Source organism: Dysidea avara, chromosome 1 (assembly GCF_963678975.1).
Source record: "Dysidea avara chromosome 1, odDysAvar1.4, whole genome shotgun sequence".
Taxonomy (NCBI): domain Eukaryota; kingdom Metazoa; phylum Porifera; class Demospongiae; order Dictyoceratida; family Dysideidae; genus Dysidea; species Dysidea avara.
The window spans coordinates 4,248,886-4,537,243 of NC_089272.1; the positions used below are offsets into that span (position 1 = coordinate 4,248,886).

The 288,358-nt window shown below is 37.4% G+C and overlaps 11 protein-coding genes and 2 long non-coding RNA genes across 23 annotated transcripts; 6 read left to right on the forward strand and 7 right to left on the reverse strand.

The window, feature by feature from the left end:
* Nucleotides 1-7,690: 7,690 nt before the first annotated feature.
* Nucleotides 7,691-14,949, reverse strand: LOC136253825 (A disintegrin and metalloproteinase with thrombospondin motifs 7-like). 4 transcript variants are annotated; one of them, XM_066046486.1, is made up of 14 exons: nt 12,973-14,940; nt 12,823-12,899; nt 12,447-12,498; nt 11,243-11,440; nt 11,078-11,189; nt 10,953-11,027; nt 10,721-10,854; nt 10,529-10,661; nt 10,341-10,473; nt 9,267-9,474; nt 9,044-9,214; nt 8,446-8,625; nt 8,211-8,396; nt 7,691-8,164 (listed from the first exon to the last, which is right to left on the reverse strand). In XM_066046486.1, the coding sequence occupies exons 1-14, from the start codon at nt 13,027-13,029 to the stop codon at nt 7,841-7,843; spliced, it is 2,040 nt and encodes a 679-aa protein (XP_065902558.1). In that variant the 5' UTR covers nt 13,030-14,940; the 3' UTR covers nt 7,691-7,840. The 4 variants fall into 4 exon arrangements, with proteins under 4 accessions (XP_065902558.1, XP_065902581.1, XP_065902572.1 ...); XM_066046509.1 differs by lacking the exon at nt 7,691-8,164 and having other exon boundaries at nt 8,256-8,396; nt 8,446-8,510; nt 12,973-14,949; XM_066046500.1 differs by lacking the exons at nt 7,691-8,164; nt 8,211-8,396 and having other exon boundaries at nt 8,490-8,625; nt 8,928-9,214; nt 12,973-14,949.
* Nucleotides 14,950-21,421: 6,472 nt separating this feature from the next.
* LOC136253939 (uncharacterized) lies at nt 21,422-42,942 on the reverse strand. 6 transcript variants are annotated; one of them, XR_010700186.1, is made up of 11 exons: nt 42,828-42,942; nt 34,501-34,641; nt 33,515-33,579; nt 32,610-32,840; nt 32,494-32,558; nt 24,765-24,914; nt 22,589-23,875; nt 22,325-22,410; nt 21,812-21,930; nt 21,649-21,749; nt 21,422-21,596 (listed from the first exon to the last, which is right to left on the reverse strand). It is a non-coding gene; the product is annotated as an uncharacterized lncRNA (long non-coding RNA). The 6 variants fall into 6 exon arrangements; XR_010700185.1 differs by adding an exon at nt 35,166-35,305 and having other exon boundaries at nt 22,325-23,875; nt 42,828-42,930; XR_010700184.1 differs by having other exon boundaries at nt 22,325-22,728.
* On the forward strand, nt 42,909-59,874 carry LOC136253929 (transmembrane protein 192-like). Its single transcript, XM_066046589.1, has 6 exons — nt 42,909-43,006; nt 45,852-45,998; nt 47,606-47,864; nt 48,908-49,063; nt 51,605-51,710; nt 59,674-59,874. Exons 1-6 carry the CDS (start codon nt 42,974-42,976, stop codon nt 59,795-59,797), a joined length of 825 nt encoding a protein of 274 aa, XP_065902661.1. The 5' UTR covers nt 42,909-42,973; the 3' UTR covers nt 59,798-59,874.
* Nucleotides 59,875-60,230: 356 nt separating this feature from the next.
* On the reverse strand, nt 60,231-77,561 carry LOC136253883 (histone-lysine N-methyltransferase PRDM9-like). The gene is made up of 8 exons (XM_066046546.1): nt 77,482-77,561; nt 67,782-67,994; nt 64,152-64,370; nt 62,981-63,141; nt 62,313-62,347; nt 60,988-61,277; nt 60,702-60,936; nt 60,231-60,651 (listed from the first exon to the last, which is right to left on the reverse strand). The coding sequence occupies exons 1-8, from the start codon at nt 77,500-77,502 to the stop codon at nt 60,341-60,343; spliced, it is 1,485 nt and encodes a 494-aa protein (XP_065902618.1). The 5' UTR covers nt 77,503-77,561; the 3' UTR covers nt 60,231-60,340.
* A 1,551-nt stretch (nt 77,562-79,112) lies between these two features.
* Nucleotides 79,113-79,813, forward strand: LOC136260429 (tigger transposable element-derived protein 2-like). Its single transcript, XM_066054515.1, has 2 exons — nt 79,113-79,708; nt 79,774-79,813. The coding sequence occupies exons 1-2, from the start codon at nt 79,113-79,115 to the stop codon at nt 79,811-79,813; spliced, it is 636 nt and encodes a 211-aa protein (XP_065910587.1).
* Nucleotides 79,814-79,872: 59 nt separating this feature from the next.
* Nucleotides 79,873-231,470, forward strand: LOC136253921 (jerky protein homolog-like). Its single transcript, XM_066046582.1, has 2 exons — nt 79,873-80,746; nt 231,460-231,470. Exon 1 carries the CDS (start codon nt 79,887-79,889, stop codon nt 80,742-80,744), a length of 858 nt encoding a protein of 285 aa, XP_065902654.1. The 5' UTR covers nt 79,873-79,886; the 3' UTR covers nt 80,745-80,746; nt 231,460-231,470.
* LOC136253970 (uncharacterized) lies at nt 86,967-111,346 on the reverse strand. The gene is made up of 3 exons (XR_010700224.1): nt 111,291-111,346; nt 99,919-99,971; nt 86,967-87,089 (listed from the first exon to the last, which is right to left on the reverse strand). It is a non-coding gene; the product is annotated as an uncharacterized lncRNA (long non-coding RNA).
* On the reverse strand, nt 117,732-122,739 carry LOC136253912 (uncharacterized). The gene is made up of 3 exons (XM_066046574.1): nt 122,616-122,739; nt 121,059-121,146; nt 117,732-120,827 (listed from the first exon to the last, which is right to left on the reverse strand). The coding sequence occupies exons 2-3, from the start codon at nt 121,119-121,121 to the stop codon at nt 119,787-119,789; spliced, it is 1,104 nt and encodes a 367-aa protein (XP_065902646.1). The 5' UTR covers nt 121,122-121,146; nt 122,616-122,739; the 3' UTR covers nt 117,732-119,786.
* Nucleotides 134,758-166,409, reverse strand: LOC136253815 (histone-lysine N-methyltransferase PRDM9-like). Its single transcript, XM_066046476.1, has 8 exons — nt 166,278-166,409; nt 165,873-165,992; nt 154,902-154,987; nt 154,500-154,744; nt 146,480-146,577; nt 136,729-137,009; nt 135,864-136,107; nt 134,758-135,817 (listed from the first exon to the last, which is right to left on the reverse strand). The coding sequence occupies exons 1-8, from the start codon at nt 166,369-166,371 to the stop codon at nt 134,895-134,897; spliced, it is 2,091 nt and encodes a 696-aa protein (XP_065902548.1). The 5' UTR covers nt 166,372-166,409; the 3' UTR covers nt 134,758-134,894.
* Nucleotides 171,372-225,262, reverse strand: LOC136253893 (zinc finger protein 846-like). 3 transcript variants are annotated; one of them, XR_010700181.1, is made up of 6 exons: nt 225,104-225,262; nt 210,264-210,319; nt 208,887-208,978; nt 208,757-208,833; nt 172,569-172,682; nt 171,372-171,549 (listed from the first exon to the last, which is right to left on the reverse strand). XR_010700181.1 is itself a non-coding variant. In XM_066046554.1 (5 exons), the coding sequence occupies exons 1-5, from the start codon at nt 225,120-225,122 to the stop codon at nt 199,253-199,255; spliced, it is 1,284 nt and encodes a 427-aa protein (XP_065902626.1). In that variant the 5' UTR covers nt 225,123-225,262; the 3' UTR covers nt 199,065-199,252. The 3 variants fall into 3 exon arrangements, 2 of the variants coding, with proteins under 2 accessions (XP_065902626.1, XP_065902633.1); XM_066046554.1 differs by lacking the exons at nt 171,372-171,549; nt 172,569-172,682 and adding an exon at nt 199,065-200,292; XM_066046561.1 differs by lacking the exons at nt 171,372-171,549; nt 172,569-172,682; nt 210,264-210,319; nt 225,104-225,262 and adding exons at nt 199,065-200,292; nt 210,039-210,115.
* On the forward strand, nt 180,373-185,773 carry LOC136253862 (NACHT, LRR and PYD domains-containing protein 12-like). The gene is made up of 3 exons (XM_066046525.1): nt 180,373-180,501; nt 183,118-183,375; nt 183,440-185,773. Exons 1-3 carry the CDS (start codon nt 180,453-180,455, stop codon nt 185,011-185,013), a joined length of 1,881 nt encoding a protein of 626 aa, XP_065902597.1. The 5' UTR covers nt 180,373-180,452; the 3' UTR covers nt 185,014-185,773.
* A 20,054-nt stretch (nt 231,471-251,524) lies between the features above and the next one.
* LOC136253754 (uncharacterized) lies at nt 251,525-263,089 on the forward strand. The gene is made up of 2 exons (XM_066046417.1): nt 251,525-251,666; nt 261,662-263,089. The coding sequence occupies exon 2, from the start codon at nt 261,692-261,694 to the stop codon at nt 262,898-262,900; it is 1,209 nt and encodes a 402-aa protein (XP_065902489.1). The 5' UTR covers nt 251,525-251,666; nt 261,662-261,691; the 3' UTR covers nt 262,901-263,089.
* Nucleotides 263,090-275,011: 11,922 nt separating this feature from the next.
* LOC136261211 (uncharacterized) lies at nt 275,012-278,657 on the forward strand. The gene is made up of 4 exons (XM_066055506.1): nt 275,012-275,187; nt 277,261-277,455; nt 277,509-277,844; nt 278,438-278,657. The coding sequence occupies exons 1-4, from the start codon at nt 275,012-275,014 to the stop codon at nt 278,607-278,609; spliced, it is 879 nt and encodes a 292-aa protein (XP_065911578.1). The 3' UTR covers nt 278,610-278,657.
* Nucleotides 278,658-288,358: the final 9,701 nt, after the last annotated feature.

Below are 288,358 nucleotides of genomic sequence, written 5' to 3' on the forward strand. Positions count from 1 at the left end.
GACTGCTTGCCACGCCTACCAGGTAAACTGCTTGGGGTAATGCTTTGAAAACCGCTGTACAGATGGAGTTATCATCTTAGAAAGGCTCTTCAATGGTGTAGAAGAATCAGACTTAAAACCACGGAGTTATAACACGAAATCCAACTTAGTGTAGCAACTGCGAGATCGAGATACTCTAATAGAGCAGTCATCCTAATAGAGCAGTCATCCTAATAGAGCAGTCATCCTAATAGAGCAGTCATCCTAATAGAGCAGTCACCCGAAGAGAATTCAAGAGATCAGCTAGAAACAAGTAACCTGTATAGAGATCAGCTACAAACAAATCACCTGTACAGAATTCAGCTACAAACAAATCACCCTGTGGAGAGATCAGCTAGAAGAAGTTACCTTGTTGATAGTTCAGCTACAAAGAAACCATCATGTAGAGAGTTCAGCTACAAACAAATCTCCCTGTAGAGAGATCAGCTAGAAGAAGTTACTTTGTAGAGAGTTCAGCTTCAAACAAATCACCCTGTAGAAAGATCAGCTACAAACAAATCTCCCTGTAGAGAGATTAGCTAGAAGAAGTTACCTTGTAGAGAGTTCAGCTACAAAGAAACCATCATGTAGAGAGTTCAGCTACAAACAAATCTCCCTGTAGAGAGATCAGCTAGAAGAAGTTACCTTGTAGAGAGTTCAGCTTCAAACAAATCACCCTGTAGAAAGATCAGCTAGAAGAGGTCACCTTGTAGAGAGTTCAGTTACAAAAAAAACCAACATGTACAGAGCTCAGCTACAAACTAGTGACCTTGTAGAGACATCAGCTAGAAGAAGTTACCTTGTAGATAGTTCAGCTACAAAGAAACCATTCTTTTAAGAGCTCAGCTGCAATCAAATCACCTGTAAAGAATTCAGCTACAAATAAATCACCCTGTAGAAAGATGAGCTAGAAAAAGTTACCTTGTAGAGAGTTCAGTTACAAAGAAACCACCATGTAGAGAATTCAGCTACAAACTAGTGACCCTGTAAAGACATCAGCTAGAAGAAGTTACCTTGAGAGAGTTCAGCTACAAAAAGAAACCATTATTTAAAGAGCTCAGCTGCAAACAAATCACCTATATAGAATTCAGCTACAAACAAATCACCATGTAGAGAGATCAGCTAGAAGAAGTTAACTTATAGAGAGTTCAGCTACAAACAAATCACCCTGTAGAGAGATCAGCTAGAAGAAGTTACCTTGTAGAGAGTTCAGCTACAAAGAAACCACCATGTAGAGAGTTCAGCTGCAAAGAAATCACCCTGTATAAAATTCTGCCATGAACAAATTGCCCTGTAGAAAGATAAGAAGTTACCTTTTAGAGAGTTCAGCTACAAAGAAACCATTCTGTAAAGAGCTCAGCTGCAAACAAATCACCTGTACAGAATTCAGCTACAAACAAATCACGCTGTAGAGAGATCAGCTAGAAAAAATTACCTTGTAGAAAGTGAAGCTACAAACAAATCACCCTATTGAAAAATCAGCTAAAAGAAGTCACCTTGTAGAGAGTTCAGCTACAAAGAAACCATCATTTAGAAAGTTCAGCTTCAAACAAATCACCTGTAGAGAGTTCAGCTACAAACAAATCTCCCTGTAGAGAGATCAGCTAGAAGAAGTTACCTTGTAGAGAGTGAAGCTACAAACAAATCACCTGAAAAATCAGCTAGAAGAAGTCACCTTGTAGAAAGTTCAGTTACAAAGAAACCACCATGTAGAGAGTTCAGCTACAAACTAGCCACCTTGTAGAGACATCAGCTTGTAAAGTTACCTTGTAGAGAGTTCAGCTACAAAGAAACCATTCTGTAAAGAGCTCAGCTGCAAACAAATCACCTGTACAGAATTCAGCTACAAACAAATCACCCTGTAGAGAGATCAGCTAGAAGAAGTTAACTTGTAGAGAGTTCAGCTACAAAGAAACCATTTAGAAAGTTCAGCTTCAAACAAATCACCTGTAGAGAGTTCAGCTACAAACAAATCTCCCTGTAGAGAGATCAGCTAGAAGAAGTTACCTTGTAGAGAGTGAAGCTACAAACAAATCACCCTATTGAAAAATCAGCTAGAAGAAGTCACCTTGTAGAAAGTTCAGTTACAAAGAAACCACCATGTAGAGAGTTCAGCTACAAACTAGCCACCTTGTAGAGACATCAGCTTGTAAAGTTACCTTGTAGAGAGTTCAGCTACAAAGAAACCATTCTGTAAAGAGCTCAGCTGCAAACAAATCACCTGTACAGAATTCAGCTACAAACAAATCACCCTGTAGAGAGATCAGCTAGAAGAAGTTAACTTGTAGAGAGTTCAGCTACAAAGAAACCATCATTTAGAAAGTTCAGCTTCAAACAAATCACCTGTAGAGAGTTCAGCTACAAACAAATCTCCCTGTAGAGAGATCAGCTAGAAGAAGTTACCTTGTAGAGAGTGAAGCTACAAACAAATCACCCTATTGAAAAATCAGCTAGAAGAAGTCACCTTGTAGAAAGTTCAGTTACAAAGAAACCACCATGTAGAGAGTTCAGCTACAAACTAGCCACCTTGTAGAGACATCAGCTAGAAAAGTTACCTTGTAGAGAGTTCAGCTACAAAGAAACTATTCTGTAAAGAGCTCAGCTGCAAACAAATCACCTGTACAGAATTCAGCTACAAACAAATCACCCTGTAGAGAGATCAGCTAGAAAAAATTACTTTGTAGAGAGTTCAGCTACAAAGAAACCACCATGTAGAGAGTTCAGCTGTAAAGAAATCACCCTGTATAAAATTCTGCCACAAACAAATTGCCCTGTGGAAAGATCAGTTAGAAGAAGTTACCTTTTAGAGAGTTCAGCTACAAAGAAACCATTCTGTAAAGAACTCTGCTGCAAACAAATCACCTGTACAAAATTCAGCTACAAACAAATCACCCTGTAGAGAGATCAGCTAGAAGAAATTACCTTGTAGATAGTTCAGCTACAAACAAATCACCCTGTAGAAAGATCAGTTAGAAGAAGTTACTTTGTAGAGAGTTCAGCTACAAAGAAACCATTTTGTAAAGAGCTCAGCTGCAAACAAATCACCTGTACAGAATTCAGCTACGAACAAATCACCCTGTAGAGAGATCAGCTAGAAGAAGTTACCTTGTAGATAGTTCAGCTACAAACAAATCTCCCTGTAGAGAGATCAGCTAGAAGAAATTACCTTGTAGAGAGTTCAGCTACAAAGAAATCATCATGTGGAGAGTTCAGCTGCAAAGAAATCACCACTGCCCAAATTTCAAGGCAATAGCTCTTTCCAATCTGAAGTTATCAATTGTCAAAGTTGGCAAATTGGATGTGTGTGGAAGGCCCCTTTTCGCAAATCCGGTCCCATATGTATTATAATTATATATAATTTGTACATTTACTGATAAAATATTTAAAGTACATCTACTTCATCTTATCTTTTCTTTTCTTCTTCCTGTAGTAAAGAAAAAAAACATAGGCTAAAAAAGTCCCAAAGCTGGCCATAGGCCGGCTTTGGGGTATACAAATACAAAAAGAAATGAAATCTAATCCAAAACAGCCAAGCTGTAAAAAAAGTGTGCGGCCCTCAGAAAGGCTATGGTGAAAAAAGATGTGAAATCCAAGGTGGCGGCCAAGAAATGGCTGTGATGGTAGGTTAATGGTAAAAATTTTAATAACGACAATTCAGGTGAATTTTTGTGCCGCTTCACAAAATTTACCTGAATTGTCATTATTAAAATTTTTACCATTAACCTACCATCACAGCCATTTCTTGGCCGCCACCTTGGATTTCACATCTATTTTCACCATAGCCTTTCTGAGGGCCGCACACTTTTTTTACAGCTTGGCTGTTTTGGATTAGATAATATTATACTGATGTTATGTGTAAGAGCATAACTCATATTGTAGCATTGTATTCTATCATAAATTGTTCTTACAGTTCTTCCCTATCTGTTGTACTGGTATTGTAATAATATTTTATATTACATTTCTATTATCAATTATAAGTGGCATTAATGCAAATCATAGCACACCATGTATCGCTAAATATTATTCTTAATTGGTCTAATGGGAGTAACTGAATATCTGAAGCACCTTATAATGATCATGTTTAACTTGGAGGTGGATGTGAATGAATACGAGCTGGTTTCAAATTCTAAAATGTTTACATAATCATCAACTTTTGCACAAGTGGCAATGTAGACTAATAGTGTACATATTTAATATGTGATATTTGCTGTATAGGTGAGAGTAACTCTGATCTGCTGAAGGTCGTTCCTACAATATTTATTTATATTTATTTGGTATGGCTATATGTAGTTCTTTAATTAACCACCAATTAATTAGTTCATATTCAATAGTTTCTGGAACATTAGCTTTTGATTATCACTCGTGATCACTGTTCACAACTGGAAGATAAGTTGGTGTTGAGTGCAGTAAATGTACTAGAAGCACATCATTCTTTATCAAATTAAAACTTGGAAGATCAGGATAGCATAATTATTCACATTTCAAGGGCTCCACTGACCGGTGGCATAAACCTTACCAAGTAAGCAATGGGATATCCTTAGTTAGGCTTTATTATAATGTCTTATGGTTGAACTACTGCACAATGTGTTGTACTGTAGTATGCCCAGAACAATATTAACTAAATGCTCTTACCACAACAGCATAATGATGTCTTTCATCCATTTGTTTATTGCTTTGATCACCCTCGCAACCCTTAATATTATTGTAATGAGATTTCATGAAATGATAAAATTTATATCCACTAGCCATAGCTATGTATGTGTAGTCAAGATAAGCAGGTGTAACTAACTATTAATTTTGCTGTGAATGCACGTTTCAGTTTGTCTGTTATCATTATTATGTATTTTTGTCCTTGTCTTTCATTTTGTATCTGTGTGTTTAGTTATGTACTTGTTAGCTAGCTATAGTGTATTTGTTTATTTTGTACTGCTCTGGCAAGGAAGAACGGCAGTTGCCGATTACCAGAGAGTAAATCATAAAATCATAAATCAATCAATTATTATTATTATTAGAGGAGCTGGCGGCGTCAACCTCATTGGCAAATCTCAACCTTCTCAACATCTCCTGAAGGTATTTGGGGTCTCTGTTGTGTTGGACATTGTTGTCTGGTCATCAACTGTGGCTTCATCAGTTTCCATATCTAGAGCTGACATTTGCATAAAAGGCATAAAATTTTGTGATGCAATCATATTTATTTATTTTATTTATGTGTATACAGAACCCACGATAATATTTGAATGCTGAAAATGTTGAATAATTCTGTATTAGTGACAGAGAAACATTTTTTTTACAAATAGTTTAGTTTTTGTTATGTACTGGTCGTTCTGATTTGGGAGGTGTGATGTGTGTGTGTGTGTGTGTGTGTGTGTGTGTGTGTGTGTGTGTGTGTGTGTGTGTGTGTGTGTGTGTGTGTGTGTGTGTGTGTGTGTGTGTGTGTGTGTGTGTGTGTGTGTGTGTGTGTGTGTGTGTGTGTGTGTGTGTGTGTGTGTGTGTGTGTGTGTGTGTGTGTGTGTGAAAGAAAAGATGTCGTACTCTGCTAAAAACTATTCTTTATGACTGTTACATTTGTAATGAGCCTAGTCACATAGAACAGTTTTAATCAGCCACAATACGTATTTCTGATTCATCATCTTTCATTAGGTGACGACATTTTCTTATTTTCAGATTTGGAGACGAAGGACAATACGACAGAGAGAGAGAGAGAGAGAAAAACACGTGTGCTGAAATGGGTGTATGTGTTGATGCTGAAAGTGTTTAAGGTATGAACTAATGTACAAGTAAAATATACAGTACTTACATGGTGTGTTATTCTTAGGACAGATGGGAACTGGTTATTATTTTGAAAAATAGACTATAGCTAGCAGAATGCATGGACAGGACTAAAATTATTTATGGAAATAACATTTTTCAGCATTCAAATATTATTGTGGGTTCTGTATACACATAAATAGAATAAATAGGTATGATTGCATCACAAAGTTTTGTGCCTATTATGCAAATGTCAGCTCTAGATAAGGAAACTGAAGAAGCCACAGTTGATGACCAGACAACAATTCCCAACAAAACAGAGACCCCAAATACCTTCGGGAGAGGTCTATTGAGAAGGTTGAGATGTGCTATTGAGGCTGAGGCCGCCATCTCCTCTAAAATATAATAATAGTCTAGATCTATGAATGTTAAGAATATAAATCACAAATTTGAAGTATTAATACTTTAAATAATTTGTGTTGTGGATCTGTACCATTATAGCATGGTCAACCAACCCTAAACTAGAATTTTAATTTGTTTTATTTTTATGGCACCTTTATAGTGCTATACCTATGGTTTTAATACTGGTAATTGTGTTTGTCGATAGTGTATAATTATATATTGTATATTCACTACAGTAATTATATGCATATTATTGGTATTAGTGTGTTTGTTTTCCTTGCCATGCCCACAGCTGACCCAAGTTGATCAGATAAGTGATCACATGTTGACCGAGGATCCATATAGATACATGTACTTAATTTCATTTTGTTCATCATAATCATGATGGTGTTTAATATAATACAGTGATACTATTACTCTATAGTAATACAATGCTCTGTACTAGTTTTCAATCATTAAGTGAGTAAAACTGATTGATGTTTTCACTTGTATTATGCAAATCATCCCTGATAACATTACAATGAAACTTTTGCCATGTGTTTGGGGCCCCTGAAAGTGTGAATTATATATAGGTGCAGGTAGAGGGCTGAAACCCATAGTAATTTATTATCCAGATATCTGACATCCACATTGAATTGTATAGATCGACTGCTGTATTAGAATATTCTCAATCATTTGACAATTATGAATAATCAGTTTAATCCATTTTTTTGTTATCGAAATGCATCATTACCATTATTTTTGGCATGTACATAAATTTCCTATTATTATGGTGTACTATTCAATGCTTTTGATAACCTGTTGTGCTTGAAGCCATGCCGTTATACGTAAATGGCACAACAATAGTTATGTTATTTGTTATTGTTATTAGCACTTTACAGTGACCAGCACTGAAGGTCTGACAGCAACATGTGCTGCAGCCTTAGGATTACCTAACCTAATTTCAGGGACTTAGACCTAATGACTTCACTTACTGACTGACTGATAAGGTGTAACAGAAAAGGGGCTAAAGTAAGGAAAAAAATCCCTCCAGCTCCAGGATTCGAACTGCAGGTCACCCAATGTCTAGTCGGGGCCACACTCAGTCTTCCTCCAGGAGGGATGGATTTTCTTCCATTTTCTTCCTTAAACCTAAAGTATTTGTTATTAGCACTTTACAGTGACCAGCACTGAAGGTCTGACAGTAACATGTGCTGCAGTCTTAGGATTACCTAACCTAATTTCAGGGACTTAGACCTAATGACTTCACTTACTGACTGACTGATAAGGTGTAACAGAAAAGGGGCTAAAGTAAGGAAAAAAATCCCTCCAACCCCAGGATTCGAACTGCAGGTCACCCAATGTCTAGTCGGGGCCACACTCAGTCTTCCTCCAGGAGGGATGGAGTTTCTTCCTTAAACCTAAAGTATTTGTTATTAATACATATCTAAACAAATTAATGTTGGTCAAAAGAACAGTTGATAGCAAAGCATCAGCAGAGGTGTGCTTTTTTCAGAGAACAGTTCAAATTAAAGTTGTCAATTCACAATTCTGTATGATAAACTTTCACAATTCTGTATGATAAACTATCATTGCGTATATGAACAATATAAAATACAGCTATAGAAAATGTAATACAAAAACATTGCTTCATATGGGGTTGAGAAAACAGCAGTTTCACACAATATACTAATTATGTAAAGTCTGTACAGGCACCTTTTCCCTTCCAGGATAGGGTACCTGTACAGCAGGGTCTGTCACAAAGTACGTGTCGAGCCAGTGGTGACAATGATGGTATCATTTGTTCACAGTGATTGCAGCATTCCTTTTGGCATGGTGATATATTATGTTTGTGACAAAATTCCATCAAGCATTTTGCAGTAAATGGACACTTTGGACTACATGCTTGTGCCACACTGGGTTTAGTATTGTGTGGGCATCTTTCATCGGAAACTGTTGTATTTCCCACCTTGCAGTGTAATGTTCTTGTCTGTATACCATCACAAGTTTTGCTACACTATAAGAATAATACTTCATTATTATTCCATTGTGTCCATACTTACTGAGCTCCAGTGTGATGTGTACCATTCTGGATGGCATCCTTCAGTCTTGTAGCATGTTTGTGTATGTGATGGTTCTTTTGTCGGATTACACTTTATGTAGCCATGTTCTTTAGCAGTCTTTCCATTATAAATACAATGGACATTTCTGTACCTCACACCTGCTTCCCCACATCTTGGAGTTACACACTGTATTTTAACAAAATTACATGTACTGCAGCTAAGGAACAGCACTTACTTCTTTTGGCCAGTTTTCAACAACCCACATTCCATTGCAAAAGGGTCCCTGGCAAGTTCTTTCTTCTATTGATTTAGAATCTGGAATATTCTCAAGGCAAACAATGTCATCTACAATTGTTCCATTTTCAGTACAATTTACATGCCTGGTCTGAATACCTTCACCACAACTCACAGAACACTATGGAAAATTAGTTTATTGTTCATCATTAATTGGCAAGCACATGTCATCATGTTGAACAATCAGCTATATCATGGGCAGCTCCAGGGGGCTATGGGGTTTTCAAAAAAACAGGTCGCCCAAAATCGAGATATTTTGATAGACCAGTTACTACCATAGAGCAATCACACCCTAATACAACAATCAAGAATTTGTTTGTATAAAAGTATTTGACAAACTGCTGAAATTACTTTTAAATTCAACTTCAGAAGGCCTAACTTTATTGAATGCTTCTACTATGGTATGCCTTCTTTTCAACTTACTTTAACTACAATGTGCAGCTATGGTGCTAATCTTTATAAGTTTAAAATTGATACCCAGCCATCAAAATTTCTGGAGCCATGGTAATACATGATACTCGTGGTGCCCAGTAACATACATTGGTCCAATTAGATTTGATCCACTTATGAATACACATGTTTCCAGCACATGATCTCTCTGTATGAGGTTTTGCCAGCAAACTACAATTGTCTTTGTGTATCGTATTTCCATTAGCATCCCTGCATGTGACATTTCTTCTTTGAATTCCTTCCCCACAATCAACAGAACACTAAATGCAATTGAAATGAGCAACATGAAGTAGTATTTGTTGTGTTACATACTCTGTTCCAGTCTCCTGTGTTCCAGTAGTTGTGACAAGGGTGATTATTGCATTCATCTTGTGATTCCGGCTTTGTTTCATTGTCACACTTTCCTGGAGTCTGGATTGGTTCTACTTCATCTTGGTACACTTGTGCACATGAAACATTCCTTGTCATGTTCCCTCCTCCACAACTCTTTGAACATTGTGTCCAATCGGAGTGCATCCATCTACAGTGGATATTACAATTTCAGGGGGGTAGTACAAGACAGGCTGGCGTAGGCTGTAGGACCAGGTGTCCTACAGACCTTCAGCACTTGTGCTGTAAAGCATTAATAAATAAATAAATAAAAGACCATGTGCACTACAAAGCACTAACAAAAAATACTTTTATTAAACATAGTCATACTACCTGTTGAAAGTAATAAATCGTACAACAGCAATAGTGTATTGTAATCATTGTTGACTACTGTTACTGTTGACATGTAAGTTGTGACTGGCCACACATCATCATCATTGTAAGTCTAATTACTCTATAATGGCAGCATTTTCCAATCGTGAAATCACACCATTGCAAACAACAAACTAAATAGAACTAACTTCCTGTACAGGGTCTATTCAGCTCACGTGAGTATAGCTATACTTGCACAACATTATTATGCATTCACATGAATTTAATAATGTGCATTCTACAAAAAATGTCCTTATCCTATTCAGCTTAAAATAAAAACCACAAGTGCTTATTATAATTAAAGTGAATATAACACACACTGGAACAATGAATTATTTGACCATACCAGAGAAGAAAATTGAGGGCTCAAGGCTAAAAACATGCTGTTATAATGCTTCAGTGGCTACATACCCTCACCCCCCAGAGGTTTGAACCACCCAATCCCTCAAGATTTGTTTCCAAAGATCAAGACTGAGAGTCATTTATTCTACTAAAGCGGTGCTATTTTAAGCTTAAAAATTAGGTTTCAAAGGCACAAAAGTTTCATGGGGATATGAGCTCCCCAGCTTCCACTCATCTCTATTAACTGCTAAGACTTTATTTGTGATAGTACATTAATCATCATTCAATGTTGATTACACTCACTCAGAAGGACATGCTGGCTGATCGCAAAATCGAGTTGTAGGAAAAGGTCTTTTACTATTCATCAAACATTCTAAATCTGGAACCCTTACATGGGTAGCATATTTATGACAGTAGATCTCTTGTATTTGAACCCCTGGAAGAATTGAATATAGAGTCAGTGAATAAAATCATACAACTATTTTGTATACCTCTTCCACAAGTCTGTGAACAAGGGGTGAATTCTCCTCGTACCCATTCATAGAGGATTGGAATTCTGAGCTCATATGGATCATGGACAGACATATGATAATTGCAGTGTATTTTCTGGCTGGGACAATGAATCTAAAGAACGTTCACCAATGTTTTATTTGAATATGGTATAATCAATCATATATAGCTACCTCAATGGTGACTGGTGATTGAAGTGGACCTTCTGCAGCTAATTCATTGTTAATAATTGTAAACAATGTCCCAGATACAGAAATGTCTGAGTGGCTACTGCTCAACTGGTGAGACACTGTAAAACTGTTGATAGCTACAGAGAATGGTATATCAGTGTTCAATTGACTACTCACTAACATTATGTATAAACTAAAGCAAAAAGTTGATACTTTAAGTACAATAATATGTCACCTTTAAAGTCACAAGATGATGTACTCAAAGCAATGCTTATATTTCTAGATTCAGATGGTAGTACAGTGCGATAACCTGTGTAGAATTAATAACTACAATTCATCCAAATATAAAACATCTCATACCATTTGCATCAAAACTCTCTAATTTACACGGCAGCTGTAAACACAAATCACAGCATGTTCCACACTTGTTAGTTGTTTTCTTTGATCCAAGAACACCATCACAGCTAATGGGCTATGAACATAGTAGACAAGAGCTAAACTAGATGTCATTTCCACGTAACTTACCACACATTCTCCATCAACACATATACTATTGGAGAGGCAAGATGTTCCATCCACAACTAAGCCATTCTCTACAAGTTTCTGATCTGGTGAGTTGCACAGCAGTTTGCAGGGATCAGTTTTATTAATGAATGGTATTAACTGCTCTCCAAATGTCTTGCATTGCTTGCTCCTGAAGTCAGCATTGCCACCTGGGCAACTCTATAAAAGATTAATGGAAGACCAACCAACCTATCAACACTACTTAATACTCAGATGTGTGTGGTATGGTGTGTGTGTGTGTGTGTGTGTGTGTGTGTGTGTGTGTGTGTGTGTGTGTGTGTGTGTGTGTGTGTGTGTGTGTGTGTGTGTGTGTGTGTGTGTGTGTGTGTGTGTGTGTGTGTGTGTGTGTGTGTGTGTGTGTGTGTGTGTGTGTGTGTGTGTGTGTGTGTGTGTGTGTGTGTGTGTGTGTGTGTGTGTGTGTGTGTGTGTGTGTGTGTGTGTGTGTGTGTGTGTGTGTGTGTGTGTGTGTGTGTGTGTGTGTGTGTGTGTGTGTGTGTGTGTGTGAAGAAGGTGCAGAACACTGCTCTTTTGTTTGTGAAATTTGCCACCAAGAGTTTTGAAGGAGACAGGACATCACCAGACATAAGTGTCAAATGACATGTCCACGAGGGAGAAAAAGGTATAGCCATGGTTTGGTCCACTACCAACCATGGGAAGAAACATCCAGTGGATGGCTTCATTTCAATGGTCTACAATGGTGTGCATGCATGTGTGCAACCATGTGTGTGTGTGTGTGTGTGCGTGGTGTTTATTAAAGGAGCTGACGTGTAGCACAGTGTATAACTATATTATAGAGTCCTATGAGTTTTGTACAAAAATATAGTTACATAATTACAAAGTACACCATAATAGGTGGTCTTTGCAAAGAGGTGAGTTCTGGCAGTGACCAATTTTAGCCTTTCATGGTTTCCCATTTTTCAATTTCAGTTTCAATACCACTACCTCCAACTAGTCTATGTAGTGCATGGAAGTCACGTTTGTCTGCAACATGTCTGCTAAAAAGAAACCCACAACATGTGTACAAGTCAAACTACTTTCAATTCACACAATTTCTTCAAGAATTTGTGTGTAAGGAATCTCAAACATGTTGCCACAATCATATAAATGCTAATTCAGTTACTATTGAAATGCAGGCCTTAACAATACACAACTTATAAATTCTTACCTTCACATTACAAGCCCGGAACTCTTTCCTTGTTCCATTGCATCCATCATTTCTAAGAGTACAAGTGTGGCATTAATACTTTCAACACACCCATGTAAGTCTGTTGCTGATATGTAAACATGACTACTGAGGACCTGGTTTATAAATCAGATGGCAAATTCATTTAACTTTTGTGTTGTGACTGCTGTGGTGGATCAGTGTTGTTGAATGGTTTACTTTAACACCACGAAACTAATTAGCAGTCAAACTGTGGAATTTTAAGTTAGAGTCAATTACACACATTTGTAAACAATAACACTAACAAGAGCAACAGCTGGCTGCACACAGGTAACATCACTAAAACACTTCTAATTGGTAACATTGCTATTAAGCTTACTGGCAAGGGATGGTCCTTTGCATGATTCCTATACCACAAGTTCTAGAACAGGGACTCCATGATTCATCACCAAATACCTAATAACACAATAGCTAATTAAAATTCAATAACCGAAGTATCAATGGCTCCCACAGCTGGAAACATCCTTACCATATCAGCAACGGAAACCAGAATACTGAAGATTAGCAGCTGTTTGAAACAATCCATCTTATCACTGATTGATATGAACACAATGAAGATGGCATAACATATGGTGGATTGGCTGAGCGTTCATCAATTTATACCGTTGACTATATAGATAGAAAGTCTTATAAGTGCTGGTTCATGCACACATCAAAACAATTTTCTCCAAAAAAGCACTTTATATGATTAATATGTCAAATTGTATGAACATTTTATGAATACATTTAATGTTTGTAAAGCATGCCTTTGTGTGTACCCACACACAAAGGTACTGTATGTGGCCAACACTATTTCATTAGAATGGAATATGATTTGGTTACTATTCCTAATGATTTAAATATCAAGAGTAGCTACTGACATTGTAGTCATTTAGCAAGTTAGCGTATCTGGCAAACACAGAGCAATATGTGCCAGCCATGTTGAGATGGACAACACCGTAACATCATCAATACATTCTATGTCTAGTCAAATCTTTTTATAAATAGTTCATGAAAACTTAATACATGATTGAAGCAATGATACCACAGCAATTATTTTATCATTCCCAGTAGCTGGAATGTTACATGCAAACGTACATTTTGTCTCTTGACCAGTAGACAAGAAAATAACATATCTAATAACAGAACCAACTGATGTAACACTGTGAATAACTATGAGATGGACAGTAAAAGTTAACATGCTCATTAAGCAGGGACTTCCCTAAAGAGCGGAAGAGCAGTGCAGCACTGTTTTACTTACTCAAAATCCTTTTGATGTGGTAAAAAGAAGGTATATAATTAATGAACTGATCATGACTTTGATGTTGGTAGCAAATTGACATTATTGCCTCTCTACTTATTTCGCTGGGGAAGCTTAGTGTTCTGTGGTGCATGAAGAAGCCACTGCAGGATGAAACGTAACTAAATTTTACTTGGATCCTTTCAGAGTTCAATTAAATTATTAGTGTTTAATTTGCAGCTGCTTGTAACAAACAAAGTTGCGTATAACAAACTTGCCTGCCTCACCCGAGATCAATTCACATGGCACACCTTGCTAATGTTACAATGTTTAGTGTTGTCTAAGGGAGTGTTGTTTCTATATAGACATGTGTAGGACTATGGGATGTAGAGATCTTGTTTTTTTAGCCAATTAAATTTGAATATACCATATACTGAAAACCAACAAACCTCAATATAGTGTAATCGTATTATAGAAATTGTATTTAACACATACGTTTGGCCATGGACACATCAGCCAGTTATCAAATTCAAATACCACATTGAGCATTTGAGATGGCTACAATGTGGACTATCCAACTATTGCAAAGAGAAGGGTGTTTGTATGACATAAAATCAAACACTGTTTCTGTACAGGTCAGTTAAATCACAAGTGTCCAGAATAGTATACGTAATTCAGTCAAACAAATAATATATGATGACCATTCACTTGTTCCAATAGTACACAACATTGTAGTGTTCTAATTGAACAGACACTGCTGACATTTTGGTAGTTGATGTTTGAGTAATTGACTCTCCTCTGTAATTCCCTTGTAGAACAGCTATTCAAACAGGGAATCTTTGTTTACAATTAACTCTAGTGGTTACATAATTTTACACCTATATGTATCAGTTAGGTCACAGACCATAATTTGGTGTTGTAGTGCATCTGTGTGTATTGGCCTTGATCTCTATTCTTGTCCATTATCATCATCACCACAACCCATCACAATGACCATCCAGTCCAATTCAGTTCATTTAGTTGACCACTATCATTGTTACTGTTGCTATACATAAGTGCTGACAAACAACTCTATGTGTATCTAGGTACCCACATAGATACAATGACATAGATATTTTCAACTGTACAAAATTTCCACTGGAGGGAAATTTTGTTTTTCAATGGTTAAATGGATTTGGTTGAGCAGCAAATTTCAAGGGGAAACTTTCATGGTCCGCAAAAATTGCAAAAAAAATTCCACTTGGAAAAAATGCAATACGGTATCAAAAGTACTCACTAATAATATTATGAATTCTTGACAGTATATTTTACATGATTATGTAGAATGAAAAATTTGGAATTTTAAGTAGGATTAGGGGTTAATAGAAAAAGTGGTGAAACAAGAGATGTTGTCTATACCTACAGATATGCTAGTTAATTCCCATACTTCAGTCATGGTTATAGACTGAAGCATAGGGATTAAATGTCCATTAGTATATCTGCAGGTATAGACAACCCCTTTTGTTTCACTTTATGTGACTGAATTTTGGAAAATCACCTATATGGGCGTGCATGAAATAATTACAATTTTCGTGTTTAGTGGGTTGCTAATAAGAGTAGGGCACAGTTTTGAAAATATTTCAAAAACTTTCTTGTAATTTAAGGTATTGAGAATGGCCTAAAACCATTAACAAGTAGATATGCACTATAAGTTTGTGATTTGATCATTAAATATTTTAGTTGTCAAATGCGCCCATATGGGTGATTTTCCAAAATTCAGTCACATATATATAATTCTCGTTTCAGTGCTTTTTATTGATCCTTAATCCAAATTGTTTTTCCTTCTACTTGTTTGTTTATTTTTTTATTATAACATATGACTGAACCTGCACATACCACATCGAAATAAAGAATGACGTCACACATGCCATAAAATTAATTTCACGTCTGAACGTGTGCCCCAACAATCAATTGCTGAAGAAAAGTGCAGTGGCCATTACGCTTCATTTTCAGCTACATATGTTCCGCCTGTTACACAGTGTTACAAACACAGAACAGTATGAGAAGTGTCTCTGCAATCAATCCACTTACTACAGAAAATACGGGTGTTTAGCGTGACAGCTAGTCAACACAGCCACAAGGAAGCCATATCGCACTATTGCAAATTAACACCTTGCATTGTCAGCAGGATACTAAGGAAGACAAAGGTAAGTCCACTGTAGCTGGTATGGTTGGTGAAAAGGCGCACCTTGGGATGAAGCAACATCAAACAGTGAAGAAATCAAGCCTGTACCCTTATCCATTGTGGAGTTATGCTTGGCTGAAGGCATTACGCAGAAAAACTTTAGAACTGATTTCACAAAAACTTTTTGAAAGTATTTAGAGTTGATCTGAAGACATGTTTAGCATCGAGTACACCTGCAAAGCTGCTGTGAAAGAAAAATGAAGCTAGTTTTAGGGAGATATTTAAGAAGCCCTACACTGCTGTATTGTATGATACCTGTATTACTTTAATAATTTAGTTGTTACTCCAAATGAAAATTAACTTAATATAATATTACAACAAGTTACTTTATGTTATAGCCAACTAGCCTGCCAAAAGTCCCCCTCATACTGCCAACTTGGCTGTATTCTGAATCTTTAGCTCAGCTCTGTATACCTATAAATGTAGGGATGTGCCCACAGTGATTGGTACTGACCACCACTCAAATAAAATAGCCACCACTATCAATCAACAACTACTACAAATTCACCTCTGACATACAAAGTTAAGGCCCCATACTACATTTCTGGACCCAACCCTGTCTCTTGTAGCCACCACTCTTCTAAACCTGGGCACATCACTGTAAAAGGTTAAACTTCACTCACACCCAGCTGTAGTCATTAGCTGTAATGTGTTAATAATTTATGGATAGTGGTGTAATAATGTGGGTGTGGGTTAGGTTATTTCATTACATAATAATATTTCTCATTACTAGTACTAAATTCATTACTTACATTATGGCTTCTTAAATAGCAACTGAACCTCTAGTCGTACATACAAATGTCTGCATCTCAGACATGTTGAAACCATGCTAATATGGTAGAACAAATACAACTAATGTTGTTAATACTATCAGTTAGTGCTATGCAGTTTAATGAGCAGAGGAGGAAGTCACTACAGAGCATTCATGGTCACTCCCCTGGACTGTAAAAAATTATTATCACTTAGCAACCAAGTGATAGTTATTATTAGTAGAATAAACAAGCCACCTAACAGCAACCATTCCTAGCACTTTCATGATATCTGGAGAATGCTATCCATGGGTATGAAGGATATAATATCTATATGTTTCATTTAATCCAAACTTCCTTATTGTCAATAGACTACAAGCCACGTGACTAATTTTGGCTATCCTCACAATGGAGGTGTACAGATACCTTGTAGCAGGTTTTTTTTCTTCAGATATTTCGAAGGCTTTTCTCTCAAAAATAAATCCCCAATACCTCCAGTTCTTTGAAAGTAAATTCCTACAATTCAAACTTTCATGTGACAAAACATTTTGGCATGAACGAACACATAACTGCTTGTATTGTAGCCAAGTATTACTAACTGAAATAGTTAATCACTATCATTAATCCCAAAACTGCCACTGTTGGGAAATAAAGCCGTCTACTGTAGGCATAATTAAACATATACAGAAAGCCAATTATAATTAGCTTCACTCAAAATTCCACCAGTCTTCTCACTAGGGAGTTACTTCATCAGTATCAGTCCTTGGCAAGCAATCACGTGTATTTTAATTTTTCTGTTTATTTGAAATCCACCCGCTGACTTTGAAATAATTATGCACTCTACAAAATTAGCTAAAACCTTCGAAATTCAGATTTTGCATGTTCTGCAGAATTTTCTGCTTCACAAATAACCCTCCATATGGTAACAGAAGTCCAGAGGTTCCACACTATGAATAGAAACGTGTTATCAGAAACCTAAAAACTATTACATACATAACATATTACTAACACTGTATACCGTATAGCAAAATTTTTGAGGGGGTAATTTTTCATAGATTGCTACCATCCAAAATTTCGAGGAGAGAAATTTTGCTTCTTTGTGTTACTACAGTCAGACTTCTTTAATTCGACGCTCAATGGGAGCCATAAATTTTGCTGTGGTTGTTGGATTATCAAGTCACCTCTGTATATCCGTCATTGTACAATATGTAGAATTATGTCAGATTATGCAGGTAAAACGTATCACACAATTTTTTTTTACATGAATTAATTTAGAATTTGCACTGAAGCCGAGTATTACAGCCTTTTCTATTATTGTCAACCAATTAAATGCTTTGGTTGCTTAAAAATTATGTTCTGCAACTGTTAAACCAGACACGCCCACAGCCGGCCATAAGCAAAACTTTGTTCACTAAAAAAAACAGCCTTTATGTGATAAATAAAGGCCTCAATAGAGCCTGTATTAACCTTCTGGGCAGGTAAGCTTTGGTTTAAGATGGTTAATGCGTTCCGGTTTGAAATACGGGTAAAACAAGTTTACCCAAAGGGCTCTACGAACATCAAACAGCCGAAAAACAACACAGCTGGCCTCCTAGGCTACCAGGTATAATGAATTCCTTTGAGTTGAAAGGGGGAGTGCCTGTACATACGTGAACGAAAATGAAGAGCAACTTAGAAATCTAAATTGCCTAGAGAATTTGCATAAGAAATGTTATAGACGAACTACAACGAAATACAAATTAAAGCACTTAGCAACGTAATTACAGAATTACAAAATATTTCATCAATTACAAATTACTATGATTCAATTGTGCATGTAGCAACAAAGCAAAACCCAATATAAATATTAGTTTAGTACACTGTTAATTAATTGCAGTTAGGTTTATTTGCTGCATGGTGCCTGGTTTTAAGAAGTAACACAACATCAACTTGTTAATGCTGCTATTATTCTCTGTCAGATTACAAAGGTTGAAAACAATGTACTTCCAAGAGGGAATCAAATTGAGTCAGATTACAGAGTACAGAGGTGTCAGATTACAGAAGTTGTTTTCTATACAAAAGTGTTGGTAAATGACGTTTTGGTCAGATTAGAGAGGATCCTGGATTACGCAGGTGTCAGATTAGAGAGGTTCAACTGTAATACTCAAACAAATGATAGAACTACAGTACAATCTACATAGGGGGAAAATTTTTGTGGATAGCTGCCAATTCACAAAAGTCACGAAACATTTCCTCTGCTATGTGGTACAGGTGTATGTAGATGTGTACACACATCTCTTCCTACTGTAGTGATAGTGTTGGGGCAATTACTTTTTAAAAGTAACTCATTACATATTACATGCAACTGAACTATAGTATGTTCACGTTGAGCTGAATCCTGAAAAACAGCTAAAAATTAAAAGTGTATTTTTTCTCAACAGAGTTAACATTTCAGCCAACCAGATGATTATTGGTAACAGCAAAGGTGTCAACAACAGACACGTACGGTTTGGCTCCATTACAAGTTCAGGAAAGGGCTGTAATGGACACTGTACTTATATGGCTTCTCCATAGGAAATGTATTGTGAAAATTTTGATTGGCCGTAGATATTATGTCAAACATTTGAACAAAAAGATTTTGAAATGTTTTTAGCGGGTCAAGCAGTACTACAAATGAGCCAAATTTCAAGATGATGTGTAATTGCATCCATGAGTTATTAAATGTTTTTGAGGGTTCAGCTCAACGTGAACATACTATATTTAGTTACAGTTACATATTACCCATAAAATAAAGTAACTATAATAATATTACTAATATATTACTTTGTGTCCACAGCCTTAAGCTGTCACGTGTGAAACTACCACCTTATCACATGACGTGGTTGCGTTGTTTGACAATGTGCAAATCTTGGTTATAAGTAAGAAGCTGGTGAATAAGCTTCATTCAGTAGGCTTCATTACTTCATTGTGGCTAGACGTTACTCAGTGGATTACTAACGAGATTAGTAACTTCTAGTAATAATAATATGTAATATTAGACTCACTACAGTAACAGTATATTACTTAGGTAATGCGTTATATTTGTAAGTAAAGTAACTTGAGTTATATTACCTGGCTTTATAGCGTATTTCATTATATTACTTAATTACCACAAAAGTACATAACGCGTTACCCCCAACACTGCCTATTGAGCTATAACAGAGATCGTCATCGTTCAAATAACAGAACAGAATATGTTCAGCTTTCTATAAATTCTCAAGTGTTTACTGTGAGACAATACTTAGCAAGCAACTACATGTATGCTAGCTATAAAGTAAGTGTAGTTTTCCACACATTGTTAAATGTATATAGATATACTGAAGTCATGGGTCTAAACCACAAAAGTTAAACACCAATTAACAGAAAAATCTAAGCTTGAAATTTTTCACTCTACAACATATATTATATCAACAAGAGTTAACTTTAGTTTAACTGTTGTCATCACTCTTGATCATGAATTGTCATTCAATGTTTTACACTTGTATGGAAAACACTGACAAAAATTGTGAATAAGATCACATTTGGATATTAAAGTGTGGGATCATGCAAGTGGTATGACTGCATTCTTTTATACTAACGGTTGTCACTATTGATTGTGGGCTTTAGTTTATATCTAATACAACAATAAGATTGCCTTCAATCATAACCACAGATTCTTCACAGAATCTTGGAGATGTTTCATGGAACAACCAGCCAGTGATTTTCACTTAACAGTCATCTCATTAATAAGACCACCTCGCCATGTGGTACATACACATCAAGAAAATGCTAATAGGGTGATGTACATCATGTACAGCTGAGTCACTGTAAACGGGGAAAGTTTCACTGGGCGAAAGTTTTGCATTTTCATCGTTTCAAAGCAAACCGTAAAAGTTTCCCCACTAAGTCAATAATTTACAGTGCAAAATATAGCTATGTTTAAGCTTAACTGCAAAACTTTCCCCATTTATGGTATTTTGTTTTATTCATTGCTATGGGAACAACATAAATGAAGATATAGTTTTTTATATTTTCAGGGTACAGCATCAAGTTCTGGGCTCATCAAACGCAGCGAAGGATGGGACCATTTAAAAATAATTACGGCAAATAAAACCAGCGTATGTGATTATTATAAACAACTTTAATCGTACTTTGCACTATGGGAGTTTAAGAGACATGCACACAATCCAGTTTACTGGATAATGTGCGTTCAGTGTTTGCATTAGCTGTAGGCTGAAGGGTTAATTCCTACATTAGCCACTAATGGGTACAAATGAATTATTCATGAAGAAGGAAACACTGATGAGGGTGGGGATGAGAAACTAAGTGTTAAGTGTACGTGATTTAATCATTGATAGTAATAGTCTTGCTCTGACTGGCAGAGGCCACAAACTACGTTTAGCATGCTTCAACTTGTAAATGTCCTATGTACATTTTAAATTATCTGTAAGGTTAAACCTTTACTTCAGCAATCACAGTGTTATGAAATCATTTACATGATGGGACAATAGTTAAAAATCCCACCTCAAAGAATTCGCAAGCAAAAAAATTCATAGAAAGTAATTGCTAAATACTTGATCTTTATACAGTATTCCATTGGTAGAAATACTATCCACACATGTACACCAGTATGTTATTGTAAATAGATGACCCTATTACTTTAGTACGACTAATCCTGACCCTGCTATAGTGAATTACATAACTTGTGAACACTATGTACCACTCAGTATAATAGTATTACATTCTTATATTAGACACTGTAACACACATACACTGTAACACACATACACTCTTACACACAAAGGTACACAGTTTAGTGAGTACTACTAGCATTTTCTTGATATGAATTATTCAAGGAATCTTTGAATGTGCTTCCAGTATACCTCCACCAGTCGTCCTTTTGTCTGTTTCATAATCATAAATATGTAATCACGGTCTAAGGCATAAATCACTTACTCTTAATGATGTCTTTATGGTCTTTCTAAATCTCCTAGCTGGTGGATTCTGTGTTCTCAGGAGGAGTCCCATCATAGCGGCATCGTTGTTCTTTTCAATAGCTGTAGTTGATTCTTATATAAGTATAAATTGTCTATTAAATTTAAATTCAGTATGAACTCACATTGGCAACTGAGTGGCATTACGCGTTTATCACAAGTGTCCTCCATTACATCCATATATGGGGTGACACAGTTGGGCTGATATCAACCAACAAAGGATCTATTGCTGATAGTTTTATCCCTGTGGGAATATCATATCACTTTAGTATGACTAAACACTCAGCAAGTCTTAGAGTGTTTAGTGTATGACTAAACACTAAACACTCAGCAACACTATCGTTATGTGTAGGCTTGAGACAATGATCAATGTGGATTTCAAAAACTAAAGCAAAACAAGATTTTTTTTAAAACATGAAGATCAAAGGGCATGGTTTCTAACTGACTTAAATGATGGGAGCATTTTGTTACATTAGTGAGATTGATTATCAAAAATAAAAATTGGAAATGTACAACCAATTTAGATATGTGGGCATACCTCATGAAGCGTTCATCCGATCTCTTAGTAAAACAGACTTTATTAATTGGAAAAGAGTAAGCTATGTACCTAACCGTGTATAAACTTTCAAGGAACTCACCTGCTATGATGTGCTGAATCATCTTGTGTTCCTTCACCTTCGTATCGTCATTACGTTCGTCTGACATTTAATCAATCATGTGATATCTATATATCAATGGGTTGGATGGACACAACAAAGTATGGGACCAGTGAGTAAGATGGTGTTTGTTGTTTTTAGATATTGCTGAAATTTGGACGATAAACCAATTTCCGATTATTTTTCTACCAATTAATCGGTGCATCACTATACGACACATGTACTTCCCAGAAATTTCTCACATACCAAATCATCTCACTGGACTGAAATTTTGCAAATTTTAATGATCGCTAATTTTACACAATTGCTTCTTTTTGCAGGTTGCATCATCAATGGCTTTTCCTCTTTTTTAAAAAGCCCAGATGTACGTAAAATGTACAGATCACCTACAGGAGCATTAGCATTAACAGCAAATGTGTATACTGCTATAAATTTATACGTACTTACTGCAATTCTAAATCCAGACACTTATCGGTAAAGTCCCAAAGTACATGAGCTGGACTTAATATTCAGGGCACTATTGGAGCCACTGCACTATTCAGTGGACTGGACTACTTACTTCAGGGACTGGACTACTGGACTGACATATTTTATACATTCCATGACTGGGTTCATTGAGTATCGCTGTTAAGGACCCTTAGGGAACCTACAGCCTGCTACTAAGTGCTGAATACAAGCAGTGAATAAGTGAAAAACCCAACCTTTAATAATCTCACTGCTGTTTGTTATGCCGCTATACAGCATACATTTACTCCTTACCCTGGTGTATAGTAATGCTGCAGGGAATGTGACAGCAACAGTTAACCAGCAATCAACTAGCCAGCTATGTAGGATGATATCCTCCGTACAAGATTGAGTCTATTGCTGTCACATTCTCTGCAGCATTACTACACACTAGGTAAGGAGAAAGTGCTGTATTGTAGCATAACAAACAGTAGCAAAACTGTTGAAAGATGGTTTTCGCATATTCCATTGGCGGGCTGCAAGTTCCCTAAGAGCCCTTAACTAGAGAGACTGAGTAAAATAAGGCACGACAACTAAAAATATGTCAGTCCAGTGTTCCAGTTCACTGAATAGTGACGGATAGCCCCAAGGTGTCGACATTACACAGATTTTGCATAAATTAGCTTTGTTAAGAGTGTATAATGGGGAGGGAGAGTGTTGAACTACACTATAGGCTGTGAAAAATGAGCCCATAAAGTAACCCACATACATTTGTTTGCCTGACTGTTGTTGATTGCCCTGAATTTAATTATTTCTTACAACATAATGGATTAATGGTAAACCATACCCACTGGCCATTCTGCTTCTCTTTCAGTTATGATCCAGTCATTATGGAGTATGAAAAAGAACAGCACGAGGAGTCACAGGAGTGTCTTTGTAATTAATCCAGAAAAATATCAAGTGAAAGTGTCCTGGCTATCCATTACTAAAGCAAGAAGTTGTCATTCTGCTTTACAGCTACGTTCCACCCGTACAGTGATACAAACAAAGGATGGTGGGGAGATGCACCTCTGTAATCATTCAGTCACACTATGAAAAATAAATCACTGAAGCCATACCACCAATCAACCTGCACCTATGTACATGGTAGTGGAAAAAGAAACGGAACACAAAGGAGGACAAAAATAGGTCCATGGTCCATGCATTGTAACTGTCGGTGAAAAGCAGAGACAAATATAACAGTCAGTCACCAGACAGCCTCTGTGTCTGACCATAACTCAGCTTGCACAGACATAATGTCCTAGCTATCAAAAGAAAAGGGATGGAGCCTAAGGAATACAGTTTGTCAGTTTGGTTTATGGCTTGTACTGCTAATCATAACCACTACTTGGTTGCTAGGAAACACTACATTCTTACAACCCAAGGGAGGTGGCCTAGGCCTGCTCCCATTCAATTAGCAATGTTACAGTAGCTCACAACAAGAGCAATGAATGATGTGATACCAGAATTAAAAACCATGTACAATCTAACTCTTACTTGAAATGTCCTACCATGACTGGTCAAGCCTGCACATGACAGGACATTATGACCAGTCTACTGCAAAACATAATATTTTGTCTCTGCTCAGGCTTAAGTAACGTCAAGCCCATAATGTTAACTATAGTTACAGTCTATGCTGGGCTGGAGGCATCAGTCAGGCATTCAGTTATCTAGGAGAAAACTCAGCTAAATGACTTTCTTTTAATTTCATAGAAACTTGTTGGAGGGTTTGGGTTGCTCTGAAGACATTTTTGGGCTTGGTTATGCCTAACCGATACTGCCAAGCTGTTACGTATGAAGGAAAAGTGCGACTGGCTTTTGGGTGATTTTTTTTGTTTAGGCAAGAAAGCCCAAACCTCCATGATCCCTACCATACAACACAGTCTTAAAATTTTTAATTTCTCATCAGTAGGTACAGACGAATAGCATAGCAACTGACCATAAATAATTGTGTATCTTCTGCGAAGCAGGTGATACTTTGATCCATCCGGTTTACTACTGACAGTTGTTAGTTGTACTAGTAGTACATCATCCAACATCTAGGTTGTGTCCAGCTTCTACTAGTTGGTAGCATGTCACACTAAATCAACTGCAAGACAAGTACACAATGTATGTAGCAGCCTATATAAGTTGAAGCAAAAAATAATTCATGCAGTTTGCAAGGTTAATCAAACCCTTATAGGAACATACACAAGCGTAATTCAAACACATGTATAAAATTAAATTGTGAACGACCAATGCAATGTTGGGATCACTTCTTTAAGCAATATACTTTTTCTTGTTACTATCAGCCAAAGTAATGTGTTACAGTTACTAGTAATATCATACTGTACTACTAGTACTGTATAGTAGGGATCATGGAGGTTTCACTCAAGAGTATCACCTCAAAAACAGCCTCACTTTTCCTTCGTTACAGCTTGGCAGTATTGGTCAAGCCCAAAAAATGCCTTCAGAGTGACCCCAAAATCTCAACAAGTTCCTACTGAATTTTCTACTAACTGACTAACTGATGCATTCAGCCAAGCATAACTCAACTATATTTAATACTACAGGCTTGATTTCTTTACTGCTCGATGCTCGAGATGTACTTTTTCGCCAACCGCAACAGCAACAGTGTATGCGTCATGGTTCTACATACCTTTGTCCACCTCCCATCTCTTTCTCCCCTACCTCAAAGGTGTTGACTTGTAGTAACACTCTGCTGAATTGTTTATAATTTTTGGTAACACGCCTGAAAATGAAGCAAAGTAGCATTTGCTTATCAGTAATTAATTGTCAGAGTAAGTGTTTAATCGCAATTTCTGTAGTGAATGGATTGATTTCTTGTACTGTTCTTCATTTGTAATGTGGAACAAATGAAACAACAGTATGTCTGACTGGCATCATTCTTTACTTTGATGCAGTATGTGTGGTTCACCAGTGATTGTTACAAAAAACTTTAAGCAAACACATAGTAGAAATTTATACTAGAGAAAGGATCATAAAAATATAAGCAAGGAAACAAAGGAGGTCGTTTATACCTCCAGCTATATTAGTGGACATTTAATCATGTCAAATAAAATTGTCAGACTCAGAAACCCAAGTATAGTGTGTACTATGTCAGAAGGCTATTTCTTGTTAGTCAGAAGACAAGCTATTACTTCATTACTATGCAAAAGTAATATCATCACATTAAGTTAACGCATTACTTTTTCAGTAATAACCTATTACATATTACTGATGTAAATGCTCTACAATAAAGATGCAGGATAAACAAGTAGCTACGTATCATCACAATTTCTCACTTGTACGATTCAATTTTCCAGCTGATTTGTGGTGGCCCATGAAAAGTAATGCATTGTATTTTTGCTGCAAAAAGTAATACCGTTATGTAATGCCCCAACACTGACGAGCATTTTAAAGGTTGAAGAACTAGCACAATTTATAACTACATTTTGATTATCGTATAACAGGTTTCTACATGCTACCTAATTCTATTACTACTCTTCACTTTATCCCCATAGTCTTTCCTTATTAGTACTTTCATTAGCATCTTCTTCAGCTTTGTTAATTACTGGCAGCTAATCACGTGTCACCATATAAATGATCACGTGCGAATAATCGTTTGTTAGTTTTATTATTCGGCTACAAAGCAAACAAATATTAATCCGAATATTCAGTTAATCGTTTGAGCCTTAATGAGAACACATTTTAGGCACTTCACAATATTAAAATCCATGACATATTTCATCAGTGAAGTGGAGTGTTGTTCATCGTGAGGTTTATAGCCCCTGTATAACTATTATGTTGGGAACATTTGACACAAATCAGATCCTTGTCTATGTACATACACACACAACAGCTTGTTGATTATCTGTAATGCCTTGATCAGTTGCTAGTTCCCTTACAAGGAATTCATTTTTACAAGTAAATTTGTCTACGAGAAAAACCCACCGTGTGGTATTCTTTGATGTCACCCAACACTAGTGTGCTAGTGAATGCTATCACTATTTCCACATTCTTATCATTTAGAAAGAAACCATAGGCACATCAAAAGAAAGAATAGTGCCAGGCATGCCATAAAATTAATTTTGCATCTGAACACATGCCCCAAAAATCAATATTACTGAAAAGTGCAGTAGCAATTACGCTTCAATAGTAAGAGAAGTGTCTGCAATCAATCCACTTACTAAAAAAGTATGGGAGTTTAACATGATAGCTAGTCAACACAGCCACAAGGAAGCCATATTACACTATTACAAATTGACACATTGCATTGTCAGCAGGATACAAAAGAGGACAAAGGCAAGTCCATGATGCATGCGTGCACTGTAGCTGCTATGGTTGGCAAAAAGTCACATCCCGGGACAAAGTGACATCAAACAATAAAGAAATCAAGTCCGTAGCCTTGGCTGGAGGCATCAGGCAGCCAGTTAGAAGAAAATTCAGCTGAATAGAGACATTAAAATTTCATAAAACGTTTTGTAAGGATTTATGGTCACTCTGAAGACATTTTGGCATTGAGTACACCTGCCAAACTGTTGTGAAAGAAAAATGAGACTGGTTTTAGGGTGATACTGGTGTACTGTATGATACATATTATTATTATTATTATTATTATTAAGTCACTAGGTCTAAGTCCTTGTAGGTTAGGTAATCCTAAGGCTGCAGCACATGTTGCTGTTAGACCTTCAGTGCTGGTCACTGTAAAGTGTTAATAATTATAATATAGTACTTTAATAATTTAGTTGCTACTCCAAATGAAAATTAACTTAATTTAATATTACATCAAGTTATAGCCAACTAGACAACTATAAGTCCCCGTCATACTACCAACTTAGTTGTTTTCTGTACCTTTAGCTCAGCTCGTATACCTATAAATGGTTAAACTTCACTCATACCTAGCTGTAGTATTACTCACTAGCTTACTAACTAACTTATAGACAGTTATGTAATAATGTGGGTTAGTTAATATTATTATTTCATTACATAATATTTCTTATTACTAGTATTAAATTACATTATATGGCTTCCTAAAAAGTAACTCAATAGTGGAACCTCTCTTATCTGAGCAGTCTGGTACGTACAAATTTCCATATCTCAGAAATTTCCTTATCTAAGAAACTATGCTAATATATAATATTATGGTAAAGTTATCCATCAATCTACTGATTGCAAGTCCACAAATAACAGTCGATTGAAAGAATTACAAAGTGAAGACTACAAGGTGTGCATATAGGCCTGTAATAAAATGTGGTCATTCCCCTGGGTTGTAAAAATGTATTATCACCTAGCAACCAAGAGGTAGTTATTATTAGTAGAATAAACCTAACAGCAACCATTCCTAGCACTTTCGTACTGTATTCTCTAGAGTATAATATCTGGAGAATAATACATCCATGGGTATATATGTTTCATCTAATCCAAACTTCATTATTGTCAACAAACAGACTACAAGCCACATGACTACTTTTGGCTATCCTCACAATGGAGGTGTAGATACCTTGTAGCAAGATACTTTTAAAGGGTATATTCTCAGATATTTCGAAGAGGCTCAAAAATAAACTCCCAATACCTGTTGCCCTTTTAAAATAAAAGTTAAAACCTTCACGTAACAAAACATTTTGGCATGAACATGTAATCACTTGTATATTAGTAACTGTAATAGTTAATCACTATCATTAATCCAAGAACTGCCGTTGTTGGAAATTAAGCAGTCTACTGTAATTCTAGCATAGGCATGATTAAACAGATGGCCAGTTACAATTTGTTTCACTCAAGACTCCACCAGTCTTCTCACCAGGAGGTTACTCCATCGGAAAGTCAGTTAGCAATTATGCGTATTCCATTTATTTGAAATCCACCTGCTGACTTCGAAATATGAACTCCTCGAAATTAACATTTTGCAAAATTTTCTGCTTCGCAAAGAACCCACTATATAGTAATAAAAGTCCAGAGGTTCCAGTGCATCTAAAATTCCACCAGTGTTGGGAATAGTAATGTGTTATGTATGTAATAGTTACTAGTTTTTAGGTTTCTAATAACATGTTTCTATTGGAAGGGAAATTTTTCATGGATTGCCACAATCCAAAATTTTGAGATGGGAAATTTTTGCTTCTTAAAATTTTGAGGTGGAAAACTTTTGCTTCTTGTGTTACTAATAGTCAAACAATTGATAGAACTGCAAACTACGTAGGGGAAACTTTTCGTGGATAGTGGCCAATCCACAAAAATCATGAAAATTTTCCTCCACTATATGATATGTAGATGTGTAGCTACACACATTTCTTCCTATTGAGCTACAACAGATATTGTCATTGCTCAAACAACAGTAATGTCAAGGCTTTCTATAAATTCTCAAGTGTTTTACTGTGTGACGATGCTTAACAAGCAACTAAACGTATGCAAGTTGGCTAGCTATAAAATGAAGTGTAGCTTTACACACACATTGTTAAATGTACTTAATGTAGATATATTGCAGTCATGGGTCTAAACTACAGAAGCCAAATATCACAACAGGAGAGTCTAAGCTCGAAAAGTTTTCCACTCTACAACATATATTATATCAACAAGAGTTAACATTAGTTTACCATTCAGTGTTTTACACTTGTGTGGAAAACACTGCCAAAAATCATGAATAAGATTTTACAAGTGTTGAATCATGCCAATCAAGTGGCTGCATACTTTTATAAAAACAGTTCTCACTATTGATTGTGGGTTTAGTTAATACAACAATAAGATTACCTTCAATTGTAACCAAAGAATCTTGGAGATGTATCATGGAACAACCAGCCAGTGATTTTCACTTACCATAGTTACCTCAATAATAAGACCACATCGCCGTGTCACAAAGATGTACTTCATGACCTCATTAATAAGACCATCTCATTGTAGTGACCAGTCAAGTAGGTCCCAAACGTAGCTAAGGTGTACTTCAAGACTTCTATAAGACCACCTCATTATAGCAAGTAGGGATGCAACAATATGGGTAAATACCATATTGCATATTGCCTTTAAAATATTGCAATATATTGCTGTATTGCAATATTTGGAATAGGGCCTTTGGTGATGTTGAAATGCTATACTTGTGTAAATATATCATGGATTAAGCTTCATAAGATACAGCAGATAGCAATAGTGTCATGTGGTGTACACCCACCAGTCAAAAGCTGCTTATAATGGACAACAGTTATTACAGTACAAGTAGGCAGTACTACTGTTTGTTTACGATATGTGGCTTCTAAAACATCAACAATTACATTCTGGTGGCTTTGATGCCCGCCCTCCAGGAGGGTGGCAGCTGAATAGGCTAATCAAGCCACAGCCCATTACAACCCTGCTGCAATATTACACAATACATCAATGTGTTTCATCACACATATTGTATTGTATTGTGATAGAAAATATTGGGTAAGTAGAATTCTAGGAAAACGGGAACAGAACGGAAACGGAAAGTGGGAACGGAAACGACCAATGGAAAATGCCTGATGAAGGTTATCATGTCAATATACGGGTTAGATTTTACAGCATGATGCTTCTTTGTAACATTGTTGGATCCTTTCGCACTGTTCCGCTAAAGCGATCGAAACTCTCTAATAGAGCAGTCACTGTGCATTAAAATACTCTACTAGAACAGTCAAGAATGTTTCGTAAACTATGCGGACCTTTAAACCTGTGAATGATGGAGCAACTTTAACTGGCAAAGATTAGGTATGTAGACTAGCTAAGTCATCAACACTGACTGTTAACTGTTCCTTTAAAACTATAAACATTTTAAAAGATTCAACACTGAAACATGCTTAAAGAAGTTTGTGAAGTATTCTAATTATATAGACTGAAGACAGTGTCTATATAGGCTATGCACTTACATGCAGCTTCCCGATAAGAGTTATGTATGATAAGGTGTGCTGTTAGCTTGCTTGTCAGCTCCAAGATGTGCATTGCTGGTCTCATATGACACACACTAGCTATATCATCAACACTATTTAAAAAACTGAAAAAACTATACTTGAAACCATTCAACAATTAAGAATGAAGAGATTTACAAAGTATTCTAATTAATTGACAGTGTTTACATAAAGATGTGAGAAGGTGTATGGCTGCAACCTTGTCAAGATAAAAGTTAGGTATGTGGTAGATACAGTATGTGTCAGGCTGAGGTGACTCCAATGAAGAGGCTGAGGGTTGCCAGCTATAGTACAATGATTCACAAGCTTTCAATACTGGTGAGATACATGGTTTGCAAAACATTCTGTGACTGCTCTATTGGAGTATTTTGATGGATGGTGACTGCTCTATTAGAGAGTTGTGATTGTTTTAGTGGAACAGTACGGAGGGTCCAACAATGTTACAAAGAAGCATCATGCTGTAAAATCTAACCCGTATATTGGCATGATAACCTTCATCAGGCATTTTCCGTTGGTCGTATCCGTTCCCGCTTTCCGTTTTCCTAGAATTCTACTTACCCGAAAATATTGCAGTATATCAATATATTGTTGCACCCCTAATAGCAAGTAGGTCCCAAACATAGCTAAAGTATACTTCATGACCTCGATAATAAGACCACTTTTTATAGCGACCATGTCAAGTAGGTCCTTAGGTGTACTTCATGACCTTATTAATAAAACCATCTCATAAATGTGACCTAATCCTAATACGTTTTTAATATACCTGTCTTTAAACCTGTCTATTCAGGTCATCATAGGGACAAAATTTTCTGAGGCAACAGCTGCACTCTTTGTACACATGTGGGGATTTTTTTATGATGGCCAGTTTAGACAGATAACCTCTGAAAAAACCTATCCACTCTTTTTGTTTCTTTTCACGCTAAAACTATTTCTCTACAGGTCAGCCATTTAATAATCATGTGATACACAGACATCAGTCAAATCACCAGCTTATGACAAACAAAATAACATCAAGAAAATGCTAATAGGATGACAGCTGAGTTATGCATCGTTATGGGAACAAGAAAAGCGAATTTTATAATTTTAGTGAAGTTCTGGGCTCATCAAACACAGCGAAGGATGGGATCATTCAAACACAATAACAGCAAATAAACAGTGCACATACGTTTTTAGATAACTTTAATTGTACTTTGCACTATGGGAACAAGTTTACTGGACAATGCACGTTCAGTTACTGCTTGAATTGGCTGTAGGTTTAAGGGTTAATGCTACATCTAGCACCACTAATGGTACAAAAGAATCATTCATGGAGGGAGGAAAACAGTGAGGAAGGTGTGGATGAGAAACGAAGTGCATGGGACCTAGTGATCCGATCGGCAGAAGCCACAAACTACAGCTGTTTAACATGCTTGTTTTTGTTACGGCTTGTCATACATACCTACATTTTAACTTGTTTTGTAAAATTATTACAGGCCAAATCTTTACTTCAGCAATCACATGGTTATGGAATCATTTATGAGATGGAACAAAAGTTAAAATTCCACCTCAAAGAAATTAATATATTTCAAAGAAAAATACTTGATCTTCATACAGTAGAAATATTATCCACACATGTACGTATGTTATTGTAAAGAGATGATCCTATTACTGTATTTTAGTACAACTAACCCAGACCCTTCTGTTGTGTACTACTCAGAATAACATTATTACATTCTTATAGTAGACACCAACACACATACACTCTTACACACAAAGGTACACAGTTCAGTGAGTACGACTTGCATTTTCTTGATATGAACTAATTCAAGGTCTTTGAATGTGCTTCCAGTATACCTCCACCAGTCATCCTGTTTCATTACATAAATATGTTAGTATGGTCTAAGGCATAAGTAGCTTACTCTTAATGATCTTTCTACATGTAAATCCTTTAGTTGGTGGATTCTGTGTTCATTAAGCAGGAAAAAGGTGGAGGGGTCCCATCATTGTTCTTTTCCACAGCTGTAGTTGGTTCTCACATTGACAGATGAATGGCTTTACGATAACCACATGTTGTGTGATCCTCCACATATGGAGTGACACTGTTCGACCAGCAAAGGATCTATTGCCGATAGTTCTGTCTATTTTTCACCCTGTGGGAATATCACATTACTTTAGTAAGACTAAACGTTCACCAAGAGTTCGTATCTATTATGTGTAGGCTAGAGACAATGATCAGTGTAGATTTCAAAAACCAAAGTTTTTTTTAAACACGAAGATGGTTTCTAAGGGCATGGTTTCTAACCAACTTAAATGATGAAGGCATTTTATTACATTTGTGGGATTGGATTGCATCATTTTAAAATTGTCACACAATGTTTAATCCTTAAACCTGCATAATCCAGAAAACTGGATTTGATTTAAAAAAATTAAAAAAACAAATTGGAACTGTACAACTTCTACCTGATTGCTCTATTAGAGTTATTGACTGTTCTATTAGAGTATATCGATCTTTTTCTCAGTAAAGCGTTTTAACACGTAGGTGTCAGCATAGATCAGTAATTTTGCTGGTAGTTAGCTATTAATGTTATACTTGATGCTTTTAGGCGTCCACTGTGCTAGCAAAATAAGCAAGTACAAACGAACGTTATTTTATTCTTGCACGTGATAAGAATCGGTATCTACAACAATATAATGGCCGATTCCGATACTTCATGAAAACAGCAGTATCAGCCCAATACCAATACCGATACTAGAATCGGTGCAGCCCTAATTAACTGGAAAAGAGTAAGCTACCTAAGTGTGTGTAAACTTTCAAGGAACTCACCTGCTATGATGTGCTGAATCATTTCGTGTCCTTTCGCCTTGGTATCATCATTATGCTCGTCTGACCTTTAATCAATCATGATACATACATAAATTGCCATCACGTGAGAAGCAACATGACATTGAGAGAAAGTTGATAATATGATGAAATACGGCCTACTTATGGCCATATGTACATCGATATGAGAAGAAGGAAGATGGAGGGATATTTCTTTCAGAAAGCTTTGGGTTGGATGGATGTAACAAAGTATGGGACCAGTGAGTAAGATGGTGTTTGTCGTTTTTTAGATATTGCTGAAATTTGGTCAATAAACCAATTTCCAATTACAAATTACACCTGCAAGCTACAGGGCATGAATGGCACTGACATTTAACGCTTGATGGTTACTATAACGTGGTCCCTGCATGTAGGGCAGGTACTGTACCAATGCTAGTCCATTACTAAAGCAAGAAGTTACTATTCTGCTTTACAGCTATGTTCCACCCGTACAGTGATACAAACAAAGGATGGTGGAGAAGCACCTCTGTAATCATTCAGCCACACTATGAAAAATAAATCACTGAAGCCATATCACCAATCAACCTGCACCTATGTACATGGTAGTGGAAAAAGAAATGGAACACGAAGGAGGGCAAAAACAGGTCCACAATCGATGCATTGTAGCTGTTGGTGAAAAGTAGATCTCAGGCTTAAGCAACGACAAGCCCAACAATCAAGATACACTGTATGCTTGGCTGGAAGCACCAGTCAGGAATTCAGTTATCTAGCAGAAAACTGACTTTCTTTTGATTTCACTGGAGGGATTGAAGACATTTATGGGCTTGGTTGTGTCTAACCAATACTGCCAAGCTGGAAAAGTGTGGCTGGTTTTTGGGTGATTTTTTTCTTTTGTTGTTGCCAAGAAAGCCCAAAACCTCCATGATCCCTACCATATAGTACGGTCTTAAAATTTTAAGTAGCTATAGACGAATAACATAGTAACTGACCGTACATAATTACATATCTTCTGCGAAGCAGATGACACTTTGATCCATCCAGTTTAGTCATTAGTTGTACTAGTAGTACATCATCCAACATCTAGGTTGTGTCCAGCTTCTACTGGTTGGTAGCATGCCACGCTAGATCAACTGCAAGACAAGTATACAATGTACGTAGCAGCCTATATAAGTTGAAGCAAAAAAATAATTCATGCAGTTTGCAAGGAAACCTTATAGGAGAACATGCACTTTAAACACATGCATACAATTAAGTTGTGCACAACCAATACAATGTTGGGATCACTTCTTTAAGCAATATTTCTTGTTGCTGTCAGCCAAAGAAAAGTGTTACAGTTATATATTGACTAGCAATGTTATACCATATTACTAGTACAGGTTTGGGTTTCTTTACTCAAAAGTATCACCTCAAAAACAGCCTCACTTATCCTTCGTTACAGCTTGGCAGTATTGGTTAAGCATAACCAAGCCCAAAAAATGCCTTCAGAGTGACCCTAAATTCTTTCCTACTGACTTTTCTACTACCTGACCAACTAATGAATTCAGCCAAGCATAACTCTAACACTACAGGCTTGATTTCTTCACTGTTCGGTGCTCGAGTTGTGCCTATTCGCCAACCGCAACAGCAACAGTGTATGCGTCATGGTTCTACATACCTTTGTCCACCTCCCATCTCTTTCTCCTCTACTTGGCTTGTAGTAATGCTCTGCTGAATCGTTTATAATTTCTGTAATGAGTGGATTGATTGGAGAGGCCCTTCTTGTGCTGTTCTTTGCTTGTAACAGGTAGAACATGCCTGAAAATGAAGCAAAATAGCATTTGCTTATCAGTAATTAATTGTCAGAGTGAGTGTTTAATCACAATTTCTGTAGTGAATGGATTGATTTCTTGTACTGTTCTTCATTTGTAATGTGGAACAAATGAAACAACATTATGTCTGACTGGCATCATTCTTTACTTTGATGCAGTATGTGTGATTCACCAGTGATTGTTACAAAAACTTTAAGCAAACACACAGTAGAAATTTATACTAGAGAAAGGATCATAAAAATAAAAGTAAGGAAACAAGGGAGGTCGTTTACACCTGTAGCTATATTAGTGGACATTTAATCTTAGTTAAAAAAAAAATTGTCAGACTCAGAAACCCAAATACAGTATACTATGTCAGAAGGCGATTTCTTGGTAGTCAGAAGACAAGCTATTACTTCATTACTAAGCAAAAGTAATATCATCACATTAAGTTAACGCATAACTTTTTCAGTAATAACCTATTACATATTACTAATGTAATTGCTCTACAATAAAGATGCAGGATAAACAAGTTGATGTTGTGCTACTTCTAAAAACCAGGCGCCATGCAGCTAGCTAACTCATCTGGAATTAACTATAGACAGTATATGCTACTATGAATTAACCAACTATATATTACTATTAATATTTTTACAATAGGGTTAGTTTTGGGTTGAGCAATAATAGCTAATTCTCGTATTTTGTAATTATGAAATATTCGTAATTCGTTCAATTACGTTGCTATGCACTGCTAAGGAAGCGTTTGGTAAACAAACCGCTTTTACCAGCATATTACGCACAGAAGTATCTTTTAAACTGTTTTATAGTGTGACTAACGTGTTTTTTCCCACAAATCCTCTCGACAAAGCCTCAAAGTTGCTCTTAATTTTCGTTCGCATACGTAAGGGATATGCACCCTTTCAACTCAAAGAGATAGGCTATTCCTGGTAGTGTACGAGGCCTGCACCGTTGTTTTTCAGTTGCTAAACGCCTGAAAATCTCAAGGGGAAGGTAGTCTGAGGAAAGTCGCCACACCCGTATTTCAGTCCGCCGAAAAGAAACCACCTCAGAGCAAAGTTCACCTGTGCAGAAGTTTAATATAGACTTCATTTCACTTTTACTTCTTAGGTAAAAGCTGCTTTTACCATTATTTAATGATTTTGCTCACGTGGGTGCGTACGGACAAACATAGGTAGATAGGTAGATAGATAGGTACACACACACACTTTTACGGAAACAATTTCAGTAAACCAGGCGCGCGCCTGGTTTATAAAGTAGTTACGTATCATCATAATTTCTCACTTGTACAATTCAACTCTCCAGCTGATTTGTGGTGGCCCATGAAAAGTAATATATTATATTTTTGCTGCAAAAAGTTATACTGTTATGTAATGTCCTAACACTGACGAGCATTTTAAAGGTTGAAGAATTAGCACAATTTATAACTACATTTTGATTATCGTATAACAGTTTTGTACATGAGGACACATTTTAGGCACTTCACAATATTAAAATCCACGACATATTTCATCAGTGACTATTCCAGTATTCTAGTCCAGTAGTGATTATCAGTAATGCCTTGATCAGTTGCTTGTTCCCTTACAAGGAATTCATTGTCGTGCGTTTGTCACCTCGTGGTGTATGTATGTACATAAACAAGGACCTGATTTGTTTCAAATGTTCCCAACATAATTATAGTTTTACAGGGGCTATACACCTCACGATGAACAAAACTCCACTCTGACATTTTTTGGTTTTACACATTTTTAAGGGTGGGGTTACTGTACATTTGGGTAACTTGCGACAACATTTCTGCACTAAGTGGTGAATATGATACTTTAATCCTAAAAGGTAGCTGTGATAGCCAAATGGGTTTGATTAAATGTATTCTATTCACTGCTTGACAGTACCGTATAGTGTAAATATTTTGAGCGGCAATTTTTTTGAGGTTGAGCAATGTTGCTAAAATTTGTTACAGGTTTTTGCAATTGAATTCGGCGACTTTGCAATTGAATTCGTCCCGTTTGCAATTGATTTCGTCGCTTTTGCAATTGAATTCGTCCCGTTTGCAATTGAATTCGTCAGTTTCATTCGTCGCTTTTGCAGTTAAATTCATCCGTAACAAGAATGGCAGCTGCAACAAACACGAAAACATGATGTAGCAGCTGCTACAAGAATTTGTTCAAGTACAACAGTAGTAAACAACTCTTTATAAGGCAATAATTCTTCCTCTACAGCCTCTCCAGCAACATTCCAAACTCTACTAAGCCATTCGCGATGGGTGTGGTCACTCGCGAGCAAGCTAATTAACTTGTCAGACAGCCATCAGCTTCGCGTACTACCAGCTCCAATTACCTTCTAGTGTCTCAAGTGTAACTCTCCAAGGCATAAATAGTTCATCTCTTCATGAACGGGTTGGTTTCTTGGAGCCGTTTTGTTTATGACGAATTGTAATGCAAACGCAACGAATTCTATTGCAAAACCGACTAATTCAACTGCAAAACCGACGAATTCAATTGCAAAACCGACGAATTCAATTGCAAACGGGACGAATTCAATTGCAATACCGACGAATTCAATTGCAAACGGGACGAATTCAATTGCAAACGGGACGAATTCAATTGCAAAGGCGACAAATTCAACTGCAAAAACCTGTAACACTTCCAAAATGTATTAGAGTTCTAAAATATTTCAAGGATAAAATTTTCACTGGTAACTCCCAAAACCGTGAAATCGGCAAATTTTCCCTTATAAATATTTATATGGTATACTGTATAGCAGGTATACTGTGTAGCAGATACACTGATGTGTGTATACGCAAAAAAGTTACTCTCACGGTTAGGCATACATGATTATTCTGATACAACTTTCTATAACATATATGGTGTGTGTGAACACACAAACTAGATGCCATCACATAATTGGTTATATTTTATTACTGTAATGAAATGTCTGCATTCTGTTAATTGTATTACAGTGCCATTTAGCTGTTAGTGGGAGTAGAAAATTGTTTGGTCATAGCACAACGGCATACAGGGCGTACAAGTTTAAAAGTAGGTTAATTTAATGTGCCTCCAGTACACACAGTTACATATCATGGACTCCAGTGACCAGTCACCAGTTTGTATATTATAAAAAGTTGTATCACAATAATCATGTGTGTGTAAGAGTAAGAGAAACATTTTTGGGTATACCTACATGTTAGTATCTGCTATACAGTAGAGTAGATACTGTCAAGCAGTGAATAGAATACATTTAATCAAACCCATTTGGCTTATCATAGCTACCTTTTAGGATTAAAGTATCATATTCACCACTTAGTGCAGAAATGTTGTAGCAAGTCACCCAAATTTACAGTAACCCCACCCATAAAACCAAAAAAAATGTCAGTCCAGTAGTCCATTCCAGTATTCCAGTCCAGTGATTAGACACTACCTTTAGACATATTTCTTTACAGAAATGGAGTACATTCTCTATTAAACAAAATAATAAACCAAATACCACAATCAGAATCATCAATGACCACTATATAAACAATGCAGTGTGACAGTATACATCACAAAGACAGTGTGTATTATGAAAATAACCTGTCCAGCAAAATCCCATAACTGAATTTTTGGATGTGTCCTCACAGATTGTGTGCAGACACTGTAGCAACAGAACGTAAGTGTGGTTTAAATGTGTCTGTGTGGTACTGTGTATGCTATGATGGTGTCTATGAGCATACTGAGTATAGGATGCCTTGTATGGTGCACATTAAATAATTACAGACACTTAACCCTTAAATTCAATAGGCCACACCAGAAAACTGGCCCAAATATACATGCTTTGCACAAAGTTCAAAGTGTCCATCCTATGGCTATGCAATTTATGTCATTCTACTCATGGTGTAACAGGGATTAAAATGATACATAGGGTTTTACCATACCGCTAAATGGTGAGGCCAAAACTAGCCATGAAATTAACTTTTCAGTAAGGAAACACGCAAACCCTTTACATACCTTTATAAAATGGTCAATAACTCAATGGTGGCTGTTCCTATCACCTTGCACTAACTTCCATTCGATTCACCATTAAATTTTCTTTCAGGCCATATATGACTTGCGTGAGTAAACCCACAATCGAAATTAAACACGTGGCAAGAATTTTGAAACATGGAGAGGCTACTTGTCGCTGTTCACCGCTTTGTAAACAACTGTAGTTACAGAGTCTATTTAAGCTTCTCCAAGTAGCCCAGTGAGTATACTTTAACTGATGTATATTTGTAGGCTATAAGAATTAAGTGCCAATATCGTGTAAACACGCATTTCCCAAAAGTTTCCTGCAGGTTTAAAGGTTAATTATCTACAGGATTTCACGGTATGACAATAGAATTTGTTGCTCAACCTGTTTCACATGAAGATATAGTGCTTCCCTATAATCCTCTGCATGCACAAACAAGAAGTAAAAAGAAACAAAATCTTTTTTCTCATTGCCATCGAATACAAGTTCCCATGTAACACTTTGGCATGGACGTTCAAAGGCACTACTTAGGGTTTAACTGGCATACTTACCGGGCAATATCTAGCCAGTTTGATGGCTTTGATGCCCAACCAGTTCAAAGATACAATACGCTTTGACTTTATATGTGACTGGATTTTGGAAAATCACCCTTATGGGTGCATTGTTCATTCAGAGAAATATGCATTTTAACAATTTAAAGCTTTGTTACTCACCAGTCTTGGCAGATACACGTATGGATTTTGCAGCAAAGACGGAACAATTCACAACCTTTAAGAGCAGCTAGTGGCCAAGGTAATCCCTGTAGAGTATGCTGCCATTTTAATAGGTTTTTTCACCAGTGTTGCTGTATCACTAGTCCTCAAAAAGGGGTGGAGGGGTGGGCAAGAGATAGACTACAAAATGGACAAGAATGGTATTTGAAGGCACCAGACCACAAAACAGCCCGTCACAGACTAGAAATAGACTGAAATCTCACAAAACAGACATACATCACAAATTCAGCTCTCTGCGTGTCTGTCCAGAGTGTATGAACCCCCCAAAGCACTTCCCAGTTGCAGACATGGGGCCAAGTACATTTAAAAGTACTTAAGTAAAGTACAAGTACTTTTGAATTTTCCAAGTACAAGTACAAGTACTCCAGCAGCAATCAAGAGAGTACTTAAGTAATTAAAGTACAAGTACATGCTGGAAGTACTTAAGTAAAGTACAAGTACATTTTGCTGTAGTAAAATATATGCTGTATTCAGTGTATTATAGTATGTAAGTGCGCCTAGGGGGGTTGGTTTTTGTCAACCATTCTCTCTCTTAAACTCTTAAAATTCACTGACTTGAATAGCAGCATTGTTTTTGTTTGCCAGAATGCTATGACATCATTAATCATGGCAACATGGTACATAGTAAGGTTGGGGAAGGCAGTAGAAGAATCACAAAAAGTTGTAAACTGCACCTTCACCCACTGTGTACAAACTATGTACAATGTTTGCAGTACTTACAAGTACTTAAAAGTACTTTAAGTACTCAAGTACATACAAGTACTTAGCAAAGTACTTGAGTATAAGTACAAGTACATTGGGGAAATTAAGAATGTATTTAAGTAAAGTACAAGTACTTTCAAATCTGTACTTAAGTGTACTTAAGTATAAGTACTCATGTACTTGGCCCCATGTCTGCCCAGTTGTTCACAGACCTGTACAGACCTCTGGTGTGGTTATACAGGTCGCCAGAGAACAGTCCACCAAAAGCAGACCTGACAAGTTGACGAGTTTGATACAGAAATTGTTAGCCTGACAGTGCAGCAACTTCATGCTGGTGTAATCTCACTTTTGGCTTTTGCGCCCATATGGTTGATTTTGCTAAATCAGTCACATATATTGAGCAACACGAAAAGTTTAATTATGGGTTTGGGTTTACAAGTTAGGCTAGGCTCAGTGTAGTTGCTAAGTTTAGATTATTTGACAGTAATTCTAAGATGAATGGTCTGTAAAACGATTACTTGGGCGATGCATATGTCTACCCACTGCACAGGGGGCATGTCAGCCATTGAACAGGCCAACAAAAAAAATGAGAATATGACAACTAGGTGAACAGCTTATAGTCCTAAGTATTTACTTAATGTAATAACTTACTGCCACAATAGCGAAGGCTTAGTGTAGTATTAAAAAACTTTAAATCCAAAAATCAATTCCACAATTGAAAGTTCCTTAGCATATGTTGAAACATAATGATGTAGGAATGAGCCTTATCCACAATGACGTTTTATGACATCATGAGAATAAAAATGGCCACGATAGTTGGGGGATTGTTATATAAGCGACTATGGAGAAAAATTTTTAATTGCTCATATTTCAGCCAGGAAAGAAGACATTGAGTTCTAAACAACAGGTACAGCCAAATTTTATATAAGACATTACGATAAACGAGTTTAGTCGCGTTTCAATTTTTTTCTAAATAGCATACATTTACAATAGCTTTTGTTACTTTATAACCATACCTGTCGGTTAATGGTCGATATCTCCATGCTAGCTGAAATATGAGTGACCAAAGTTATCTCCATAGGCACCTGTATAACAGTCACCCAACTATCACAGCCATTATATTCTTGTGATGTCATAAAACATCATTGTGGATAAGGCTCATAACATTCTAAGAGCTATTTGCCCACACTATTAAAACCACAATTGATCATCACATGCTAGTATATAAAATAAATGGGGTGAGTGATCTTCAGTTCTTTCACCAATCAGGTGAGTGTGCCCTGAGTGATATACATCACTTATAACCATGGCTACTTGGGATTTTGTATATATCAGCAAAATCCCTCACAGCCATGGTATAACTATAAAATACATGTATTTTTTTATTGATGTGAGCCTTGCCTCACTGTGTACTGGTTAAAATGTACTATAATATATTATGCACTTTTCGTTTTGGGAACATGGTAGGTTTTTGGTCTACTGGTCACAATGCATATGGTTAGTATTTCAATTTGACAAGTTACAAGAACTAGTTGTGAAACTGTCGTCAATGAATGCCACATCCTACCAGTACCATATCTTACACACAAGGGCACTGGTACACTTATCAAAGTATCATATATCAAGAGGAAAGTGAAACTGAAGATCAACACTTACTTCAGGAATTTTTATCATTACTTTGTGCTAAAAATTCTTCTTGACTCTTGACCCACTGAGCAATAGTTATGGCTGGTTATTAACTGCTGACACTTGTTAAACATAATCAGGCAAAACCCAGGTATTACTACGTGACATTTCACATTAATGGTTAAAGTACATCTTGAGTGCTACATTCTGTTGCACGTTGCAACACTTATGAGCTCATGATAGTACAGACTCAACTCCGGCAATGTGACTATACTGGTACACGTATAACACCATGTCAATGAAAACATCAAGGCTTTCACCAGTACCATACATCGTATGTTCTTCTATGAAGAATATACGATCTATGCCAGCACTGAATGTACCACGAATATTATTACAATACGCACACAAGCTTAACCATCTCACCATTCTTTAACGGTGACACTAGGGCGCGGTCTCTCTCTAGGGATGTATACCATGCGAATCCGCGGTTCTTCTCGCTTCATTGTACCACGTGACTCCTCAAGAAGGTGCGCGTTAGTTAAAAACGCAGATTCTGTCGGGCTAGCAATATGGTCAGCTTGGAACGAGGGGACAAGCATTCGGTATGGTAGTGTAGTGGATGTACTGTCGGTATAACACATGCTGCATTCACTACCCGTAACTGTATTTGTGCAGAATCAGGCCCCTCCTCTTAGTGCGTTACCGCACTTGAAAGTGTACAGGTGTGTCTTTATATGTTTATTATGATGAGAGGTGTGCGTTGAAAATAGAGGTTTCAGAAATAGCCTTTGTAGCACTCAAGTGTTTTCGTGTTAACTACTGGAACTCAGAACATGTTGAAACTGCACACAAGTGGACCATATCTTTGTGATATGTGACTGTGTACTTATTGCTTTAGAGAATGTTTTATGGCCACCAAATTCTAGCTGTCTGCTTACTTTGGCAACTACAGGGAATTTGATGCTTGTTGTTACTGTATGGTGACCACACGTTTTTGGTTTGAATGGTACTCATATACCAGAGGGATGTTCATCTTTTTTCCAAAATTGCTGTACCAATTAAATGGGACATTAACCATACCTAGTGTGTTAGTGCCTTGTGATAAATGATTGTGTCATCATAAAGATACGATAGAGTACAAGCCTCAATATTCCCTGACGACGATGAGGCAGTATTGGTTAGGTAAAACTAAGCCCAAACAAGCTTTCAGATCAACCCAAAACATTGCTATGGAATTTAAATATATATATATGTATATTAAATTTTTCTACTGCTTGACTGACTGATGCCTTCAGACAAATTAACTCGATAACGGCTAAGGCTGTGGACTTAAAATTTTCACTGTTCAACGTCGCTTTGGCCCGAGAGGTGCCCTTTTGGCATACCGCAGTACATACAATGCACTCTTCATGGACTTACCAGTGTCCTCCTTTGTGTCCCATTCATCTTGGCTGACAGCGAAAGGTGTCGATTTGGCTGTACCACGTGATGGTTTCCCTTCATAACGGAAATTGTCTGTATTTTCATAGATAACGCTTCTTATTGTTTCCAAAGCATGTGGTACAGTACTTTGAAATTCTGGAAGTTCTGATGTGTGTGTGTTAGTAGTAGAAAACTGGAGAGAAATACGTAATTCAACTTTTTGAAATATAGTAATTATGTTGTTTGACCATTGATTACCAATAGAAATATAATATACTATGGCATTCCTGTGTATGGTATGTATGTGTGCATGTGCGTGTGTGTACGTGTGTGCAGAAATTTACTAATTCTTCAGGAACATTTAAAGTAAGTTTGATACAAGCAAGTACTGTATGTCAATTCATCTATAGATTTCTCATACTGAGATAAGAAAGTAACCCCTCCTAGACATTATCTACACACACCTTAGGAATGTGACAAAAGGGTGTTCTCAATATCCAGTACCTAATCCAGGTGTCATGTTGGAATTTGCATATACATGCATGCACACACATGGACGACATGCACGCATGCTCGTGCACACACACACACCACACACACACACACACACCACACACACACACACACACACACACACACACACACACACACACACACACACACACACACACACACACACACACACACACACACACACACTCACTCACCAGACGTGGGGCCAAGTACTTGAGTACTTATACTTAAGTACACTTAAGTACAAGTTTGAAAGTACTTGTACTTTACTTAAATACTTTCTTAATTACTGTAATGTACTTGTACTTATACTCAAGTATTTTGCCAAGTAATTGAGTGCTTAAATTACTGCAAACGTTGTAATTTGTACACAGTGAGCGACAATGAAAATAAATTTGATGAGGTTGTAGTTTTCAACTTCATTAGTACTTTTAACAACCTTACTATGTATCATGTAGCCACAAGCAGCTGTTATTCTGGTTGGAATTTTGGTATAATAAAAAAAAAACAATGCTGTTGTTTAAATTGAGAGTTGAAGAGAATGGTTGACAAAAACCTGAAAGTACCTGCTGAGACTGCAAGGCTAAATACAACTACAGGGTTTTGTTGAATTGGTGGTATGGAAATATTATTTATAGTGCATGCATCCTTCTATGTCAGACACCACAACTTGTGAAGAAGACAACTCAACTATGGTAACTGATCGAAATTACTTTAATCACTTCACATACTGAACTTGATGACTACTTGGAAACCACACGTGTACCGAAAAAAAACCAACCCTGTAAACTTTTTGGAAGGATAATCGCAAAGCATATCCTTACCTTTCCATTGTGGCAAAAGATGTTCTTTCAGTACCTGTATCATTTACCCCAATTAAGTGGTTATTTAGCATCGCAGGAAAAGAATTTAAACCTGAGCATAGTAGCCTGAGACATATTGATTTAAAAATTAAATGGTTATTTGTGCCATGTAATAGTTCTGTGAATATAAATACTGTACCTTGCATGTTTGTACCTCTAGCTTAAGTTATTATGCATGGCTGCATAAATTTTGCTATAGAAAAATGTACTGTACTTGTACTTTACTTAAGTACTTTTAAATGTACTTGGCCCCATGTCTGGCACACACACACACACACACACACACACACACACACACACACACACACACACACACACACACACACACACACACACACACACACACACACACACACACACACACACATACATACACTAAGTTTAAGGTTATGTATGAAATGTAGCCAATTCAAGTAGATCAAATCAAAAAAGTATTTTGACTATCCTGGATGATGTGTGCCTTATGAGAGAGGCTCTTGGTGAATTTCTACACAAATCCGTGAATTTAAAGTGCACAACAATTATCTCCAAATACACAGACACATAAATACAATTTAAATTTTCTCTAGTACACAGAATTGCATCAATACACGAAAATTAAAGGTTTGAGTTTTTTTCCAAATCCAAATACGCAGAATTACTTCCTTAGAATAATGCTGATGATGATGAGGACTCTGATGATGGAATGGTCAGCAGCAGGGAATCCTTACTAGTTCGACCACTGCCACCCACACATTTACGACGGTTCCGACCCATATTCAGTGGATACCTGTCCATAGCAGAGTTAGTCATATGGGTATGTTGTATGAATGTTTGTACACTGCACATGCACCTATACTGACCTTGGAACCTACGTATAACTCTTTTAATGAAACTCTGAATTTTCACCTATTTTTGATGCAGAGTTTATTTGTATATATGAACTCTCTTCGTAGAAGTTTTACCCTCTGTAAAACATGTTAAGCCATTCTTATTATGAAAGGTCTGTGTACTTAAGTTAGAGTGTCCTTTGAGAGAGGTGTCAGTGTTTTAATGAAATCTTGATCCAAAATATTTGCGACCTGGTAATTGAAGTGCTGCCACAGTTTTTTGAAAACATATTAAATAATAGTTTACGAACAATTATCTGTAGAACTGTGTATTAGTAATACCTACCATGAGGATCTTTGTGAATTCAAAAACCCAAGGCGAAGCCAAGGTTTTTTTAAAGCCTGAGTGGGAGATCTCTAACTGACTTAGATAATGGTGTTGGTATACTAGCAGATAAATAAATTGATTGTGGGTTTAGTGAAACATCTTACACCATCTTATTTGCCTGTTCATGGAGAGGTCAAACATGTTTGTTTTGTTTTATGTAGCCCTAACTGTATGCGTACTGGTGTGTTTGTTTGCGATGTAGTAAGCGCAAACAAGATCATTGTCATTTCTTAACTGCCTTCAAATCCATATGTGCAAGTGACTACAGGACTCGGTTCCATGGTAAACATTTCAAGTCAAATTCTAATGATGTAGACTAATAAAAACGGAAGTTATGGCTGCAAATGTATGCGCCTGTAGTTTATTTTAGTATAGTCGCTGTACAAATTGATTCCTTACTCTTCCTACGCTATAATTCAACCACAATATGCTGAAACTGTGAACCATTCCTTGGACACTGTAGATAATGGTGAGGTAATAAATAAAAAAATTTAGAAGTTGTGCAAACAAGGTAAAGATGGTCACATACAGAACAGTCACAAGTGGTTATCATAGCTTCACAAAAACTGAACGAATTGGTTAGTGAAAGAAGAGTTATGATTATGATTATATTACAACATAGGCACAGAACAGACTGTAAACACAAGCCAAAGTAGGGATTTTCCCACTTAGTTGTGTTATAGAACAACGATTACCACCTATGGGTAGAGGACTGTTCAATTAGAGTATTTCATTACCAGTGCATACGTTAGGGCAGATGTATGTTGTATTAGAGCGTTAAAATCATTGGACATATTTGTGACCAGATTTGTGAAAAGGGGTCTTCCACACACATCCAACTCTATGAACTTGGGAGACCATAACTTAGTGTTGAAATTTTCTCCATCCATTCACCTATGTTGTTGATCACTACTGACCAATTTTTTTTCAAGTAAATAACATTTTCCAATCTCAAGTTATGAATTGTCAAAGTTCGTGAATTGGGTGTGTGTGGAAGACCCCTTTTCACAAATCTGGTCACATTTACTGATTTGAACTCTACTAGTAAAAAAGGTACTTAGATAACTGAATATCCTCTGTACACTATCCTCTCTATATTTCTGCTTCTAAAACAATACACCAGTAACTGTAAACCAAGTAGTTTTACAATGGGCTAGGACCTGTCCATATATGGTTTAATACACACGCCTATTATATTTTCTACAGGTTACATATACAATTTTACTGATTGTATTCAGCCAGTGGCTTGATGGGAAACCGTGTGATAGTAGTCATTATAACAGTTATAAACCAGATGACTTAGTAGCCTATTTCTGTATTGGACACACAGTACTATGGGTGGTAATCAGTGTGATGGACCGGGTTATACAATGGAGACATCGTATCATCAGGAAGAGAGGGTATCTCATGTTCTATAGGAAGATGAGGAATATCAGACGAGTGCCATTTGTGGTTGTATCAACAGGTGTGTGTTTATCCTCTATAACGTTATGTGTAGTAATATGATAATACTATGTGTTCTATGATTACATGCTAATCTACATGCAGTACCTTTCTATGTATTCTAGAGGAGGTGCTATGTATAGGCTATATGTATGACTAAAACTGTTACCAATGTCAATAATCTGGTTTTACATAGCTGTAACCTTGGAATCTGTGTATATACCAATAACCATGGTAATGTGTGATCTTGGAAGATTTTGAGACTCTTTGTACATTTTTAGATTCTATTGTTAGTTGTCTTCAATAATATCTGCTTCTTAAGTTCTTGATCACATGACAAAATCTTGTGCGTGTGTGCGCACTTGCATGCGTGTATGCGTGTGTGTACAGAGCACTGACCTGGTAATTGAAAGATTCCCGGTTTGATGCTTGATTACGTCAAATTGGTGTTGTTGTTTCCTTGAGCAGAAACTTTACTCGCATTGCTTCAGTCTACCCAGCTGTTTAAATGAGGATCTGGTGACCTGGTGTCAACTGGGGAAGTAGCCCACCCAGCTGTAACATTGATGAATACCTGGGGAAGCAAATGCCAACCGTCCCAGCAGATGAAGGTCAAGGTGGGACTCCAGGCGCCCACCTGTGGGACATGGCACAACTTCCTGCAGGTTACTAGTCCTGCCCCAGTAGGGTTTTCCTATGCTGACTACTAGCACCAGAGTAGCACACAGGTGTCCCAGAGCTGATTCACTGGGTAGGCATGGCCATGCTAACACGGCTGCTGAAATTTTGCTTTTGCCTTTTTGCTTGTGTTGTGTGTGCGTGCATGCGTGCGTGTGTAGTGGTTGGGTAGTGATTGGTGATCAATGCAGACTACAAACACTAGTCTTTATTCTGGAAAGATTGTCATTGGAGCAATAACAATTTAAAAGACCATTTTTACTTATAAAATGTGTGTGTAAGCTTTTCTCTTGTAAGTGGGGTCCATGACCCTACCTTTGGTACATTATTATGCTGTATGTATAAAGATAAGTTGTATATACGTAACACTTCTCTCTCTCCTCATAGTTACTGCAGTGTTGCTAGTCTACATGTCATTATTGTACCAGTTCAAAGTGGGCTCACACCATTGTATCATTGACCATATTAAAGCTGTTCACATCCTGGAGGTCATTATCGGTGTAGAGCTATTGATATCATCATCTTGTCTTGTTTACTATATTGGTGAGTGAGACAGTCTAACGTACATTCATTGAAATAATATTAAAACATCTGAGTTACGTACCTTCAAGGTTTTGAAATCAAAGCTGAGACAGATATTGACTTTTGATAACGGCAACATTTTGACTCTAAATGAATAGAATTTTGAACATTGTTTGCCATTAGACGTTTTGTTAAAAAACATAACAAATCAAATGACTTACATAGTAATTTCTCAATTGGTATTCTGGTCACAGAAAATCAGGAAATAACGCACCAATGTATGAGTGGGGATTAATGTCAAGAATAATTGGTTAAGTTCACCAGTTGTGCACACTCAAACAGGCTTACCACAAGACTTCACAGAATGGTTTAGGCATACAAACAGTGAGGAATCAAATGAACATTCACATTTGTCCCAGCCCTAAATCAAAAATGACTCACATGAAATAGTTACAATGATGTTAGTGCCAGTCAATGTGATGACAACATCGATATCTCATTGTTGAAATTTATTCAACCATTTGTTGGACGCCATCTCACAGCTTTCATTAATAAAGGTCACACCCTTTCATCAAATCTAATCTACATACCACTCTACTCTGCAAACCATGGAGCTTGAGACTTCCTTTTAACATACCAAGAATAAAGAAATTAATTGTGTTTCTTTGTATGCTGTTCAGTTGTTGTTTGTAAGCTGGATGCTCTATAAGGGTGATTACACTATTAGAGTATCTTATTTATTACACGCTTGATTTTTGCATTTATAACTCAATAAATTATTACACAGTGGCTACTGACATCGATCGTTGATGTCAATAAGTGCCACCAAAAGCTATTGACAGTGTCAGTAGAACTGAAAAAGCTATTGACGCTGACCAAGCAACTCAAGTGTCAAATAGACTGTTTTTGGTGACTTTGAGTCAAGCTAGGGTTAGAGGGGGCAAAGCAACCGTCCCAGCAAAGCCGGGCCACCCTAGTTCACCTTGAACTCTCCAAAACTTACCTTCATACAGGCAGTGAGAGACTTAACAGGCAAACTTCAGCTTTAGGGTTGGGTTCAAGTCTTAGTAAATATAGCTAGCATCCTGGCTCATGTTTATAAGGTTGAATGGTTAGCATGGTGGACTAGAGCATAGGTAGTAGTAGTAGTCAAGGGTCGGAATCTGCTTTAGTGCAATTTTTGTTCTTTTTGTTTAAAAGTTTTTGCTGGTCAGTGTCGATAGCTGTAGACAGCGCTTAATGACACCGACAATCAGTGTCAGTAGCCTCGGCCAAATTTTAATTATTAGTTTTAAAAAGGACTATCTTGTGTTGATTAGTTTGTCTGAATACTGATTTTCAACTTAAGTGTTTTACTAGTCTGGTGACTGCCGCATTACACACCTGTGCCAGTCTTATGGAAAACCGATGCGTCCAATCAAATCACTGGTAGATTAATTAATTCTATGACATGATCTCTGATACAACCAGTTTATCTGTCAGTATTGCACTGCAATTGTTATTGTGTTGATGCATGCTTTGAAATTACATGATTACATTCTATTTTTTATTTTTAATATGGCTGTTCCCGGACTATAGCAAACCTTGATCTACACTCATGTACACGACTACTAGTGTTGTGAAACTGGTATTGTCTAGGTCAAGCCAATTATTGGCTAAGAAGCCTTTTAACCGGTTTTGCCCACCCACTTGGTAAACCATAAATTACCCCTGCTGACAAGTGTTAACATCACAACATAACCTCAAAGCATGTGTAAATATGTGCTTGTAATAGCTGTTATGAGCCTTATCCGCAATTACGTCACAACGCAAAAATGGCGAAAAGTATGGGGGCCTTTTGTACAGAGAGCCATTGGGAAGAAACCAAAAGCAGACTGTAGGACTACTCGAGAAGTACGAAAATGCGTGCCCCTACATAGTAAGATAGTTAATAAGCCTCACCAGAGTTTTCTCATGCTTTCTTCACGTGGAACATCTCGAAACGTTATCCCTTCCATACAAAGTATCCCACTTGGCCCCCACACTTTTCGCCATTTTTGCATTATTTTCGCATTGTGACGTAATTGCGGATAAGGCTCATTGTAAGGCAGGATGTTGATGGTCACTTTGGTACCACCCTAATGCTTCCAAAAGGCATGTTTAGTGCCATAATGTCTGCTAATTTACAATCAGACAATAACCGGTCAATATCCAATTATTCACCTTCCAATAACCGGTTTTTGTAAACTCTGCAGGTTCACAGCACTAATGACTACATGTTTGACTTTTGTGTTGTTACTCCATCATTATTACCCTCAACTACAAAACTTCCAATAGGTACTGTATTTCTGTACTAGCTATACAAACAGCTTAAACATGTGCCATGGTGCAGGTGCAGTAAGATCGGATATCGTAATGCTATAAAAAGTTTCAAAGCAAGTCATACGTAGCTCTGTTTTTAAAACAATTGACAGCCTTAACCTATGTAGTGATCTGTCTAGATATATATGGTGCCTCATATTTTCTATAGTAACATAATGTAGATTCAGTTACTTTGTACTGTACTTGTGTCTCATTTTACAGTTAGAACTGTCCAGTTCAATATGGCAAAGATGTTACCTGATGTTGTATTGGAGACTAATGTTGGACCTAGTTCAATGACAGTGTTGCCACCTGGTATAGGATTTAGGTGAGTAGTGTGTATGATTGTGTGTAGTGTGTATACAAACAGTGGTAAATGTGGTTAAAAAACAACATATGACATTATTATCAAACAGTACGTTTAAGTAGGGATTTCCCCAAAAATTTTGCATGCTGCCTAACATTCCGCCTTTGAAAATCATCCTAGAGACATCTTATGTGAAGAAAATCACCTTTACAGAATAGTACTAGTCCATATAATGTATGATGCAACAATAACAAACTCACCAGTGGGATGTGCCTTTTGGGGTTCCGACAAGTGTGGGCCCTCTTCGCCTTGTCTTTTATTTAGGCTGCTTGTCTTCTTCATCCAACGAAACCATATCAAGGCATTAATTTTCCATATCCTTTCTTTCAGCAGCATATTTAGATGCCACAGAATTACATGTATTACAAGTTACAGGGAGGTGTATTGGGCTTGTTAACGCTACATTTCTCATGTCACAAGCAGCTGTGGAGCTAGACATTGAAACACAGGGTTCTACAGAATTTAGAAACCCTCAGGCCCTGTTGCTCGTGCACCACAACACAGGGTTCCATTTCGATGTCTAACTATTATGTAAACAAAATTACCTCACTCCTTATTTGTATAGCTACCCTAATGCAACAGTCAAGAGTGAAATTCTAATAGAACAGTGACAAGTTACACTGTAGCTGAAAATACTAAAACTATTAAAAATGAAGTAGGGATCTATGCAATAAAAAGTACTGAAACAAGAGATGAATGATGGTATTACAGCATAGCTCGGTTACTTTGGCATTGAACAAAATAATTGTTATAGCTAACGGCCAAAGTAACGACTTTCCCACCGAGCTATGCTGTAATACCATCATTCATCTCTTGTTTCACTACTTTTTATTGCATACAGTAGATCCCTACGTCATTTTTTAAATTAACAATTTTTAAAAATATGCTATGCATGTACAGTATGTGAAGTTAATTAATTAATTATTAATTAATTAACCCATTGCCAGCTGATTTCCTGGCGACTACTAGCCGAATTGCATCATATTACCCTTACCATACACAGAACTACTTAGTAACCATACATCTAAATACTCACTATGAAATAAGGAACTCAATTGTGTTATTTTTGTTTACGTAATGCTAACCACAACGAAGTTATTACCCGGCAAAGTCTAAACATTGGTAAAAACCAGCCCAAACAAACAACGGAATCTTAACTATCTACAAATATGCCTTACACTCCAAAGAACTATTCCATACAGTTTACTTACAGTGCAATCCATTCCACAGCTAGTTTCTTCGTGATTTGTCCCATTTTTGTTGTCGTGCATGTGTATCTGCACTCGTGACCACCATGCCATGTCTGAGATAAAGCAGCCAACCGTTGACTTTACCTGTCTCCATCAATGTATAAAACTTTCTTTGTTACAGGTTTTTGCAATTGAATTTGTCCCGTTTGCAATTGAGTTCATCGGCTTTTGCAATTGAATTAGTCCCATTTGAAACTAAATTCGTTGCTTTTGCAACTGAATTCGTCCCGTTTTTGCAATAGAATTCGTCACTTTTGCAGCTCATAACAAGAATGGCAACTTGAAAACATGGTGTAGCAAGCAGCTGCTACAAGGACTTGTTCAAGTACAACAATGGTAAACAACTCTTTATAAGGCAATGATTCTTCCTCTACAGTCTATCCAGCAACATTCCAAACTCTACTATGCCATTCGTGATGGGTGTGGTCACTCATGAGCAAGCTAATTAATTTGTCAGACAGCTATCACTTTTGCGTACTACCAGCTTCTAGTGTCTCAACTCTCAAGTGTAACTCTCCATGGCATAAATAATTCATCCCTTAATCAATGGTTGGTTTCTTGGAGCCTTTTTTTTACGACAAATTGTAATGCAAACGTGACAAATTCTATTGCAAAACCGATGAATTCAACTGCAAAACCAATGAATTCAATTGCAAAACCGACGAATTCAATTGCAAAACCGATGAATTCAATTGCAAAACTGATGAATTCAATTGCAAAACCAACGAATTCAATCGCAAACGTGATGAATTCAATTGCAAAAACCTGTATTAACAACTTGTTTTCAATTCAAAGAATGGTTTAATTCGCTAATTATGAAAGATTACATTTTTACGCTATTACATAACAAACGCACACTAGTCCAGGAAGGATCCAGTTATCCCAGTAACGGAGCCCCTATGGGAGTGTCCACTTTAGCACTAGCGCATCTCACTATTACACGCACTAAACAGTTTATAGTGAAGCTAGATTTTATTTCCTGCGTGATTTATAATGCCATTCTGCCATATGGGGGCTACCGCCGTTAATGGGTCAAGGGAGTTCCTTTTAACTGATCTTTGTGGACAGACTCAACCTGATATGGACATTTCTATCTAATTAGACGTATGGAGAGAATTACATACAGGGCCTTATCCATAGTGGAGTTATGCTTGCTGGAAACACCAGTTAGTCAGTCAATTAGCAGAAGATTCAAAAAATTATAAATTACTTAGAGACTTGTTGGAAGGGTGTGTGTGAGACATCTATGGACTTCATTATACCTAACCAATGCTGCCAAGCTGTTGTGACAGAAAAGTGCATACTTTTCTTTATGATACACAGAGCCGCTGAGAACATGCAAAGCATGCCAACCTGGGGGGGGGTTGTGGGAGCATGTTCCCCCTAGGAATAAATGCTAGAGTGATTTTTAAATAGTTTATTAGAGTAGCTACTCTTTGTCTGACTGCTGTATTAGGGTAACTGTACTATTAAAGTATCTCAATCTTGATGTAAAAGTCACACTCTATACAAGCGCCCTATAAAATACATGTATTATAATAGCTTGCTGCACCTGGAAATATATAAGTTTGCTGGCTAACAGATGCTATCTCTTGATGAAGCTTCTTGTGTCTTTGAGTCTACAGGAAAGATTAACACTGTTGTACATTTGTTGTGTATGTGTGAATAATGTAGCTATGGGGCAGTTATGGGGCACTCATGGGACTCCTTACAAAGTAAAGCCTTGTAATCTTGCTGTTAATACACATGTGTGCTTTTAATCTGCCATGAATATGGTTCTCCCTTGATTATTCGATCCCTTGGTACCAAGACATGTTCAGATAATCAAAAAGATAAGCCCATTCATATATGATGGTATATTTAAAGATTATTGCCAATGTAGGAATTTTCCCACTGAGCTATGCCAGTGTTTAATTTGGGGGGGGGGGGGGTGCTCACCCTCCCTTGACAAATTCTCTCCCTCCTCCTCTCTTAAACAATGGTTTAAATGAAAGTGTCTCAGGATGCATTAAGGCATGTCCACACGAATTCATATTAGGAGCCGGATGTAAAACGAATTCAGGCAATGCGTATTGAATCCAAATGTGAACGTGTCTACATGCATTATCGCGTAATTCGCACTATTGAATTTACTATTGTGGTAAACGGATAATTAAACGGTTGAGAAAACACTCATTTGCGCCAACCAAGAGAAAAGTGAGTTTAACGATAGACTGAAAGGAATAGCTCGTAGTAATGCTTATACTTTTGTTTATAACGTACCGGAACTACGAGTAGAGTATGAAAGACTGCTGATGGTGCGTGATAGGTATGGGTCCGTTGTTCTTTCAAACTCTAAGGGCTAGCTACGATGTTGAAACACTGCTTCGACACGTCCCTGTGCTTTTATCACACTGAGCGCTTCTGTATTTCTACCCTGTGTCATTTACAAAAGTCACGCGCATACGTATCAAACCCTCAGGTGCTAACTAGCATTGCATTATTATGACATAGCAAATCCCGATTCGCAACCAATTCGTATTCAAACCACCTGTAGAGGTGGATTCGTGTAATCCACTTTCAATTCAAATCGCCTTAATGCGCATTCCGTGTGGATGCGAATAATTCGAATCAATGCACATTCAATCATTATTTTTGTCATATGGACATGCCTTTAGAAGCAATCTAAAATGTAAAATTTCCTGGAGCCATAATGCACCACAAGCAATCTAAGCATTAAAAATGCAAAAAATTGGAGCGGCATATTATACATTCATACCTGAGAACACGCCAAACACAAGTATAAAAGGCAAAATTTTTCTGGAGCGATTATTCTCAAGTACCTCAAAATGCACCAGAAGCAATTTAAGAGAGTCTAAAATACAAGGTTTTTTACTATTCTCAGGTACTGTATCTCAGAAGTAATCTGACAGTCTAGTGGGCATGGCCCCTAAATGCTGTGCACATAAAGTAAGCCCAGAGATGATTACACTACCACCCCATTTACTGTGTAGTTTGCCCCCCTCCTCCTCCCCCCTTTAGTTATTTCCTAGAGGAAGGCCTGTATGCTTTTGTTTCACTACATTTTATTGCTTGGATCCCTAAATTAATATTTTTTTATAGACTACAAGTTTGAAGCTGAAATTTGATTGGCTGAGTATGTGATTTGTAAATCCTGTAGTGTCACACTCGTGTCCAATAAAGACCACGTTCTGAGGTGATATGAAACACAGCAATTACGTGGCTGTAACATTGGCAACACATGGACATTTAAATGAATAGTAACAGTACTGAATTAGAGGGAGGTGTAATGGGCTTGTTTGTACTAATCAACACTACATTTCTTGTTTACAAGCAGCTTTCAAGGCACAACAATGAGTTGTAGTCCAATTAGTTATACTTCACAACATCACACTACAAGCAGGCACCTGTAACATTGGCACTGCATGGGCTTTTAAATGGACCACTGCACTCAAGTGCTAGTCCAGGGCCTTCGAGTTTTCTAAATCCCATGGAACCCTGGTTCTTGATGTCTAACTATCTAATACTACTTTACTTGGTGTTTTGTTATAACATACAGCTGTACAGGTGCGACTGTTCTATTAGGGTGACTGCTGTATTAGAGTAGCTTTACTTACCTGGGAGCATGTCCGTATTTTCACAGTGCCATTATACAGTAGGGTTGAGGCTTAAAGCTTCGTTCGGTTTCGTAACATTCAGATGCTGCTTTATCCCATCAAAGCTTTGTTACCATGGATACTAACAATTTAAACCAGTTGCACAAGTAATGTCACTCCTTGTGGAAGCTGTCATTTACATATTTTTTGGTGTAGTTATAGTTTACAAATGGTTTTACTAGAGCTACAGTGTATAACAAAGTGTAGGAGTTTGTACTACAGCGTACACCATAATGATCATCAATTGTGTTCATTAATTGCAGACATGATATTTGTAACAAAGCTTCAGAAACATTTTCTATAAAAGCTTCAGAGGATGTATTTGTATATTTGTTCCAACCCTATTATACAACTAGACCAATAATGCGGGGGTGTAGTCATTGTGATCAGGTAAATAGATTATTAAGAGATGTAGTCCCCGTGCTCAATTGCTATTATCAACCAAAATCATTTTCATCTTAATAAGCAGGAGTTTTGGTATGTGCTCCACTGGCGGTTTGGATGGACATTACTGGCCACTGTTTGTATGGCACAACATACACCGCTGACTATGCAATGATATGTCAACATGGTGGTTTGACTTTTGTTTGTCACAATGACCTGTATGGCATATTACAGCTGAGTTGCTTTCAAATGTTTGTAATAGTGTTGCTATTGAGCCACCTCTCAGTGGAGAAGTACTTATTATTGGATCCAGCTAGCCGACAAGATGACACCAGAGTTGACATCCATGCTCATGGTTTTTGTGCCTTTTTGATCTAAGGGTTTTTCACCCAAATGCACAGAGCTACCGCAATATATCGATACCATCTGTGTATTGACATTACAAGATGCAGAAGAATAGGGATTATGGCGACCGAGTTCGTGAGATGGAGCTTTTTTTACTTCATTGATTTTTACAACAACTGGGGGCATGTAATCATTTTTTATTGCCAGCTTGCTGAGCTACTCTCAAAACCAATGTCTTATCCTACAGTATCACTTTGGAGTGGCTTCACTGCACCCTATATTTTCCTCATTTGTTGAGGTCAGTGACAATGTGTATTCCAAGGAAGTCACTTCATATCTTATAGGTCATCACATAGTCTGGCAGCACCTGCCCCTTCAATTATAGAGTAATAGTCTAGTCTAGTATATGGTACTTGTGCTACTATCACTATAGTGATAGAGCCAATCAAATTGCAGTATCCAGTTTAAATAAGTATTTGTGATGTAAAACATGTAGTTTGCGCCATGAATAACACAATAACTATGGCAACCGAATTCGGAATAGTTAGAAACAGCTGATACTCTCCGAGCGAGACTCCGAGATACACATGCCATAAAGACTTACATTGAGAAGTATGAAGTTTTGTGCTTTCTTCACCGAGTTGCAACAGCCTGAACAGGTAATTTATTACATCATGCACAATGTGAAACCACATTTGAATTCCGGTAGTACAAGTACTGTATTCTACGGTCACCAGATCCTTACTCTAAATGTGAAGGGGCGGGCGCTGCCAGACTAGTCATCACATGCATCCTCAGGTCCAGAGATAGGCCTCGTAAGTGGCCCTAGGGACATTTAGAAACCTGAAAGGCCCTGTGTTGTGGCACACGAGCGAAGCGAGGGTGCTACCGAGCCTGAGGGTTTTTAAATTCCATAAAACCCTGTGTTTCGATGTCTACAGGATTTAGATACCTGTAAGTAGCCAATGAAATTCGAGTATTTCAACTTGCTGTGGTATAAATAATTTTGAGGCATCTAAATAAGTGTTGATACAGAAAATTAATGCCTGGTTTCATTGCATCAAGAAGAAGACACAACTAGCCTGATTGAAGATAAAAAGGAAAGACAAGGCACAGAGGGCACACACTCATTGAAACCCCAAAAGAAACATGCCACTAGTGAGTTTATTATTGTGGTGTGAAATGGTACCTGTGTGCTGTTTCATTTGGTTTTTAGCCTCATGACTGTGGTCAGGCAGGCAGACAGACAAAAATTTGAGCTTTGGTGATAAAAATTTCTACCTGTGTGTTGTTATAACGCTATATTTGATGTAAATGTTTTTCCGTAAAGGTGATTTTTGTCGTGTAAGATGTATCTAGGATGGTTTTTAAAAGTGACATTTTAGGCAGTGCCCTAAAACAGATCTAAGATACTTAAACAGAAGTAGAAATCAGATCCCTGTTTAAACATAACAACATTAACAAATGTATTTGCACATTGTGTAAATTGTATCAGAATGTTGCCACCCTTCTTGACCTTCCCACACATTTAATACAAGTGTTTCCTAATACCAAATATCTAAATAGTGCCAGGATGGAAAATGGTGTGTAGCAATTTACTTTTAAGTGTGACAACTGTAATGAACTCTTACTATCTCTACTTTAATACAATTCCATTAGATTCCACTGTATACCTTCAGACTTGGCAAAGCGTACACAATATAGTTTTGTGGTGTTGCCCTATTTACATTATGCTACAATACAATTTGAAATAAATTGCATATAAATACTCTCCATATATCATCCTATTCACTTACATTGGTTCTTCACTATCCTTAGCGAAGTTGGTATCTAAATAATTAGACTCTTGTTGCCCTTCACCAACTGAAAGGCAAGTCTGCAGAACTACAAGGAGTGTTTACTTGGAATGTACACATTATATTGGGTTCGTGAACAGTCCTGTGTTATTACTAGTATATTGTATGTTCTAATAGAGCAGTCGTGTATAATATTTATACATTCGAGTAGTTTGCCTAAAAAGTGTGAGGCAAAGTTAATATCCGATATAGTTAATCAGACAAGTGGGATAGGTTCCAACCACCAGTCCATCACTGTTTATGCATCATCCTTTTTAGCCCCCCCCCACAATTTGATTGCTATATGCACCCATTATCCACAGTAGTCCTTGATACAGCCACTACTAATGCATTGACTGCAGTGCATATCAGTGTACATAAAGTAACAGTGTAAACACCACAAACAATGCTAGCATTTCATTTATATTGTGGGTCCATTAATTTTAATATTTAGGGAAGGTGAAGACATGGATGAATTATTAGAGAAACAAGCAGATATGATTCGTTACCTACAACAGCACAATGCTAATCTTGAGAGACGATTACTATACTTACAACAAACGCAACATCACTCTTGATCATGTGACATGTGTATAATGTACCCAGTGTGTAATTTGATGTATTGTACTACAGATAATAAGATGACTGACAAGAATATAGTAATATAAGCACATAATATAATATGTACATGACGGTAAATATACAACTGATGAGTAACAACAAATAATTATAAGATATTGACTTACTACAATTCTGTATGTAGTTGACTGGTTAATTGTGTGTTCTTAAATGTTTTTTTAGGCAACGATTGTCTGTAAATGCTTTATCACAATATTGACATTGGTAAGGCTTCTCTCCTGTATGAGTTTTTAAATGTGTTTGTAGATTACTATAGTCCATAAATGCTTTATTACAATTCTGGCATTGGTAAGGCTTCTCTCCTGTATGAGTTCTTATATGTCTTTGTAGACTACTAGATTGTGTAAATGCTTTACTGCAATACTGGCATTGGTAAGGCTTCTCTCCTGTATGAGTTTTTAAATGTGTTTGTAGATTACTATAGTCCATAAATGCTTTATTACAATTCTGGCATTGGTAAGGCTTCTCTCCTGTATGAGTTCTTAAATGTTTTGTAGATGATCAAATTGTGTAAATGCTTTACTACAATATTGACATTGGTGGGATTTCTCTTTGTTACACTTCTTAACTGGCTTCACCTTGGTTGCTTCTTTCAAAGTCGGGGAATCATTTTGTTCATGTCTCCTGATATGTTGCTGAAGGTTGATCAGTGTAGTGAACACTTCTCCACATTTTCCACACTTGATTACTTGTGGATTAGCATCATGACATGATGGACTATGCTTCAAGTGAATATCAAAATTTTTCTTATCCACAAACTCTACTTGACACTGAGCACAAGTGTAGAAAGGAGCTGAGTGGAATAATTTTATTCCAAATTACAGTACATTATAAATAACTTACCATCATCAAGTGAGTAATCCACAGATAATCCCATTTCCTTAGTATCATACCACACTAATAATTCACTGTTGGGTGTGATGTGTTTAATGGTACGATAGTAGATTTCACCATGGTATTGGAATGATAACAAGTTTTGTTCAGTCTCATTTCTAGCACAATTGACAAATCTCAACCAATTAGAATGTTCCTCATTCTTGCTGTTAATAAAGTATGACCCACAACTATCCTTTTTGATCTGAAAATATTAGAATACATATTTCATCCTTCACTATTGTAACACACTTACCTCCCAGAAGTAACTTGTATCAGTGTCACAAGTGACGTCTTCTTTCTTCACCACTTCTCCTTTATAGGGACCAATCCTAGTTCCTTTGGGTATAACCTCTTTGGCAAACACTCCCTTGCCAGCATTCTTAATGGAGGACATTTTCACTGTAACTTGTAGTGGTACTGGTAGACTGGTAAAGGATTTTGAGTCTTGGTCCCACCCTCGGGATTCATCCATTGGAAATAATGGTAACAGAGGACCATGTACCGGACACTCATCATGATACAAAGTATCACAATCATTACAAACTGTAACGAGTGATGAAAAATGTTTGTAGTTAACATCAGTATGTAATGTAATAAGTCAAGTACAAGTTTATATTTCATTACAGTTATATGTGACCACCTCATCTAGTTAGTTTTTGAGAAAAACAAAAATTGGTGAAATTGTACAAATACTAGCCTCACGTGGCCAGACTCAACTCTCCACGCAGCACTTATCACACAGCAAAAATAGTGTTCCAATACTACCTATTCTAACCCCGTCTTTATTCAGTATTGGAACAACTATTTTTAAAAACTCCCTATATTGAGACAAAACGAACCTCAAATCTATAAATGACTCTAATGTTATTCACTATTAGGGGCTATGGTCTGTTTTTGTCTGAGCCAAGGTAGAATTTTTGGACTATTAGTTCCAACACCTAAACATAGACGGAATAAATACAGTCAGTATTTGTGTATGAATTATGCTGTGTCAATTGAAGATTATTATTATTATTATTAGTGCTTTACAGTGACAGCACTGAAGGTCTAACAGCAACATGTGCTGCAGCCTTAGGATTACCTAACCTACAAGGACTTAGACCTAGTGACTTGACTTACTGACTGAATAAGGTGTAACAGAAAAGGGGCCAAAGTAAGGAAAAAAAATCCCTCCAACCCCAGGATTCGAACTGCAGGTCACTCAATATCTAGTCGGGGCCACACTCAGTCTTCCTCCAGGAGGGATGGATCGATTATAAGTGCCTAGTTGTGAGAGGGTCCGGTATAGTTTGAATAGCAAAGTTGTTCTGACATCCTGAGCATTTTCAGGATGGTAATGAAACACCTGGTTGACTTTCATCACAGCACATCATGTTGTAGGCTGTTAGTGAATTACCTTCTCTGAGTAATGGCTTGATTAAAACATGTGAATGTTTTCTTTCTAGCATGCGTTTATGCACAGATATCAACAACAAAAAATGTTTTCATAAAACGCATGCTTGTGTGAACTAGGCGGATTTTTGCTGAGACAATCACATATAACAATGATAAATACATCACTACGAATACTCTACTCACACATGTCATCATCATCATCAATTATCTCACGTACCCTACACCATACATGTATGATAATAAGTGACAAGTATCTATACACCACACGTAAACTAAAGAATGTTGTATTCAACTAGTGTTGTAAAACAGGTATAATCTAATATGGTTCAACAACCAGGCCAGGTAGGGTATGTACATAGTAAAGTGGTGTTGTAACCACAGACCACCAAGTATTGAAAAAAAAAACCATGGGTACAACACCATGCATGGAGCCAACTTTGCAATCATCTATCATTAGCTTATAACACACTAGTAGCATTATAGCATTGTGCGCTTACTATCATCACAATCAGAACACCATAAAACCTATTGAGAACTTTTATTACATAACGTAAGCAACCAAATATTGGCCGGTATGTATATTCCCCAAAGCATTACAATTGTGATGAAACCTGAAAGATGTCTAAAGGACAAACTGGACTCATTTGTACACGATGCTACCAAATAGTCCACTTGCATAGGTAAAGCAGCCAAGTTGTTAATTACTCTAATAGAGCATACGCCTGAAATACTCCAATTAAACAGTTGACTGCTATTAACTTTCAGATAATCAATTCTCCACTGTATACACACAGGTCTTCCTACCATACCTAACATTCATGAACACACAATGTATCATTGCTTACACAGACCTTTTAACACGGAGATGTTTGCCACTATCCTTCTTCTTTACTTCTTCATCAGTGCTTGGCTCTTCATCAGTGCTTGGCTCTTCATCAGTGCTTGGCTCTTCATCAGTGCTTGGCTCTTCATCAGTGCTTGGCTCTTCATCAGTGCTTGGCTCAATCACGTGCTGGATACAATGCGCATTAAAAAGTAACACGTCACAATTTCCAGATGTAATATCCATTATATATTATTCGTTACTTTGTCATGTAATGTTTTATATTACTTCCTTCATTACAACAGTAATATTATTATGTAACGTATTACAAATATAACTCGTTACCCCCAACTCTGCATTTAAATCATGCTCTTTTGCTCAACCCCAGCATTTATTGCATTACACCTCAAAAATAATTGTCCAACAATACAATATAAAGATACACATCTCACTCTAGTATTGTTACAAGTAAAGGAAAAATTAAGAAATTTAAGTTTGATTAGGGATCATGGAAATAAAAAGTAGAGAAACAAGGGAGGTCACCTACACCTGCAGATATTGTTGTAAAAGTACGTCTGATTTGTATATAAAGAGTGTTTTACTGTGGTACTTTTCTTTTGTGGTAATACACCTGACTCCACCTTTGGTCAATATGGGCACGTGATATCACTCGGCTGTTCTTGAAACCTCATCCAGAATGCCGGTCCTCACACTCGACAGTATGAATTACAAAGTGACACAGGAGTTAGCTACTTCAGTAGTTCTTCAACTTGGTCAGAAGACCAATTTCACTCGCACTTGCACAAGGTTCACTTTTGGTGCCATGGTGACAGCAAGCAAGAAGTGTGATCGAAAATCTATGAAGAACATGTGCTCCATCATTCGTCATGACTACTGTGTGCCAGGAAGCTGTGTATGTAGTAAGCTATAAGTCTACAATAGCATAGTAATAAGTTGCACAAACAGCAATGTAGGTTTCCAGCTAGTTTTAGCTAGATACACACATTGTGCTTGTTTAAGGGCACATTTTATGTATGAATGCTACATACAGCCGTAGGCTGGATGTGCTGAGTTGAATAATTATGTGAACTTTAGGGGGGTTACCCTCCACCCAGCTCAGAGGCCCCCCTCCTGGATCCGTCCCTACACACACGCACGCACGCACACACACACACACACCACAGAGTATACATGCAAACCTCTTCTTCTGATTGCTGTAGTTCCTCTCTCATTTTACAACACTGGCTCTTTCTTTCCTGTAGTCGATGTTCTAGGGAGGATACCTGCTCTGATAACTGCTTCAATTGTGAAAAAAATGTCTCTTCTAGTGACATCCTGTCGGCGATTGACTCCTTTAACTTCAACTCTAAATCCTTGATTTGACAAAGGTAAGTATTTGACACTGCATCATTCTCTAACTGCGGAGTAAAATACAATCCCATAAGCTATCTCTGTAATAGACGTATACTTTACTAAGAACACAGGATTGGATTTATAGATTTTGTTTACACATTCATAGTTTTGTGGATTTGTCTTTCAGTTGGTGAAAGAAACATTTTAAAGTCTGTCTATTGGTGCTGCAGAAACATTAATATTATATAATATGTGACTGAATTTGCAAAAATGTACCTTTATCGCACACAAAAATTGACCTATTTTTTTTACTTTGAGACTTCATAAATCTTGCATCATTGCATATAACTGCCTGAAATTTTCCGTAAGTAATACTACTGTATCTCAGTACAATAAGTAGCTTAATAAGTCATACGTTATTACATTTTGTTTGTTCACATGTAAAATGTGTGAAAAGGGTACCTTTTCACAAATCCAGTCACATATTATGTATGTAATTCATATTTCATTACAAACAATTGTGGTATATTGTAATACTGTAACCATTAAGGAACCGTCTAGATTGGTTATTAGTTTTGCAATATAGAAAGGCTCTTTGGTGGCCAAAATGTTCTCTCTCTAGTTCTGTATCACTGCTGTAATCTACTCGGTATCACTTAGTATGATTTGAGTGCTTAAGTGCCCCATATGGTCTGTCCTCTACTACCTAACACTTATATACTGTAAGAAGAATAACAACACTTAGGGACAGTGGATATGTGTAAGAGTACAACTGATTTCCTGGAAGACTATCATGGTTGACTTGACTTTAAACAAAACCACACAATGTGCTTTGTGTAAAATCTCAGTAAGCTGGTATAAATGGGTGTAACTAATCACTGGACTGGACTACTGGACTGGACTACTGGACTGGACTACTGGACTGGACTACTGGACTGACATATTTTTTGGTTTTCACACATTCTGAGGTTGGTTTTAGTGAGTCTTGCTATCTAAGGACCTTCAGAAAACTTGCAGTCTGCTACTAAAATGATGAGTGTGAGGAGTGCAGTAAGCGAAAACTGACTTCTCACTACTTGTTATGCTCTACAGCATTTATACACTTCTTAGTATTGTGTTTTGGAGATTGTAATATCTAGCAATAGCTAACCAAAAATCAGTTTACTATATTTGTACTACCTATGATATACTGTATCCTTGAACTAAATAGCTCAGACCTCTGGGACACAACCTATCCTTCCTAAGACTACTGTAGTTAAGCTCGTTCATACATGCAATGTACAAACTCATTGTACAACTGTAGGTATTTTCTGCTATCATGATTAGTTCTTACATGTGCTGGTTGGTGACCTACTACAATATGTGACCAAATTTACAAGCTTGCTACTACCTCCAAGACGTTATCATTGGTTAACCACAACTAACACATTCCCTGCAGCATACTGATAAGGAGTATAGGTATATGTACTGTAGAAGAACATAATTAATAGAGGAGAAATCACTAGAAGTCAGTTTTTGCTTACTCTACTCCTCACGCTCATCATTTTAGTAGCAGACTGCGCAAGTTTTCTGAAGGCCCTTGGCTAGCAAAACTCAATCAATAAAACCAACCTCAGAATGTTTAAAAACCAAAAATATGTCAGTCCAGTAGTCCAGTTCAGTGATTAGTTACACCCAGTATGGAATGGTGGAATGGAATTTTTTTGAAGTTCAATATCATTTTTTACATCCAAATAAATACAACTCCTCCCCTTATGTAAGCAAATAAATAGGATTCCCCTTGAAGTCAGCTCTTTTATCATACATTTCCTCACCACAACACTTGTTTGACTTATAACTCAATACATGACAGTTGTTTTATTTGAATGCAGGTGGTTGTTGGTATGCAGTCTATGTACATGGGCAATCTGTATTATGAACCCACTATCACTGTTCATGATTTTTATGGCCTCATTTGTTGACAAGACCACAACGTTATCAATTTAAATTCAGAAGCCTGTTAAAACCATATTGCAAGAAATGGTCCTTTTTATTAGAGGTGTACCGATATACCCGTATCGGTAGACATTTCTGCTATATTGGTGGGAGCCAATATTGCTGCTAAAAACCGATACAATACACCGATATACAGCTGAACTATCTTGAGGACACTGTCCAATGATCAAGCCACATTGTAAACCCTGTTATTTAGCTAACAAGGGTGAGAAACAGTAGTTAACTTCCTTTTCTAAAAGCAGTATGCTACACAAAGCCATCTAAGTGCATGGATAATTACTGTTTTGTTGTCACAAAGCTTACCAATCATACAACAAACACTCATAGTGGTGGGTCTGGGGAAACAGCAAAAAGATGAACCAAGAGCACAGCATAAAACAACCAGCCATCTCTACAAGTCATTAAAATGCAGAGTAATCCAGACTAATCTTGGCAGGGGCATGTATCAAACTATTTGTGGGTGCCTTATAGTCTGAGCTGTCAACAGAGGCCACACCACCATGGGTAACCAAGCATAGCCAATAATCTTAAGACTGTCTTCAGTAGTTAAAATAAGTTGAACATGGCATATGTGGTTCCTCAAATATAAATAGCTACACTTAGTTATGTCGGAATATCAGATCAGTATCGTATCAGTTTAGTTTTCTTATACCGGTACACCTCTACTTTTTATTGCAAGAATGAGAATCCTGCAGGATTTAAAATTTTGCAAGACTTTTGTAAGAATCTTGCAAGATTACATGACAGATCCTGCAGGATCTTGCAAGATGGTTTCTACTGGGTGGTCCTAATATAGAGGGTTTACTGTTCACAGCATACAAGGATTACTACTTGTTTTATTTTAAGGCTGTTCTTTTAGGTCAGCAATTTCTTGAGCATACAGTTGTAGCTCCAACTAGAGAAGAAACACAGAGAGAGCATCACTTAAAAATCCTCCATTGTCATTTGAATATAAAGTGACTTAAAATGACATTACATAAGCATCTAGACCAGGGGAATAGAGTAAGCTTTACAATACCATTGTTCGATACTAACCTTTTCTTTTCACCCTTGAAGTGTTCCTGCAATTTTTGCAGTTCATTCTGGTGACATTCTAATTTTTGTGGTAATGTGCATGACACAATCAGGGCTCAACCCAGAATATTAAGCTGGGGGTTGGGAGGGGAAAGAAAAGTAAGCCACTTTGGATTCTAGGGGGGTCTGGGGGCAGCTACCCCAGGAATATTTTTGAAAATTTAGATGTAAATATACTCAATTTTGGTGAAATTTTATTGTGATGTCATTGAATATTGACCATTAGATTATATAACTTTGGGATCAATTAAACTTTTCCATTTCTAAAGTCTTTAGGTATAAACCTAGGGGGGGGGGGCTACCTCCCTCCCAGATTATCCCCTGATAATGACATATGATAATGACTCATGTCACACCCACACATGCACGCATACACCCACACACACAGAAACGGTATACATGCAAACCTCTTCTTGTGATTGCTGTAGATCCTCTCTCAGTTTATCACACTGACTCTCTTGTTCCTGTAGTTGACGTTGTAGGGAGGAGATCTGCTCTGATAACTGCTTCACTTGTGTAGCCATTGTCTCTTCTAGTGACATCCTGTCGGCGATTGACTCCTTTAACTCTAAATCCTTGACTTGACAAAGGCAAGTAGTTGACGCTGCATCATTCTCTAACTGTGGAGTAAAATACAATCCCATAAGCCATCTCTGTAGTAGAAGTATGGCAGAGGAGGTTGGACACGCACACATGAAAGCATAAATTTTGTATTGAAAGTTTAACCAAGCGTTCACGAAAGTTTTCACAAATACCATTTGAGAGTGCAATTCATGTTTAGTCTATTCAGCCGATCAACCCCATTCAACCCCACTACTCCAGGCATGTAAATCGTTCTTGAAATCTACAGGGATCACATGTGTAAGCATTTGCTGGGTGGAATCCATGTGTAATATTATAGGGACGCCTTATGTATGTGTATTTAAGCACAATAATTGTCGAAGAAAGCAATGTGCATGCTAACAAAGCCTCTCAGCGTATTGAAAAAGAAGAGTGGACACCGCTAGTTTGGCCTCACAGAGAATCGAAAAGAGAATTAGAAACTCACACACCCCCTTGCAATAAGAATTTGCTGTTCATCTTAAGAGCACAAGGTAACGTGGTGTGGATATTGCTAAACATTTCTTCTATCACTTACTCCTTGTCACATATTAGAAATATGCAATTAACAGTAATAAAGCTTTTGTATCGTGTCCAACCTACGATACTGCTCAAATGTAACGTTGCACTGCTCGATTGCAAGTGATTAAAAAACTCGCTAATTGAAGAGTGTGGCACGCATTTCCTTCACGAGTACTCATCCCGTTTTATATGGGATGAATACTCGCAAAGGAAACGAGTACCGTGCCCTTTAATTAGTGAGTTTTTTTAATCACTCGCCATGAGCGAGTGCAACGTTATGTTCGAGCGGTACCGTATACTTTACTAGCAACACAGGATTCAATTTGTAGATTTTGTTTACACATTCATAGTTTTGTGGATTTGCCTTTCAGTTGGTGAAAGGAAAGAAACATTTTAAAGTCTGTCTATTGGTGCTGCAGAAACATTAATCTAAACAAAACAGCAAAGCTGTAAAAAAGAGTGCGGCCCCCCAAAAAAACCTGGATGAAAAAAGATGAGAAATCTAAGGTGGCAGCCAAGAAATGGCTGTGATGGTAGGTTAATGGCAAAAATTTTAATTATGACAATTCAGGTGAATTTGCGTTGCCTCCTCCACTAAGATTCAGCACAAAATTCACCTGAATTGTTGTAATTAAAATTTTTGCCATTAACCTACCATCACAGCCATTTCTTGGCCACCACCCATCCTTCCTAGGATAATCTATTGTAGTTAAATTCATTCCTACATGCAATATACAAACTCATTGCATGACTGTAGGGCTTTTCTGCTATCATGATTAGTTCTTACATGTGCTGGTTGGTGTACTATAATATGTGACCAAAGTTATTAGCATTGTACAAGCTTGCTACTATCTCTAAGACTTTATCATTGGTTAACCATAACTAACACATTCCCTGCAGTATACTGATAAGGAGTATAGGTATATGTACTGTAGAAGAACATAATAGAAGCAGAAGTAAGTTTTTGCTTACTCCACTCCTCACACTCATCATTTCAGTAGCAGACTGCAAGTATTCTGAAGGCCCTTAGCTAGCAAGACTCAATAAAACCAACCTCAGAGTGTGTAAAAACCAAAAATATGAAAACTTGAAAATATAAAAAAATATGAAAACCAAAACTTTCTACATGATGGTTTCTTTGTAGCTGAACTCTCTACATTGTAACTTTTTCTAGCTGATCTTTCTACAGGGAGGTTTGTTTGCAGCTGAAGTCTCTACATGGTGGTTTCTTTGTAGCTGAACTCTCTACAAGGTGACTTCTTCTAGCTGAATTCTCTACATGGTGCTTTTTTCGTAGCTGAACTCTCTTCAGGGTGATTTGCTTGTAGCTGAACTCTCTACATGATGGTTTCTTTGTAGCTGAACTCTCTACAAGGTAACTTCTTCTAGCTGATCTCTCTACAGGGTGACTTGCAGTGCTCAAAATAATGAAAAGGTTATGCACTGCAGTGACTGCAGATCAAAACAGCATCTGCCTTGCAGTTGCTGACTATTGATGTGCAGTGCTCATTTTACTCTGTGTTGAAGCCAGGATAGCATACACCAGTGTGTGCAGATGCCAAACTAGGGGGTCTGGAGGTATGCCGTCATGGAAATTAGACTCAATGAAATTGAATCTGAGAGTGATTTTAGCAGAATACTGTTAATGTTTGCTTGACACCTTTATGACACATGAACACTCAGTTGAGTCATTATTTCACATGATAGGCAGTAAATGCCAACCATAGCAAATATTGGTTGGTTGTAGGAGGAATTTGAACAGAAAACTGCAGACTGCTGACTGTTATTTTGAGCTCTGTACTTGTTTGTAGCTGAACTATCTGCAGGGTCGTTTTTAGTAGCTGAACTCTCTACATACAAAGTGACTTCTTCTAGCTGGTCTCTCTACAGAATGACTTGTTTGTAGCTGAACTGTCTAAATTCTGGATTCTTTGTAGCTAAACTCTCTACAAGGAAACTTCTTCTAGCTGATCTTTCTACAGTGTGATTTGTTTGCAGCTGAACTCTCTACATGATGGTTTCTTTGTAACTCTCCTACCACTTCGGAACAGTGTTAAAATTAACCTTTTTCACTTTTATACAGTTTTCAAAATGCAATTTGTTCACTTTACCGGTTACAATATTGGCAGTTTACTATAATAAATAATTGTTTCAGTGATCGAGATATGTTAGATAATCAAGATAAGTTCAAAGGAAATATCAAGATTTGTATAAATTAGTCGTCGCACACCTCTATCTACAGGGTGGTCTGTTTGTAGCTGAACTCTCTACATGATGGTTTCTTCGTAGTTGAACTCTCTACAAGGTAACTTCTTCTAGCTGATCTCTCTACAGGGTGACTTGTTTCTTCTAGCTAAACTCTACACGGTAATCTGTTCATGGCTAAACTCTCTACAGGGTGATTTGTTTGCAGCTGAACTCTCTACATGTTGGTTTCTTTGTAGCTGAGCTCTCTACAAGGTAACTTCTTCTCTCTACATGGTGAAGCTGAATTCTCTACATGATGGATTCTTTGTAGCTGAACTCTCTGTAGGTAACTTCTTCTAGCTGATCTTTCTACAGGGTGACTTGTTTGTAGCTGAACTCTCTACATGATGATTTCTTTGTAGCTGAACTCTCTACAAGGTAACTTCTTCTATCTGATCTCTCACAGGGTGACTTGTGTGTAGCTGAACTATCCGCAAGGTGATTTGTTTGTAGTTAAACTCTCTACAAGGTGGTCCTTCTAGCTGATCTCTCTACAGGATAACTTCATTCTAACTGAACTCTCTACAGGGTGAACTATTCATAGCTGAACTTTCTATAGGGTGATTTGTATGCAGCTGAACTCTCTACATGATAGTTTCGTTGTAGCTGAACTCTCTACAAGGTAACTTCTTCTAGCTGATCTTTCTACAGGGTGAACTATTCGTAGCTGAACTTTCTATAGGGTGATTTGTATGCAGCTGAACTCTCTACATGATAGTTTCTTTGTAGCTGAACTCTCTACAAGGCAACTTCTTCTAGCTAATCTCTCTATAGGGCAATTTGTTTTTAGCTGAATTCTCTGCAGGTTGATTTGTTTGCAGCTGAACTCTCTTACATGATGGTCTCTTTGTAGCTGAACTCTCTACAAGGTAACTTCTACTAGCTGATCTCTCTACAGGGTGACTTGTTTCCAGCTGATCTCTGGATGACTTGTTTCTAGCTGATTTCTCTACAGGGTGACTTATTTCTAGCTGAACTCTCTATAGGGTTATCTGTTTGTAATTGAATACTCTACAGGGTGATTTGTTTCTAGCTGAATTCTCTTCAAGATGATGTGTTTCTAGCTGATCTCTCTACAGGGTGACTTGTTTGCAGCTGTACTCTCGACGTGGTGGTTTCTTTCTAGCCAAACTCTCTACAAGGTGACTTCTTCTAGCTGATCTCTCTACACGGTGATTTGTTTGTAGCTGAACTATCCACAGGGTGATTTGTTTGTACCTGAACTCTCTACAAGGTGATGTCTTCTAGCTGATCTTTCTACAGGGTGACTTCTTTCTAGCTGAAATCTCTAGAGTGTTATCTGTTAAGTTTGTAGTTGAGCTCTCTATAGAGTTATAACTTGTTTGTATAGCTGAACAGATAGGAATCTAGATAAAGGCCATCAAGATATGACACAAAACCCAACCCGTGTCACAATTACGCGATCGATTTTTAAGAATAAAATACTATTAGGGTGGTTTTTTGATTGGTTGCTGAACTCTCTATGCAGTGACTTGTTTGTACCACAGAGTGACTTGTTTGTAGCTGAACTCTTTCCAGACTGACTTGCTTGTATGTAGCTGAACATTGTAGCTGATCTCTATAGGGTAGCTAACTTGTTTGTGTAGATGAACTCTCTACTGGGTAGTTTCTTTTTAACTGAACTCTCTACAGGGTGACTTGTTTATAGCTGAACTCTCTTCAGTGTGACTTGTAATGTTCTGAATCTCTACAGCGATATATTTGTAGCTGAATTGTGCATAAAATTAACTGTTTGTAGCTGAACTCCCTACAATGTAATACAATTCTATAATGGAGTAAGTTATAAACATAGCTGAACGCTCTATTAAGGTGACTGTACTATTAGAGTATCTTGATCTCGCATTTGCTACACGTAGTTGGCTTTGGAATCTAATTCAGTGGTTTGCAATCCAATTCTTCTGTACTACTGCAAGGACTTTCTATAATGATTATTTTAGTTACACACCAATTTTCAGCTCATTGCTCTAAGCGGTTTGCCTTGTAGGCGTGAAAACTAATAGTATTTTATTCATAAAAATTGATCGCGTAATTGTGACACGGGTTGGGTTTTGTGTCATATCTTGATGGCCTTTATCTAGATTCCTTTCAAACCACAAAAAGGCACTCCTACAATAGTCACGCCATCTACATAGCAATTTTCAGCTCATTCCTCCAAGGGGTTTACCCTTTTGGCGTGACAGACCTTCGACCTTTTTTACACAAATAATCGATCATAACTCTGTGAATGTTCTTCGGATTCCTACCAAAGGTGGTGCTGAGATCCGCCGTAACGAGCCCTTCAAGTGTGCCAAATTTCAGCTTGATCGGAGTACGCATTCGCATTTTATGGCAGATTTTGTAAAGTGTGCGAAAAGAAGAAAAAAACCCAAACTTTAGCCGCTTGTATCTCGGAAATGGCTGAAGCAATTTTCTTCACATTTGGAATGTGAACTCCCCTACCTAGCAGGCACTTCTGTAGCAAATTTGGTTTCAATCGGATAAAGGATCATGGAGCTACAAAGGTGCGAAAATTGCATTTTCTTTCTTCTTGTTAATATACTCACGGTGTTACGCGCCGGCTTCTTGGGCCGCACGACACACTACCGTGTGTCTTGATGTATGACTGAATTATGTAACCTGTATTTTATTAGATACAATAGTGGTGAATTATAATGATATAATCATTAAGGAACATTCTAGATTGGCTATGATGTAATAATATAAAAAGGCTCCTTAGTGGCCAAAATGCACTCTCTCTAGTTCTGTATCACTGCTGTAATCTATTTGCTATCATTTAAGTACTTAAGTGTCCCATACGGTCTGTCCTCTACTAGTGATGTGCGATATGTGATATATATCGATATATCGTGATCAAATTTTCTATATCGTGATATGATGTAGAATCTTTATATCATGATGTAAGCCTATGTATAGATTTTACTATTAGAGAAAAATATACCCAAGATGCCATCGGCCCATCGTACACTACACTTTATTTGATAAAAGAGCTTGCAATGTTGTATGCTAGTCATATGTACCATGTTATATTATATTTCTAGCACATCACTGCTACAAGTATCATCAGTGTAAATACACTAGCTGAGTGATATATATCGTATCGTGATACATTGTGTGCAATAATCGTGATAGGAAAATATCCTATATCACACACCACTATCCTCTACTGCCTAACTATTATATACTGTAAGAAGAATAACAACACTAGTTAGGGACAGTGGATACGTGTAAAGTAGAACTGATTTCCTGGTAGACTTAACAATTTTGTATAACATTCGTGTCTTCATTGATTTGATATGGCACTTGCAACATCTTGCCAGAATCAGAGTCGCCAGAGAGAAGCTTGTGGAAGCAGTGTTGTATTCACAAATGCAACCATACTTAGAGAAAATTTTACAAACAAAGCATCCTTTACTGTTTAGCTCACTTTCTGGACAAGACAAACATCATTCGTGTTTAGATACAGACAGGGCCGCCAAGAGGATTTAGGGAGCCCAGGGCAAATTTAGAGTGTGGGGTCCCTATAACCCATAATTTTCAATAAAGAAAAATAGACAAAAGGACATTACAAGAACAAGCTTAGCTAAGTAGCTACCAGACTACAACTAAAGGCAAACTAGCTACTAGCTAATAAGCTTATTAATTAATTAATTAACCCTTTGAGCCTGAAGGGGGTCGATTCGACCCTTGAATATTTTGAAAACTTCATGGCACAGTAGCTTCCACATGCTTTAGGCTACAACGATGGGGTCATGTTTAACAGACTGCTTGATGAATGGGGATTCCAGTGATGTATAATTTTAAGCCAGACACAAGGAAGTTGTAAAAACATCATGTTGAACAAGATGTCGTTTTATAAACACGTGTTATTTCTTCTTTGAAATAAACGCGACCATAACTCCCACATACTTCAGTATACAGATTTGGAATAAATGTCATTGGATTCGCCACGTGATTCTGCATAAAATGGTTCTTAGTTTCGATTATGGGAATTACCATCACCGAGATATAGGCACTTACAAATCAGTGTCGAAAATTGTGATGCACAGCATCTGGGAGAAAAGCTAAGGATTTTATGGTGTGTTCTACTTCTATGATTCGCCTGATAATTGCTGTAGAGGTCAGCCATTGTGTATAGATTAGGGCTGAAACGGATAGTAGTTTTTACTACCCGGATATCCTGAACAAAATCTTTCCGGATATTCTACAGATAGTGACATCATCACTTGCTATAAAAGCATTGTATATTTTGCTGTGAACACGTTTGTTTTACTAGTACTTTACAATAAATAGAAATAAACATAACACTTAAAATGAAGATTAAATAAGTTTGCAATAATATTTAACTGGATCACGGAAACATTAACGTAGAAACTATCCTGATGGCATCAAAATTAATTACTATCCGGATAGTAAATTATTATCCGGATATCCGGATAATACGGATATCTGTTTCAGCCCTAGTATAGATCAAATTCATAAAGTTTCCTTGTGTCTGGGGAGAAGAGTTTAGACAATACAGCAAATAATCTAACAATGCCACAAAACCGCAAACTATTTTAAACACACTTTTCAGGTATCATTAATAGTTTTTCAGCATGCAAACCAAGCATGCCCCCCAGGATATTTTTGAAAATTAGCTGGACTGAGATTGAATGTGAGAGCAATTTTACTAGAACAAGCTTAGCTAACTAGCTACTAGACTACTTGAGTCAGCTTGCAAAGATGCACACTTGCCCAAAAAGGGCATCGTTTTGATCGATTACTGATTAGAGTATCTCAATTCAGCCTTCCAACTTGAAGGTGTGTGGTAGGACAAAATGCCCAGGTTGTCCCCCCCCCCCCCTCCCCCCACCCGTTGGCGGCCATGGATGCAGATCTACCATGTGTGTTCAATACACCAATGTCACATTGTGATGACACATCAAAGGATAAATCTTGATGTTGGCACTACTGTCACGTAATGTTATGAATGCAACACCGGTGCAGTGGCATTGACATGCGCAACTCAATTTAAGGATACAACTGTAAAATCCCATTGCTAGCAAAGTTTGTGGGTAGCTAGTATAGAAACTTTTCGGCCCATTCTCACTAATACATAATTGTCTTGTAGTGCACATTGATATCCTATAGAGTAGCTTGGTAACATGACAATATGGCACCCAAAATTAATTAATTTTAGACAAAAAGACACAAAGTGCTGGGGGTTATGTAAACCCGGACCGGACCGGACCAGAACGGACCAAAAGTCAATTCTCCAAGTAAGCAAGATTAGCCATGTTATAAATATTTACTGCTATTTACATCCTCTATAGCGCTTATACACCACTCACCTTGCAGCAACTCTGCCAAGCATGCGGTCGCGATGGTTGAGCAACACAAAGTATCCACTGTAGAACAACTAATTAAACTAAAACACTTTCTAATGCGCTTTACTACATGATCGCTACAAAGCTACGTGTTCTCCTGCTGTACTTGCATAGAACTGACACACACGAGTGGCTGCACGAATTTGTTAGAGTCATACGTTTCACTCTAAAAATCTATCCTGAAATAATTTAAGTACTGCCTACCTTGTTTAACTCCATGTGTTATCTATCACCAAATGGATTTCGAGACAAGTTTGACATTTTAACTGCTAATTTAGTTTCAATCATTTTGCACAGCACAACTCTAATAAATTCAGGCAGTGATTCGTGTGTGCCAGTTCTATGCAAGTACAGCAGGAGAACACGTAGCTTTGTAGCGATCATGTAGTAAAGCACATTAGAAAGTGCTTTAGTTTAGTTAGTTGTTCTACAGTGGATACTTCGTGTTGCTCAACCATCGCGATAGCATGCTTGGCAGAGTTGCTGCAAGGTGAGTGGTGTATAAGCGCTATAGAGAATGTAAATAGCAGTAAATATTTATATATAACATGGCTAATCTTGCTTACCTGGAGAATTGACTTTTGGTCCGTTCCGGTCCGGTCCAGGTTTTCATAACCCCCCAAAGTGCTTTATGTAAAGTCTCAATAAGCTGGTATCAATGTTATCATTTATCTAAAGCCTGTGGACTGGATGTCTAAGTGTGATTGGTATGGTTGCACATAGCAAATCACTAGAACTCCACCTGACAGTTGCTTTACTTTGAACGGAGGTTGTTGTTTGGTATGCATTCTATTACAAAAAAAACATGGGCAATCTGTAGTATGAACCCATTATCACGGTGCATGATATTTTATGGCCTCATTTGTTAACAAGACCACCACATTATCAAGTTAAACTCAGAGGTGGTCCTGTTTAAGACCGTTTACTGTACACAGCACACAAAGATAACTACTTGTTTTGTTATAAGTTATTCTTTTAGGCCAGCAATTTCTTGAGCATACTTTCAGTGGCACTGTTCAAATCATTTTCCACCTATGACAACCCGCAAAACGGTTTAACATGTATCAGAGTTCTGTTCCAAAGCACTGGCCTTATAATTGTAATTATAAAAGTGATGAATGTGTGGCTGATTGTTCTGACATGCAGCTGGCTGTGCATGGAGTTAAGCAACTACTCTACTTAACCTTTGAATCCCATCTAAATTAATATTATCAAACTTAAGCTTATTGTAACAAAGCAGCTGAATTGATGGGCTATTAAATTAAACAATGTCAGTTTTCTGATAATGTTCAACTTGAGCAAATGACTGTTCTATTAGCGTAATGTTACAAGCACAACACATCATACCCACCATGACTAGCTTGTCTTCCATACTATCCCGTAACTGATTGAGTTCTTCAGTACTGGTTCTTTGTGTCTCTGCCAGTTGTAGCTCCAACTAGAGAAGAAAGAGAGCACATCAACTTGAAAATCCTCAACAAAAATGTTGTATGTATATAAAGTGACTTGCCTAATGTAAAATGGCATTACATAAGTGTGTAGAAGAGAAGAACAGAGCAACTTAAACAGTACTATTGCTTGATACCAACCTTTTCTTTTTCACCCTTGAAGTGTTCATGCAACTTTTGCAGTTCATCCTGGTGACCTTCTATCAACAACTCCCTACAAACACAATAAAATTGATACCAATCAATGCAGTGATGTTAAATATTTTGCTAACCGTTCCTTTACAAGCCGCTCCTTTTCAGTTCTCTCCACTTCAAGACATGCCTAACAAAAAATGGGTTATCAACATAAGCAGGCAGTTAAAAATTGTATGGGTGGCTCCAGGAATTTGTGACTGGTAGCCAATCCAGACTTTTCATGATGCCAGGGCCTATATAGTTACATAGCATTATATTAAAACAAGTGCAAAAATTTTTTTGGAATTTTTAACTATTTAAAAAATAATTTATTATGATTGGTGAAACCACGCATACCGCAGCTATATCAATTATCGTTTGAAAAGTGAGGTATCCATGATGTTTCGTTGTCAGCTATGTTCAACCCATTACAGAGCAGTACAAGAACTGCTCGAAAAGCACCTCTGCAATCAGAGTAGACACTATGAAAAATACGGACGATTTCTGTTTTGAAGGGAAGCTGTCACGTACTACTGCCTAATCAACATTTTTTTGCTGTCACAACTCAGCAAAGATGTCACGATACAAAGGAGGACACTGGTAAGTCCATGAAGAATGCATTGTAAGTACAGTGGTATGCCAAAAGGCACCTCTCGGGCCGAAGCGACATCGATCAGTGAAAAAATAAAGCCTGTAGCCTTGGACGTTATTGAGTTACACTTGTCTGAAGGCATCAGTCAGTCAGTTACTTACTAAACCATGCTGAACTATCTACATGGTAGTTTCTTTGTAGCTGAACTCTCTACAAGGTAACTTCTTCTAGCTGATCTCTCTACAGGGTGATTTGTTTCATGTGGTTGGCAGATATGTACTCCCATTGCTTAGGTGGAAAAGGAACAACTATCTTGACTATTGGATAACTAAGTAAGTGGTATAATGATGAGTGTTTTCACTGATCAGCAACTTCAGTGTGGATGTTAGGGAATGGTGCCTCCCACTGTGTCACTCTTTCATTTATGGTATAGAAAACAATATTCAAAATGATGGGAAAATCCCATATTAGGACATTCTCTAAATCAATATTCTAGACTTCTCAGGTTTGATCTTTGGTGCTGTTAGCATCTGACAAGTTGGTGATCAATGTAATCATACAGAACAGTTCAAAGATCATTGTGACTAAAGTAGGACTTAAAGGACTTTTAGTATAGTTTCAGATATACTGTCGGTATGCATTCACCTGAGCCCTTGACAAATATAGTACAGTAGACCCTCTCTTATCTGGCCCTTGATTATCCGTAACCTCGATTATCCGAAATCGGTTTTGCAAAAAAAAAAAATCACGTGCGATTGTTTTCAAAACATGGCGACGGTAAAACGCAAACGGAAGGTGCTAACTGTTGATGAAAAACTGAAGATTTTAGAGTTGCTCGACAATAATTATTCCTTAGCAGCAATTGCAACAAAATATGACATTGGTAAGAGTACCGTGAGCGATATTAAAAGGGATCGCCAGAAACTTCTAGACTTCAAGAAGGAAACGCTAGATATGGGAATGCATCACCAACCCAAGATGATGAAACTAGGAACTAGTGCGATACTGGACAAGGCTGTGTACTTGTGGTTTAAACAAAAACGGATGGACGGGATACCAGTGACGGGGCCCATATTGTGTGAGAAAGCCGTTCAATTAAGTAAGAAGCTGTTTGGAGACAACTACAAATTCGTTGCTAGTGAAGGGTGGAAATGGAGATTTTGTAATAGACATGGAATACGAAATATATCAAGCCAAGGTGAAAAGTTGTCTGCTAATTATGATGCAGCTGTGGACTTTGTGCCGTCGTTCCGTGAATTTGTCAGAGCGAGGAACTTTCCTTTAGATAACATCTTTAACTGTGATGAAACGGGACTTTATTTTCGTTTGTTGCCTGAGAAAGCACTAGCTGCTTCGTTTGAAAAGTCAGTTGATGGGCAGAAGAAGGCCAAAGATCGAATAACCCTGAATATTTGCTCTAATGCTTCAGGCACTGTCAAACTGCCCATTCATTTTATTGGAAAAGCTAAAAAGCCCAGGTGCTTTAAAGGCATTAACATGGATCTTTTACCTGTTGTCTACTCAGCACAAAAGAACGCATGGATGGAGTCTAGTTTGTTCCACGAATGGTTTCATAATAATTTCATTCCGTACGTCCAAGAGAAACTAGGTAAAGACTGTGAAGCTGTGCTGCTTCTAGATAATTGTTCTGCCCATCCTGATGCAGATGAGTTGGTTAGTGAAAATGGAAAAATCATGGCTAAATTTCTGCCACCCAATGTTACGTCACTTATTCAACCTATGGATCAGGGTGTTTTGATTGGTTTGAAACGTATTTACAAGAAGAAGCTGCTGAGTAGAATGCTATTAGCAGATGAAGATGGTAGGTCTATCATAGACTTTTTAAAGTCTGTCAACATGAAGGTGGTGGTAGATCTCATTAAGGAGGCATGGGATGAGGTTAAGGCTGAAATACTGAGGAAATCATGGGAGAAAATCATACCAATAGACAACGAAGATGAAGTCATCCAAATGATAGAATTTGATGAACCTGCTGCTGATGTATTGATGATGGTGAGAATGTTAAATGAAGTCCAGAATGAAGAAAACCAACTTGAAGAAGAGGATGTGCTTGACTGGTTAGAGCAAGATAGAAATGATCAGGGTTACAGGGTCTACACTGATGATGAAATCTGTGAAGTCGTTCAGCTAGAAAATTCAGAAACTGGTGAAGATGATGTTGACCAAAGTGATGATGATGTTGATAGCAGTGAAGGGTGCACTATTTCTCATGGAGCTGCTGCAGATATGTTTGAAAAGTGTTTAAAATGGCTGGAATTTCAACCAGAGGCAAACATGTATAATTTGACGACAATACGTGAGCTAAGATCCCTTGCTATTAAAAAACGGTTTGCTTCAATGAAACAATGTACACTATCAAATTTTTTCCATGCGAAGTAACAGTGTACATGTACAACGTAATATTTCATTTCAATACAAGTACTGTAATTAAAATAAAGTGTACATGTGCATGTAAATATGTCATCCTAATGTCTCTTCAGTTATCCGAACACTTTATCAAATGGAAATATACACAGGGGGCCGGATAAGAGAGGGTCTACTGTAATATCAAAGAAGTAAACACATGCTAACTCCCAATGGTTTTGTACTGGAACAAGCATGTTTTCATGTTGTAAACATGTTTGTATGCCTGAATAATGTATGGGATAATTTTAAAGCCTCACCACTCGCTTGTTCTTGCTGGCATCAATAGCGCTTTTTAAATTAACACTTCTGGTATTTAAAGGGATTCACAGCACTACCACATATTTGGGCAGCTGGCCCTTGTAACAAGAGTTATTAACAAGAAACAAGGGCTCAGGTGAATGCAAACTGACTATAGATGATCTCCCTTATTTAGCTACCTTTTTATTTATATGATATATAATATCAAGACACACGGTAGTGTGTCGTGCGGCCCAAGAAGCCGGCGCACAACCCCGTGAGTATATTGACAGGAAGAAAGAAAACGCGATTTTCGCACCTCCGTAGCTCTGTGCTGCCTTGATGAAACAAGACAAATTTTGCTGTGTACATTCCCTCTAACTTCAGCACTCCACATTCCAAATTTGAGCGAAATCGCTTCAGGCATTCCTGAGATATGCGACTTCAAAAATTGGCTTAGTTTCTTCGTTTTTTTCTTCTTATTTTTCTTCCTCTTTTCGCACACTTACAAAAACTGCTATAAAACGCGAACGCGTTATCCGATTGCCTTGAAATTTGGCACACAGAAGGGGGGTATAAAGGCGCATCTCTGTACCAACTTTGGCTGGAATACCATAAACAGGCAAAGAGTTATGAGCGATTATGCACGAAAAATAACACCAATATGTTGTCACGCCTACAGGGTAAACCGCGTATGGGAAGAAGCTGAAAATCGGTGGGTGAATAGGTTAACTATTGAACCTCAAACCTTTTGTGGTTTGAAAGAAATCGAGCTAAAAACCAGGAAGATACAGCGAAAAAATCAACAGTGTGTAACAATTACGCAATCGAGATTAGCTAATTTTTATTATTATTATTATTATGCTTGCCACGCCTACCAGATAAACCACTTGGGATAATACTTTGAAAATCGCTGTACAGATGGAGTTATCATCTTAGAAAGGCTCTTCAATGGTGTAGAAAAATCAGACTTAAAGCCACGGAGTTATAACACGAAATCCAACTTGGTGTAGCAAGTGCGAGATCGAGATACTCTAATAAAGCAGTCATCCTAATAGAGCAGTCACCCTGAACAGAATTCAAGAGATCAGTTAGAAATAAGTAACCTGTATAGAGATCAGCTACAAACAAATCACCCTGTTCAGACATCAGTTAGAAGAAGTTTTCTTGTAGAGAGTTCAGTTACAAACAAATCACCCTGTTGAAAGATCAGCTAGAAGATGTCACCTTATAGATAGTTCAGTTACAAAGAAACCATCATGTAGAGAATTCAGCTACAAACTAGTGACCCTGTAGATACATCAGCTAGAAGAAGTTACCTTGTAGAGAGTTCAGCTACAAAGAAACCATTCTGTAAAGAGCTCAGCTGCAAACAAATCACCTATACAGAATTCAGCTACAAACAAATCACCCTGTAGAGAGATCAGCTAGAAGAAGTTACCTTGTAGATAGTTCAGTTACAAACAAATCATCCTGTAGAGAGATCAGCTAGAAGAAGTTACCTTGTAGATAGTTCAGCTACAAACAATTCACCCTGTACAGAGCTCAGTTAAAAGAGATTTCCTTGTAGAAAGTTAAGCTACAGACAAATCACCCTGTAGAGAGATCAGTTAGAAGAAGTTACCTTGTAGATCGTTCAGCTAAAAAACAATTCACCCTGTAAAGAGATCAGCTAGAAGAAGTTACCTTGTAGAGAGTTCAGCTACAAAGAAACCATCATGTAGAGAATTCAGCCGCAAACAAATCATGTATAGAGAGTTCAGCTACAAACAAATCTCCCTGTAGAGAGATCAGCTAGAAGAAGTTTCCTTGTAGAGAGTTCTGCTACAAACAAATCACCCTGTAGAAAGATCAGCTAGAAGAAATCACCTTATAGAGAGTTCAGCTTCAAAGAAGCAATCATGTGAGAGTTCAGGTACAAACAAATTGTCCTGTAGAGAGATCAGCTAGAAGAAGTTACCTTGTAGAGAGTTCAGCTACAAAGAAACCATCATGTAGATAGTTCAGGTACAAACAAATCACCCTGTAGAAAGATCAGCTATAGAAGAAATCACCTTGTAGAGAGTTCAGCTACAAAGAAATTATCATGTAGAGAGTTCAACTGCAAACAAATCACCCTGTAGAAAGATCAGCTATAGAAGAAATCACCTTGTAGAGAGTTCAGCTACAAAGAAACCATCATGTAGAGAGTTCAGCTACAAACAAATCGGCCTGTAGAGAGATCAGCTAGAAGAAATTACCTTGTAGGGAGTTCAGTTACAAAGAAATAAACCATGTAGAGAGTTCAGCTGCAAACAAATCACCTGTAGAGAGTTCAGCTAGAAACAAGTCACCCTGTAGAGATATCAGCTAGAAACAAGTCACCTTGTAGAGAGTTCAGCTAGAAGAAGTCACATTGTAGAGCTACAAAGAAACTACCATGTAGAGTTCAGCTGCAAACAAATCACCCTGTAGAGAACTCAGCTACAAACAAATCGCCCTGTAGAAAGATTAGCTAGAAGAAGTTACCTTATAGGGAGTTCAGCTATGAACAGATCACCCTGTAGAGAGTTCAGCTACAAACAAATCACCCTGTAGAGAGTTCAGCTACAAACAAATCACCCTGTAGAGAGTTCAGTTACAAAGAAACCACCATGTAGAGAGTTCAGCTGCAAAAAAAATCAATCACTCTGTTGAGAGTTCAGCTAGAAGAAGTCACCTTGTAGAGAGTTCAGCTGCAAACAAATCACCTGTAGAGAGTTCAGCTAGAAACAAGTCACCCTATAGAGAGATCAGCTAGAAACAAGTCACCTTGTAGAGAGTTCAGCTAGAAGAAGTCACATTGTAGAGCTACAAAGAAACTACCATGTAGAGTTCAGCTGCAAACAAATAACCCTGTAGAGAACTCAGCTACAAACAAATCGCCCTGTAGAAAGATTAGCTAGAAGAAGTTACCTTATAGGGAGTTCAGCTATGAACAGATCACCCTGTAGAGAGTTCAGCTATAAACAAATCACCCTGTAGAGAGTTCAGCTACAAACAAATCACCCTGTAGAGAGTTCAGTTACAAAGAAACCACCATGTAGAGAGTTCAGCTGCAAAAAAGATCAATCACTCTGTTGAGAGTTCAGCTAGAAGAAGTCACCTTGTAGAGAGTTAAGCTGCAAATAAATCACCCTGTAGAGAATTCAGCCACAAACAAATCACCCTGTAGAAAGATCAGCTAGAAGAAGGTACCTTGTAGAGAGTTCAGCTACAAAGAAACCACCATGTAGAGAGTTCAGCTGCAAACAAATCACCTGTAGAGAGTTCAGCTAGAAACAAGTCACCCTGTAGAGAGATCAGCTAAAAACAAGTCACCCTGTAGAGAGTTCAGCTAGAAGAAGTCACATTGTAGAGAGTTCAGCTACAAAGAAACTACCACGTAGAGAGTTCAGCTGCAAACAAATCATCCTGTAGAGAGTTCAGCTAGAAGAAGTCACCTTTTAGAGAGTTCAGCTACAAAGCAACCACCATGTAAAGAGTTCAGCTGCAAAAAACTCAATCACCTTGTAGAAAGATCGGCTAGAAGAAGTTACCTTGTAGAGAGTTCAGCTACAAAGAAACCACCATGTAGAGAGTTCAGCTGCAAACAAATCACCTATAGAGAGTTCAGCTAGAAACAAGTCACCCTGTAGAGAGTTCAGCTAGAAGAAGTCACATTGTAGAGAGTTCAGCTACAATGAAACTTCCATGTAGAGAGTTCAGCTGCAAACAAATCACCCTGTAGAGAACTCAGCTACAAACAAATATGCAGTGTAAAAAGATCAGCTAGAAGAAGTTACCTTGTAGAGAGTTCAGCTACAACGAAACCACCATGTAGAGAGTTCAGCTACAAACAAATCACCTGTAGAGAGTTCAGCTAGAAACAAGTCACCCTGTAGAGAGATCAGCTAGAAACAAGTCACCTTGTAGAGAGTTCAGCTAGAAGAAGTCACGTTGTAGAGAGTTCAGCTACAAAGAAACCACCATTTAGAGAGTTCAGCTGCAAACAAATCACCCAGTAGAAAGTTCAGCTATGAACAGATCACCCTGTTGAGAGTTCAGTTAGAAACAAGGAATCCTGTAGAGAGATCATCTAGAAGTATCGCCTTGTAGAGAGTTCAGCTACAAACAAATCACCTGTAGAGAGTTCAGCTACAAACAAATCACCCTGTAGAGAGATCAGCTAGAAGAAGTCACCTTGTAGAGAGTTCAGCTATAAAGAAACCATCATGTAGAGAATTCAGCTGCAAACAAACACCCTGTAGAGAACTCAGCTACAAACAAATCGCCCTGTAGAAAGATCAGCTAGAAGAAGTTACCTTGTAGGGATTTCAGCTACAAACAAATCACCCTGTAGAGAGTTCAGCTACAAAGAAACCATTCTGTAAAGAGCTCAGCTGCAAACAAATCACTTGTATAGAATTCATCTACAAACAAATCACCCTGTAGAGAGATCTGCTAGAAGAAATTACCTTGTAGATAGTTCAGCTACAAACAAATCACCCTGTAGAAAGATCAGTTAGAAGAAGTTACCTTGGAGAAAGTTCAGCTACAAAGAAACCATTTTGTAAAGGGCTCAGCTGCAAACAAATCACCTGTACAGAATTCAACTATGAACAAATCACCCTGTAGAGAGATCAGCTATAAGAAGTTACCTTGTAGATAGTTCAGCTACAAACAAATCTCCCTGTAGAGAGATCAGCTAGAAGAAATTACCTTGTAGAGAGTTCAGCTACAAAGAAACCACCATGTAGAGAGTTCAGCTGCAAAGAAATCACCCTGTAGAAAATTCTGCCAGAAACAAATTGCCCTGTAGAAAGATCAGTTAGAAGAAGTTACCTTTTAGAGGGTTCAGCTACAAAGAAACCATTCTGTAAAGAGCTCAGCTGCAAACAAATCACCTATACAGAATTCAGCTACAAACACATCACCCTGTAGAGAGATTAGTTAGAAGAAGTTACCTTGTAGATCGTTCAGCTACAAACAATTCACCCTGTAGAGAGAGCAATTAGAAGAAGTCACCTTGTAGAGTGTTCAGTTACAAAGAAACCACCATGGAGATTTCTGTAATCAATATAATATTATGTGACCGGATTTGCGAAAGGGGGTCTTCCACACACATCCAATTCCGTAACCGTTGGAGACCATAACTCAGTGTTCAAGTAACATATTAACCTGAAAATTTCACCACGTATTCAGCTATAGTGGTGCTCACCACTGTCCAAAATTCAAGGTAATAGCTCTTTCCAATCTGAAGTTATTAATTGTTACAGTATATATAATTTGTACATTTACTGATAAAATATTTAAAGTACATCTACTTCATCTTTTCTTCTTCCTGTAGTAAAGAAAAAAACATAGGTTAAAAAGTCCCAAAGCTGGCCATAGGCCGGCTTTGGGGTATACAAATACAAAAAGAAATGAAATCTAATCCAAAACAGCCAAGCTGTAAAAAAAGTGTGCGGCCCTCAGAAAGGCTATGGTGAAAAAAGATGTGAAATCCAAGGTGGCGGCCAAGAAATGGCTGTGATGGTAGGTTAATGGTAAAAATTTTAATAATGACAATTTAGGTAAATTTTGTTGATCTTGGCTTCCAGACTCCTCCCCAGTAATATGTTATTAGGAGTGAGGTCGCGATGTACAATCGGAGGATCCCTACCATGAAGGTACCTTAGGCCGAGGCACACTTCATGCAATATCGAAAGCTTGACATTCAATGGTATGTTGTTGTAGTTCTCCAAAAGACCCCTGAGGCTGTGTTGCATCTTTTCCATCACAATCACAGGTAAACTGTGATGTGATGGATAGTATACTCCTAAAGTGATCATGTGATTGAGTGATTTGCAAACAATTAACAAACGTACCTAAAAATTGAACAATTCTAGGATGGTGAAGGGTACTCCAAACTTGACATTCGTTAAGAAAATCAGTTCTTATTTTTTGAATGGCATCACATGGTGAATATTGTAATAATAATGAGTGTATTTCTTTGGCGGCACACAGTGTTCCTTGGTAGTCTACTTCAAAAACTCGTCCATAAGCACCACGACCAATCACCTTCCCTGTGGGATCCAGATCCTAAAGAATAAGGTCAGTATACATTGCAGTATCTCTAGCAGACCTACTAGCATACATATATACTTGTAGTGAAACTTAAATAATTTTTGTAGTAATGTAGGATTATGTAATAGATCACATGTACATTATGTAATGCATTGTAACTGTATTGTGTAATGCATCACGTGTGTATTGTTGTGACAATTATTAATATCGTTTTTGAGCTTGTAAAAGGTGCTAGCTACCGTCCGTGGTGAGCCAACCCTCCAAATATCGAACAAGTGGCGCCCAACGTGGGGCCTGAACTCTGATCTCGTCGTCTAAATCTAGAATCCTTGGTGCCAGGCAATAAACGGCATCCGTAAAGGTGAAGTTCAACCGTATTTGATCGTCTGTGCTCCTTCGTATATTCTTAGCAACCTTCGAGAGTTATTCGTCTGTGCCAGGAATGGCAGAAGAACTGGAGAAGCAGAGAGCTGTCAGGAGGGCAAACCGTGGCGTGGTTACGAAGCTGACTAAAGAAGTGGACACCCTGCTGGCAGAAGAACCCGTAACAAGTGAGAAAATTGCTCGTTTGAATGTTATTTTTGATTTGCTGGAAAATAAGTTAAAACTATTAAACGAAATCGATCGTCAAATATTATCACTCTGTAAAGTTGATGACGTGCCAGGGGAAGTAGATGAGTCAGAAGCCATTCTTGATAAGGTGATGGACTACAAGCGCCGTATTTCTGCAGCTGTAAGGGATCCGTCTGCAACCTCCTTAACCCACACGCCAGCTGTTAGAACCACAAGTGTTTTGCCACCGGTCACTCCCCCTGCTGCACTTGCAAGGACTCGTCTTCCGAAATTAACGATCGCCAAGTTCCGGGGAGAAATAACGAATTGGGCTTCATTTTGGGATGCTTTTAAATCAGCTATTCACGAGAAAGCCGATATGTCAAAGGTAGATAAATTCAATTACCTGAACTCGTTGCTAGAGGGCATGGCTTTACGAACGATCAAGGGCCTTAGTTTAACTGAAGATAATTACGACTCGGCAGTTGAACTTCTACGGAGACAGTTCGGTAATCCACAACATGTTGTTGCTGCTCACTACGGGAGATTTTTAAACTACCCAACTGCAGCAATGATCGTGCTTCTTCTCTTCGTTACCTCTACGACAAAGTTATGGTGCACACAAGAGGTTTAAGCTCGTCAGGTATAGAAGCTCAACAATATGGTAGCATTTTGATTCCGGTGTTGATGTCAAAATTACCTGCAGATGTTCGAATACGTGTAGCTAGAGAGCAGGACAGGGAATTGTGGGACATTAAAGAATTATTAAAGATCATACAACTAGAGGTTGAGGCTAGGGAATCAAGTGAAGGAGCTCGTTTTAATCTATCCTCAAAGCCACATAATATCCCTGCAAGGAATCCACATCATGATTCATCAGCCAGTTCCCTTGTAGCACAGCATCAAGCAGTCAAGTGTGTGTACTGCACTGGAAATCATTTTTCTGCATCCTGTTCTACAGTCAAAGATATCAAAGAACGAAAGGCCATATTGATGCGCTCAGGACGGTGCTTTAACTGCCTTAATCCAAACCACCGAGCCCAGAATTGTGATAGAATGAAGAAATGCCGTTTCTGCCAACGTCGCCATCACCAATCTATTTGTGAGAATCAGTCCTTTGGAAGCCAAGAACTGCCAACTGATGTGCCAACCACTCAGGCTGAAGCCATCAACACTTGCACCAATGTAAAGAATAAACAGTTAATTCTTTTACAGACTGCTAGAGCAACAGCTGTAAATCGAGACGAAAGGTGCTCACTAGAAGTTCGAATTTTGTTTGACAGTGGCAGCCAAAGGTCATATGTCACCAATGCTTTGAAAACCAGGCTCAAACTAAATCCAATCAAGGTAGAACGGTTAAATCTTAACACCTTTGGGGAAGGTCGATTTAAGAAACAGAACTGTGATGTAGTTAGGTTGTGTTTGTGTAAATCGGGGAGCAATGAAGCAATTCCAATCGAAGCTTTGAGTTTTCCTATGATATGTTCTCCCCCACCTAGCCATGTAGATTTGACAAAACTTCCAAAATTACAAGACCTGAATTTGGTTGACTATTCAAGCTCCACGTCCCATGACGTCATTGATATACTTGTGGGCAGTGACTACTATTGGTCTATAGTCACAGGCGAAGTCATGAAAACGGAAACGGGACTGGTAGCAGTAAACAGCAAACTGGGTTGGCTATTGTCTGGACCAACAGATTCATGTACAACTGAGATTGTTACCCATTCAAACCTTGTTATCAGTTCAGTCCATCCAGAAGTATTAACTGGACCTGAAGATGATAAACTGCATTCAATGCTGAATTGCTTCTGGGAGACAGATTTGTATGGAACACACCCTGAATCTACTGTGGATTGCTCACATGAAGATTTCTTGCCAGGGTTGCAGTTTGTGGACAGCCATTACCAAGTGAATTTGCCCTGGAACCATGATAAATCAGACTTGCCCACCCATTATCAGCTGTGCTACAATCGTTTAAGAACATTGCAAAATAAATTACTCCATAAGCCCGCACTAATGTCAGAATACCAACGTGTCATTCAAGATCAACTTGATAGGGGAATTATTGAACCAGTTGATGTAACAGCTCAAGGGGTACAGGCTGGTCATTATATGCCACACCACCCAGTCATTCGTGAGGACAAGAAAACCACCAAGGTAAGAGTGGTGTACAATGGGTCGGCAAAAATGGTTAATTCCCTGTCTCTTAACGATTGTCTTCAAAAGGGTCCCAATCTTATTCCAAAACTTTTTAATATCTTGATCAAGTTTAGAAGCCATGCCATCACCTTGACAGCTGACATTGAAAAGGCATTTCTGATGATTGGAATCAATGAAAGTGACCGAGATTATCTGCGTTTTCTGTGGCTCAAACACCCAAAAGATAGAGAGAGTGAGGTGATGCATCTAAGGTTTACACGTTTGGTTTTTGGGCTAAAACCGTCTCCTGCTGTGTTGGGGGCAGTGATTGCACATCATGTTGAGAAGTATCGTGAAATGTATCCTAAAGCAGCAGGCCTCCTTGAAGAATCCTTATATGTGGATGATCTTGTAGCTGGTGCAGGTTCAGTTGATGAGGCGTTCAATCTTTATTTAAACTGTAAGACGCTGATGAAAGAGGGAGGATTTAAACTGAGAAAATGGAACAGCAATTCCACTGCATTGAAAGGCAAAATTGAAGATCATGAGGGTGCTGCTGTTGATTGTGTGCCTAAACCCAGTGAGACTTTCACATCTGAGGTGGTTGATGATGAAGCCAAACTACTTGGAGTGCAGTGGGATAGTGAGACAGATATCTTTCGATTTGACTTCAATGAATTGCAGAACTTTGCCCTGAACTTACCATTGTGTAAACGATCTATATTACGTGTTTCAGCTGGAGTGTTCGACCCTTTGGGTTTCCTGAATCCCTTTACAGTGAGGCTTAAAATGATTTTTCAGTTGCTTTGTACCAGCAAACAGAGTTGGGATGAACCGTTAGAAGGAGAGCTACTAGAAAAATGGAAGGCTATCATTGAAGAATTTGTTCTCCTTAATTGCATCACTATACAAAGGTACTATTTCAAACTACAGGACCCAGTCCAGATACAAGTACATGGGTTTTGTGATGCTTCCCAGGATGCTTATGCTGCTGTTATTTATGTTCGCTCTCTGTATGCTGATGGAACTGTTGAAATGAGATTGGTTGCTTCCAAGACCAAGATAGCACCCGTCAAACGTCAATCTATACCACGTTTGGAATTATTAGGAGCCTTAATTTTAGCCAGGCTGACCAGTGTTGTTAAGCCTTGTATCCAGTCTGTAGCAGAATGTTTTCTCTGGACTGATTCTATGACTGCTCTCTATTGGATCAAAAACAGCAAAGTTTGGAAGCAGTATGTTCACCATCGTGTGGAAGAGATCAGAAGGCTGACAATAAGATCTGATTGGAAGCATTGCCCAGGTAGTATAAACCCTGCTGATTTGCCATCGCGCGGGATCACTGCTCGTCAATTAGTCAACAGTACATTGTGGTGGACGGGTCCTCCGTTTTTGCAGCAAGAGGAGCAATTGTGGCCCCATCAAGAAGTGTGTGAGAGTACTGATGAAGTTTACATTGAGATGTTGAAGAATTCTCCCCCGATCACATTGTCAATGGTAACAAATACTTATTGTATCACACAATCATCAATTGACGAAATTATTGATTGCACAGAATATAGTAACTTCCATCATTTGCTCCGTGTTACAGCTAATGTTGTCCGTTTTGTGAAAATTTTGAAGGCACGAATCAAGAGAGATGATAATTTTGAACCTGGTCCTATAAGAGCAGCTGAGATGAATGAAGCAGAGTTGATATGGATTCGAATCATTCAATCAAAGACATTTGCTTTAGAAATCCAATTTATTTGTAACAACCATGTCGATGAACAACGAAAACCTTTGCTTGTCAGTCAATTTGGTCTATTGTACGATGAAACAGATCATGTTATTAGGTGTCGAGGAAGAATCAACAACTCCTCCTTACCAACAAATGTTAAGAATCCAATTTTGTTGCCTCATCACCACCACCTTGTTAAACTTCTTATTCAATGTGCACACATCAAATTGATGCATAGTGGTGTAAGGGATACTCTGGTACAACTTCGTGAGAGATATTGGATATTGAAGGGTCGTCAAGCTGTCCGTTCTGTTATTCGATCTTGTGTAATATGCCGAAGGTATGAAGGGGCCTTCTACCCAGCCATTCCTTCACCAGATCTGCCTGAAATACGTGTGTCAGATGATCCACCCTTTACACACACAGGTCTTGATTTTGCTGGACCCTTATTTTTCCAGTCTACCTCCAGTACCCATGACAGTGTAAAGGAGAAGGCATACATCTGTTTATTTACATGTGCGTCCACTAGAGGTATACACTTAGAACTAACCCAGGGATTAGATGTGGAGGCATTTCTGATGGCATTTCGAAAGTTCACTAGCCGACGAGGTGTTCCTGCAACACTAATATCAGATAATGCTAAAACATTTAAAGCGTCTTCCACACAGATTGCCAAGATTCAACGTTCAACTGAAGTTTCACGATACCTGATTGACAACCAGATCACCTGGACTTTTATAGTTGAAAGGGCTCCTTGGTGGGATGGGTTCTGGGAGAGATTGATTCAAAGTGTGAAGAGGTGTTTACGCAAAGTTATTGGCCGTAATATCATGAAGTTTGAACAATTGAGAACACTACTTGTAGAAGTAGAAGGTATAGTTAATGCTCGTCCATTGACGTACGTTCATGATGACACTGAAGGCATCAGTTACACCCTTTGCCCTGCCAACCTCCTCTATGGAAGAAGGATATGCCATACTCCCAACAGCCAACACTTTGAGATTGTCAGTACTTTTCAGACCCTAACAAAGAAGTGGAAGAGCCATAAACAGCTGCTGAACCAATTTACAACTCAGTGGAGGAAGGACTATCTCCTTAACTTGAGGGAATGTCATGCAGTGAGTAGCAAGAAAGAGTCACGTCCCATGATTGAAGTAGGCCAGTTGGTAATTTTGAAAGATGATCTGACCAAACGCGTTTTCTGGAAGCTTGCTATAGTAGATGAGCTACTTCCTGGAAGAGATGGAAAGATTCAAGCTGCCAAAGTAAAGGTACCCAATGAGAAAGGTTCAACTTCTACTTTGCGACGTAGCATTCAGCATTTGATTCCACTGGAAATCAAGACATCCATTGAATGATTTGTGAACTGTAACATTTTTCTTGAACACTTTTCTGAGTAGTTTTTTTTTTGCTAAGTAACTAATAGTTTAGTTTCTTTTTTTGTCTGTTCACAATAGGTGAACATACACGGGGAGTGTAGTGAAACTTTAATAATTTTTGTAGTAATGTAGGATTATGTAATAGATCACATGTACATTATGTAATGCATTGTAACTGTATTGTGTAATGCATCACGTGTGTATTGTTGTGACCATAGGCGGCGGAAAGGGGGGGGGGGGGGCTAGGGGGCTAAAGCCCCCCCTAGGTCTGCTGAGGGGGGGCTTAGCCCCCCCTCAGAATGATATCACACCGAAATTATCTTTCTTGGAATGGGGCTGAAAACCGTGATAAAGATCGAGATACTCTAATAGAGCAGTCACTCTAATAAAGTAGTCAGTGTGTAGCGAGCTATGTAAGGATTTTTATGTAGTTTATCAGCTAGAAATGGTAGCTGGTGAGGTGGAAAGCTCTTGTGAGTTGGTTGTGACCTTTTTTTTTTTTTTTTGGTCTCACCTTACCAAACTATAGAAATAAGTCTGGGTCAGCTCAGCGGAGCCCCCCCTCATATCAACTACTTCCTCCGCCGCTGGTTGTGACAATTATTAATATCGTTTTTGAGCTTGTAAAAAGTGCTAGCTACCGTCCGTGGTGAGCCATCCCTCCAAATATCGAACAATACTAAAATCAGTTATAACATGCCAATGTAGGCACAGAGCTACATATGTATGCTTTAATACCATCATTCATTTCTTGTTCACCTACTTTTTATCACTTGAATTCTTACTTCATTAATAAATTCTAATATGAAGTAAGAATTCAAGCGATGAAAAGTAGTGAATGAGAGATGAACGATGGTAATACAGCATACATATGCAGCTCAGTGCCTACATTGGCATGTTAACACTATGATTTTGTTCAATGCCAAAAGCAGAAATTTTCCCACTGAATATATAGGCCTGAGCTCATTATGGTTTTGAAAATGCCTGTTACAGTGGAACCCCTCTTAACAGACACCCCTGAATGGCAGACATTCTCTTTATAATGGACAATTTATAAATAAAGTCCCAAATACATCTTCCAATACCTGTGTGACTGTATTAATGTCCCCTCAATAGCGGACACCTCTCTATTCCATAAACTGGACACTGCACTATTCCCAGACGTGGCAAGCACTACAAGTACAACACCTCGCTAATCGCGGATACAAGTAACAAAGGTTCATTGCCAGTTACAACAATCAATCGAACTACATTATTTAGCTAATGCAGAAAGTGCAAGACAAAGCACTAAAGTCACAAGAAGCCATATGAATGCATATACAAGTACTGCTGTTAATTTTCTTACCAGGTCTTCTGAAAATAGTAGTTGGTGCACTTTAAGAATAAACTTCACTACAGGATAAACTACATAATCTGTATAGCCAACCACCTTGATAACTAATCAAATACGGAGTAATCCAGACATGTACCGTCACCATCGTCCATTTTTGAACATCACGTGCAATTCTATGTTACGCTGCACGTCTTACTTAAGCGCAGTATCCAGTATAATATGGTGGTACGTAAGGATTCCCCACTCCATCAACGCCAATCAACAATGTGTCTGATTTGGTAAAAGGTATTAAATATTTTCGGAAATATACAGAGAAACACGGGATACTTGACGCGGTGATTTTATACGGGTCATATTGAGAGTTGGACACTCTCTCCTCTTTCTATATGATGAACTCTTGGTTTTACCTAACCAATACTGCCTCATTGTCATCAGGGAAAGTGAAGCTGGTTTTTTGGTGATGTTTTTAATGGGCTATGCCCAAACCTTTGTGGTCCCTACTATACACTACTATCGTACTGTATGATATGATTTGTCACTGACATTCACATCAAACTGTGCACAGTAGCATTACACATGCAAGCATAGCTTAAAGCATTGGTAAGTTTAGGATCAATTGTGTAGTAGTGAAGTGTATTAGAAGACATTCAGCTTAGTTTGATTGCTTATCTAATTGGACAGTTCAGTGTATTCTATTTAATGCTCACTGCCTTAGTAAATCAACTATTGTGATTGCATCCTCAATGGAGTTGCTACAAGGTGAGTGCTGTATAAACCAGTATTATTTAATAACCCTTTAAGGACTACAGTAATTTACACATGCAGTGCCTACCCTGAAAACCCGCAAGTTTTATGAAATTTGCGTATTCTATAACTTAGCAAGTTTGTAGCATCACCAAAACCGCAGGAAGTAGTAAGGGCTAATACAAACTATAGTACAGATTCGCCTATTAATAATAAGCAGAAATATCTAAGTTATTAGTGTGTAGAACTTACCATTTTCAACTAGCAAAGCGATTTGTTAACATTGGTGACGATCTGTCTTCTTCATGATGCGATCTGTTACAAGCCATTGCTTTACTGCTTTTAAAGAGCGCCATCACGTGATCTTGTATATCATTAGATGCATCTCTAAATGAAGAGCACCGTGAAGTTCATTGTGAGCTACAAGGTGAAAGTTATAGACGGATTTGTACAAGGTTAGTTTTGTTGCTGTGTAAATATAATATACTTAAAATTAGAAGGCTAGTTCTTTCTAGTGTAGTTTCACGTAATATATTGGCATTGTATATCAAAAGAATTGCCTACTAATGGCGAACAAAATCGTCTTTGTTTAAAGCCCATAGCTCTTTGTTTACTGCTTAATATCTTGAACGTACATGTACGACGCTGGGCTTTTGGGTGAGGCTATATTTGAACGTACATGTACAACGCTGGTCCTTAAAGGGTTAAATGTTTTGCTTATTCTGCTGTTCTATTGTTCCATTCTGCTGTTTATATCCACTTCAATACATGCCAGAGCCTTGAGTAGTTGTAGTCTAATAATTAATTTGCCACCCACAGCCCAGTTTTCTTATTATGGTAAAACCAGCTACTGTGATTGTAGGTTATCGCATAAATCAGAGTGCAGTAGTCCTTCTACTGTCTGGCCATTGATTATCCGAACATTCTGTTATTTGAACTGTGGAAACGACTGTTTAGTTAGAGTATTTAGAAGAAGGTGTACATTCTATTAGAGTATTTGAACAGAGTTCTGTATATAAATGAATGGGCTTCTATTATCTGAACTTCTCAATTATTTGAGCTCACCCAGGTCCCAATGAGGAGGGAGCACTGTACATATCTGCTTTATTTTAAGGACTATTCTGAAGATCTCTAAATATCCATTTCAGCGAAAACCCGTCTAGTTCTCACAACTTCCAAATTTCTTTTTAATTTCTCAACATTATCTGCATTGTCCAAAGAATATATAATGGTTTGCCAAAGTTTCAGTCAATTATGGTGAGTTCTGGAATTACAGTAAGAAGAGCAAGGAAATTGATTTGTACAGTGACTATTCTAAACATAAACTACAGATGCTCACATTTGCAGCCATAACTTCCATTTAGGTTAGTCTACAGAGTTGGGATTTGGTTTACAATGTTCACCATGGATTGGTAGATCCACCAAGGTATAGGTTTTGCCAAGCAGTTACTTGCACATAGGCATATGAAGGCAGTTTTATTAAAGAAACTGCAACGATTTTGTTTATGTCTACTGCATCATAAACAAACACATGTGACACGCAAATCATTGAAGTACAGAAATTAAACAAAGATTTGTGAACTTCCCATGAATAGGTGAATAAGCTGTGTATAGGTTTAATTGATTTGAGTCTTCCTTCTCTGAGTAACGGCTCGATTAAAACTTGTGTAAACCTTTCTTTGTAACACATGCGTAATTTCACCATTTTTTTTAAATTTTGTTTTTCTCAAAACGCATGCTTGTGCAAACTAGACAAGTTTTGCTGAGATGGTCACAAATAGAACTGGCATCTACAGCAGTACTTTCATTATCTGGGCATCAATTAACCAACTATTCTGTAACATTAGAAATGACTGGTTGTTTTAGAGTACTTTGTCTAAGGTGTACAGTCTATTAAAGCAATTAAGTGGGCATAATTTATCTGATTATCTGAACACGCTCCACGCTGTATAGCTCACCACTAGTGTACATCATGCACTCAACCATAACACCTACTGATAATGGTCATTTTTCCACACACTCCTACAGACAATCTCTGTTAAGTGGACATAGCTCAGGAAAATCCAGAACTTGACAAAGCACATCACAAACCAGCTAATCCATTTTACACATGATCCAATCCGAGATGTCGTGCTTTTTGTTGTTGCAAAAATCCTAATAGAACGCACAAATAAAATCACCTTGAAAAGCATCCTCCACCTCAAAACAACCCTCTAGTGGTTATTTGCAATGAGTATGGGTACACTATAGTATGTACGCGTTGAGCTGAATCCTCAAAAACATTTAAAAACTCATGAATGCAATTACACACGATCTTGAAATTTGGCTCATTTGTAGTACTGTTTGACCCACTAAAAGTATTTCAAAATCTTTTCGTTGAAATGTCGGACATAATATTTAGTCAATCAAAATTTTCACAAAACATTTCCTATGGGGAAACCATAAAAGTACAGTGTTCATTACAGCCCTTGTCCAAACTTGTAATGGAGCCAAATTGTACGTGTCTGTTGTTGACACTTTTGTTATCACCATTAATCATCTGGTAGGCTGAAATGTTTACTCTCTTGAGAAAGAATCCGCTTTTAATTTTTAGCTATTTTTCTGGATCCAGCTCAACTTGTACATACTACAGTAGTACTAAGTATCAAGTGAAAAGGAAACAGTACGTGTATTTCAGACAAAACTAAAATTTGCCTGTTTGTACTACTATTCATAATATTATTATTCTTCTTTCACAGACATAGCAAAGTTTACAAGGAAAATCCTGGGATAAAAAGTAGCAAGGCTTGATGAATGGATCATTGTGCATGTCTGTGACCTATTTTTAATTTCTTTTTCTGATGGAAACAGCTCACAATGGGCTATTTCTTATTTCTCCCCTACGTACAGGATCATCTCAACATTAAATATGTTAATGCCAGGAACAGGGACCAAGTATTAAACATGCTGTGTAGTGTGCATGATGTCACTTTTTAAGCTGAAAGTAATAATGCAAATCACCAAAAGTTTTTTTTGCTTGTGGTTCTGACAGGAATGTAGTTCAATTACTCAGTGAGTCATATAGTACACATGGTACAGTTATGTTTACCTTACTGTCAATAAGAGAAATTTAATTACCTTATGCATAATTTAAAACCAACACAATTTTGCAGCAATCATAGTTACTGCAAGGCAAGCAAAGGCTTGGAACTTGTCCTATGCTATTTATGCACTTTCAGTTTTAATGCTGTAGTGAGACATACCTCTTGCCATACCAATTAACCGGTTCAATATAGTGAAACAGCTGTGCCAGGTCACACAATTCCTCAGTGTAAAACTACAGTATCTACATAGTTCCAGTAATATCATTTACCATTTTCAGATGTACAGCAGTATTTGTCCAATCATGCAAGTTGCTAGTAATATGTACTACAGCAGCAACGAGCAATGAAGTAAATTTGAACAAAGCCTCATCCAGTTTTGCATGTCAGTGCATACTGAAAACATAGATTTAGACATTCTGTTAGTGTGGAAGAAACTTGTATGTACTGTACTACAACATACTGCACAAACACACAGATTCATGGACAAATATATTGGCAATTCACCTACCCTCCAGGCTACCACAAATTGCATGCTCAATACAAAAGTCCCTACAATATAAGGCAGTTATAGTTATGTTCCACAACTGAAAAACTGAGTTTGTGGTTGAAGACTCGCAGGCAGAACAAAAAGGTGTATCAAAAAAGGTCCCAAAAGCAAAAAAAAAAAGGTTATGACCTAGGTGGGGATTCAACCCAGGTTGGTCATAACAACTAGGGGTGAAAGGAGGTGCACAAATCGCCACAGTTGTTTATCTGTGGTTTAGACAGGAATGTAGCTCAACTTTTCAGCGATCCTTCCCTACACCAGTGCCTTCATCGCCCTATAAAGGACAAACAAAAGCACGTATTGATTGCTACAACATTCGCGCTGCCAGATGATGGACATTAAATTTTGCTTATATTTTGCATTGATATACATGCTTTGCATGCCAAAATATGACGAGCTAAAAGTCGAGTATTGAAAAGGTGTGTATATAAAGGTACCAAGTAGAAAGAAAAAACCTACCAATATGTGGATTCAAACCCACAACCTCATACGCGTTAGTCAACCGTTCTACCACTTGAACATTATGTGCTGTGGTCAAGTTTTTTTCTACACCCTAGCCTTCTATGTGCTGTAGAGAGCAAAAGAAAGTACGCATGAACTCGTGATAATAATCTTGAAGTAGCCAGATGATGAGTATTTCGTTTTGGGAATGATGCATGTCAATACTTACAGGAATTGGCGAGAAAGTGCTGTGACAGACATACAGATGGCTTTTCGGCTTCATATATATAGATTGGCAGGTTATCCAAGATTTAATAGAGCAGTCATGTAAAACATCTAATAATAATAATGCAGCCACATGCATATCTGACAACAATCCATGCACTAAATTTGACAAGCACTAGTAATTCTAGCTCATATTGGGAGATGCTGTATGCACATGTAGTTTACTAAAACATTGACGGCATTGCTAAGCAGAATGCAAAAGTACACTATTCATAACAGTCTTCATTATCAATAAAATAAGTCCATAATCCATTACCAGATTAATAAAAGTACATAAACTAGATGAATAAGAAATCAATTTTAAGATGGAGAATAGGGATCACTGGAAAAAGCCATAATACAAGAAGGGGTCACTGGGATGGCAATGTAAACTACACATCCCTATTTTGACTTGTTTCAAAACAATGGAGTATGTAACTAAAATATTGACGGAGTCAAAATAGGAATTTGTTGTTTACATTACCACTTCAGTGACCTATTCTTGTTTCATGGCAATTTTCAGCAATCCCTATCTCCCTCTTAAAATTTTCAATTTTTTTATTCATCTATTCTATCAAACAGGGAATAGCTGTTTAAGATTAATTTTATCAATACACTGGTCATACAACTACCACTTACCGCGGCATTGAGTAGCGGCACATCAAGGTTATCTCTCAGTCTGACACGATGACCTATAATACATAATATATAGTGACCTTCCCAACAAAATCCATCACAGCTAGTTGTATAAGGGACACATATTCATACAACAACTGAATATCGGAAGAGCATAACAGAGGAGCAGTTTATTCAGACATACATATACAAGCACAAAAAATAAGTTCAGCATGTACACTGTGCAAATGTATTGTTTTTCGGTCTGTGAGGCCTGTGTAAAGTGGTTTTTCTAAGATGGCTTTAGGCTCTACGGTAAACATGCCACAAAAACTGTTATGAATTATATAAAATAGGTTACAACTTACAAGCCTGCGAATATCCATTGCAACAAAGGAGTGGACGGCCAAACTTGTTGTGTTTTTTCTATTATCACCCTAACCCCAACTACTGAAAAAGGGCAATTACACTTTTATTTTCAGCTGTATTTAGCCTACTAAACAATGTTACAAAGAACAGTGTCTGCAATCAATCCAGTTACCAAATAAACATGGATGACTACTGTTATAAACATGATAGTCAGCACGGGGAAGCCATTATGCACTGCAGTGAATTAAGACTTTGTGCTGCTGGTGAAACTGGGGCACAAAGGTGTTGATTTGTGCTTTACTGTAAATCAACACTTTCGAGGCAGTGGAGAAAGCATGTGTATACACCGTATCTACTGCGATAAGTGAAAAAGCATATCTTGGGAAGAAGCAGCATTGAACAATGACAGAATCAGACACATAACATTAATCAAACTCAAGTTATGGGGCATCGGTTAGTTAGCCAGTTGGTAGAAAATTTTAAAATTCCATAGATATATACATAGCACCATAGTTTTTCACTGAGCAATTCCTTGTACACAATTATCACATATATACAGCCGCTTCTTTGCTGGATATGCGTAACAGAAACATTGCATATGAGTCCCATAATTGACAAGTACACAAAAAAATTTGGTTTTTCAACTGGAGTAGGGACCATAGCACATCAATAAAAAGTACTGAAACAAGCTGGAGTAGTGCACGATATTAAATCACTGTAAAACAATAAGAAGTGTTATATCCCTACTGTGCTCAAGATACCATAATGGAAATGCACAGTAGGGATATAACACTTCTTATTGTTTTACTGTGATTTAATATCGTGCACTACTCCAGCTTGTTTCAGTACTTTTTATCGATGTGCTATGGTCCCTACTCTAGTTGAAAATTCCAAATTTTTCTGTGTACTTGTTTGTTAACTTTCTTTGCAAATAATTATTATGACTGGTGAACCCACGCATACTGCATCTAAAATGGCGCCACACGTCCCAATTATAATCTGAAAAGTGAAGTATCCATTATGCTTCATTGTCAGCTTTATGCAACCTGTTACACAGCATTTCGAATCAAGAACTGTTCGAACAGCACCTCTGCAATCCACGCATACCAAAAGAAATGGTGTTGTGCGCCCTGGTTATATCAATTATCATCTGAAAAGTGAAGTATCCATTACGCTTCGGTGTTGGCTATGTCAACCCATTACACAACAGTATGAATCAATAACTGTTTGAAAAGAACCTATGCTATCAAAATAGCCACTATGACAAATACGGATGATTTCCGTGACGCGGAAGGGAAGCCATCACGTGCTATTGCCAAATCGACACTTTTTGCTGTCAGCAAAGATGAATGGGACACAAAGCAGGGCACTGGTAAGTCCATCAAGAATGCATTGTACATACTGCGGTATGCCAAAAGGCACCTGTCGGGCCGAAGCAAATGTCAACAGTGAAAAAATCAAGCCCGTAGTCTTAGCCATTATCGAGTTACGCTTGTCTGAAGGCGTCAGTCACTAGAAAATACTGTTAAGTACATTATTTTTAAAATTCTGTAGCAACTTATTTCGGTTCAATCTGAAAACTTGTTTGGGCTTAGTTTTACCTAACCAATGCTGCCTCATCATTGTCAGGGAAACTTGAGGCTGTTTTTTGGGTGACAATAGTTTATGGGCCACGCCTACTCTTTTGTGGTAATTACTATACAGTTACTATCGTACTGTATGATTCTTGTGGTGCCTTGGCAGTATTGGTGAGGCTATTAGCAAGCCCAAAAGTGTCTATAGAGTGGACAAAGCACTTCCAATATAAGTTGCTACGGAATTTATTTAGCAAAGTTTTCTGACTGACTGATCTGATGCCTTCAGGCATAACTTAACAACTGCTTTTTAAGGCTATAGGCCTGATTTTTTTTCACCATTGGATGTTGCTTCAGCTCAACTGATGCCTTCTGGCATACCACATTACATACAATGCATTCTTCATAAGCTTACCTGTGTGCCGTTCATCTTTGCTGGCAGTTAAGGTGCCAATTTGTGGTAGCACGGTACAAAGGCTTCCCTACATAATGAGAATCATCCAAGTTCTCTGTTGTAATGGATTAATTGCAGAGGTCCTTCACTTAACAATGTTCATCATTTGTAACGGGCTGAATATAGCTGAAAATGATCAAAGGGTTCTGCTTATGTAACAGGATACAAATTGTTTCACACTCGTACAATGAACCACTAGATTTTATAATCTGTTTGGAATTAAATTAGTGCCCAGCACAATACAGTTCCACTAAGTAAGATTTACTTAGCTTTTGGCACTAAATTTCCATATAATATTGTAGGAACCACTGCCCTTTTAGAATGGAACCAAAGGAGATTGACATAATAATTATGTGACTCAGCAAAAACTCTAATTGTTTGCACAAGCACACATATTGAGAGAAAATTGAAATTTTAAAAACATTGTAAATTTATGTATGCTGCTAAGAAAAACACGCTAATTTTTATCAGGCCAGTACTCAGAAAAGGAGCTACCATGCATGCTCATTAAGAGTTTGAAAATCTTCTTTTGGCCCCAACAGTATACATGTCACATGTGTTTGTTTACAATGCAGTAAACATAAGTGAGATTGTCATCATTTCTTCAAATAAACTGTCTTCATACTAGTATGTGTGACTACAGGGCTAACACTCTACCTTGGCTGATTTGCTAATCCATGGTGAAGATTTTAAGCCAAATCGCAATGTTATGGACTAAAATGAGAGTTATGGCTGCATATGTAATCGCCTGTAATTATTTTTCGGTATAGTTGCTGTACAAATTGATTGTCTTGCTCTTCCTACTATCTAACGCTGTAATTTCAAAACTACTCACCACAATAAGCTGAAACTTTGGTGTTCCATTCTTTGGACACTGCAGATACATGAAATGTTGATAAAATAAACAAAAATCTGAAACAAGTTGGGTTTTTGCTCAGATAATTACATACCGTTCTGTGCAGGAGACAATCAAAGTGCCACCTCAAACTCTATTTCCCATACTGCACCAATATTAACTACGTAACTGTACTGTAGTTGAGTAAGCAGCCATGCAGTTGTGTAGAAAAGTTATGTACGGAATGTTACAAAAACACTCAGACAGCACGTCTGATGTGTGTAAAATCTAATGCTTCTAGTTGGTTCTATTGCTAGAAATAGATTGCATGGACACTTACTGATGGTCTAATCACCAAAAATTGAAGTGGTTTGGGTACTCAAAATGAACACTAGTACTCCCGAGGAAGAAGACAAGGTGGTACAATATAACACTTAAAGCACTGCCTATGCTTGTATACAGTGGAACCTTTCTTAACAAACTCCTCGAATTAAAGACACAACAGATAAAACCTCCATAACAAGGTCAAACAATTTTGATCTCAACAAGTCTGGTTAATATTTTTTTACCTGTGAAAGAAGAAAACCTCTATATTACAGTATAATGTAGCCTAAAGTGCTGGGTCCCAAAATGTCCATAATAGAGAGGTTCCAATATATACAAAATTTATAGCACTTGAGAGGAGGGTCTTGAAGCAAATAGAACACTCACAGCTTCACCTCATGCTGTTGTGGCTATATGCTTTAATAAACTATCACATAAAGGTAAGCACACTAAGATGATGAAACAGCTGGTTAGTGAAAAAAACCAGTCCTAGACTAATTGTATAACACAGAAGAGGTGTTAACCCACTAGAACATGTGTGCATGTGATATGTCACATGGTGTGCATGTGATGAAACAAGGAAGGTTTCCTGAATACAAATAGAAGGAATTTTAAGTTGGATAAGGGATCAAGTATTGAAACATGCAAATACATACGTAGCAAAGAAGTGGTGAAACAAGGAAGGTTGCCTATACCTGCAGATATGCAATTTAGTATACCGCATAGTGGGTTTTTCTTGCAGACAAATTTACTTACAAAATTAAAATCATGCGACACTTAATCTCACGAAATAACTAATTCACAACAATAACTTGCTCGCACGAATTTATTATTCATTGTAATAAGTGCTCACGTACGAGATGGAAAGCAGTGAAATTTGTTATGTTTTCCATGTTTCTTTGTATCTATGCTTGTATCCACAATGAATTGATGTAGACTCCTGAAGTTTGCCAGGAAACGGGTAGGGAATCAGCGTTCAGCGATTTTTGGTGAAAAAACACGGGGAAAGAGCAACTGATTAAGCCGTTACAATTTACAAGCTGTTATGTACAAATAGGCACCTGGTCTGTTGGTGAACGTTCCAACACAGCAGTTTTACAGGCGCTAAAAACCTTGCGATAAATAAAACTCCACGTGATAAAGTATGTCACAAATTTTAATTTGTGAAGTGCTCAAAACGCAAGATTAAAGTCTTCGCGATAAACCCGCTATAGGTATCTGCAGGTATAGGAAAATTTTCAATTTTTCTTTATTCCTAATCCAAATTATAATTCCTACGTCTTCTACTTGTTTCTTTTTGTAACATAATTATGACACATGAACCAGCACACACCGCATTCAAAGAAGGAAGGGATGCCATAAAAATAATTTTGCATCAGAACGCATACCCCAAAAATTACGTAGTATAAAGAGAGACTAGGTGGCCATTATGTTTTGTTTACACAACATTACAAATGAAGAACAGTATGAGAAGTACAATCAAACTAGTTTCTATGGAAAATACAGGTGATAAGCATATAGTCAACACAGCCCCAGAGAAGCCACATTGCGCTATCGCAAATTGACACCTTGCATTGTCAGCAAAGGACAGAGGAGGACAAAGGCAAGTCCACGATACATGTATTGTATTGTATGTACTGTGGTTGGTGAAGACATATCTCAGGATGAACTGACATCAAACAGAGAAGAAATCAAGTCCAAAGCCTTATGTCTATTGTTGAGTCATGTTTAGTTGGTCAGCAGTAAAATAGAAAATTTTTAAAATTCCATGTAACTATTTTGGGGGGCGTCTGGATTCAGTGGAATGGAACAGTGGAATGGAATGGAATGGTACTTAGGTAATTTCAATTAGTGGTCACCTCTTTTAAAAGACCACCTTCTAACAAAGACCACCTCGATCTTTACAAAGACCACTTTACTTTAATATCTGAATTGCTGTTTTAGAGCCCTATAAGATAGTCTTATTGATGAATTGACATGTTATGTCCCCTAGAAAAGCCAGTGATATCTGATTTGTGATACAATACAGTAATAGCTATAAACCCCATACAAAAAACAGCTTGGCTATACAAAAAAATATGTGTCCACGAAACTAAAAGCAACTGGAAACTAAAGGAGCTAATATCTGGTGAGGCCAAGAAATGAATGTCAATATATACTGGCAACTAAGTATAATTTACAATAATCTTGGTCCTTTATCATTGACTTGTGCAGTCTGACTGTATTAAAGGGACAATGCACTGTTTACATGCTGTATTATGTTTTGATGTATGGAAGCCACTCAATGCTTGTCCAAGACCAGTTGATTGCATTGTGTATCTTGTCAAGTTCAAGTTGCAGGTGGTAAAGTACAAGCATCACATGATTTTGTTGGGCCCAAAATAGTCAGATGCTGTAAACAGCGCGTTGTCCCTTTAATTCCTAATTGGCTAGTAAATTGGTACCTTTCTCAATAGTCCGGTGTTGTAGAGGAGAAAAAAGGCAGCTAGGTCTAAGTCCCTGAAATTAGGTTAGGCAATCCTAAGGCTGCAGCACATGTTGCTGTCAGACCTTTAGTGCTGGTCACTGTAAAGTGCTGATAATAATAAATTACTAGCCAATTAGAGTTACAGGGAATTACTTAGGAATGCAGCAAGACTGTATGAATGATGATGGACCAAATTTTTATAAATTATAGCAAGTTATTTGTCAGTATTTCTTGGCTTCACCCAAATAATAGCTCCTTTGGTTGAATGTCAGTTACTTTTAGTTTGATGGGGACGTCGCTTCATACAGCCAAACTGTTTTTGCATGGGGTATACCGTGTTTTTCAGGTTTCTGGCTAAAATCAAAGCATTAACGTGATCAAACACGTGATCCGTGCTTCGAACTAGCAAGGCTTACATAACTTGCAGCATACTAGCAATACTTGAACATATACAATGATCGGCAAAAGGTGCGAATATTCACTTTAAATGCCTTGCAAGTTTGAGATATTTGAATTACAGATCACGTGTTTGATCACGTTTATGCTTTGATTTTCGCAAGAACCCTGAAAAACACAGTATTGCTATATTACAAATCAGATATCACTCTAGGCATGTGGTGCACAACTGATCAATAAGACGATTCTATGGGGATACACTCTAAAACAACAAGATAGCAGCACTTTAAATTTTAAAGTAAAACGGTCTTTATAAAGAGGTGGTCTTTATAAAGAGGTGACCACCAATTGAAATTACCAAAGTACCGTTCCATTCCACCATTCCAGTCCACCATACCATTCCATTGAATCCAGACGCCCCATTTTGGGTGGGTTTGAGGTTGGTTTGAAGACATTTTTAGGCTAACCACTGCTGCCATGATCCCTACTACTGTATGACACTGATAACTGATATATTAGCTTCAAAATTACCTATTCCAAAATCAATTTTCTTTAGTGTAGGGATAAAAATGTTCAAGCAAAGAAAATAAAATCAGCATAATTTGGGAATCGATCTCTTGGCCACTGTAACATTTTACCTTTATGCTTTACCCACAGAGCTACAAGATCAACTATGTACAAAGCTCAACAATTGTAGTGCTTTAGTCTAAAGGTCAACTTTTTACCAATACCAATACTTATATCAATGCACTTCTACTAGTCTAGCTCACCCTACCATCATGATGATCATGAAAGGCGTTCACTACTTGCTTATTTAAAGTACATTAAACAAGTGGCTATATCTCTAACAAACAATTAGAAAGCAGCATGAATAATTCCCTTTGATGTTGACACAGTTAATGAGGTTATTCATACACTTAGAGACCTGAGGTGAGGGCTCTAAGTTTCAGTTAGAGACCTGTTGTCACACAACATGAGACTGTTATGGTATGTAAATTCAGCAACACTTCAAAGAGTTTTTCTATGTCAATGATTTAATTAGTGGTTGTATGGTAGGGATTTTACCTTCATCAGCCATACCAGCACTTGAGCAAGCTAGCTATAAGTTGTTAAACCGAACGAACCAGCTGCTCGATGCACATTACAGCTACCCCAACAATTCACAACGAGCTAGCCATCAGTTAAACTATTGGTGTTGCTGAGTTTACAGCAAGCATTTTTGCATTTGTCTGCTTGTCAGCACTGTATCACTATTAGACCATATATCAGCTATGCTATTGCACCTGGTTGTAACATTTGTCACTTCATGGCCAGTTTTAATACAGCTTGTTGCTTCATGGCCAGTTTTAATACAGCTTGTTGCTTCATGGCCAGTTTTAATACAGCTTGTTGCTTCATGGCCAGTTGTTATAAAGTTTCTCGCTTTGTGGCCAGCTTGTCGCTTTGTAGTATTAACTGTAAACAAGCCTTGGGATTAAATAATAGCTGCTAAAACAACACTAAACTGGCCACTGAGCAAACACACTGAAAAGGACTTTACCTAGCATGACTCTCTGCTTCTTTTGTCAGTGCTGGTAACAAGCTGCTTTCTAAATAGGTTAGATACCCTGTCATTTTTTAGTAGGTTGAAATCTTCATGCTTGATTTGGCACCTCGGCGGGCATTAATCAGTGACCTTGGTTGCACCTCCGTCACTAATTAATACCACGCCTCAGTGACCAAACCACACCCTCAGGTTGTCAACCTACTAAAAAACCTTCAGTGGGTATCTAACATACGCAAAGATTAAAAGTTAGCAACTTATAAAGCAACCATGTAACAATACCTAAGGTGGAGTAGTGGTTCAATTATGGCATAAGTTATTGTTATACTGTCTCTGAAGTGGTTTATACTACAGTGAGTTGGTGATGCAACTATCAGAATATTGTGGGAAGTTATAATAACCGGAACTGGAACTGGAATCAGGAATCGACGTAACGGTCACTCTGATAACTCATAACTCCACTATCAAGCATACTAGTTATATGAAGGTAAGTTATTGGTGAGTTCGAAGCGAGCTAGGGTTGGAGCGAGCAAAACGAGCGTCCCAGCAAAGCGCCTTGAACTCACCAAAAAATTACCTTCATATAGACAGTGAAAGATATCATTATGCTTAACAGGCAAACCTCAGGTTAGCGTTAGGGTCGGGCTCAGCTTTGGTTTCTTCTTCACCTGGTTTAGTCATTCCGTTCCATTCCTGATTCTAGTTATACTTGCCCAATATCTTTGTGTAGTTTAACATCACTAATTAAAACCTTTTCTTTTGTGTGGGGGCAGGAAAAGTCCTGTGTATGTTGATTGTTGCTGATTGGCGAAGCCATAAACTTCTTAGACCTGTTAACTGATCATCAGAGGAGGGCAGGAGTGTTTTAGGGACTACTTAAAATATTACATTAATTGCATAGTGTTGTTTGGAATATCATTGAACACAATAGTGATAATACACAACCAGCAAATGGTGGGGAGCACTGGGGATCATTAGCTCTTTTGATTGCACTTTGCGTGAGGAATTAAATGATGTGTCACAAAAGCACTTGGTTTTCTATATAGGCAAAAACTGATGAAACACTTTCACACCTATAGTAGCAATTCTATCACTAGACAACTATGCATATTAACATAACAATGATGCCAAACTTTGTTACATAATTCACACATTTTAGTTCATCCCAAACTGGGGTTTTTGCAAATAATTCATTTTATTGGTGCTTAAATCGTTTCCACCCTCCTCTGACTGACAATTCAAGTCTAGCTGGTATGATGCAGGTCTAATAAGTTTAAGGTTTTGTCAATTAATAACATTCACCTTGACTGCAGTGGAATAATTCTTAACATATAGGTGTACCAGCCCCCCCCCCAAAAAAAGAAAAAGCAGACTGGCTACGTGAGACTGCACTTGCTTCTAGCTGAAAGCTTGTACATGTAATGAGAGTGACTTCAGGGTTTACTGGATCTGAGCGATCATTGTATGTTTTGTGGTGAACAAAGGTTTCAACTACTGCACACTAACTTGCAGAGGAGGTTGGACACGTTCACATGAGCTGTACCTTAATTACATTCTTTGATTTGGTATTTCACGTGATCCTCAATAGTTGTAATACAAAACAAAAAAAATGGTGGAGATTGCTGGGGATCCTTAGATATTCAGATCCTCCTTCAAGTAAGCTTCAAGACGGTATACTTTATTTTTTTAATCAGTGCTTGAATTCCAGGTGAAATTAATAAGTTGCAGTTTGGTGTACACTACTTCACCAGCCTTCACGTAGGAATTTTATAACGAACACGAGATCATTTACTGAGATCATGATGCATTAACCTCCTCAACAAAAGGAATTTTGTTTAGTGGTGCTTAAAGCTTAAAACTTGTCCAACCTCCTCTGACTACCTTGGTTGTATACCTACCTAAGATGGGTTTCTAATTCAATTGTGCCATTCTTGTAGTTGTTTATCAAGAATGAGCTAGAATAACATACCAGCCCTCTTGTAGGTAGAGTGCCACTAAAATTATTGGAATGCAACAGGGAGGTTGGGCTTGGGTGTTTGCCTGTCTGACAAGGCATAAACATGACAGCACACTAACTTCTTCTACTGAACAAGTTAAACTTGTATTACCAGTTGAAAAATGCATACAACACTAGCTATACTGACATAGAAATAATACTCAATATCGGATGTGGCCAGTCACAAAGAATTTCAGTGACTGCGCGCAGCAAACGAAATGCTAGTTAGCAATGAAATAATAGCCTGCTACTAGTTTGAACTTATCGTCCCGGCGTGACATATCATATCGATGCATGGCCCGGTCAAACAGGCCAGATTTAAACTTACTCGCAGTCGGCCGGCCAACTAAAGACTAAAGTTCTTCGTGGCTTTGCACTGCATAAGTCCGCGTTTCATGATGCCGTGGCACTACGTTATGGGTGGTCTCCTCAGCGGACTCCTGCTCACTGTGCATGTGGGACTTCCTTTTCAGTGGAGCATGCTTTATCCTGTCCCAAGGGTGGCTTACCTTCTATCCGACACAATGAGATCAGAGATCTAACTGCTACCCTGTTGACTGAAGTATGCTCTCAGGTAGCTGTTGAACCAGAGCTCCAGCCGGTTTCACAGCAGGACTACCCTGCTTCTGCCAATATCCAAGATGGTGCCCGTCTTGACATCGCCATGAATGGTTTTTGGGGTGGAAGAAGTGAAAGATGTTTTGTGGATGTGCGGGTGTTCAACCCTCTGGCTGCTTCTAATGCGTCCTCATCACTGGCCTCCTGTTATCGGAGGCACGAGAACATTAAGAAACGTGCGTATGCTCAGAGAATTCGTGAGGAGGAGCATGCCTCTTTTACCCCCCTGGTAATGTCTGCCTCTGGTGGTCTGGCTCATGAGGCTTCTGTTTTTTATCAACGCTTGGCTCATCAACTTTCAAACAAGTGGGGCGATGATTACTCTGTTGTCATGGGGTGGTTAAGGTGCTGTCTATCTTTTTCTCTCTTGCGGTCCTCCATACAATGCATCCGCGGAGCCCGCTCATCCATCGGTCACTATGTTAAGACTCCCCCAATTGTGGAGCTGATTCGGGCAGAGTCTCAGTTTGCCGTGGACTAAGAAAGTCCCGGTTTGTCCAGCACAGGCCATTTATGTGCTGGGGGTGGTAGGCAAGGGCAGTCCATCAAGCCCGGGTAAAAAAAAAAAAAAAAAAAAAAAAAAAAAAAAGTTCTCCGTACTGGAGTGGCTACGCTTATAACATTACAAACACGGAGCTACACAGCATCACTACGTACATATACAAAGCTACTCACAACACATAAATGTATTATTTACGTATTAAGCTCCCGCCGACTCGTCTACCAGGCTAGGAAGAAACGAAACGAAACATGGCAGCACGAAACGTAGTCCCATGACATGATTGTACGATCGTACGGACAAGTATACACAGACACTCACTTCTAAGACTGCGATCCATTCTTGCAAAAGACTTGACACCAGCTGGCCACTTTCACTTCTACAGCACACGTGGCATGTGCGTGCGCATGTTAGTCATAATGAGGTGACGGCGTGCGCTTCATAGAAACCTGGATTCCACATGCATCCAGATATGTGACTTTAAAGGACCGTAACTCAATGTAGGAATAAGCTATCACTTTCAACTTTTGACCTGCCATTGCATAATGCTATGGAATAATTGTGTGAAAATTGTAGGCCAATAGCTTACTGAGTGGTTAAGTTGCAAGTATAATTAAAGTCAGATAATTGGATTTTTGTGGAAGTTTGGTTTTGTCAAATCCGGTCACATTTAAACTCACAATAATCAGCTAAAGCCGTTCCTCCTTGTTGAAGTAGAATAAAAGCACCAGTAGCTACATGTGTAGTAACAAAAGTAGCACAACACTACACAGGGCCGCCCACAGGGGGGGGGGGGGGGGGGGCAACTGGGGCATTTTGTCCCGGGCCCCAGCCTGAAAGGGGCCCCAGCCTGAAAGGGGCCCCAGGAGGCCCCATGAAGGGCCCCCTGAATACCTGTTTAAAAGATCTATATACTCTAATAGAGCAGTCAGATCTAAATACTCTAATAGAGCAGTCACAGTATTCTTCAGAGGAGCAGTGTAGCAAGCTTATAGATAAGGAGATATGGTTGGTGATGGGTAGTTATTGTCATTGCCAGCAGGTTGTGACCTTTTTTTTTTTTTTTTTTTGGTCTTCACCTTATAACTTGGGTGAAGGGCCCCACTTTAACTCTTTGCCCTGGGCCCCTTAATTTCTCTGGGCGGCCCTGTCTACAACAAAAACAGCAACAAACACAGTATAGCTAAATAGCTGTAGCTACACATCAAATATTAGCTGATTCTTTTGACAAGTTTTTATACATTGAATGCCAAATATAATTCAATTAAAATAGGAAAACTAAGTGTATTTCACTCCATATTCCCAAGCCGTATAAGAACTATACCAGGGCTAGCTATATATTTGATGGCCATTTTGTTATCACCCCACACATAGTTAGGTTGTATACATTTTTCCCAGCACCTTTTAAAGTCTCCACCAATGTGAAAAATTTAGTACTATCTTATGACAAGCTAGTTTAAAGATGTAGCTAAGGGTAGGTTGTTCACCTAATGCAGTTTATTTGCTTAACAGCCTACCCTAGCTTGCATCTTTAAATGAAAGGCAATTCTAAACCTTTCACAATGTCTAGAATCTATATAGACAGCTTTCTTGGATGGCTACTATAACTACACTTGCCACCAAACACACACTCCTGCATTTTATCTTGAAAGCAAAAGTTAGGTTGTAGCTAATATTGTAATTATCAAAATTGCCTCAATATTTCAGAAAAATGCGTTTAGCACCAGCACTTAAGCAAACTAAGGAGCCACAACAATAAGATGACTATGGTGGTATTTCAAGCATTTGCTTTGTACGGTCTGCAAACCTTTCCTGGGTATATGCATATCTGCATGCTGTATTATCACTATGTGGCATATTAAGCCACAGAGCCACCACAACTTTACAATATATCCACTTCATAATGATTTCTTCAAAATTTGATGCTAAACTACCCTACTAATTGTTGTTCAAACTTAGTAATTGATTGTAGTAAGTGATAATGTGGTCATATTTGTTGATGTGATATGATTAAGAGATGGACCGTATTATCCTAATTATTTTGTTGTGTTAGATATGTACCCCATACTGGCAGAGCATAATTCAAGTGAGACATGACCAGTGACACTAGCAATTAAAAGCATTATCAGGGAGAGCAAACTTGTTGTATGATATGAGATATAGACAGTTTGACATCTTCATTCACAGGGGCGGATATGGGGGTGGGGGGGGAGCAAAGAGGGATCTTGACCCCCTCTCCAAAAAATTTTAGTATACCAAGATCGAGATACTCTAATAGAGCAGTCACTCTAATAAAGCAGTCACAGTATTAGAGCAAGGTATGTAAGGATTTTTATGTACTATAAATAAGTAGTTGGTGAGGTGGGCAGCTATTGTCAGCTGGTGTGAATTTTTTCTTTTGGTCTCACATTACCAAACCAGACAATGTGTAGTGCCTCAGTTCATTTTGACCCCCCTTTCCATAAGTCTGGATACGCCCCTGATTCATGCAATGGGTACTTGATCATTTCAAGTCAGCTGACCATCAAACACTAATCTGAGATACTTATGTTTGTTAGCTTGCTGTAAAGTAGTGTGAATAATCCCAATGTCAGGTAGAAAAGGTTGTTGAGTAGTGTTAAACCAGATAACACAAGATTTGTCAAGCTAGCAATTCACTAATGACAATTGATAGTTTAGAGTAGCAGCAACTTCTGAAGGAGAAGGCTCGGAACAAAGTAAAGTAGTATCATCTGCATACTGTAATAGGCTTTGTGAATATGATGGCAGATGGAAGCATGTTCATATAGCCAGTGTTGAGTAAATACACTTCTAAGTTTAATGATGTCTTTGTACACTATGTGGCGTATACCGTATAATTATTTATTTCGGGCACATGCACCTTTAGTAATGGTACAATTTGGTTATTGTAACTAGCTATAGCACACCTTGGTCGTGTAAGTTTTTATATTTCGTGTACAGTTTCAGATATGAAGTGTTAATATTGTAACTGTTACTTTCTATATTGTTCTACTGTGCTTTGTACATAGTTGTTTGCTCTTGGCTAAAAGTATTTAGTTGCTTTATTTTGAGCTGGTATTAAATTCCAACAGAATATGAGTTGTCTCTGCAATTAGCATTTGAAGCATCATGGCTAAAACAGTTGTCTCATTAACTACCCTACTTTGAAAATATAATGTCAAATGGCGCACCCTATGGGGTATTGTGAAACAGCTCATGCACTGGAAGATGATGAAAGGTTTGCAAAGTTTATGGAAAGAAGAGATCATGTTGTACTATATATAGCAGTGATTGTGTTAACCTTCATTGCTTTAGTTGCAGAATAAAAAGATTCAATTGTTGTTTGGAAGAAATTGTCAGACCAGTTTCAGAAAAAGGCTTGTAACTTGAACTGTGGCATAGCTCTACTCTCTTTATGTAAGGGAAGGAGGATCTGTACAATTATTAAGGCATTAAAGGATTTACTGAAATATTTGATGCCCTAGTATGAGATCCTGTTTCTAAAGAAGATTATGTAGTACTAATCTTCCGGATTCATTTGATGTGTTGGTTGTTGCCCTAGAAGCAAATCAACTAGTGCCAAAGATGGAAAGTGTTACAGAGCGCCTGTTTGCATGAAGAACACAAACTGAAGGATAAAAAGGGAGATCACTAGCATCATGTACACTCAAAATATAATTTATTCACAAGACTTTGGACTCAGCATCATTAAATTTTAATGTGGAAAGCCAGGAAATCATTGAAGACTTTGTTGCCAAAATATTAAAAACCTGATTATGGCGATAAGTGTAACACTGCTGAGTCAGTGCAACAGGGTAGCCAATTAAGACTTGTAGGTACATAATGAACATTTCACATCATACTGAATGGGCCACCTCCACAAATTGACAGCAGATCAGAAGCACAGCTTAAAACAGGAAAGATATGACCAGGAAAAAAACCTGCCAGAAGCCTATTCCAAGCCCTACAAGAGCTTTTCGGTTTAGCAGAGCCACTGAACTTGGATTGGACACAGAGTATAGGTGGTCTTCACATTGAGACTTAGTGTAACATGTCAGCTAACGTTTATGATACATACAGGGAACGAGCAGATGGTAAGCTGCTTCTGAGTATTAGCTGGTATGGAGTATTCATTATAATAGTCATGCCCAACTATCACAAATGGGCTGACTACATCCCAGGGGCTAATAAAAAGAGGCTAGCTGCAACCAAAAAGCTAGTCGTAAATGACTTAGACTACTTGTAAATGATGATTGGGCTATTGCTAGTTGTACCACAGAAAAGTATTAACTCAAATAGCTATACCTTCACTTTGTGTTGTACATCATAACTCACTACAGGGACTTGACTAAAAGTACCAATCTTGAGATAGCCATGCATTTTCAAAAATTTTCCGTTTTGTGATGGATCAAATTGCATTAAATTCCAACTAGCTGTAGCTATAGCTAGTTTATAATTTTCTTTCTTACAGTCCACTATAAATAAAGTTGCTGAGGTTTGCATGTACTCTATTAATGTGTAGTTCTGACTTTTTAAGTTTTGCCCCTTCAGCTTGCTATATGTTTTCTTAAAATTACTTCCAGGCAAAGCTTTCAGATTCAATCTTGACATTTCAAAAATTTCCCTGCCACAGATCCCACTAGTAAAACAGAATTCCCTATCAGTTTTCCTCTTTACTGGCACACAAGCTCTTTCTCTTTACTTTAGGCCGTGCAAAGTTAATGCTATGTTTCTGGTCCTACCAATTCCCCAAAATTGACCAGGTGACCAGGCTTGTTTTTTTTTTGCAATTTTTTGGTGTGGTATACTTCATTTGACATAACAGTACATGGAATTATAGGGGAAAACAAGGTTGACATGTAAAGTTAGTGTATCTTTATAAGAAAAAAGCTAGTGTTTACAAGACATGAACCTTTCAACAGATATAAAATATTATAAATTATTGTATGGTGATTGTGCAATTCATTCTGCAAAAAAATGACCAGGAAGGAAACCAGAAACATGTAATTAACTTTTCATGGCCTTAACTGTTTGAAACAATCTCGACAATATACAGTTCAAAAAGTACTTTTACCCTTCTCCCCATCCCAGTCTCAGGTAAGGGCTAGTTGTAAATAAAAGGAAGAAAATCCATCCCTCCTGGAGGAAGACTGAGTGTGGCCCCAACTAGACATTGGGTGACCTGCAGTTCGATTCCTGGGGTTGGAGGGATTTTTTTCCTTACTTTGGCCCCTTTTCTGTTACACCTTTCCAGCTACTGTATAAGTCATTAAGTCTAAGTCCTTGAAACTAGGTTAGGTAATCCTAAGGCTGCAGCACATGTTGTTGTAGACCTTCAGTGCTGGTCACTGTAAAGTGTTAATAATAATAAAAATAGCTACTGCTACACCTCTGGCCTAAAATTCATCCAGAAACAAGACAATAAACAATAGCAAATATATTTTAAGGAAGCCACACCTGATCAAAGATATCAACTTAATTGAAGTAATCCATGCAGTGATGTGCAACTTACAATGATTACTTTAATGACTTATTATAACACCTGTGAAGATCTTAACTATAATTTATATGTACATCCTTGAGTCTCAACATTAGCTACGTAAGTAACTATCAGTATAATATTATGTGTGTGTGTGTGTGTGTGTTTGTGTGTGTGTGTGTGCGTGCATGCATGCATGTGTGCGTGTATGTGTGTGTGTGTGTACAGTCGAGTCTATTTGTTTTTAAAAATATGCGTGTGTGTGTATACGGTCAAGTCTATTTGTTTTTGTTTGTTTTAATATGCATGCCAATACATATATGGGGGCATGGCCCCAGGAAATATTGTAAAATAGGCCCTCTGTGATTGAATCTGAGAGTGATTTTAGCAGCTTATTAGCTAGAATACTGTTAAATATTACGTAGCTTGACTTTTGTATAGGATGACTGCTCTATTAGAGTATCTCGATCTAGAGTCATTTATTAGTATCCAGAGGATCTATCAAGAGGTTGAGGGAATTCCACCCTTCCCCCAGGAAATTAATAAGAGTTTAGACTTTCAAAATTAAATCTGAGAATGATTTCAGCAGTCATAATTATTAAATTTGGTGACTACTCTATATATATTTTTTTTATGATATGATGTGATGTGTATATACAGAATTCACTGGAAATTCAGCTAGATAATTATAGTTATGTAGCTATACAATTAGTTCAATGACAGGATTATTTTAGATGGATTAAGCCCTACCATAATCTCTTTGACAGGAGCTAGCTACATAATTATACAGTGCCCCTTCTCCTCTGCATGTTGTAGTTTGTGAGTCTATTTATTATCCTACTAAGGACTCGCAAGAAGGTTTCTACAAGTCTATGTGTAGCAGGGAGTCAGAAACATGTTACTTAATTGAACTCTGAAGAGCACAGAAAAAAATCCTATATAGACCAGGTGGTGACTTGATCCACATACAACTTGCAGTCTATAATGTAAGCAAGTACCAGAGGAGTCACACATACTTCATTGTCTTGTAAACTAATTTAAGACCATAATAATTATATTAATTGATTTCATAAGTGCTTCTACACAACCAAACTTATTTTGAGGTTAAAAATAAGAACTGATTATTGAGGCTTAGTCCTAAAGCTATTTTTGCACTTATTTCAAGGGTCCACTGTAATGAAGTGGTCTTATTACAGAGATGATTTTATAGTCAGATGGAAATTTTACTGATTTTATAAAGAACATAATGTCAGCTAAATCGTGAACATACATAAGTGGAAGAAGTTTCAGTCTCAAAAGCCTTTCTTTGTAGTTACTGGTGTAGTCATTAAGAATATATCTGGTTTCCCTCCTTTGCACTCTTTCTAATAGCTCTACATCAGATAGTAAATAGGACTTCTAAGCAAGAACAATTAATTGCCACAATCTGTGCTCTGTATCAGCTTTATCCATCAGACAATGTAATACATCATTAAAATACTGTACCACATACTGTACTGTGACCATCACAGTGGATAGTGGCACTACTCGGTGTGTTGAATGTTATCATACATTGAAGGTAAAATAATTTTATCATATTGTATGGTAGTCATGGCGATACCTGCAAGAACTGGGACCACCATTACTGTATGCTATCGAGCTGTGGTGTTCCACTAGTTACTGAATGAATGGGGATGGCTGCCCAGGTTCCTGGCATACCATATGTTAGGCCAATTCGAATCCAGCAACCAGAAGGAAGATACATCATTTTATAAAGACATGATACAATTTGACAAGATGCAAAAAGAAAGTGTCAAGACTATACTTTTTACCATTAAATTTTCTGTTTGGATCATAAACAGTAAAAATGCAGTAACATACATACAAAGAAATGACATACTCATCATGAAATATGTGTCCATCTTGTTTTGTGACGTCATTTCAGATAAGGTCCAACAATGCAATTATGGGTATAGTTAGAGAAAAGGTTTGATTAGTCAATGCTGCTGCTGTATGTAACAAATTGTAGTGTTTCCAAGTACAGTATTAGGAAGACAGGCATAGCTAGAATAGTAACCCTAGCAAAAATATGGTATATAGTAACCATAGCAACACACCTTGTATTGTGTTGCCATCAACACCATTGTTCACTATAATTATGAATAATAGTATCAAGAGTCCATAATAAGTCTCTTATTATGGACTCTTGATAGATTGTACCAGCAAATATTGTCTTAAAACCTATAGATTAATACTACTGAGTTTGTATTCACACCCCTTACTCATATTTTGTTAATATAATAATCATGCCAATCTACTGACCCTGGGATTTTCATTTGAGCTAATCACAGTTTTAACTATAGACCTAGACACTGTGGTTGTGCAGTAATCACTACTTGACCATGACTAGATTTTGTGTTGCCATGTTCAAGCGTCAATCGGATGGCTGCAGGTTCAAGCCTGCCCAAGGTCCAGTCTTGGAAATTTTTTCTTCTTACTCCTACTTTTCAAACATACTTTATTAAGTTGATTTAGACATCTTAGGCAAGGCCTTCTGGTATACAGGCTCTGCCTTTACCAGTTACCATCAATCATAATCATAATGTTCTGCTCTACCGGACCACAACTCGGTAGGAGGATGGATCATGTGCTGTACAAATCCAAACTTGTAAGTTGGTATAATTCAATAATAATTTTAATAATCTCAATAAAGCAAGAATCATAATCACACAAAAATGATTCTACAAGCAATCACACTGTTCAAACAATAAGGTTAAAAACACGTACACGTCGCATTTAAATTTTAAGTAGTACAGTTAGTGGTTTGTGGTCCAAACAGACACTCTGTTTCTTTCAACCTAATGCATAATAACATCACTACTGAATAACAGGCCACAATTTGTGTTTTTAACTGTATGGCAGCATTGTTTCATTAATGTTTAAACATGGTTAAAAGCTTGGGTAATAACTTGTGGTGTGCATACCTGTAAGCTGTCAGATAAATAATTATGCTGATTAAGTTTTCACTAGAGAGACTGGATTTTAAAAGATTTTAACTTACAACTTTGGATTTGCAGTTCATTTGCACCCACGTGATCCATTCTCCTACCGAGTTGTGGTAGAGCAGTAGGAGGTTAACATGGCAACGCAAAAATCTATACTTGTAGGTATGTACTATTATTCACAGTGAACAACGATGTTGCTAATGGCAACATAATACAAGGTGTGTTGCTATGGGTACTACCATTTTGTTGCTGGGGTTATTGCCCTATGCCTGTCCTGCATGGAAACACAATTATTAGTATATCACAAAAGAACAAAGTACAAAGAACAACAAAAACGCAATACGTGTGACAAGTTTAAAGCTTCTGATGACTGCAATAGTACTCCATAATTGAACACATGGTCCTTTCATTTAACAAACCACTTGTTAATAAAGTAATCTTAACAAGGAATGCTGATTTACTGAGTATGACACGTACATGAAACACCCTGTGTGATCTGTGCACATGAAGGCCCTGAGCTGTAAGGGATTCTACACTTTTACCATTTAAATACTTTGTAATGGCTTGACAAGCTAACGACGTGTGTAGAGCCCCAACCAATTCACCAATTTTTTCATATAATAAAGATCCATGAATCTTAGGTTTCAAGCACACCATTTGGTGGGCAACCTGGACCCTTCCACTGTGTTGGCTGGTTTTGTCATCATCGTCAGATGTTTCTTCATCTTGGTGGTCTGATTCCTTGTGGGCTGAAAGGATGCCTACTTTATGTATTATTACGTCAGGAGCCCCTTGGAACACTAAAAAGTCACTGTTGATTTCAGGAGGAAGAATATGGAACCAACTGTTACATACAGATCTGTTTCTCAAATCCACTGTATATCTACACTCTATGCCATTTCTATTCAGCCCAAACACTAATCTCCTAGTCCATTCGTCCTCTGTTAGAGGATCCAAGCTCTCAATATCTGGAATACTTTGCTGTAATTGGTACAAAAGATCTGAGTTATTTGTAAGTGGTATCTTGTGTTGCAGCATCATATAATCATAAACATAGGGCAGGTATGCCTCATGTTTATACTCGTGCCCACCTTTGTAGCAGGGTCCTAAAAGTTCCTTCATCTGCTCTATCTTGCTGAAGGTTCCAACATACTTCATTGTCATGCTCGAATACGTACGATGTCCATTATGTACATAATAATAGAGATTTGAGTTAGTTTTGTAGAAACTACCATCTGGCACATCTTCCTCCCAAATCTTATTAAGGTCGTTTTGAATATCCACACATTTCTTCTGGTTCTTTAAGGCTTTATTCTTCCATTTTATTATGGAAACGGCTTCATTATCACTTATCTGCACATTAAATTCAATGATGATGGTCCCAACATACACGAACTAAAACAATAAACACACACATTTATGTTGCAATATTTATTTTAAATGGCAAGTTGAAGGGACAAGGACTCCAACACAAGTCGAAGGTCTAAAGTACGAATTATGGAATGGGACAAGAATTCTGACATCACCAGGAAATCATAAGCATCTAGTGTCACGATATGCCAATTACGAACTCCTGATATTACCATAGAACTACTTTAATACACCTATCTTTACGTGCGTGCTTACTTTATACGAGGGCTCAATCCGTGCTCTTTTTTCTGGTTGGCTAGAATACTCATCTCCAGACATTCCTCTCACTTAATGGTGATCAACGCTAAAGCGGGTATAACAGTACAACAACAAAACGTAAAGGCGGTTATAGTCTCGCGTGGCCAGACCACTTTAATTAGTGCAGGGGCGGTTGAAGATATTAAACACACAAGTTACCAGAACATAGGCAGGTTGCTAGGTTCTTTTCCCTACCCAATACACGGAAAAAAGCGGTCTAGCCACGCGAGACTAAGGCCACACCAAGTCAAACCTTAGTTTCTGGTCACCCGCCCGCATGGTAAACCTGGAACCCTAGTTTATGAGGACTATTATTAATACTACAGGTGCTTAAGTGCATGTGACCCAGCAAGACACTTATTTTTTACTGCAAAAGATTGAGATACTCTAATAGAGCAGTCAGGGATTCCAATAGAGCAGTCACACTACCCTTAACTCTAATATTAGGTATATATGCCACACTAATAAAATGTTTCTAACTATAGCTAGTTTTGCCCTTGATTATATAGCTGTTCAGATTATAACTGTTACTAATGCTTCTGTAACCAAAGTAATTTCAGTAGCATTAACTACTAGTCCATGCAGATGGGCCATAGCTTTAACTTTATAATTCAAATGTAGTCCTCTAATGATTAGTCTAGTAACTTCAAATTCTTTATCACTGAACACTGCAGGGGTATGGAAAGCCGGCAACATTCGGTGAGCTTAAACTTAAACTTTTCCATAACTAAAATTAGATTGGCAAGTAGAAACCCTTATAGTTTAAACATTCCCAGATGATCACTAAAAAACACTAGTCTGGAGCACTCAATGACTCAAAACTTTGACAGTTACTTTTCTCAAGGTTTGCTGAATAGAAGGCTGGAAACACATAGCTAGTGGGCTAAGACTTCACATTTGAATGAAGAATTTCTGATGTGAAAATAGAAGTTAAATTTCATTTTGGATCATGATCATTTGAACAACTTAGCTATAAGTCATAGTAATACTTTCCTGACATAGCTAATGAGACATTTATTTCACTTGGAAAGCATAAGTAGCTACATGAGCAAAACATTTCCTATAGTATATTCTATAAATAAATAAATAAATATACTTAAATGCTATACATCAGTGTATAGCTAGCCATGATCCATCAACAACTTTCCTAGTGCATTGTTTGCCGAAGCACAACTACTTATGTTGTTGGTTAAGTTTGACTAACAACAAAATCAACATGAATTTGCTAAATTGAGCAAATAATAATACCATACAGTATATTGTCACAGTAGAGTCTACATAGTCCTGAAGTCCTGATCATCCGCCCGCCCGCATCCATTTGTAGGCTTGGGAGTGACCAGAAACTAAGGTATGACTTGGAGTGGCCTAACCGAGTAGTCACAGAATAGGGTTCGCGCCCTTTATTTACACAATATACGCGCCATTATCTATGAGAACAACACACAGTACCATATACACACTCAACACATACAATACCACATCGCTCAACAACACACAGAGGTATAAACTGCTTACTTGCTGTTTGATGATGCAATTCTACTTCCTATTAGCGCACATAAAGTAGATAATAACAATAACAACAACATCATATATGCGCGTTAGATATGACGACAGCATGACTGATTTAAGTGCCACTAGTGGCACTAGTTCGAATTAAAGATTTATTATCCCTGAAATTGATGCGCTTAAGCTTGTTAAGAGAGGACAATCTTTCGTAACGAGACTGGTAAGCTGTTTGTACTTTCCCAATAAACTTTTTCAGTTAACAAGTAAGCCTGTATACGTAGTTTCTTGTGTGATTCTGGCACTTGCTTGTGACACACTCACACACAAAATGTTGTAACTGGTGTACTGCACTGCTTTAGGTGTGCAATTGAAACTATATTTCATGGGAATTGACGGGTAAGGATGTGATTGAATGTTGACCGTGTTTTGACCGACCTACCTTTAGGTGTGGTCAAATGGGACCAGACACCTTATGGACTGGGTTGATTATATTTTACTGGTGTGTCCAATGGGAAACCCAGCTCAGTATAGCCAGCTGTTGGGACCTGGTCACCTAGTCAACTGGGAAAGTAATCCACCCAGCTGTAACATCTGGGGAAGCAAATGCCCAACTGTCCTTCAGTGGTATTGAAGCTGTTGTGGAACTTAGGATTCCGTGGCTGATTTACTAGTCTAATCCCAGGAGGATTTACCCGTACAAGATTCAAGTGCATGATTTTTTTTGTTTAAACTTACGATGTTTGGAATAGCCGTTCTTCCTTGCCATACAGCGCATACAGTACACGACATGTATGCAAGTGTGTACAGATATATGCACATGCATACATGTGTGCGTGCTTGGGCATGCGTACATGTGTGTATGTGGGTGTGTGGTGTGTGAGAGAGAGAGTGTGTGTGTGTGTGTGTGTGTGTGTGTGTGTGTGTGTGTGTGTGTGTGTGTGTGTGTGTGTGTGTGTGTGTGTGTGTACGTGTGTCGTGGAGCTTAGTACCAACTTGAAAAATTTTATTATGTGTTAGTGTAAGTGTGATGTGCATGGCAGTAAAGGGTCGTATAATGGTTCACCTATGGGCTAGAGCCCCTCCACCTTAAAGTTGGGATATTCTAATAGAGTAGTCATATTAAAATTGAGAAATACATTATTGTTATTATATCATCTCTACAAGTACAGAACAGCTATGCTATGGTGATGTGGCATCGCAAGAAGGCCAAACTTGATGGACAATATTACACTTCACCTCGAGTATCACTGAACAGGTACAGCATGTGTCATAATCATGGTGGAACAATGTAATAATAGTGTCCTTGGTAATGGGTAATCCCTGGGGTTTAGTGACATGCTTGTTCAGACTGTCCATCTTATAGGCGGTGGAGCTGACTAATGAGTGAGGGGGCCAACTTGGGTGCTGAAAGTTTTTGAAAGTACAGAAAACAGTCATGCATGTTATTTTAGGGGTCTGGGGGCCATGATAATTTTGAATTTTAGAAGCTCTGGGATTGTATTTTAGGTTATTTCACTATGTTGTTACTGAAAAAATTGAGTAACTACTTACAGTGTCAAAGAGACATAAAAATTGACTGTTCTATTATTAGAGTAAGAGACTGTTCTATTAGAGTATCTCGATCTTGTGCTACAAACATTGGGCCCCCCTGGCCTCCCTGTCTCCACCGCCTTACTGATTACCGATTATATTTACTGATTATATATATGTATATATATATATATATATTTAAAATAAAACTAGGTACATTCTGTTAAATCTCAAGGGCAGGGGGAATACAATAGTCCACTCAGAGATGTGTCAAGGTTTAGGTTTAGAATAGTACATTGTGGAACCTTAGTAAATCTGTAGCAGCTGGTGAGTGGTAATGGTAGCTATTTTAGTGCTACTGCCAACCACTGTGGGGAAATTCCTGTCTTACTTTAAGTCTTACCCTTTCTCCTGTGTGTGGAACATTCTAACAAAACATCTATGCTGTAAGAAGTTTGATTTTAATAGGGTAATATCACTCGCTTCCTGCGTAGTGAAGTGATAATGGGGGAGTATGTAATGACCGGTGTTCTCAGAATGTGTTTGTACGTATGTGTGTATAGTGTGTTAATGCATGTATGAGGATTTACACTTGTTCGTTTTCTGGTTGTATGTGTAATAAGTGTGCGTGTGTATGTGCGTGCGTGAGTGTGAGTGAGTGAATGAGTGAGTGCGTATAGCTAAGCTAAATGTGTAAATTTATGATACTTTCAGTGTTAGTTTTTTTGTCTAGGCTTTAATGATTAGTATCAACATCGGCAGATGATCTTAGTAGAAGCACTGTATTGGAAATATTGGTAAAGAGTGGTATCGGTACACCTCTAGAATTGGTAAGGATGTAATCCAATGTTGTTTAAATTTAACTGCATGGTCTATTTTTAGGTATGGAATGTGAGAAACACAAGTGCCACTAATACTGTATTTAACGGGACCACAAAGTGCACTATATGAATGCATGGGTAAGAATGTGATTATCGAAATATAGTATAACTATATATTGTTACTGGTATATCTTTAGAGTGATGTATGAGATACAAGAAGCACATAGGAATGAGAAACTCATTGAGATCCTATAAACATTTTAATTAATGCTTACAGTATATTCATTTTGTTTTGATTGAACGAAAGGGCTAATGTGGGCTCTTGGGTTGTATACCCAATTGATTACTTGCTTCTTATGCAAGTCAGGACAAAGCAGAGAAAAGCAATTAGGCTGTTATCGAATGATGCTTATCAATTGTAAGTGGAACATTATATTTTAAAACTTAGGTACTGATTAGAATGCATTTAAGGCAATAAAATGGACTTGATCCTGCCCAATAAACCTTCATAAAGGCTAACTAGTTTCTTTAGCTGATATATTGCAGTATAAACCCTTATATAGAGTAATACTGTAGAGCACTATGTGAACAGGAACCCACATTACCTAAAGAAAACTGCAGATTGATACTCTCTAATAGAACAGTCACTATATGTAAATACTCTAACAGAACATTCATTGATTTATTATATTACATACAAGAGCATGGATATATTATGGCTGCTGTATTACAGGATATAATGTCTATTTCACATCTTGACTTGTTATTTTTTAAATAATTTCAAAATCACTACAGTGTTGTATAAATGCTACAAACAACTATTAATGTCTACATGCATTGGAATGATAATTTAATCTCACAATTAATACCTGCATGCTTGTATTATAGAATGACACAACTAATTTTTTTATATTATATCACTGCAGTAAATATTCTAATAGAACAATCACCATGTGCTCTAATAGAGCAGTCATTACTAAATTACTCTAATAGAACAATCAATACCTTGATATCCATGAATGGCAATGCAAAGCAAACTTTGACCAATGCCAATGTACTTGCCATTATAATACTAAGCTTGTGTGACATTTATGAGCTCATGTTCAAGACAATCCCATGCATGTGTGAGTGACTATATAGTTATATAATATGAGCCCAGCTGCAGTATACGCATCACTTGAGATAATGTATATTAAAAATAATAAAGTTCATGTCATGTATCCTCAATTATAAATATCCACACATGCATGCATATGGTATGGTATGTATATCATATCATGTATGCTAGGTATGTAACTCTTGCATGCATGCATGTGCAAGCAATTATAAACATGCATACATGCTTGTGCTATCTGTTATATATGCATGCATGGGTATATAGCCTCAGTATATGCATGGAAAAGTATATACTCTATTAAAGCAATCAGCTATTAAGGGTATGTATTACATACCACTCATGCCAAAGATATACCACTCATCAATATTCATGTGCAAACTATTAGATATTAGACATGCATTCATGCATGCTTGTGGTATCATGCTATGCATGGGTGTGTTGTTTAAGTTCGGAAAAGTACAACTATATATATGCTGAAATATTTCATACCCTCGTAAAGTGTGTTATACACTCCAACTGTGATATGTCAGCGTGACATACCATTGGTATGACCCACTAAAGGTGTGAAATGCATACTTTCACGCGTGTAATGCATACTTCGTTTTTAACAGTGAATACATTTAAGTAGATTTAATCATTGCGACATACAGATTCTTTCTAGTCTCCAAATAATAACTGTCTTTAGATATGCAGCAAAGTAATTTAAAAGATTTATAATTATAAGCTTTAGAAGACAGTAATGTTTTGAACATACAATCACCATGATAAACTATCGGAAAATAGATACCAAGATCTTTACAGTTATCAGAGCAAGGAATGACATTTCTGCTGATAGTGTACAGTACATTAAATCTAATCAAAAACAGCCAAGCTGTAAAAAAAGGTGCGGCCCCCAGAAAGGCCATCGTGAAAAAAGATGTGAAATCCAAGGTGGCGGCCAAGAAATGGCTGTGATGGTAGGTTAATGGTTAAATTTTAATAACAACAATTCAGGTGAATTTTGTGCTGCTTGGTCTTGGCACCAAATTCACCTGAAATGTCGTTATTAAAATTTAACCATTAACCTACCATTTCTTGGCCGCCACCTTGGATTTCACATCTTTTTTCACCATGGCCTTTCTGGGGGCCAAACCTTTTTTTACAGCTTGGCTGTTTTTGATTAGATATCACTTCTTTTTGTATTTGTATACTGCAAAGCCAGCCTATGCCTGGCTTTGGGGCTTTTTTAACCCATGTGTTTTTTTTCTTTACCACAGGAAGAAGAAAAGAACTTAAAGAAGATTATTAATACTTCAATTATTTTTGATTTTATTAGTAATTATACAAATTATATACATATATTGATTACATGCCCATTATTCCCCACAGGATATTTTTTTGCAGCTGATCACTCTACTGGGTGACTTGAAATGTAGCTGAACTATATACAGGATGGTTTCTTTTTGTAGCTGAACTCTCTACAAGGTTACCTCTTCTAGTTGGTCTTTCTACAGGGTGATTTGTTTCTACCTGAACTCTCTACAGGTGATTTGTTTGCAGCTAAACTCTCTACATGGTGGTTTCTTTGTACCTGAACTCTCTACATGATGGTTTCTTTGTAGCTGAACTCTCTATAAGGTGACTTTGTCTAGCTGAACTCTCTACAGGGTGATTTATTTGTAGCTGAACTCTCTACAGGGTGATTTGTTTGCAGTTGAACTCTCTACATGATGGTTTCTTTGTAGCTGAACTCTCTACAAGATAACTTCTTCTCTACAGGGTGGTTTGTTTGAGGCTGAACTCTCTACATGGCAGTTTCTTTGTAGCTGAACTCTCTACAGAGTGGTTTGTTTGCAGCTGAACTCTCTACATGATGGTTTCTTTGTAACTGATCATGAACACTCTACAAGGTGACTTCTTCTAGCTGATCTTTCTACAGGGTGAATTGTTTGCAGCTGAACTATCTACAAGGTAACTTCTTCTAGCTGATCTCTCTACAGGGTGATTTGTTTGTAGCTGAACTCTCTACAGGTGATTTATTTGCAGCTGAACTCTTTATGTGGTGGTTTCTTTGTAGCTGAACTCTCTACAAGGTGACCTCTTCTAGCTGATCTTTCTACTGGGTGATTTGTTTGTAACTGAATTTTCTACAGGGTGATTTGTTTGCAGCTGAACTCTCTACATGGTGGTTTCTTTGTTGCTGAACTCTCTACAAGGTGAATTCTTCTACCTGATCTCTCTACAGGGTAATTTGTTTGTAACTGAACTCTGTACAAGGTGCGTTTTTGTAGGTGATCTCTCTGCAGGTTGATTTGTTTGTAGCTGAACTCAATAAAGGGTGATTTGCTTGTAGCTGAACTCCTTACATTGTGTCTAGTTTCTAGCTGATCTCTCTACAAGGTGATTTGTTTGTAGCTGATCTCTCTACAAGTTGATTTGTGTGTAGCTGATCTTTCTGCAGGTTGATTTTTTAGCCGATCTCACTACAGGGTAATTTGTTTGTAGCTGAACTCTCTACAGGGCGATTTGCTTGTAGCTGAACTCCTTACTTTGTGTCTAGTTTCTAGCTGATGTCTTTACAGGGTGGTTTTTTTTAGCTGAACTCTCTAAGGTTGATTTGTTTGTAGCTGATGTCTCTTCAGGGTGATTTGTTTGTAGCTGATCTTTCTATACACGGTACTTTGTTTATAGCTGACCTCTCTTCAGGGTGATTTGTTTCTAGCTGATCGCTCTACAGGGTGATTTGCTTGTAGTTGAACTTCTAAGAGATGATGATTTCAAATAAGTTGGGTGTGAAAACTTTGTGCAGCAAAAATTAAATTTTGGTAAACTTATATCATACATATTCTTCCATTGTTTCAGCCTGCTACAATCTTATACTGATGAACACTTTTACTCCGACTTTACTTTACCAAAGTATCAATGATTAAGCTTGTTTGCTAGTTTTATCTTCCTGATCTGGCTTGTGCTTGGTTGCAAGTTGCCCTTAAAATGCCCTCAACTTGAGCTAGCTGTTCCACCTGTATAGAGTTTGTTGTTTCTCGGGTGGGAATTCCAGTGTTTTGTGATACAGATTAATCACTTTTGTGCATGTGTGGTCATTTCATTGAACTTTTTAAGGATTACCTGTTTGAATGGGGCCATGGTTCACTGCATATACATAAGCATAACATGCTTTGTGACCTTATCTATTATACACTATTAGAGGACAATTCAGATGTGCTAGGGAAAATATATATATATATATTTGTTAATGTACAAACTCAATCATGAGTATATTCGTACATATGTAGTTAGCTACTTATTTACAAATTTATATAATTATTAAATAAATCAAGAGATGGAGCTTGGATAATATGATCATCTAGTTGGTTCCATAATTTTATTGTAAAAGGAAAGAAGGAGTTCTTATAAGCATCTACCCTTGTTGGCAACTGCAGAAATCTTTGATGGTGACCTCTAGTTGTGGTGTTGCTTGGTCTAAACTGTTGGTGCACATTAATATCTACCATGTCATTAATTATTTTATACATTAGTGAGGCTCTCAAATAATATTATTTCTTCGCTTCTCCAATGTGTGCCATTGTAAACTGTTCAACATTTCTGTCACACTAGCTGTTCTATTATAGTTATTCATCACAAACCTTGCTGCTCTTCTCTGTACCATTTCTAATTTATAGATGTTATGTTCATGGTATGGGGACCACACTGTACTGGCATATTCTAGAATGGGGCGAACAAATGTATTATAGCAGTAGCATTTAACTGTTGCAGGACACTTTGCTAGATTCCGTTGTAAAAGACTTCTTACTGAGTTTACTTTTGCAGTGATCATGTTAACATGTTGTGTCCATTTAAGATTTTTGTCGATAATGACACCCAGATACTTTGTATGACTTACTGATGGTATTAAGGTATTAGATAGGTAATAGGATGATTGAACATAATTCATTTAATTGGTAATTCTCAAAAATTCAATCTTTGAAGGATTAAATGACATCTGCCAAACATCAGCCCATTGTGATAAAGTATCCAAATCATTCTGAAGGGCTACCACATCTTGTTCAGAATGAATACTTCTGTAGAGTAAAGTATCATCTGCATACAACCGAATTTTTGATGAAATATTGTGTGCAATATCGTTAATGTAACATAGAAACAAGAGTGGTCCCAACACTGACCCCTGTGGCACTCCTGAAGTTACTTTACACAGTTGGCTATATTCACCATTCACAACAACTTGTTGGGATCTGTTCGTCAGAAAGCTTTTAATCCGTCTTAATATATTTCCACAAATACTATAGTGACTAAGTTTGCTGCAGAGTCTGTTTATAGGTACGGTATCAAAGGCTTTGGACATATCTAAGAAAATTGCATCAATTTGTCCTGATATAGGTTGAGAGTAGTGGTAAAGTCATCAATTATTTCAATTAACTGGGTTTCACAAGATCTTCTGGATCTAAAGCCATGTTGTTGGTCAGCAAGAACATTGTGTTTATTTAAATGAGAGTAGATATTTGAAGATATTATATGTTCTAGGGTTTTGCACACAACACTGGTAAGAGAAATTGTGTCTATAATTTGCTGGTAAACAGCGATCCCCTCTCTTAAAAAACAGGTACCACAAAAGCTTTCCTCCAATCATCAGGGATAATTCCTTGTTCTAAGGATCCTTGGAATAATATTGTAAGACAAGGTGCTAGTTCTGAAGAGAATTCTTTCAAAAATCTGGTTGGAATATTGTTAGGGCCACCAGCCTTTTGAGCATCCAAGTTAGACAGTAATTGTGTCATGCCTTCAACATTAACTTCAATACAGTCCATATCTGGAAAAGGTGGGCCTGGTACTTCTGGTGTTACTGAAGTATCTTCTATTGTAAACACAGACTTGAATTGATCATTAAGAGCATTAGCCTTATCTGTATCATCTGTAATTGTGTTCCCTTCAACTGTCAGGGTTGTGATTCCAGTAGTATCTTTACGACAATTTTTAATGAAAGACCAAAACTTTTTGTTGTTCACTCTAGGGTCAGATATTCTTGACACATAATTGTAGTATGCTCTGCGGCATTCATGCTGAGATAACTTTTTTATGTTTTTGTAGTTGGGTAGAACGGGCTTTATTATATAACCTTTTCTTTTGCCTACAGATACGTTTGGTTCTGGTGGTGACCCATGGTTGATTGAATCTAGAACTAGGATAATTATGTGTAAGGCACAAGCTCCATACAATCCATACACATTGCTTTGAAGTCATTCCATTTATTTATGAGATTTGGCCTGTTTGTAGCAAGAGTGTTATTTCCCCTAGTGGGAAAGGATACCATTTGTGAGATACCTGAATCACAGAACAGTTCCAGTACTAAGTTACAAAAAGACACAGGGTAATTATTTCCATTATGTGAATTTGTAAGCCAGTCAATGTTAGGGAGATTTATGTCTCCTCCAATCCAAATAATTGCCCCAGGGAAGTCAGTTATTATATCCTGTATAAGATTACACAATGACTGAAGATATGCAGCATCACTATTTGGTGGTCTATACACAGCCAGTACTATAAGTAGGTGATGATTTAGCTGGAGTTTGCAAGCAATTGCTTCAACATTGGTTGTAAGAGTTAAGCTTTCCCAATTGTACATCTTACTACATGCCAGAAAGACACCACCATAACCATCATTTCTGTCTCGTCGGAATGCTTCGAAGTGTTGTGGTGCAAATATCTCAGATGATGAATTGGTAGGATTTAGCCATGATTCTGTGCCAACTATTATATTCATGAATAAGATTATCTAGAACAGCCTTCTTTCTGGAGATGCTTTGACAGTTTGTGATTACTATACTTTAAGTGGGGAATTATTAATTTCGGGGGGTTGATTATTATTATTGTACAAGTTACAATGATTTACTGGATTAGAGTTTAATGAAGTTAGTCAATTGTCTGAGTTATTTTGTGTCCATAGTAGAGGAGCTATTTGCCTGGGTGTTAGCTGCCTGTGGTTGTGTTGCTCCTGAGAGCTAGGGATAAACTCTGAGTTTACTACATTTCCATGCAACTTTCCTTTGAGAAGCAATTTGTTGCTAACAATTTTGATGTCTTTTCTATTTTGCCCAGCTTGTATCAATCTCCATCTCTCTTTCATCAATATCGTATCCGCAACTCTCTCTTCTGGTGAAGGATCTGGTTTTATGGTTAGGCCTTTAGGAAGATTCTTTTTGGCACTCAGAAGGTTAGAAACATCATAAGATCTGTTCAGCTTAACCAAGATAGGACAAGGACGATTGGCTGATTCATTATACTTTCCAAGTCTGAAACTGTAGAATCTGCTGCTTAAACATGCAGGTGATGCGTTTCATCCAGACTTTTGCAATGGTCAACCAACATAATTATTGTTTCAGACGTTTCAGGATGAGTACTCCGATCCATTCTGGAACCCTGACACATTCATCCACCACTTCTGGTTTTGTAGCTCAAGAGGGAGAATTAGAAAAAATACTTGACACACAAAAATCTTGTGAAGTGGTAGGTTAGTTTTACCTTTAGTGGCAGACAGTTTTGGTGTTTGGACACCTTCTAGCATAGAGATCCTTTATTCCAATTCTCAGACATCCATTGTTCAAAATAGTGATTCTACAGGCTATCCTTTTTTTTTCTACAGTGCCAAAATTATATTACATTTATTAGGCTCTTTACCTCATCACGGGGCTATATACATGCTAGGTTTGAGAGGATGATGATATTGTCAAATAGATTTGCCCTCATGTTACTGGTGATCGATTTGACTGTCCAGTTTTTGTTGGTGCTCATGAACAGGATTTGCATGAGGCTTGAAGGCAACAAGAAACTACACATTTCAATACTTATGACTTCACAATGAGGTCTACTATTTGTGTCTAACATACAGGTGATGTTTCTAGTACTGATGTAGTGATCACTTTTTTACCCAATAGGTTTTCCTCACTTGTTTTATATAGAGGATGGAATTCTGAAGTTAAGATCATCTCCCAAACTCAGCTGAATTGACCTTAGATGGTTCTTACACACAGTTGATTTCAAAGTCCAAAAGGAGAGCAGCGAAGGAGAAAGGAAGACCAGAGTTAAGGCTATTATTCAGACAACCAGTATAAGAACTGTCTTTTACTACTATGATTTACCGTTGGCAAATATTTTTTCGTAAAGCTTTAATCACAAAGTTGCATACATCTTAAGATCTTAAAATTAGCATAACCATTTAATTACTTTTATCAACTCTATATATAATTATGAACCACTTCTATGATGGCTACTCTCCCAATTTATAGTTTGAACAAAGCTGCTGAAAGCACCACCTTCGGCAGATGGCAGCTCATAAGTTCTTGGTTTTGAGTGGTTCGCAGAGGCATTACAAGATATTAGCTATAACTTCTAACTGATACACATGAAAGTTAACCTTTGGACCCCCTTAATGTTCACAGTACATATAAGATATATGGTTAAACTATGTGGTTCTGTGTATGAGCTTCCTTGCCTCTGTTGTTGTTAGGAAACAAAGGTCATGCACCATTTGCTGTATTGTTTTTTCCTGTAGATAACAGTAATTTGTCAACTTGTATGGCTGTGTGTCAGTCTTGATTCTGTGGAGTATGAACTGAAGTGCTAAAACTTTATAGCTCCTTTAAAAAAAAAAACAACTGTCAACCCAGTCCTTAATTCCTTGCATTGCATTGATATAGATGAGCCAACCACCTATTTTTCTTTCTAGTGATTTTTTCCTTACCTATTTTGCTCAATATTTCGCTTGAAATTTCTGAGCATCATCATAACAATTAATTGCAATGCCTCAGCTTACAAGCATGTGTGACTGCTTTTTCAAAGTATTTCATACATAGTGACTGCTCTATTAGAGTATCTCGATGACTGCTCTATTAGAGTATCTCGATCTCTAGTCACATGATTGTAATACAATGTGTGACTGTTCTATTAGAGTATTTCGATGATTGCTCTATTAGAGTATCTCGATCTCCAGTCATCATTCTCATGATTGTAATACAATGTGTGACTGTTCTATTAGAGTATCTTGATCTTTTTCATACAAAACATGCAAAGTTTCCAGGCTTTGGTGCCCCATTTTTCCAGAATTTTGCTTTAACCAAAATTTTGCTGGCAAACTCGGCACATCCCTACACATCAATCTGTCTAGATATGCAATATGGACTCGGTTGTTTTATACCGTATGTGTTTATCATTATTATTATTATAGACATAGTTAGAACTGTCCAGTTCAATATGGCTAAGGTGGCTAATGTTGGACTTAGCTCAATGACAATGTTACCACCTGGTATAGGGTAGGATGTGATTATATGGTGTGTTCACTATGTTGTATATAATGGCAGATGTGGTATTAAGGTTACGGGATACTGTAAACCCACATGTACACTATAAATCATTTTTCATGATTTAGGGTTTTGTTAATCCAATGCTACCAAATATTTATGCCACCACTACTAGGTTAACTACAGTGAAATGACGGTTTAAACACTACAAACAGTGCTTGCATTTTATAATATCAATAGTGTACTTATCATTTAGGGAAGGTGAAGACATAAGTGAATTATTAGACACTACCCATTACAACACAATGAGATTACTATACTTACAACAAACACAACATCACTCTTGATCATGTGACATGTGTATAATGTACCCAGTGTGTAATTTGATGCATTGTACTATAATATAATAAGATGTTTAATGATATTACATAACAAGGAATATACATATATGTACATACATGAAGGATACACAACTGAAATGCAAGCTATTATGTAACAATAACTTACTACAATAATTTATGTGGTTGATTGGTTAATTGCCTTTATGCTGAGATCTTAAATGTGTTTGTAGAATACCAAATCGTGTAAATGCTTTATTACAATATTGACATTGGTAAGGCTTCTCTCCTGTATGAGTTCTTAAATGTCTTTGTAGACTACCAGATGTTGTAAATGCTTTACTACAATATTGACATTGGTAAGGCTTCTCTCCTGTATGAGTTCTTAAATGTGTTTGTAGATTACCAGATGTTGTAAATGCTTTATTACAATATTGACATTGGTAAGGCTTCTCTCCTGTATGAGTTCTTAAATGTTTTTGTAGATGATGAAATTGTGTAAATGCTTTACTACAATATTGACATTGGTAAGGCTTCTCTCTTGTATGAGTTCTTAAATGTGTTTGTAGATTACCAGATGTTGTAAATGCTTTACTACAATATTGACATTGGTAAGGCTTCTCTCCTGTATGAGTTCTTAAATGTTTTTGTAGATCACCAGATTGTGTAAATGCTTTATTACAATATTGACATTGGTAAGGCTTCTCTCTTGTATGAGTTCTTAAATGTGTTTGTAGATCACCAGATTGTGTAAATGTTTTATTACAATATTGACATTGGTAAGGCTTCTCTCCTGTATGAGTTCTTAAATGTATTTGTAGATTATGATGTAGTGTAAATGCTTTACTGCAATAATGACATCGGTAGGAGTTCTCTTTATCAAACCTTCCCATCTTGGTTATCACTTTCACTTTACTTGAAGTTGAGGCATCATTTTGTTCATGTGTCCTGATATGATGCTGAAGGTTGATCAGTGTAATGAACACTTCTCCACATTTTCCACATTTGAACACTTGTGGATTAGCATCACAACATGATGGACTATGCTTCAAGTGAATATCAAAGTTTCTCTTATCCAAAAACTCTACTTGACACTGAGCACAAATGTAGCAAGGAGCTAAGTAAAATAATTTAATTCCAAGTTACAGTACACTGTAACTTACCATCATCAAGTGAGTAATCCACCGATAATCCCATTTCCTTAGCATACTCCTCACCATACCACACTAATAATTCACTGTTGGGTGTGATGTGTTTAATGGTACGATAGTAGATGTCACCGTGGTATTGGAATGATAACAGGTTTTGTTCACCCTCATTTCTAGCACAATTGACAAATCTCAACCAATTAGAATGTTCCTCATTCTTGCCGTCAATGAAGTATGGATCACAACTATTCTTTTTGATCTGAAAAACAGAACATATGTGACCTGATTTGGGAAACTTTTGATCTACACACATCAATAAGATTGTGAGATATACATTTTCATCCAGCATAACTTGGGAAGGTCACGGCTACAAGTTCGATAATTTCACTATGAATATAGCCAACCATAGTGTTTATTCCACTTAAATCCACAGCAAGCTAGCTACTGATACAACCATGATGTTTCACAATGGTATCTAACACAAGCAGGTCACCATGGGTGGTGGTGGGTGGGCGCCGAGTGCCACTGAAAATTAAGAGAATTGTATGTAAAAATATCTGGACAACTGTCCAAGGCTGTTCATGTTTCTAGGCTCGTGTTTCAGCTGGCCATTACCATAGGAGGTATATATTATCTATGCCACCAGGAAATTCCCAATGGCTGGTCTCTAAAAATCCACTCGCCTGAGCAAACCAGAGGCATGGCTGTGGTGCAAATGTGTAGAGTATTGGTGCGCTATACATTCATGGTGAAAAGTAATTTCACTTTGTGTGTGTGTGTGTGTGTGTGTGTGTGTGTGTGTGTGTGTGTGTGAAGATCAATGATTATTAAAATTTTGGTCACATATATACATAATTTTAATCTTATGCTATTTACATACCTCCCAAAAGTAACTTGTATCACTGTCACAAGTGACATCTTCTTTCTTCACCACTTCTCCTTTATAGGGACCAATCCTAGTTCCTTTGGGTATAAACTCTTTGGCAAACACTCCCTTGCCAGCATTCTTAATAGAGGACATCCTCACTGTAACTTGTAGTGGTACTGGTAAACAAGTAAAGGATTTTGAGTCTTGGTCCCACCCCTGAGATTCATCCAATGCTAACAGAGGACCATGTACTGGACACTCATCACGATATAAAGTGTCACAATCATCACAAACTGTAACAAGTGATGAGATCAAACATCAGTAATGTACTTTACAAAATACAGTACAACTTGATCATACTACACATAACTACTGTGTACTGTACAAAATTTGCTGACTAAATACACTGTCAACAATTGTACAGCATGAAAAATGTAATCTATTTATTGGACAACTATCCCTCTAGGGACCTGCAAGGAGGCTAACAGTAAGCAATGATTTTTTATGTTATAGTTAAAGCACCGCTGTGAAAGTGTACGGAAAATGCAGCACAAGGAGGTGTGTCAAGAGACTGTGTTTGCCTCAAAGCATTATTCTGAGTTCTCCCAAATGGCCTCAATTATTGGTGATCACTGATCAGAATATATATATATTACTAAGTGTTCATATTATCTACTTCTAGTCGTAGAACAAACTAGTAGGATCAGTTTAACTACTTTTAGTGATTTAAGGACATGATTATTCATGCTGTTGAAAAAGGGGTTGTTTTCATGACATTCCTAACTGTGCTGTATTTTCCCAATTATTTGCATAACGATATGACTCATACAGTACAGTTTTGTAACTAATTGGTACGTAAATACTGTATGGAAAACACAGTATTCGTTGGCACTTTGATCCTCCCACACAAAGTACTGCAATTAGGGCTGGGACGAATATTGAAATTTACAGTAGCTTCGAACATTCACTAATAAAATGTTCAAACATTCGAAACTTCGGTGTTAGCTTTCAAGGTACAGGTTTTCGCACATCCTTCTTAAGTTTTATGCTTCTAATTAGAGCTCGGCGGTATTGAAATTTGAATACACGGTATTAGTAACAGGAAAATATCGCGGTATATCGGTATATAGTTAGCTTGTTATTGTAACTATTGCGTCATTTCTTGGGCCTAGTATGAAGCGGTATCATCCCAAAAACCAAAAACTATATAGTTCAGTACAAGTAAGCATGTGTTGTAATGTGACAACCTCAAGTTTTGTTTAGGGCGTGTCTACTAAACCATCAACAAATTGGATAATTAAACACCAAAGGCTGGGTTAAAAGCAATCCTATACCAGTATTCATCGATATACCGGTATTTCGATATATCGGTTATCAAATACTGTCATGGTATGATAATTGGTTGCAATAATTTATCACGATAAACGGTATTACCGATATATTGCAGAGCACTACTTCTAATCCTTTAAGGTTACGGGTTACCCAGTAAATAATTTTGTAGGCGCTTTGCTTATAGTTCTGTTTTAACCGTTTTGTACAGAAGAACACACTAAAATAACATAGTATATTAACGTACAAGAAATACCAAAAGCGGTGATACACTCAACAAGGGATGCGCTTGTACAGAAATACAGGCACTAAACAGCGAAACCGTTGAGTTGCTATTCATCAAAAACCAAGTTTCATGGGAAGACACACCATGATATTTAGCATTAATAAGCTATTACTTAGTGATTTCTAGGTCCTCACGAACGGATTGAGTTGTTATCCGATTGTAACAGCACTGTAGTGCACTCGCGGTATTTCCGTAGCAGAACTAATCGCCATTATCCTTGAAAGATACGATAACTAATCAGTTTTCCCACAAAGTCTCCACGACAGGACCTAGATAATATAACCACCCATTGACACTGCCATAAAAAATCAGTATTAATTGGCTGACAGTTGCTATTTTTGATGAATAATAACCACATTAAGCAGTAGCGCTAAATTCTGGTTCAACCATATTGCGGGACTTAACTTTATGCTTGACTACCTTCTGCAGTAAATTATTAACACTCACTTTGTATGATTCCTCTGCTATTATCACGTGGCTATACAACGCTTTGAAGTTAACAACCTTCTCACTAACACCTGCTCGAGTTTCGTGCCAATATTGCACCATCCATTATTGCGCATCGAAAAATAATAACCTATTATTAAGCGCCTAACCCGTAACCTTAATAAACATTTGGAAAATGCATACCATAATTTGCTTATTTTTCATTGTAAAATAATTTAGGTATACAAAAAATTCTACATAAGATCAAACTACTCTAATACAGCAGTCATTCATGTAAATCATACAAAAATATTTTTTTACACAAAAATTTATCACACATTTTTTTGCATGAAAATAAAGCGAATTACGGTAGCAGTAGTACTGAATGATGTGATTGATTGATTGCAAATGGGCGTGTCTACTATACTGCAATCATGCATACGAACCAAGAACTGATTGAAAAGCACCTCTGCAATCAAAATAGCCACTGTGAAAAATATAGATGATTTTCATTACGAAGGGAAGCCATGTCTGCAAAGATGAATGGGACACAAAGGAGGACACAGGTAAGTCAATGAAGAATGTATTGTATGTACTGCGGTATGCCAAGACACGTGTCTGGCTGAAGAGACATCTTACTGTGAAAAAATCAAGCCGTTATCGAGAACAGAGGGTGGTATAGCCGTTATTGAGTGCCAATTGCCTTTCCCAAAAACATATTTTAACAAGTTATAATCCTCTCCTAGAATCTCCTTAGAGTATATACAAGTTCATTATCTGTGGAGGTAGCACCTCGATCACCATAGGTGAGTTTCAGAGGTGACATTATGGTAGTCTACAAAACCCAAAGGACCTCATAGGAGCCAGCCAAGCTTACTATTGATGGCAATGGGGCCACAGCCAGCCTGTCTACATCAACTGAATCTTGTGCAGACCTGGAATTGTCTGCCAGTTTTAGACCCATTAAGTGAGTGATTTGTTGAAGATTTGAAATGGGGGTAAAGTGGAGCAGAGGACAGGAAAACTGAGGGAAAGAATTATCAGAACAACCTGGTTTGTATAAACACATCTTGAATAATTTACAAATCCTGGCCCTGCATTGTGCATCCCCAAATGGAGTCTCTCTGACCGAACAGATGATATTCCAAAGGTGCTCTGTCACATAGAACCTTTCACTGCCACACCCAAACAAAACATGGACTAGTGCTTGTTGTGTACCACTCTCATCATAGGCAATGGCTTGAGTCCCTTGCAACAAAATACCACCCATAAACACTAGTTTTTAGTAGTATTACTTTTAAAGTTTCAGTGTCATTAGCACCAGTTGGTACTGTTTCACTTGGCTGTGGTACAAACAGCTCAGCCTCAGTTGACAGACTGCTACAGATGGACTGGTGGCATTGCTGATGACAGTTGCGACAAGGTTTTGGACAACCTTTCTTTTTTTACTACTTTTTTCTATGATCCCTAATTGAACTTAAAATTCCTATACTTATTTTTAAGTAGCAAAACATGGCTGAATCATTCCAGCATTGCAGTGTAATTTACTTCTATGTCAGTCACAAACAGCATTGCTTATATGAAAGGCACTTGTCACAATCATCAATCGGGAGTGTTGCTAAGGAGTCATTGAGCAAGTTGATAGCTTCATAAAGTCTTTCTTTATGTATTGCTGATTGAATAGAAGGTGAATTATGGATGATATGTTAGTGGTAAGTAAACAGTTGAGTACTTAAGAGATGACTTGAAATAGCTAGCCAAATTGTTGGGGGGCATGCTCCCCCAGCCCCCTGCTTCCTACGTCTATGTAACCAATAACAAACCAATTGTCTTTATACACACCCTCACCACAAAACTTATGCAATTCATAAAATTATAGTACTTGCTGTATATCATGTACTGTATGGAATCCGTACATTGTTACTCTGTACCACTGACTACTCAACTGGAGGGGATAAGAATAAACAATGTGGAGCAAAAGGGAGAGAATGACATTTTCAGAACTAAAGATCATCTGAGGAAGACTGATCATGAGTTATGTAGATTATCTTTATTTGGGGAATGATGTCTAACTAATTACTACTGTTTACTAAATGGCATGCATTATTGATAAGTGAATTATAATAACAACAAGCTGGTTGTATAACAATACAACAGTATTTTTATATAGTATCATTGGGCAGATCTTTGATTTTCGTATGCAAAACTTTTATGAAAATTTCTTACATGAAATTTTTTACATATAGTCTGGTCTACTTCAGCTTTATAATGTTTTTCCTGATTGCAATCAATGGGTGGCATTTGGAACTGGTAATCATTTTAGATATTATGACATTAACTCTGTCGGTCGATGTGTTGGTGAACAAGCAAGCCAGGCCCTACCTTTCTTTCATGCTTTTACGGGATGTGATACCACTACACAATTCCTTCATAAAGGAGCTTGGGAATCCTGAAGAGCTTATCCAGAAGGTACTACAGCCTCTGTAGAACATCCATTCCAGGTATTAAAATTTTGCTTCAACTACTAAGGAACACTATGTGCTGCCAAAGAAATATACTTAACGTTAATACAATATTCACAACATGATGCACTTTGCAAAATAAGAATCAACTTTTTTAATGAATGTTTGGAGTACCCTTCACCATCCAAGAATTGTGTAATGTTTAGGTACGTTTGTTAATTGTTTCCAAGTCACTTAATCACATGATCAGTTTAGGGGTGTACTGTCCATCACAGTTAAGGTTACGGAATAGTTTAAAATGCGTGGGCGGAACAAATTACAAAACCTGCTTTAAACCAAGCAGGGATAAATAATTTCAACAACTCTGTTGTGTTAGCAATACAACTAATTGTGCTTGTTTGTTTTTACTACAGAACAACGACTGTTCTTGGGTGTGTGGTCTACAATAGAGCGATGTTTTATAAAAACGAGCCACCAAAAACCAGACTAACAGATTACTGAATTCTTATAATTTCAACACAAGTGGCTAAACAACTAAAATATCTAGGTCCTGTGGAAGCGATTTTTTAAGTTACTGGTTGTATAGACGTTTTATTGAACTTTTAGTAGTTTTTTTGAGTGAAACAATCTCTTTGAAGGCTTGTATCTGAGTCACTGGGAAGAAACATGCCAAAAACGCTTCCACAGGACCTAATAAATTTAATATACAGTATCATTATGCCCCAGAAAAGCCAATAGAGCCGAAAAACATGGTAGTGACAGCTGGAGCTAAGTACGGGCTGGCTTACTTGTGTTACTACAACAAATTGTAGTGTTCCACCTGCCTCAAACTATACTGTAGCTACATAAAAACGTTAAATATGAAGGGCTTCACCTTCATTTAAAACTTTTCACGCTGCTAGACTGGTTTTATGGGCTTCTCAAAAAGTATCGATAGGCATTCAAAATTTTGAATGATTGCCTGTGACTATACCGTAACCTTAAGCATTATGGAAAAGAGAACACAGCCTCAGGAGTCATTTAGAAAGCTACCAGAATATTCCATTGAGTGTTGAGCTATGTATATTACATGAAGAGTGCCTTGGCCTAAGGTACCTACCTTCACGGTAGAGATCCACCAATTGTACACTGTGACCTCACCCCTAATAACATATTATTATTAGCACTTTACAGTGACCATCACTGAAGGTCTGACAGCAACATGTGCTGCAGCCTTAGGATTACCTAACCTAATTTCAGGGACTTAGAGCTAATGACTTGACTTACTGACTGATAAAGGTGTAACAGAAAAGGGGCCAAAGTAAGGAAAAAAAATCCCTCCAACCCCAGGATTCGAACTTATTACTGGGGAGGAGTCTTGAAGCTAAGATCACTGATCTGGGTGATGCAGACTGACAGTAAAAGACGACAAATATCCCTGGAACACCAGATTTTATGCCTCTGCAATGGAAATGCTGGAACGATACGTATGTGTGCTACATAATAAAACTACACCGTTAAGCTCTGTGAATGAACTAAGAAAAGAGCTGTTTTGCAAAAGAGCCAAGACAAAGGAGATGAGTCCTCCAACACAAGTAAAACTAATGTTTACTTATCTTTATTTTGTATCTTTCAAATTGCTCTTCTACAACACACACAAACAGAGCATATTTATACCAGGCAAGCATATGGACCACGTGCCATATGAACCACATGCTTGCAATCCAGTAGAACAGTACAATCTCCAGAAGGATTTGGGTGAAAAAGAGATTACACTTCCTGAGTACCAAAATGGATCCTACTTCCAGAAGTGGCAAAAGCAAGCCAAGATTTGATTGAGTGTTGAACCTTTGTGCTCTAGGAAGTACAAATGCCATGAAGCAGGTAATTTGTGCTAGAAAAATGAAGTAACTAGCAAGCTATCATTATTGAAATATGATGTATTATTGTTTTTAATTTAATGGTTTTAATTTTCACTAAAACTTGCTCTTTTGTGTTCCTGCTCACGTTTTTCAGGGAGAATTACAACTATGTTACTGAACTATTTAAATGCTCACTAATAGCACAACAACATCTGTATCCACTGTGCTAACTAAGATGTTATGAGCCCCCTTTACAAGAGCATCATGGATATGCAAACATATTTTTATATCAGCTTCTTCTTACTGACAGCACTGCATAGGCTGGTGACAACACTGCATGGGCCGATCACTTCCTTTGCTAATAACAGATTCACCAGTTGGAAAAAGACGACATTTATTACAAACTATATGTATATATGAACTGACCTGATGTGATGTAAACCTGCTTTCCACTAGGATAGTTATATATAGACACCTTCTGCATAAAAAATTCAAATAGTTCAGTTTTGCTGGTAGTAGCAGTAAGTGGCCAATTATCAACCGGCACCTATTATCAACTTGCGTGTTACCATTTATCAACCATACATTTATGAAATCATTATGAAAATTACCATAATCCGTCATAGTGAGATGAACGGCTCTGTGTGTTGCCACATTCTAAAGCAGTCTTTTTGTGTGTATAGGCTCTCTTTTATACATGCCTGAGTGAAACCTGATGCTAGAACTTCGTTTTTCACAGGGTGAAGACACGGTGTGGACGGGACCCTCGACAACCGACCAGAACGGATGACAACTTGTCACACTCGACACTGATAATTGATACTCACTTGAAAACAAAAAAGGAGACCCTATTTGCTATATTTGTGATCAGAAAGACCAACAATAAGTCCAACTACAACCAATTTTCATAAGAAGATAACATAATCATGTGCATTGTTATTAAAAGCATATGGAAGCAAGTATATACCTGTCACAAAGCCGGCACAGCTATGACTAAGTAGTAGTTGTTGTTGTAGACAAGTGTAGTGAAAACCACTTCTCATCGTTCTTGGTTTGATACAGCTGGTTTTAGATTCTTATTTAATAATTTTGTAATAACTCGTCTACAACATACAGAAAGGACGTGAAACTTGGCAAGTCAGTACACTAGTAGATATTGAATAACATTATAATTAGTAGAATAGGACAGAGTTTTGGCATTGCCGGCAGTAGCTGGGTGGTCGATAATTGTGCAAATGTATGGCTGGTTGATAATAGGTGCCAGCGGTCATTAAATGGCAATTTACACAGTCTTGGTGTAGCATGCAGAGCTTGTAAGTGGAATGACCCATGTGACTTTACGAGATTGCTCAAGGAGAGACAAAGAGAATGGCAAAAACTGGAAGTTGATAGTAGGTACCAACAACTTGGCCACTTATGCTATCTCTCAGAAAGTCTGAAAAATTAGCTGGAAGCTTTGCCTAGGCTTGTACTTTTCATCTAAAACCTTTGCCTCTTTTCTCTCTAGTAGCATCTTTAAGACTGCCATTTATGTATCGTTCCCATACAAAACCAATTCTTTCAGAATGGGAAAGCTGTTGGCTTATCCAAGGTAGTAATACTTCATTACCATACTGATCAAATGTACCAGCATGTTTTTGGCCGAAAGGGAGTGTACAACAGCTGGCCAATCAAATATCTTTGCATGAAAAGTTACACAGGAGCATCCATGGTAGCGGTAGATCCACCCAAACAAATTGGTAAGTCTGACATTTTGTTTGGTAAGCAAGCTTTCCATGCTCTGAAATAGAAGGAGACACTCATGTGAAAAGAAGTCATCTAGATCATCATCATGAAACTTGTTTGAAATGTAGAAGTGACTAAATAGATTACAGTGGCTCTTTAAACTAGCCAACTTTGTGAGGTTCTAGCAGTAACTATAGACAACTGCATCTTCCATAGCTGCAGGGAGTTTTTTTTGATAGGTTAATGGATTGATACAGATCTGATTTTAATGACGTCACCAACATATTTTTGATATTGGGCAATTCCAGTGCTCTTAATATTAATAGTCTTCACTGTTTCAATCACACTCTCATTAGCACAATTGTGGGAATCTAAAGCCAATAACTCTATGCGATCATCCTTAAAAGGATTGCCAGTGCTCATCATGGTCTCGTACGTTCTTCAGTCTTAAATGGTTCTTGGGCGGACAGGCCTTGTTTCTCCCTTATGTGTTCTGTGAATTGATTTTCAAACTCTATTAAGATTCTAGCTTGTTCTGGTCCTTCTACCAACCACCTCCTAAAGGCAGTGGGATTTTCTGTAAGCCCACCTTCAAAAATTAATCCGCTACTCCAACTGTTGCCATACCAGCTTCACACAAGGCAGTTGTCTAACCACATTGATTAAGAAAATCAACTATGGTACTCCACAGAGCCATTTCTATGTGAAGTCCTGTAAGTGTAACTACAAAGTACTGTTCTCCAAGACACTGTGGCCAAGACCACTGTACATACTTTGCTATATTTTAGTACTGTTATTTAAATGGCTATCAACAAGGCACTTAAATTCACCATCATGCTTATCGCATATAATGCATGAATTCCAATAGTGGTTTCCGTACTTTCTAATCAGTGTAAAGGTAAAGTCTATATAAATAGCTAGTCCTACAGGCTATAATGTAAGATGGTCATTAATTGGAGCAATGATATACCATAACACTTTATCCTATTTCAAAAAACAAGTCAGTTCATTGTACTTTCTGTTCCCTTCAACTCACAAGTATTGCTTTTATTATAACAGAATACCAATTAAACTGTGAGACCACTGCCAGATTTGTGAAAAGGGGTCTTCCATACATATCAAATTCTATGAACGTGAAAAATCATAACTGAATTTTTTTCCTATCCATTAAGCTATGTTGGTGCTTACCACTAACCAAAATTTCAACTCAATAGCCATTTTCCAATCTGAAGTTATGAGTCATCAAAATTGGTAAATTGGATGTGTGTGGAAGACCCCTTAAAATCCAGTAACATATTTTGACTTAATCCATAGAAGATGGTATACAATAACTACAGTATGAATTAGAAATTCCCAACATAAATAACTACCCTTCCCAGATGAAATAATACCGAAAACTCTTTGAGCAGTATTGCTGTTTATCTTTTTTAGTATTATTATTTATTAACATCATAATTAATATCTTATAGCTTCTGGAGGTCGTACTCCTAGACCTATGCTTAAAATTGGTCACCAATCAACACAAATTACTGAGCCATTTGAACAATGCCGTAGGACTTGATGGGCTCATTTTTTGCAGCATGCAGTGCAGTTCGACACTCTCCCTCCCAATTATATACTCTTGGTCATACCACAGGTACTCGTGCTATGCACACTGTATAACTATTACAAATTCATCGCAAGTGAACACTCACATATGTAGTCATCATCATCTGATATAACTGGTTCCTCATAATGAGTAGTTTCCTTCTTAGCTAATCTCTTTGATTTCCTCTGTTTCATCTTGGGTAATCTACACCATATGTGTTATAAGTAGATAATTAATACTAACACATTTTTGTTTAATTGAATTAGCTATTATATTTCGTACATATACAGTAGGATCTCGATTATCCAAACCCTTGATTATCCAAATATAAGTGACTGCTCTATTAGAGTATTTTGCCATTACGTGAACGTTCTATTAGAGTAAGTGTATGTTCTATTAGAGTATTTGAACAGAGTTCTGTATATAAATTAATTATAAATGGGCTTCATTTATCGGTACAAATTCACTTATCTGAACACTTTTATGATTGAACTGGCATACAGATGTTCGGATAATGGAGGTCCTACTGTACAACATAATGAAATAAGGGTTAAATTTCACTAGTTTTAAAGGATTCCCTGAAGTTCTTACATACACCTGCAACAGAATTTGTTGCTGGGATTTTCCCATTAGGATCACACTGTAGAATAAATAATGAAGCCAGTAAAGCCACTGACAACACATTGTAACGTATTTGTTTAAGAAAATGAATAACTACCTATTGCATGGTTGACAACATGATTTTTTTATTAGTTGTTGTATGAGCTCTTTATTGGGGCAAGCCTGAGTTAGTCCCACACTAGTGAGAGTTGATATGGTTGTCCATGTATGAGAAAAATGAATAATTTTTATATTTGATTGTAGGGATGGGTGATAGTTAGTGCTGGGCAATATTTCAATATATTGTCAATATTGTGATATTAATATACATGTATATTATAGAACTTTGCGTGGGTGAGATAAAAGGAAAAGGTGTATTTTAAATTTCATAAGGTACACTCTCAGCCGGCCAACAGTGCTTCATGACCACAAAGAGTGCTTTATTGAACGAATAAAGCACTCTTTGTGGGCAATAAAGCACAATTGCCTACGTGCCTTAGTGCAGGCTAATAGCTTGCGGGGCTCACGCCAGTATGACTAATCACCCAAGCTAGTAAAGGCTGATAGCCTTGCTGCACTGAGTGATCAATCACCCCAGCCAATACGAGTTTTACCATTGGATTACTTTTATAGACATACCTAAATGCTTCAATGATGGGTGGGAAAAGGTAACGTTGCTGTTACATTTGTTAATGTACACGGAAAAGTCCTGGAGATATTATGGAAATATTTTGCCATGTGACTCACAATAGAATCGATTGTGGGTTGTGAGCAGAACCTGCCAAGTATGCGATGAACGTCTTCCATGCCAAACTATGGTGAACTATGCATGAGTTACTTTGTTAAACTAGTTTGTGTGCATTCAAGCTGCTAATACTTCGTGCAATGCATGCTAATTATGAGTCCTAGTGTATGGTAAAGCTACACGACTAGAAAGTTCCATAAATCATTTAAAGGATAGCCTTGCTCGTGCTATATGAAAAATAAAGCACTTGGTGCTTTGCCTTGATGCTAATAAAGCACTCAGCTTCGCCTCGTGCTTTATTAGCATCTCGGCCGCACACCTTGTACTTTATTTTTCATATAGCACTCACAGCTATGCTTTAACATATACATAATATATCACAATAGACCCATAATAATATCATCTAGATAATACATACAATAGCCAAAATCGCCTATATTGTCTAATCACATCTGGCTAGTGGTTGTATTTCCTGCACTTGTTATATACGTACCTACACAAGGAAGGGCAATTCGATTATGGGAAAATTCCAGCTGTTGTCTGGTACCATTTCACATTCTATGATATAATATGATGCAGTAATGTGTTATGTAATGTTATACTAGTCTCACTACTTGAAAAAATTCAATAATTAATCATCTCCATAACCAGTGTTGGGCAAGTTACTTTGTAAAAGTAACTAGTTACATATTACATATTACTTGCAACTGAACTATTTAGTTACCCACAAAATAAAGTAACTATAATAATATTAGATATTATATTACTTTGTGTCCACAGTTTTAAGCTGTCACGTGTGAAACTACCACTTTATCACGTGACATGATTGCGTTGTTGGACAATGTGCAAATCTTGGTTAGAAGTAAGAAGCTGGTGAATAAGCTTCATTCAGTAGGCTTCATTACTTCGTTGTGGCTGGCGTTACTCAAAGAATTACTAACGAGATTAGTAACTTCGTTACTTGTAGTAATAATATTACGTAATATTAGACTCGTTACAGTAACTATATTACTTAGGTAATGCGTTACATTTGTAAGCAAAGTTGCTTGAGTTATATTACCTGTTTTTATAGCGTATTTCGTTATATTACTTAGTTACCACAAAAGTAATAATATTACGTAACGCGTTACTTATGTAACGCGTTACTCCCAACACTGTCCATAACCTATGGTGTGGTCTTTCAAGCTGTGACCACCTATAAACAGCGTGTCATGGAAAATAAAGAATTGGATTTACTAATGCTCCATATTTGGTTGCTGTGGTGGTTCAAGTCACAGAGAGTAATGAATAATGCTACATATTTGTTTGGTATGGTGATTGATGGCTCAGAGTGATGGTCTGGGATAGATTACATCATAACCACAATAAATATCAGAATAAGTGTTTCTCAAGCTGAAGGAAAATTAGGGATCAAAGAAGAAGGACAAAGGCAAGTCCATGATGCCTGTTTCAGCAGACATTCTTGCAATTGTCCGTACAGCAACGTGTCTCTTATTTCAATAGTTTCTCGTGCCCAAATGCTGCCTAAAATAATCTTCCTAGATGTCTTATGAAATCAGATACAGTCTCAGTTGCCTTCTGACTAGTGTGACGAAAGTATAAAGTTGCTAACATCTGATCACTTGGGTCTAGTCGTTCCCTCAAAGTTCTTATAGCTGACTGGTAAGTAGCTGTCACTAGCATCTAGCAATTTCTATTCTTGCAAGGCTCAGCCTCTCACATGTCCAGCATGCTGCATTAATGACTCCTCTTTAGACCACCCATTCTAAGTAGCAGTACATTCTATATAACTAGTATATTAAAAATTATGAATTTAAAATGAAGTAGGGTTTCAAGCTATAAAAAGTAGTGAAACAAGAGATGAACAATGGTAGCTATTACAGCATAGCTCAGTGTCAAATCCCTACTTTTTGGCATGGTATAACAATTATTTTGTGTTCAATGCCAAAGTAGGGATTTCCCACTGAGCTATGCTGTAATACCTACCATTGTTCATCTCTTGTTTCACTACTTTTTATAGCTTGAAACCCTACTTCATTTTTAAATTCATAATTTTTAATATACTAGTTTGTTTAGTTTTTTTGTTAAAGCATACAGCTAGCTATAAACATGTTACTGTTTTATTAGGGTGACTGCTGTATTAGAGTATCTCTAGTCAGCTTGCGAAGTTGTGCTTGCCCAAAAAAGGGTGTGGTCATCGTGGTTTCGATCGATTATTAGACTAGAGTATCTCAAATCAGCCAACTTGAGGGTGTGTGGTCACAAATACAGCTAGCGTAAAAGGGGCGTGGTCATTGTGGTCTCGAACGATAGATCGATAATACGTAGAATAAAGAATGGGCGTGACCTTGTTACCTATTGTGGAGTACTGGTACCTCCGTACAGTCGGAGGCCATACAGTAGCGTAGTCTAAGCGCCTTAAATAATTTCGTGGCGTCTATTATGCTGCTTAAAGAAAGTGTTGATATGGAAAATTAACGCCTCGGTATGGTTTCGTTGGATGAAGAAGAAGACAAGCAGCCTGATTGAAGATAAAAGAAAAGACAAGGTGCACAGGGCGCACACTTGTCGGAACCCCAAAAGGCACATCCCACTAGTGAGTTTGTTGTTGTGGCGTAAAATGGTGACCGTGCGCTGCTTCGTTTGGGCTCTAGGCTTGCGACTGTGGTCAGTGAGTGAGTGAGACGAAATTTCGAGTTTTGACGGCTTTTTAAAAATTCTATATCCGGCCGCCAGTAAGTGTTTTCTTGTTTTTAACGCTACATTTGATGTTAGATGGACTAATATTATTCCGTAAAGGTGATTTTCGTCATGTAAGAAGTTTCTAAGCTGGTTTTTAAGGGCGGTATTTTTGGCGGCGCGCGTCAGATTTGATGCAAACCCTACTTAAACAGTACTACCATACTGTTTGATATCAGCAACCAATCATCAAGTGTGACACACCTATCTTCTGCAGTGAATTCATCAATAGGTGGTTCCTTTCTATTACGTATCAAAGGATTTTTATCCAATTGTAGGTTAAGAAGCCATCGGTAAACATGTGGATGTCACATGACATGAAACACCTGTACAGGTGATTGACCTATATGGGATCAAGGAGTCTACAAGTGTCGTACAAGAATCAGTTATTCATGTTACTTCTGTGTCCCTAGCATGTCTAGGCTGACTTACTCCATAAAGCTGTCCTGCGGTTGACTGTTGTGATGATAACCATTCCAGTATTGGAGTTAAATAATATAGCAGCACCTCCATGTGACTGCAGTCCAATATTATCCACCACTTCACTTTTAGGTGCCCCTGTACTTAACGGTACTAACACAGTGTCAGCAATTCCACTTGTACCAGTTAAGCCTGGTAGATTTCCACTGAGTCTCTCCACTTTCAATCTAGTCAGCTCCATTTCTGCTCCATGTAGCTTCTCACTTAAAGAGTTCTATCTCCTTCTCCTTTTCAAATATATCATTGTCATAAGATAGTAGCTGTTGACAGTTAGTCTGCCACAATTCTCTCATTCACTCATTCCCCTGTTTAACCTCCTCTCTTAGAGCTTCCATCTGAGAGGTCATTCTCCTTAGCCAATTCTAATACTTTGGCTCTCTATAGTTCAACAAGCTTCTGAGCTCTGTCGCTGTTGCACTATTTCAACTTGTAAACTTAATGCCTGCTGCATAAGCCTGACAACCTTCTTCAAGTTCTCTTGCTCTGTGTTGAATTCTTCTTTCCCCTGAAAAACTAAAGAGTCAGGTACAACACTACTAGTCTCACCATCACTAGGTGCCGGTGATGTATGTGATGATCCTGTCAGCAAAGATGGAACAGATGCCTCATGATCGCTTAACATAGTCGTTGCCTTCAGCATTTTACTTGAGGTTGAAACATGAAGGAATACTCCGTCAACACTCTGTAAACTCAACAGCTTTCTTTCTTCAGAGTTAATGGCCACAACTTAAGACACTTGCAGGATCATGACCGTAACTTTCCAGTTATCATGACTGTTAAGTCATTCTGAAGTTGCTGAAGTTAGGAGTTCCAATGCTGCAGCAATTGCTTTCTTTTACTGCAACTTAATTCTCTTAGACAATAGGGGAGGTAGTTGTAGTATTAGTAATACTGGTAGAGCAGGAAGCACTGGTAACAGTTTTCCACTCCATCCTTCTTGAAGCTCTTTCCTTGTTCTCTACCTCTTCAAAGCCAGGTAAGCTTTAACTCTAGTCTCTAGTTTGCTTTAGTCTCTACAAGCTAAAAGTACAGTCTGACCTTTCTTTCAGGTTGGTGTCTTCTTGCTGTTAGATGCTGATCTATCTCGCCACTGTAGCTTAATAAAAGACCCCTTCCTTGTAGTCAAACTTAGATAAGGAATAGTTCATAGTCTGAATCAACATATCTATATGACTTAGTACTACAACTTAAACAGAGTACAGCATTATATACCAAAGTTCAGTTGACCTATGACCTTAGTACTACCATAGATAATGTATGTTACATGGATTGGAAACGCCCGTATTATTTACATAGTGACGTCATGGGCTATCCTTGTTTCGCTGGGCGTAAACTTTATGGCCTCGACAGGAGGAAGATTTCGCTGTACCTGTAACCAGCAAATTAGTGTTTGTTGTTTACAGCTGGGTTAGTTACCACCTACACTAATTGGAGGCTGGACTGGGTAGGGACGCTGGAGAGCAGTAAACAATAGCATAAGAAAATTCAGGTTCAAAGGTGAAATATGGGGTTTCAAAACGGTTGTGCAAATTTCCTGAAGAAACAGAAAGTGTAGCATCGTTTCTTTGCTGCTGTTTACACCACTTGTAGCAGGCAGAGTGTAATAGGCTAGCTAGATATTCACTGCTTCGCTGTATATTTCCACTACTTCGATAAAACTTCAGAAAACAGGCACTACTTTGTGCTATTGTTTAGCTCAAGCTGAGCAGTACTGTAGCTTAAAATTTATTTCAATGTATCACACATTTCTTTGGTTGTGTAAATGCGGTGACGAGAAGTTGGCTAATAGTACTGCTGTTGAATTATTAGCTAGTGCGTACCTGCCATTGTCACCTGTCGCAAACAATATTTCTCCCAGTACCCACAGACATGCTGTGTTCTTGTTCAGTACACAACGCAACACAATAAACAATGTAAAAGGAATGTCCACGCCTACGAACCAGCCTTCAAACAAACCAGAGAAAGCCAAACAGCCACTCAACAAGTTTCCCAATGTATTGGCGCACCGTAACTAGGATAGGAAAATAATTTAACTGGCGTTTCCAATCCAGTAGGAACGCATACATTATCTATGGTACTACACTGTTTATTATTTCTAACTCAGGCCACTTCAACTAAATCTTTTGTTTCTCGGGCAAAATTCAGCCAAATAAAAGTCAGTAGGTCGGTAAAATAAAAATAAAAATAGGCTATTTTGCTAGCTGAAGAGTGATATTGCGAGTCAAACGGTGGCTAAGCTACATTATGGTTGCTGTATCACTTGTGAGTAGGCAGCTATATGTTGAGATTTTTACTTTTTGAGAGCTTAAAGATAAATTTGCAACTCCTTCGTGGCGTTATCACTCTTTGCAAGGTGATCACGTGATTAACATAATTATTTTATGCTGAAAAATACAGGGTCGGTCGGGCCCGAGAAACAAAAGATTTAGTTGAAGTGGCCTCATTGTAAACTGTTAGTCTCATGATCAGTAGAAACCAGGTAACAGTTAGGTCTCTACATTATTATCATAGGAAATGTAGTGAAACTATGAATGGTCAAGTGGCTACATATAATAGTGTGTAGAGTAAGAGTCAGCCATCAGCCAATTTCCACGTGATGCTGTTGACGCTCATTGGTGTGTGAAACACCAGGATGGTACACCTCTATCTTATGGCCATGCAATTTCAGAAATGGCCAATCAAATTTATGTTTGATTTGCTTTTCTGTCCGAGCAATTATTTTCCCTTACGTTGTACACTGGTGTTGTTGAATGAAGGCAACTTGAGGGGTGCTATAGTACGTTAGCATTGAGCTGAATCCTCAAAAACATTTAATAACTCATGGATGCAATTACACACGATCTTGAAATTTGGCTCATTTGTAGTGCTGCTTGACCCGCTAAAAATATTTCCAAATCTTGTTGTTCAAATGTTTGACATAATATTTACGGCCAATCAAATTTTTAACAATACATTTCCTATGGAGAAGCCATATAAGTACAGTGTCCATTAGAGCCCTTTCCTGAACTTTTAATGGAGCCAAACCGTACGTGTCTGTTGTTGACACCTTTGCTGTTACCAATAATCATCTGGTTGGCAGAAATGTTAACTCTGTTGAGAAAAAAAACCCACTTTTAATTTTTAGCTGTTTTTCAGGGTTCAGCTCAACGTGAACATACTATACACCTTTGCAAATTTAAATCTGTATGTGATGTGAAACTTGATTTGTGATTTGAAACTTGATTTTAAATGTCATGCGTGATTGCCATAGTGTGATTTCTAAGGTTACTACTGGGTTCTGAAGGACATTAGTTCTTGATTAAGAACTAGTATTGTATCACTGTGAGCTTGTATCGTTTATAAATATGTTTTCAAGACTAGTTTTCAAGCAGTTTTAATTACTTGTGTGGGCGAATCGCTGGAGATTTGTGATTTGGAACTGAAGGGCATACGTGATTTGTAGAGGGGTCATACCCCCCGAGACAACTACAGTACTACAATTAGCCAAATTACTTGTGTAAATTCCACTCTTGAGTTAACATGTACGCTCTATAATACACAACACATTATTGTATTCACAGACCTTTTAACAGGAAGATGTTTGGTAGCACTAGCATTATTCTTCTTCTTCTTCACTTCACTTGGTGATGTATCCTCCTTGTTTGTGAAGCCACTAAACACCTTTACCTCCGGCACATCATGAAATACTTGAGGAAGATCCTTCACATCAACTGGTGTGGTAGTCTTGTCATTATTGGATGATAGTTTACGTCTTTTAGCTGAACGTTGCTTCTCAACTGTTTCCATTGCACACTGAAATCTCTTGTCCTGTATGATAAAGTTACTGATACATTATGATATATAGATGTACTTTACAAGGCCACAAGAGAATCCAAAGGTAAATACCACAGAGAAAAAATAATAAATATTTAATAGACAACTTATACAGTTTACACTTCACACAATACAGGTATCATGTACTCACCAGTCGTTCGTTTATTTCTTCCATTGACACCCTCTCATTTGGACCAATCAAATCAGGAACATTATCAGCACTGTTAACACTGCGACCTACAATTAGTATATGTGGTATGTTGTAGTATAGATTATACAGAACAGCAGACCCTCAGTTATCCGATCCTCGTTTATCTGAAATTGGAAATGGCTGTTCTATTTGAATATTTTGAGTACAAGTATACAGTATGTTCTATTACAACAAAACTCTGTATACAAATGAATAAAATTGGAAATTTAAAAATGGGAATAGGGATCGTTGAAAAAAGCCACAAAACAAGAAGGGATCGCTGGGGTGGTAATGTAAACCACAAATCCCTATTTTGACTCTGTCATAAATCTTTACTCACATGCTCTGTCATTTTGAGGTGAGTCAAAATAGGGATTTGTGGTTTACATTACCACCCCAGCAATCCCTTCTTGTTTTGTGGCTTTTTTCAGCGATCCCTATTCCTATTTTAAAATTTCCAATTTTTTATTAATTCAGTAATAGATTATGAAGAAGACTGTTGTGAAGTGTGTAATTTTGCATTCTGCATAGTAACACTGTCAACATTTCAGTACACACATGAAACTGATCAAATTGCAATGTGCATACAGACTGAGAGTCTCCTAATATGAGCTACAATTTACATTACTGGTACCTTTAATAGTTGTCAAATTCAGTGCAAGGATTGTCTGCATTATACATTAGGGCGAACTCCCTTCAGACTGGAAGAGGGAATATGTAACACCAGTATACAAGAAAAGCCCCTGTACTAATCCATCGAACTGATAGACCCATATCATTGACTAGTATTTGCTGCAAGTTGTTGGAACATATCTTCTCCTCAGCAATATCTTCTCACACTATTGACTATAATATCATGTGTACAAATTAACATGGATTTTTTTGATTGATAAAGAAGACTGTGGTGAATAGTGTAATTTTGCATTCTGCATAGTAACGCTGTTAATGTTTCAGTACAAACATGAAACTAATCAAATTGCAATATGCATGTAGACTGAGAGTCTCCTAATATGAGCTACAATTTACATTACTGGTGCCTTTAATAGCTGTTGAATTCAGTGCAAGGATTGTTGTTATACACTTGACTGCATTATTAGAATATTTACACGACTGCTCTATTAGAGTATTTAATCTGGATAACCCGCCCACGTACAATAATCATGGAGCGAAAAAAACCACCTTGCAACAAAGTCATCAGCCCAGATTAAACTTCCTGGCCTATACTGAGTTTAATAAAGACAGATTCTATTAGCCACAAGTAGCGCACACCAAAAAACTTAACTATGAGTGTGATCTTGTATGGCTTCTCAAGCATAATGGAGTTTTGGAAGAAGAAATGGCCTGGTTTGGGCTGTTTCCATCCGAAAACGAAATCAAAAATAGGTCATGGACACGCACAATGATCCATTCAGCAAGCCTTGCTACTTTTTATCCCAGGATACTCCTTGTAAACTTTGCTACGCCTGTGAAAGAATAATAATATTATGAATAATAATAATATGGTGGAAACTTGGATCATTACCTTCCTGATTCAGTCAATGCACTTAAAGATGTAGTTTTTTTCATGGATCAAGACTTATTGGTTTCAAAAGCCAGTGTTAGAGCTGTTTTGAATGATATGGCTGGGACATTAATTTCTGCATCTCAGAGGATCTTTTTTGGGAGGAACTGTAAAGAATGGACTATCGACCCAGACTGATTGAACTAGATTTTGTAGTTACTTTATAGGGCTTTTTCTTATTGTATGTATGTATGTATGTATGCATGTAGTTACACTTTTTCTTTCCTTGCCATGCCCACAACTGACTACTGTGTAGATCAGGTCTGTGGTTGCATGTTAGTCCTAGGATTCACATACTTGTCTATTTTTTTTTTTGTTAACGTTGTACACATTCACCATATCATGATGGTCTTCTCTCTGAACAAACTGGCAAATTTCAGTGTTGTCTGAAATACACATACTGTTTCCTTTTCACTTGATACTTACTAGTGGACCTATACTCATCGCAAAGAACCACCAGAGGGTTGTTTTGAGTTGAAGGATGCTTTTCAAGGTGGTTTTTAGGTGTGCGTTCTATTAGGATTTTTGCAAAAAACATGGGCGATCCCTATTATGAACCCACTATCGTGGTTCATGATGAATGGGCTTCAGTTATCCAAACAATTCACTTGTCTGAATACTTTTACCATTGCTTGAGATACGTTGGAGTTCAGATAACCGAGGGCCTATTGTAGTTGCATGGTGATTTCTACCTCTAGGGTGTCACTACAGAATAAAACTCTTGTGACATTTCTGACACATGCCACTAATGCTGTCATGATATATCAATACATTGATAGTATCAGTACATTGATAGTATCAATACAATGAGGTAGTGATATGATATAGTCAGTCAGCTATATCGATGGTTGCGTGATAGTAGTGCCACTTAGTGTAATAATGTGGGGGTGGCATGTAGTATTGTTATGTCATAGAAATTAGATCGCCAAGGTTTATGTCATGATATGAGCAATATAGAACTAACTGTAACATTTGCAAGAACAAACATATACATACACCTCATTGTAAGTTAGAAATTAAAGTTGGATGTATGTATACCACAAGTGTTTACTTTTGTTTACCAAATTGTTACCAGATTGTTTACCACAAGCGTTTACTCTTGCTACAAGTTCAATATCATTCTTTACATCCAAATAAACACAACTCCTTCCCTTAGGTAAGTAAAGAAGTTGGATTTCCCTTGAAATCAGCACTTTTAGCACACTTCTCCTCATGACTAATGACTCAATACTTTATCACTTGCCTGAAACTTAAAATTTATGAGTGTCTTCAGTTGTGACACTGCCACATGATTACATGACATCACGTTGCTATGCCAATAGTAATGATGTCAGATGTGAGTTACGTAAGTGTTGAACTATTGTAAACAATGCAAAATGAAAGAAAGTGACATTCCGTGCATCTAGAAAGGAAAAGTTGTGGATTTGCAATTTTAATAGCACCTACATAGCAGAATCACAGATACTAACAAAACACATGTATGGATAAACAAGAGGCATAATATTATATCAGTCACTTAGTTCAACCATAGATAATAGAGTATAAGGGATAGGAAACGCAATAACGTGACGTCACAAAATACGTACATTTCTATTGGAATTCCGTGTATTACGTCACGAACATACTCGTTACGTTTGGTGCGCTTGTATCAAAGAAACAAATTGTTGTAACGACAGAATTTTGCAACCAACAACTGTGAAACTTCGCTACAATGAACTCAAGTAAATAATCGAGGGAACTAGGATGGTACCAACCCTCAAGGAAGTTATGCGCAAAATTAAAGGAGCTTGAAAGTGAAAAAAACGGCCCAAAAATTACTTTAAACCACTTTACTTTCTTCGTAAATATATTCTATCCTTTTAACTGTGATAAACCTATTTCTTACCATTTAACAAAGAGAACCATAGGAAATATCAGAGCAAAACAGGAACTGTTGCTTGAAGAAAGGACTAAGTATCTTCCATTTTTACCAAAAGTTTAAACCACCTTGCAGTACAACGCAGCGGTAAAAGACTGTGTTGGTGACACGCCTAGCTTACCACAAGATTCGAAAGTGGAACTGGCTATAAAAGAAGCGGTATGGACGAGGAATGAAGATACTATGAGCGAAAGTATGACAGCGTGTAACAATTATGGTTAACGCGATCCGCTTTGTTACAAAATCTACGGTCTGAATTCTCTCGCCAAAATCTCTCACAAAGGCCTAAATACTTGCCGTAGTCTGTTGGATTACTATTTACGCTGCTTAGAACACTAATTCCCATGCTTGAGCACATAACTGTCTTGTCCTTTCAAGTCACGCGTAACGGAAATCAAACCGGAAATCGTTTGCTTTTCCTATCCCTTTTACTCTATTATCTATGGTTCAACCTGTATGAAGGGCAGATACCACTGCTATAATATGTATAAGTTGAGCTGAATCCTGAAAAACAGCTAAAAATTAAAAGTGGATTTTTTCTCAACAGAGTTAACATTTCAATCAACCAGATCATTAGTTGTAACAGCTAAGGTGTCAACAACAGACAAGTATGGTTTGGCTCCATTACAAGTCCGGAAAGAGCTGTAATGGACACTGTACTTTGTATGGCTTCCCCATAGGAAATGTATGGTGAAAATGTTGATTGGCCATAAATATTATGTCAGACATTTGAACAAAAAGATTTTGAAATACTTTTAGCGGGTCAAGCAGTACTACAAGCAGTACTACAAATGAGCCAAATTTCAAGATTGTGTGTAATTGTATCCATGAGTTATTAAATTTTTTGAGGATTCAGCTCAACATGTACATACTATCTCAACATAAATACCATAAATCCTGAAACACTTATTAGGTGAGTGAATAGTGATATTTGAAGCTTCGCATGGACTAAACCTTCAGTTGTCATTGTGATCAGATGTCTTCAGACATATCCAATTATATTAACTTCATAGACCATAGTAACATACTAACATTTTCACTATGCATTAAGCTATGTTGTCATTGATCACTGTTGACCAAATTTCAAGTTAACAGTTTCAATGAATGAATCATCAAAGTTGATAAATTTGATGTCTGTAAGATCTCTATTTGCAAATCCAGTCACAATTTACCCATCACAAAATGATGAACTAATTCACTGATCTGAACACTTTAGTAATTATACTGGCACACAGGTATTCACATAATGGAGGTACCAACTGAGCATTAAAACTACCCCAATAGAGCAATTGTTTTGCAAAACGAAATAACTATGCCAGAAGCTCCACTCATAGACATTAAGCAACCAATGTAAAGAACTATGTTTGCCTGTGAATGCAAGGTTTTGTGAACTATTACAACTTTCTAAGCATAGGCATAGCAACCCAGGAGCCCCCCTTGCAATTTTCTGATTGTAAATTCAAAAATACCGAGATACTCTAATAGAGCAGTCAGTTACTCTAATAAAGCAGCCACAGTATTCAGAGAAGCAGTGTAGCAACCTATGAAGTTGTGAAAAAGCATTTTATGTACTTTATCAGTAATACAATTTTTAGTGTAGGGCAACCATTCTTAGCAAGTGTTGACCTTTTTTTTTGGTCTCCAACACCAAAGTAGAGTCCCCTATCTAAAAATATCTTGCTATGCCTATACTAACTGTAACATTTGTCAAGTCTACATTATGTAAAAGAATTTACGTGAACTTTTTTATAAAAGTCAGGTAAATTCTTGCTCATTTTACCACTTATACACATACGTAGCTTGCAGTTCATGTAGTACTGGCAAACATACATTTATCTTAAAAGCTTTCAGATAACTTCTCCTGCTTAAGCATTCACTGTAGCTACCTAGCTGAAATACATCTCCATCTTCACTACACTATAGCTAGTGAACTAAAATATGTGACCATCTCAACAAAAACCCGCACAGCTTCCGAATATTGCATTTTCTCCACAATATCTCTACTGTCCAAGAAATGGATCAACAAAATTTCAGCTTATTGTGGTGAGTAGTTTTGATCCCATCCAAAAACAGCTTATAGCTGTAAAAAAAGTGCGCGTCCAAGTAAAGCAGAGTTAACTGCAACAAAAAAATAATGATATCATAATGTGGCCATGTGCGAGGTGTGCAAGTTGTAAAATTAATATTAGCTAATCAGATAATACAATGTTATTGTTAAAGTGTTAATGAGAACTATGTGATGCTGCTAGTTTTTAAGTGTGTGAGCATCTTCATAAATGCCACACAAATTTAATTCTCAATAAAGCAATGTGTATAGATTATCTGATAGCAATAAATAGTTTGAGTTTGGCCGCCTTTCCTTTGTTGTAGCATTGCCGTATACAGGAAAGGCGGCCAAACTCAAACTATTTATTGCTATCAGAGAATCTATACACATAGCTTTATTGAGAATTAAATTTGTGTGGCATTTATGAAGACGCTCACACACTTATAAACTAGCAGCATCACATAGTTCTCATTAACACTTTAACAATAACATTGTATTATCTGATTAGCTAATATTAATTTTACAACTTGCACACCTCGCACATGGCCGCATTATGATATCATTACTTTTTGTCGCAGTTAACTCTGCTTTACTTAGATGCGCACTTTTTTTTACAGCTATAAGCTGTTTTTGGATGGGATTTCAATACTTTTTGTTAGAATAAGCAATGCACTGTTGATAATAGTAAGTGAGTTTCCATGGTTTTGACAGAAACCCCAGATTACAGTGACAGAATATTAATTAATATAACTAATTTTAGTGGCCAGGGCGCCCACATGGGGGGCAACTGGGGTATTTTTCCCCCTGCCCAAGCCCGAAAGGGGCCCCTTGAATACCTGTTTAAAGAAAGATCGATATACTCTAATAGAGCAGTCAGGATCTAGACCCTTCCTTGCCCCTGGGCCCCTCTTTAACTCTTTTCCCTGGGCCCCCTAATCTCTCTGGGCAGCCCTGTTAGTGGCATGCAACTGCAGTCAACTAACACCCATTTTAACTAGTAACCCTTAATAACACTTTGCCTTTCATCTTGTACTGCATTAAAACGATCAAGATACTCTATTAGAGCAGTCACAAAACAGCTGTAACACAGCAAACAATATTTAGTATAGTTACAACTTCTGCTTAGCACCGGATTGTATAGTTTAAATTACTAGCTACTTACAGACTTTACAATATAAAAATATGGCACTTGTAAAAATGTGACTGTTCTATTAGAGTATCTCGATCTACTTCAAGCATTGACTAATTCAAGTGAAGAAGCTACACCCCTGCCAATAGATCTCGTGAAATGAAATGAGAATAGTAAAGAAAAGGCAAGTATGTACAGAGACAATAGAGGGGCACGTAATTATGTCCTGCTGTAAATAAACGCCTTTAAAATTTATATTACTACTAAATAAGCGCACCAGAATAGGCTTGTGAGGTTGTTGTCTCCAAGGTTGTCTCATTACTTGTCTTTCCGTGTTGAAGGGATTTAGTCACAATTGGTGAGTTTAACTATACATGTATTTGTGTTGTAAAATTTAATTGTAAAAAGGCAATTAGCACATATCATGATAAACATGTATTTGTCACAGTAGAGTCTCTCACGATTATTAGACATTGGACCAGGGTAAAAAATTTACCGCTACATGTAGAGGTTGTAGCGTTTGTATATCTTAGTATCTTAATAAATAATCCTCCATGATCACTAATCACTAATAGTACAGTGAAAACTGGTCATTATTCAGGCCGTAGGGACAAAATTTTCTGACCTAGCTTTTTAAAAAGGTGGCTGCATTTTGTGGCCTTAAAAAAGGTAAGAAGCATGCTGTTCTAACTGGCTATAGAGATGGATTTAGTGTGTGACAGTGTATGAGACAGTGAGTGCTGGCAGCAAGGGGGCAGCCAATCTGTTAGAGCACCAAATGCACTGCTTCAGACTTAGGCAGTTGGCTGTCAGCCCAAAGTGTAAAAGGTTTCACTATTGGTCCTTATAAGCTCCTGATGAAGAAAGTGATGAAGTCATTATCCATAGGATATATTTTTCAGAGTATCCATTTCAGTTCTACAATATAGTAGCCAAGCGTAAGATGAACATAACACAGCATTCCAGTGGTTTAGTGGTGACCAATACACTGCCTGAGTTAAACTGTGGTGAGATTTGAGACTACTGGAAGCCCTGGAATGCCTTCAACACATGAAATACCAAATATCTAAAGCCTGGCTTTCATCCACAGTGGACCTGTCTTGGTGGCCACTTGTACAGAAGGGAAACAGCTGCCACACAGTCTTTCGAGCGAACAGCTAGTTTCCACACCCCTTCACTATCAATTTGTAAAATCTTGAGCAAAATTGTGTGTGCGAGCAAGTGTGATGTTGTGCATTGGCAGTGCCGTGTATATGGTTGCTGCCTAGCAATGACACATCATGAGTATTGAAGTCACAATGCGTTACTGTATCATCCATCTAAATACAATCCCTGAATGTGTCATTTTGTGTAGAGAGCAATCTTCCACAAGAAGTGACCTGCAGGTTTCAGTGTATATTGTTAACCATTAATATTGTTAAACATTGTGAACTGTATGTACAGTGAAACCTCACATAGCGGCCACCTCTTTAATAAGACCACCTCATTATATTGTCCACCTCTAGTAGATCCCAAATATAGCTAAGCAGTACTTTATGACCTCATTAATAAGGCCACCTTGTTATTCAGGCCAAATTTTTTGGTTCCACAGCTGGCCATATTAATGAGGTTTCATTGTACTTATGTGAATTTTTATTTTTTGTAACTTTTCTTCAGGTTTACTGATGGGCACTATGAAGCACTGTTGACTAGTCCGTACATAATGTGGTGACTTGAAACGCTAAAACAGTACGTAGCATGTCTTGTATGTACATGTAATGTGTTGTAATGTGTTCACACATCCACACATCTTAGAAATAAATATAATTGTATTCTCTATACTCAGTTCCATTGTGCCACTGGGTCACAAGTGGGTTGAGTATGGATCATCCAGGACATTTGGGTCACATTTTGTCCTGGCCAAGTGGATCTCATTCACTGACAGAATGTACAGATCAGATCACATGTATAAATTACGGTGGAACTTGTTTATTGCCACCTTCACTCAATAAGCAGTTAACAGTGTATGAATTCTCAATTGGAATTGACTTTTCAAGAGAGGTTGTCTTTCTATACTGGTGGCCATTAAGACAGGTTGTACTGATAGAGTGTACATACTAGAGATGCAACAATATCCTCCACTTAGTGTCGTTTGATAGTGATGCAATGGAGACCATGTATTGTTACATTTAAATACTATACTATTTTATTACAACTCTAGCACGTATTTATAACAGGAATGTTTGTTAACTGTTTAGACACACTGGAGCCACACCCACTCATCTGGATCCTACAAATGGAGTCATACCAACTTGTCATCGTACTTACTTGTTACTCCCATTGTGTTTGGATGAATATACATGCCGTCATGTGAGACTTGCTACCATGGCGGGCCATGCACTGGAAAACATTTTCATAGCAGTTATATTACAGTCATTATTGTACAATTCTTACATTATTGTTGTGGAAAGTGTTTGGTATTCATGTGTCCTCTGTATGTAATTACATGTGTAATTTTTATGTGGGGGTGCTATAAAATGCAATAATGCATGGTGACAATTGGCTAGCTACATGTGCTAATTACTCGCAGCTCGTGTCAACAACTGGTAACCTCAGTTGTATTCTGTGTCATTCTTTAAGCCGCGCCCTTAGAGGACAAATTACGTCACTGTGGGGGCAACTAAATTCAAATTTAAAAACGAACGATGGTATGCAGCACCATAGATTATATCTGTGGACTATAATCTATGGCAGCACACTTCTTTGTGGCTATATGCACTGATTAACTACATACAGCGCCAGTTCATCAATACCCAGTGACCGCAGTTGTGCACTGCGTCATTCTTTAAATTCCGAGTTAAATTCTTAGAGAGAGCAAATTACGTGGGGGCGACTAAATTCAAATTTCAAACTAGCCATTCTCGAAAACGTATGTTTCAATCTGAACAAAACTTTTAGAACAGTCATTGCCCTACATGCCAAGCGAGTATTGTGGAAAACAACAATCTGGGTTTTGTATTAGGCCTCTAGGTCAACTGAGGACGACTGAAACTTCGTTTGGTGCTGAAATTACGACTGTAGGGTAATCATGTATGGTCAAATCGATGATGTGAATCTTGAGGTGATTGAGTGAATACTGAAGTGATAGCAGGGTAATCAATGTTTGGAATGCACAAAGGAATGCAAGGCATACACCTGCGGTTGCGTCTAACCGCATGCAATAAAAAAATAAATAAAAAATGAAACTTCCCCTTTGATGTCGGCAATCTCGATCACGAAATAATCGGCATGGATTTGCTTCACTACATGTGTGGTAGTTACTAGTGACACGATGAGTTCAACTCTAGAGTTTCAGAAGGATAGCGTAAGTGGCGGGTGAGTTACAGGAAAGCCGAATTTGACAGCGTCCGTTCCTGTAAAATCCTCACGTAGTGGTCGCGTCATTTATTGTCTGTGGCACGCGTTTCTGCTTTACTGGCCGCGCGACTCACTACCGTGAGTCTTGATAGTATACGATAGACAGTAGGAAGAGCAAGAAGATCAATTTGTACAGCAACTATGATGAAAATAAACTACAGGTACTTAATATATTCCCAGCCATAACTTCATTTGGATTTGGCTCATTGGATTGGTATAGTTTTAGCCCTGTAGATACTTACACATGGCGGTTTTATTGAAGAAATGATTTTATTTACATCTACCGCATCGTAAATAGTGCTTTGTGACATTAATATTGTTTATCGTTTTAAATTAACATAACCAGTTATCATACCATGACAGTCGTATATCAAAATACTGTTATTGCCAGACTTTGGTGTTTACTCAATTTGTTGATGGTTTAGCAAGCCACAAGCACAGTACAAGCACCTGCCTAATTGTACTGAACTACATTCTTTGGTTATTGGAATGCGTACAACTTCATAGTAGGCCAAAGAAAATGATTCAATAGTAATGAGCTATACTGATATACAGTACTAATTTCCTGTTACTAATACTGTGTATTCAAATTTCAATACAGCCAGGCACTAATCGTAAATAAACGCATGCAACACACACACATTGCTGGGGCTACAAAAAGATTTTCAGACAATTTCACAGCAATAAGCGATCTCACAGTAATAAGCGATCTCACAGTAATAAAGATTTTTGTTACGTAACCATGTGACGTATGAAGATGATTGTGGGATTCAAACCAGACCAAACCCTTTTTTCTCCCTACCCAATGACAAAGAGAAAAACCACGTCAGACTAATTAACTACAAAACATAAAACTGTTGTATATTTATTAACATTCTTACTTCTATTCTTCCTAGTATCTTCACAACCTGGTGTCCATTCCTTATCATCATCACTATCTTCTCTGGTGACCTTCTGTCTCTTTGGCTTCTTATTCTTCTTTTTACTCTTCACAGTAAAGCCTGTAACAAGTTAATGATACCAATAAGTGTTGGGAATGATAACATTCACAGAATAGAATAAACTGCCAGCAACTAACACAACAAAATTTCTCATGGTAAAAATAACACACTCCGACGTAATAATAATTAATTATAAGTAGCAAGCCTTACGAATACTTTATTAGTCCAAACACACTAACGATAAAATGTAATTGCTTAAATTAAACCTCTGCTAAAAACTCAAAATCTTGTGAGGCATAAATTTCGCCTTTCAGCTCGTTTACCTACTAGCTACTTTACACTCACCAAGACTACGCAAAAACTCGTTGTTCCGTTTAATGTTTTGCAATCTCTTTCGCTCATATTCACACAATTCTTCGTCGTCTTCGTCACTGTCCATTTCAGAAAAATTGGTTGCTAAGCGGCCGCAAGGCAATTGGCGCTTGCGCAAATTAATAGTGGCGCCCATATAAGCGTCACGTGATTGACTAGGCTGTCAAGTAACCAAGGAAACTGTAGTGGTAATTTCCCACAAAAATGTGCGGTAAGCGTGTAAAAATAATAGTACCCATGTGCCAAAATGTATGGTGCCGTTATAAAAGAAGCCTTACAGTAGGTTGCAAGGTGAGCAATTACATCAGTATCAACCATTTGTTATACTTGCCATATTCAGCACACTCGGTGTCCGAGAATGGGAGGTGATCAATCGCCTAAGATCATCAATTTTTGTTCGGCTCGAGGAAAAGTTGTACAACAGGTCTGTCTAGTAAAGTAAGTTTGTACGTTTCTGTAACATTAGTAATACATTATGTACCTATCAATGTAAAGCCCCACTACCACAGGTACAAGCTGAGGTGGGGGAAGGTGGGGATTTGCAACCCTGAAAATTACAATTCTCCACCTACGTATACTGGGGAAGTACTGGTGACACAAACCCCCGTATACCCTGACAAATCTCCTAGTAGAGAAACCCAGGGTTAGTCAGGCTTTGCACAATTGCCCATCGCGTATCGTGATCTGTCACAGTGTAGCTATTCCAGTTGCAAGTTACTTCAAGCTGGTTTTAGTGATGACAGATAGCAAGTCGAAATGCTGCATTGGTGTTCTTGGTCAATGGCAAATCCCCACCACCTTGGTCCATTCCCCCACCAACCCTGACCTTTCCTCCACCTTCAGTCCATACCTGTAGTAGTCAAGCATTAAATCACAATGGTAGGCACACTACCATTGAAAATGCCACACACCCATAATCACGTAAAATGCATAAATGGTTTGTTTGTAATGGCTGAGCCCAAATTGTGTTTCCCAGTTCTCAGTTTAGTGGGTTTTGAGCTTACTGCTGTGTCACTGATTTAAATGCAGAATTCATTAATATCAGTAATTATATATACTAGATTCACTATCCAATGTTTTCTTTAAATATGCCTGTAGCCCCTGCACGCACTTCCTGGTATCAATGATACATGGCTTTTAGATTCCCATTGGTCATTAGAATTGAACAGAACAGTTTATAAGTCACACTCCAGGTTCTACATATTTTTAGTGACAACTTTGCTCAGTACTGTAATACCCTCGTTCTTGTAACTCTGGACAGTTGTTGTCTAGCGAAACTATTTATCTTTAGGCACGGGGCTATTATGGTCCAATAATTGAGCATTATGCTTTTGAGCAGTGCTCAAAAATTCACCTATTATGCTTTTTAGAAATGCCCATTATTCCTAAAATTATGCCATCATAGTTGACAAATAATGCCAGTTTATTACTGTATCAGGCCATTTACATCGATGTTAAAGCTTTAAATAGTCTTGAATTTTTTAGCCGGTTGCTGTATTAGAGTATTTTATCTAAATACTGAGTGACTGTTCTATTAAAGTATCTCTATCTTTTTTAACGGAATTGTGCAATCTGCTGATTTTCCTACTGTTAAAACTTTATAATCACCTCAAAATGCTAGTGATTCCCACACATACCTATTATGGCCGAAATTATTCCAGCATATTTGCCGCATCCCTATTTATCTTTCAAGCTTTAATTTAATTCCCAAGCAATTGAACAAAGCTGGTAGTATATGTACTTTAGCCTACACACCAAATAAAAACAGGTTTAAAAAGCACACAATAAGCTTTCATTTTAGGCATTTAATAAGAAGGTATATATTAGTTTCACCAGGCATATCATGTTGCCAGTAGTGTTCCACTGATTATCAGATCGGTATCAAATCGGAGCTGATATTGACATTTTAGTATTAATCCATATCGGTATTCCGATACTGAGTAATAGTCACTCGCACCAATTTTCATCATCATACAGAGCTCAAAATAATAGCCTGCCAAAGCCACAATGATCGACCAAAATTAAAAATGGTCTGACATTATGACCTATCAAAATAAGCAAATAAAAGATGTGAATGTAAAATACATACTATTAAGTACCAATGACCAACCATGTTACATGTGGTCTGTCATTTTGACAGATCATGTAAGAAACCTTATATTGAGCACTGATCATAATTATCGTCATAAATGCTATGCTAGTAAAACTTGGGGTATAACAGGCTGGAAATGGTGTTGAACATTATTCAGCATAAAAGTGCAGGAATTGCTTTGTTACACATTCATCAATTGCTACTTACTATGTTTGCATGAGAAAGATTGAAATACTCTAATAGAACAGTCACTGCACAGTAAAAGTAAAATATTCTAATAGAGCAGTCACACACAGCTAACTTGAGTGGTGTGTAAATTGTATGACAATTATCAGTATCTGTATTGGTGAAAATTTACTGCTAGGCATCAGTTTTGGATTGGTAAGTGTTTTTCTGTATCAGTGGAATCCTAGTTCCCAGAACACAACTTCACAGATTTTACCAGAAGAATAGTATGCTGTGTATGCATATAGAAAATCCTGAGATCCAACAAAAACAATTATTGTTGTTAGTCAGAGTTGAATATCACAAAATACATTTACATTATATCCCAACCCATGCCAGCCCACCTTGCAATGACACAATTCACACTGCAATTTATTTCAAACCATGTCATGATATATTGAGTTAGAGGACAGTGTGAATGGACTGTCTGTTATTGATAGATGGACCCATGCTAACATGGTGTGGAGCTTAGTTGCCATGCAGGATGTAGAATGTACGGTGGTTAGATGGCTACATTATACCGTATATCAATTAAATTTGGCGGTGAACTAAATTTGGCGAATTGGCGATTCGTCACTAAACCGCCAAATTTAAATTTCGTCAATATTATTTTCAAACCTTGGGTCAAGCAGTTGTTGAAGTATAATAGGTTTTCAACAAACCTTCATTGATACTGCTGAAACTGGTAAATTAGTGTGGTTCCACGCATGCAAATGGTGTGGCTTGCCATAGATAATATATAATCTATGGGCTTACTGACTAGACTAGAACTCGTACTTGATTAGTGGGCGTGGCTACACATAAGCTTTCAGACGGCAGCAGACATGAATTCATGCGCAGCCATTGATAAATGGGCGAGTATATCTACAGACAGCAAATAATCCTGAAAGTGGGTGTGGCCACAATATTCGAGTACAATAGCGTCTGTGGAAGCAGGACCCAAATATTATTCAAAGCGAGTCAGTACAGCGTCGTACTTACGCTATTCGGCAATTTTTCAGTGAGAGCATTTCACCAAATTAAAATTTTGCCAACTGCAATTTTATAGCAAATCGCCAAATATTCGTTTCGCCAATATTTGTTGTTATACGGTACTTAGACATGTGCAGTGAAGTGAGTCTGTGAAGGATGCATTTGATGTGAGTTTGTGTGTTTGTTTTTTTATTGAAGTTACAAACACTGGTGATAGCCAATTACTGTAGTCACATTTGGTGTTGTGTGGAATTGTGTTCCAGATATTATTTGCTACCTTCCTTGGACTTGCAATTCAAAAGAAGTCCACATTCTGCACGAGAGAGTGATAAGTTTTGCTAGCACTTATTAGCTATGATGCGGAAACACTTTAGAAATGATTGTAACTTAGTGTTCCTGAAACATTCGATCGTTCTTGTGATCGATGTTTCAGGAGAAAGAAATCACAACTCTATGAACTTGTTGCTGGTTCAGGAGGACTCCTAGAAATCTGCCATCACAGTTCACTGTACTGTGGGCAACTACCAAATGTACTCAAATAGCAATTTACATATATTTACTTTATTGTGCATTAGGGCTGGAACGAAGGTCAAATTTGAACCTCTGAAGCTTCTTGTAAGAAATTCACCGAAGCTTTGATAATAATTTTGTCATGTTAGTAATAATTGTGACCGGATTTGCAAAAAGGAGTCTTCCACACACATCCAATTTACGAACTTTGACAATTCATAACTTGAGATTGGAAAAAGTTATTGACTTGAAATTTGGTCATAGGTGAGCACCAACATAGGTTAATGGATGGAGAAAATTTCAGATTGCATCTTTCTTGGACACTAAGTTATGGTCTTCTAAGTTCGTAGAATTGGATGTGTGTGGAAGACCCCTTTTCGCAAATCCGGTCACAATTGATGGTGTACACCCCTTTTGGTCTCACACTTTGTTTCAGTCAGCTATATACCATGATTTTGTCAATGATATTTGGAGTGCTTCCAAGAAACACATGGCTTTTGACTGATTACACATGGCAGTATTCTTGGTTACAAAGCTTTGGATGGGTAAAAGGCTTTGAAGTACTGAGCCTTTGTTCCAGCCTTATTATATATACATTTATATGGTACGATTACATTGTGTGTGTTTGTGTACTGAGCATCCATTTTTAACAGTATCCTTATTGTTTTTGATAAATAATAATAATACTACACAGAATATTAATTTACTTTGCTTCTTCCATAAGGCGAGATACAATGGCACAGTGTATCATGATGCATGGCCTCCTTATAAGGCAAGAACTCTAATCTTGGTGTTCCAGATGCCAAGAAATAAGACCACTACAGTACTCACAAGCAATCTCGTACCCTGACAGCTCAATAGTTAGTTGTCTTGATTCAAATTTAGCTGGAAGCAAGCAACAAAGAAACTCTGTAGACACCAGGAAGTAAAGGTATGCATGTAAAGATACTGTAAGTAGCAAATAGATATACTTTTTATGAGTTGCTTGCTATATATGTGTGTTATTTGTTTATCATTTTTGCGTGTTGTAAACAAAGTAATTTATATACCAGAGCACAAGATTTACATGTGCTGTGCATCTGTCTGTGTGTAAATTAATTATGTATACATAGATGTCTGATATTACGTATTTGTAGACTACACATAATACAGCTGTGATAATTTAATTTTCTGAAATGCTACATTTGTGCATTATACAAAAAAAAACTATAAGAGCAGGTTTCTAATAGTTTTTGTACAACAACAAAAATAAGTGGAGTCATGTACAGTAGATTTTGATCAATGAAAATCCTTCATTTTAAACTTCAAACTAAACTCGCCACACTTGACTGCTGCTTTAAATTCATTGTCGCAGAGAAACTCTGTATTGTATACTAAGTCCTGAGTCCTGATTGAGGACATGTGAATCATTCCATTCTGGATGTGAATCTTGAAGTTTCTGTACAGCTGCAATAACAAGTACAAAATATTAATGTGAATATTTGCAAAACATGTGTAATGTGCATGGCTGGGGACCAAACAATAGTGTCCTGGTTATTAAGGTTTGGTCATATTGTGTGGCTTTTCAAATGGGACCATGGACAAAGTGTCTTGAATATTACAGCCTGTAGGATTCTGATTTACTGTACGCACATTTAGACCCCTGAAATCAGGACACCTCACTAATAATAACACAAATCGTCAGTCACCAATCAACTTGCCAGGTATTCTATATCTATTATTTCATGTAATTATACTTTACCGTATTCCTTTCATAAAATTTCTTCAAGAGTCAGCCTATCACTGTTCCCAGTGGTGTAGCTGTATACACGGGGGCCAGCTGGCTACACTGACTAGGTATGACAAGTTACACTTATTGTAACAATCTTACTTAACTCAAGGAAGTCCCTCATCCCCTTTTCTTACAAACACACACACAAACTAATAAAAACAAATTTAAGCACACCAAATATTTAATATTTGTCCATACTCACTTTTTTTAAATAGCAATTTTCAATACAATACAAAATTTGTCCAGAGAAAATTTTGGCGATTTAACTCTTTAGAATTTGGCAAATAATAGTTTGGCGAATGCTTGTGTCATACTGCATTCTCTCTTGTTTAGTGGACAAGAAAAATTTCTTCCATCAAAATCCATGTTAGGGTATGCAGTTGATATTACATAACCATGTATCCCCTGTTCACGTTTATACACCTTTAGGTCTTGAACCTCAAACTGCATCCTTTTCTTCTCCCGCTTCCTCCTTAACCTTTAGAAGTTATGCATTTCTGTTTGTGCATGAGTGGCGTATGTGTGAAGTCACCAATTCCTATTTAAACAGCTGGGTAGACTGGAGCAATGTGAGTAAAGCTTCTCACTCAAGTAAACAACAATAACAACTGGGCAGACACACTCTAGTGTCTTAGGATATGGGGGGGGGGGGGGGCATGGAAGATGGCAACATGGGTATGTAACATGTACTTACATGTAAAGCATCACTTGCAATTTAGTTATTACATGGACTCCAGAGGTGACGATCCTGTTAACGTCCTTCCCACTGTAGTCAAGCAGTCACTTCATCAAATATTCCCTTAGGTGCCTACATCAAAGATCAAATGGCATTAAATAAATTTTGTAAAATACACTCAGTACACACATGTACATGCACACAACTGCATCACATTCCTGGCTATCATTAAATAATATATAATATCATCAGTTGATGAAAAAATTGTAGTTTTGCCCTGGTGATGAATTTTGGCAGTGTTTTGGTGAGGTTGTAGGATTTTACCAGGTTTTGGTATCTATGATTTACACTCTTCCAACCTTTATTTAAAATGTTGTGTTGTTATAGAGAAAATGTGGCATAGTCAAGCAATGACATGGTGGTGTAGACTACGTTTATCTGACGAACATTTGGAGAATGGAGCAGACTCGACTTTACCATCTCAAGATTTTGCAGTGTGAAGGTATAATTTGTTATAAACCAATTCTGTTTCTTTATAATGTTGTTAACTGTAGGTTTGCTATCTGAAAGACAGTGATGTTGACTTCTTTGTTGTGGATACAGTGGCAGGTAAAATCAATATTATTAATGTAACAATGATAATTCAGTGTTGTGTCGAAATGCCTGGCTGAGACAATAGCATGGTGGTGTAGACTTGAACATCAGGAGAATGGAGCAAACTGGCTTCTTACAGATTTGTTGCTTGTATGTATGTATACAATGAAATAACTGATTATGGTAACTAAACACGTAAAATTACATAAAACCAACGAGAAAAGGTGTGTTGGGTTTACAAAACTTTTTGTGTGTCACACACAAAAAAAATGTGTAAATACTATAGCTACATGTATCAGTGTGGTAATTGTGGCAACAATTTCACACAAAATTTTGTGTGATATACACATCTGTTTTTACATTGTGAAAACTTACCAAACTGTTATTGATGACTTAGAATAGGCTTTGATTATAATCTCATATCTGGAGAACTTAGTAAAAGGTGTTCTGTATAATTAATTTTATCACTTTAGCAGTTTTGCAGCAGTATAGTATAATTTGTGTATAAACTTGTAATTGCACACTCAGCCTCATAAAGGTGCATGTTGTGTATAATTATTTTTATCACTTTATCAGTTTCGTAAAAGCAGTATAATTCTTGTACAAACTTGTAATTGCACACTCAGCATCATGGGTAGGTATAAATAGGCTATGCATGCAGTAAGTACACTGTAAAAATTTAGTAGTGAATTGCTCTGCCACAATACTCACTAATTTTAAGTAGTGACGTTCACTACTTTTTGCAGTGAACGTCACTACTTGGTGGTCAATGTAGTGACGTTCACTACAAAATTAGTAGTGAACGTCACTACACAAAAATAGTGAGTATTGTGGCAGACATTAGTAGTGATGTTCACTAGTTTGTTTTTACTGTGTATGTATCATTTAGTTGACCTGACATTGTGAAGAGCTATCTAGCTATCTCATAAAAACTGGAATAATTGATGGATCAAGATATATAATTCTCAGGAGTCTCTTGTTGACCTGCTAACACTTCCAACAGAGTTGTTAGTCTATATCATCACATTTTTGTCTTCACAACGTGACAGGATAAAACTGAGACATGTTTCAAGGTGGTTGAGGTGTGTGACTGAAGAAACACCATCACTGTGGAAGGAGTTTGTGTGGCCTTACTATGACAGTTATGATGAGTGTAGTGTGAAAGAGGTGCTGAAGGTGTATGGACAACAACACATCAAACTATTATCTTTTCCTAGCTGTAGAGTACCATCAACAAGACTGGTAAAGATGCTACAGTATTGTAGTAATGTACAACATCTTAGTCTACCATCAACCGGGTTACATCCTGAACAACTAAGAAAGACAATATATCATATGAGATTTCTGCAAAACCTAGATGTTAAGGTGGATGGTGACATAAAGCATTTACTTCCTAGCATTCGTAAATTGAAAGTAATATACTTTGAAACCCTTTTGGGTGTACTCTCAAAAAGGTGTTCAAGTACTGGATAGAATTGAAATTAAAGCCATCAAATTTTAATGTTTTTATTATTTGCTCTGATAAAAGTATAGCTGAATTTCTTGACTATGTTACTCAATTTACTGCAATTCCTACTGGTACTACTGCTAACTTTAGATTGCACAGCAAGGAGTACAGTGAACCCTTAAAGCCTTCTCCTACATTTCCATCACTTCAACTACGGTTAAAAACATCTGGTCAATTGACCACTCCATGCATTAAATTCAGTATCAATAATGTAGCAGTGATGACTGATTGTCAGTATGGTGGAACCACATGAATATGGTCAGGTATCTAAAAGATAATGATATATCGTTAATAAGCTGAACTACTTACCTCTTACCAGATGCGACAACCTTAGTTGTGCTACCTATTTTGACCTTACTGACTGTTACTCACTTTGTTCTTGTCACTTGGAACAGCTAGCTATTGTTTGTCCTGAATCCTGATATTCAAGGTCTCTACTTATGTCATTGTCATTCATGTTTGACAAGCCTACAGGGTCTGCAAGATGTTGCCAGTTGCTGTCCCAACTTACAAGTACTAAGTTTACTCGGCATACTTAATTCATGTGTGGAGAACGATGTCCTATTATGGGAAATATGAAGTTGACGTGGTTGGCATTGGAGTTCTCTGTTTTGAGATCAAAAGGTGCAAGCAAGTGTATAAAAAGTGTTGGACCTTAAGAGAAATACAATGTGGTGATGTTAATTGTAAGGATTCTTCTGATGAATATACATTAGCATTATCCTATTTTCCATCACTGAATTATTACTATTCAACAGTGGAAAATTTATCATCTCAGGCTACCCACTATTGTACAAGATATGATTACTAACTGTATACTAAACTAAGATATGTGTATTTCAGTTATTGGCATACACTGTCACTCGATATAGCTCACAATCACAATTTACAACAGTTATACATTTTTCACCAGACACTGATGTTCCTGATCACTGTACGTCCTCAGTTTCAGCTCATGGTGGACTGGTACATGTAGTTATGAAGGTGAGATCTTTGACAGTTGTAGGTGTAACAACATCTCTTGTGAGGAATTCTCCCAAACTGGTAACATTACATTTGTTTGCTTCAATTATAGATACGAATACAAAGTGTTTTAATGCCACACTAAGAAAAATGGTTTGGAATGGAAGATTGTTCACTTCTACTCGCGACGTGTTACACACATTTAGTTTTTGGGATTATGTTTCTCAAATTGTGTTATTGAAACGAGGCATAGATTTTCGATCACTTTGGTATTGTAGCTAAACACACTAACACATTGTAACTAGTAATATTTTGTAACTTGTACCTATTTTCAATGCTTTGTAAATTTATGACCATTAATTTTAGCTAACTATAATGACACTTTTATTATTTTGTTTCACAGATCAATTAAAACAGTTACAGACACATTAGACAATATTAATAAGAGACATAATATAAAGGTCAGTATTGCAGCAATATTTCTATAATTATATCATAGTGATACATATTATAACTGTGAACCACTGTACACTGCCTAGCTACTGTCAAAAGTTTTTTTTCTACAAGGCTAACAGCATCAGCCAAGTACACACCATAGGCTGCTCTTCAGCTGATATGATGGACAACATTGTGGCCATCAGTGGACTGAACTGACATACTATTTGGTTTTTTGCACATTCTATGGTTGAATTTACTAAGTATTGCCAGTTAAGGACCCTATAATGGAACCTGTATCCCACTACTAAAATATACTTGATAATTGCACTGAACTAAGATACATCAAAATAAGAAAGGATTCCATGTATGTCAATAACAAGCTTTATATACTGCAAAGGTAAATTACAGTAGAACATACATGTGTAACAGGAAAGCACTCAATAATGTTTCTGCTGTAAGCATGGAGTCATTGCTCCCTCTGACTTAAACTCAGGAGTATGCTAAAACAGTTTTGCTACTGTTTGTTACACCACTATATAAGTATATTATATTACTTACTTACTTGAGTTACTTCCTACCCTGGTGTATAATAATGGTTTAGCGAATAGTGTTAACTAGATCAACTTACCAAGTGACAATACCTTTTGAGGTACCCTTAGAGAAAGCTCAAAAAGTGAGTAGCGCAAGAGCAAGCTCAAATAGTTAGCAAGTCTCAGGCTTTATTTCAACACATTAGCTTATCAATTAGAGATTATAAACATCCCCACTGAAAAATCGCTAATTGATAAGTTCCTGTGCTGAAATAAAGCCTGGCCATGCGAGACTTGCTCACTTTGTCACTTTTAAAGCTTGAACTCTAAAGATATCGTCAACTGGCAGGTTGATTTGCTGATTTATTGACTGTCTCAGCCACGTTCCCTGTAGTGTGGATAACAGAAGCAAACATTATGGTGTTTACAGTAGACCATGAACAACAAAGATGGTAACTGTAATACATAACTTTTATAAATGGCCAGAAAAACAGATGTGATGTGTAATTTATTTTTATTTATTTTTTTATGTGAGGTTGCATGTCTGATAAGTACGAGTAATATTGTGATACTGTTGCTATCATGAAAGTTACTATCAATTGTGAATAGTGATAGTTGCACTACCATTCCATTCTGTTTACAGATACAGTTCTTGATCATGCTTTATACTGTAAATTGTTGACTTTATATAAGCACCGTCAACTTATATACTATATGTGCTACCGGTCTTTATTCGCATCTAGTTTTGAGGATAAGATGATTTATTATGATACTGAATTAATAACAGAAAGTGTATTAGTAAATCAACTGTGTTTTGATTGCTATCCCACTTACTATAATTACCTGTATGTTATTCACTTCAAAAAAATGCATATGCAATTTTTTTGCAATTTTTAACAATTTTTTTGCACTTCTATACAGTACATGTATGTAGCTATACATACTGTACTAATATGCTTTCCTTGAACTACGTATTAACTGGTAAATACATGAGTTCATAACAATGATAAATACATTAATATTATACTTAGTCTAACATATTATGTAGTCATCATCATCTGATATAACTGGTTCCTCATAATGAGTAGTTTCCTTCTTCAGTCAAGAAATGCTTATTTCAATCATGATGGTAAAACGCTTATTTTATCTCTATTTACTACAAAATCACATGAAACTGCTTGCCTGTCATACATCTTCATACAAAATAGATACCTGTAAAATTATTCAGCCCCATCAATGGAAATTATCTTTCTTAGAGTGGGGCTGAAAATTGGATATACACTGATAGAATGCTCAAATACCCTAACAGAGCAGTCATAAAAACATGTTCCTAAAAACAGAATAAGATTGCCTACAGCAGATATCAAATCACTGACCCACGTATTATTTGACAGCTAAATTGGGGTCTTAATTACCACTGTGTCAAGTGATTCCAAGTGCCTAAAAGCTGCTATCAAAACTCTGGATATTAGTTAGTAAACTACATAACACAAGGTGTTTCATGATTAATTGACTGTGCTACGATGACTTGAGTGAAAGAAGGTCTTGGGTACAGTACAGAACAAGTAGGTAGCAATGTGTTGTGATTATATAATGTTATAGAATAGCTACAGCATGGTATCAGGCAGGTATATGATCAAAATAATAATGCTGCAGTGTGACAATATTCTTATTTTGAGCAAAAATGACAGGATCCCTAAATTTTGGATAGAAGCATAGCCTGTACATCTAAATTAATCATACACACAATTAAGTAGCATGCAGACTCTCATGCTCCTCATGCTGATTGTGCTTCTCACACTGCACTAGCTACTAGCTAGTTGTATCAAACATTACTAAAATGGTGAGTTGCCTCCACATATCAACCAAAGGTAGTTAGCATATAGTTAAGTTAGCATATAGCTAGTTAGCTATTGAAATACATAAAATCCGTTAGTCACACGCACTCATTGCAGGGGTGATGTAGGATTTCAGAAGGGGGGGGGGGGGGGGGGGATGCTCAAAAAAGCAGTGTGGGAGGGTGGATTTTTATTTTATTTTTAACTGACTAGATAGCTGAATTAGTCAGCTAAAATGACTCAGAATGCAGTTTTCTTAGACTGCTCTAGTAAGGTACCAACTTTAGAAGGTGCTGGATAACTGCACTCAGCCACCAGTGGTGTAAAACATTTTTTTGGTGCATTGTAATTTAATTTAACACTGTGAAAAAAGAGGGATATAAGATGGTATTTCCAGTGGCTTATTGAATACAAAAAAGCTTGGTATAACCTGTATTATACTAACAATCTCATGTAAGACTTCAGTTAATGTGTTAAATATACTGAAACCATATAAGCAATGGTATAGTGTGGGCATTATATTAGATATAAGCTATTTGAGGTAATGTGGTAAATAAACTGAAACCATATATGCAATAATATAGTATGGATTATGCTAAAGTATAAAATGAGTATAATACAGGATTTATATTAAGGCTTATTTGTATTCAACAAGCCACTGGAAATACCATATTATATCTCACTTTTTGCACAGTGTAATTTTAGTTAATGTAAGTCTTGCCAGGGCTCCTGTACTGATCCATCAGAACATGGTACCCCTGTGTCTAGGCCCCTGTATGCTTGTAATGTAATTTTTGTCCTAATCATTAAGACGTTTATTCTCTCCTTGATGAGATAAGAAAACCGGCCATGCGGGCGGGGATGAGAAACTAATAATTAAGTTAATGTAGACTAAAGATCATGCAGGAAGGGGAAGAATATGAATATCTGCTGTTGCTATTTCAATCTGACCTTTTATAACTATTATGGCTCCATCACCATATTGTTATTTTACAAACAGAGCCCATAGTCACTTACATACATATACAACTAGTTTATGGTCACAAATAATCCCCTTATAACATGACAGCGTAAATGCTGTGGTATCATTTGAGCTTATAAAGTTGAGCTGCAAGGGGTTTGAGTGTGCAAACCTGTATTATATTAAATTTTATTAGCTTTAATTGATGCTAGATTCAGATAAATGCAGCAAGGAACTTTGGCACTGATAAAGCAAAAACAAACAGTTCTCAGATACTACAGCCTTGTTAACTGTATACATGCTAAGAAATTAACTGTTTTACTTAAGCATGTCAATCCAAGCATCAAGTTTGTAGCAACAATTGAAATATCTACTATAATATTAAACCATTTGGCAAAAGTAGTCCTCAGAAAGCGATTAGTATAGATAGCAGCTAGTGCACAGTTCAAGAAACACACTGGCAACTTCTTGAAAAAAAGCATTTGATGGATGTTCTATTAGAGTAGTTGACTATTCTAGTATTTCGATTTTTAGCAGCTTTAGGTTAAGCCTCACACCAAAAGTATATAATTTGAACCCCTAGCTCTTAGTAAGTCTAAGTACAGATTAACCATTCTTCCTTCTCTTCCATGCATCTTTTCATTGCCCATGCATGCAATATGCATACGTATAAGATGTAATTGCATCTTCTAGAAGCTTCCTAGCTTGCACATGGTAAAATTTTGGAGGGGGGGGTGCTTCAGCACCTGAAGCACCCCCACTAAATCCGTCCTTGTATTGTACAGCCAGCTTGAATATCACTGTGAAGAGGCACCGCCGCACTGTGATTTGGCGGATTGACACGGTCTAGCAACTTACTTCACATCCTTGTCGCATTTCGGGTACATAGCGTATCGAAAACAGAGATAGCTAAATAGATCTAAACACTAGCTGGAATACAAAACAGGTGCACGTGTGCTCTATAATTTACTGTTTGCTAATTATTTCGGCCACGCCCTCCACATGGGCGGGATTGAAGTGTGTCAGGATATTTTTCCCGCACTACTAGTTGTATAACACGTATTTGAGGATATGGACCCTAGCCAAAAGGGAATAGAACAATTCAGAACAGCTGAATATGGTAAGTACCAGTCAGCGCCAAATTCCATTTTACTAATTAAAATTTGCGTAGGCGTTATCATTAGTTTGTGCGTGCATGCGTGTTGTGTGTTTGTGTGTGCGTGCGTGCGTGTTTGTGTGTGTGCGTGCGTGCGTTGTGTTTGTGTGTGTGCGTGCGTGCGTGTGTCAGCGTTGAAACCGGGTCGGGTCAACCGGGTCACATTTTCTCTGGGTCATCCGGGTCCGACCCGGTTTACTAATTATCCGGGTCTGACCCGGATTGGATCACGTGAGAAACGAAATTGTTCGTTTGATGACGTGGAACTTACAAACGCTATCGCGTAGTTCTTTCGTGAGCCACGCCCACTTATCGCGTTACCAACATACGCTCAGGCACGCCCATTATTAGTAAGTGCAGTATGTAGCACGAAACTGAGGGTATTTATGTGAGGGGTAGCTATTGTCAGTAGGTGACGACCTTTTTTTTTATTATTATTTTCTTTTTTGGTCTTCAACCTACAGCTAGGCTGAAGTTGCAAAATTTACTCAACACGAATCGAACGCTCAACACGTAGTCTCGTTCGCTCGAGACTAACCGAAACATAGCTCTTATCACACGCCTCGGCTTTAATTAATCCGGGTCAGTGGGTCATCAGTAGTGACCCGGTTTCAACGTGTGTGTGTGTGTGTGTGTGTGTGTGTGTGTGTGTGTGTGTGTGTGTGTGTGTGTGTGTGTGTGTGTGTGTGTGTGTGTGTGTGTGTGTGTGTGTGTGTGTGTGTGTGTGTGTGTGTGTGTGTGTGTGTGTGTAGCTATGTACGTATGAGGCAGACTAAGTCTCTGACTCAAGCCCCCTGTGGATCCTCTCACCTGACTTAAATTTCAATAGCTTGTAAAATCCAAAACAGCCAAGCTGTAAAAAAAGTGTGCGGCCCTCAGAAAGGCTATGGTGAAAAAAGATGTGAAATCCAAGGTGGCGGCCAAGAAATGGCTGTGATGGTAGGTTAATGGTAAAAATTATAATAATGATAATTCAGGTAAATTTTGTGAAGCGGCACAAAAATTCACCTGAATTGTCGTTATTAAAATTTTTACCAAGTGGAGCAACTTCTATAATACATTGAAGACAAAGGTGAAGAAGAAACCAAAGCTGAACCCGACCCTAACCCTAATGCTAATACTACTTGTTGCATTCCCTAAAGTTGAATGCTCGGGGTCACTACTAGATACGTACCATAAAGTCGAATGCTCAGGGAAACCACTAGATGTGTGCCCTAAGGTTGAGAATAGCATGCAACTAGTGTGCTTGATAGTGAGAGAAATCTAGTGGACTGCCAGAAAAATAGACTATTTCCAACTGCTGGAACAAAAATAATGAAAAATATAAACCCATACCGGCCCACCTTTCAGTGCATGTGTACAGACTTGCTCAGTGCTTGTCCCTCACTATATTCACCAAATAAACTTGAAAACCAAAATAGGGTAGAGTGTTATGCCACCACTGCTACTCCCTTATAGAGCAGTCAATGAGCTGTAATAGAGCACTGAAATTAGATCAATACTCTCTAATAGAACGATCACTTTTTAAGCGAAATATTCTAATAGAGCATTCTCTGTCCAAACTCATTTTGATCCAGCATATTTGACTCAGGCCTACCAATTGTTCAATATAAATGCTATGTAGTTGTACCATTTAGCTACACGTATAGGTGTATAATGGGGTCGGACATGGTTTGAGTCTTTGAGTTCAAGGATTTCAAATCTTTAGTCTTAAAACTATTTGAAAAATAAGAAATAATGTTAAAATATGAAATTTTACTTTTACAGCAATAGATTTCAAATCAATCCTGCTAGGAACTTTAAATCTTTGTTTAAACTAAATCCACGTTTGATGACTCTTGAGTCTACATATCTACACATTGCCTGTCAGATGGTAGTGTTACACACTATACATAGTAAGGACAGTGAAAGTATACAAAATAGGGCAAGTGGAAACAAACTAAAACCCCATCTCATATTAGATTATATCTCAGCATTGGGATAGAATATCCAACTTGTATTATAGCCAATTATTAAATATTTAATAATTGCATGACCATAGTGTAGTGAATTGAAAAGTTATGAGTCATGAAAGTTTATGCAATTTAATTGTTATATGACCACATGCCTTATTCTGTAGGCCCGGTTATGTAATGAGGTTGGGATGGAGAAAGTAGACAATAATATTAACTGATTCAATATTTGGCTCATTCAGGAGGGTTAGGTTAATGTAGACTATAGGCCTTCAAAGCCTGTGGTATGAGTTCAAGTTCCATTAGAAAAATTAATCTGCTAAAGTAAATTTTGTAAATCAATAAAAAATTAATTTATACTATAGAATCGACTAATGGTAGTGTTTTTTATGAAATTAGTTGGTATGGCAACACTTTGGAAGGTCCAGTGAACACCCTCTCCCAGGTTTTCTTGGTGCAATATTAAGTTTTGTGTGCTATGGAGGCTCAATACATACATAATACTGTGTGCATACATACACACAAACTAAAACCAAGAGTTAATAACTCTTGCTAAAAATTACAATTGTTTTGGTTGTGTACAGTAGTTTCCTGTCACATGGCTATGCACACTTGATATTTTCTACAGCCACAAGTACTCCACTACTGAAGGATCTATATGAGTACATCACCCCACAGTATGCTACAGACTGGAAAGTGATAGGAACACTGTTAGGTCTACCTATGGAAGAGCAAAAGATCACGGAGCGTGACTATAACAAAGTTGTTTCTTGTTGTAATGCCATGTTGGAGAAATGGCTTGAAGTGGACCCCTCTGCTAGTTGGAATAAGCTGTTAAATGTCATTCAATCACCTGCTGTGTCCAATAACCAAGTTGTTGAAAAAGGTAATCCCTGTAACTACATTAATATACTCCAGGTTGTAACTTCATCTTTCTGTTTATCTTGTAGAAGCTGAGGCAATAAACCTATTATCTAGTAGGGTAGCCATGATTAATGAACGTGCACAATACAGTGTTGATGAAGGCACATGGCCACCAGATCAACCAAAGGAATATACACCGCTAGTTCTCATCCAGCATCAAGAATGGCGTACTAAAGAACAAGATATTGAAATGGCCCAATTGGTCCAAACAGGCGACATTGACTCAGTAGCTTGTGGTCAATTGGCTCCTATACACCGTCGTAGGCTACAGATTTTACAACATATCCTCAATACTAGCACTGTAACTAAGAAAGTTGCAGAAATTTTATCCCCACTTGAAGAAAGTAATGGTCAAAAATTTGTACTAATTGAAGGTGCACCTGGCATAGGCAAATCAAGTTTACTAAAGCATATTGCATTCCAATGGGGACAGAAATTATTATTGGGAATGTTCAAATTAGTGTTGCTTGTTTGTCTTCGAGATCCAAACATTTGGCAGGTTAAATCAATCCATGATCTTCTCTACCTTTTCTGTGAAGGGGATACTAAAGCTACAGAAATTGCAACAGCTTGTAGTGATTACCTTCTTGCAAATGGTGGCAAAGATATAACTTTCCTCTTTGATGGTTATGATGAATTTCCAGAAGACCTACAAATAGAAAGTTTAATTGCCAAGATTCTAAATCGTAAACTGCTTCCTTATTGTGGTTTAGTGGTATCGTCTCGTCCACATGCCTCAGTGAATCTTCATGGACGAACATCTCTGAAAGTAGACATCTTGGGTTTTACAGAGACAGAAAGAGAGCAATACATCCAGCAAACACTTAAGAAAGAGCCATACAAAATCAAAGAAATTACACAATACCTTCAGCATCACGTGACCATTAATGGCTTGTGTTATGTTCCATTCAACATGTCTGTCCTTTTGTTCTTGCACAAAAATGGATTTTCATTGCCAAAGAATTCAACAGAATTGTGTAGTTATTTTATCTGTCTTACCATTTGTCGGCATCTTGCAAAATCTGGTTATCCACTCAAAGACACAATCACCAACCTCAGCACCCTACCAGAACCCTACAACAAGGTGGTTAAACAACTCGCTAAGCTCTCACTTGAGGCCCTTAACCATAATAAACTGGTGTTTACATTTGAAGACATTGAAGCAGCATGTCCTAGCATTGTAACTACCCCTGGGGGGATCAATGGCTTTGGGCTTTTACAAGCTGTGGAACATTTTGGTCTCACAGGGAAAACAATAACATTTAATTTCCTCCATCTAACTATTCAGGAATACCTCGCAGCTCACTACATTATAACTGATCTTCAGCAAGATGAGGAGTTGTCTCTGCTTTGCAAGCAATTTTGGAGCAATCTTCATGCAAACATGTTCTTTATATATGTCACAATTACAAAAGGACAACGGCCTTCTTTTAGGAAGTTCCTGTCTGATGGAGACAATAATATCACCATTTCCAAAAAATTCCTTCGTGACCAGTTAAAATGTCTTCGCCTTTATCGCTGTTTCAAAGAAGCAGGCAAGATGAAATGTGCAAATCTATTGAAAATGCAGAAATATTTAATAAAAAAGAGATTAGGTTAAGTGATACTAACCTATTAACTACTGATCTTGAATGCGTGTCACTTTTTCTCACTTCCTCTTCACGAAAGCAGTGGACGTGGCTCTATTTGCACCATTGTTATATCCAAGATCGTGGCGTCCACATTATTCATAAATACATTAATCTTAGAGACATCTCTATTACCAGGTTGTGGTTGACCAATAGTGGCCTCACCAGTTCATCCTCCAAAATCATCAGTGACATTGTCCTCAGCTGCAAAGTAGAGTGGTTGGACATTTCTGGTAATCACACAATTGGTGAAAATGCAGAGCTATACACCATGTTGACCGTTGCATCCTCTTTACTAACAAAACTATGTATGATCGATATCTCACTTTCCTCCTTTGCAGCAAGAACCCTATTCACTGTAGTAAAGGATACTAATAAGTTAAAATGGCTCAACATTAGCAGCAACACTTACATTACTGCTGAAGTGGTCGACGAATTAATCACTGCTCTAACTACTAACAGGTCACTGGTTACATTAATAATGACTAACACCTACACTAGTGGAGAAGCAATATTAACTATACTAGAAGGTCTGAAGAGTAACAGCACATTACAAGTGCTATGGTTGCCTGCTTATAATCCAGCAGTTACGAGCAGGATTGGAACAATAAAGCAAGAAATTAACATAATACGAAAAAGCCAAGGCATACCAAATAAACTAAGAATTTACTATTTGTAGCACTTTTAGTAGCTTATGCTTCACACTATATTATTAACATGTGAAATTATTTAGCAAATCTGTTATGTTAGAATAAACTGGCTGACACAACGTGGGGGGGCATAGGGAGGGGATTTCAACATGCATAGAGGTAATGGAGGGAGTTCCAGAAACAATGGCCATCTAAAATTTGAACCAATACGTAAAAGTTTGGCAGCACAAAGCAGTGTTTATTCTGGGATTTCTACTTTGGAGGGTGACCACTGAGATGAAAGTCTATCCAAGTTCACAGCAATGTATAACACAGTTGAAATACCTGTAGTTGTAAAACTGGTTAGTTATTTAAAGCTGTGTCATGAGTGTTGATTTTAGTTTTTGTGATTATAGTAGCTAGGTGAAGCCAGATTCTATGGTTCACTTTATAGTAGTGATCTAGGACAACCATGTGCACCTCATGTACACAATTATTCTATTATAGTATAGTGCACTGCCTATAGCTATGTTGATTCTGTTGCTGGAGTAAATTGTGCGAGATCACTGAGATATTGCATTGACCATCACTGTATGATACCATGAAGCACTAGCAAATTAAAAGATCTTCACGGATGGATGTCTTCTATGAAACTTAGGCTATTTGAAATTGAATAATACTAGGGTATTTTCACGGCTATGAAAATTTTGCAGGTTGTGCATGCCATTTTGAAAGTAAACTGGCTTAGAAATTCTTTTCCTTTTCTTAATTTGGCTTATCTTTTTATTAGCTGTGTTAAATAATGTCACAGTCTTTAATTCAGTTATTTACTAGGTTATTTATTAAGTTAGGTAACTCACATAAATGCTACAGCACAAGATGCTGTCAGAACTTCACTGGTGGACACCGCAAAGCAGCAATAATAATTATTATGCACACAGTACATACTGGTATAGCTATGTGTGCTTTCTAGAGATACAGTAGTTGTGTGTCCTCTTTTCTCTCAATCATGCAGTTCTCTGGATAACACTATACTGCAGTACATCACTCATGATCAATCTGGAAACTTTGCACTTGCAAAGATAATTCAAATCAGATAAAACAGTAATTAATACTAAAAAAATAATACGATAACTAGAAACTCCTATACTAATGAGAACTCCTATCATCACATATGTAAATAAACATGTACAACTAAGAGTATATATCTACACACATTTCAAGGCATATTTCACAGTGATTAAAAGCTATTTTTTCAGCTAGCCCTTAGAGAAGATTGGGAGGCTAGTTGCTGAGTTGGTAGCTAACTTAGCTACCCCAACTATGCTAATTGGCTGCCCAAAGTCACTTACATCTATAGCAACAGGCCACAACTGTAGTCCCCTTTTAGCCCCGATATTTCATTTACACCAGTTTACACTGCAAGGGTGACTCAAGGAATATTGGTGACAAGTTTCCAATTTTTCTGTACTTAAATCTAGGGGTCTAGGAACATGCTCCCCCAGAAAAAGATTTGAAAATTATGCGTTCTGAGATTGAGTCTGGTAACACATAACTACAGTAGGAATTGATTGATATAGGCTGCTTATGCTGGCAGCTATGTGAAGGCATATAAGTAACAGACATGGATGCCATTTGGAAATCTTATTATTATTATTATTAATTAGCAAAGCCCACCAGGGGCAACACGCTAATGTGCATTACAAATCACAAATTGTTTAGCTTATCTATAATGTTCTTAAAAGTGTCAAGGTTAATTGTGTCAATGTTGTCAATTTTCAAGTTATTCCAATCAATAATTGTTCTTGGCAGAAAAGAATACTTGTATAAATCAATTCTGGATTGCAGCTGTGCAAATATGAGGGGATTATTGGTACGAGTATATGATACAGGGGTTGGCTGGGGTAAACAATGATTTGGTAGCACCAGTAAGTTTCTTACAATCTTGAATAATAATATAAGTCTAGCATTCCTTCTCCTACTTTTTAAACTTGGCCATTGAAGGTAATTAAGCATATCTGTAATACTGTGTTGTTGACTGGATCTGTGCCATGGTTTATTAAGAACAAATCTTGCAGCTCGGTGTTGGATCATTTCTAATTTGCTAACTGTCTAGAGACATGCCCCAGAAAATGAGGTCTTAAACACTCTGAGATATGATTTAGACTATTTCACTGTGTTGGTACATGTAAACTATGTAACTTTTAAATTTGACTGTTCTATTAAATAGTTGACTGCTCTGTTAGAGTAATTTGACCTGAACCTTGCAAATCAATGTAAACTTGGCTTAATATACTTGACAAGCTCCTGGAAACCTTGGAAACCTCGGCTCCTTGGATCCATCCCTGAGTGCCATGCAGCCATAGCTTTACAATGCCAGGTATTCGGGGGCGTACACAGGGATATTGAAAAGGGGTTTCCACTACAGCTAAGTGACTGTTATATTACAGTAGTTTACATCACCTGACTGTTCTATTAGAGTATCTCGATCTTTTCACCAAAATCATAATTCAGAGCTATAAGTATTGATGTCAGGTGAGAAACTTAAGATAAAAGTTTTCCCCGTGACATTCAGTCAAGGAGAAGATCGAAACACTCTAATAGAACAGTCACCCTAATAGAGCATGCAGGTATTTAGCCTACTGATTCATTTGTCGAAAGCTTTATGCAGCTAGCAAGTACGAAGTATAGCTAAATGTTCGTATGGAAGCGTATACACTAATATTGGATGAATATTTGAGCACTGCAGCATAACATGATAGGGTAAGATTAAGCATATAGCTTAGTACCTAACTAGCTATTGTGACTTCATTACATTAGATAAGTTATGATAGTATCACTTTCAAATGCTAGCTATAACTCATACTGCATGCATATCAGCGACTCGGATATTATATTTTTTTAAATTAATGCTGAAAAAGTGGTTCGGCTATGGCCCGACTGGCCGGACCGCTTCCTCCGGCCCTGAAATTTAACCCAGAGAAAAATGCATAGCTAATGAGAATTATTAACCCAATCATTTACAATTATACTTTAAATACCATAGTATATTATATCTCCATCAAAGAAGTACCATCAACAAAGTATCTTGGAGGTAACAATTACAAGTGACTTATCATGGGATACCTACAGTGTATCAGTGTATCAATAACATCTCCTCTAAGGCTGAAAGCATTCTTACAAAGAAACCTGAAATCGATATGCTGACGATGTCACTTTGATCTCCTGTGATATCGATGTTCATAAATCAGTTTTACAAACAATTGACCTGAAGACAGCAGATTTGGACTTGACTTTTAAACCATCTAAATGTATTTCCTTTCTATTTGATGGCTCCAAAGTTGTACCAATGGGCTTGCCATTATCCAAAGGTACAACTAGATCCATCACAGAAGGCCAAACCAAATTTTTAGGAAAGTTAATTGATGTCTCTTTGAGTGCTACCAAGAAAGCTGCAGGCAAGCGTATGATAAGCCATCTTACTGACCTACTTTCTGCATCTGACTCACTCCCCATCCGTGGTGAGTACAAACTGTGGATATACCGGAACTATATTCTCTCACTGACACGGTTTCATTTGTGTGTTGATGCTGTCTCCAGGGGGACCATCTCCAAGTTAGAATCTATTGCCACACGGTTTCGGAAGAAATGGCTGAATTTGCCCCGGAGTGCTACACGAGTTATTCTGTACTACCCAGGTGTTTGTTGTCCTAGTATTTCTCATGTCTCCAGGGAGGCAAAACTAAGTTTGCTAGCCTGTGTCAGTGCCTCCTCTGACTTGCGGCTCCAGGAACTTAACCTCCATTTGCGTCTTGGGAATGTTGCTCTACAAATCCAAGACAATGACTATTCCATCCTGTCGATTGCTCAAAAACAATTATCTGCCTTCCCATCAGCTCGGTCGTTATATATTAAGGCTAAGCACCAGTTGTCAGATTCCATCAAAGCTCAATGCAAAGATCATTTACAGTCACTAACTGTTCAGTCAAAGTTTGAGAGTTCCGCTGAACTAGAGAGCTCCTGTAAAACTTGGAACAGGCTACTGAAGGGATTCCACCCCGGTCAATTGTCATTCCTCCTTCGTGCAGCATCTGACACTCTACCCACCGCTGTGAATTTACAGAGATGGTCCATCCTATGTGAAGCGAAGTGTTTGCTTTGCGATTCACGGCGCCCAACAACTGCTCATGTTTTAAGTAGCTGCCCTGCAGCATTAAATCAACAGCGGTATACCTACCGTCATGATCAGGTTCTTCGTGTTTTGGCCACTAAACTTTCTGAAGCATTTGCTGACATCCCATTTGTTAAAGTGTTTGCTGATATACCTAATTTCCATGCTGATAATTCTCCACAGTCTACAATTCCGATGAGTCTCCTTATTACATCCTACCGTCCAGACATTGTAATATATAATTCCCAGAGTTCTTCCATCACTCTGTTGGAACTAACATGCCCTCTGGACTCCATCCATCACATCCATCACATCCAGTCTGCTCGCAATAGGAAGCAGAGCAAAACTGAGTATCTGCAGCTGTTAGCTGAATTTGATCGCCTAAATATTGCTAACTATTATGACACCATTGAAATCACAGTACTTGGTCATTTTCAAGTGTCTTCCATCAAGAATTTATCTAGTTTGTTAAACTTTGTTCAAGCTGATATAAGGATTTCGAAGCACATTATTAAGGAATGGTTAGATGCTGCTGCCTCTGCCAGTATCTCTGCCTCTCAGAGAATTTTTCTAGCATGAAACTGTACAGAGTGGTGCACAAATTAGACAGTTTTATTTTTGTAACTACAGTAATTAGTCTTTTTTGTTGTTGTTGTTTTTGCCTTGCCATGCCCACAGTGTAGTCCTCTACTTTTTGTGTTCGCATGCTGTCCGAGGTTTCACATGCCTATTTGTTTTGTTGTACATCTTTTCATCACAATTGTTAATGATGGTTATCTCTCTCACCTCATCTCAAGCTAAAATGTTATAACACGATGGTACAACCCAGTCTGGTCATCTCACACCTGTAAAGATATTGACAACTTGAACGAATGGATTGACACTCAGCAGGGGCGGATTCAGGAGGGGGGGCAATATGCTGAGTATTATAATGAAATATGATCACTAATAATACAAATATTCCTAAATCCACCTTACGTATAAACATTTTTCCAAGGTATTATCAGTGAATTTATGTTAAGGTTATTATTCTTTTGCAATTGTAAGAGGGTCAGATGCATCATGTGCTTGGTTGTCTGAACCTAGCTATACAAACCTTTCCATTAACAAAGGCTGCAGAGAGCCATATCTATAATCTAGTATATAAATATCTACAGGCAGAAATATGCATTTTATGTGGAAATGTCTCCAAGTTGCAGTATTTTAGCATCTATTTTTCAAAAATTTCCTGAGGGGGGCCATCTAGTCTTAAAAAAGGAAGAGAAGTTTCTTTTATCATCCATTTTACTTGATTGAAATTCCTGTTAGCTCATTCACCAGTAGCCACAATCAAATATTCCGTCACATCTATGCTTGAACAACCCAACACAGCAATTCCTTTTTCCAAGATCAATCAGGCTATCAACTTGCTACCTCAAGAACTTATCCAAAAACCATCCAGGCACTATTCATCTTTAAACAGCAGTTGAAATAGAGTCATCAATTTTCTCAGCAAATAACATCATAGTAGCAACATCAACTCTTTTATCATGTAATATATCTTAGATACTGTACATATTGTAACATATGTACACTTATCCTCAATTTATCCTCATTTATCCTCTCTGTTGCACTCTGCAACAGTGTGCATCCGTGGTGGCAGGTCCATCTTGCTTCGATCAGCCAACATCTCTCCAGATGGCGACTAGGACACAGGGACTACTGAGCCCAACCATTTTGTCTCATGCAGTCTTAGTTTTCCAGCAAATGCATGCCAACTGGTGCTGTGGGTAGTGGTGGCAAAGGCAGTTGGGAAAAATAAGCTATACCATAAAAAATATATATATATATAGTAAAAATCAGCGGTATGGCCACACACAACACTAAGTCTTCAGACAGATTGTTATAAGATGCATGCAACATTGCCAGTCTCAGTTAAGAGTCCCTTTAAATGGCCTTTACTAAAACTTAAAGTCAAAATACTAACTGAGTGGTTAACTGCTCTATTAGAATGCCCAATAACCACACCGGCGATCCTAGTGACAATCAGTTTGGATGGCATTGTACAAAACTGATGGTGTACTGTATCATCACAGTCCAAGTCACACAGAGCAAAAACTGGTACTCTTGAAATAAGACTATCGTACTCTTGAAACTAGATGATTTTATGTTTCTCTGGGGCAAGCACACTTTTCTTGATTTAAGGATTGGCATGCTAATTATTAGAAGATACAATACTAATAATAAGAGTAGTACTCTGAAATTAGAGTATCTGGCATAATAAATATAATTCTAATATGTGACCAGATTTACAAAAAGGTACCATTTTCACAAATAAAATTGACCCATTTTTTCAACTTCAGATTTTGTAACTTTTGTATCATTGCAAGCATGTGTCTGTAATTTTCCATGAGTATGCCTACATTATGTGGCTACATTGTGATACAAAAAGAAAGCCAATCAGTGCAAGGAGTCAACAGTATGACATTTTATAGCTGGTATGTCAAATGTGTGAAAAGGGTACCTTTTTGCAAATCCGGTCACATATTTAGTAGCAGTATACTTATTTCTAGTAGGGTGCTCTTGGATTTGGCCTCTTGTTGTGTGTCCCCATTATGCCCCTGGGTGTCCATCTGATCACACTTTGGAATGAGTGTAACTACAGGAATGTTAAGACGTGTAAAGTATTTTGGTATGAGATAATAACTTACAGCTTGCAGTCCTTGCATCCAGAGGGGGTTGGACACGCTTTAAGCACCACATTAATATTTGCCCTTAATTGCTTTGTTTTATTTGGTATTTCACATGACCCTCAATAGTCACAATACAAATTTGAAAAACGATGGGGTTGGCTTGGGTTGATTAGATATTTGGATGGTGATTCACGTTAGCTTCAAGGTGACATACTTTGTTTTGTAAAAGTGCTCGGTGATTGGGGTGAAATTAATAAGTTGCGGTCGGGTGTGTACTTCTCCAGAATTGTTATGTCCTATAATCAGAACAATGATACTTTACCAAATTAAACTGAGATCGATGTATAAACCTCTTCAATAAAACGAGTTTCGCATAATTTGTGCTTAAATCATGTCCAACCTCCTCTGCCTTACATCTGTTCTCACTAAACTCTGTTATCAAAATGTATAACAAGTCTATATCAAGCAGCATTAGGTTTCATTGTGGGTTTAAGTTTATATTAAAGTTTTGCAGTAATGATTCAGGGGCATTCGCATTGCATTAAAGTTTACTGAGCATGTCACAAACTTAATCATTGGCATACTTAAAACTTGGCAACCTGTGTGGGTGGTTTGTATCCCATAGGTGGACCCATAGGTGGACCCATTGCTGTGCGGGCTGTGCCATCCAAAAAATTGACAAACTGGCCATGTACATTTTTGTCCAAATGCATCTCACAGTAGATATTAAAGCTTGTTTGGAGAGATTCCTAAGATAATATACTCTGTGCTACACAGCTAGCAAGGTCTCTTTCAAAGAGTGGAGGACGGGGGTGCATATGGGATTGTCTCACAGACGTTTGTGGTATAAGTCATTCTATGTTAATATTTAGATGAATTGTTTTAGTTTTTAGAATGTATGCTGACATGAGATAACTAGCTAGTAGCTTTTCCACAAACAAGTCTAACTTCTAACACTAAGGTTATGAAAACTTATTTTTATACTTATCATCTTATGTTAATCATATTTCAAAAGCTGTTAATCATATTTCAAAGCTGTTAATCATATTTCAAAGCTGTTAATCATATTTCAAAGCTGTTAATCATATTTCAAAGCTGTTAATCATATTTCAAAGCTGAAATTAAGTGCTTAAACTTATATGTTAAACATAACATACTAAATTTTAGAAAGTCCATAATCTTGTTTAAACCTCATAGTGGTATACCACTTAAAATAAGAAGTTATGTTTGAACTCAAGAACATATTCTCTGTTAATAAGCATGCTATCTCTCATTATGAGAAAGCATAGTTTGCTGTGCAGTCCCACCGGCAAGGTCATCAAGGCAAGAGATTGGGAGATATCAGTAGCTAGTTAGTTAGTCACAGCATTTACTGCTACGTAAGTCTGTGCAACCACAATAATTAGCCACAGAGTATAATGATTGTTTTGATAATGCCATAAAACATGTGAAAACACACACCACACCTCACTAACTTGACCAAGGTTTGCAGTTCGGATATTTGATCGTGAGGATTAGCTACATTGTGCTGTCACGATAGTTAGCTGCATTGAAGTGAGTCCTTTTGTCCGTGGAATAAACTGTGCTATAATTTTTGCATTGAAAAACGAGTTTTATTTAGCTATTTCATGCTTTCAAATTAGCTTAGGACGGTTTCTCTCTTGTATGAGTCCGTACATAGTTTTGTAGATAACAAAGCTGTGTAAAAGCTTTACTACAGTATTGACATTGATGTGGCTTCTCTCTCCTTAAGTATGTTTGTAGATTCCTAGATTTGGTATTGCTTTACTGCAATAGCTTTTACATGGTTTCACTTTATTTTACCGTTTGACTGGCTTAATCTTGGTTCCCCTTTCCTTAAAATTGAAGAATTATTTTGTTCATAACTTCTGAAATGATGCTGAAGATTGAACGACCTAATGGAGAATGTTTTAAGTGCATATCGAAGTTTCTCTTTGACAATGGGCATAAGTGTAACAAAAGGTTTAAAAGTGTAAATGCAACAGTATTGACTGCACAAAACAAGCTGAACTGTACATTTGACCAATTAAAAAGCCTTTAGTCATTGAACCTGCATGGGCAGCATCAGGGACAGTGCAGCAAGTCAAGGGAATTAAGTTACACACTAAAGCTACAACATACTGTATCAAATAGTAAGGATCCCCCAAAAATGACACGCGGTACTTAAAATGCCACTTTTAAAAATAATCCTAGAGAAACATCTTGTGCAATGACAATCACCTTTACGAAACAATATTAGTCCATCTAGCACCAAATACAGCTTTAAAAACAGGAAAACACTTACAGGTGGCCGGATATAGAATTTATAAAAAAATTACAGGAACTTGAAGTTTTTTTGTCTGACTGCCAGCTAGCCAGCCTGCCTGTCTGACCACAGTCGCAAGGCTTGGGACCAAACGAAGCAGCACATGGCTACTATTTATGCCACAATAACAAACTCACCAGTGGGATGTGTCTTTTGGGGTTCTGACGAGTGTGTGCCTTCTGCACCTTTTATCTTCAATCAGGTTTGTCTTCATTCGTCTTCAAGCACTGAAACCATATGCATATTGAGGCATTAATTTTCCCTATCAACACTTCCTTGAGCAGCATATTTAGATGCTGCAAACTTATTTATGCTCAATACTTACGCTCAGTAGATACCTGTAACTTCACAATAGCTAGGTACAATACCACACCTATTAGCTAATTGGTTGATTAATAATGATCGAACACTGAGGCCATGCCTCTTAACAATGTATTTACCAATCACTATGACACAGCCATTATTATTGGTCTACCTGTATTCATAATGCTAGCACAATGAAATAGTGACACCCCAGGTAGTAGGTGAATGGCTGACTTGAGGTACTCTAATACAGCAGTCACCCTAATAGAACAGTCACACATGCATAGCTGTATGCTATTAAAGAAAACCTAACAAAACTAATATATTAAAACCATTAATTTAAAGGGATCCAAGCAGTAAGAAGTACTGAAAAAAGAGATGAATGATGGTATTACAGCATAGCTCAGTGGGAATCCCTACTTTGGCATTAAACAAATCATTGCTATAACATGCCAATGTACGAATCTTCCCACCCAGCTATGATGTAATATCATCATTCACCTCTTGCTTCACTACTTTTTATCACTCGGATCCCTACTTCATTTTAAAATTAATATACAAGCACAGAGGTGGAGTTACCAGCAGCAGGGTTGCTGAGAGATCTTGAACATTGCATTGTTCCAAAACTAAAAAAATATTGCTATATTTCATGCACAGACTAACGTGAAAGTTCACACTATATGTATATCTCTCTGGGACTCTCTGGGATACAGCTATGTAGCTAGTGGGGCTACACATACAGACATGAATCCACTGTCAAAAATTAATGGATAACGTGTAAACAATCAAACAGTTTTACTACCTGAAGTGTATTCTACTGTGAATTGTATTGAGGATGTGTGTTGTAGTAGTGTATTAGTCTATCAACAATATTATTTCCATAATGAAAGTCTTACAGACTACTTATACATTATGAACATTTATAATGCTACAAGGTCTAGCCTAATCTTTCTCAACAAAAACCCCTTAAATTCAACATTCTACTTATAAAATTAATAAATCTGTTAATTTTAGTGCCTGTCATGCAGTGAATAGTGTTGCACTGGTAATCGGATTAGTTATCGGGAAAATCATACAGTGTATTGGCTGTAGAATTTGTATATTGGTATTGGATTAGGACCATGATGGCAGAAGCATCATATTAAATGTAGAATTGCTACCACTATTAACATCCTAAATTGGTCCTTTGTAATCAAATGTCTGCCGGAATTTGTGACCGGATTTGCCAAAAGGTACCTATTTCACACACAAAATTTGACCCATATTTTGAACTTTGAAGCTTGATAACTTTTTTGTCATTGCATAGAATTGCCTGAAATTTTCCAAGAGTGCAGCTAAAGTATCAGGTGTCAGTTTGAAACTAAGAGCAGGTTAATCAGTATAAGGAGTCAAGTACTACATCATTTTGTTTGCTGGGATGTAAAATGTGTGGAAAAGGTACCTTTTCACAAATCCAGTCACATTTACTAAAATACAGAAGTGCAGTACTATATCAGATCGGCTAAGTTTATGGGCAAAATATTATCCAATATTGGCTATCAGAATATCGGCAAAATCTCATCATATCAGTATAACACTAGCAGTGATATATATTACTGTTTGTCATATGTTTATAGGTAACTGTTATAATAGTTGACTATTCTCTATTAAGAGTATTTTGCAATAATTGCAAGTTGTCTCATTAGCCAAAACCCTAAAATATCTTCAGAGCAGCCCTACCATTCAAAAAGTGTCTATGGAATTTCCTATAACCGAATTGTATACTATGCCTTCAGCTACTCACTATACATGGTTAAATGCTACGGGCTTGATTTCTTCACTATTCGATGTTGCTTTGGCCTGAGACATGCTTGCTGTGGCTACACAACTACTGCTAATTAGCCAAGTACATTCATGGTCACCTGATTTCATGTAAAATTTTAAGATGTGAAAGAATTTCAAAATTCATACATTTCCCATTATTAAAGATTGAATAACCCAACTATTCTGGACACTGTGCTCTTGCCTTTGAAATTTTCAAGATTTGAAATCTTGCATATAGCTACAAGATAGTCATGGATCTCCTTTGGATACATTTCTAACCCAATGACAATGGATGTCAAATAAAGTGTGCTCACAGTACTGTAGGTAATGTGTGATTTAGATTGAGTGTGGATGTTTAGCTGGCTATTGTGAGCAACACATGAGCATTGCATTATGTCTGTCTAGCTATGATCATTAACTTGTTTTTTTGTTTCCAAACTAAACAAATATGTTTAACTACGTATACTGGTAAGACAGTCCATAATCTGTTACATTATTTTATAATAAAATGCTGCAAGTGTATATATACAAACAAAATGTCAACTATAGTATTCATATGGTAAGTAATCATATTTCACCACAAAGTTTGTACAAATCAATACATGCACAATATATAACAAGAATCACTGACTGTGGACACATAAAAGGCCACAAAAAGTTAATTATATGTTTCTGGTTCCCTTCCTGGTATTTTTTTTGCTGAATAAATTGTGCAATCATTTGTAATAATTTTACATTTGTTGAAAGGTGTTCATGTCTTGTAAGCACTCTTTCCTTCTAAAGATGCGCTAACCTTTATATGTTAATTGCTGTCAAAGCTTTCTTCCACCAATAACCCAAAATACTGTACTTCTATCAGCCAGATTCACAGTTTGTTGTTTTGAGTACTAAAATGGCTTTAAAACATGATGAATGGCCCCCGCAAAGAAAGCAACATTCAGCCCTGTTTGGGATTTGAACCCGTGACCCTCAGATAAAGTTTGATTAACAACTGAGTTAACAGGGCTGCTGGCTGCTAATAACAAGTATGTCCTGATTAATTAATTAGCCCCGTACCACACACAACAAACCCTACACCACATATTTGGACACAAACACTAGTTAACAAATACATGTTGTATTTGTGTGTACAGTACTGAGAAACAAATAGTGGACAAAAGGAGTATATAGTGTCGTTGTACATACACAAAGGTATGGGTGGGACCAAAGCAACAAAACAACGTCCAATTGTGACAATATCAAGTCTGTATCATAAGGTCTCAGTTTTGCATGTATGTAAATCTAATCAAAAACAGCTGACCTGTAAAAAGGGTGCAGGGCCGCCCACAGGGGGGGTGCAACTGGGGCATTTTGCTCCGGGCCCCAGCCTGAAAGGGCCCCAGGAGGCCCCATGAAGGGCCCCTAAATACCTGTTTAAAAGATCGATATACTCTAATAGAACAGTCAGATCTAAATACTGTAATAGAGCAGTCACAGTATTCTTCAGAGGAGCAGTGTAGCAAGCTTATAGATAAGGAGATATGGTTGGTGATGAGTAGTTATTGTAATTATCAGCAGGTTGTGACCTTTTTTTTTGGGTCTTCAACTTACAGCTTGGGTGAGGGCCCCACTTTAACTCTTTGCCCTGGGCCCCTTAATTTCTCTGGGCGGCCCTGAAAGGTTGTGGGCTCCAAAAAAGCCAGGGTGAAAAAAACACATGAAATCCAATTGCAAGGTGACGGCCAAGAAATGGCTGTGATGGATAGGACTTCTCTCCTCTATGACTTTTTAATGTTTTTGTAGATTACTAATTTGTCGTAGAAGTTTACTAACATTGGTACGGCTTTTCTCCTATATGCGCACTGATGTGTGTTTATAGAATACAAATTGATGTTTATGACAATAATTACAATGATATGGCTCCTCTATTGTAAAAGTTCTTGTAGTTAACCAGTTGTTGTAAAATTAATGTATAATTGACACTAACATTGTCTTTCTCCTTTATGAGTTCTTAAATGTGTTCGCAAGCAACTGCAGTGTGTAATGCTTTACTGTAATATTGACGGTGTATGGCTTCTTCCATTTATGAATTTTACATGTGCTTGTAGATTACTATGTCTGCAAATGCATCACTACAATATTCACATTAGTATATAGATCTTAAATGTTACAAATTGTTGCAAATACTTTACTACAATACTGATGTTGATGTGGCTTCTTCTCTATATGAATTCTTGTGCATTTTCGTAGGTTTCTACAGTCTCTAAATGCATCACTACAATATATATATATTGGTATGGCTTTTCTCCTGTATATGTTCTTACGTGATCACCTGTTGTTGCAAGAGCTTTCTGGCAATTTTACAATGGTATGGCGTCTCTTTACATGTGTTTGCAGACCACCTGTTGTCGTAAAAGCTTTCTGGCAATATTTACAGCAATATGGCTTCTCTCCTGTATGTGTTCTTATATGTATTTGTAGAGCACTTTTTGTCACAAAAGCTTTCTGGCAATATTTACAGCAATATGGCTTCTCTCCTGTATGTGTTCTTATATGTGTTCGAAGAACACTTTTTGTTACAAAAGCTTTCTGGCAATATTTACAATGATATGGCTTCTCTCCTGTATGAGTTCTTAAATGATTTTGCAAGGAGCCATTTTGTGTAAATGCTTTACTGCAATGTTGGCATTGGTATGACTTTTCCCCTGCATGAGCTCTTGTGTGTTTTCGTAGGTTACTACTGTCTGCAAATGCATCGCTACAATACAGACATTGGTATGGTTTCTCTCCTGTATGTGTTCTTACATGTATTTGCATACCAGCTCTTGTTGTCAAAGCTTTCTGGCAATATTTACAACTATATGGCTTTTCTCCTGTATGTCTTCTTACATGTGCGTGCAGACCAGCTCTTGTTGTCAAAGCTTTCTGGCAATATTTGCAATGATATGGCTTCTCTCTTGTATGTGTTATTACATGTGCTTGCAAACCATCTCTTGTTACAAAAGCTTTCGGACAATAATTACAATGATATGGCTTCTCTCCTGTATGAGTTCTGATGTGTCTTCGTCGGTGACAAGATTGTGTAAACGCTTTACTACAATAAGGACACTGATATGGCTTCTCTTTGCTAATTCCCTTTGATAGCATCGTCTCTTTAACTTTCCTTAAAGTTGAGTAATCATTTTTTTGTTCATGTGTCCTGAAATGATGCTGAAGTTCGATCAGTGCAGTGAACACTTCTCCACATTTTCCACACTTGAACACTTGTGGATTAGCATCACGGCATGATAGACTATCCTTCAAGTGAATATCAAAGTTTCTCTGATTCACAAACTCTGTTTGACACAGAGCACAAGTGTAGCAAGGAGCTGAGTGGAAACATGACAATGTTAACTGCAGGTAGGTACGCAAGATAACCACAAATTCCAGTTTTCTTAAGAGAAGTCTGAATTCTCAATGAAAAACCACAGTGGTTGTTACTGAGGGATATAGTGTAATACACTATCACTGATTTTTCTAGGACTCCAACTTAGAAGGGGCAAATCAAGGTTATAGATGGGAGGGGGTATTGACTACGATAGGAAAAGTATGCAAAACACGTCTCAGCTAATGATCTACATGTAAGTATCTCGGGGTAATGGGGGCAAGCCAGCAAATTTTTGGAAAATAGGCATTATGAGATTGATTCTGGAAGTAATTTTGACCAAATTTAAAGTTTCGGCACAAGTTTACTAAAATAGAGCATTTCATGACCATTTTAAGCATGCTTTCCCATGGAAGAATATGGGGCATCCCTACAAGAAATTTTAGTATCATGAGATTAAGTTTGGAAACATTTTGACAAAAGAAGTACAGCATACAAGTATAGGTAAGTGCATTGCTAGGAGTCTTCAGTGGATAAACAACCAGAAAGAATGATGTAATAATCACTGACTGCTGAGGCAGAGCTGAGGTGATTAGTACTTTATTCCTGAGGGGTGTTTATCCACTGAAGAATCCTAGCAATGCATGTCTTAGTAATTTAGACAATGGCCTGTGGTGACTGGAATTTTGTTATGAACCCACAAAGTATGCAATTTGTTTGTTGAAGTTTGTGGCTAGGTGTCTTACTAGAATAAATACCCTGCATACTTTGCAAATATCAAAGCATTCTTGACATGCCATTGTCTAAAACCTTTAAACATGCACTCCCTAGTATTACATCAATAAGTTATAACTTGTGTGAATACACATTATAATAACAACAAACAAATAACAATCTCATGGTAACCTCATGGTAACCTCATGCAAGTTACAGTTAAAGTTGGCAGCATGCCTGTATGCCAACTTTAACTGCAGCATGCCCATTCTTTGTATTGATGCAGTATGTGTGGGTTCATTAGTCATAATTATTTTCTTTAAAAGTAAAACAAACAAGTAGAATGAAAATTCGAAATTTTAGAAAAAAGTACTGAAACAATGGATATGAAAAGTACTGAAATAAGGGAGTAGCTATAAAGTAGTGAAACAAGAGAAGTTGTTTATATCTGTAGAAACTAATGGTCATTTAATCTCTATATATTCTAGTGTTGTTTTAGTATGGAGTTTTAGTTTTAGTTTAAGTTATAGTTGTAGCTAGTTTCATCAATAATTTTAGTTTTAGTTACAGTTTTAGTTATGTACATGAAAATGTTTTAGTTCTAGTTCTAGTTATAGTTAAAAACCTTTTAGTTTTAGACACAGTGTTAGTTATGTATCTGAAAACCTTTTAGTTATAGTTTTAGTTGTGCATAAGAAAACCTTAATTGTTAGCTTTAATAGTAAGCACCAAGTGACTATATTTTATGTGAATGAAACTCTTGTTAAAATTTTAGTACCATTTTTCCAGCTTAGTAATACAAAATCTTTGTATTACAAGACCTGTCAATTTTTTATAATATAGATTTGATTTTAGTTATAGTTATAGTTTTAGTGATTAGTTATAGTTATATCCCGGTACAAGGGTGATATCATTGTTATTACACTCGTCCTCGGCTCCGCCTCGTGTAATAACAATGATATCATCCGAGTATACAGGATATAACTATTTTTTATATCCCAGTGCGCGGGAGTGTGCAGAAGTTTACGGATAGTAAATTAAGTTCCAGTTTGAGTTCCTGTCACTGTGCTCAAGATTTCATCCGAATTGTGTGGAGATTCTACTTCGTAGCCACAAGAGAGACCTTACATACTGCCTACAAACTGTAGCAAAGGGCGGTGTTATGAAGCAGCGGTTCCAGGTACGATTCGCCTTCGTCAGAAGTTGGTATGGTGGTGTCGTGTGGTGTGCAAGAGACAAATAAAGACCAACAAGTGGCTACCATAGTCCGAGATAGAACGATGAAGCTAGAGGAAGTTAGTTCTTCACCATAGTGACCATTGGGAGTGATTGCTGGAGCAAAAATCGCCACGGACTATTCTTGACATTTGTTAAACTATCGTATTGGTAACTTGTAGTGTTATTGTGTAAAGGATTAACAGTTTTCTTGTAAGATTTAGCTAGTTTTAAGTGCTGTATTAGTGTGTTTTGTATCAATATTTCCTTATTTGACTCTTTGTTCCGATTGGTAAACAATGCCATTCGTGGTTATTATGATGTCACAAAAGAGACTGAGTGGCTCCGCAACAGGGTGATAAGTTAGTTATCACTGGGTGATAATTAATATATCGTACAGTAGCAGCGCCGCTCTGTCTAGCTGTATGGTAGTTATAACCCAGCACAGCACTTTGATACTCCCACGCACTGGGATGTAATATACGTTTGTTTTAGTTATAGTTTTGGTAATAATATAGATTTAAATATTTTAGTTATAGTTATAGTTTCAGTGATTATATACAATTGTTTTTAGTTATACCTGTAGTTTTAGTTGACTTAAATATATTCACCTTACTAAAAGTACTTTTAGTTTTAGTTACAGTTAACTGAAACAACACTAATACATTCATGCAGTCATGGTTATAGACTGAAGTAGAGCTGGGTGATTTAATCGTATTTTACTCACACCGGTATTGATATTGAGCTGAATTTTATAACCGAGAAACTGGTATATCGTTAAGAGATGGTATACTGTAAACTACCGGTGCACATTTTGACACATGAGTTGTAATGCACCATTTTGTTTACAGAATGTGTGAACTTGTTCTGAAGGAAAAGTCAATGTTGTTAGTGTGGATTTAAAGCGGGTGAAGATGGAAAGCCGATCAATTAATCCTTAAAGGCCATTAATTTTTGTTGTGTCATGAGTAGATGTACGAAGAAGCCATGCAGTGTTAGCAAAACTTGGGAACACCTCCAATCTGTTAAGTAAACACATCTCAAGAGACACCACAACCACTGTTTTCGGAAGATCTGGGTAGGAATATTTAATTATCAACAATAACATACATATATTTGTATGGCTTCTTGTAATGCTTCACAGACCACAAAAAGGTTTCTATTTGTTCGCATTATAGAAAAAAGATCACTGTTACAGTGTTACAGTAATAGACCAATCACTGACTGTTCTTTCGATATATCGATATCGAATAAGTTAGTGTTGTTCCAGTTCTCAGTACTGGAACTAAAATAATTCCAGTTCCAGCCCTTCTTTATTCCAGTTCCAGTCTAGAACTAGAACAATAATTTTGAGACTGGACTAGAACTATAATTTCGCTTTCCTCAAAACTGGAACTAGAACTATAAAGAAATTTTATCAAATACTGGAACTAATACTGGAACTAATACTGGAACTGGAATTGGTCATAACCATACAGTTTTTACCAATGAGATTTTATGCTCTTTACAAGACCAGAATTTTATCTGCTTAACTTAACAAAAGCTGTGTATGTATTACTATCACGTATACATGTGCTAAAACACTGCTCGAAACAACTGACTATATAATATTAGAAGAGAATTCCAAATGCAATGCTGGCTCAGTCACATTGTTATTACTGGTTCAGTGTTTGATAATTAGCTACAGGTCTTTTAGTACCACTCTATAGTGTTAGTGTTGTAGTGTAATAATGCTGATAATTACAGTATTAGCTGCATGCATGAAACAATTAAAGCGGATAAGATTAGCGTATATAACTTAATAGTGAGTGTCCATAACTCATTATGGGCTTTTGGTAATACTTAAGTGTGTTGTTCTAAAAATTGAAGAATACTTCTAAATGTCGTGGCTCCTGAACTGGAACTAGAACTGTGATTCTAAAGGTTATGGTTCCAGAACTGGAACTAGAACTGTAATTCCGTTATGGTTCCAGAACTAGAACTGGAACTGTAATTTTAAAGATTATGGTTCCAAAACTAGAACTAGAACTATATTAACTAGCTGATACTGGAACAACACTAGACTAAGTACAGTATTGTTTTCGTGATACTTATTAACCGTATCAATTATGTACTGCCGTATTAATAGTATTGCTGAATTCTAGAAAAAGGACCAACATTAATTGCCACATAGTATCGGTGGTGGGAGGCTAACCAAAGTATAGAATCTCAGGCAGCAGGGGGTCTGGGGGGCACAGAAGCTGGGGCGTCTGGATTCAGTGGAATGGAATGGTGGACTGGACTGGTGGAATGGACTGGTGGAATGGACTGGTGGAATGGACTAGTGGAATGGTGGAATGGAACAGTACTTTGGTACCGTATTGCCTCGAATTACGGCCCGGGAGTTTATTTCCTTCAAGCAACTTTTAACCCCGGCTACTGAACGAGACCGGCTACTATACGAGACCGGCGTTTATTAGCTCTGTTGAGTTTAGAAGACCATGGCAGCTGGTGAGACGAGTGAAGCGAGTAGACTACGAAGTGAAGCAGACTACGAAATCTATAGCGTGGTTCGAGGCCACCATGTTTATAAAACAGTATGGACACCAGTAATAGGAGAGCAACTCTACCTCGAACAAGAGTACAGCAATCCATATGATGATTTCGCCGTAGCTGTAATTAAAGATCACCAGATAGTAGGCCACATTCCAGAAAATTTTGCAATGATCACGTGGCGTTTTATTTCACATGGGGGCTCTGTATACTGTCGTATTACTGGAAGAAGGAAGAAAGGAAAAGGCCTAGAAGTACCTTGCAAATATATTTACTGTGGGCCTTCAAAGCATGTAAAAAAACTAAAGAAGCTCCTTGCAGAGGCTGATACTGACAAAGATTGACTGAAATGTATGCATGTTGTTATTGGCAAAAATCAATAATTTATATTAATGATTGAACATGATTAGAATATGGTACAGTATATACATGATAAGAAAATCACACTGAAAATGATGTATTGTACATAGAATACATGCAGTAACTAGCTATGGTCCTGAGCACTGCCGTCACTCACTACTGTCATTGTCGCTGCTGGTTGTTTCTGAATCTTCGTCTAAATCTTCGTCTATTCTAACTTCATTACTTTCAGCTTCTTCTTCATCTTCCTCTTCATCTTCCTCTGCAAACGGATCGATGTCGCCATCCTGCAATCGTTGTAATAACTGGCGTGATTTCTCATCTAGCATCGACTTCCCATCTGCACATGGTTGGCCTTCCTTAAAGCAGTGAATGAGATTATCTTCTGCACCACTAGTGGCTGTTGTAATACCACAAGACTTGAAGGAAGCCTTAATGGTCTCACAGGAAATTTCCGCCCAGCTAGATTTTATCCATTCACAAAGCAAAACTCTGGAAGGTGCCTTCAAATTGCCACCACGTGTGAATTGGTGACCAGCTGAATCAGCCATCCATGCATCATACCGACTCCTAACTTTGCTCTTGAAAGCTGCATTCCATACCACATCAGGGGATTGAATGTATTTTGTACAACCACCTGGCACAATTGCTGTTTTGAGTCGCAATCGAGAAACCTCTGCTTTGACGGTACTGCTTATGTGACACTTGTACGAGTCCCAAACAAGGAGCCTCTGACCAAAGCTTAGTGCACCAACAATGCTTTGCAAATAGTCCACTGTAAGCGCATCGTTCATCCAGCCATTCGCACTGAATCGGACAACAATACCAGGGATCTTTTCTAGTGCTTTGATCAACCTAGTACCTTTTCCTTTAAAAACTATAAAAGGCTTCAACTTCATGCCACTAGCCCTAGCTGATAACACCACTGTGAAGTGGTTCTTTTCATTTCCAGTCGTCTTCAGAGGCACAGAACGTGAACCAGAAAATGTGACAGTAGTGTCTGATGGCATGTCCATCCAGCATGCAGTTTCATCCATGGCAATTATATTTTGTTCACTAAAGCTGGATTTTATCATAAGATGTCGTAAATGAAGGACAAAATTTACCAGCTTTGGAATGCAATCAGCTGGTGTTGACTGAGCCAAAGTAGTCCTCCTCCTCAAAGATAAGTTCTTGCGTTTCAGAAAGCGATACAACCACCCACGACGTGCCTTAAAGCAATCAGAACTGGACAATTCCTTGGCCCTTATTTGTATCATCCTCAACGAAATCCGAAGATTTTGTCTGCGCATTTCAACAATCCAATCGAAAAGCTCTTCTTCCATTTCAACATCGTCTACTTTTCGGCCGGCTCCTGTAAGCCTTTTTCGAGAGCTGTTGCCTTTCTTCTTTTGTTCTGTAAATGAGTCCTTTTGCTTACACCATTCACGGATTCGTTTGGCATCAACATTGAAATGTCGTGCGGAACCTTCCTTACTGTGTTCTTCGGCAAACTTTACAGCTTTTAACTTGAAGGTAATATCATAAGAAGCTTTCCGCTTTGCCATTCGATATCAGGTGCAAACCAGGTGGTACTGCCCAAATTTATTAGAAACTTAAAAGTACCCGGCGTTTATTCGAGACCCCGGCGTTTATTTCTGTAGTTGTGCTTTTACCCCCCGGCTACTAAACGAAACCCGGCGTTTATACGAGACCAGCCGTAATTCGAGGCAATACGGTAATTCAATTGGTGGTCACCTCTTTATAAAAACCACCTTCTAACAAAGATCACCTCTTTATAAAGACCGTTTTACTTTAATGTTTAAATTGCTGCTATCTTGTTGTTTTAGAGTGTATCCCCATAGAATGGTCTTATTGATCAGTTGTGTGCCACATGCCTAGAAAAGTCAGGGTGATATCTGATTTGTAATACAACAATATACCCCATGCAAAAACAGTTTGGCTGTACAAACATGACGTCTCCATCAAACTAAAAGTAACTGACAACTAAAGGAGCTAATATCTGGGCGAGGCCAAGAAATATAGGCAAATAACTTGCTATAAATTATAAAACTTTGGTCTTTTATCATTGACTCGTAGTCTTCCTGCATTCCCAATTAATTCCCTGTAACTGTAATTGGTTAGTAATTTAGCCGCCTTTTTTCTCCTCTACAACACCGGACTATTGAGAAACGTACCGATTTACTAGCCTATTAGATTTACAGGGAATTAATTAGGAATACAGTCAGTCTGCACAAGTCAATGATAAAGGACCAAGATTATTGTAAAATTATACTTAGTTGCCAGTATATATTGACATTCATTTCTTGGCCTCACCAGATATTAGCTCCTTTAGTTGCCAGTTGCTTTAGTTTTGTGGACACATCTTTTTTTGTATCGCCAAGATATAGCTACTACTGTATTGTATCATAAATCAGATATCACTGGCTTTACATAACATGTGGCACACAATTCATCAATAAGACTGTCTTATAGGGCTCTAAAACAACAATTCAGATAATATTAAAGTAAAATGGTCTTTGTAAAGGGGTGGTCTTTGTTAGAAGGTGGTCTTTTTAAAGAGGTGACCACTAATTGAAATTACCTAAGTACTGTTCCATTCCACTATTCCATTCCAGTCCATTCCACCATTCCAGTCCACCATTCCATTCCACTGAATCCAGATGCCCCAGAAGCAGTAGCCATTTTAGCTTTCACAGTGTTCACCAGAATTAATTTATAGATACAATTTGACCAAATCGCCAACTTTTTTTAGTTAAAACAGGCTGTTTGCAGTTAATAAAAACCTCTTTTGGCAAAACTATTAGTTATGTTAATGAACATTATACTGCTTAGAAATGCTAGTATAGCATCTACGTATAAGCAGTACAAAACCTTAACACAACTGGAAATACTTGGTACAGTGATAAAACAACAACTCTCAGAGTAAGAGGTTGGTGGTTCAATTCCCAATGTTCATTTTTTTATTACTTTTAGGAACACAATTTTATGAAGCATTTTGACCGAGGGGGCTTCAGACCCTGGCCCCTCACTTTTGTATGGTATACATCTATTACGCTGTTAAGTATAACACTTGTAACATGGATTTGTAAACCAGGCATGTTACGGATGTAATCAAAATACCAGTGTTACTGCATTTGTACCATCTCCTTATGCAAGTAAAAACCACCCGTTCTCAAAGTTCTACTGAAACCACACCACATTGTCGCATGACTGATGACTCACATGCTTGATTACAGCCTAGTCATAATATGTGTGTAGACTAGATTTGTGCGCAATAGTATTAGTGATGTATAGTACTGCTCAAATCTAACTTCACAGTGAACACATTTTGTGTGTACCTCCACACGCGTGAAAGCAACACTACCACACAAGTGAATTAGCATATCATGTGACTACCACACTGACTGCTGGCAGACAAGACTTAGTAACAGTGGAGATTGTATAATGCGTGAGCATAATTTTGTTGGTCATTTCCTTCCCACTTTCTCTTTCCATGTTTCCTAGAATACCACTTACCCATATTCCACAGCTGTACAATTACAGTAGGGGTTATGGTGTTAAACTGTACGTGTGATGTATAATACATTTTAATAAGTATGTATGTAGTTACACAATTATGCTACTACACTCACACATGTACTCACCATCATCTGATATAACTGGCTCCTCATAATGAGTAGTTCTCTTCTTAGCTAATCTCTTTGATCTCCTACACTTTATCCTAATCAAATAAGACACATGTACATATTATAAATGACAAGAATATATACAAACCTTTTGTTTACAACAACCTTATCAGTTTTACTCCTTTTTGGTATATTAGTGATAGCTTTATCATGAGGTCTACTCCTTTTAGCTGAACATGTCTTTGTAATTGAAGTTATAGCAACATGTAATGCAAGAGTATAGCATGTCATACAAAACTCTAATTGATTGTACAGACTACAGGTATTATAAACAACTTTTTCCAACAAAATTGATAAAACTGATGTATCACTAAATAACATCCACATAACAGCAAGAGTTAATAATAGTATTATTACTAACTCTTGATAATAGTACAGTACAGAAACAACTTCCAAAACTAAACAGTGCCTCCTAAATTAAGCCATCAAAAACCACCATAGTAAAAGAATGGTGTGATCCACTTATAACTTCATACATCACAAACTTTTATCATGGGTATAAAATGCTATAGCCATGTGTGGTGAATGCCACCACCACACAGGGAAACAATGTATATTTATGTAAAATTGTTGGCCGGCCATTATATCCTTTATGCAAGCACTGACTACATTATGCGAACCACAATGTCAGGAACCTTGTAACAATGGATGTCAGGATGATCATTTAATTCAGGTAACAGTTAACATCGGTTCCACCTTAATTAGTGCTTGGTAGTATTGAAATTTGAATACACAGTATTAGTAACAATAAAATATTGCCATATATGGGTATCACAGCATATTTTATACACAAATACTGACTGTATTTATTCCGTCTATGTTTAGGTGTTGGAACTAATAATCCAAAAGTTCTACCTTGGCTCAAACAAAAACAGACCACAGCCCCAAATAGTGAATAACATTAGAGTCATTTATAGATTTGAGGTTCGTTTTGTCTCATTATAGGGACTTTTTTAAAAATAGTTGTTCCAATACTGAATAAAGACGGGGTTAGAATAGGTAGTATTGGAACACTATTTTTGCTGTGTATATGGGTCTAATATGAAGTGGTATGCATCCCAAAAACCACCAAATAATGTAGTTCAGTACAAGTAGGCATGTGCTTGTAATGTGGCACTGGCAACATTCTTGTTTGTTTATAGTGTGGCTTGCTAAACCATCAACATTAAGCACAAAAGGCTGGGTTAGAAACAAGTATTATCACGATAAACAGTATTACTTTACATCACAGAGCACTAACCATAATACGATTTTATTTTCCTTATGTTCTTTCCAACTCGAGTAGGTATTTAAATTGTGGCATTAAATGGTCCTGAGTGATGTAAATTGTCATAGCTTCACAACATGGACTCAACACTATTCCCCACATAAAAATACCAAGCAGGTTTGATCACCAGTACAAGATATATATAACAACACACTCAACTTACAGCTAAGTTAATTGTTCTACCACATACGTACATACCTGTAGATCATGTGATGTTACTCTCAAGTTGTCAGGAACACTCTTGACATCACGATCTACACATCATGTGACATAACAAAATAACTATATAAATATCTGTAGAACTATCACCTTATCACCAGATAAGGGATTTGATATGTCTTGTATATTGCTTTTTTGAAGTACAGTAATGATAATTAGTAAAATATATCATGGTGACACTAAATACCTTTTAAAGTTTACACTCTTAAAAACATATGGGTAAGCTATGATTTATACTTACATACCTACAAACCATTGTGAATACGTCAACACATTGTGAATACCTCAGGAGGTCTGTGCTTTTCAGCAGCATAAACATGGTTGTATGGGACAACTTGCCATGTACGGCCACCACTAACCCAACAAAATTTAATTACTACAGTATTCGGCATTATTAGAAAACCACATCAGTATCTGAAAAGTACCTTTATTAACTATATACCTCCCGACTCTACATGTACGTAGGTATATGCTTTAGGTAGATCTGTGACCACAGTGAAATCCTCTTATCAAACTCTCCAGATTAAAAACAACAAACACCCTTTATAATGAGGACAAAGATTTTCATTCCATCAGGTCTTGTTTTCTACATTTTACTGATAACGTTTTATGCAACAGAAACGGCCGGACCAAAAACCATGTATTGTCCAAGTACAGTATGGCCATTATAACAGTAAACACCATACCAGTGTCACTTCCTTGTAATAAGTGTCAACTACAACTACCATGATACATACATCGTGTAAAATCATTAATTATATTGTTGGAGTTTTAAGCTGAAACTTTGTCTTGTGAGTAATTATTAAGTACCTAACTTTATGTAATAGACACTTTGGGACCAGATTACTGTTAGCCTTTTTGAAGTAAAATTATATTGGTAGAGGTCAATAGTAAATAACCTCAGAAGCTGTCCTATATATAAAAGTTACTGTATACAGTGTTTTTATATTGGGGGGGTTCCTAAGAAAGGTTCCATGGACTAGTGACATGCATAAAAAGCAGTTAAAACACTATGTGCGTCGATGTACATATTGCCACCTGCTTATTGCACTCAATCTTTGCCCTAGTGTTTAAAACCATCAGCCCAATCAGTGATTGTATACAACCATGTAACCTTCCGGCATCATTGTCAAGATCAGGGATGGATCCAGGAGCTGACACAAACAAGTTCCAGGGAAGCCACTCTGACAATGATGCATACATAGCAGCAAACAATCACCTTTCACTGTTGAATTTATCATTTGGGCCATTGCACAAGATTGTGAAGTCTTATAGCTGTTACAAGAGCTATTGATGGCTTAAACACATGCCAAATGATAACATTTTCAGAGGCACTTACTATTCACGAAGACGTTGGGTGACAGTTTAACTTTGGTTTCAGGTGAAGGGAGGACCATTCAAGCTATAACTATTTAATATATCAGTAATTCTTGAGTATTAAACTGATTTTGGCTATCAAAATGATATAGCTAAGCTAGCTCACATTTGTTCCAAATACCCTCCACAATTGGAGATTGAGGAAAAGATCTGACTATGTAAACCATGCTTCTAGGACTGCACCATATTTTGCCAACCCAGTCAGATGTAATAGTAATTTACTCTAGGATATAAAATTCACTAATTCCTTGCCAACCAACATTAAAAAACTTCACTCTTTTGGAGAATTTTTGAGACTATTATTGTTGTTATTATCAAATGACAAGGGTTACACAGAAGGCTAAGCCTGCAAGTGCTCCCCACAAGTACATACAAATAACAGGACAAAAGATACAAGGACAATATACCAATACAAAACAAAACAATAGAAATACAATACTGAGGGCAGCATGGAATGGATTTATCTGTAAGATAGGTACAGGTACTGTATGTTGTTCCAAAGAAAATGTGAAAAGAGTAACGGTAAGGATTGATGGTGGATGTAGAGATATCTAGTGCTGCTGGATTTGAGGGATGTCTGTTTGTGAAAACGAAATTGCTGATTGATGGTTTGAGATGTTGTGAAGTTGACAGATAGTAAGGTAGATTTATCTCTGATGTAGTTTAATGCTGTGAACCTGCAGAGTTTACTAAAACCAGTTATTGGAAGGTGAATAATTGGATATTGACCGGTTATTGTCTGATCGTAAATAAGCAGACATCATGAAGCAGTGTACCCAGGGACCAAGACGGAACCAGGGGACCCACAAGAATCCAGCTTTTTTGGAATTTTATACAATTCACTCTATTCTATGCTGTACTAGGTACCTCTGCAAGTAGTCTTGCATGGCCAATCCACTTTTCCTCCGTCACAGTGTCTCACACGATCAGGCACACGTTTATACCAATTAGAAATTATAAGCGCCTCTGAAAAAGTGTCTGAAGCTGACTGAATTTATAGGCCACTTGCCTGCTGCACAATGAGCATACTAGTCTATTATGTCACCTAGCTACTAAAGTTTAGAAACATTGTGAAAAAGCACCATGTTGTATATGAGGTCTGGTTGTAGAGTAACTTGCCGGCTAGCCTATATTTCTAATTGGTATAAACATTGTGTGGGACGCCATGACGAGGAAAAGTGGATTGGCCAACTTGGGATTGGTAATACAAGACTACTTGCACAGATACCTAGTACAAGTATAGAATATTGTGAAGCGTATAAATTTCCATTGGATCCCGGGTCCTGGTTCTTGGTCCCCATGGTCCACTGTTTATATCTACCCAACATCATGGTACTCAACATGCTATTGGAAGCCTTAGGGTGGTACCAAAGTGACCATCAACATCCTGCCTTACAATAACAGTTATTACAATCACATATTTACATATTTTGAGGTTATATTATGATGTTAACACTTGTCAGCAAGACTCAGCAGGGGTAATTTATGGTTTACCAAGTGGGTGGGCAAAACCAGTTTAAAGGCTTCTTAGCCAATAATTGGCTTGCTCTAGACAATTACACCACTCCACTGAGTTACATAGGCAAGTTGACAAGAAATGGCTTAGTTTCACATAGTTCCTTCCTATCTACTTAAAGTGGGTGCTGGCTTCCTTGCTGCTCCACTCAGTAAATGGTTTCAACTTATTTCCTTCCCTCTACTGGGACTTTCATAGTCTTATCAGTAACCATCAGCATGGTTTCCGTCGTCATCACTCTACTGTCAGCCAGCGTTAAAACCGGGTCGGGTCATCCAGGTCAACTGGGTCACATTTTCTCCGGGTCATCCGGGTCCGACCCGGTTTACAAATTATCCGGGTCTGACCCGGATTGGATCACGTGAGAAACGAAATTGTTCGTTTGACGACGTGGAAACTTATAAATGATATCGCGTAGTTCTTTCGTGAGCCACGCCCACTTATCGCGTTACCAACATACGCTCAGCTACGCCCATTTATTAGTAAGTGCAGTATGTAGCACGAAACTGAGGGTATCTATGGTGAGGGGTAGCTATTTCAGTAGGTGATGACCTTTTTTTTTTTTTTTTGGTCTTCAACCTACAGCTAGGCTGAAGTTACAATATTTACTCAACACGAATCGAATGCTCAAAACGTAGTCTTGTTCGCTCGCTCGAGACTAGCCGAAACATAGCTCTTATCGCACGCCTCAGCTTTAATTAATCCGGGTCAATCCGGGTCACATCCGGGTCAATCCGGGTCAGTGGGTCATCCGGGTCAGCAGTAGTGACCCGATTTCAACGTTGCTGTCAGCCTTTTACTGACAGCAATTTATGATTAGGCAGTTTGTTTGGAAAGGTGCCACTCGGTACATTGTATTTTTCTTGATCTCGTTAAAGCATTTGACTCTGTACCTCACTCCTGGTTGTTATTGAAACTTGAATGTTAGGGAGTCAAGGGTGATCTTTTGCAATGACTTAGGAACTTCCTTATATGTGGTTTCAAAGAGTTGTTATTAATGGTTCATTTTCCAGCTGACTGCCTGTTTTATCTGGAGTACCCCAAGGTTCTGTGCTTGCTCCTCTATTGTCTTTACTATACATTGATGACATCCACTGTTCTATTTCACACAGCTCAGTTTTGATGTTTGCAGATGACATAGTTAAAGAAATCACTGATCAAGATCTTCTACAAGCTGATTTGTCTCAAGTTTTTGAATGGTCTCGCAAATGGTTGCTAAACTCTAATTCTTCCAAATGTGAAACAATTTGTATTTTGTATAATCATTCTCCACCTCCTGCTAACTACAATCTGAATAACCATCTGCTATCCATGAAAACTGTTACCAAAATACTTAGGCATTTACATTAATTCTCATCTCAAATGGTCAGATCATGTTAAGTTTATAACTGCAAGGGCTACTAGATCCTTAAATATTCTTCGGCATTCTCTGTATACATGCTCTCCTTCAGTCAAAGCTGCTGTCTACAAATCTTTAGTCTGTCCCATCCTGGAGTATTCCTCTCCTGTGTGGTACCTTCATTCATCTGGTAAGAAAAGTGTAAAGCGTAGGGCTGCTAGATGGGTGTGTGGGAGTCGGTGGAATCCTGGTCACAAGCACTGGTCAGAGTCTTCAGATTATTGTGTTAACCAATTAGAGTGGCCATCATTACATCAAAGTAGTGTTGTGAACCAGCATGGAAAAACTGGTTATTAGCTGGTTGTTTGCTTTGTGTTTATACATTAGTGCAGCACCTAAGACCCTATAATTGAGATAATCGTTCACTTTTTGATAAAAGCACCAAATTTCTTATGGGGTTTGTAGCACATGTACTAAGTGATTTTAGAAGGGGAGGCATGTAAAAAGTCCTTTGGAACCCTACGTTTTGGACCTTGACAACAAAACTATTTGTTTACATGGAAAACATTCAAGTTTAAAGGCTGGATCTAGTATTAGACCAGTACAAAGTCTGCAGCTGTGACATGATGACCCATTAAAATGCCACATGAAACAAATTGTTTTCTCTGCCTAGCAGTAAACAAAATGACTGAAAATGCTATTTTTAAGGGGTTGTATTAAAGTTTTGCATTTCCAATACATACAGTTCTGTAGTATCACGTACAAGGATCATCCTGATGTGTATCGTTTCTTTATCAAAGGTGTATAACAAAAGTTATTGAATGATGAAGTTTTAATTAGTTACAGGCAGAGATGGGGTAACGCGTTATGTAATATAACACGTTACGTAATATATATTACAATTCACGTTTCTGAGTAATATAACGCGTTACTTTTGGAAATGCAGTAATATAAAATGACTGCACGTGGTTTATATGTTAACTTTAACTTAGCTGTCTTAAGGGTGCTCGCTGATATTTGAAGCCGTTTAAGTGCCAGCCCAGAAACCACATGCGGCTATTGCATCATAATTGGCATTACTACACATACTTGTAGTATCCGTGTTAAGCGGACATGTTTCGCGCCAGAGAACACGAGGAAGAATAGCATGTTTTTTCACTTTAGAATCGTCACTGAAATGTTAGCAAATGATTGTCTGATGGATCAACAGTTATGAATTAATCTAAAAATAAGTGTTATTTAAGGCAACAAGTGTGAACGCACTTTTCGCTTGTAGGCAACATGCGTTCGTGCCTTGTTTTCTCGAGCGATAGGGTATGCTGGTAGTTAGTATTGTAATTGTAAGCTGCTTATGTAGGGGACAATGTTACCGGCTGGAATCACAAGGCGTTACAAGCTGCTGATGATGGCGTGCCTAGCATAACCTATCCAAGAGCGACTTGGAGACTCCAGGCGGAGCAAGAAGCTGTTCCTGTGTGTGAAGAAGAGAAAACAGAGCTTTTTGTGTTTAGAACAGCGTTTATGACATATTATTTTGAAAAGTTGGTGATTGCGGTCAATAGGAATTTGTGTGGTTATTGTATCAATAATGTTGGGCGCACGCAATCTCTGCACATGTTTACTAAAAATAAAACTAGTTTTTGAGTGATAGCCGTGAAGGCTTCAAATTTTGTAGGGAGATTCGCTGATAAATTCTCCAGAGGTCTATGTTTAGATTTTGTCCGTAGCATTATGGCTTCATGAGTTACGGCACCGAGAACATGAGGTTTTGAATGGTGTAGCACACTTTTAGTACTAACTTAAGTTCTATGTACGCTGTGTACTAATACTAAACATAGAGTTGTGAGTTATAAGCTGAAGTTTGTTCAATGTGGTTTCCAGTGCGCTACTGTGAAAAATGGAGGACTAGTTTCGATTTAAGCGCTTCATAAAGAACTACGCATAGTTATAAAATAGTATAGGCTAGAAGAATTCTGTTTGGTTTGTGTTGAAGAGAAAGAGAAGCACTTCCAACGTAAGTAGCATATGGATTCATTTTATACATTATGTGAGTATTAGCAACAATACAAAAATTGCATGTTGTATGGCTTCAAATAGCCGCGAGCATCCTTAATAAAAAAGTAACTTAGCATTAGTAACTTAATATTTGTAGCTAATATTATTTAGTTAGTAACTTAATATGTAATATTATTAAGTTACTCTTCATTCTAAGTAATATGTAACTGTAATATATTATCTAATCAAAAACAGCCAAGCTGTAAAAAAAGGTGCGGCCCCCAAAAAGGCCATGGTGAAAAAAGATGTGAAATCCAAGGTGGCGGCCAAGAAATGGCTGTGATGGTAGGTTAATGGTTACATTTTAATAACCACAATTCAGGTGAATTTGGTGCCAAGACCAAGCGGCACAAAATTCACCTCAATTGTCGTTATTAAAATGTAACCATTAACCTACCATCACAGCCATTTCTTGGCCGCCACCTTGGATTTCACATCTTTTTTCACCATGGCCTTTTTGGGGGCCGCACCTTTTTTTACAGCTTGGCTGTTTTTGATTAGATATCACTTCTTTTTGTATTTGTATACTGCAAAGCCGGCCTATGGCTGGCTTTGGGAACCTCTTCTAGCTGGTCTCTCTACAGGGTATTTTGTTTCTAGCTGAACTCTCTACAGGTGATTTGTTTGCAGCTAAACTCTCTACATGGTGGTGTCTTTGTAGCCGAACTCTCTACATGATGGTTTCTTTGTAGCTGAACTCTCTATAAGGTGACTTCGTCTAGCTGAACTCTCTACAGGGTGATTTTTTTGTAGCTGAACTCTCTGCAGGGTGATTTGTTTGCAGCTGAACTGTCTACATGATGGTTTCTTTGTAGCTGAACTCTCTACAAGGTGACTTCTTCTAGCTGATCTTTCTACAGGGTGAATTGTTGTAGCTGAACTATCTACAAGGTAACTTCTTCTAGCTGATCTCTCTACATGGTGGTTTCTTTGTAGCTGAACTCCCTACATGATGGTTTCTTTGTAGCTGAACTCTCTACAAGGTAACTTCTTCTCTACAGGGTGATTTGTTGTAGTTGAATTCTCTACAAGGTGGTTTGTATGAGGCTGAACTCTCTACATGGCGGTTTCATTGTAGCTGAATTCTCTACTGAGTGATTTGTTTGCAGCTGAACTCTCTACATAAGGCCACACCAAGTCAAACCTTAGTTTCTGGTCACCCGCCCGCATGGTAAACCTGGAACCCTAGTTTATGAGGACTATTATTAATATTACAGGTGCTTAAGTGCATGTGACCCAGCAAGACACTTATTTTTTACTGCAAAAGATCGAGATACTCTAATAGAGCAGTCAGGGATTCCAATAGAGCAGTCACACTACTCTTAACTCTAATATTAGGTATATATGCCACACTAATAAAATGTTTCTAACTATAGCTAGTTTTGTCCTTGATTATATAGCTATTCAGATTATAACTGTTACTAATGCTTCTGTAACCAAATAATTTCAGTAGCATTAACTACTAGTCCATGCAGATGGGCCATAGCTTTAACGTTATAATTCAAATGTAGTCCTCTAATGATTAGTCTAGTAACTTCAAATTCCTTATCACTGAACACTGCAGGGGTATGGAAAGCCGGCAACATTCGGTGAGCTTAAACTTAAACTTTTCCATAACTAAAATTAGATTGGCAAGTAGAAACCCTTATAGTTTAAACATTCCCAGATGATCACTAAAAAACACTAGTCTGGAGCACTCAATGACTCAAAACTTTGACAGTTACTTTTCTCAAGGTTACTGAATAGAAGGCTGGAAACACATAGCTAGTGGGCTAAGACTTCACATTTGAATGAAGAATTTCTGATGTGAAAATAGAAGTTAAATTTCATTTTGGATCATGATCATTTGAACAACTTAGCTATAAGTCATAGCAATATTTTCCTGACATAGCTAATGAGACATTTATTTCACTTGGAAAGCATTTCCTATAGTATATTCTAAATAAATAAATAAATATACTTAAATACTATACATCAGTGTATAGCTAGCCATGATCCATCAACAACTTTCCTAGTGCATTTTTTGCCAAAGCACAACTACTTATGTTGTTGGTTAAGTTTGACTAAAAACAAAATCAACATGAATTTGCTAAATTGAGCAAATAATAATACCATACAGTATATTGTCACAGTAGAGTCTATAGTCCTGAAGTCCTGATCATCCGCCAGCCCGCATCCATTTGTAGGCTTGGGAGTGACCAGAAACTAAGGTATGACTTGGAGTGGCCTAATGGTTTCTTTGTAACTGAACACACTACAAGGTGACTTCTTCTAGCTGACCTTTCTACAGGGTGAATTGTTGTAGCTGAACTATCTACAAGGTAACTTCTTCTAACTGATCTCTATACAGGGTGATTTGTTTGTAGTTGAATTCTGTACAGGTGGTTTCTTTGTAGCTGAACTCTGTACATGATGGTTTCTTTGTAGCTGAACTCTTTTCAAGGTGACTTCTTCTAGCTGAACTCTCTACGGGGTAATTTCTTTGTAGCTGAACTCTCTATATGATGGTTTCTTTGTAACTGATCTCTCTACAAGGTAACTTCTTCTAGCTGATCTTTCTACTGGGTGATTTGTTTGCAGCTGAACTCTCTACATGGTGGTTTCTTTGTTGCTGATAGGGACCCGCCGATTATGCTGGCATAATTATGAGCATAATAGGTGTCTGAAAGCATTGAGCATAATGCTAGCATAATAGGTAGAGTATTTGTGTAATAGTATGAATTCTTGCTTATCAAAATAGCTATCACAGAAAGATCGATATACTCTAATAGAACAGTCAGTAACTCTAATAGAACAATCACATAGCTGACTGTTCTATTAGAGTATATCGATCTTTTCTGTGATATGCATTTTGACAAGTAAGTTTATGCTTCAGCCACTTATTATTTATCCATAAATTGGAAATTATTAGCAGAGCATGAGAACTGAGGCATAAATAATTGGGCATAATTTGAGCATAATGGGTAAGTATTGAGCATAAATTTAAGCATAATAGGTAAATTTTTGAGCAGTGCAACATAGCTAATAGGTAAAATTATGAGCATAATCGGCGGATCCCTAGTTGCTGAACTCTCTACAAGGTGAATTCTACCTGATCTCTCTACAGGGTAATTTGTTTGTAACTGAACTCTGTACAAGTGCGTTTTTGTGAGTGATCTCACTGCAGGTTGATTTGTTTGTAGCTGAACTCACTAAAGGGTGATTTTGCTTGTAGCTGAATTCCTTGCATTGTATCTAGTTTCTAGCTGATCTCTCTACAGGGTGATTTGTTTGTAGCTGATCTCTCTACAAGTTGATTTGTGTGTAGCTGATCTCTCTGCAGGTTGATTAATTTGCAGCCGATCTCTCTACAAGGCAATTTGTTTGTAGCTGAACTGTCTATAAAGTGATTTATTTGTAGCTGATCTCTCTGCAGGTTGATTTGTTTTAGCTGAACTCTCTACAGGGTGATTTACTTGTAGCTGAACTCCTTACATTGTGTCTAGTTTCTAGCTGATCTCTCTACAGGGTGATTTGTTTGTAGCTGATCTCTCTACAAGTTGATTTGTGTGTAGCTGATCTTTCTACAGGTTGATTTGTTTGTAGCCGATCTCTCTACAGGGTAATTTGTTTGTAGCTGAACTCTGTACAAGGTGCTTTTTTGTAGGTGTTCTCACTGCAGGTTGATTTGTTTGTAGCTGAACTCACTAAAGGGTGATTTGCTTGTAGCTGAACTCCTTACATTGTGTCTAGTTTCTAGCTGATCTCTCTACAGGGTGATTTGTTTGTAGCTGAACTCTCTATAAGGTGATTTGTTTGTAGCTGAACTCTCTACATGGTGGTTTCTTTGTTGCTGAACTCTCTACAGGGTGTTTTGCTTGTAGCTGAACTCTCTACAGGGTGATTTGTGTGTAACTGATCTCTCTACAAGCTGATTTGTTTGTAGCTGAATTCTCTGCAAAGTGTTTTGTTTGTAGCTGACCTCTCTTCAGGGTGATTTGTTTCTAGCTGATCTCTCTACAGGGTGATTTTTTGTAGCTGACCTCTCTTCAGGGTGATTTGTTTCTAGCTGATTGCTCTGTAGGTTGATTTGCTTGTAGATGAACTCTCTACAGGGTAACTTGCTTGTAGCTGAACTCCTTACTTTGTGTCTAGTTTGTAGCTGATCTCTCTACAGGGTGATTTGTTTGTAGCTGAACTCCTTACATTGTGTGTAGTTTCTAGCTGATGTCTCTACAGGGTAATATGTTTGTAGCTGAACTCTCTATAAGGTGATTTGTTTGTAGCTGATCTCTCTGCAGGTTGATTTGTTTTAGCTGAACTCTCTACAGGATGATTGCTTGTAGCTGAACTCCTTACATTGTGTCTAGTTTCTAGCTGGTGTCTCTACAGGGTGATTTTGTTATAGCTGATCTCTCTACAAGTTGATTTGATTGTACCTGATCTCTCTACAAGTTGATTTGTGTGTAGCTGATCTCTCTGCAGGTTGATTTGTTTTAGCTGAACTCTCTACAGGGTGATTTGCAATTGCTTGTAGCTGAACTCCTTACATTGTGTCTAGTTTCTAGCTGATCTCTCTACAGGGTAATTTGTTTGTAGCTGAACTCTCTATAAGGAGATTTGTTTGTAGCTGATCTCTCTGCAGGTTGATTTGTTTTAGCTGAACTCTCTACAGGGTGATTGCTTGTAGCTGAACTCCTTACATTGTGTCTAGTTTCTAGTTGATGTCTCTACAGGGTGATTTTTTTGTAGCTGAACTCTCTACAGGGTTATTTGTTTGTAGCTTATCTCTCTACAGGTAGATTTGTGTTGATTTGTTCATTGCTGATCGCTCTAAAAGTTGATTTGTTGTAGCTGAACACTCTGCAAAGTGTTTTATTTGTAGCTGATCTCTTTACAGGGTAATTTGTTTGTAGCTGAACTCTCTCCACAGTGACTTGTGTGTAGCTGAATTCTCTAGAGAGTGACTTAATTGTAGCTGAATTCTCTACAGGGTGCATGACTTGTTTATAGCTAAACTTTCTTCAGTGTGACTTGTGATGTTCTGAATCTCTATAGTGATATATTTGCTTAACTCTCCACAAGGTGACTTGCTTCTTGCTGCACTGTCTATAAGATTAACTGTTTGCAGCTGAACTCCCTACAGAATAACTTGTGATGTAATAAAATTCTATAATGGAGTAAATAAATTAGCCGAATGCTCTATTAGGATGACTGTTCTATTAGAGTATCTCGATCTCGCATTTGCTACACGTAGTTGGCTTTGGAATCATAGCTCAGTGGTTTGTAATCCGATTCTTCTGTACTACTGCAAGGCCTTTCTATGAATATTATTCCAGCTATACACCGATTTTCAGCTCATTGCTCTAAGCGGTTTGCCTAGTAGGCGTGAAAACTAATACTTTTTTATTCGTAAAATCGATCGCGTAATTGTGACACAGGTTGGGTTTTGTGTCATATCTCCATGGTCTTTATCTCGATTCCTTTCAAACCACCAAAAGGCACTCCTACGATGGTTACTCCATCTACATAGCAAGTTTCAACTCATTCCATGAAGCGGTTTACCCTGTAGGCGTGACAACAAATTGATCTTGTTTTACGCGAATAATCGGTCATAACTCCTGAACCATTCATCGGATTTGTACCAAATTTGATGATAGGATTCGCCTTTGGACTCCCTTTCTGTGTGCCAAATTTCAAGGCGATCGGAGTACGCGTTTGCTTGTTATAGCAATTTTTGCAAGTGTGCGAAAAGACGAAGAAGAAGAAAAAAAACGAAGAAAAAAAAACGAAACTTTGGCAGCTCGTATCTCGGAAATGGCTGGAGCGATTTCCTTCAAATTTGGAATGTAGACTCCCCTGGCTGGCGGGCAACTGTGTAGCAAATTTGGTTCCAATCAGATAAGTGATCACTGAGATACAAAGGTGTGAAAATGACGTTTTCGTTCTTCCTGTCAATATACTCACGGGTGTGGTGTGCCGGCTCCTTGGGCCGCACGACACACTACCGTGTGTCTTGATACTGATATAAAAGTAATATGTAATATGTAGTATATTACTTTCATGAAGTAACTTCCCCAACTCTGGTTACAGGTGGACACAAAATCATTGAAATCCCTCTGTATATGCATAAATCAAGCAATTATCTTTGCAATGTTGGTCAAATCTAATTAGTATTGTAGAGATACCTTGTTGTTTAGTATATACTCTGACATTCCAATGATTTTGTATCCACCTGTAACCAATTAAAACTTCATCATTCAATAACTTTTGTTATATACTTTTGATAAAGAAACGATACACATCAGGATGATCCTTGTACATGATGCTACAGATCTGTGTGCAGTGGAAATGCAAAACTTTAATACAACCCCTTAAAAATGGGACATTGGAAACAGCTGAAATTGAAAACTGAAACTGAAAAACTGAAACGGAAAAACTGAAACTGATAAACTAAAATTGGTCAATACTTCATATTAACAGATACCTTTTAACAAAGACCACCTCTGTAATAGGACCACCTGTATAATAGATCACCTGTATAATAAGACCACCTCTAATAAAACCACCTCATTTTATAGTAGTTATGTCAAAACAAATATGGCTAAGGTGTACTCATAATGTAATAAAGTATCATCAGTCAAAAAGCTGCAGGGTTGTACAAAAGGATATACTGTCTTACCGTGCCACGGCCTAAAGTCCATGGTCATATCACAAATGAAAATGGAACAATTGCATGCATGATTTTACTGGAATTGATAATGGATTTCATATGAATTGTGCAGGGTTTAAGAGTTGCATAGTTAAATTATTAATTATCTTGGACTTTGTGTCTTGTTAAAAGTTAGATAGGTATCTTCGAGGATTTAAAAACCTGTCAATAATTACCTGTGCCTCGGTAATTATTGATGTCACCTCAGGTTTTTAAATCTTCGAAGATGCCTATTACGAGTGCCTAACTATATTATTAAGACATAAAGTCTAAGATCATTAATGCTGATTTTATAACTTTGCAACTCTTAATCATGCACAATTCATAAGAAATCCATTATCAAATCCAGTATCAGCAGGTAAATTGTGCGTGCAAGTGCTCCATTTTCATTTGTGACATGACCATGGACTTTAGGTCTTGGCATGGTAAGATACTATATCATTTTGTACAACCATGCAGCTGTCATTTTAACTTTTAAGTACTGGCCGATTGATTGATTGATACTTTATTACATTATGAGTACACCTTAGCCATATTTGTTGGACCTACTTGACATAACTGCTATAATGAGGTGGTTTTATTAGAGTCGGTCTTATTTACAGGTGGTCTTATTACAGAGGTGGTCTTTGTTAAGAGGTACCTGTTAATATGAAGTTTTTACCAATTTTAGTTTTTTCGGTTTCAGTTTTTCTGTTTCAGTTTTCAATTTCAGCTGTTTCCAATCTCCCCTTAAAAATAGCATTTTCAGTCATTTTTGTTTACTACCAGGCTGAGAAAACAATTTGTTTCATGTGGCATTTTAATGGGCCATCATGTCACAGCTGCAGGCTTTGTACTGGTCTAATACTAGATCCAGCCTTTAAACTTGATTGTTTTCCATGTAAACAAATAGTTTTGTTGTCAAGGTCCAAAAAGTAGGGTTCCAAAGGACTTTTTACATGCCTCCCCTTCTAAAATCACTTAATTAGCACATGTGCTACAAACCCCATAAGAAATTTGGCACTTTTATCAAAAAGTGAACAGTTTTGTGGCTTAGGCACTGGACTACATAGATAATATGTGACTGTCTCTGGGAAAACCAGTCTTATCGCCCATTTAAAAGTATCGAGAAACGTTGGTTTTAAATATTCAGTGTGATGTAGCTGGCCAATGGTGGTAGCTACGCTTACCAAATTTTCACACGTTTCACAACAATTTCTTACCTTCCTGATCATCCACTGAAGTAGTCAACAGCTAAGTTTCCCACCATTTTAGACCGAGGTTGTCTGTATCAGGCAAGCTCCAGAAGGAGGATGGGAGGCGGGGCCCCTGGAAGGCGGGCAAGATGGTGTTCAAAAATTGAAAATAAACGTGCTGGGATGAATCAGGCCAAGTTATAGGCCATTCAGTGCTCAGAACTGGCTAAAATGAAAGGAAATTTACAGCACAGGTCATTGCCCAACACCACGGAGCTGTACAGCCACACACAGCCATCTCCAGGTTGGCCAGGGCTCCATCAAGACCCCAGACCACTCGTACGGCTCGCCACTGTGCTCTAAAAAAGCAGCCAGCAAAAGCAGACCACTTTACTCTGGTCGACTGTGGCAGTGAAACTTGATAGTGCATTCGTTAAGCTTTGTGTTTGTGTGAAAAAATCAAACTTCCTGTCTTGGGCGATAAGACCGTAAATCCAGTCACATATACCATCTATGGTTTATATATGCATTTGTTTAGTTTGTTGCTTTTAGTATCGCTCCAACAAGGAGGAACGGCATTGTGCCAATTGTTGTGAGTATAAACAACTTGGTATAAAACAATATTAAAATCCATCAATCAATCAATGCTTAGATAAATACACTCACTTCGAAGACTGTATTTCATCTCGATCTGTCAGTCACACAGAACATATAATTTTTAGTCAAGAACACCACTCCAAAGTCCGGGTACAAGTCTTGTCTTAGGCGGTCAAGTCTCAGGGGTGCATGAACACACCGTGATGAAGTCGATCAAGACGGAAATTATACAATACACGTTAGTGTAGCGGCGCCCGCTATCTACCCTATCCGTACGAATGGGACGCGGATTTCGGTGTTGCTTCTCAAATACATTGTACATAGCTCCTTAGAACTATAGGACAGTGAAATACTCTAATAGAGCATTGACTGACTACAATAAATTTTGCTACCTTAGGAGCATAATGCAAGCATATTGAATGGGAACGCAATAGGTGAATATTTAGGGAAATTCCTGAAAGTATTTTTTGAGCATAGTTTGACTCAGATCTAACGTTGACACCACAGCAGCTGCATGGAATAAAATGTACGTAACTGCATTCCCCATTATTGCTAAACTATACTAATGGTTTTATATTAATTGACTAATTCTAAAAGTTCTTTAATGGTTCACTTGTTTTCAAGATGGATTCTTTTAGAAAATCAAGAAAAGTATATGCATTAATCTATGTGAATTTGGGTATATAGTATAATTATTGTGGTATTGCTGCTATAGTTTAGTTACGTATTAGCTAAATGTGTACACTAATAGCTAACTGAAGGTAGCTTATATCATACAGTACGGTAGTATCATATAGTACGATAGTGCTGTATAGTAGGGACAATGAAGGTGTGGGCGTGGGTGTGGCCCGTGATAAAATATCACCCAAAAACCTGCCTCGATTTTTCCTCACAACGACATGACAGTATTGGTTGAGTAAAATCAAGCCCAAAAGTACCTTCAGATTGACCCAAAACATTTTAGTTAAGTTGCTATAGAACTTAAATTTTTTTTTATTTGACAGAATTTTCTACTGCCTGCCTGATGCATTCAGTCAAGCATAGCAGAAAACTGGGTAGAGCTACAGCCCTATTTCTTTCACAAAAATGATTGAAATTCACTTAAGAATAAATCTTTGGCGTATTGATAAGCATACAATGCGTGTGCTATTGTGTTGCCCTTTATCCTTCTGTACTAGTGAAGGTTCTTCATCGATAGTAGGGCTTCCATCCACAGGCGTGGCAACATTGTAATTATGCAATATAGTAGTATTACGTAATGACTTGTGTACACCCGTGGACACGTGTTGTAGATGTTGCAGTGCTGAGTGAGCTGTCCAATATCATCAAACAAGTGTTTTATTTCAAAAAATTAAAGTTAACTGAGCTACTTGTATTTCTAAACGTTTGCTGTGACCATACCAAGGCAGCGTTGTTCACTACATGCAGGCGCACCAGGATCCAGACCTCTAAAAGAGGATGCACCACTCATAATGGACATAGACTCCCAGCAATGTTTCACTGTTAAATCTTATCATTTAGGCCTTTGGAAATGGAATGGAAGCCTTTAATAGTTGCTTTAGAAGATACAGACAATAAATATTTTAGAGGCGCTTATCACAGAAAGATAGCAGTGTTAAGTGATATTATTTTGAAGTATTATTGCTGTAAACAAAGGTAGAAGTAAGTTTGTCTTGTAATACGTATTTCTTCAACTGATAATTATAAACTAGCTGATTTTAGTTTTATTGAGAAGAAAACTTTGTCAGCAGTCAGGCGTCTGCCAAATGGAGGTTCTAACCCCTTGAGCCCAGCAGATCTGCCCCTGCACTAGCTGCTTCTCTTGTCACTTCATCATTATCCAGACTGGTAGCATGCTTTCCTTCATGACTTTCTTTGAGTTTCTTCACATGATGTGTCAAGCAAACCACATATACACCCTGTAGTTATAGCTAAAAGCTACTATTACCATGTAAACAAAGTGAGTAAGATAACTTGATGAACTTCTAAGTGAATGCAGTTTAGCAATAATATGTGGTGTTATACATTTAGCTAACTGGCAAAGATTTGCTGACTACTTGTATATAGTGCTGTCATTACCTGTAATATCGTGACCGGTTTTGTGAAAAGGGGTCTTCCCACGTACACATCCAATTTACCAACTTTAATGATTCATAGCTTCAGACAAATTAAAGGAAATTAATGACATCAAATCTAGTCAATAGTTAGCTCCAACATTGCTCAGCCTTATTTCTATATATTATATGGATGAGTGTTAAAGACCTGTTTACAGAATCCAGTTAACTTACTTTGCACTACTATACAGTGTGTTTAGTGGTCATGAACTTGCAGGAAAAGTTCACAAGCAAGTATAAGAAAAATTAAGAATTTTAAACTAGAACAGGGCCAACGTAGTACCATGATAAAAAGTACTGAAACAAGCTGGATTGGAGTAGTATGTAATGTCCAATTGCAGTAAAACAACAAGAAGTAAATATCCCTACTGTGCTGTAAAGATAGAAACACACAGTATAGGGATATTTACTTCTTGTTGTTTTACTGCAATTGGACATTACATACTACTCTAATCCAGCTTGTTTCAGTACTTTCTATTATGGTACTACGTTGTCCCTACTTAATTTTAAAATTCCTTATACTTGTATATAGCTAGCTAGGCATAATATAATGTGCACTGTACTACTTTGTTTTAGTGCATTTTTTTCTTGTAAAGATATTTTGGTATGATTTACATGAATGACTGCTCTATTAGAGTAGCTCAATCTTAGGCCACTCCAATTGGTAATTATGTTTCTGGTCCACCGCCCGCATCCTAGGCTTTTTTGGAGAATATGAAATTTCAAAAATATATGGGTAAAATGCCCGCATCAGCTTTTTGAAAAACCTGGAATTCAGAAACAAATATTGGGCTGCAACAAATATGCTAAATCTAAGTATCTAAGTGTATTTTACCCGTGAATACCTGCAAGAAATGGGCAGAGTGCATAGTACGGATCGATATCATAGTACTCTAATAGAACAGTCAGTAAATCACAAAAATAATACTCTAATTGAGCAGTCATTTCATTGTTGCTTTGTTGCTGAATTCCGCCCACACCTAAAACTGATTTTCAAAGGACCAGAAACATAGTTACCAATAGGAGTGGCCTTATGTAAAAATTTCGTGTAAGAATTTTCATAGAAGTTTTTTTTGCATACGAAAATTATTTTACAACGAAAAAAAGCCGATTAGCTACGGTATGTTGGTTATTACAGGCGGTTATTAGGTAGTGAGTCATGCACCAATGTTATATAGACCAGGAGTCCATGCAAGAAGAAACAAAACTCTTCATCTACTCAACATTGCGGCGATTGGTCAATATACTGTAATTCAATGGACTTATTTATTTATTTATTTATTTTTATTGATTAGCAAACACCCAACAGGGTTTTTACGCTAATGTACAAGGTACGTACACATAAGTGCCTAGTTTAAGTTACAATAACATAAGTGCCTATAATTTAGGTTACAATAATGATTAGTACTAAGTTACAATAAGTGCTAAGTTACAATAGGTGCTAGGTTACAACTAGTGCTAAATTACAGTAAGTGGTAAGTTACAATAAGTGCTAGAATTACAATGAATACTAAATTACAGTGAGGGCTAAGTTACAATAAATACAATAAGTGCTAAGTTACAGTTACAAAGTAGGAGTAGTTGATTGTTTAAATGTTTCAAGATCAATGGTAGATAGATTAGGGATACATAGATCGTTCCAATGGGGAATAGTTCTGGGTAGGAATGAATAGAGATACGTGTTTACTGAAGACTGTATATGATTAAATTTCTGATCATGATGGGCTCTGGTAGCAGTTTGATTTAATGATGGCAGACAGCGATTAACAGCTTTCTGGGCATGATTCTTCAGTACTATTTAGGCCATGCACCATCACATTGACTTTGAGAGAAAGAGGTGTTACTGAGGGATGGTCTTCCCTTCGCCAACTCCTGCAGCGACATGTTACTAACACTTGACTGTTATGCACTTGTCAATTTCATGCCCCACCCCCGAAGAGGGGTGGGGGAATGCAGGGGATTTGACAATCGTGGTGTCAAATTCCCCACTACTGGGGCAAAATCGGCCGTCAAATCCCCACTATGTCCCTACCCCAATAGTATAGGGGATTTGACAACACCTCAAGGATGACTAAGCGCATATTTGCATGCATGCGACTAGACTAAGTAATAAACCTGCCCTGTAGCTAGCTAGTAAATTTTTTTTATTATTATTTTTTTTACTATAGATAATATCAAGAGTTAATAATAATATATTATCACGTTTTTCCTGTAGCTAGTAAAATTATAGCAAGTGCGATTTTATTGTTTAGAAATGCAACCGGCTGCCGAAAATCGGTCAGTGAATTGTCAATTGTCCCAGGGGTGGGGACAAGAAGCAATGTCAAATCCCCACCTGGGGTGTGGAGACGCCCCGGGGGTGGGGCATGAAATTGAAAAGTGCATTACAAATGTATTTTTGTATGTAGCCATCATGTATTTGCATTTGTTGTGCGCACTGTATTTGATACCGTAGAAAAAACATACATGTATAGCTACAGTAGCTCCATTTAATAGATTTGTGATTCAATAGACAATTACCCAGCTCTCTTTTGTCCCTTAATGTTACTGCATGCAGATTGTGCATATGAAACTCTAATAGAACAGTCAGGGATACAGAATATGTAGATCCAGAAGATTGCTATTGATAAAATCTTCTTGATTCAGAAGATTGCTATTGATGTTCAACATGGTAGTGCTGCATCTGTAATGGCAATGATTCCATCAACATAGGATTGGGCAGAGTTCGCCTATCTGCCCACAGTTTGGCATGAACACTTTCTTTTTCTGTTATTTATTGACTATTATTTACACAAGAATATGTATATAGCCATGGAGTGATCAGTTGATAAGCCTGAATTAGCAAAGAAATGAGATAACACTTTGAGACAACCTTATAATTTTGTTATAGCAACTAGCTAAACATTTATAGGATAATTAAAAACATCACTATATAGCTAGCTACCTTGCAAATCACAAGATAAAAGTGCTATATCACTTATATGGATCACGTGGAATAACCTACAAACAATCAGTACATCATTGTTTTGATTTCTGACTATCAACATGTGTACATACCATGGATTCATTTTGTACACCCAATGCATGCGATATAAATACAGGACCAAAGCTAGGTCACTCCATAAGTATAGCAATCACACTCAGGTTTCCATCGCCTATACACAATAATATTACTGCCTAGACTGGAAATATTCTTTCCCCAATGGAAATGAAAATCCCTGAAAACTAACACTCCACATTATTTCCAACAATAAAGTTCCTTTTCATATTGATGAACTTGGACTTTTTACATGAAGGTTTTATTGACTGCTCTATTAGAGTATATCAAGCTATTCAACATGCATGCTTTCAAGCAGGCTCATGTACTCTTTGTAAATTTTATAAATTGTTGTACTGTACTGCATACATGCTGTTACATTGCTCACCCATGTTTTTGTACTGCCAAAATTAATGCTACCTGCTGTAAACTTAGAAGTCAAAGTTTTAAGAAGAGTTTCTTGAAACCCTTGGAACCCATCCCCATACACCGCTGATTAATGGAACATAGCTTTCAATAGACAGCCATGTTATGCAGTGTAATAATTGAGCCAGGAAGATCAAAATTACTGCAGTCTTGTATGACAGATACGTATGTATCTAATTATTGCTACAGTAGTCAAAAGCATTCCAGTTGTTGATATTGAAATTTTGTCTCATACATGTAGTAGTAGTAGTATCTATCACTGCTTGAAGGTTCTTAGTTTACTAATTTGTTAAGCTGCTTTACTGTAGTTGTGCCCAGTTATACTGATAGTAAAATGTCAGTAACTTTAAGTATATGGAACATAATTGTTTTACTAAGTTTTAAACTCTCAGTAAACATCAGTGAATGCAGGTTTACTGTAAAGCTACTAAAATTCCAAACAATTAACTGTTCCATATACTGGGGATATACCACTGTAGTAAACTAAGAAACTTCAAGCAGTGTATGTACATCCATGCACTCTATATGTGTATGATCCACATACCACATACCATACACACACACAAACACGCACACACACACACACACATACACACACACACACACACGTGGAGCCTTAAGTTTCCACAGTGTATACCAGGTCCCCATTTAACAGCTAGGTTACTGGAGCAATGTGTGTAAAGTTTCTTGTTCTAGGAAACAACAGCAACAAGGCATAGCTAAGTATTGAACCTGGAGCCTATCGATTACCAGGCTAGCATTCTAGCCACTTGGCTATGCTGTCTCGCAACACATATATACATGCAGTCTTACATTATGTCAGGATCAGGTTTGACTGCAATCATTAGCTACATGTACACACACAATCACACTACACATACATGTACATACCTATTACACAAATAATATTTAACTAGCTAGTAGCTAATATAATTTAAACTATTAGGTTGATTGTACTGTACTTATAAACCTGCAAGTGTAGAATTACAATTATAACAATCGTATAATACTCCACGGTGTTTCCATTTCATTTAGTCACATGAGCTGCATAGTATATTCAGAAAATGATTTTTATTTATTTATTTATCTATTACTGTGTAGGACTCCATCAAGGAGTATAACACACAGATACAAAACAAAATCAAAGTATGTTCAGAAAATGATTTTGGGAGGGTATTAAACTATCATACCACTGTACTGAAAAATTTTTATACACTGTGGTATATCAACTCCATTCAGCCCTGCATGATGGTTAAACTACAATTATAGATATCTAATCCAAAACAGCCAAGCTGTAAAAAAAAGTGTGCGGCCCTCAGAAAGGCTATGGTGAAAAAAGATGTGAAATCCAAGGTGGCGGCCAAGAAATGGCTGTGATGGTAGGTTAATGGTAAAAATTTTAATAAAGACAATTCAGGTGAATTTTTGTGCCGCTTCACAAAATTTACCTAAATTGTCATTATTAAAATTTTTACCATTAACCTACCATCACAGCCATTTCTTGGCCGCCACCTTGGATTTCACATCTTTTTTCACCATAGCCTTTCTGAGGGCCGCACACTTTTTTTTACAGCTTGGCTGTTTTGGATTAGATTTCATTTCTTTTTGTATTTGTATACCAGCTTTGGGACTTTTTTAACCCACATTTTTTTTTCTTTACTACAGGAAGAAGAAAAGATGAAGTAGATGTACTTTAAATATTTTATCAGTAAATGTACAAATTATATATACTGTATAATGCATATTTGACCGCATTTGCGAAAAGGGGTCTTCCACACACATCCAATTTGCCAACTTTGACAATTGATAACTTCAGATTGGAAAGAGCTATTGCCTTGATATTTGGACAGTGGTGAGCACCACTATAGCTGAATACATGGTGCAATTTGCAGGTTAATATATTACTTGAACACTGAGTTATGGTCTCCAACGTTTACGGAATTGGATGTGTGTGGAAGACCCCTTTTCGCAAATCCGGTCACATAAATTATATTGATTACAGAAATCTCCATGGTGGTTTCTTTGTAACTGAACACTCTACAAGGTGACTTCTTCTAATTGCTCTCTCTACAGGGTGAATTGTTTGTAGCTGAACGATCTACAAGGTAACTTCTTCTAGCTGATCTCTCTACAGGGTGATGTGTTTGTAGCTGAATTTTGTATAGGTGATTTGTTTGCAGCTGAGTTCTTTACAGAATGGTTTCTTTGTAGCTGAACTCTCTAAAAGGTAACTTCTTCTAACTGATCTTTCTACAGGGCAATTTGTTTCTGGCAGAATTTTCTACAGGGTGATTTCTTTGCAGCTGAACTCTCTACATGGTGGTTTCTTTGTAGCTGAACTCTCTACAAGGTAATTTCTTCTAGCTGATCTCTCTACAGGGAGATTTGTTCGTAGTTGAATTCTGTACAGGTGATTTGTTTGCAGCTGAGCTCTTTACAAAATGATTTCTTTGTAGCTGAACTTTCTCCAAGGTAACTTCTTCTAACTGATCTTTCTACAGGGTGATTTGTTTGTAGCTGAACTATCTACAAGGTAATCTCTTCTAGCTGATCTCTCTACAGGGTGATTTGTTTGTAGCTGAATTCTGTACAAGTGATTTGTTTGCAGCTGAGCTCTTTACAGAATGGTTTCTTTGTAGCTGAACTCTCTACAGGGTGATGTGTTTGTAGCTGAAATCCCTACAAGGTAACTTCTTCTAGCTGATCTCTCTACAGGGTGATTTGTTTGTAGCTGAACTCTCTACAGGTGATTTGTTTGTAGCTGAATTCTCTACAAGGCGATACTTCTAGGTGATCTCTCTACAGGATTCTTTGTTTCTAACTGAACTCTCAACAGGGTAATCTGTTCATAGCTGAACTTTCTACTGGGTGATTTGTTTGCAGCTGAACTCTCTAAATGGTGGTTTCTTTGTAGCTGAATTCTCTACAATGTGACTTCTTCTAGCTGAACTCTCTACAAGGTGACTTGTTTCTAGCTGATCTCTCTACAGGGTGACTTGTTTCTAGCTGAACCCTCTACAGGTGATTTGTTTGTAGCTGAACTCTCTACATGGTGGTTTCGTTGTAGCTGAACTCTCTACAAGGTAACTTCTTCTAGCTGATCTTTTTACACTGCATATTTGTTTGTAGCTGAGTTCTCTACAGGGTGATTTGTTTGCAGCTGAACTCTCTACATGGGAGTTTCATTGTAGCTGAACTCTCTACAATGTGACTTCTTCTAGCTGAACTCTCTACAGGGTGACTTGTTTCTAGCTGAACTCTCTACAGGTGATTTGTTCGCAGCTGAACTCTCTACAGGGTGACTTGTTTTTAGCTGATCTCTCTACAGGGTGACTTGTTTCTAGCTGAACTCTCTACAGGTGATTTGTTTGCAGCTGAACTCTCTACATGGTGGTTTCTTTGTAGCTGAACTCTCTACAAGGTAACTTCTTCTAGCTGATCTTTTTCACTGCATATTTGTTTGTAGCTGAGTTCTCTACAGGGTGATTTGTTTGCAGCTGAACTCTCTACATGGGAGTTTCATTGTAGCTGAACTCTCTACAATGTGACTTCTTCTAGCTGAACTCTCTACAGGGTGACTTGTTTCTAGCTGAACTCTCTACAGGTGATTTGTTTGCAGCTGAACTCTCTACATGGTGGTTTCTTTGTAGCTGAACTCTCTACAAGGTAACTTCTTCTAGCCGATCTTTCTACAAGGTGATTGAGTTTTTTGCAGCTGAACTCTTTACATGGTGGTTGCTTTGTAGCTGAACTCTCTAAAAGGTGACTTCTTCTAGTTGAACTCTCTACAGGATGATTTGTTTGCAGCTGGATTCTCTACGTGGTAGTTTCTTTGTAGCTGAACTCTCTACAATGTGACTTCTTCTAACTGAACTCTCTACAGGGTGACTTGTTTTTAGCTGATCTCTCTACAGGGTGACTTGTTTCTAGCTGAACTCTCTACAGGTGATTTGTTTGCAGCTGAACTCTCTACATGGTGGTTTCTTTGTAGCTGAACTCTCTACAAGGTAACTTCTTCTAGCTGATCTTTCTACAGGGTGATTTGTTTGTAGCTGAATTCTCTACAGGGTGATTTATTTGCAGCTTAACTCTCTACAAGGTGACTTCTTCTAGCTGAACTCTCTACAGAGTGATTGATTTTTTTTGCAGCTGAACTCTCCACATGGTGGTTTCTTTGTAACTTAACTCTCTACAGGGTGATTTGTTTGTAGCTGAACTCTCTACAGGGTGATCTGTTCATAGCTGAACTCCCTATAAGGTGACTTCTTCTAGCTAATCTTTCTACAGGGCGATTTGTTTGTAGCTGAGTTCTCTACAGGGTGATTTGTTTGCAGCTGAACTCTACATGGTAGCTTCTTTGTAGCTCTACAATGTTACTTCTTCTAGCTGAACTCTCTACAAGGTGACTTGTTTCTAGCTGATCTCTCTACAGGGTGACTTGTTTCTAGCTGAACTCTCTACAGGTGATTTGTTTGCAGCTGAACTCTCTACATGATTGTTTCTTTGTAGCTGAACTCTCTACAAGGTGATTTCTTCTATAGCTGATCTTTCTACAGGGTGATTTGTTTGTAGTTAAACTCTCTACACGATAGATCTTTGTAGCTGAACTCTCTACAAGGTGATTTCTTCTATAGCTGATCTTTCTACAGGGTGATTTGTTTGTACCTGAACTATCTACATGATGGTTTCTTTGTAGCTGAACTCTCTACAAGGTAACTTCTTCTAGCTGATCTCTCTACAGGACAATTTGTTTGTACCTGAACTCTCACATGATTGTTTCTTTGAAGCTGAACTCTCTACAAGGTGATTTCTTCTAGCTGATCTTTCTACAGGGTGATTTGTTTGTAGCAGAACTCTCTACAAGGAAACTTCTTCTAGCTGATCTCTCTACAGGGAGATTTGTTTGTAGCTGAACTCTCTATACATGATTTGTTTGCGGCTGAATTCTCTACATGATGGTTTCTTTGTAGCTGAACTCTCTACAAGGTAACTTCTTCTAGCTGATCTCTTTACAGGGTGAATTGTTTGTAGCAGAACGATCTACAAGGTAACTTCTTCTTACTTATCTCTCTACAGGGTGATTTGTTTGTAGCTGAACTTTTTACAAGGAAACCTCTTTTAACTGAGCTCTGTACAGGGTGAATTGTTTGTAGCTGAACTATCTACAAGGTAACTTCTTCTAGCTGATCTCTCTACAGGATGATTTGTTTGTAGCTGAACTATCTACAAGGTAACTTCTTCTAGCTGATCTCTCTACAGGGTGATTTGTTTGTAGCTGAATTCTGTATAGGTGATTTGTTTGCAGCTGAGCTCTTTACATAATGGTTTCTTTGTAGCTGAACTCTCTACAAGGTAACTTCTTCTAGCTGATGTATCTACAGGGTCACTAGTTTGTAGCTGAATTCTCTACATGGTGGTTTCTTTGTAACTGAAGTATCTACAAGGTGACATCTTCTAGCTGATCTTTCAACAGGGTGATTTGTTTGTATCTGAGCTCTCTACAAGAAATCTTCTTCTAACTGATGTTTTAACAGGGTGAATTGTTTGTAGCTGAACTCTCTACAGGGTGATTTGTTTGTAGCTGATCTCTATACGGGTTACTTATTTCTAACTGATCTCTTGAATTCTGTTCAGGGTGACTGCTCTATTAGTATGACTGCTCTATTAGAGTATCTCGATCTAGCACTTGCTACACCAAGTTGGATTTCGTGTTATAACTCCGTGGCTTTAAGTCTGATTCTTCTACACCATTGAAGAGCCTTTCTAAGATGATAACTCCATCTGTACAGCGATTTTGAAAGCATTACCCCAAGCGGTTTACCTGGTAGGCGTGGCAAGCATAATAATAATAATAATAATAAAATAAAAATATTAAAAATTAGCTAATCTCGATTGCGTAATTGTTACACACTGTTGATTTTTTCGCTGTATCTTCCTGGTTTTTAGCTCGATTTCTTTCAAACCACAAAAGGTTTGAGGTTCAATAGTTAACCTATTCACCCACCGATTTTCAGCTTCTTCCCATACGCGGTTTACCCTGTAGGCGTGACAACATATTGGTGTTATTTTTCGTGCATAATCGCTCATAGCTCTTTGTCTGTTTATGGTATTCCAGCCAAAGTTGGTACCGAGATGCGCCTTTATACCCCCCTTCTGTGTGCCAAATTTCAAGGCAATCGGATAACGCGTTCGAGTTTTATAGCAGATTTTGTAAGTGTGCGACAAGAAAAAGAAAAATAAGAAGAAGAAGAAGAAAAAAAAAACGAAGAAACTCAGCCAATTTTTGAAGTCGCATATCTCGGGAACGCGCGAAGCGATTTCGCTCAAATTTGGAATGTAGAGTACTGCAGTTGGGGGGCATGTCCACAGCAAAAATCGTCTTGTTTCATCAAGGAAGCACAGAGCTACGGAGGTGCGAAAATTGCGTTTTCTTTCTTCCTGTCAATATACTCACGGGTGTTACGCGCCGGCTTCTTGGGCCGCACGACACACTACCGTGTGTCTTGATACATGGTCAATTGGAGACTTTGTGTCATATGGTTGATATGTAATGTACAAAATGGCAGGACAATGAGTACTGCCAATAATGAAGCTAAGAGTGTCAAAGTATATAGCTATAGCTAACCAATTAACACCTAATGATCAGTGGGTCATCTATATAATATGAAGTCTTGTACATATACACATTTGTGGTGTTGAATTTACAACACATATGCATAACTAATTAATTCTTACAATTAAGTTTGAGTTATGCACAATCTAATTGAGCGTTGAGTGCATATAATTATTTTGAATGGTATATTCAAGAGATGCTACATTGTATTATGCTATAACTTCCTCTTCCACCTATTCGACTAATGTCATACCTGTAGAAGATAGAAGACACTTGATGTCAGACTGTTGTTTAGGAGTATTCTAGCTTAACTTAATTTAATTTTGTAAATTAGCTGACACATACTTACACTTAACTTAGATCAGCACATGCTGACTCATACACATGCTCACATGCACATGCTGATTATATAAGCAGACCATTGTACCATTTTTTGTGGGCTAATAAATTGTTTCATCAATACCAGCATTACACGTTATGCTTTTGCCTTCTCAAATGTGCCAGAGATTTATATGCTGGCATGATTATTCATAACCTAATAAGTTTCCGGTGCTCTGCACAGTTCATTTATTCTCTGTGTCTATGTGCTGCCAAACTTTTATGTATTGGTTCAAATTTTAGATGGCCATTGTTTCTGGAACTCCCTCCATTACCTCTATGCATGTTGAAATCCCCTCCCTATGCCCCCCCACGTTGTGTCAGCCAGTTTATTCTAACATAACAGATTTGCTAAATAATTTCACATGTTAATAATATAGTGTGAAGCATAAGCTACTAAAAGTGCTACAAATAGTAAATTCTTAGTTTATTTGGTATGCCTTGGCTTTTTCGTATTATGTTAATTTCTTGCTTTATTGTTCCAATCCTGCTCGTAATTGCTGGATTATAAGCAGGCAACCATAGCACTTGTAATGTGCTGTTACTCTTCAGACCTTCTAGTATAGTTAATATTGCTTCTCCACTAGTGTAGGTGTTAGTCATTATTAATGTAACCAGTGACCTGTTAGTAGTTAGAGCAGTGATTAATTCGTCAACCACTTCAGCAGTAATGTAAGTGTTGCTGCTAATGTTGAGCCATTTTAACTTATTAGTATCTTTTACTACATTGAATAGGGTTCTTGCTGCAAAGGAGGAGAGTGAGATATCGATCATACATAATTTTGTTAGTAAAGAGGACGCAACGGTCAACATTGTGTATAGCTCTGAATTTTCACCAATTGTGTGATATTACCAGAAATGTCCAACCACTCTACTTTGCAGCTGAGGACAATGTCACTGAAGATTTTGGAGGATGAACTGGCGAGGCCAGTTAATAGAGATGTCTCTAAGATTAATGTGTTTATGAATAATGTGGATGCCACGATCTTGGATGTAGCAATGGTGCAAGTAGAGCCACATCCACTGCTTTTGTGAAGCGGAAGTGAGAAAAAGTGACATGCATTCAAGATCAGTAACTAATAGGTTAGTATCATTATCTCTTTTTTATTAAATATTTCTGCACTTTCAATAGATTTGCACATTCCATCTTGCCCTGCTTCTTTGAAACAGCGATAAAGGCGAAGACATTTTAACTGGTCACAAAGGAATTTTTGGAAATGGTGATCTTATTGTCTCCATCAGACAGGAACTTCCTAAAAGAAGGCCGTTGTCCTTTGGTAATTGTGACATATATAAAGAACATGTTTGCATGAAGATTGCTCCAAAATTGTTTGCAAAGCAGAGACGACACCTCATCTTGCTGAAGATCATTTATAATGTAGTGAGCTGCGAGGTATTCCTGAATAGTTGGATGGAGGAAATTAGATGTTATTGTTTTCCCTGTGAGACCAAAATGTTCCACAGCTTATAAAATCCCAAAGCCATTGATCCCCCCAGGGGTAGTTACAATGCTAGGACATGCTGCTTCAATGTCTTCAAATGTAAATACCAGTTTATTATGGTTAAGGGCCTCAAGTGAGAGCTTAGCGAGTTGTTTAACCACCTTGTTGTAGGGTTCTGGTAGGGTGCTGAGGTTGGTGATTGTGTCTTTGAGTGGATGAACAGATTTTGCAAGATGCCGACAAATGGTAAGACAGATAAAATAACTACACAATTCTGTTGAATTCTTTGGCAACGAAAATCCATTTTTGTGCAAGAACAAAAGGACAGACATGTTGAATGAAACATAACACAAGCCATTAATGGTCACATGATGCTGAAGGTATTGTGTAATTTCTTTGATTTTGTATGGCTCTTTCTTAAGTGTTTGCTGGATGTATTGCTCTCTTTCTGTCTCTGTAAAACCCAAGATGTCTACTTTCAGAGATGCTCGTCCATGAAGATTCACTGAGGCATGTGGATGAGATGACACCACTAAACCACAGTAAGGAAGCAGTTTATGCCGGATTTACAATTTTGGCAATTAAGCTTTCTTTTTGTAGGTCTTCTGGAAATTCATCATAACCATCAAAGAGGAAAGCTATGCCTTTGCCACCGTTTGCAAGGAAGTAATCACTACAGGCTGTTGCAATTTCTGTAGCTTTAGTATCCCCTTCACAGGAAAGGTAGATCACAGATTGATTTAACCTGCCAAATGTTTGGATCTCGAAGACAAACCAGCTATGATTACTATCACACTGTATAATTATTTACAAAAAAAGTTAACAAACAAGTACATGAAAAAAAATTGGAATTTTCAACTAGAGTAGGGACCATAGCACATCGATAAAAAGTACTGAAACAAGTTGTAGTAGTAATCCATGATATTAAATCACAGTAAAACAATAAGAAGTGTTATATCCCTACTGTGCTCAAGATACCATAATGGAAATACACAGTAGGGATATAACACTTCTTATTGTTTTACTGTGATTTAATATCATGGACTACTACAACTTGTTTCAGTACTTTTTATCGATGTGCTATGGTCCCTACTCTAGTTGAAAATTCCAATTTTTTTCGTGTACTTGTATGTATACAAAAAATACAGGAGAGAACTATACATTATTGCAGTATTGTATGCAGCAATACATTATAGGCAACATCACCAGATAAAATTATTAGCCAATATACAGCAAAGTATCAACATCAACTAGAACTAAATAAGGTTCATCAGTGGTGTAGCAATGGCACAGTGATGGGTGACACTCTATAATTATGCAATTATTAATTATTATTCATTTATGATGTAATTGTGACTGAATTTTGGAAAATCACCCATATGGACGTGCATGAAATAATTAGAATTTTCAAGTTTAGTGGGTTGCTAATAAGAGCAGGGCACAGTTTTGAAAATATTTCAAGAATTTTCTTGTAATTGAAGGTATTGAGAATGGCTTAAAGCCATCAGCAAGTAGATTTGCATTATGAAGTTCGTGATTTGATCATTAAATATTTTAGGTGTCAAATGTGCCCATAAGGGCAAAATTCAGTCACAATTATTTTTAACTGCATTTCGTATTATCTTTAGTACTTGGTTGTATAATTACACCTGTAAAGTGTTAACAGGAAGTTTACTGTCCTAAGGAAGTTATCTTTGTTCATAGGTAGAATTGTACTGGTATAGAGGTCTATACTATAGAAACTTTAGGAAGTTAATGTAGAGTGAATGTACAGTGTCCATTACACAGAGGGTCATTCCAATGTATGCAATAATGGCAAGCAACACATGGCCCTAAGCAATAATTTTTTGACTTAGCTTATTGATTAAGCACATGCATTATGCAAAGATATACATGCATTATGCAAGGATTTATGACATAATTAAGTTGATAGAAGTCAGTCTCTATAACAGTGGCAGTAGTAAAGCAAGGGGCACAGTGTAATGCTTAAGTTTAAAGTTGACCTTCAAGTGGTCTGCAAGCTGCACGCACTCTCCAGAATCTGAAATGTACTAAACATATGTATACAGTTTAATAAATTGATGCTAAAAGCATTAATTGAAATGCAACCATGGCTGTTGATATCAATATACTTATGTTGCAATGCCCCCAAGAAGAAATTCAAATTCAGCTCACAGACAATTTTCCTTGTAGCTCAGAACAACGGCGGAGCAAGTAGTTGATATGAGGGGGGGTTGGGCTGACCCAGACTGATTTCTATAGTTTGGTAAGGTGAGACCAAAAAAAAAAAAAAAAAAAAAAAAAAAAAAAGGTCGCAACCAACTGACAAGAGCTTTCCACCTCACCAGCTACCATTTCTAGCTGATAAACTACATAAAAATCCTTACATAGCTCGCTACACACTGAATACTTTATTAGAGTGACTGCTCTATTAGAGTATCTCGATCTTTATCAGCCCACTCCAAGAAAGATAATTTCGGTGTGATATCATTCTAAGGGGGGCTAAGCCCCCCATCAGCAGATCGAGGGGGGGGGGGGGGGGGGGGGGGGCTTTAGCCCCCTAGCCCCCCCCCCCCCTTTCCGCCGCCTATGGCTCAGAATAAGATAATCATCTATTAGAGTAGTCAATTGTTGTATTAAAATATATTGATTTTTAGCGATTAAGCACTACTCATAAAACGTAATTTGGGCACCTATCAGTGATTCTGAGGAGTAATTATCCTTTAATTATTCACAGCCTATGCATAAAATGAAATTGCACCTGTAGCTTCTACTAGTTTCATAGCTACGCACAGTGCACTGCAGAAGTTCTGGGGGGAGGGGTAGGTGGGCTTGGTACTTCAGCACTCCAGTTCTTTCCATAAATATGTAAAATATCAGTGACTTTAATTTGTAGCATAATTAGCTGGAACTGAGTTACTGGATTACAGCAGACAAGAATCCTCACAGTGGTTTTTTCTATTAAAGAAGAACTGACAATGAAACTACCAAATCTCAGTTATCTACACATGCACTTAGAAGTGTGTGTGTGTATGTATGTGTGTGTGTGTGTGTGTGTGTGTGTGTGTGTGTGTGTGTGTGTGTGTGTGTGTGTGTGTGTGTGTGTGTGTGTGTGTGTGTGTGTGTGTGTGTGTGTGTGTAGCTGCATGTATATATTTATTAGTAGATGTCACAACTCTGTTTAGCAGATAAAGTATGATTAACATATGTACCAACATATCCCATGAAAGGAAGTAACCAGATTGTAATATTAGCAATAGACAGCTTGTCGCTGGGTCATAAAAGTAATATAATATTATTGAAGTAAAGAAATTACTGAATTGGTGCGTGCATTTGATGTAAGTGGTTTCAACCCATTGATTATTAATTGATCTAGTAGTGTACTATTATGGCTTTGTTATTTGAAGACATTACAATGTTTCTGGTGAGACGTAGCAACTCATGATCTTATTTGCTGAGAAACAGAGCATGTCAAGAACAGAACAGAAGCAGTATGTGACCTGGTCTGAAGCTTGCACTTGATCTTCATCAACATAACTTCTCTGTGAAAAGTCATAATATCCAATTGCAAGTATGGATGTATATACTGTATGTACGTATAGAAGTCCCATATAGCTAACACCAGTAAGTCAATAAGTCAATAGAGAATTAACAAGCAGATTTACTTGCTTTCATATGTCAATAAGTGCATGATTCCAGCAGCTTCAACTTGGGAATACTAGCTGATTTTATCATTCTTCGATAACTCATCTGTGTTTTATTACTGCTTTTATGGTTGAGAAGTTAGCCACAATCATATTGTGCTGGTGTGCGTAATTTGAAATTTATTTACCGTATAATCTCACTATGTACATGTACTGAATCATCTGGAACACTCTCTGTTAATGTGTAAATTGTGAATTTGGTAACTTGAAACTTTGGTGCGAGTTTCAATATCTATTATAGTCAATACAGTATCAAGCTTGTATCCTATTGCCTATTCACGCACCCAAGTTACAACATTCTGTACTACTTTCCAGTGAGAAAGGTTCATGTAGCTGGCTACTATATGCACAATACCATAATTTTTTTCTTTGCATTTTCAGACATCTGATTACACATGTATGCATGCATTAAAGAAATGTGAATGAACTCAATCAACACTTCCTCATATACACCATACAAATGCAGAAACCAAAGAAGTGCAAAGTTGGTTACTATAAATACTCTACATCTTGCTACCTACATTATTTGCAGTAGACAGCAATGGGTGCAGTAAAGATTGCAATTTTGTTGCTTTTTGTTGGGAACTTTTGCTGCAGTTGCAGAGCTCAGGCAGTTCTGAATGTAGCTACAGGAATGTTCAGTAAGGCAACAGTGAGTGATGGACTAAAGTTGTCAGCTACTAATACCTTCAAACCAATTAATACCCTTACTACTAACATCCATCTTGATAAGAGTTATGCAGTGTTTGTTCACTATCAGATAACAATGGGAACTGGCCAAAATGATTTCTACAGCAGTTTGCAAATCAATTATGCCAATGCTGGTTCACTAGTACACAGCGGAAAACAACACTTTAAAACTGCTACAGGATTCTATATGGCCAACCTCAACCCTGGATACTACACTATCGAGGTACACTATAAGTCACCAGTAGCCATCAAGATGCCATCTAGTTATGACTGGCAGACTGCAATACTACAAGTAGTTTGGGCTGAAGATGCCTATGTAGCCTCTGATGGTATAAAGTGTTACCCAAAACCAATCACTACTAATGCTTACAACATCTGGGGTCCCTTACATGACACTGAAGTTGTGTTAAACCTACCAAACAATCGAGCTATGCTATCGGCTTATGATTTTTCCGTTGAAATGGAATCTCCTAGCCACATGGATACAGCACTTCTACTGGATGGCTTTCATTATCATACAACAGTAATTTTAAAGGGTGACAACAATTTTTTAGACCTTCATGGTGCCGGAGCTAGATATCTATACACTGGAGAACATTACTTTAGCATTTTGTATCGCACCCCTTCAGATTTGTTTTTCACTGACTGTAAAGAACAGTACAAGAGCAACAAGAACTTGTATGCCATGATGTTGCCTTCATCTTGCAGTGTTGTCACTGTCAATCCTAAAACAAGTTTTGCACTCAGCAATTCCAACACATGGGCTCCAACTGATGTCTCCCATTCCTTTACACTATCCAAACAAAGTCATGTCATCATCATGTATCAATTTTCTGGATTTGGTGGTAATAATTACATTGTCATGCGTCTCAGTATTGACTCAGTCCCACAAAAACACACAGTATCTATAACTGGTAGCACTGTATATGCTGGTAACTTTGGACTGTGGCAAGGAGCTCTTACTCCTGGAGCACACAAAGTTTCATTGGAATACCGTTCGCCAGTAAAAACCACTAATGTTGTTTCACCAGAGATAGAATGGAAGCGTTGGAATAAATGGAACAATAGAGCCATGACCATAGTATACTGTTAACTGCTTCTATTCAGTTTGTACACTATTACATTAATATAGATTTATTATGCAAACATTATGAGTACAGTGCATGCAGTGATATTTACAGAAATGTATAGCTACACATAAATTTGTACTCTTAATAATATCATTATATTCTACATTGTTTGTATGTATGCATTTTGTCATTGACTATGTTAAGTGTCGCTAGTTAGCAACTGGATATATTGTAGTTCAACGTAAACCATATATAGTATACTGCTACATACATATACCAGTATATGCAATACTTATTGATGTGCATGCATACAAAGCTTTGAGAACTATGCCGGCATCCACCATCTGTCTGTAGTACAGGTGCTTGGAGTCTAGCTAGTGCCAAAACATGTCTCATTGTCTGAAGCATTGTCAAAGTGCTAATGGGACATGGTATATTAAATTTGTGTCTGACAGAGTGAGACCACTGCATGATACGGTGGCAATGCTTTTATCGTATAGTACTACTGTATGGCTGTATTGTATATTCCTTCTATGGTTCAGCGTGAGGGAGAAAAATAGCTATATATGTAAGTGGTCAACTTTGTTGTTGTAAATCCGCAGTACATTCCATAATCTGAAATACAGCATTATATCATGAGGCAATAACAAAGATGCAGATTACAGTATGTGTTTATGCACAAGAGATCAGAGTCATATTACCAGCATTTTGTGAACCAGTGACCTTATGACTGCAAGTGGTCACTTGGATTGTATGTCAGAGTACCAAGATGTACCACAAAGTAACAAGTAATCATGTACATGTACATGTCTAACATTCTAAAGCAACCTTATATAACTGTTGATAATTAATGGTCACAATCACTTGCTGGTAATAAGACTGATGTAATTTAAATCTCTGCTGTAAACAGCCTCATCAAGATGACTGTTATTGTGTAAAGCAATAATGGAAGGCTGCACATGTATGAAGGCTGCACATGCTCGAGAAACTATGTAGCCTACTGATCACAGGTTACTCAACAAACATGCTGCTAATGGCCACTTACGTACCATGGCAAATCTCCATATCATATACTGTATACAGCACTTGGGAAATGTCTCAAGATTTCACATAATTATGTAGCTAACTAATTATAAGTCCAGCACTCTAGTGCTGCAGTATAGTCCCACATAGCTTATGAAAAAAGTAATACTTAAGTAATAAAGCCAGAAAAAATGCAACAGTGTAGTCAGCATGGGACTCAAACATGGGCCACTCACTTGTCAGTCATACTGATTTACAACAATGCCAGCTACCTGCCTCTCTTATGTGAAGTTGAAGTATGTACTCTCATATACAAATAACAAAAGTGAAAAAGAAATCAAAACTGAACCCAGCTCTAACACTAACTGATTGACTGTTATGCAATATGACATCCTTTACTGTCTGTAAAGGTAAGTTTGAGGAGAGCTATGGTTGGCCTGGCTTTGCTCCCTCCAAATCTAGCTTGCCTAACAACTCACCTTAAACTTGCCTTCATACAACTCATTTACTACTGTGTGTGATAATGGAGTAAAATGGCTACTGCCAATCAAGCATCTTGTAAACTAGCCGGTACCAGTGCAACTTATGCATATTAGTCCAATAGACACAATTCTTTAGGCTTGCCTGGTGATACATCAAAATGATACCATAGCATTTGTTGTTATGGAGACTTACAATGTCCAATTGCATAATTTTAGTAGACACATTGTCCAAACTAAAAAAAAGTATAAACATGATTATATCATTAGTATCCATAGCAGCAACAAATACTCCTGTATTATCACTAGACAAGTCTAAAGAATCGTGTCTGATTTATTTTGGCTGACTAATGCTTGCATTTAGGATGCTATAGCTAAGATGTTTCTATGTAAATTTGATTACTGGATTATATGCATGAGTAGCTAACATGACTTATGTCTAAAAGGCATTTTAAACACACACATATAGTGAAATGATTGCTTTTGAAAATATGTTTTCTGAGACTACTTGGCTACATGAGTATAGAATGTTGTGTAGATAGTGTGAATGTTTAGTTAATCAGGTGAATTCAGTACACACAATGACAGTATCACTACAGTACAACCAGCCAAAGACTGCATGTGACTGTGATCTTTCTCAGATGACAGTCATAATTTAATTGGCTATTGATTAATGGATAATTAAACCAATATTAATGGTATCTGTCTCCATAGCAACAGATGGATCTATCCTTTACCACACAACCCTCAAAAGCTGTATATCAGGAAATAATAATCCCACACAATCTTTAATAAACGAATAACAACTTTTCAACAAATATGTCTCAATAAACCACATGCACACAGTCTTCAAAGAAATACACAGTAGCTAGTCTCAAGATTTCCACACAATGTCAAGAGTAATGATTATCTCATTAATTAATTAATAATACACTAAGCTGACCCAGTCCACAAGATATCAACTTGACAATGAAATTCAGTTATATCATTTGTAAATTTAATACACTTACAGTCTACATAACCAGCATAATTCTTCAGTACTTGTGTCATCAAGTACATATATATATGGCACCCAACTAGACACTGAGTGACCTGTAGTTCAAATTCTGGAGTAGGAGCAAATCTTTTCCTTTCCTTAATTTGGCCCATTTTTAATTAGCTGTGTTAAATAGTCACAGTCTTTAATTCAGTAGTTATTTATTAAGTTAGGTAACTCAAATAAATGCTACAGTACAAGTTGCTGTCAGACCTTCACTGGTGGACACTGCAAAGTAGCAATAATAAAATATGCACACAGTACATACCAGTATAGCTATGTGTACTTTCTAGAGATACAGTAGCTGTGTGTCCTCTTTTTCTATCAATCAGTTCTCTGGATAACACTATACTATACAACTCAGCCCGATGTAGTACATCACTTATGATCAATCTGGAAACTTTGCACTTACAGTACAAAGATAATTCAAATCAGATAAAAAAGTAATTAGTACTAGTAATAGCATGGGTAGTAGTGAAATTTTGGATAAATACCACTCTTGTTGTATTGGAAATGGGGATAAATTTTTCGCCTCATGAAATTTACCATTTCCAATACCATTTCCAATACAACAAGAGTGGTATTTATCCAAAATTTCACTGCTACCCATGCTATTCCCAGTTAATACCATACTCACTGCATATTTGTCACTATGTACTAAACACGTGTCAACACTAATTGGCGCTACATTGTTAACATAAATTCTAGCCAATGAAATTGCATTTACAACTTTTCACTGCTACCAGTGAAATACGGGATAAATTTCACTGCTACTATTGAGACTTTTGTATGGACAGTGAAACAGGTATGGTATTAATACTAAAATACGATAGCTAGAAAGTCATATACATTATAATCAAGCTTGTTCATAACATATGCAATGCCACAACTGTAGCCCCTTTTTTTAGCCTTGATATATTTCATGTACACCAGTTTACGCTGCAAGGATGGCTCCAGGAATTTTGGTGACAGATTCCCAATTTTTCTGTACTTAAATCTAGGGATCTAGGTACATGCTCCCCTAGAAATGTTTTGAAAATTATGCATTCTGAGATTGAGTCTGGTAACACATAGGAATTATTATTATTATATTGTGTAATTGTAGTACTCATACATATGAGTATAATGCAATGTTTAATTATATTATAATGATTATGTAAGTGTATAGTGTAAATTGTTCCAGAGTTGGTGCATTAGTTACTTCACTAGGGAGGGAGTTCCATTTAGGAGTAATCCTTGGGAAGAAACTGTGCTTATAGCTTTCCACTGATGTTGAGATGTTGGTAAACCTCTTGTTATGTCCTCTAGTAACAAGTGGATTTGCAATGATACATTCTGGTATATAGAGATACGTCTACTAGACCATTAATTATTTTGTGGAATGCACATAAGGATTGAACATCTCTTCTTTTCTTGAGGGTGTCCCACTGTAAATCTGATAGCATAGCACCGACACTGCTGAATCTGCTGTAGTCTGACATGACATACCGAGCAGCTCTTCTTTGAACTGCCTCTAATCTGTTTATATTAATTGTTAGTGTGAGGAGACCATACAATGGCTGCATATTCCAGAAGTGGTCTAACATAAGTAAGGTATGCATCGATCTTGACTTTTTGTTGACAGAAATGTGTGTTTCTTCTGACAAAAGCTTGATTGATATAGGTTCCTTATGCTGGCACTCTCATCAGGTGTTATGAGTGGTAAGTATATAATTAACAGACATGGGTGCTATTTGGGAGTCTAGAGGTATGCCCCAGGAAATGAGGTCTTAAACACTCTGAGATGTGATTTTAGACTAATTACTGTGTTGGTACAAGTAAACTATATAACTTTTAAATTTGACTGTTCTATTAGGGTAGTTGACTGCTCTGTTAGAGTAATTTGACCTGAGCCTTGCAAATCAATACAAATTTGACTTGACAAGGCTTCTGAAAACCTTGGAAACCTCAGCCCCCTGGATCCATCTCTGAGTGACACTGAAGGGTATTATACCCAGAGGAAATGCCATGCAGCCATAGCTTTACAATGCCAAGTATTACTTCCTGAATCTATTTTAGCTTCATCATAGTGTTTTATGAGTATTACAAGGATAGTATCCTAGGAAGCACCAGAGTTAACTGGGTTTAAGTTGCTTGACAAATTCTATACTTCCTTGCTCCCCTACATATGTTACATCAGTGACTTGCCAATAAATTTTGTTAATGCTAAAGTTGGTCTATATGCCGATGACTCTATTCTGCATTCAGTTATAAGTACCTTGTCTGACTGCACTTCACATCAAGAAGATCTTAATCCTTTGATCCATTCAATCTGATATGAACTTTAACCCAGAGAGAAGTGTATAATGAGAATTACTTGTAAACGAAACCCTATCATTTACAACTATACTTTAAATACCATCGTATCTCCATTAAAGAAGGGTAACAGTAACAAGTGACTTATCATGGGATACTTACGTATATCAGTAACATCTCATCTAGGGACCCGCCGATTATGCTCATTATTTTACCTATTATGCTATGCTGCACTGCTCAAAATTTTGCCTATTATGCTTAAATTAATGCTCAATATTTACTATCATGCTAAAATTATGCTCAATATTTACACCTCAGTTCCATGTTTTTCTAGTAAATTTGCACTTTATGGGAAAACAGTAAGTTGCTGAAGCACAGACTCTAAATCCTTGCTTGTCAAACTGCATGTCACAGAAAAGATCGATATACTCTAATAGAACAATCAGCTGTCTGATTATTTTCTGACTGTTATATTAGGGTATATCGATCTTTTTCTGTGATATGTATTTTCATAAGCAAGACTTTACGGTAATGCACTAGTGTCCTGCCTATTATGCTAGCATTATGCTCAATGCTTTCAGGCACCTATTATGCTCATTATTATGCTAGCATAATCGGTGGGTCCCTAATCCCATCTAAGACTGAAAGCATCCTTACAAAGAAATCTGAAATTCTTTCCACCTCATATCAAGCTAAAATGTTATAACACCACGGTACAATACAGTCTGGTCACCTCATACCCGTAAAGATATTGAACAACTTGAACGAATGCATTGACACTCAGACAGTGTGCAAGGTTTATAACAAGTGACTATTCCCACTTCAGTAGTGTAACTGAAATGCTTTCCGATCTTATCATCTCCTGTTTTGAACATACATGTAGGAAGAGAAGCTTCTAGTATCATCCATTTAACTTGATCGAAATTCGTGTTGGCTTATTCACCAGTGGCCGCAGTCAAAGGTTCTATCACATCTATGCTTCAACAACCCAACACAGCAATTCCTATTTCCAAGATCAATCAGGCTATGAACTCGCTACCTCAAGAACTTATCCAAAAACCATCCGGGAACTATCCATCTTTAAACAGCAGTTGAAATCATCAATTTTCTCAGCACATTAACATCATATAGTAACAAAATTAACTCTTTTAATCATGCAATATAGCTTAGATACTGTACATAATGTAATATATGTACACTTATCCTCAAATTTATCCTCATTATCCTCTCTGTTGCATTCTGCATGCAACAGTGTGCATCTGTGGCAGTAGGTCCATCTTGCTTCGATCAGCTGACATCTCTCCAGATGGCTACTTGGGCACAGGGACTACTGAGCCCAAACATTTTGGCTCTTAGTTTTCCAGCACATGCATGCCAACTGGTGCTGGGGGTGGTGGCAAGGGCAGTCAGGAAAAAATAAGATATATATATATATATATACATAATATATAAAATAGCGGTAGCTATGGCCACACGCGAGACTAAGTCTTTAGACAGATTGTTATAAGATTGACGCAACACTGCTAGTCTCAGTTAAGAGTCCTTCTAAATGGCTTTAATAAAAGCCAAAATACTAACTTGGTGGTTGACTGCTCTTTTAGAATGCCCAATCACCACACTCGTCCCTGCAACAATTAGTCTGGATGACATTCTACAAAACTGATGGTGTACTATAGACCCTTTGCAGGTGAGCTGCTGCTATAGCAACATGCACCATCTTGGAGTATAACCAGTTTTTGCAACCCTGATAGCGGCGGTTTCTATATAGCTATAAGAGTAAAACAGTACCAGGAAGTAGAGCAGCTTCTTCTGCATTCTATGGCAAAGGTTGACCAGGTTAAACCTATGCCATAGCTATGCCATGAGGGTTGCAAAACGAGTTGTACTCCAAGATGGCGGATGTTGCTATGGCAGCAGCTCACATGCAAAGGGTCTAGCTACACACTAACGGGCAGAATCATCACAGTCCCACCAAGCAAGGTCATCAAGGCAAGACAATGCGAGATATCAGTAGCGGCTATCATTCAAGTCTCATCTAGTTAGTCACAGCATTTACTGCTAGCTAAGTCTGTGCAAAATACTTTTTAATGCAGTCTTGAACTGCATTAAAAAGTATTAAAATAAATAAATAAATAAACCACAATAATTAACCACAGAGTACAATTGTTTTGAGTAAACTTTGCATGCCATAAAACACGCACAGTGAGGAAAAACACGCACTCTGGCCCCACTAACTTGACCAACTGAAGGTTTGCGGTTCGGATATTTGATCGTGAGGACTAGCTGCACTGTGCTGTCACGATAATTATAGCTAGCTCATTGAAAGTGAGTCTTTTCGTCCGTGGAATAAACTGTGCTATAATTTTTGCATTCCCGAGAAACCTTTTTTCTTCTTTTTTTTGCGACAAGCTACACTGAATGTTATAACTATTCAGTCGGTGTGCGCCGGCTTAATGAAGTTCGGTTGCACTTGCCGGCATTAACTATTGTACGTTAAACTACATACTGTATCGTGACGGTCACAGTAGTCGAGACAGTAGTGTAATCTATCGGCTAGATGTTAACAGTAAATAAATACGCAGTCGTAACAGGTACGATCTTCCCGCGATGCCATTGGCATTAGGCGTGGCGCTATTTCTCCCCAGGGCGCTTATCGATTAGAGATTATAAGCGCCTGCTCGAAATAAGGTCTGGTACACTTACAATAGGCCAGTTGTGACTGCACCTCAACTAGAATTTAGGCTGTTGATATTTAGCCGGTCATTGCAATTTAAAAAAAAAAACTTAGAAAAAATCGTGACACAAAAAGGTTTAAGAAACGAAGAAAAAATGTGTGACCTGACCTAGCCGGACTCGAACCCACACATCCAGGTTTTGAGTACCAACGCTCTACGATGCTTGCTGGCTACTCCTTTTGTTTTTGTGCTATTTAATGTTACCGTCAAATATAAAATACTATCATAGTCTAACCATACCAGTGAAGAAGAAACCAAAGCAGAACCCGACCCTAACCCTAACGCTAACCTGACGTTTGCTTGTTAAACGTAATGATGACTTTCACTGCCTGTATGAAGGTAAGTTTTTGGGTGAGTTCGAGGCGAGCTAGGGTTGGCCCGGCTTTGCCGGGACGCTTGCTTCACATGCTCCAACCCTAGCTCGCCTCTAACTCACCCAAAAACTTACCTTCATACAACTAGTGTGTTTGATACTAGAGTTATAGGTGACACTTCCCAACAAACGACCGGCTAAATAAATATTTGCACGGTGACCGGCTAAATATCCACTTCGTAGAAGGCTAGAATTTATAGGTGTTGATAATGCACCCTTAAAATTTAAATAAAAAAGAACCAGCATGCAATGGCGAATTCTTACGTGTGCTTGTTAACGCCTTTTCGAGCGGCGTAATCGACACATCACATTCCTCGGGTGCTGTCACAACTGGCCTATTGGAAGTGTACCAGACCCTATTTCGAGCAGGCGCTTACAATCTTTAATCGATAAGCGCCGTGGGGAGAAATAGTGGTCTGGCTGCGCGAGACTACTGAAAAGGATGAACACGGCAAATATAGCAAAACTAAACTAATAGCCTGCCCTAAGGGCTATAGCTAGCTCACGAGCCCCAAAACTCCAAAATTGTGTGCGAGAGAGTTCCTTTAAGTAGCTAGCTATTCAAAATAATAATTAGCTATACTAATTAAAATTAATTTTATTTTGCGAATGCTATATCCCACTAGGGACCTGCCAGTGAGAAGGCTTCAAGCCTGTTGTTGTTGTTGTTGTTTTTGTCTTAATCTGCTTTGCCGCCGGCCAGTTACTGAGGCGTTGGGAGTTAGAAACATGCTAAAACGTGAAGAATGCAGGAAAAAATCCCAGCTATAGATACGCATGCGCCAAGGAGCCACAGCTCCCACACCATACACTTACACTTGATGCATGCTTTACATTACTACCCATACCAATTAACACATAGGGTTTGTGCCACCACTGTTGGTTGGCTATTTTTGTGATTTTTGTGACAACTTAGAAAGATTTACAACCGTTAACGCAACACACACCATTACTACTTCTATACTGCAAAGATCATAAGAGCAGAGTGGGGGCTAGCCAAATATAAAATAAACTTAAGAAAAAAATTCGGAGCATCCAGCCCCAGGACACCCTTGGAAAAAACCTGGTGGCTTTTTTTTTTAAAACCACTCAGGAAAAACCAAAAAACTGCTCACTCTGCTGTGTATGCATAAAATTCAATTGTCACACAACTGCCACCAATTACAGATGCCATCTATCTGAGATCACAGCTAAGAAAAATTCAATGGGTGGAGGGGAAGGGATCCAACCTGTTCACACAGGTGGCCTAGAGTGAATTAATACATACCACACAGCATTATATATACCATGCATCACGTGACACTACTACCATATTCACGTGGGAGCTTATTTTCTTGCTAATTCACTGAGTTCAAATGCTAGAAAATACATCTTCCGGTATATCTAAGATATTTAATCTCCTTTTACCATGATTTTTATGCAGTTGCTGGCACCCTGGGGGAAAAAACTTTAGTGTGCCAGAAGAAGCACAAGTGTAAACATTCAGCCTGGTTCGCTGATCCCCAAGCACTGCATGGTCTTAACACACAGAGGGGAGAAGTAAAAAGATTGAGTTAAAGAAGAATACTTGCTGATCTTAGCTGACTCTGCAGAATTTTCCAGCTGCCTGGCACCACCTGTGGAAGTTGACAAATTAGCTGGGGCAAGGGTGTCGAACAGGTAAAGTCTCAGAGCAAGGGCAAGCCCCACCACCAAGGAATCAATGACATGCCATCCGGCCTGTTACTATCATCACGACACACACCAACAGGAATAGGGCCACCCAATTTTTGATTCGGAAGGTTGTTATTGATGTTCATCATGGTATAGTGTAGCATTGGTACAGGATTGGGCAGAGTTTGTTTCTTTGCCCTTTGTTTGAGCAAGGTAAAGACTTTCTAAAAATTAATTCCATTGTTTGTTTTGTGTTTATTTGCTTGTTTTGCAAAAATTCAGCAGTCAAATTCTCCAAATAGTTAGCTGTCATAACAATTCATCATAATAAGCTTCATCATAATAAGCTTCATCTTCATTGTGTTTTTTGTAGCTGTGCCTCCCTCGAGTTCATAATTGAATGCATGAATGGACAGAAACAGAAATAATCTTTAAGTGATTCTAGATTTCAGTATTTGAAATATTTATGGATTTCTAATTGTATTTCTCAGATAGTGTACATGAGTCCAAGCTTATGAGCTACCCAGTTACTCTAGGAATCTCTAGACTTGTTGTAGCTAGCTATATTATTATATTTCTTGATGATGGGATTTATTCACAAGTTCCTAAATAGCAGGAACACATGAGAAATTACGTACATTACATACATCATTGCTTTTGTTAGCAATATTTAGCTATGTGCATGTGTGTCAGAGTAAATTCATTGAAAAATTGTAGCCAACATTGTGCATTTAAAGGGATGTGACTCAATATTAAGGGGGCAAACATTTCTAAAACATGCTGTCATATGCTGCTGTGAAATGTTAGTGACATGTAAGTAGCACTATACAAAATGATTTGAGTCCATATAATATATATATCCTAATCAGGTAGATGGTTGGAGCATGTGACTACAAGTGACACAATTGTCATGAGATTACACAGTATAATTGTGACCCTATTTTGGAAAACCATACATTTGGGCAGAGTTGGGAGTAACGCGTTACAAATTACGTAATAATATTACTTTTACAGTAACAAGTAATATAACGCGTTACATGACAAAGTAGCGAGTAATATGTAGCGAATATTACATCCGGAAATTGTAACGAATGTAATGCGTTACTTCCTTTTAAGGCGCATTGTATCCAGGAACGTGATTGATTGCATTTTGGGTCCAGACAAGACTGGAGATAACGTTATAGACATGGAGAAAGAATGATAGTGTATGGGGAGTGCCCTTGAGGCCAAGATACAACAATAAAGTATGTATTTGTGGCTGAACTACTCCAGAGAAACACATGTCTCGCTCATGTCACTTGTAGTTGTAGGCTGGTAGCTAGCTTGTATTTAGAAGGTTGGACTTACTTTATAGCTAGTTTGTAACGAACAAATGTAATATGTAATATTATTACTAGTTACAGCCCTCACAGTAGCGAGTAATATGTAACTCGTTACTTTTTTCAGTAGGTAATATGTAACTGTAGTGCGCTACATCGCGTAAAAGTAACGAGTAATATGTAACTAGTTACATTTTTAGTGTAACGACCCCAACTCTGTATTTTTTATAGCTACAATGAAGCACTGAAGGGTTATCTACCTAGTGTGAAAATTTTGTGATGATACTATGAAGTATTCCAAAGATATGGTTAATTTACTATCTAATACATAACAAACTAACTTTTCATTATCGGTTTATAGTACTGCATAGTGATTAGGTGTGACAAATTGATAACAAATCACTTTGTTGACAAAGATCTCCATTTTACAATCTAAAATGGATAAAGAGATCCTTGAGAGTTTAATCATGTCTTCTTTGTGGTTTTCCTGAATTAAATCACTTGTATTGTTGTCTAAAGATAAGAAAATGTTTGGTTTTGGTAATGAACAAATCACCCAATTTGTAAGTTAATTGCTATCCCACATTGTGAAACGACTACATGGTCTGATATAATTGAGTGTATCTCCTAGAATAAAGAAGCTATGGGTGTGAAATTTCACAGCAAGAAGGCTTAATAGATGCTTTATCAGAATATGCAAAAAAATTCACTGAAATTTTCAATTAAGCATTCCCACAAATTTTTCATGTGCCCAAATGTATGGTTTTCCAAAATATCTCACTTGATTAACTATCGATGTACAATACAAGCCCAAATCCAGAAAAGTGCATATAGTTTTGGCTATGTACTGTAATGATTAATAGGATGTGAGGTAATGTATAGTTGAATGGCTGTGATGCAGACAGAGTGCATGTCCCTCTAGACAGATACTGACAGCATCAACAGGCAATCCTGAAGAGTGTATCACAATGTCTATTAAATAGTTACAATTGCAGTATAATATTTTTGGTTATCTAGAGTATCAATTTCAACAAGAAATAATTTGCATTCAGTACTATCTAGCACTGTGCAAAAAGTGGGATATAAGATGGTATTTCCAGTGGCTTATTGAATACAAATAAGTGTTAATATAAATCCTGTATTATACTCATCTTATAATCCATACTATACTATTGCATTATGGTTTCAGTTTATTTACCACATAACCTTAAATAGCTTATATCTAATATAATGTCCACACTATACCATCGCATATATGGTTTCAGTATATTTAACACAGGTTGTATACAATCACTGGACTGGACTAGTGGACTGGACTGGTGGACTGGACTACTGGACTTAGGTATTTTCCCTTTTAAAATCAAATATTTGGGAAACTGGTTGTAAGTATGCTAGTCTCATGTAGTTAGACCACTCCCCCACATTTAAAGAAACCCACACACAAACTAAAGAAAGGTGTGATCATGCCAGACTTGTCAACTTCAGCTATGTATAGAGGTTCTAATAGTTCTTGCACGTCAACAAATCTAAAACAGAAGTCACATGCGGTAATTATAGTTTAGAATTCAAATTGAATCAACTTGATTGGTTGAAATCTTGAGCACATGATTTCACTTGTTGTTGCTGTCGTGCAAAAACTATAGAACCTTTGTATCAGCTATCGAATAGCAAGACAGTTAACTGTCACCACTTAATTTAGCCGACTCCATGACTATAACTTGTAGGATACATGGTTACTACAACACTACATACACATGTGCTGTATGGTTTGTACTTCATGATAAGATAAATGGTAGTCGTACAATAGAGATTATGTCAAGAAAGAGAATTGCACATGATCCTAAGATAAGAGATAGTGCCAAGTAGACAGGTCCACCTGCATATTTTACATTCAATGTAGCAATAGCTACAATCAATTAACCAAATATGTGCTGAAATGAAAAGAAAACTGAGTCCACCAGTCCAGTCCACTAGTCCAGTCCAGTGATTGTATACAACCATTTAACACATTAACTGAAGTCTTGCAAGAGATTGTTAGTATAATAGTTATACCAAGCATTTTTGTATTCAATAAGCCACTGGAAATACCATCTTATATCCCTCTTTTTTCACAGTGTAGTACTGCTGAATAGCACAATACGTGGTTGGCAAAGTATTCTTTTCTCCATGTAGTGGATCATGTCATGCATGGATGATGTACGTATGTCTAAACAAGTATATATGTAGTTATAAAACTTCACATGATCACACATTAACAACCACATGGATACAATAAACATGACATGTTTATCTGAAGTAACTATAGTGACAGACTGGCTGTCTAAATTGACATACTACTAGCAGGCTTCAGTTGTTATTGCTTGATAGCACTATAACCCTTATTTTATTATGGTATGTTGTGATCATATGAGTACACATGAAAGACTACCTGAAGCTTCTTGCTAGTGTGGCACCTGCTCACCCATTTATTATAATACCTGTACTTGCTGATTATAGACTATAGCATTTCACCATAAGTTGATTCTTCAAAGATAGCTATGCAACAGGGTTAAACAGAGTTACTTGTTGACCCAGGTGGTAATCTGATGGGACCCTGATATGATTAAAATAAAACTGTAGATTAAGCCTGTGGTATGTACTATGTATTTGCAAGACCAAATATAGACTCCTTGATCTTTTTATTCTGATTTTCATTTCATTACAGGAAATTTGTACCTCAATAATTTTTACCAAGGTTTACTAGAAGGAAATTCTCAAACTTGGTTTCAACTAATAAGCTTTGGTGACAAGAAACCAAGAAATTTCATCGTTTTGTGATTTTTGATAATCGCACATGGCTTTAACATTCTTTATCAAATCTACGGTATATAACAATTGGATTGTAGATGTTCTGCTATTCTCCTATAATCTCTAAGTCTGAATAGAATCAAAGCATGTTCAAGTCATGACAGTTTTTATGTGTTGCTCAAAGATAAAATGGTATATAGAGCAGCATAGCAAAATATTGTGCACTTTGTGCAGAAAGTATGAGCTTTATCCGAAATTACGTCACAGACATAAAAATGGCCGCTGTAGTGTGGGGACATTCGTAAAATTTGTATGGGTGACTATGGGAAGGAAATTTTTGAATGGAAATATCTCAGCCAAGAAGGAAGATATTCAACTCTAACTAGCAGGTATGGCTATAAGACGTTACAGTAAGTGCGTAAAAGCGATTTTCGGCTGATTTTCAAAACAACGCTAGATTCCTATTCTCTAAGCTAATTTATAACCATACCTGCTGGTTAGAGCTCGATATCTTCCGTCTTAGCTGAGATATTGCCGTTCAAAATTTTTCTTCCCATAGTTGCCCATACAAATTTTACGAACGTCCCCACACTACAGTGGCCATTTTATGTTTGTGACGTAATTTCGGATAAGGCTCATTAAACTTTGCACATAGTACCTACCTACCATGAAATGTATTTTGAGATATGGAGCCATCACAGATTTCACCTCTGGTATCCTCTACAGTTCATTTTATGCTCAAAAATAATGACCTTTGTCTATATTTCACTCATACAACACTCGATTTGTTCAAACTGGGTGCCAAATTGAAGATCATTATCCAAGAAACAAGTTGATACTTGTTGCAAGTTCATAGCTTATTCCATTCCAAAGTAATGGTATTTTTTACCAGCAGCAAATTTATATAAATTCAATTGCCCACACAATTAACCCTTCACCTACATTCTTTGTTTTCCATTCAGTTTTTATTTTATTTTTTAGGTAACCATGAGCACTGCAGGTAACATAAACAGCCAAAAAGTGGAGATATCCAGGGTGGAGCATAGGGGTTATGTATAGTCCTCTCGTGAGGTAAATTAACAAAGGTCGTATTAGTTGTTTTGACATCAGATTAAACAAATTTGGGGTTGTTAATGGCTATAATTTGCTTCTATATTATATTTGATGCATACTTAAAAGCTATACATGCTACTATCAGTCACATTTGCTGAAAAAGCTTTTCCATGTTTAAAGCCTTATATGTATCTAACATACTGTATTGACAGTTAATTTTGTAAACTGACTATAGGGGGAGATTATGAATTCTGAAATGCCTATATCTTGTATCCCCTTAAAATATTTGCCTTTAGAGACACACCCAAGGCCTGAGGGCATACCCAACTAGACAAATTGTGTATCACAATTCTGTAGGTTCTATATAGCAAAATGAGTTCCATGCAAATAAGCTTTACAGCAATAAAAATTTAGTATACAGGCTTTAGAAACAGTACTATCAGTCAGGCCTTCATCTAGGAAAGGACTTAAGGGGAGTCACAATGAGGTTTTATGAGAGTAAAGGGAGGGAGGGGGACAATGGTATAAAGATCTTTGCGTTTATAGTTTACACACATGGCGGGTACATGCCTTACACTCAGGATATTTTAGACTCTCTCAGGTGCATTCTCAGGTATCTGAAGTACCTGAGAATGACCTACCCGGGAAGTAATCTCATGCTTGTATTCTCAGGTATAGTTCTCGGCTATTTTACCTGTTCTCAAAGGGGGTGAGCAAACCCCACCCCCTTAAATGAAGTCCTGCTAGTATTACGGAACCCCCATTGTAGTTAAAATTGTTCGTAGAACAATCATACGTATGAGCTTAGTTCAACTACCTCAAGAGAGGAGGGTACATACCCTCCATGCCCCACCCCTGGATATCTCTCCACTTTTTTGGTTGTATATGTTACCTGCAGTGCTCATGGTTACTTAAAAATATAAAAATTAAATAGCAAACCCGGAAAAGAATGCAGATGGATGTGTGGGAGGCTAAATTTATATGAATTTGCTGCTGGAAAAATGCCATAACCTTGTAATAGAATAACCGCATAGGCGGCGGAAAGGAGGAGGGCTAGGGGGCCAAACCCCCCTCAGAATGATATCACACCGAAATTATATTTCTTGGAGTGGGGCTGAAAACCGCGATTAAGATCGAGATACTCTAATAGAGCAGTCACTCTAATAAAGCAGTAACAGTATTAGAGCAGTGTGTAGCGAGCTATGTAAGGTTTTATGTAGTTTATTAGCTACAAATGCGTAGCTAGTGAGGTGGGCAGCTATTGTCAGCTGGCTGTGACCCTTTTTTCTTTTTTTTTTGGTCTCACTTTACCAAACCAGAGACAATGTAGATCATTTCCATAAGACTGGGTCAGCCCAGCCCCCCCTCATATCAACTACTTCCTTCGTCCCTGGAATACCTATGAACTTGCAACAAGTAACAACTTTTTTTCTTGGATAAAGATTGGCACCTAGTTTGAACAATTTGAGTGTTGTATGGGTGATATATAGACAAAGGTCACTTTTTTAGCATAAAATGAACTGTAGAGGATACCAAAGGTGAAATCTGCAATAGCTCCATATCTCAAAATACGCTTCATGATAGGTAGGTACAGGGTACTATGTGTAAAGTTTCATACTTTCTGCACAAAGTGCACAATCTGCTCAATTTTGCTAGCTATGCTGGTCTACTAAAAGTCAGGATAGAAATAATAAAACATAATAATAAACTTTGAAGGTGTTTGTCCTAAAAATGCAAACTGATTTGGTATGTAAGATGGCATCCTGAGGGGGTTAGCACTACTAGTTTTACATCTTCATCCAGCCACTGCCAAGTTATAAGGCTACAGATGTGTGAAAGGATCATTTTCTTGGTCCTCATATAAAACAGTTTGTTGTTCACCTGTAGGCATGAGGCTGTTATGCTCCAATAACTGAGTATTATGCTTTTGAGCAGTGCTCAAAAAATCATCTATTACGCTTTTGAGAATTTCCCATTATTCTCAAAATTATGCCACCATAATTGGCTAATAATGCCAGTTTAGTGCTGTATCAGACCATTTTCGTTGATGTTTAAGTTTCAAATAGTTTTGAATTCTTTAGCTGGTTGCTGTATTAGAGTATTTCATTTCAATGTGACTGCTTTATAATATTCAGTGACTGTTCTATTAGAATTTATGACTGTTCTATTAGAGTATCTCGATCTTTTAAACTGAATTGTGCAATTTGCAGATTTTCTAACTGTTAAAGCTTTATAATCACCTCAAAATGCTAGCATAATTCCTGATTCCCATACATACCTATTATGCCCAAAATTATGCTGGCATAATCACACCACATCCCCATTCACCTGTACTAGATTTCCTTGGCCGTATGATAATGTGTCTTGATTTAAATTATTGGTCTTTTTTCCTTTGTACAGAAGCTCTCAGATATCTTATTGTGTTTCACAATGAAGACAGTTGCAGTACCAGTCATTGTGTTGACCATCTTATTGCCTACTATTACAGCTGGCACAGTAGTAAACATGGTGGATGGATTATTCAGTAAGACTACAGTGAGTGATGGGCTACAATTAAAAGCTACTACTACCTTCCAACCTATCCATGCCCTGACTACCAGCATCCATATTAAGAATCCTTCCTCTGTGTTTGTTCATTATGGAATAACATTCCATAGCTCAAACAAAGACTTTTACAGTAAACTACAAATCAATTCGTTTAACGCTGGTTCATTGGTTCATACTGGAAATCAACTGTATAAAACAGCTACTGGATTTTGGATGGAGAATCTTAACCCTGGACAGTATACAATAGAGGTACATTACAAGTCACCAGTTAATATTGTGATGGGAGTAGCAGACTGGCAGGCTGCAGTTCTGCATATGTTTTGGGCTGAAGATTCTCGTGCTGTCTCTAGTGGTATCAAGTGTTACCCAGAGCCAACTAGTATCAATGCCTACAACTACTGGGGTATTCTTAGTGACCTTGAAACTGTTTTGCATTTACAAAGTACCAGAGTTGTATTAGCTGCCTATCAATTTTCTTCAGAAATGGCAACTCCTAGTCATGTGGTCACTGCTCTAGGTGTTAATGGATTTCACCAACACTCATCATCATTTCTGAATGGTGACATTGCATTTCTAAATCTCCATGGTGTCTGGGCTGAGCGTCGTTCTCAGAACTATATGCAATTTAATGTTCTCTATCGTACACCGACTACACTTTCCTTCACTGACTGTAAAGAAGATTACAAGAACAATAAGAACTTGTATGCCATGATATTTCCTCCATCTTGTAATGTTGTCACAGTTAATCCCAAAGGAAATTTTGCTATTGGTAATTCAAATGTGTGGGCTCCAACTGATGTTTCTCATTCCCTATCCTTAAGCAAACAATCTCATGTCTTCATCATGTATCAGTTTGCTGGACCATTTGGTGGAAAGACAATTGTCATGCGTCTCAGTATTAATTCAGTTCCCCAGAAGCACACTCAATCTCTCATGGGGGAGATGACATATGGTGGAATGTTTGGAATGTGGCAAGGAGTTCTCAATAGTGGGACTCATAAAATAACACTAGATTATCGTGGTAATGCTAAAGCAGGCCTGCAAGGTGTTCAACTGTGGCAGACAAGAGCCATTACAGCAGTTTACTGTTAAAGAATAAAGTGTGCTAAACTTTATAGTAGTATTATTGGACTGGTTGACTGCATGCATACACATTATAATTACCCTATAGGCTTTAATTAAAGTGTACGGGTAATATTTTTCCACTTCTGGTTGCATAATACATAGCTGATTGTATTTTGCTATTTCTTTAACTCAGATATATAAGCATTAGCATACAAATTGGTGAGTTAACAGGTACTGTATATAATGGATACAGTAAGTACTGCATTTATGCTTGCACTAATGGATGATTCAAAGTTATGGACTATCAACAGAACAGGTTCGGATCAACAATGTATAATTATTATTATTATCCTTACTGTATAAAACTTCTGAACAGAAGATACACAGAAAAAGGGGGGAAAAGATTCAAAAATTATAGCTACAATAAGCAGTACAAAACACAAACTAAACTACAATTACAAATGTGTAAATAATGTGTATCATTGATGTGCCACTATATTACTCAACAGATACAGTATCAGCATATAGTGGCTAACACATGTCAAAATTAATACCATATAAAATAGTACAAAACGTATTAACAAATATAATACACAATCTTGTACTTTCAATATCTAATCCTGTAACAGCAACTTTGTGACTGTTACCGATTATTTTAAACTTTGTTACTACTGGGGCATTTGCGTTATATGCAACTCTAACTGTTACACACATTTAAACTACTGCCACTGACACAAGAGAACATATTATTCAACTAGATGAACATTGATACCGCAAGTATTTCACAGCAGGCAGGATGGTGAGCTATCTTAGCCATCACTATCCAAGCGTGTAATAGGATGTGTTTGTGTATGTGATAGAGTAACTATTCAAATGAGCATTTCGCTAGCTCTTCTCGACACTGCAGATGATATTTCAGGATGGACTACTGCTAATATTAAGGTACTACATATAACATCTACGTTAATGCCCTCACTCATTTCACTTATATTATATGCATGCATGCATTAATGATGCACACCAGCCTTCAGTTCATGTTATAGTTATTGCTGAAGATGTAATAGTAAACCATAGTAAACACTTGGATATAAGAATTGATGGATACAAAAATTTTTTGCATGTGGTTCTTCCAAACAAGTATATGTACACAAATTCACCAGGCACCCTTACTTAAATTTGGTATGTATGGTGCCTAAGGTGGAGGGTGTTTATGGCACAAAAATTTGGAGAAGGGAGCATGAAGTTGTAAATTCATAAAAATTGAATTTCTTCCTGTAAATTTACATCTAATCCAAAACAGCCAAGCTGTAAAAAAAAACAGTGCGGCCCTCAAAAAGACTATGGTGAAAAAAGATGTGAAATCCAAGGTGGCGGCCAAGAAATTGCTGTGATGGTAGGTTAATGGTAAAAATTTTAATAACAACAATTCAAGTGAATTTTGTGCCAAGACCAAGTGGCACCAAATTCATCTGAATTGTCGTTATTAAAATTTTTACCATTAACCTACCATCACAGCCATTTCTTGGCTGCCACCTTGGATTTCAAATCTTTTTTCACCATAGCCTTTTTGAGGGCCGAACTGTTTTTTTTTACAGCTTGGCTGTTTTGGATTAGATTTCACTTCTTTTTGTATTTGTATACCCCAAATTTGGGACTTTTTTAACCTATCTTTTTTTCTTTACCACAGGAAGAAGGAAAGATGAAGCAGATGTACTTTAAATATTTATTTTATCAGCAGATGTACAAATTATATATATAATACATATATTTATTACAGGACTCTCCATGGTGGTTTCTTTGTAACTGAACTCTCTACAAGGTAACTTCTTCTATCTGATCTTTCTACAGGGTGATTTGTTTGTAGCTGAATTCTGTAGTACAGAATTCAGCTACAAACAAATCACCCTGTAGAGAGATCAGTTAGAAGATGTTACCTAGTAGATAGTTCAGCTACAAACAAATCACCCTGTAGAAAGATCAGCTAGAAGATGTTATCTTGTAGATAGTTCAGTTGCAAACAAATCACCCTGTAGAGAGATCAGTTAGAAGAAGTTACCTTGTAGAGAGTTCAGCTACAAAGAAACCATTCTGTAAAGAGCTCAGCTGCAAACAAATCACCTGTACGCTGATCTTTCTACAGGGTGATTTGTTTGTAGCTGAACTATCTACAAGGTAACATCTTCTAACTGATCTCTCTACAGGGTGATTTGTTTTTAGCTGAACTATCTACAAGATAACTTCTTCTAGCTGATCTCTCTACATGGTGGTTTGTTGGTAGCTGAACTCTCTACAAGGTGACTTCTTCTAGCTGATATTTCTACAGGGTGATTTGTTTGTAGCTAAACTATTTACAAGGTAACATCTTCTATAGCTGATCTCTCTACAGGGTGATTTGTTTGTAGCTGAATTTTGTACAGGTGATTTGTTTGCAGCTGAGCTCTTTACAGAATGGTTTCTTTGTAGTTGAACTCTCTACAAGGTAACTTCTTATAGCTGATCTTTCTACAGGGTGATTTGTTTGTAGCTGAACTCTCTAAAAGGAAACTTCTTCTATATAGCTGATCTCTCTACAGGGAGATTTGCTTGTAGCTGAACTCTCTACAGGTGGTTTGTTTGCAGCTGAACTCTCTACATTATTGTTTCTTTGTAGCTGAACTCTCTACAAGGTAACTTCTTCTAGCTGATCTCTCTACAGGGCGATTTGTTTGCAGCTGAACTCTTTACATGGTGGTTTTCTTTGTAGCTGAACTCTACAAGGTGATTTCTTCTAGCTGAACTATCTCTTTCGTTAGTTACATGAACTCCCTACAAGGTAACTTCTTCTAGCTGATCTCTCTACAGGATGAATTGTTTGTAGCTGATCTCTCTACAGCAGGGCCGCCCACAGGGGGGGGGCAACTGGGGCATTTTGCCCCGGGCCCCAGCCTGAAAGGGGCCCCAGGAGGCCCCATGAAGGGCCCCCTGAATACCTGTTTAAAAGATCGATATACTCTAATAGAGCAGTCAGATCTAAATACTCTAATAGAGCAGTCACAGTATTCTTCAGAGGAGCAGTGTAGCAAGCTCATAGATAAGGAGATATGGTTGGTGATGGGTAGTTATTGTCATTGCCAGCAGGTTGTGACCTTTTTTTTTTTTTTTTTTTTTTGGTCTTCACCTTACAACTTGGGTCAAGGGCCCCACTTTAACTCTGTGCCCTGGGCCCCTTAATTTCTCTGGGCGGCCCTGCTCTACAGGGTGACTTGTTTGTAGCTGATCTCTATACAGGTTACTTGTTTCTAGCTGATCTCTTGAATTCTCTTCAAGGTGACTGCTCTATTAGGATGACTGCTCTATTAGAGTATCTCGATCTCGCACTTGCTACACCAAGTTGGATTTCGTGTTATAACTCCGTGGCTTTATGTCTGATTCTTCTACAACATTGAAGAGCCTTTCTAAGATGATTACTCCATCTATACAGCGATTTTCAAAGCACTACCCCAAGCGATTTATCTGGTAGGCGTGGCAAGCAGTCGTTTTTTATTAGCTAATCTTGATTACGTAATTGTTACACACTGTTGGTTTTTTCGTTGTATCTTCCTGGTTTTTAGCTCGATTTCTTTCAAACCACAAAAGGTTTGAGGTTCAATAGTTAACCTATTTACCCACCGATTTTCAGCTTCTTCCCATACGCGGTTTACCCTGTAGGCGTGACAACATATTGGTGTTATTTTCGTGAATAATCGCTCATAACTCTTTGCCTGTTTATCGTATTCCAGCTAACGTTGGTACCGAGATGCGCCTTTATATCCCCCTTCTGTGTGCCAAATTTCAAGGCAATCGGATATGGCGTTCGCGTTGTATAGCAGTTTTTGTACGTGTGCGACAAGAGGAAGAAAAATAAGAAGAAAAAAAAACGAAGAAACTAAGCCAATTTTTGAAGTCGCATATCTCGGGAACGCTTGAAGCGATCGCGCTCAAATTTGGAATGTGGAGTGCTGAAGTCGGAGGGCGTGTCCACAGCAAACATCGCCTTGTTTCATCAAGGCAGCACAGAGCTACGAAGGTGCGAAAATTGCGTTTTTGTTGATCCTGTCAATATACTCACGGGTGTGGCGCGTCGGCTTCTTGGGCCGCACGACACAGTATCGTCTGTCTTGATAACATGTAGCCAGGGCCGCCCACAGGGGGGGGGACTGGGGCATTTTGCCCCGGGCCCCAGCCTGAAAGGGGCCCCTGGAGGCCCCATGAAGGGCCCCTTGAATACCTGTTTAAAAGATCGATATACTCTAATAGAGCAGTCAGATCTAAATACTCTAATAGAGCAGTCACAGCATTCTTCAGAGGAGCAGTGTAGCAAGCTTATAGATTAGGAGATATGGTTGGTGATGGGTAGTTATTGTCATTGTCAGCAGGTTGTGACCTTTTTTTTTTTTTTTTTTTTTTTTTTTCTTTTTTTTTTTTTGGTCTTCACCTTACAACTTGGGTGAAGGATCCCACTTTAACTCTTTGCCCTGGGCCCCTTAATTTCTCTGGGCGGCCCTGCATGTAGCACTCCAACTTTCTCGGCTACTGTGTGTCTTGCTTTGATTTTGTGTAGCTTGACAGGTTGTACTTCATCATTTGACTAAAACCATGCCTTATTCATGGATGAATCATTTTCATTCTTGTGATGTGGCCATCATGCTAGTTATTATGCCACAAAGGAATTTCCTGAATTCTGGACAACTCCAGTGTAGGCTACAAATGATAATGGAGACTGACATGTATGTGTGTCTTGTCATTTAGAGTGACACTGATTACTGAAGCTATTGACTCTGTTTATCTTTTGCAGCTTTCCAAATATTTGTATAAACTAAAGTTTCTAACTCATGAGGATCCTCCATTTATGACTAGGAGCTGGCAAGGATTGATATTCCCCATGCAGCATAACTTGGCAGAATTTTAACCTTCATTCTACCCCCAGCATGTTATATGGACAAGAGAATGGAACTGATTGAATGTTATTGAAATGTTAGAGAAATACAGCAAAAAAAAATTTAATCACCAGAAGTAGGGTCTCATTTTTAGACATCTATACCAAAACACTCAATTGTAAAGTAAAAGACGTGACTTACAAAGTCAGTTTGTACAGCCATTTCTTGGGTAGCTATACTGGTACCACCTTTGATTACATTAGTGGCACTGGATAGTAACCAATTCTTAATCATCACCCTGGCTTCTGAGGCTACGTAACATGCTGCCAAGTGTCAGTCTTATTACAAATATGTGTTTTCCATAATAAGAAACTTACATGGACTTGAGTAATAGCTTATAATGAACAAACATTTCCTGCAAAATCCATATTTCAGTAAATTACATGCCTACTTAAAATCTTTTGTTTTATTTCACCAAAACATGATCACTCCGTTATTATTTTCTTTACACTTTTTTTTATAGTTTTCTGAAGGTGTGATGAAGCTTCACTGGATTTCCAGATGAACAAGTTAAACCTGTATACTATGACTCATCCATTCAAGGGCTACAAGTTTCAAACAAGAGTTGTACTACATGTAATTAGCATACATCTTACAATGAAAGTCAAATGGTTACATCGAGTTTAGCAGGCATACTGTTAATACATACATGTGCATTTATTTAAGATTTCATGTACTAGACTTAGTCTAGAAAGGAAGATAACACTATAGTTTGGAAAACAGAAGAAATAACTTACCATATGTTATACAATGTGGCCCTGTTGACTTAATATAAGTAAATTATTATTATGCAAAATAAATACACATGTATGTATTAACAGTTTAAGATATTGCTTCAAGAAAGCTGACAAATGTGATTTTAGCTCTCTTGAAGCAATATCTTATTGAGAAGTTACTAAGTCAACAGGGCCACAGAAACATACATTACATACCTTCATCACTGTTATGAATCAGACTACATGAAAATTTCACATGCCCAGGGGAGTTATTCCTCTCAAAAGCTACTATAAATACCTTACTAGCTATCAGCATCATGAATATAAAATCAGTGGAAGTGCATGTGTGCAGGTGGAAGTGGGAAACAATGAATCTACCTAAAGCTGTAGTCTGCACTGTCCAAACACATGCGATGAAACAAATGTCATTTTAAACTTTCCCGATGGCTAGGTTTAAGCCATATACAAGCAGCTAAATTTCCACAATACATCTACTACATAGCAGGTTATTTTAGGGAAGATGCTTCTTTCTAACTAGTAGTTATTCAATACATGCAGTATTCAGGCTGTGGGTGTACACCAGTGCAACTTTTATTTTTATTTTGTGAGATCAAACTTAAAATAACCTGCAATATAATAATTATACATACTGAGTAATGTGTTAGCAACCCTTCAAATGAATGTTTATCATTGACATGACAGCTAGACATTATAACAAACTGCATGAGTCTGACAAAACCAGTCCTAAAGCTAGCTTGAAAATACACATGTTGGTTTAATTAATATTGTGTATCTCCTGCTATAACAATTTTGTAAACTTCAGGAAAATCTCCAGGAAATTTTATATAGCTAAGTGGTAAAAATGTTACTTATTTATCATATTCAGAGAGAAAGTTATTAAACTTCAAACTTTAAAATAGTAGTCAAAATTTGACAGGCGGTTTTGTCAGACTGGTTCTGAACACCTATTTACTGAACATTCAATTCTCTAAATGCATATTGACTACTCAATTAGAATGCTTTGTCAGCAAGTGTGTATGTTTTATTAGATGCTTGTCTAGACCCATTCCACCCAACTTTAATTACGTACTGGTATATTATTGCAATTTGACCATGTACTGTAGTTGTGTAATTACATGTAGCTACATATGTGTATTTTTTGTATTAATGTCTATTAAATAAAAAGCTAAATAAATAATTAGAGTAATTCAACAAAGCTCTGTTATATAAATGTATGGATGTTCATTTTACTGCACTTACTTTCAATTACTGTATGCAAACACCTTTCAGAGCTAATATCCTGTAGACACATTCTAATAGCTAATGCTACTTTACCATACTAAATAAGTATCTGCAAGAGTAAATAATGGAAGAGAGAGTATCCAACTGCCATATACTGCATCAAAAATGAGCACGTCAAGTAGAGAAGCCATCCTGTAGTGCTTTCAAAGGCAGTGTTGAATGAAGTAATAAACACCTGCTAGCTCAGACTGTTTGAAGTGTCCAGGCATGATTTAAAGTCAAACAGTCTGAGCTAGAAGGTGTTTATTACTTCATTCAACACTGCCTTTGAAAGCACTACAGGATGGCTTCTCTACTTGACATGCTCATTTTTGATGCAGTATATGGCAGTTGGATACTCGCTCTTCCATTATTTACTCTTGGTATCTGAAAAGTGTGAGAAGTTTGTTTTGGATGCTTGTGCCAAAAAATTATTGCACTCATCATCGCAACAGTCAATTCATTATATTTTCCACGGTTAACACACTATATACTTATCCAGGACATAATCATCATTCATGTCATTAACACAAGAACATACAAGGAGCATTTATATGATATATACTTCAGTATAATCAACTCTTCCTGGTTTTCAGTTTGTATTTATAATCTAACAAGTAGGCAACACTAATTTGATTTGTTGGCTTCTATTTAAGCTTTCTGCAGGATCACATAAGTGGTATACTGATAGTATAACACATTCCCATCTCACTGTAATTAACACTTGTACACAACTTCAGGAGTAATCATAACACTTTATGGGTGTCCACGTTAATGTTTTAAATTCGGCACCCTATGGGTGTTACTGTGAGGGTGATGTAATTACATTCACACGGTGTTACAGAAGAGAGCTAAAGGTGGTACATGGAGTGTTATATTGCTACAGTGGGGTGTTATAGTGACGCACTATACATTTTAAATTTTTTCTGATGCTTTGATGGGGGTGGAGCCACTTTGATTCCTTCACTTACATTGATAGTTATTTAGGAAACACAATTTACCTGCGAAATACAGTAATTTAACTGGATTACAAATTGCTCACTTGCTTGTCTTTCTACACTTTATGTAAATGGCAAAATGTACTTACAATCTAACTACCAAAAAAAGTTTTAATTGGATTCATTCACAAGATACACTGGTGTTACTATTACACCTCAGGTGCTGTAATACCACCCCTCGAATTTTAGGTGTTGTGGTGCCACCTCAATTTTAACAGTGTACATCAGCTGTATATAGTCACATGCTAGCTTCCATTGTTTTGCCTTCTGCATTGTGTGATGTATTGATATTTGCATGTTTATTGCTGGAAAACATACTTTTTGTAACTTCCAGTCTACACGTTTTATAATTATTTTAGACTAGATGGTGTAGCTGAATTGTATCAACTAAACCAGGTGTACATAAAAAAACACCGAAGGACATTGACAAACACCAAGAAGTGTTCAAAATTGAATCACCACAATAATGTAAACAGTTTCTGCTACACCATAACAGGTGTGGGTGTTTAGGTACCATGGCAACATGGGTGGTACTGCTACATTTAACTTTTACAGTGCAAGGATCAAATAAACCGGCACTACTTAATATGGTCAAATTAACCTGCACTACTCACCATCTACCTCTACTTAAAGTTTAATTTAAACACTGTAGTAACTAGTGATAATTATTATGATGTGTGTTTAATGGTAGATGCATGGTGATAGAGAAGATGGTAGACGGAACTCTGTGACATTGTTCAGAATTCCAGGAGACTCTGACAATAGTATTGTCAATAGTCAGGTAACTAAGAACTTAATACTAGTCTCAAGTATAGTGAATTGACTGTTATGACCCAGTTACCTGACTATTGACAATACTATTGTCAGAGTCTGCTGGAATTCTGAACAATGTCACAGAGTTCCGTCTACCATCTTCTCTATCACCATCTACCTCTAAACACACAACATAATAATTATCACTAGTTACTACAGTGTTTAAATTAAACTTTAAATTTTTTTTTCTCCACCCCATAAGTAGCATTAATGATGATATGGATAATAGTCTCCTGGATTTTTCTGGTGATATGATCAGTGAGACCCCCAAAAAGAAGCCAACATCTCCATGGTCATTTGCTATGACGTTGTAAAACGCCTTGCTATATATAGTAACAGCTACTTCAGGTAGAGTCAATTCCGCCTAACCCTTAGGTTCTAGTACTGGTTTAGTTAATAATATTTATAAACATGTAAGCTGGAAGTTACAAAAAATATGTTTTTCAGCGTTAAACATGCAAATATCAATACATCACACAATGCAGAAGGCGAAACAACATGCAGAAGCTAGCATGTGACTCTATGATCTATCTCCTACATGTATGCATAGCCTATGTACATAAGATGTACAGTATGAGTTGTGTACCGGTGTAATTACAGTGACCTAGAATGTGTTACACGGTTCATGACAAATAAGCATCACTAATTAAATTCATGGGCTTCAATTTAAGCTTTGTAGGATCACATAAGTGTCCTAAGTGGTATACTGACAGTGCAACACATTCCAGGTTAATCCCATCTCACTGTAATTAACACCTGTACACAACTTGTACTGCACATCTTATGTACATAGGCTATGCATACATGTAGGAGATACAACATAGAGTCACATGCTAGCTTCCATTGTTTCGCCTTTTGCACTGTGTGATGTATTGATATTTGCATGTTTAATGCTGGAAAACATACTTTTTGTAACTTCCAGTCTACATGTTTATGCTTATTTTAGACTAGATGGTGTAACTGAATTGTATTTAATATTATTAACTAAACCAGGTGTACATAAAAACACCGAAGGGCATTGACAAACACCAAGAAGTGTTCAAAATTGAATCACCACAATGTAAACACTCAAGGATGTTTCTGTAACAGGTGTGGGTGTTCAGGTAACATGGCAACATGGGTGGTATCTCCACTCCCAACTTTTACAGTGCAAGGATCTAATTAACCTGCACTACTTAATATCTGTTATACTACTCTTTTCCTTGTAATTGCTCCTGATAATGTGGCCACATAATGCTTTAAAGAATATAGTAATTCTGAGAGTCTACCAGTGACCTACACTGATAGCCTAACATACCATAACTATACACTAACATCTACATGTTTAGTTACAAATAGCTAAATTGTTAGATGCAGGATTCTTGGAACAACAGGAAAAGGAATAAAGGTAATGAAAACAACAAGGAGAATTGTTAAAGTTTGCTAAGAAGTAATTCCATAAAAAATTAAATTTCTGTTTTCTACAGTTAGTGATTGTGTATAGTCGATTGTTGGCAGAGAGTTCCATAGTCTAGGTAGGCGAAAAATAGCTATTAGGAGTTCATAGCTGCATTGTTATGGGCTGTCTTGTTAGTGCCAGAAGATCTAGTAGAGCCAGTAGTGAAGTCAACATAATTTAAGATGTTAAACTTATCTGTTGGAGTTTTAAGGGATTTGGTGAAAAAAAGGATATCAGCTATTTCATATACATTAATGGAAAAATACTGAGTTGGGTTAATCTAGTCCTGTAGTCTGAAGAATAATCTGAGAGTAGGAGCATGCCTTTACACCTTCTCAATTAATTTGATGTCTTTCAACAAAATAATATGGTCTCCACAATGTGGAGCAGTATAACAGTTTATATCTCACTTATGATATGTAAAGGGATTTTCTAGCCTGAGGACAATGCGAATCTTTGAATACTCTATGAGTAGGGTGATGCTGACAAGTATGCAAAGTTTGTGGCAAGAAGTGACTGTGCTTTGGTACTTGTTGTTTTATCAGTTGAGCCTTCTCTCTTGTACCTTATAATTATTGGGGAGCCAGAAGATGCAGTTATGGTGTGGAAGAAATTGTCTGACCAATTTCAGAAAAAGACTTGGCAATGAAAAGATGGAAGAGAAGGAAGAATGGCTAATCTTTACTTAGATTTATTAAGAGGGGTTCAAATTATATACTTTTGGTGTGAGACTTAACGTAAAGCTGCTAAAAATCGAAATACTAGAATAGTCAACTACTCTAATAGAACCTCCATCATATGCTTTTTTTCAAGAAGTTGCCAGTGTGTTTCTTGAACTGTGCACTGCTATCTATACTAATCGCTTTCTGCATGAGGACAACTTTTGTCAAATGGTTTAATATTATAGTGGATATTTCAATTGGTGCTAAAAACGTGATGCTTGGATTGACATGCTTAAGTAAAACAGTTAATTTCTTAGCATGTATACAGTTAACAAGGCTATAGCTATCTGAGAATTGTTTGTTTTTGCTTTATCAGTGCCAAAGTTCCATGCTGCATTTTTTATCTGAATCTAGCATCAATTGAAGCTAATAAAATTTAATATAATACAGGTTTGCACACCCAAACCCCTTGCAGCTCAACTTTATAAGCTCAAATGATACCACAGCATTTACGCTGTCATGTTATAAGGGGATTATTTGTGACCATAAACTAGTTTTATATGTAGCTAAGTGACTATGGACTCTGTTTGTAAAAAAATAATATGGTGATGGGGCCATATAGTTATAAAAGGTCAGATTGAAATAGCAACAGCTGATATTCATATTCTTCCCCTTCCATGGTCTTTAGTCTACATTAACTTAATTATTAGTTTCTCATCCCCGCCCACATGGCCGGTTTTCTTATCTCATCAATGATGTTTTACACCACTGGTGGCTGAGTGCAGCTATCCAGCACCTTCTAAAGTTGGTACCTTACTAGAGCAGTCTATAAGAAAACTGCATTCTGAGTCATTCTTAATTAGCTGACTAATTCAGCTATCTAGTCAGTTAAAAATAAAATTAAAATAAAATCCACCCTCCCACACTGCTTTTTTGAGCATCCCCCCTTTCTGAAATCCTACATCACCCCTGCTATGAGTGCGTGTGACTAACGGATTTTATGTTTTTCAATAGCTAACTAGCTATAATTATGCTAACTACCTAACTATAGACTAATGCTAACTACCTTTGATTGATATGCGGAGGCAACTCACCATTTTAGTAATGTTTGATTAGGGTTGGCAATGAAAAAATCGACCCTCTTTGGATTAACTTGCAATTCAGGGGATGGAGCCTACCAATGGTCTAGTTTTAGCTAATAAATTGGAACTCTGACGTAAGCTTTATGCATTTTGATTAAAGGAAGGGGAATCAGTACAAGGGCACGTGAAAGCAATGACTGAAGTGTTTGATGCCCTTCCCATTGTTGGTGATCCTGTGTCTGATGAAGACCGTGTGGTACATTTACTAGCTAACCTACCTGATTCTTTTGACATGTTGGTTACTGTTCTAGGGACAAATGAAAAGGTACCAAAACTGGAAACAGTCACAGAGTGGTTATTAAATGAAGAGTGATAAGCAAAAGACAAAAAGAGAAAGAAGGTGGGTACACCAGGGCACTGGAATCTCATGCTAGAAGTAGTCAGAGTTCATTCAAGTGTCATTATTGTGGAAAGCCATAAGCACAACTGTCACAAATTGGCTCTTGATCAAAAGAAGAAAGAAAAACTTGAAGTCAAGACAAAGAAGCAAGAGAAACACAATGTAAACAAAGTGACTCTGGAACAAGGAAGTAGTGCTGACAATGCTTTTAAGGTTAGCCTCTTCAGAGTCAATTGTAAAGAGCAGTTGGATCGTTGACTCTGGGGCATTGTTGTATGTAATTATCGATATATAACTGCCAGTTTGTAGTATCGATATTACAAATTTATCACTACACTGGACACAATTTAAAGATCTTAAAAGGCAAATGCAAAGAGAATGTCGTAAAAATAATTATTACTTTTGTGGTATATATAACGAAATATGCTGTAAAAACCAGTATTATAACTCAAGTTACTTTACTTACAAATGTAACACGTTACCTAAGTAATGAAGTTACTGTAACAAGTCTAATATTACATAATATTATTACTACAAGTAACAAAGTTACTAACCTCATTAGTAATCCACTGAGTAACACCTAGCCACAACGAAGTAACGAAACCAACTGAATGAAGCTTATTCACCAGCTTCTTACTTAGCAATAACCAAGATTTGCACATTGTTTAACAACGCAACCATGTCACATGATAAGGTGGCAGTTGCACATGTGAACTTAAGGCTGTGAACACAAAGTAATATAATATAGTTACTTTATTATATGGTAATATGTAACTGTAACTATAAATAGTTCAGTTGCAAGTAGCTAATATGGGTAATATGCTATAAATAGTTCAGTTGCAAGTAGCTAATCTGTATTATGTAACAAGTTACTTTTAAAACGTAATTGCCCCAACACTGCTCTGGGGCTACCTGTCATATGTGCAGCAATTTTTCACCTTCAAGAAGCCACAGGAAGGCAGATTCTAGTTTGACAACTAGGCAGAATGTCTCATCATAATCAGTAAATCTTGAGCAACTAGTCTTGCTCTGTATCATTCAACCAACCCTTCTGGTCTAGTTTTGACTTTGTATACCCATTTGCGTAACACAGTTTTTCTGTATTTGGGTGGTTCAACCAGGTCCCACACTTTGTCATGATGCAATGACTTCATCTCAGCATCCATAGCTGCAGGAGCTGTCATACACTTTGACTTATTAGGAATGGCGATTGCTTCCTGAATAGCTTTACGTCCTTTTCATTTTGAATACTGGTGTTTGCTGTCACTCCATAGAAATCTAGATGTCGCCTTTCTTGTTCTGACCTTGGTTCAGCAGCTGGCTGATTGGTTGATTGTTCTTGGGTGGGTACTAGTAATCTATGTGTTACCACTTGCATGCAGAATGGCAGTATTTTGGCTTGAGTATAAAGTTTATTAAATGTTTTTACTGCTGAGTTCATTTCACTTTTAGTATGTAGTGTGTATGGGGAAATATTGGTTCAATGGTAGCAGTGCTTCATTTTAAGGAAAAGAATGTTTCAGCAATAAACTGATTCTACCAGCAGAAAAGTCACGTGTACCACAAAATCCTTTGTCTCTAGGCCAGGGTGGTTTAGCTCAAATTAGTGAGAATGAGCACCCAAATATGTACAAAAAGAAGACTGCAAAGTTTATAAGACATTGAGCTTGTACAGGTGTGTAAAACTGTCAATACATACAAGTGCATAGCTATATGATAAAGTTAAGGACACAATACATGGCTGCATGTCATACAAACTGATAGGAAAATGAAGATACAAACACTGGATAATGCATTGAGATTTTCATTACACTGTGATTCCTTCTCAAAACCTACAGTACTGTATACCACACAAGTGTTTATATGGAGCGTCAATGATGTCTGCTCATTTCTATTACATCATTCCCTGTGGGTATAGTGTATATAAATGTTGACTGTTTGTAGTTTGGTCATTGACAAGTTGTTAACAATGTCGCTAGTTATCCAGCAGACTAGTGTTGTATTGTTCATTGTGTGGTGTCTCTGCTACTGCCACACTGCAGTGTCTCAGGAGAAGGTGTGCTCCAGTTTCTGCAACAGTCTGGGAGACCAACAAGGCCAGCAGAGGAGTGTCTACTCACTACTGGATCCAAACTTCTACCGGTGTACACCAAGTCTACTGTGATATGGAACTGGAGTGTGGTGGACATGTTAGCTAATGCTGCAAAGGAGTTTCCTGAATTCTGGACAACTCCTGCGTAAGTTGAAAATGATAATAGAGACTCACATGTATAATGTGTGTGTTGTTTAGAGTGACGATGATTTCAGAAGCTATTGATTCTGCTGATGAACTTTGGAAAACCTTTGACAGTTTTCCAAAGACCTTGATCCACAATGATTGCAACCCACAAAATATCTGTATTCGTAAAGCTACGTCAGATCAAGGCTCTAACTCAGATGAGGATCTTCGACAAATATGCATTTATGACTGGGAGATGGCAAGGATTGATGTTCCCCAGCATGACTTGGCAGAATTTTTAGCCTTCGTTCTACCCCCAGCATGTTCTATGAACAAGAGAATGGAACTAATTGAATATTACATTGAAATGTTGGAGAAATACAGCAAACAAAAATTTAATCATCAGAAGTAAGCACTTAAACAAAACACCCAAATGTAAAGTGAAAGACGTGATTTTCAGAAAGTCAGTTTGTACAGCCATTTCTTGATAATACGTACTTCTTGATAATTATTATCTGATTTCTTCATCATCACACTGGCTTCTGAGGCTACTTGACATGCTACCAAGTGTCTTATTTCAAATATGTATTTTCCATAATTTTTAAGAAACTTATTAAGAAGAACAGCTTATTAGTGAACAAAACTTTTCCACAAAATCCATATTTCAGTGAATTACATACACCATGCATACTTAAATCCTTATTGTGTTTTATTTCACCAAATGTGACTGGATCTGCGAAAAGGGGTTTATATCCTTTCCAAATTTCCAAGTTTGACAAGTCATAACTCATCATGTGTTTAACGTATTGTCTTAAAATTTCATCCAGGTAGAGTGCTATGTTAGGAGTGTAAAGTGACTAAAGTTCAGGCTGGTACGGTGGTACCATACACACAAGTCAAGTTATGGATTACCAAGTACATGCAATTGGAAAGGCTATAAGACCCTTTTCGCAGATCTAGTCACAAATTATGATCACTCCAGTATTATTTTCTTTACATAGTTTTCTGAAGGTGTATGATGCAGCTGCACTGGATTTCCAGTTGAACAAGTTAAACCTGTATACCATGACTCACCCATTCAAGGACTACAAGTTTCTAACAAGAGTTGTGCATAGTAACTCAGCATACCTCTTACATCGCAAGTCAGATGGTCACATCAAATTTACAACATAGCTAACAGCCAAACTGTTACTACATATGTATGTACATGTGCATTCATTTTACATAGGTACTATAGACAAGTTTAGTCTATAAAGGAAGATAACACTATAGTTTTGAAAATAGAAGAAATAGCTATCATATATTCGACATGGCCCTGTTGACTTTATAACTTTGCATTCTGCAAGAAAGCTGACAAAAGCTCTCTTGAAGTAATAATATCTTGACGAGAAGTCATTAAGCCAACAGGACCATAAAAACATACACTCTAAATGACAAGCCTCTGTCACTGTTGTGAGTTTAGACTACATGAAAATTTCATGACAATCACGTGCCCAGGGGAATTCTGAGAGTTATTTCTCTCAAAAGTTATTTATAAATACCTCACACATGTGGAAGTGCACGTGTATGCAGGTGGAAATGGGAAACAATGAGTCTACCTAAAGCTGTAGTCTGTACTGTCCAAAAAAACATGCAATGAAGCAAATGTCATTTTAAACTTTCCCAATTTGGCTAGTCAATGCTACTGGAATTAAGTCATCACAATACATCTACTGCATAGCAGGTTATTTTAGGAAAGATGCTTCTTTCATGAAAATTTTACTTATGAATTGTTACTAGCTAGTTAGTTATTCAAATTCAATGCAGTATTCAGGCTGTGGGTATACCAGTGCAACTTTTATTTCGTGAGATCATTATTTTATTCAACAATCTGTAATTATTATAATAAAAAATATACACTGTTAGCAACACTGACTTCAAATAAATAACAGGCCAGACTCATTTTTTAAACTGAGTCTGACAAAACTATTCTTATAGCCCAAAAATACAATAAGTGTTGGCTTCATGCTGTGTATCTCCTTTTGTGTCTAAGCTATAACAACTGTAAAATTTAGGAAAATCTCCAGGGATGTTTACATAAGTGGTAAAAATGTTACTTAGTATCATATTCAGAGAGATACTTTTAAACTTCAAACTTTAAAAAAGTAGTCAAAATTTGACAAGCTACAAGACTGGTTTTGTCAGACTGGATCTGAACACTTATTAACTGAACATTCAATTCTCTAAATGCCATACTGATTGCTCAGTTAGAATATTTTGACAAGTGTATGTTTTATTAGATGCCTTTCTAGATTGACTTTAATGACATAAGTAATGATTTAATAATAGTTGAGCTTTGGTGTATTATTATTATTGCAATTTGTAGCTGTAGTTGTAATTACATGTAGTATGTATTTTGGCTGTTGGCACGGCACCTTTAATGCAGATGTGCCTGCATTAAAAAGCCTATTAAATACAAAATAAAAAGTGAAGCTCTATTATATAAATGTATGGATGTTTGATTTTACTTACCTTTCAATTACTGTATATATGCAAACACCTTTCAGGATCATGATCACAACAGTCAATTCACTCTCTTTTCCACAGCTAACACACTCTCAATTCAGGCCATAGTTTAATATCTTCATGCTGTGCAACAACACTCATTAAACGTAATGTTAAACTTTGTGCAAAGTCTGACGCCTCACTTGTGCTGTCCAAATGCAATATCTGGGACATGTACTAGCATTAGTCTAAGCAGCACATACGCACGAAGTATCTACATGTAAATTATGAATTGATGGTTATAATCAGATGTACAATCCTCCAGAGGTTTTAAGAATTAAAAAGAGGAGTCTAACAATGTATCAGGTATGTATTTTTAAGCTGAGCACTTGAAGTACATGCGTACATGCCATGTTGCTGGAGATCACATGATCACATGATCACATGAAATAATTACTGGAGATCATGTCATTACAGGTTGGTGAAGATACTCCTGTAATTAAGGCAATGTTAATTAGTTGATGTAAAAAATTCTATGCCTACGACTTTAGCATAAAAGCTTGTTTGTAGGTACTTAGTGAGAAGATTGGCATATGATCTTATGACCATCTCAAGCCACTTATTGTTAATTTTATGTTTCAGATCCCCTACTCACATTGCTATGTCTCACCACCTAAATTTGGTCTTTATTATGTGTTTTCACCATTATTTTATCATCTCAATGTTTAAATTATTGTATAGAGGTTTCAAATGAACTTGCTTACATAGCTAGGCATAGAGAAAGGAAAACTAGATGGGGTGAAGATTACCAACCCCAATCACAGGAGAAGGGACTTTAATTAACCCTTTCACTTTTCAGCAGGTTAAGGTAATGGTTAATAAGAGATCTAGATACTGGGCCATGTGTCCTGAAACCAGAGATAAGTAGAAAGCATACCGAAATTGGCTTTATTTTCATGCAAAACATTTTCGTGATAAAAACTTTCGTGTAAAAATATTTTTGTATGATTTACCTGAATGACTGCTCTATTAGAGTAATTCGATCTTGTATAACAATAATTCATGCAAGAAATTTTTGTACAAATTTTACATACGAAAATTATTTTACAACGAAAAAAAAGCAAATTGTGGTAGTTTCTCTGCAACAATATTATCTGCAAGTTCAAGCCAGAAAGTGAGAAGACTTTCAAGGGTTACTTTTGACAAGTGAAGAGGGAAAACAAAGTACCTCACCAGACAATGACATGGCTATGCTGTGAGCTTCAAATAGTTGAGAGGGACAAGAGTTACATTGCATCACTTCACTGTTCTGTAAGTAAAAGGTTTGAACAACACATGCACTGACGAAGGAACTTCTCCTCAGCTTGGATTACTGGTTCATCCAATAAGAAGCTAAGTAATGTGATTGACCATATTACAACAAGGCTGCTATGTTGAAACTGAAGGATGAACAGGTAAGGAAACGTGGCTCATCTGTAGCATTATAATTAAGTTTAGCCACAGGTCAATCCCTTTTAAATCTTGATGACAGTACTATGCAGAGAATGAGGAAAAAGTTTGACATTTGCTATATGATGGCTAAGGAAAGCATCTCATTTACCAAATATAGAACGTGAGAGCAGGCATGGTGTGCTGGATCCAGCTGTATGACTGTATGAAAATTACTGACTTATTATTATAATAAGCCTAAAAACTTGAAAGGCATCAATCTTACAGTACTCATTTTTCAAAAATTTCCTGCAGTGGCATGCCCCCAGACCCACTTAGAAAATACATGCTTTGCATGTCTACGCATCTCCCCTGACGTGTCTGACCATCATGATAATATGTCAGACCAATTTTTTGTATGGACTGACACAGTGTCAGACCACTTCAAAATAATTATAATTGTCTCTTTGAATGATCACCTGATGCCATGGATATAGCTACTGAGGACAAAATTTGGATAACAAGTGGCTGCATGTACAGCTGACCACTGTGAAAGATGCCAGTGCCTTTAAATCCAATACCAGAAATTAGCAGACATATTAATCTAATCCAAAACAGCTAAGCTGTAAAAAAGCAGTGCGGCCCTCAAAAAGGCTATGGTGAAAAAAGATGTGAAATCCAAGGTGGCGGCCAAGAAATGGCTGTGATGGTAGGTTAATGGTAAAAATTTTAATAACAACAATTCAAGTGAATTTTTGTGCCACTTGGTCTTGGCAAAAAAATTCACCTAAATTGCCGTTATTAAAATTTTTACCATTAACCTACCATCACAGCCATTTCTTGGCCGCCACCTTGGATTTCACATCTTTTTTCACCATAGCCTTTTTGAGGGCCGCACTGCTTTTTTACAGCTTAGCTGTTTTGGATTAGATTTCATTTCTTTTTGTATTTGTATACCCCAAAGCCGGCCTATGGCCAGCTTTGGGACTTTTTTAACCTGTCTTTTTTTCTTTATTACAGGAAGAAGAAAAGGTGAAGCAGATGTACTTTAAATATTTCTGATTTTATCAGTAAATGTACAAATTATATATATAATACATATATTTATCATAGAACTCTCCATGGTGGTTTCTTTGTAACTGAACACTATACAAGGTGACTTCTTCTTGCAGCTCTCTCTACCGGGTGAATGTTTGTAGCTGAATAATCTACAAGATAACTTCTTCTAGCTGATCTATCTACAGGGTGATTTGTTTGTAGCTGAACTATCTACAAAGTAACTTCTTTTAGCTGATCTCTCTACAGGGTGATTTGTTTGTAGCTGAATTCTGTGCAGGTGATTTGTTTGCAGCTGAGCTCTTTACAGAATGGTTTCTTTGTATCTGAACTCTCTACAAGGTAACTTCTTCTAACTGATCTTTCTACAGGGCAATTTGTTTGTGGCTGAATTTTCTACAGGGTGATTTCTTTGCAGCTGAACTCTCTACATGGTGGTTTCTTTGTAACTGAACTCTCTACACGGTAATTTCTTCTAGCTGATCTCTCTACAGGGAGATTTGTTTGTAGCTGAACTCTCTACAAGGAAACTTATTCTAGCTGATCTCTCTATAGGGAGATTTGTTTGTAGCTGAACTCTCTACAGGTGATTTGTTTGCAGCTGAACTCTCTACATGATGGTTTCTTTGTAGCTGAACTCTCTACAAGGAAACTTATTCTAGCTGATCTCTCTACAGGGAGATTTGTTTGTAGCTGAACTCTCTACATGATGGTTTCTTTGTAACTGAACTCTCTACAAGGTAATTTCTTTTAGCTAATCTCTCTACAGGGAGATTTGTTTGTAGCTGAACTCTATACAGGTGATTTGTTTGCAGCTGAACTCTCTACATGATGGTTTCTTTGTAGCTGAAATCACTACAAGGTAACTTCTTCTAGCTGATCTTTCTACAGGGTGATTTGTTTGTAGCTGAACTCTATACAAGGAAACTTCTTCTAGCTGATCTCTCTACAGGGAGATTTGCTTGTAGCTGAACTCTCTACAGGTGATTTCTTTGCAGCTGAACTCTCTACACGATGGTTCTTTGTAGCTGAACTCTCTACAAAGTAACTTCTTCTAGCTGATCTTTCTACAGGGTGATTTGTTTGTAGCTGAACTCTATACAAGGAAACTTCTTCTAGCTGATCTCTCTACAGGGAGATTTGTTTGTAGCTGAAATCTCTACAGGTGATTTGTTTGCAGCTGAACTCTCTACATGATGCTTCTTTGTAGCTGAACTCTCTACAAGGTGACTTCTTCTAGCTGATCTTTCTACAGGGAGATTTGTTTGTAGCTGAACTCTCTACATGATGGTTTCTTTGTAACTGAACTCTCTACAAGGTAATTTCTTTTAGCTGATCTCTCTACAGGGAGATTTGTTTGTAGCTGAACTCTCTACAGGTAATTTGTTTGCAGCTGAACTCTCTACATGATGGTTTCTTTGTGGCTGAACTCTCTACAAGGTAACTTCTTCTAGCTGATCTTTCTACAGGGTGATTTGTTTGTAGCTGAACTCTATACAAGGAAACTTCTTCTAGCTGATCTCTCTACAGGGAAATTTGTTTGTAGCTGAACTCTCTTCAGGTGATTTATTTGCAGCTGAACTCTCTACATGATGGTTTCTTTGTAACTGAACTCTCTACAATGTAATTTCTTCTAGCTGACCTCTCTACAGGGAGATCTGTTTGTAGTTGAACTCTCTACAAGTGATTTTTTTGCAGCTGAACTCTCTACATGATGGTTTCTTTGTAGCTGAACTCTCTACAAGGTAACTTCTTCTAGCTGATCTTTCTACAGGGAGATTTGTTTGTAGCTGAACTCTCTACATGATGGTTTCTTTGTAACTGAACTCTCTACAAGGTAATTTCTTTTAGCTGATCTCTCTACAGGGAGATTTGTTTGTAGCTGAACTCTCTACAGGGTGATTTGTTTGTAGCTGAACTCTCTACAGGGTGATCTGTTCATAGCTGATTTCCATATACGATAACTTCTTCTAGCTAATCTTTCTACAGGGCGATTTGTTTGTAGCTGAGTTCTCTACAGGGTGATTTGTTTGCAGCTGAACTCTACATGGTAGTTTCTTTGTAGCTCTACAATGTGACTTCTTCTAGCTGAACTCTCTACAAGGTGACTTGTTTCTAGCTGATCACTCTACAGGGTGACTTTTTTCTAGCTGAACTCTCTACAGGTGATTTGTTTGCAGCTGAACTCTCTACATGGTTTATTTCTTTGTAACTGAACTCCCTGCAAGGTGACTTCTTCTAGCTGATCTCTCTACAGGGAGATTTGTTTGTAGCTTAACTCTCTACAGGTGATTTGTTTGCAGCTGAACTCTCTACATGATGGTTTCTTTGTAGCTGAACTCTTTACAAGGTAATTTCTTATAGCTGATCTCTCTACAGGCCAATTTGTTTGCAGCTGAACTCTCTACATGATGGTTTCTTTGTAGCTGAACTCTCTACAAGGTGATTTCTTCTATAGCTGATCTTTCTACAGGGTGATTTGTTTGTAGTTGAACTCTCTACATGATAGATTCTTTGTAGCTGAACTCTCTACAAGGTGATTTCTTCTATAGCTGATCTTTCTGCAGGGTGATTTGTTTGTACCTGAACTATCTACATGATGGTTTCTTTGTAGCTGAACTCTCTACAAGGTAACTTCTTCTAGCTGATCTCTCTACAGGACAATTTGTTTGTACCTGAACTCTCACATGATTGTTTCTTTGAAGCTGAACTCTCTACAAGGTGATTTCTTCTAGCTGATCTTTCTACAGGGTGATTTGTTTGTAGCAGAACTCTCTACAAGGAAACTTCTTCTAGCTGATCTCTCTACAGGGAGATTTGTTTGTATCTGAACTCTCTATACATGATTTGTTTGCGGCTGAATTCTCTCCATGATGGTTTCTTTGTAGCTGAACTCTCTACAAGGTAACTTCTTCTAGCTGATCTCTTTACAGGGTGAATTGTTTGTAGCTGAACGATCTACAAGGTAACTTCTTCTTACTTATCTCTCTACAGGGTGATTTGTTTGTAGCTGAACTTTCTACAAGGAAACCTCTTTTAACTGAGCTCTGTACAGGGTGAATTGTTTGTAGCTGAACTATCTACAAGGTAACTTCTTCTAGCTGATCTCTCTACAGGATGATTTGTTTGTAGCTGAACTATCTACAAGGTAACTTCTTCTAGCTGATCTCTCTACAAGGTGATTTGTTTGTAGCTGAATTCTGTATAGGTGATTTGTTTGCAGCTGAGCTCTTTACAGAATGGTTTCTTTGTAGCTGAACTCTCTACAAGGTAACTTCTTCTAGCTGATGTATCTACAAGGTCACTAGTTTGTAGCTGAATTCTCTACATGGTGGTTTCTTTGTAACTGAACTATCTACAAGGTGACATCTTCTAGCTGATCTTTCAACAGGGTGATTTGTTTGTAACTGAACTCTCTACAAGAAAACTTCTTCTAACTGATGTCTGAACAGGTGAATTGTTTGTAGCTGAACTCTCTACAGGGTGATTTGTTTGTAGCTGATCTCTATACAGGTTACTTATTTCTAACTGATCTCTTGAATTCTGTTCAGGGTGACTGCTCTATTAGGATGACTGCTCTATTAGAGTATCTCGATCTCGCACTTGCTACACCAAGTTGGATTTCGTGTTATAACTCCGTGGCTTTAAGTCTGATTCTTCTACACCATTGAAGAGCCTTTCTAAGATGATAACTCCATCTGTACAGCGATTTTCAAAGCATTACCCCAAGTGGTTTATCTGGTAGGCGCGGCAAGCATAATAATAACAATAATAATAAAATTAAAAAATTAAAAATTAGCTAATCTCGATTGCGTAATTGTTACACACTGTTGATTTTTTCGCTGTATCTTCCTGGTTTTTAGCTCGATTTCTTTCAAACCACAAAAGGTTTGAGGTTCAATAGTTAACCTATTCACCCACCGAGTTTCAGCTTCTTCCCATACGCGGTTTACCCTGTAGGCGTGACAACATATTGGTGTTATTTTTCGTGCATAATCGCTCATAACTCTTTGCCTGTTTATGGTATTCCAGCCAAATTTGGTACCGAGATGCACCTTTATACCCCCCTTCTGTGTGCCAAATTTCAAGGCAATCGGATAACGCGTTCGCGTTTTATAGCAGTTTTTGTAAGTGTGCGAAAAGAGGAAGAAAAATAAGAAGAAAAAAACGAAGAAACTAAGCCAATTTTTGAAGCCGAATATCTCAGGAATGCCTGAAGCGATTTCGCTCAAATTTGGAATGTGGAGTACTGAAGTTGGAGGGAATATACACAGCAAAATTTGTCTTGTTTCATCAAGGCAGCACAGAGCTACGGAGGTGCGAAAATTGCGTTTTCTTTCTTCCTGTCAATATACTCACGGGGTTGCGCGCCGGCTTCTTGGGCCGCACGACACACTACCGTGTGTCTTGATTTGTACAAGTATAATCCCAGTGCGTGGTAGCATTGCTGATGATGGCAGAATGCACATATAGACAGATTAATAGCAAATTAAGCTGCATAAACAGCAGTACATACATAGGTGAATAGATAGCAAGCACAAGTGTGCAACTATCAACCTCACCTAGAAGAAATGTGGTGTAGAGTTGCAGGTGCTAGGCCAGCAGCTACTGATAAATGAGTTTAATGAGTAGTACAAATGTGAGTAGCAGTACAACTGATTTAGTGGAATTTTCGACAGAAAACTAGGTTTGTCATACAGCAAACAAAGAATGGCCAGTAGAAAAAGCTCTGATATATATATCTAATCCAAAACAGCCAAGCTGTAAAAAAAGTGTGCGGCCCTCAGAAAGGCTATGGTGAAAAAAGATGTGAAATCCAAGGTGGCGGCCAAGAAATGGCTGTGATGGTAGGTTAGTGGTAAAAATTTTAATAATGACAATTCAGGTGAATTTTTGTGCCGCTTCACAAAAATTCACCTGAATTGTCGTTATTAAAATTTTTACCACTAACCTACCATCACAGCCATTTCTTGGCCGCCACCTTGGATTTCACATCTTTTTTCACCATAGCCTTTCTGAGGGCCGCACACGTTTTTTACAGCTTGGCTGTTTTGGATTAGATTTCATTTCTTTTTGTATTTGTATACCCCAAAGCTGGCCTATGGCCAGCTTTGGGACTTTTTTAACCTATGTTTTTTTCTTTACTACAGGAAGAAGAAAAGATGAAGTAGATGTACTTTAAATATTTTATCAGTAAATGTACAAATTATATATACTGTATAATACATATGTGACCGGATTTGCGAAAAGGGGTCCAATTTGCCAACTTTGACAATTGATAACTTCAGATTGGAAAGAGCTATTGCCTTGATATTTGGGCAGTGGTGAGCACCACTATAGCTGAATACATGGTGAAATGTTCAGGTTAATATGTTACTTGAACACTGAGTTATGGTCTCCAACATTTACGGAATTGGATGTGTGTGGAAGACCCCTTTTCGCAAATCCGGTCACATATATTGATTACAGAAATCTCCATGGTGGTTTCTTTGTAACTGAACACTCTACAAGGTGACTTCTTCTAATTGCTCTCTCTACAGGGTGAATTGTTTGTAGCTGAACGATCTACAAGGTAACTTCTTCTAGCTGATCTCTCTACAGGGTGATGTGTTTGTAGCTGAATTTTGTATAGGTGATTTGTTTGCAGCTGAGCTCTTTACAGAATGGTTTCTTTGTAGCTGAACTCTCTAAAAGGTAACTTCTTCTAACTGATCTTTCTACAGGGCAATTTGTTTCTGGCAGAATTTTCTACAGGGTGATTTCTTTGCAGCTGAACTCTCTACATGGTGGTTTCTTTGTAGCTGAACTCTCTACAAGGTAATTTCTTCTAGCTGATCTCTCTACAGGGAGATTTGTTTGTAGCTGAACTATCTACAAGGTAACTTCTTATAGCTGATCTCTACAGGGTGATTTGTTCGTAGTTGAATTCTGTACAGGTGATTTGTTTGCAGCTG

Bases quoted from the DNA above. Each gene is read 5' to 3' on its own strand.
- LOC136253862 (XM_066046525.1), top strand. From the start codon at position 180,453: ATGGACCCTAGCCAAAAGGGAATAGAACAATTCAGAACAGCTGAATAT. The intron at 180,502-183,117 runs GTAAGTACCAGT...TATTTTCTACAG, and splicing joins ATTCAGAACAGCTGAATATG to CCACAAGTACTCCACTACTG. The intron at 183,376-183,439 runs GTAATCCCTGTA...TTTATCTTGTAG, and splicing joins TAACCAAGTTGTTGAAAAAG to AAGCTGAGGCAATAAACCTA.
- LOC136253825 (XM_066046486.1), bottom strand. From the start codon at position 13,029: ATGGATTGTTTCAAACAGCTGCTAATCTTCAGTATTCTGGTTTCCGTT. The intron at 10,662-10,720 runs GTAGCTATATAT...AACGTTCTTTAG, and splicing joins AATCACCAGTCACCATTGAG to ATTCATTGTCCCAGCCAGAA. The intron at 9,215-9,266 runs GTATGTAACACA...AATTGCATTTAG, and splicing joins ACACAGGAGACTGGAACAGA to TGTTCTGTTGATTGTGGGGA.
- LOC136260429 (XM_066054515.1), top strand. From the start codon at position 79,113: ATGGCGACGGTAAAACGCAAACGGAAGGTGCTAACTGTTGATGAAAAA. The intron at 79,709-79,773 runs GTCAGTTGATGG...CTAATGCTTCAG, and splicing joins CTAGCTGCTTCGTTTGAAAA to GCACTGTCAAACTGCCCATT.
- LOC136253921 (XM_066046582.1), top strand. From the start codon at position 79,887: ATGGAGTCTAGTTTGTTCCACGAATGGTTTCATAATAATTTCATTCCG.
- LOC136253929 (XM_066046589.1), top strand. From the start codon at position 42,974: ATGGTCAGCTTGGAACGAGGGGACAAGCATTCG. The intron at 43,007-45,851 runs GTATGGTAGTGT...TTACTTCCTTAG, and splicing joins AACGAGGGGACAAGCATTCG to AATAATGCTGATGATGATGA. The intron at 47,865-48,907 runs GTGTGTGTTTAT...CTCTCCTCATAG, and splicing joins ATTTGTGGTTGTATCAACAG to TTACTGCAGTGTTGCTAGTC.
- LOC136253893 (XM_066046554.1), bottom strand. The intron at 208,834-208,886 runs GTTTGTATATAT...TTATTTGATTAG, and splicing joins AAGGTTGTTGTAAACAAAAG to GATAAAGTGTAGGAGATCAA. The intron at 200,293-208,756 runs GTGAGTACATGT...GTTTCCACTCAG, and splicing joins GCCAGTTATATCAGATGATG to CTCCTTGCTACACTTGTGCT.
- LOC136253912 (XM_066046574.1), bottom strand. From the start codon at position 121,121: ATGTCTGGAGATGAGTATTCTAGCCAACCAGAAAAAAGAGCACGGATT. The intron at 120,828-121,058 runs GTAAGCACGCAC...TTATTGTTTTAG, and splicing joins GGATTGAGCCCTCGTATAAA to TTCGTGTATGTTGGGACCAT.
- LOC136261211 (XM_066055506.1), top strand. From the start codon at position 275,012: ATGACTGAAGTGTTTGATGCCCTTCCCATTGTTGGTGATCCTGTGTCT. The intron at 277,456-277,508 runs GTAAGTTGAAAA...TGTGTTGTTTAG, and splicing joins GAATTCTGGACAACTCCTGC to AGTGACGATGATTTCAGAAG. The intron at 277,845-278,437 runs GTAAGCACTTAA...TTCTTTACATAG, and splicing joins CAAAAATTTAATCATCAGAA to TTTTCTGAAGGTGTATGATG.
- LOC136253883 (XM_066046546.1), bottom strand. From the start codon at position 77,502: ATGGAAGACAAGCTAGTCATG. The intron at 62,348-62,980 runs GTCTGTGTAAGC...TGTATGGTGTAG, and splicing joins AAACATCTCCGTGTTAAAAG to GGTACGTGAGATAATTGATG. The intron at 60,937-60,987 runs GTAAGTGTGTTA...TAATATTTTCAG, and splicing joins ATACAAGTTACTTCTGGGAG to ATCAAAAAGGATAGTTGTGG.
- LOC136253754 (XM_066046417.1), top strand. From the start codon at position 261,692: ATGAAGACAGTTGCAGTACCAGTCATTGTGTTGACCATCTTATTGCCT.
- LOC136253815 (XM_066046476.1), bottom strand. From the start codon at position 166,371: ATGGACAGTGACGAAGACGACGAAGAATTGTGTGAATATGAGCGAAAG. The intron at 146,578-154,499 runs GTCTGTGAATAC...CATATGGTGTAG, and splicing joins AAACATCTTCCTGTTAAAAG to ATTACCCAAGATGAAACAGA. The intron at 136,108-136,728 runs GTATGTAAATAG...TCTGTTTTTCAG, and splicing joins ATACAAGTTACTTTTGGGAG to ATCAAAAAGAATAGTTGTGA.